At 37.4% G+C, this 288,358-nt stretch overlaps 1 protein-coding gene and 1 pseudogene across 1 annotated transcript; one reads left to right on the top strand and one right to left on the bottom strand.

Moving 5' to 3' along the window:
* Positions 1-77,650: 77,650 nt before the first annotated feature.
* Positions 77,651-230,976, bottom strand: TTLL7 (tubulin tyrosine ligase like 7). Its single transcript, XM_061186413.1, has 21 exons — positions 230,853-230,976; positions 173,137-173,336; positions 172,799-172,930; positions 168,369-168,490; positions 167,673-167,740; positions 165,391-165,549; positions 160,873-161,089; positions 156,225-156,389; positions 151,224-151,382; positions 140,421-140,515; positions 125,752-125,899; positions 125,593-125,666; positions 124,365-124,500; positions 120,288-120,374; positions 115,976-116,171; positions 112,262-112,467; positions 111,073-111,207; positions 109,209-109,289; positions 95,681-95,841; positions 88,792-88,965; positions 77,651-77,941 (listed from the first exon to the last, which is right to left on the bottom strand). Exons 2-21 carry the CDS (start codon positions 173,159-173,161, stop codon positions 77,821-77,823), a joined length of 2,661 nt encoding a protein of 886 aa, XP_061042396.1. The 5' UTR covers positions 173,162-173,336; positions 230,853-230,976; the 3' UTR covers positions 77,651-77,820.
* Positions 230,977-246,783: 15,807 nt separating this feature from the next.
* On the top strand, positions 246,784-247,484 carry LOC133087158 (RNA-binding protein with multiple splicing 2-like; annotated as a pseudogene).
* The last annotated feature ends 40,874 nt before the right edge of the window (positions 247,485-288,358 follow it).

Below are 288,358 nucleotides of genomic sequence, written 5' to 3'. Positions count from 1 at the left end.
CTGGTTGTCACAAAGAAGTGCCACAAGAGAAAGCAGCAAAGACCATAAAATCAGGGAGAGGATGGAAACATGGGGATCTGACTGCTTAGTGGACACCTGCATGGAGCAAGGGCCATGCCTGAAGACCCGCTGCAGCATGGACAAACACCACGAATGGTCAATGAAATTCCAGATGACACCGTAAAACTGTGTAAGTCCCTAGGAATTTTGATGCTAGGGTAAGATGAAAAGTAAAGAGTGGCAAATCATGACTGACGGAGTTTAAATGTGAAGCGACTGAGGAAAACATGAAGTGACTGGGGTCTTCTAGAATTGACTAGAAACATTTTCCACCATCAGACTGCACAGAAAACCTGACACAGAAACTATATTCTGGAGACAAAACTACAGTTATATCTTGGGGCTACCTGATATCGTAGACTGAAATATCATCTCTGCTACAAGATGGTATTCTGTAACTAGTGGAGAGGTATGGAACATTTCAAGCAGAATGTGACATAATCAGATCTATGTACTGTAAAGAAAGGTGTATGGAAGGCGTTGAGAGAGAGGAAATGGATGGCGGAAGGATACTAGGTGGCAGCCTGTAGGAGTCTACTTCAGTGATCCTCAAATTTAACGTGAGGACAGATCACCTGGGAGACATGTTAAAATGCACATTCTGATTTCTCCTGGGGGTGAAGGAGTCACTGAATTCTGAATTTCTAACAAACTCCCAGGTGAGGATGACGCTCCAGTACATGGCACGTATTTTGAGTAGCAAAGGTCTAGGTGACAGGTGACCTAAAACCGAACTCGGCAGTGACAGTGGAAAAGCAGGAGATAAGACACGGGCCAAGAAGCAGCCAGGAAGTAAAACTCACAAGACTCAGTGACTGATTAGGGTAAGAGGAAACATTCATGATGACTCTGAGGCTGGAGATTGTCAGGCTTGGACAATACGGTGGATTATGGAGCTGTTAACTGAGTCCTCGGTATATAAAGTTTTATGCAGAAACACTGCAAGACCCTTTACACATATGTATTTCTACCAAATTATTGAGAAATACTCCGACTGAGTGAGGCTGCTTTTTTAGCTCTTTGCCCACTGAGAGTTCTCTGTAGAGCACTGGCTGCCTGTGTACCCGCCACCCCGTATTACTGCTCCGCCCTATGGACCTCCACAGCACGGGAGGCAGTTTGAGATGAGCGTCAGTCTGTCCTTGCTTAGTGAGTTTTGGCTGCTTTGTTTTCATTGCATGTTGTTAATGGTCTGCCCTTGAGCAAACAAAATATGCCATTAGGGAGATTAACACACATGGAACGCCTAAGAGCCTAAAAGTACTCTAAAGGAACGTGAGTATTATAAAGTGACTTCTTGCCTAAGTAAGGAGGAAACCATGGCAAACAGGTGTTTTAAGATTCCCCAAGTAGTAGTCCAGAGAGGGTTCTGGAACCCAGCAGCCATCTTCAGTCATTGTGTGAGTTTGGCTCTAGGTCTGAAAGAGAGAGTGATAAAGAGATCAGGGGAGGCCTCTGCTTCCGCTGATGCCCAAGAGTCATTATCACAGGTGAAGCGGCAAGTCGAGTGGTCCACGCGGTTGCCAGAAACCGGCCATGGAGATGGCTGTGGAATTTCATTCCTCATTTCGATTCTTATTGAAGTGAGACCAGATTAGACTCAAGCCCTTGTCTGTGCTGTGTGTGTGCGTTTGGAGATGAGGGAGGGGTGAAGAGAGCAGAGAGGGGGGCACCCGATACCGTGCTTCTGTGAACCGGTTTCCTTAAGGCATGGAGGTGGTTCTTAGAGCAGTGCACGGCTTCCCCAGAAACCATTCTAAGTGGGCCACGTGCCCAATGGTTTCTATTCCAGTTAAGTAATAAATGAAATATGCTAATTAGCACCTTATTCGCTCACAGCAGGGAGTAATCCATGGCATTTTGATTGGAAAGAATTCTGTCATCCAAAAGGCTGGTCTGTAACAGAATGCAAACCGGCCCAATTTCCTCCTTCTCTTCCTCGTGGCAGTAGTCCAAATGTCTGAGAAGCAGACCTCACAACTGTGTGCAATTCCGAGGGTGTCACTCCTCTCCGTGAAAGCAACTCTCGGCCTCCGTGGAACCTGGCACCGTGCCACGCCAAACATAGATTTATACAATCCAGAAATGTGGTACAGAGCCCAAAAACACCGAGCAGGTTTGAAAGGATCTTTAGGGGGCAGCTCTTATTTCTTTCATTATGAGACTATCCCCACTTTTTTTTTCCTCTGGCCCTCCCAGAGGCCAATCCAGGATGCGTTTCTTTAACTCAGGAATGCAAGCATGTTGCCACTGAGTGGCTGGGCTGAAGGAAGCCTTCTTATGAAAATGGTAGAGCTTTGGGGGTTTTGTTGGGGAAAGGCAAGCTCATTTAGGTTCACGTCTTTCTATTTTTATTGTTTCAGCTGCAAAGAAACACCATCTAGCTCCTGTTTTCCTATTACTGTTTAAATGCCTAGATTTACATCTTGCTTATCCCTAGTGCTTTGCAGGAGGAAGGACTCTGATCCTGGGGGGCAGTGTGGACAGTGGGGGAAAAAGCTCAATACAAAAACAGCATGCTTTCCAATTTGCTCTTTTAAAACATCCACTTCCCAAGAGCTCTGGGTGTTTAAAGGGATTAGACATTATGACACATCTGTCAGGTTACCTCAGAATTTATCTGGAATCCCCATCAGAGTAGGACTTATGCAATGAAGCTTAGTTATACCATGAATTGGCTTGGAACACATTTTCTGTTCCTTATACCCAAAGTTACAGGGATCACTTGTGTATTGGCTGATAGCTGTTTAATAAAAGAGATGGGGGGGGCAAGATTTTTAATCATCTGAATGTTACAGAGGTAAGTTTCCAGTGGGTTTACTTTCTCAAGTTTGAGTCTCCCTTTCTATGATGATCTACTAAGGCCAAATAGATATTGAATGCCTATGACAAGGCCACGTAAAACCATGTTTCTCTGCATGCTGTTTTGTTTCTTCCCTAATAAAAACTGATTATACTTTCTTAAAGCTAAAATATATTAATGGAATGTATTGGCTATAAGATTATAAGCAAGTTACTCTTTTTTTCCATACTAGTTGTTCTTTTACCTGTAGAGAAAATCAATTTATCTTGATTCGATACAAATTCAAAACAAATGCTGAATACGAGCTGTTATATCAGCAGCATTTAGAATTCATCCTTAAATGATATCTTCAAGAAAGCAAGTCCAAGAAAAACTTCATAGTAAAATATGTATCTCACTCCATACCATTACCAAACAAACCACATTGATGGCAGTACCTGAAGACATTGTAAGGCACCATATGACGCTGATGTCTGTTTAGAATGTTTTTTTTAATTCTGTATTGGAAAATAAAGCACATTACCTAAATGATTCAAATGGCAAGAAAAAATCATCACTAAAAGCCATCTGTGAATTAGCATATGGGCTTCTGGAACCCAACATCTTGGTTCTATATGTGAGTCAGAAAAAAAAAAAAAGGAAAAGAAAGGAAGATAATGGGACCCTGTCTTTAAATATAAAACAAGGAATGATTTTTTCCAGTCAAGGGGACTTCAAAGAGGGAAGGTATTTCTGAGAATGAAACAGTCAGCTGGACCTCACGGCGCCTTGGCCCAGGACTGATCCCAAGAGCTGTCAGAAAACTTTGCAGCCAAGACCCAGGCTCTGCTAATGGAAAAATGTGTTCCTGAACCAGTGCCCTGTAAATCTAGGCATACTGTCTATGCAATATACATTTTGTCATTTTGGCAAATCTATCTATCTTGAACTAAAAAGCAGTTCAGTGAGGGATTAAGAAAGAAAGGTCCACGGGTTGCCAAAAAAGCAAGAAGCCTAATGGTGGTAGCAGCCACTGATATTACTAGTCAAGTGTTAGCATTAAAAGACCCTCATCTGCCTGTCCCCAACCCAGCTGGCAAAGTGGAACTCTGCTTGGTAAGAGGTTTAATGTCTATCTTACATTTCTCAGATACCATGTATCTGCCTTGAATATATAAGTTGATATAAAACGACCAAGTCTTGTGGATCCAGGAATGATGCCTAAATGCTTTTACATTTTGGGGGTTGCTGGGGAAATTTTTTCCTTGAAATTCACATGTTCCAAATACCTGTCTTACTTTGAGTCTGGATTCTAAAGGGAAAACTCACAACCTGGCAGTGGAAACAAAAGACAGAAATAAACTTTCTATTGACACTTTAAATTGAACATGGTTGCAAGGCCACTCCAGATGACAGTAATCCCCACAGCAGCCCAGACTGACAGATCACACGCAAACACTGCCTGCTACCTGGTAATTCTACCTGCTAATTACTTGAAAAGATTCAGGTACTCAACAACTGACCTGAATGTTTTTGTGAGTTTGAGGACCAATTAGGGAGGGGTAGGGGGGACATAAGTCACACGGTGAAGTTGACAGTCAGTCAGGCGCTGTTGAAATTCTATCAAAAATGTTCTTACAGCATAATGAAGCTTTTCAGGCAGTCAGTCTCCCCAGACATTTGCCTTTGCCAACAGTGACAACAATAAGGACAACTTTATTAGTAGTGTGGCAGTTTTATTTTAGTGCTGACTATAAAAACACCCACTGAGCTGTTTGCAGGCTCTGCCAGGTGGCAAGTGCACAGTGAATTTCAGATCAGAGAAGACTGTGGAGTCCAGCCCGAAATTGATACTTGGGAGACGCATGTGTGTCTTTCTGGATGGAAGACAGCAGACGTGTGTGTGTGTGTGTGTGTGTGTGTGTGTGTGTGTGTGTTAGGGAAGCAAGAAAGATGACAAGAAGCAGATGAAGAAACGCTGAGACAAGCGAATGCTACTCCTCTTCCTTATTTTTCTCCTGCCTCTTCTCAGTCATCCCAGTGGGACGGCATCTCCCGTGATAATGACAAATGTTTGTGCTGGTGCTGGCTCTGGCTGTGAAAGAACTGACCCCGGAGGAGTTCCTGTTGATGGAGGAACAGCACTAGTGGGAGGCAGAGCAGAGGGATACGATGGTGAAACGCTTGTCAAAGGCCATACGGGTCACCACTCAAGGTAAGAGGAAGTGGTTCTTTCATGCAATTGACATGTGCTGAGCGTCCATCGTGTGCTAGATGCTGGAGATGCATGGCCCCGATCTGGAAGCTGCTATGGAATTCATTCACTAGAAGGAGAAAAAGGCACAGTTCCCTGCCTCCAGGATGCTCAGGATCTAGGAATAACTACTATCTTTATATTGTAACTTTGTACTTGGACTAAAGCTATTTAATTGTATCCTCGCTACCCTCCCTATAAGGTGAGAATTATTAGCCCATAAATTTGTAACTGAGGAAAATGAGCCTTGACCCTACACAAGGTCACACAGCTAGTAAGCTCAGATGCCTTGCTTCCCAGGGGTTTTGGACCACGGTCCCTGCTATCTGGATTTTGGTGCACTTGTGACTATTGATGCAGCAGAACTCAACTGAAATTAGTGTCTGAGCTCTTCAAGACCCCACTAGGAGCTGTCTGCACTCAGACTACATGCCAGCCAGTCTCAAGAAGAGACACCAAAAAGAGACCAGAAAGATCTGAAATCAACAACCTAACTTTACAACTTAAGGAACTAGAAAGAGAAGAAGAAGAAACTAAACCCAAAACTAGCACAGGGAAGGAAATAATAAAAATCAGAGCAGAGATAAATGAAATAGAGAATTGAAAAAATAAACCAAGAGGGTATTAATGGTGATTATATAAATTCCTGTTGCTTTGTAACTAAATTACCCCCCAAACTTAGCCGCTTGAAGCAGCAAGCATTTATTATCTCAGAGTTTTCTGCAGGTCAGGAATGTGGGAGTGGATTCACTGGGTAGTTCTGGCTCAGGGTCTCTCATGAAGTCATGGTCAAGCTGACAGCCAAGGCTGTAGTAACCTGAAAGTTTGACTGAGGCTCAAAGATCTGCTTCCAAGAGGGCTCACTCACATGGCTGGTGGCAGGAGGCCTCAGTTTCTTGTTGTCTATTAGCAGGAAGCATCAATTCCTCACCACGTGGGCCTCTCTGAAGGGCTTCCTGAGTGTCCTTACTAAATGGCAGGTGTCTTCCTCCAGAGCAAGTGATCCAAGAGCTGGGAGGAAGCCACATGTTTTCTATGACTTAGGCTTGGAAATCCCACGTGTTTTTACTGCCACCACATTCTACTTGTTAGAATCAAGTCACTAAATCCAGCCCTCACTTAAGGAGAGGGGAATTAGCTTCCCCCTTTTGAAAGGAGGATTATCAAAGAAATTATGGATGTATTTTAAAATCACCTTAGTAATCATATTATAATTGTAGGAGTGTGAGTCATTTGTTTCTTTTTTTTAAAGATTTATTTATTTATTTATTTTTTGGCTGCGTCGGGTCTTAGCTGCAGCACGTGGCATCTTCGTTGAGGCATGCGGGATCTTTCCTTGTGGCGCGTGGGCTCTTCGTTGCGCCACATGGGCTTCTCTCTAGCTGTGGTGCCCGGGCTCCAGGGCGCGTGGGCTATGTAGTTTGCGGCACTCAGGCTCTCTCATTGAGGCGTGCGAGCTCAGTAGTTGTGGTGCACGGGCTTAGTTGCCCCGCGGCACGTGGGATCTTAGTTCCCTAACCTGGGATCGAACCCACGTCCCCTGCGTTGTAAGGTGGATTCTTTACCACTGGACCACCAGGGAAGTCCCCCATTTGTTTCTTTTTTTTTTTAATTTTTTTGTTATTGGGGTATAGTTTTACAATGTTGTGTTAGTTTCTACTGTACAGCCAGCGAAGTGGAGTTCCCTGTGCTATACAGCAGGTTCTTATTAGTTATCTATTTTACACATATTAGTGTATATATGTCAATCCCAGCCTCCCAGTTCATCCCACCCCCTCTTCCCCCACTTGCTGTCCATACATTTGTTCTCTACATCTGTGTCTCTATTTTTGCCTTTCAACCCGGTTCATCTGAACCATTTTTCTAGATTCCACAGATATGCGTTAATATACAATATTTGTTTTTCTCTTTCTGGCTTACTTCACTCTGTATGACAGTCTCTAGGTCCATCCATTTGTAGAGACGTGGGTGGACCCATTTGTTCCTTTATTAACCAATTTTATTTGTATATTGTATGTATTTTATTTTTACAATAAAAACTTTAAAAGAGAAAGTTGTATTTAAGTAGTTATAAACATTATTTCTATATATCAATGCACTCAGCAAACTTTTTTTAAAAGATACCTCCAAAGGTCAAATTCAACTCTCTCAACTACTCCTCTGGTCTTTACCACACCATCTGACAATAGCCACTAGACAGACAATTCATTGTCAGATGTCTACCATACAACTGAGAAGAAGGAATGTTTGGGAGAGTTGACCTAAAGCTCAAGCCTCACCCCTGCATTCTCACGTCTACCATCAGTCCAGGCAGACCTCCACATCAGCTTAGCTGCCTTTACAATTGTCTTAAGTTGCACAAAAACCCTGAGCCTTTAGCTTTTCTTAGTTCTTACAAGAAATAGCCATATGAAACCTGTAAATCTGTTTTCAAGGACACTGTATTATGTCTCTCAGTGCTTTCTATAATAGATCATTGGGGAAATATCTTTTAGAATGCACTGCCATGAAAAAATTTCTCCCTTGAAGAATGAGCATACGTAGTTATAAAGCTTGGCATGTTTCCTTTCTTTGTCCTGGCTACAAGGAAACTCACAGTAATGTTCTGTCTTTTGCAATTAACATTGGACCTCTTCTTTTACATGATCCTGATTTTACAATACTGTAACCTTATTTTACATCAGCCCTTTATTTAAAGCCATGAAAAATAAATTTTTGTTAGAAAGAAGCAGGCAGGAACAATAGCTACTCTTTTAGTGCTTGTCATATGTTAAACACTGGCAAGAAGTATATATATGTAGTGAGGTCTTCAGTGAAAGAGGAATTTTTCTTTTCTTTCTTTTTAAGCAACAGAAGTGCAATTTGGAAGTGGTTGACAGTTTTCAGTTTCTCCAGATAGAGACCTCTGGGACATTCTTTTAGGGGGTGGGAGGTTGGAATTATGATCAGAAAAAACTTGCTATTACTGATACAACGTAAGTTCTATCCATAGATTTTTAGGAAAAGAAAAACTGTGACGTCACCATAAACCTTAATGATGATGCTGTAGACTAAGATATTAAGTGTTTGTTTATTACTACAGTACAAACTAGATCGAGCTCTAACTATGCTATATCTTTGCAGATGCAGAGAAATGTGTTTCCAAAATATGGATTTAAACTGGATTTTAGAACTCACACATGGTATTACTGAAGTTGGAAAAAACTTACTTTTTGAGTGATGTAAATACTTTCAACCTTTGTGATTGTCTTGTCAGGACAATGGAATTCAGGCTATACCTCTGGGTAGGGTTAAGAGCGTCCCCTGAAGGAAGTGAAAGTTTCCACTGCCAGGTAGGAAAGAGCATGGCCTTCAACAGAGAGAGGGAAGAAGGGATTAGTGGGTCTTTTGCCATTAGGAGGGACTTCATAAACATCACTGCAGAATGGAAGCACAGACCAACAGTCTTATAAATGGTATCTTCAAGAAACTATGGCCAGAGTATGTCATAGCCTGTCTGCGCTCACACCCGTTAGAGTGCAAATTTGTGGGAATACATGCACTCTGCACGAAATGGCCTATGTGTATATTATCTCATTTAATATTCATAACAACCCTATTATTTTGAAGATTGTGAAACCAAAAACCCTGAAAGGTTAGGACAAAAGCTGCCCAAGGTCTCACAGCTAAGAAATTATCGTACTGCCAGTGTTTGGAGCCAGGCAATCTGAGTCTAGAACCCACGTGCTTAACTGCCTTCAGCTCTCTGCAGTATTGTTGTCTTATTCTTCTCTGCATTCAGTTAAACTTTATTAAATTAGGCTGTTGGCGCTTTTGCACTGGGGGGTGGGGCATGGAGTAATGATAAAGGAGTGACTCGGCCCATGTTTAGAGCAAAGTAGAACTGGAAGCAAGGAAAGCCTTGTGAGAAATTGCCCACTGCCTACTTCCAACATTCATTCCCCTCCTCCTCAATAATAGAACCCCATATAGCAGTGAGCCCCACTAAAACATTTCTCAGTTTCCATTGCAAGCAAGCACGGTCATATGGTCAATTTCTGGTCAATAAGATTTATGCCAAAGTATCCTTACACTGCCCATCTTCATCTCTTCCTCCATCCTACTACTTTGAACTTGGATAAGATAACGTGAGCTCTGCGGTTATCATGGACTACTAGATGATCTTGACAGTGGAAGCCATTTACTTAGGATAGTGGAGCAGAAAAACAGGAACCAAGCAATCTAATGACACTATGAAGTGGTCAGATCCACCCTGGAAGGCCTACTTTCTTTTACATGAGCAGGAAATAAACTTTTATTTTGTTTAAGCCAGTATTGCTTTGGGATTTTCCGTTACATGCAGCCAGGGACTACCCAGGGTTGCACATGCCTCTGTTGGTTTTTTATTGCACAAAAGCATCTGGCTGGGTAAGAGAGATGGGGGCTGGAATCAGACTGTACTCCCCTCAACAAACCATGAATCTGATATGTGACTGAGTCCACCTGGATAAAGAGGGCTCTATTTTCTAATTCATCCAAAGGCCTAGTCTGTCTGCTCCTGAAGCCCTGACCCTATCTGGAAAGGACATCTTTTGCTGATTCACACAAAGACACTATATGGCCTAGCTGTGGCTTCGTTCTAACTGATTCAAGCCCAGAGAAGTGAATTATACAATGGCATGAGGTTACAGGCGATGTCTGGGGCAGAGATCTTTCATAGGAAGAATAATCATCAGGGGTGTTTTGTAGAACTAGTGTTTTCTTTGGTATTCCCAGAAATAACTTGGGGAAAGGGGATCCAATGGAAAATTGGACTTTCTATAATCAGTAGGGTGAGGGCTTAGGGTAATTTATGAAAGGGAATATGACTTTACTTTTTAATCACGGACGGTTGTGCATTCATTATCTCATTTAATTCTCAAAACGACTTTATAATTATAATTGTCCCAGATTTGCAGAAGAGAAAACAGACTGAGAGAGAGTAAAAAAATTGTTCAAGGTCACAGCTAATAAAAGGCAAAGCCAGGATTCTAACCTAGATCTGTCTGACTCCTAAACCTGTACCCTTAACCATTATTGCATATTTCGGCCTCCTTATCACATGTCCGAATTAGTGAAGTCCTAAATTTGGTTGAGATTGTGGAAACTTAAAAGCACTTCGTAATGGGCCCAGCTGATGTGTTAGAATTCCTTCATTTAGAATCGAGAGGTTGCCTCACTTCTTCAGTTTTTTCTGTTTCTGAGAAGTCGAGTGTCCCCCACATGTGTGAAGCAGCCAGGATTCCCACTCAGCATGACACAGCCCTCCCAGCTTCAAGAAGTTAGACCCAGAGCTCTCTGTGGGAAAGGGCAAGTCCTCTTTAATGAAATTTCTCCTCTGGAGGTGCAGCTTCCTTCCCTCTGGTGCTCAACTCGGGTTCATCTTGGGATCACCCTACCCTAAGTTATTTTAAGGCAGTATTAATGTTTTATGACTCATTTCCTAGTTTCCTGCTGGGGAAAAAAAAAAATCACAGCCCAGGCAGTCAGTCTCAGACACTGCAAACAGCTGATGTGTAATTTGAAAAAGTATATTTTACTATGAGTGGGAGGATATGCAAGAAAGAGAAAAGTATTTCTGTTGAAGTAGTATCTGTTTCTGTCCTCCCTTTATCCTGGTGCCCCTGGCATGCCCCCAACCTCACACACACATACACCTGGGCTCCTGCAGATCTCTGCACTGACATTTCCTCTAGGACTATACAACTCACCTTAGAGAGACAGAGTTTTGTTATTGAGTTGACTCAAGATCATTTCAGGAAAATAAAAAAATAAAAAAAAAAGATCATTTCAGGGGTATGTCCTTGGATTATCTTACTTTTATCTGGTCTCTCTGGATCTTCCTCAGCCTCAGATATGCATGTATCTGATGTGTGTGTGTGTGTGTGTGTGTGTGTGTGTGTGTGTGTGTGTAGCCATTTGAAATAATATAATATTCTTCCTCCAAATAAAAGCTGATACTAAATAAAAGAAATACAAATGAAATTGCCCTAGTACCTACGTGAGGTCAGTAATGCCTGCTTTTGCACGTGGTTTAAGGGGAGGCCGTGAACTCTTAACATCTCCATCTGAGGAACACAAAGGACCTTAGTCTGAACTCAGCCCCAGTGGAGCTCTCTCACATCTGACCCCATGACAGGCAAACCCGTCATGCCTCCGTCATTCCTGCAACTACTCCTCCCACACCATTCCAGAGGGAGCAAAAAGGTTTTCTGTAAAGCAATTGATGAAAATTGTGCTTTAAAAAAAAAAAAAAAGGAAAAAAAAATGAAAGAAAATGGCTTAAAACAAATCCTGAAGACTCACTCACTCCACCAAAGGACTGAGACCTGAAAGTGTCCCAGTCATGTAGCTGGTCATAGTGAAAGCTATGAGGACAATTACATTTTAAATTCAAAAGGTATTTTATAGAGCAGAGATCTGCCACCATTTTAAATTTGGATATTGTCAGATTTGTATGAATATCTGGTATAATTGTGATTATATATCCTAAAGAAAAGTAATTCTTTATCTCATGTTAGAAAAGAACTGCCTTTCTTAAACCCCATATACTTAGCCCCACCCCTCTTCTAATGTTAACAATTGTTGAGTGATGGCTTTATGCTAATCACATGATGTATTATTTAATTTACATACATCAAATAGTACATACCCATGATGTAGATACTATCATTCTCCCCATTTAAGAGATGAGGAAACTGAGGCACAGAGACTTTAGGTAACTTATCCAAGGCCATATACATTTGAACCAGATCTGTCTTGTTCTAGTGCTCAAGTTTCAGAATCCCAGTCTTATGATCCCAGATGCTTTGTCTGGATTTGTTTGGCAGGAGATGGGGAAAGTGTCAGGGTAGAGTGCTGGCGATGTGTCAGGGAAAGGACTAAAATTGTAGGAGGACCTCTTGTGACAAAACATTTTGTGTATATCAGTAGATGAGAGTGTAATTTTAATGATGTGCTATCTTAGTATAGTAGCTTTAAAACTGCACATTTTCTTTGTAATAACCTCCTAATAAACTATTGCACATTTTTACATAGACCAAAGTGATAAAATTATAAGCTCATGAATGATCATAAACAACTTGTAGATTCCCACTGAGCAAGGCATCATAATTTTCAATAAATTGAAGCTATTACATGGCTGTGGTTCTTGTCCTTATTATGGAGACATAGCATCTAGATGTCTTTAGAGCAGAAGTGGTTTCACAGCCCTTTTCTTACCAAATCCTAATAGCCTCAGGGCCATTTAAACTAACCTAACCTATCTCGTCATTCAATCATAAAACATTTACCAAGTGCATTCTCCAGGCCAGGCACTATTCTAGGCTCTGGAGATACTGCAGTGAAGGTGATACCACAGTGAAGAAAACAATGTCCCTGCATTCTAAAGATCCCATGTTCTAGAGGGAGAGATAGGCTTTCAACTAATAACAAATGTGTATTTGCGTGTTCAGAAAAATAAAGCTGATTAAGGAACAGAGAGTAGTGGTCAGCAGTGCTAATTTAGACAAGGGTAGGCAGAATTCCTTGAAGAGGTGACATTTGAGCAGAGGCTGGAACGATGTGGCTCTGTGGAAGGATGAGCATCCAGGCATAGGAACAATAGGTGTGAAAGTCCTGAGGTGGGACCTTGACTTCTGAGTGGTGGGGAAACAGCAAAGAGGCCCATGGGGTTGGAACACAGTAAATAAGAGAGAGAATGAGATGAGGTCGCAGAGTAGGCAAGGCCAGGTCCCATGGGCTCACCTGGGCCATGGGATGAAAGGCCCTGATCTTATTCTAGGTAAGATGGGAAGCCACTGGACAGCACCGAGCAGGAGAGTGTGCTTTATTATCTGACATGTTTTAAAGAATCACTCTGGCTGCTGTTTTGAAAATAGGCCATAACACCTAATGGTACTAATGTTAGGTGACAGCTACTCAGTGGTTTGGAGGTGACCATGGTATTGAATGTCAACTGCTATCATGGCTGGTGTCTCCACGCTCACTTCCAACAGAAACAGGCAAGGCAATTCGAATCTGCCCCAAGGGGAAAGTTTTAAGGTGAAGCTATATAAATTGAGCAAGAGTATGAATTTAAATCATGAATGTGAACTTTAAAATTATACATGTTTCTACTGAAGCCATGAGGGTTCAAAATAATAGACTTCTGTTCTGGCAGAAGACAACCTAGGGCACCTCCAAGAATCACAAACTCTCACCTTCCCTGTGAGATCAGCAAAGAGATGCTGACCAAGTTACAACATCACAGGAATAGTCCAACTATAGGGTGAGCCAGTGATTATTTATTTGCCTCAGGTTGGAGCCAGGAGAAAAGGGAGAACAGAGAAGGGCAGTCATGAAACAAGAAAGCTAAGGTGGGCCCCTAGGAAGTGATCTAAGAGGAAATTAACACTGCAGGCCTACAAGGTACCAGGCCCTGTACAAATGTGATCTTGTTTAACTGGAACAACAGTACTGTGAAGAAAATGTGGCTCAAGTATGTTCAATAACCAGCCGAAGGTCATGCATGCAGTTGACGAGTGACAGAGCAGACATTTAAGCTTAGGCTTTTTTCTTTTTCTCCAAAGCTATGCTTTTTTTTTTTTTTTTTTTTTTAATGCAACATCTGATGTTGTACTGATGGTGTTGGCACAGTGACAGTGAGAAGATTGTCCTAAATAAATGTGAAAATAACTCTTGGACTATTCATTACCCAAGCTTTATAAGCAAGCCATCATCCTTGTGGCAGGATTGAGCTGCACTAGAGAAATACCAGTGCACACATAGGGAAAAATCAGTCTATATTATGCTACCCCTACCTGCCAGATTGTAGGGGTGGGGTGTGGAAGAGGCAGTGTCCCCAAAACTGTCTTAACTTGGAGCTGAGAAGACAAAAAGAGAAACAGAATTCCAGCAAACAGAAAAAGATCTCTTAGGTTGAGCTCTCTATTTCATTCAGGAAATATTTATCATTAGTTTTAATCAATTTTTGTTAAATCTCTATCTGGTTTGGAATTCTATAGGGAGCCGAAATTGTGAAATGTTTTAAATATATAGTTAGCTGCCTGAGTCCATATCCATGAATATCACCATTACAGGTAAATATATTCTTTTATATCTTTATTCAGTGAATGTTTATTGAACACCAATTATGTACCAGGCACTAGGGTCATTTAGTAAAGAAATTCCTAAATCCTGCTGGTGTTCTTTCTCAAGCAAGCCCTCCTGATGCATCGCTGATTCTCAATTACAAACACCTGATGGAAAGATCCTCAGTTAAATTATATATAAAATCTGCTGCCTTTGGAATTGGGAAATTTACTCTATATGAAAAAGTATGAATACAGATTATTGCCCTTCATTTTTCAGTAGTCTTGCATCTTGTTCTCATTCTCTTAAGTCTGGTTATTATTAAGTAGAGAGCATTCCCAGCACACTACAGCATATGAATTTCCATTGGCAAAATGTCAACTGGTATGACTGATTTTTGTGTGTGGTTGGCATGTACGCATGTGGATGTTGCTAACGTTTCCTCGCATGTTCTAAAACTCCGACGGGCCTGGGTGTGGGGAGATGATATTCTCATCATGGACCAGTGTTGCCCATCTGGCTCGTCACCTCTGGCTCCACCATCATGTCCAGAATTCACATTTGGAGGCCCTCCAAGGAAACGTTCTCTGTGGCCAGTGTACAATTGAGCCTCAAGTCATGCTGCTGAAATGATACAGGCCAGAAGAGAGCATGGATTTATCTTAAAGCCATCACTGTACTATTAGACCGGGGTGTGTTCCCTTCCCGGAGCTCTGCATGTCAGAGACACTAATTCTCCTGCCTGAGGAGAATTCAATCAGGCCAAGGTGACCAAACTGCTAAACGAGGCAGCACCACATCAGTCAGAGACTTCCTCGGGGCAGCGAGATACAGAGAACTGAGAACTTCGCAGCGAAGGCCACCGCGGAGCAGGTGGTGAGCGCTGTCACATATTAGAAGGTGAAGTCACAGTGTTGAATTTTAGAGCTGGAAGGGAGCTACATCAACCCCTCATTTTACAGATGAGGAAATAGCCATCCAGAGAAAGTAGGTGTTCTCTCTAAAGACATTCTGCTGTTAAATTGCAAAGTCGGGCCTGAGCTCCATGCCCCTAGAAACCCAGCCCTGGCCGTGCATTTAGCACCATGATAGGCAAGTTCCCCTGGCGTTGTATTTTCCAGAGCTGTATTTTCAATGACTACCAAAGAAGCTCCCATTGATGTGTTAGCTGGTAACATGTCCAGACCTCTCCACAGAGGCTTCTCTCCCCCTCCCCCAACTTTTTAAAAAATAATCTCAAACTTGTAGAAAATTGTGCACACAGTACAAAGAACTATTTTGCCTAAACCATTTGAGAGTAATTTGCTAACACGATATCCTGAATCCCTAAATACTTTAGTTTATATGTCCTATAAACAAAGATAATTCTCCTATATTATTTTTAAAAACCCACAATATATTTCTCCTATGTTTTCAAATACAGTCATCAAAATTAGGAAATTAATGCTGATACATTACTACCATCTAATCGACAGATCCCACTTAAGTTTCCTGTTTCCCAAAAAGTCCTTTATAGCAGAAGAGTCCAGTCAGAATGACACAAAAGATTTAGAATTGTTCAGGAGGGAAACTTCTGAATGATACTATGATGGTGGGTACATGTCGTTATACATTTGTCCAAAGCCATAGAATGTACAACTTCCAGAGTGAACCCTAATGTAAACTGTGGACTTTGGGTGATGAGTGATGTGGCAGTGTAGGTTCATCTATTAATTGTGACAAACATACCTGCTCTGGTAGAGGATGTTTATAGTGAGGGAGGTTGTGCATGTGTGGGGTTTATGGAGCTCTCTGTATTTTCCACTCAATTTTTCTGTAAACCAAAAACTGTTCTAAAAACCAAAATCTATTAATTAAGCCAAAGAGACTGTATGAAAGTCATTTAGAAACAGAAAACTGAAGGAGCACTTTCCTTTGGAAATCCAGAAAGAAAAAATAGTGACAATTATGAAGCCATAATGCAATGAAAAGAAGTAAGACGATGGGTGATGGAACTTCATTATTATTAAAAGACAATTTAGAAAACAAAGTTAGATTCATAGAATGCTTACTGAAGGCAAGTTGCATGCCAGCCAAGAAGCGTTCAAATAATGAGATATTATCTCATGTAATTTCATTTAATCCTTATCTATTCCTCATGAAAATGTGTCTTTAGCCCATTTTAAGATGAGGAAACTGGGGCTCAAAGTTGAGAGGTGGCTTGGCCAATTAGATTGATTCAAGTAAGCAGGTTGTCTACTGTGGGCCAAAAAGTGTGCTAAACTCTGAAAAGATTCCATGATAAGTGAGAACAATCTTCTGTAGAGAAAGAACTGACAATTTCAAGAGAAGGCGGCTATCTAATCCACTAACCATATAGCATTCAGGGCCAAGGAAATGGGGAAGTGCATGGATCTGTTAACTTCACTTGGAAAGCACAGAAAGGCTCCACAAAGGAGACGGCATTGGAGCTGGGACTTGAAAGATGAGTACGACTTCTAATAGGCATAAAATGTGGGAAAGAGTATTTCTGATGGGAATGATGGCAGAGGCAAAGATCAGGAACTCCAGAGTGGTTGAATTATGGCCCCAAAAAGGGATATGGCATAAGAGGAGGTTGGAGGAGCATTCCAGGGAATTATGGTCCTGCCAAGGAGCATGAACTTGACTCTGAAAGTAATAGAGAGCGACTGGATCCTTTGAGGAGGAAGGCTACACAATTTAACCTATAGTTTTAGAATATCATTTTGCAGCAATGTGGGATTGTTAATAACAGAGAACCAGGGCTGGGCAAAGGGAGACCACAAGGAGGCAAGGGTAATACCATGACATCCAGGTAAGGCAAAGGCAAGGCAGTGTTCTTGGAAGGATGAAGTAATCAAGTCAGAATTACTGAGGTTTTATTGAGTTAGAAAAAGGGTAGGATACTGTTCAAATTGTTTCCAAGGTACTTTTCGAAAATGTTTGTCTAAATGTCACCTTCTCAGTGAGGTTACTTCTAACCACCTTATTTAAAACTGTGACTCCACCCCAGACTCCTGAGCCCCTTAATCTTCCTTACTCTTTCTTTTTTCCATAAAACCCATCAATACAACTGCTAACCTTTTTCATTGCCTGTCTGCCTTCCTCCACTGGAATATAAGCTTCACAAACAAATACATGTTTGTTTGGCTTGTTTATTGATCATCTCAAACACCTAGAGCACTGCCTAGGACATAGTAGATGTACAACAAATATTGTTGAGTGAGTGAATGAGCGCAGGCATGTACCTGCACGCTCCCAGCAGTACTTCAACATAGGCAAAAGATATGGCATGAACCAGAGACAATTTCAAGTGTACTTAGAGGTAAAATATTTTCTATTAAAACATTTATACCTGTACCTAAGGAGAAATAATTAGAAAAGGATTTCATGATTAGTAAACCGTATGTAACACCAGTCAAGGAGACCAGATTTTTCACATGTGCTAAAGCCCTCTGTGATACTGAGTATACTTGTAGATTTCGGCAAGAGATTGATTTTAAGGAGGGATGCTTTAGGTGTGGGGATTGAATCATGGCAGAAATCCTTGACAAGATTTGATAAGCAGTGTTTATCACTTTATCATATCAGGCACCATGACGATTTATTTTTTACCTATTTTGTCTCAGTCTTTGAAATAGCATATCAATGCTCGAAGGCATTGATATTTCCATTTAACAGATGAGGAAACTGAGATTCAGAAAGGCAACTGGCTTGCCCAGTGACATAGTTCAAACAAGTCCATCTGATTTTAATGCTTCCCACTATAGCGAGAAAATTATAATAAGAAAGAAAAGATTTTATTAAGCATTTATTCTAAATCAGACACAGTGCTATTCATTTTGCAATAACCCTACAAGATGGCTAACATTAATTTACCCATTTTACAGTTGGAAAACCTAGCACAGAGAGTTGAAGTAAATTGTTCGAGATCCCATGTCTAGAAAGTTCTAGAACCGGGACTCAAACCCAGGCCTGATGGACTCTAAATCCCGTGCTCATAACCACTACACTATATTGCCAAGTGGAAAATGAGGATATTGCCAGATGGAGCAGGCTGAGGTTTTGCTGATTTAGGGGAAAGAGAACCAGTAAAAGATCAGTTTCCACAAGTGCAAAGGCAAGTGCAAAGAGATAAACATTTAGCAAATTAATGCAGTAGTTTCAAGGATAGTTTGAGCAGATGCCATGTGGAAGTTATCAGAGAAAACATCAGTTCTTTAAGCCAAATGGTATTTTGAGAGTATGAAGAGACTATGATTATAAGATTCTTAACCATAAGAACAAATCTATATGCGTAAACACTTAGCTAAGAGAATAGGGCATATTGCTAAGACTACTACATTAAACATGTCTTTTACAAATTAATGAGATGTTGGTCATTAAGAAATTACAAGCGCTCAAATGCAGTGATTATATTGGGATTTGATGTATGATTACCGAGGTTAATATTTATATAGAAATACGCATCTTCCCCCTCAGTTCTCCCAGTAGAGGATCCCAAGAGGCCAAGACAGAAGCAGAGAATATCTCATCCGTGATAATTTAGGGCCCTCCAACTCAGAGAACAGAGCCAGGAACTGCGAGAAATGGAAGTCTGAAGGGGGCTGAAGTCAGTCACCAAAACAAGGCTGCCACGGCAGAGATCAACAACGGCCTGCCACAGATGTGGTGCTTTTCATGTGAGCTATCCGGCCCTCCTGCTTTTACCTGCATATTGGAATGTCTGTGATCTAAAGGGCCAGGTGGTAAAGGGAAAGAACTTAAGAGTTTATAAAGAATTCTCACATATATGAATTATCTTGCTAGACTATGAATAATTCAAAGGCCGTTAAGTAAAGCTAATCCATCTTTGTTACCCCTACCTATATGTAGCCCAGTTCTTTCCTGATTTCTTGGGAGATGATAAAAAGAAGCAAAATTCACTAGTCTGACATGAGAATGACCTCAGCTGAGTTTCAGCATCCCACGTCAGGTGCCGAGCAGGTGTTAAGGGTACGTTTGCGCATAACAGTGTGGAAAGAATATGACACATTTACACTGACCATTATGAGAATTAGAAGCACAGGGAGAGAGGGGAAAACTCTAGTGAAGAGCAATCTTTGCCCTTCAACAGTGAGGAACTCTCAGTCTCTCCCGACATGGTCCAGCCTGCTTACTCTGAGGAATGGAAAGAACAAATGTTTTCCTCATCCTGTAGCATTTATTTCACCAGCAGTCAACATTGCTGCCATTGCCCTTCTGCATGCCAGGTTCAGATGGAAGTCTCTGCCTTTGTTGTACTGTATAAAACAATCTTAAAGTTAGAAGTGGAAATAAACTGAAAACAATGATGGGACCAAAACAAAACAGCAGATAAATACTTGCCGGAGTGAAATCCAACAAACCTATTTTGTAGCTTGCATTAGGCTAGTCATCTGCAAGTTGATCTCAGGAAAATTATAAGTTAAAAATACTATAAACCATCATGTACATGATACATAGTTGGGACCCGGTAAATATTTGTTGAATGGATTAATTAATGCTAGCTTTTGCAGTACAGCTCCAGATGTGACGATTCAGCATTCTTGTTAAAATATCTCCAGCTCTGCTCACCTGGCTTCTGTCACAGCGCACACTGCTGACTCTCATTTTTCCTCTGTACCCAGTCTCCTTCACTGACATTCTTTTCCTCTGTCCACTCAGAAAGGTTGCATCCATGAGAGGATCGAGCTTAGTCTCTTGTTCTTACTGCGCACGCTCCACAAGAACACGCTAATCGCCATTCGCCCCAGCCTACATGGTGGTGATTCCCACATCCCATCTCCAGCCTCGACCCTCTCTGAGCGTCAACCCCAGAACGTTTTCCACGTCCATCCTGCTGTCCTCCCCCACGTCCCCATCCGTTCCCCTCCTGGACTACCGCAATGTCCCTTGTCCTCTACGCCAGCGTTGCCTTTCTCAAATCTATTCTATCCAGGTTGCTAAACCCAAATTAAAGCATGCTGTCCTTCACTTTATGACTTTTAGTACTCCATCCCCCACCACTACCTACAGGACCAAGCTGCACCTCTTCAGCAGATGTACAAGCATCTCCAGGATCTGTCTCTGCCTACTTTACTACCGTCGTCTCCTCCACTCGTTGTCTTGCTCTCTACTCACTAGAAATTCAATCTGCTTGTTGTTACCCACACGCTCCGCGCTGTTTCATGCCTCCCTGCCTTTGCCCTCATTGTTCCCCTAGTTCCTACTCCCTTTCAAAAATTCAGTTCCAGCTGCCCCCCCTTTAACCTTCCTGTCCTCCTCCTCCACTCCCTGTAGACTGGGTCAGGTGCCCTTTACCCCGTGCAACCCTGCATAATACACATTGCTACCACTGAGTTTCCCACGCTGCATTAAAACAGGCTATGAACAATTCTTCTTCCTCTATCAGAACCTGCACTGAAAGAGGGGAATAAGACCATGTTTTATTCAGGTTTGGCTTCTCAGCACATGACATGGTATCTGGTATAGAGGGCAAAAAATATATATATATATTCTTTATATATCATATATATATATTCTTTTATATATATATATATCTGAATCACTTTGGTGTACACCTGAAACTAACACAATATTGTAAATCAACTATATTTCAACAAAAATTTAAAAATTAAAATTAACATTAAAAAACTAAATAAATATTTGCAGATAAAACTGAGCTGAGTTGCGGATGTATAAATTAATTAGCATATCAACCATCTCTGAGTGCACCACTACTCAGAGCACAATCAATTATTCCATTTCCTAAATTCCCCTGAGGAAGAAGCTCACCCCACTCAATGCCGTTCAGAGCCACAGTTGCTAAACTGATATTGCCAAAACAGGCCTCAAGTAATGAGAAAGGTTCCATTTCCCTCTACTGTGACGTTTTTGAGATAGACAAAAATGATGCTAGGACCCTAGCCACTTGTCCTGCCACATTTAGGATCCTGGCATCTATTGTTATGAATGTACTGCCTAATTGAGCACTCTTTGACCAATAGTGTCACGGGCCAGGAGAACAAGCCAGCCACGGGTAGGTTTCTCATTAACCTCACTAGAATAATCCATTTCTCTGTCTTTACACTGTGTGCAGAAATAAATTGCCCATTTTGTTGAGGCAAGCACATTTTTCAAACCACTTGAAACTACTCCAAACATCAATAGCCACGTGTGAGGGAAAAAGATGAAATGTAGTTTGTAGAAAATAAATTCTTGATTATGTTGGAATTAAAGGGTATATGCTTTGTTGCTCTGTCAGAGTTAGAGGTAAGAGGCCCAGCAGTGTTTTGCTCCTATGTCAAACACAGAGCTGGCAATTTACTGTGCAAAATAAACTGCGGAGAAAAATAGAAAGGTGGCATCTCTGCTTTTTAACTAGATTCCTCAAAGGTCATCATGAAGAGAGAAGTCATAATTATAGCAACCAAGCGGGTGTTCTCTTGCTTCTTGGAAAGCTTTATAGGCCAGTTGTTTACTGCTAACTTTCGGTGAAAGACTAGTTCAAGTATATCAAAGCTTTATAGGCTGCGTGGGAGCCATTACACGTGGAAGCTGACCTGACTGTTACTTATAAGGAGGCCAGAGACTGGTATTCAAGAAATAATAATGTTACCATTGCAAATAGAGACCAAGATTGTCCTAGGAGATCATTTTGAGTAATCAAGGCACTAGTTTTCTGCCACCTCGATGTGCAGGGACAATATGTGTGGTGACCACATTGAAAGAAAGAAAGAAAGAACCTCTAGCCTGAGAATTGGTGAGCAGGCATATGTGTATAGGGTTTGAACAAGTCACAGCTACATCTATGGCTCACTTGGAGGTCAATGAATGCATAAGAAATAAAACTCAAGACAACAGGATCTATACTTAAATAGTGACTGACTTTTGTTGAAGTGTTGAATCGTAATGGATATACTAATAGCAGTGAATGCTGTAAGGTCCAAGTTTTCTTAACCCCTTCTTCATAACAGTACTCACGGCTGGTCCTTCATTTACTTTCCCACAGTCATCAGCCTTGTCCAAAACATTAGTTCTTCAGACCTGGGCTACAGTCTCGCATCTGGGCCTCCTGCCTAAAGACTCTCCCTTCTCCAGTCTTTTTCTTTGCACCCTTACCATGTTTGTCTCCTTAAATACTCTTTGAGTAGCACAAACTTCCATCCACTTCCATTCTTTTAGGGAACTGTTGCTTCCCTATTCTAACCACGTGTTTTGGGATGATGGAAAGGTTCTCATCACAGATATCCCCTCCTAGACACAGGGGGAAGCACCTGACCTAGAGGGGACTAATCATGGTACCTATTCCCCTTGCCATAGTCTGGATTCACACTCAAACTTTTTACCAAGGAATCAGCAAAAGTTGGAGACTTCTGCACAGGTGGATTTACTGTGACATGAAAGAGGTTTAACCGTCAAGGCCCCTTATCAGAACAGGCTCCTGGGAGTGGTGGATATGCTGGGAGGTACAGAGTGTCCGCCTGGGGAGGGAGTGAAGCCAGGTTGCAGTCATGAGCATTTCTATGTAGGCCGTTCTGGTAAATTGCTTAAAGAGATCTCAGAGGGTAGAGACCTGATCTTCAAGGCTCCACTAATATGATAAATTTTTTTCTCATTGTAAATATTCTTTTATTTACACATGTAGTTTTACATTCATAATTTTCTTTTTTTTTTCTTAGAGGAGGTCCCTCAAATTCTACAAGCTGCAGGTTATTATTTCAGAGCAGAGATCTCTAAGTGTCACTCTTAGAAATTCTCCAGGATATGCCCCATATTCAGTCCAATTCCTCACAGCCCTCCTTACCACATGCATCCTGGGTTCCATACTCCTCACCTCCTCATCACTCCTTCAATAGCCTGTGTCCAGCTTAGCAGCCTATCTTTACTATCATTAGTCTGAATTCTTTTTCAGGTAGGTTGCCTATTTCATCTTCATTTATTTGGTCTTGTAGGTTTTTACTTTGCTCCTTCGTTTGTAACAAACTTTTTTTTGTTTCATTTTTTTTTAATGGGTGGGGCTGTATTCCTGTCTTAGTGGCCTGAGTCTTCCAGCACTGGAGTTTGCAGTCAGTTAGATAGAGCCGGGTCTTGGTGCTGAGATTAGGACCTCTGGGAGGCCTCACTCCGATGAATATTCCCTGGGGTCTGAGGTTCTCTGTTAGTCCAGCAGTTTGGACTTGGAGCTCACACCACAGGAGCTTGAGCCTGACCTCCAGCCTGGGAACCAAGATCTCACAAGCCGTGTGGTGCAGCAAAAAAAAAAAAAGAAAGAAAGAGAAAAAGAGAGCAGTACAATAACAAAGAATAAAAAACAAAATAAAATTAGAAAGATAAAAAATATATTAGGAAAAATTAAAATATGACTGAAACAACTGCAACAAGGTAAAATAAAACCACAACAGAAAAAAGAAAAAAAAGGGGGGTGTGGGGACAAGCCAAAAGGAAAGAACAATAACAAAGTATAAAGAATAAAATAAAATTAGAAAAATAAAAGATTTATTAGAAAAAATAAAAATATAAATGAATCAACAACAATGAATCAACAAGGTAAAACAGAACCCCAATCTAAAAGAGGAAAAAAAAAAAAAAAAAAAGCCTTGGCTATGGGGGCGGAGTTTAGGCAGGGACGGAACTTAGGCAGGGGCAGGATCTAGGCTGGTGGAGGGGGTGACGTTTGAGCATGGGGCAAGGCCTAGGCTCAGGACCCACAGCAGCAGCTGGAAAAGCCCTTGGGGGTGGGGCCTAGGCAGGGCGCCATTCAAAAGCATGGGACGCCTCTGCTTAGGACCTGCGTGGAAGGGGAGAGGCAGCACATGGAAAGGAGGGCCTCTGGAGTGTGGGGTTCTGGAGTTTGGAGGTAGGGCCCTGGATGAGGCTGTGCAGGTGGGGTTTAGGCCCAGCATGTTGGAGGGGGTCTCAGAGGGGGTCTCCGAGTGTAGAGGTAGGGCCCTGGGTGGGGGTGTAGGGGCGGGGCTTGGGCTTTGCACAGCAGGAGGGAGGCTCCGAGGGCAGAGGATTAGACCCAGGAGCCCAACAGGCTCCACAGTGCCTAAGTAGACAGAGAAAGTGCTGGCGGCGTTCCCTTCCGTTACTCTGTGCACCCCCCCCCCCGTCTCCCCCATCCCTGCTGGACCCCTAACTGTGGGTGGGTCCCGCTGGGTGTAGGAACTCCTCCCCTCCCCCCAGGCGCCCCTCAGGGGTGCGTAGGTCCAGCCTTTGCTTTTTCTCCCCCTTTCCTCCCTCCCACTCCCTCAGGACCTGCACTGCTGGAGGGGGGCAGAGGTTCAGGCCCGGGATCTCAGCTGGCTCCCGGGCACCCAAGTGGGCAGGGAAACCTGGCCACACTCCCTTTTGATCCTCTGCCCTCCCAGTGGTCCCCCAATTTCCCCTTTCAGGCGTGGGATCCCTTCACCTCCCCCAGCTGCCCCTCAGGGGCGCCAGTCCCTTCCCGCCTCCACTTCTCCTCCCCCTTCACTCCCCATACGCCCCATGTCCTACCCGGTCGCTGGGGATTCCTCCTGTCCCCTAGGTGTCTGTGGTCCCCCACTGGTGCCTGGTAGCGCCCTAGTTGCGTGGAGACGTGAATTCCACGTCCCCCTAGTCCGCCATCTTGACTCCACCCCTCCTCCGTCTTCTTTATGAACGTCCCGAGGTCAAAACTCTATTTGCTTCAAGTGTGTATCTCTACAGCTCCTATAACTGCTTTGCACATAGTTAGAGCTCAACAAATAACTGAATTGAATTAAACACATTCTCATTAAGTGGTTGTTGATTGACTGAAGGGTAAGGATTTTTACCTTGGCAGGTATTTCCTGAGCTCAGAGACCTGGTATACTGCCATAGAGGCAACTGTTTCCATTTCTCAGATTTTCTCCCTTTAGCACAAGGAAGCACACAGTGGGGAAACAGGCAAGGAGTGTTGTACTACCTGGAGCAGGAACCACAGTCCTGTTCAAATGATTTCCCTTCCTCTTAGATCCCAGCCAACAATTATAGCTCATTATGCTCCCTGCGAGACCCTGCCACGACTAGCTAGCTCTTGGTTTGTAACAGCCCCCTGGCAATCAATACCTTACTTACTTACAACTTTCACGAAGCAAACCTTGCTGGAGGGTATACGAAGAAAGGCATAGCCAAGGAATCTAAGCGGTAGCTGGTAAAGCAGAGCCATTTTTCCAACCTCTCTGTTTAGAGAATAAAAACCACCTAAAGTAAATAAATAGTAGGACCAACCATGATTCATTGCGGTTAAGCTATTTCTACTCAAGATATGTGAGGGGAGAATAATAAATATTGTAAATTGCTCATGGGGCTGGATTGCTCAGTTCAGATTCAAGGCATATTGCTTGGGGTTATCTGGGGTGATTTGTTAACCATCTTTATAGTTTTTGTTAAGAGAAAAAAATGTTCTTCAGGCAAGTTTTAGGCCCAAATCTATACGGCAGGGCTTTTCCTGAATTAGATGGACCTCTCGAATAAGGACGCTGTTGCATGAGAATAGTTACTTTCTGAGGCTGGAATTTGAGAAGGTTTGTTCCTTTTTCCAGCACAACTTGCTGACACGAGGGCACCCAGCCTCAGGTATCCCACTTATGATGCAGAGAGTAGCTCAGACAGGCAGGGGAATTGCCAGGATCCACAGGCTGAAAGAAAAAAGGGATTCCATTTGGGGCTTGACCTCTGCCTGGCTCAGGAAGATTGAATTTGCTATCGGTGTCTGAACAAGCTCCCAAAGGTTAGCGAGCTCTCCCTTTCAAGACTCCCCTTTGTCACGGGGTAAAAAATTTATTAGTGAGGAATTTCAATTTCAGACCTTAAAATTGTCTTGCTTGGCCTCACGCTCTGTCCATGCCATGTATTTATAATACACTTCCTATCACTGTTTGAACATTTTTTTTTCACCCTATGATCCTTTCCATGTTTGTTTTTAAAGAGATTTTCTTTTAAAACAAAGACTTATTACTTCATCTGGGCCATTTTATCCAGCGTCCCAAAGGATTCTTAACAGGCTTGTGGTAGTTCTTAATGGAGTTTAGTGGAGAATCACAGCTGCAAGTGTGCCATGTCCACGTGCTGGTTGGTCTGCCCAGGTCTGAATGCATCACAACTGCCATTCCACTGAGATGGAGCGTACGGGGATCACTGTGTTAGTTTGCGAGGATTGCCATAAAAAAGTATCATAGACTGTGTGGTTTAAAACAATAGAAATTTATTGTCTCATATTTCTGGAGGGTAGAAGTCCAAAATCAAAGTGTCCACAGGGTTCTTTCCTCCCGGGATGGTGAGAAGGAATCTGTTTAGTGCCTCTCCCCTAGCTTCTGGTGGTTGGCTGGCAACCTTTGGCACTCCTTGGCTCTTAGATCTATACCTTCATTTTCACATGACATACTTCTGGTGTGAGTGCCTCTCTGTCCAGATTTTTTTTTCCTTTTTATAAGGACACCAGTCGTCTTGGATCAGAGCTCATGCTAATGACCTCGTTTTAACTACTTATATCTGTAACAACCCTATTTCCAAATAAGGTCACATTCAGAGGTACTTGGGGTTAGTACTTCAATATATGAATTTGGGAGGAAGACACAATTCAACCCTTAACAATCCCTAAGGAGACACCAAAAGGCCCTTAGAAAAACCCTGTTTCTTGGGTCAAGACTTTATGTCATTTATCGTATGACAATCCTGAGTTAGGCAGAAGAGAGTAGGATATGCTTTGGTCACAAACTAACGCATGGCTTAACACAACAAAGGTTTATTTCTCACTCGTGTCACAGTTTGTAGTGGATCTGGTAGCTCTTTTTTGAGGGCAGGGTGGGGGGGGTACAACTTTCCTCTAACAAACAGTGACTCAGGGATCCAGACTGTTTGCATCTTGCATCTATCACCATCTCAAAGTTCTTCCGTTCCAGCCTTGAAGATGAGTGAGAAAGAGCATGAAAAACTCACCCTTGCTCTTAACTGTCTTGGGTTGGAAGTGACACGAATCACTTCTACTCCCAATTAATAGACCACAATTAGTCACATGACCTCAACTCAGCTGCAAAGAGAGCTGGGAAATGTAGAGAAGCACATGGATATTTAATGAGCACAAGCTACCTTTGCCACATCTTTCTTCACCTAGAACATGATAGGTTTGATAAACTGATTCTAGGAGAGGTAGAATAGAAAGCAATAGTTTAAAACCCTGGACTTTAGAGTGAGATTGGGTTTGACTGCCAGCTCCACCACTAAATAGCTAAGTATACTTGACCAATTCACTTCATCTCTCTGTCCCTCAATCTCCTCCCTATCAAATGAAGATAATAATACTGCCTCTCTTATAAGCTTGTTCTGAGCTTGTAAGTTTTTATTATGAGTGTTTCTAGAGCAAGATACCACAAGAATTGAGCCATTTCATTTGCAAAAGATAATTTACAGATGTTAAAACCAAAAAAGGGGGGAGGGTGTGTCATGTACGAAATAGTCTGAAAATTTTATTGATATCAGTCCTGAGTAATTATATCTTAGTGCTTAGCAAAATTTTTATTAAATAGAGGAAGTTGCCTTCTTGGTGACCCCATAGAGAAAGAAAAGTCATAACTGATGTCATCATTGTCAATCATCTCTTTATAAGAGGGAGTCAGGAAACTTTGCTCCTGTATAGCTTGGAGCATATTGTTTTTATGGAACATTGTTCACCCCTTACGGAGCGAACCTCCATCTTTGTGGCAAATTTTCACCAGTAAAGTTATGAGAAAGAATGTTGGTAATAATCTGATTCTTAATATCATCCTTAGTGGAGAAAAAAAAATGGGACTTTGTTGAAAAACCCTTTTCATTTTTAAATTGAGGTAAAATTCACACAACATAGAATTAATCACTTTACTGTGTACAATTCAGTGGCATTTGACACACTCAGAATGTTGTGCAACCATCACCTCTACCTCCTGCCAAAACATTTTCACAGCCCAAAGAAACCTCATAACCATTAAGCAGTCATTTCCCATCCCCCACTCCCTCTGAGCTCTTGAAAACCAACCACATGTTTTCCGTCCCTGTGGATTTACCTATTCTGGGCATTTCATATAAATAGAATTATATGTGACCTCTTGTGTCTGGTTTCAGTCATTTGGCATATATGCAAGGTTCATCCATTTTGTAGCACGGATCAGTACTTCACTTCTTTTTATGAGTGAATAATATTCCATTGTATGGATTTACAACATTTTGTTTATCCATTCATCAGTAGGTGGATATTTGGATTGTTTCCATCCTTTGGCTATTGAGAATAGTGCTGCTATGAACATTCATGTACAAGTTTTAGTTTGAATATCTGTTTTCAATTATTTTAGATATATATCTAGGAGTAGGATTGCTAGGTCATATGGTAATTCTAAATTTTATTTTTTGGGGAATTGCTAAACTGTTTTCCACAGTGACTATATCATTTTACATTCCCACTAGCAATATATATGTGTTCCAATTTCTCCACATCTTTGTCAGCACTTGTTATTTTCTGTATTTTTTTTGCCACTCTAGTGGGTGTGCTTCTCTAATGATTTGCATTTCCCTAATTCTAATGATGTGGAATGTCTATTCATGTGCTTGTTGGACACTTGTATATCATCTTCAGAGAAATGTCTGTTCAAGTCCTTTGCCCATTTTTAAGTGGATTTTTTCCTTTTTCTTGTGGAATTATAAGAGTTCTTTATATATTCTGGGTTCTAGGCCCTTATCAGATGTATGATTTGCAAGTATTTTCTTCCATTCTATAAGGTTGTATCTTTACTTCCTTGATAGTGTCCTCTGATGCACAAAAATTTTTAATTTTGATGAAGTATAATTTATCTACTCTTTCTTATTGCTTTTGCTATATCTGAAAAAGCCTCTTAGAAAATATCTTTCTTAAAGTCTGACTTACAAACTCATTGAAAAGAAAAAATAATTTGTCTATTTGACACAGAAAGAGTAAGGAGTATTCTATGATCTTCTACACTCATCTATTAGCAAGAATTTACTAAAACTAGTTTCCAATTTGTAATATATTTCCCCAAAAATGTATCTGTCATTAGTATATCTTTATGGCTATGTGTAGAATCAGATGTGCAAATGAGAAATATGCAGAATCCAATAAGATGTCATTAAAATATCCATAATTATTGTGGCCCAAAGAGGCAGAAAGGATCCAAAATTTAATCAGGAAATTTAGAAAATAAAGGGCAGTTAGTTATATCCTGGTTGAAGGTACAATATTATAGGCTGGCACCTAAACAAATCAGCTGAAGCAATTAGATAAAGCGTACCTTGAACCCAGAAGATAGGGATTGTAAAACAAACCTCATCTGAAGAAAGTAGCTTGAAGTCCTTGTTTTCATAGCAACTACTAAAAAGGGGTCCAGGTGTCCATATCTGAGATAAAAAGAATAACCCTGAACGTGCAAAGGCTTGGATTCCACATCAGAGATGAAAAAACTATTCCTTTAGTGAGTGTCTTTCCAAATCCAGGATGGTTTAGAATTAATTATAAAGATGATGAAGTATTAATACTTTCGTGTCAAGTTCAAGAATAGGTTTTTCATCATTGGGACAACCTGTGTATATTCAGTATTTAAAGTGTTCGTAATGATTTAGAATTGGCATATTAGAGAGTCTGACAGATTAGCCTTGTGATTCCAATTTAAAATATGTAATTGACTTGTGGTTTCAAGTTGAGGTATAAGATTTTTGACTAAGTTTGTAAACAGAATTAGAACGTTTAAGAGAATTAGATTTACTATATTTATAAGTTTAATAATTTATTAGACTGAAATGACTTATTTGAATTCTCAAGGCCGTTTTGCTCATTAGAGACATAAACTTGTCTGGTCAAGTATCTAAAGTGCTTAAAAAGAAAACTGAATGCATTACATTTATAGCTGCAGTTTAAAATGCCCAAGTTTGTAAACGAGCCTGACTATTTAAAGAGAAATTAGTTTGTTAAGTTGATCAAACACTTAGTCAATTCCCCCTCAAAGTTAGGCTTCATAGTTGTTTAAAAATTTAAATTTGTAACAAGAACTATTTATAAATTGAACTTCAAAGATTTAGAAAAAAAGTAGGGAGTTTTAATTTTGAGAATTCCACATTAATTTAAATTATAGGTAACCTTAATCATATAATATATTGAATTTTAAAATTTCAAAATTTTATAAGTAATGAAGGTAGTTTCTAATACACATAGTAAGTAGTAATGGGACTATGGATATTATAAAATAACTTCTAACTTATCTATTTTTGTTTTGATTACATTATTTAAGGAGAGACAGAACTTTCTGGATAGCAAACGATAGATATGATAAGCTGAATATGGTTCTAGTCCAAAGTTACAGTTGGTATGGATCATAGGAGATAAGTGCTTTGTGGTCACACACACGATACATCACACAGGAAAAAAAGAGGGAAATGCCTTAGACAGGCAAGATATTTGAAGCACCCCTATCCTCAAGTCATCTTCTAACAGACTGGAGTTATGTGAGGTGCCCATAGGTCATCACGACCATTCAAGTTGTTCAATCAAGGAGCAGTCCTTCTGGGATAAGAGAAATGAAATTCATAAGCAAATGTCAACATGAGATAGACTCGGTAGGGGCAATTCTGCATATATAAGGTAAAGGCTTAGCATTTTTTTTTTAATAAGTGGAAAAGTCAGTTTCCTTACAAACAATTAAAAAAGAAAAAAACAGCTTTAGAATTAGGTATTATTCTCTGAGTTCTGTTAATGGAGAAATAGAATTGCTGCAACTAATATGTGTCACTGGAACACTAGCGACCAGACTAAAACTCCCAGGAAAGACAAGGTCTTGACATTCAGGATGGCTGAGCTCAACATCCTTTTAAACTGCCTGCATATAACTTTGTGGTTTTAAAATGGAAAAAAAATTGGAGATTTTTAACAATCTCAAGGAGTGACTATCTGATACAGTTCTCTAGTGGGAAATGAGGTGCCATCAGATGGCTAAAAGGCATGACTTTGGAATCAGATAGCTTGGGTTCAAATCTTAGCTCAGTCACTTATTAAAGGAATGACCTTGGACAAGTCACTTATCCTCTGGAAGTTTAGTGATTTAATAGAGCTGTAAGTAGAAAAGGCAATAGCTATCTCCTAGGGTTGTGAAATACTGTAAAGACTTAGCACCATGATCACCACGTAAGAACCACTCAATAAGTTATACTGCTGCTTTCACTGCATTGTTAGATATAGGAAATTTCTGTTAAAAGGACACGAGTCCACCGTTAACATGGCTGCAATTTTTTTTCTGTCTTCAGCCTCTGGCCAAGAAATATGCATTACTGTTTTACATTAAGTTCATGTTTTTCATATGCTTGAAGCAAGTTGTCTCTTTGAGAATCAAGAATGATACACTGTCATCTGTTAAACATTTGAAGAAAGGACATGAAAGCTGAAGGCTTTTATTAAAATGTCTCTAGATATGAAATAGCATTCTTCTCATTGAATGGTCATAAATTGAGAAAGATGAGAAAAGCCAGTTTGCACAGCTGTGAACGTGTAGTTATTGTAAACCAAAATTTGACTTCTAAAACCTTCACCCATACATGAAGAAACTACAAAATTATTAAAATTTGTGAGAGTTTGGGAGTGTTAGATATGATTTTACTGTTATCGTAATTGGTCTTTCAGTATTTCACTGTTACTTAAATTAATTCTCACACATTGGGATTGACCAGTACAAAGCATTAAGTAAATGACCATGGTCATACTTTGTATTTTTTTGGTAATTTTGGGAGGCTGGGGATAACGGTATGGATCAATGTCATCTAAGATCTCTGAGCCCACCCTGGGAAAATACGGCTTCTAGAAAACTGCCACATGGTTCACGTTTACCTACGTCTCCACGAAGACAGTCCTCTTGTAAGCAAACTGCTCTGCTCAATAACTGTTTATTACAAACAGACTTGAAACTTTATTTAGCGGCAAATACCATTTTTCAAAACAATGTGTTCCCTATGGGTTCAATAAGTAGCAAGTTTTACTAAACGTATAAGGAGCTGGGATTTCATTTTTTAATTAATTAAGGAGTATTTTAGAGAAAGAAATTAGGATTTCATTTTTTAATAGAGCAAGGAAGGAATAAGATGATCATAAACTTAAAAATTTTATACAAATATGGACCATCTGTACCTTATCTTCACTAGAAGAAAAAAAGTTAAGAAAGGAAGCCCTCAAGTGCACAGGACATTTAGATGGTGAAGAAAATTGAAGAAGGTTTTGGAACCTCTATGCCTGAAGGTCTTCCAGAGGACAATCCATACCTACCTGGGATGACTAAGTCCTCCTAAGCCAGATGCCATCACAAAGCCCCAATTAATCAAAATATTCCGTTTTTGACAGATATACTAGTGCAGATTCTACGACAGGAAAGTCAAATTTATAGTTGGGAAGTGCGTCTTTGATTGCTAAGCACTGAAATATCTGCCCAAATTAGCCTGACCCTGGATGTGGACTTTGATCTCAAAATGGTTGAATCCTGAAAATACTGTCATTGTCTTTAAAAGCGCCAAGAACTGGAGACAACTTTTTGAGTAGCATCATTAGTGTAGAAGCATCTTTCACAGATTTTGTGGCATAACCTTCCATGAACCTGAGAGAGAAGACTTCATCACACCCAGAAACTGGGAGGGTCTTTCTTTACACTACCATTTACCTGATTAAAAAAAAATTTGTAAAACTAACTAAGGCACAGTTAGGGCTCAAAAATTGGAGTACTTAAGAGGATTTATTTAAATCTCCCAAAAAACAGCTTGAAAACAAATCCTGTCAAATGCTCAATTTCCCTATTCTCGTCAAAAATTTTTGCTTGGCTCTTTCCCTTTTATTAAGCTCTGAAACTATTCATTATATTGCAAAATAATGTATATGGTTGTTAGCAATCACTTGTACCTAGAAACATTTCTCCAAGTTGTTTGAAAGCAAAGCCTTGAGATTTGCCAACATGGTAAGCTCGATTATGAGCATATGATTCATCAGACAAAATAAACTGAGAGAATATTTTTGTAATGCTATGAACACGCGCCCTTTTCTTCAGATCTTTTTCCCCATTAGCATCACCTGCATGAATTTTCTTCTCTCTGAGGGGGGACCAAAACAAAGTTTTAAACTAAATATATACAGCAAAACTCAGTGAGCTTTACTTGCCCCAGAGGCTGGCAAGGAAGGCCAACCAGGTCTCATTTGCAAGAAGATGCAAGGTTTCAAAATGCCTTAGTAATACTGAGACTGACACGTGACTGCTAGGGCTAAGATCCTAAACTCACCAGCAATGAGCCTTCCCAGGGGCCCCAAGCAGTGCACCTGGATAGACACAGTGAAGGAGTGAAGGTAATGATGCTGATGGTCGGATGGGGAAACAAGCCATCCTAAGAAGAGAAGGTGGAGGTTCAACACTTGACCCAGGGACGAGGTTGGGGGGCGGGAGGTCACAGAGGATGAATGACTTTAAGCATCTCTCAGTTTGGTGGCACTCATATTACCTTCAAAGGAAAATGATTATAGATGCAGAGTCACATGGGAGATCCAGCCACCAGAGATGAGAAAGGAGCAAAGCAAGAGAGAGAAGAGAGTATTTCCCCACTTCCATGTGCAAGACTGAAGGACAACTAAGCCATTTGAAAACAGCAGAAGAAGATGGGATTAACACATACACACTACTGTATATAAAAGAGATAACCAACAAGGACCTACTGTATAGCACAGGGAACTCTACTCAATATTCTGTAATAACCTAGATGGGAAAAGAATCTGAAAAAGAATGGATATATGTGTATGTATAACTGAATTACTGTGCTGTACACCTGAAACTAACATGACATTGTAAATAAACTATACTACAATTTTAAAAAGGGTTTTTAAAAAAGAAAGAAAATAGCAGAAGATAATACTACAGATACCTGAGAGCATCGTGGCCATTGCTGAGAGTGTCAGAACAGAAACAACAAGGGGAAGTACGTGGAGATCAGCAGGATCAAAGCACTTGATAAGAGACCACAGATACTTCTGTCATTGATAGGAAGGATTTGGGGGAACTAGGGCGCCAGTGATTTCGCTGGGGGTGCTAAGCCGGAGATTATTGTTTTTCCCCATTATTGTGATCCTGTTGTGGCTGCAGATAAGAATCTCATGGAAAGCAAATATAAGTGGTGTATTGAACAATCTGGACACTGCAAGGCTCAGTCCCTGCTGGATACTTTCTTGTAGGGGAGATGCTCTCTGCCATGATTTCTTCAAACCTTCTCTCTTTATTGGCCCCTGGTACAATTCACTACAGCCCCCTTGCTACTGGTGTCACTTCTTTCAGCTCTTGGTCGGCATCCTGTCCAGACGGTTCAAGCCCAGCTTGTTCCAAGAGGTCAAGAGGTCAAAAAGAATCTCATAGAACCCTCCTAGGCCAGACAGTGGTGTAGCTGTAAGCAATATTTCCATTCTCATCTCTTGCCAATTCCTTTTTTCCTTTATTCACATCAGCAAGTCCTCTTCATACACAGAGATCCACCTGGAGAGAAGAAGCCAGACTCTCTCCCTTTTTTCCAGTCCCCCTTACAAACTTAAGTGGTTCTCTTAGCTCTCCCCTCACTTGTTCTGGTGGCTGCAATTGTGTAGGTGCTCCAAGAATGCATTGTCCTCTAAGCTGACAACTTCTCTGATTATTCTTCTTGACTTCCTTATATAAATGGAGGGGCTAGTTTGGCCACCTCTTAAGCATGTCCTGCAAGGATTTTTGGAGACAGTTTTTAGAATGGGAGGCCTACTGTTCTCATTTTGGAGGATTGCCTGCATATCTGAGGCATAGAGACAGTTCAATTCAACGTCTTGTCCAGTAAACACCTTAGTAAAGAGATGTTAAATGGGGCAGCAAGAACACTGCTACTCAAAGGAACAATCTCCACATCTTTCTTAAAGCAATGTCACTACCATTCTATTGGTACAAAATATTATAGAAATATTATTTTTTATTCCCATCCTATAGGCAATGACAATGAAACTTAAGCATCTTATCCAAGATCATCCAACTAATAGATAGAGAGAAGACAGGATTCTAACTCAGTTCTCTCTTGAACTGAGCTTCATGATTTGACATGTTATTTGGCATACTCTCACTGCTATCTCATATTTTGTTTCCTCTTTATAGTGAATCTCTTATATGGTTAAATCAGTATCCATGCATTAACATGCCTGAATATTTTATGTTGCTAAAGGCTAAAATTCATAGTTTTAACGTTTCAAGTAGATGTTATTTGGACATTAACCTAAACATATAGCTAAATCCTCTATACCTAAGAGACTAAGCATTTGTAAATTGATGCTTCATATTCCAACTCTTTAATTGATTTGGTAAAATTGAGAATCTATTCTCTCATTATATGAGGAGAACCCAGAGTCAGTAAGTATGTTAGTTCTTATGTAAAAATTCACAACTTGAGACTGTCTCATATTGTACATCCTCTAATAAACAGCAGGCCAATTATAGGCCAATCAGGTAATGGAAAAAAGTTGCTAGCAAAACTAGATCTAGCATATCTGGCTTTCCAGACAAACACCCTGCAAGAGAAAAAAAAAATCAATCTGACCCAGCTTGACCCTCAAGAAATTTCAAATCTATTTAGTCATTGTACCATGTCCAATACAACACATCTCCTAAATACTGGGGAATTTTAACATTCTGTCTAGGAATATTCCTGAACAATGACACATCAATTTGATAAACTTTTTATAGGGTAGCCAACTTCTAATTTTTTTTTCAGATTTTTAAAGACTATTTTTTTAGAGAGGTTTTTAAGTTCACAGTAAAAATAAGAGGAATGTAGAGAGATCTCCCATATACCCTCTGCCCCTACACACGCATAGCCTCCCCCGTTATCAGCATCACTTATCAGAGTAATACATTTGTTACAATTGATGAACCTACATTAACACATCATAATTACCCAAACTTCATAGTTTACATTAGGGTTCACTGTTGGTGGTGTACATCCTATGGGTTTGGATAGATGGGTAGTGACATGTATCCATCATTATAATATCACATGGAGTAGTTTCACTGCCCTAAAAATCCTCTGTGCTTCACCTATTCATCTTTCCCCCAATCCCAACCCCTGGAAATCACTGATCTCTTTACTGTCTCCATAATTTTGCCTTTTCCAGAATGTCGTATAGTTGGAATCATAGAGTATGTAGCCTTTCAGGTTAGTTTCTTTCACTTAGTATTATGCATTTAAGGTTCCTCCATGTCTTTTGATGGCTTGCTAGATCATTTCTTTTTTTTTTTTTTAAAGTGCCCAGGTATCCTAGGACACCTTTGTTTATTTGTTTGTTTGTTTATAGATCTTTATTGGAGTATAATTGCTTCACAATACTGTGTTAGTTTCTGTTGTACAACAAAGTGAATCAGCCATATGCATACATATGTCCCCATATCCCCTCCCTCTAGAGCCTCCCTTCCATCCTCCCTATCCCACCTCTCTAGGTCATCGCAAATCACAGAGCTGATCTCCCTGTGCTATGCTGCTGCTTCCCACTAGCTAACTGTTTTACATTCGGTAGTGTATGTATGTCTATGCTACTCTCACTTCGACCTAGCTTCCCCCTCCCACCCCGTGTCCTCAAGTCCATCCTCTATGTATACATCTTTATTCCTGCCCTGCAACTAGGTTCATCAGTACCATTTTTTTTTTTTTTTTTTTTTTTAGATTCCATGTATATGCGTTAGCATATGGTATTTGTTTTTCTCTTTCTGACTTACTTCACTCTGTATGACAGACTCTAAGTCCATCCACCTCAGTACAAAAAACTCAATTTCGTTTCTTTTTATGGCTAATATTCCATTGTATATATGTGCCACATCTTCTTTATCCATTCATCTGTCAATGGACATTTAGGTTGCTTCCATGTCCTAGCTATTGTTAATAGTGCTGCAATGAATATTGTGGTACATGTCTCTTTCTGAATTATGGTTTTCTCAGGGTATATGTCCAGTAGTGGGATTGCTGGGTCATATGGTAGTTCTAGTTTTAGTTTTTTAAGGAACCTTCATACTGTTTTCCATAGTGGTTGTATCAATTTACATTCCCACCAACAGTTCAGGAGGGTTCCCTTTTTACCACACACTTTCCAGCATTTATTGTTTCTAGATTTTTTGATAATGGCCATTCTGACCGTGTGAGGTGATATCTCATTGTAGATTTGATTTGCATTTCTCTAATAATTAGTGATGTTGAACATCTTTTCATGTTCCTCTTGGCCATCTGTATGTCTTCCTTGGTGAAATGTCTATTCAGGTCTTCTGCCCATTTTTTAACTGGATTGTTTGTCTTTTTGATATTGAGCTGCATGAGCTGCTTGTATATTTTGGAGATTAATCCTTTGTCTGTTGTTTCATTTGCAAATATTTTCTCCTATTCTGAGTGTTGTCTTTTTGTCTTGTTTATGGTTTCCTTTACTGTGCAAAAGCTTTTAAGTTTAATTAAGTCCCATTTGTTTATTTTTGTATTTATTTCCGTTACTCTAGGAGGTGAGTCAAAAAGGATCTTGCTGTGGTTTATGTCAAAGAGTGTTTTTCCTATGTTTTCCTCTAAGAGTTTTATAGTCTGGTCTTAGGATAGAATGCCCAGAGATAAACCCACGCACATATGGGCACCTAACTTATGACAAAGGAGGCAAGAACATACAACGGAGTAAAGACAGCCTCTTCAATAAGTGGTGCTGGGAAAACTGGACAGCTACATGTAAAAGAATGAAGTTAGAACACTACCTAACACCATACACAAAAATAAACTCCAAATGGATTAAAGATCATTTCTTTTTAGTGCTGAGTAAAATTTCATTATCTGGATATACCACAGTTTATTCATAAACCTACTGAAGGGCATATTGGCTACTTCCAAGTTTTGGCAGTTAAGAATAAAGCTGCTATAATCATCTGTGTACAGGTTTTTGTGTGAACATAAGTTTTCACATTTTTGGGGTAAATATTAAGGACAGCGATTGCTGGATCATATGGTAAGAGTATGTTTAGTTTCGTAATTAACCACCAAACTGTTCTAAAGTGGCTGTACCATTCTGCATTCCCACTAAGAATGAATGAGTTCTTGTTGCCCTACATCCTCGTCAGCATTTGATGAGGTCGGTGTTCCAGATTTTGGCCATTCTAATAGGTGTGTAGTGGTATCTTATGGTTATTTTAACTTGTATTTCCCTGATGACATAGGATGTGGAGCAATTTTATATGCTTATTTGTGATTTGAATATCTTCTTTGGTGAGGTGTCTCAGGTGTCTCTGACTGACAAAAAATGTTAAAATCATTTTTTTAACAGAAATTGTTGGCAAGCTAAGTCCCCTTTTCCTTTCCCTGATTCTGTATCATTTTCATTTATTTAATTTTTATTTGAACCCACATACATAATCTTACAGTTAACTCATAAAAACTTGTCTTCTTAGATTCTGCTCACCCCTTCAGCTTGTCAGTATCTTCAGTCATACTAGTAATTTTGCCTTCCAAATCAAAGTGGCTGCAGAATTTCTACACAGGAGTGTCTCTAAGGGTGGGGGAGCATGAATCTACATGGAGGTGAGTTCTTAAAGGAGCATTCACTGAACATGTTAGTCAAGACTAAGAAAACTTCTAATGGAGACCAATGTGGAGAACAGGTTTTCCAATTCAACTCTTGTTGTATTCATTTAACAAATATTTGATATTCTTCAGCCTCATCTTATCAGCAAATTTTAAAATCACCCTTTCATATTTTCAAGCAAACTATTAACAGAACATTATACAGAACAGGTTTGAAGACAGAAGTGTTACAAACTTGCTATCAGATTAATATATTATTATTAATATATTGAATTCATCAGAAATATTTTGACATAGTTGCTTAATTTGTTATGACACTGCCTAATTTTACTTCCAAGCAGTCTTTTTGTCCCCTCAATTTAAGCTTATCATGACACAGAGGAAAAAGTCAATATAAAATAGTACATCTCCAAGATCGTCTAGTAAAATAGCTCTGGCAAAGAAAGAATTAGGTTAACATGTCTCGTTTTTGGTAAATACAGCCATCCATTCAATATCCCGCCTATAATTTTGCCTGTAGTTGACATTAATTTCTAGAATTTACCTTTGGGTTTAATAAAGGTAAATGGAAAGCCTCATGACAGCAGGGTACCATAACTGCCTTGTGTCCTGAGAGCCCTGCACGGTGCCTAGCATCCAGTAGGCACTCAATAAATGTTGGTTAGTTGGTTAGTTGGTGATTGGTTGGTTGATTGGTTGGTTGGTTGATTGGTTGGTTGAATGAATGAATGAATGCATCTGTGGTTCAGTGAATTCACTCTTGTCCCATTTTTTAAAAATCAAAATGGCATCTGTTTCTAGTCTTCTGATCCTCACACAATTTCTCAAGAAGTTCTCTGCTCCAGATGTGCCAGAAGTAACATGAAATTAGAGACAGAATCAGCCTTAAATTGATACTGAGGTGATAATGACAAAGTACTATCCTTCCCAACCAGTGAATATGTCTGTAGTTCTCACACCCTATGATTCTGTAATAAATTTTGTGCCTTGAGTATCTAAAAGAGCTTTGACCTCTAGCCCTTTGTTCTAACATTGAGCACATATGTTGGACTATTTGTTAGTATATGCCTGACTACCCATGTACAGTTTTTAACTGCAGTTGAAGCCTGGCACTAATTCCTAAGCTTGGGGTACTGAACTCTTCTCTTTATTGCCAGCCAGAGACTGGATCTTGCTTCTCATATTCCTGTTATTGACTTTATACAGCAATATGACCTGCCAATTACACACTATTGCCATGCCCTGTCTACCATCTCAAAGGGCCTCTTAACATCACTAGAGTCCTGGCTAGAATTAGAATTTGTTGTCTTCTCTTATATTTAGGGGCCTTGGATGTCTGTCTGGCTTCACCATGGATAGGAGTAACTCTTCTGTAAGTTCTTAGGTATTCTGGTTTGTTTTCTCAACTCCCATTCAGCCAGTCTCTGGGTTCCTAGCATGTCCCATGACCAAAGAAACAATGACATTTAGAGTATAATCAGCTGTGTTAAGGACTCAATATCATTTAGATATCTAATGTGCTTATTGGCCATCTGTATATCTTCTTTTGAGAAATCTCTACTTAGTTCCTTTGCCCATTTTTAAGTTGGGCTGTTCGTTTTTTGTTGTTGAGTTGTAGGAGTCCTTTATATACAATATATTAATCCCTTATTAGATACATGATTTGCAAGTTTCTCTTATTCCATTGGTTTTCACTCTGTTGATCATGTCCTTCAATGCACATATAATAATCTTAATGAACTTCAAAATACAGGAAGCAAAAACTGACTGAATTAAAAAGATAAACAGACAAATCCACAATCACAGTTGATTCCTTTAACATTCCTCTATCAGAAACTGATGGAACAACTAGACAAAAATATCTATCAAGATAAAGATTTGAATAACAAAGTTGACTTAATTGACATTTATTTTAAAAATAACTGACTGCAGGCCAAAATTTTATAGAATATGTTATCTGAGCACAACAGAAGTAAACCACAAATCAGCAACGGAAAGAGATCTATGAAATGCCAAAATATTTTTAACTTAAGTAACACATTTCTAAATAACCCATGGGCCAAGAATAAATCACTGTTTTAATTCAATTAAAACAATTTTAATTGAATAATTGAATAGCAATAAAAATACAACATATTAAAATTTGTGTGATGCAACTAAAGCAGTGCTTAGAGGGAAATTTATAGGTTTAAACACATATATTAGGAAGGAAAGATGGTATAAAAATAGTGATATAAATTTCTACATTAAGAATCTGGAAAAAGAAGAACAAATAAAAACCAAGGTAAGTAGAGGGAAGGAAATAAAAATATCGGAGCAGAAAAAAAAGGAAATAGAAAAAAAAATCAGGGAAAGTTAACAAAATCAAAAGAAGGTTGTTTGAAAAGAATAAAAATAACTGATAAACTTCTAGTGAACTGAGCAAGAGATTAAGACATAAAATATAATTTAGTGAGAGGGGATATCACTCCAGATCCTACAGACATTGAAACTATAGAAAGGGCCATTCCATCACTGGCTTAGATATAGAAAGTTGCAAGAGACCATCACTCTCATCCTAGCAACCAAAACAAGGCAGATCAGATAAACTACAAAATAATAGGATTATAAAACCAATCAAAATACTGAGTACCAAAAGAACCACAAATAACCCAAACACCAGAAATAGAGGAGCCATATTATGTAGGAAAAGTAAAACCTCCAGATGCTCTCATCCCAGGCAGAAACGTGAAGAATCTACCACAGGTGGGATTAGGATACAAAGTATTGGGTTGTAGGCCAAAAAGTGCCTTCGGTTCTTAAGTAAAAATAAAAGACACATTTTTCATTTTTACAAAGAACTTTATTGAACTACATATTCACCCTTTTGTTCCACTGCCTTCTGCCATTTTTCAGGCAACTTCATAATTCCATCTTCCCCAAACTTTTTATCTTTCTGAGCAAAGAACCGTTCCAGGTGCCTTTTACAGTCTTCCAGGGAATTAAAATTTTTTCCATTAAGAGAATTTTGTAAAGACCAAGATAAATAAAAATCCAAAGGTGCAATGTCTGGTGAATATGGCAATGAGTCAGAGCTTCCCAGCCAAGCTGTAACAGTTTTTGCCTGGTCATCAAAGAACCATGCGGTCTTGCGTTATCCTGATGGAAGATTATGTGTTCTCTGTTGACTAATTCTGGACGCTTTTCATCGAGTGCTGCTTTCAGTTGGTCTAATTGGGAGCAGTACTTATTGGAATTAATCGTTTGGTTTTCCAGAAAGAGATCATAATAGAGGACTCCCTTCCAATCCCACCATATACACAACATCACCTTCTCTGTATGCAGTCCGGCCTTTGGTGTGGTTGGTGGTGGTTCATTTCGATTGCCCCACAGTCTCTTCCATCCCACATTATTGTACAGTATCCACTTTTCATTGTCCGTCACAATTTGTTTTAAAAATGGAATGTTTTCATTACCTTTAAGTAGAGAATTGCATATGGAAATATGGTCAAGAAGGTTTTTTTGCTTAACTCATGTGGAACCCAAACATCAAAGCCATTCACATAACCAAGATGGTGCAAATTATTTTCAACACTTGATTTGGATATTTTGAGTATGTCAGCTATCTCCCGCGTGCTATAATGTTGACTGTTCTCAAGTAATGTCTCAATTTGATCGGTATCAACTTCAACTGGTCTACCCGACTACGGAGCATCGTCCAGTGAGAAATCTCCAGCACAAAACTTCACAAACCACTTTTGACACGTTCGATCAGTCACAGCATCTTCTCCATACACTACACAAATCTGTTTTTGCATTTCGGTTGCATTTTTACCTTTCTTGAAATAATAAAGCGTAATATGCCAAAAATGTTGCTTTTTTTCTTCCATTTTCAATATTAAAATGGCTACACAAAAATTCACCAATTTTGATAAGTCTTTTTTTTAATGCACACTGATAAGACATCTGTTACATACAGTCTAACCAAATTTTTCTGAATGAAGTTAAAGACGACTAAGTGCTGCTAGAGCCATCTTATGGAAAAAATCGAATGAACCTTTTGGCCAACCCAATAATAAATAAAAGCAATTATATTTCTGTATCCTATCAGCAAAAACTTAGAAAATAAAAATTTTCCATTTAAAAAGCACCCAAAATACATACTTGTGAATACATCTAACAAAAAAATCAAGACGTATATATTGAAAATTCTAATCATTCTGTGAAACACTAAAGAATTCCTAAATAAATGGACAGAGATAAACCATATTCAGAGATTAGAAGACTCAATAATGTTAAGATGTTAATTTTACCCAAATTGGTGTAGAGTCAATGTAATCCCAATCAAAACCCTAGAAGAACTTTGTAAAAATTGACATATATATCATAAAATTATATGATGCTATAAAGGACTTAAAACAGCCAAACAACCTTTTTTTAAAAAAGCAAAATAGTGCTTCCCTGGTGGCGCAGTGGTTAAGAATCTGCCTGCCAATGCAGGGGACACGGGTTCGAGCCCTGGTCTTGGAAGATCCCACATGCCGCGGAGCAACTAAGCCCGTGAGCCACAACTACTGAGCCTGCGCGTCTGGAGCCTGTGCTCCGCAACGGGAGAGGCCGCGACAGTGAGAGGCCCGCGCACCGCGATAAAGAGTTGGCCCCTGCTCGCCACAGCTGGAGAAAGCCCTCGCACAGAAACGAAGACCCAACACAGCCAAAAATAAATAAATAAATAAATTTATTTTAATAAATAAATAAAGCTGTATTGATGCCACTATTTGATTTCAAGACTTTAATATAAAGCTACTATAATTATGTGGTATACATGAAGTGTTAGTGTAACGATAGACAAAAAAAACTCTGTGTAAAAATATGTTAGGGTGTATATATGATCAAGATAGTTTTGACCAAAGTACCAAGATTATTCAATGAGGAAAGGAAAATCTTTTCAACAAGTAGCACTGAAATAAAAGGATACCCTTATGGAAAAACAAACAAACTTCACCCCCTATCTCACTCAATATACAAGAACTAATTTGAGATGGATTACAGACCTAAATGTAAAAGCTAAATCTATAAAACTTGGAGAAGAAAATATAAAAGAACATTTTCATCACCTTGTGGTATGCAAAGATTTCTTAAATAGGACACCAAAAAAGCATTAACCTTAAAAGAAATTATTGAGTAGACATCATCAATATTAAAGACTTGTTCTTAACAAAATATACCATTTATGCATATAAAAAGGCAGGCAATGGACTGCAAGGAACTCCTATAATGCATACACCTAACAAAGGATTTGTATACAGAGTATAAAAGGAACTACTACAATCAGTAATAAAAAGAAAAACAACGCAATTTTTTCAAATGGGCAAAAGATTGAACAGACAATTTACAAAAAAGATGCACAAATGGTCAATAAGCACAAAAAAAGTGCTCATCGGAGAAATGCAAAATTAAACCAGAATGTGGTACTATTTCACACACACTTTTTTAAATGGCTAAAATTAAAATACTGACAAAATCATATGTTGGTGAGAATGTGTAGCAACTGGAGCTCTCATATACTTCTGGCAGGAGTATAAAAATGCTACAACCACTTTCAAAACCAGCAGTTTCTTATATAGTCAAACATACATTTACCCTCGTTACCTAGCAGTTCCTCTCCTAGATATTTACCCAAGAGAAATAGAGACATATGCCAAGACAAAGACAAATATAATATTTGTACAAGAATGTTTGTAGAGACCTCATTCATAATAGCCACAAAAAGAAAAATGGAAGCAATGCAAAATCTCAACAAGAGAATACAGTAAAAACAAAAAAACCATCCGTGGCATATTCATAACATCAGTTACTATTCAGCAAGAGGAAAAAGAATGGATTGATACAAGCAGCAACTGGATGAATCTCAAATGGATTGTGTTGAGCAAAAAAACACAAACACATACTTTATTATTCTATTATTCCATGAAATCCAGAACAGGCAGAACAAATCTAGGTACGAAAAATCAGAATGGTGATTGCCTATGGGGTTGAGGAATATTCATATATATATATGTATATGTATATATATATATGCCTCAATGAGAGAAAGAGTGAGAGTTAGAAAGAGAGAGAGAGACAAATAGAGAATGAGAGAGAGAATAGGAAAAGAGAAAGTTAAGATAGCAAGTAGGGATAACTCTTTGGGGAAGTTCTGCTACAAAAAGATTCAGAAAAACAGAGCAGGAAGGGAATGTGGGGTCAAGGTAACGTTGTTTGTATAAAGTCGGGTGATATTTCAGCCTTTTTGCACCATGATTCAGAAAAGAAGGAGTACGTGAAGATACAGGGAAAGAAGACCCAAATATAGAAGTGATGTTCTTCAGAAGGTTAAGATGGGATGGATCCAGAATATAAATGGAGGGACTCTTCAGAAAGGTTTTTGAACAACCATCGTGGTCTCTTTAAACACACCAAATTAAAAGAGATAGATAGTGCATTTAAAATGTTTAATGCAGTGCTGGCATATACTCAGTTGCCAAACAAGAAACACACACACACACACACACACACACACACACACTACTATTGCTCCTCCCTTTCTTTTCTTTGATTATATAGATTACATACCATGGGTGATTTCACAATTAACACTTCTTACAGCATGCAAAGAAAGCAAAGTTTGTCACTAAGGAAGGATGATGAATTTGGGTTAAGGGATTTTCACAGAAGGTTTTAGAAACTGATAACTTTAATGGCTATTCTCAAAAGACAAGCACAACATAAAGAGGAAATGTAAACTTCTTGGTCCAATGCAGGTTCAAGAGCTGAATTAAGGTTACAGTAGAATAACTGGTAATCATCCTTTCCTCATTTTGAACAGATTGAAAGCTCCAGCTCTTCCATAAATGTTACAAATATCCTAAACTGCCAGTGATTTCCATAAGCCTCACTGGTTTAGAATTAATATCACTAAAGCTCCATTCTCACCACTTACAGGACTGTCACACACACACACAAACACACACACACACAGCCTGTGTTCAACATCGACAAATACCCACAGCTTGAGACTAATAGTCAGGAATTAGGAGGGCAGGAACCTTCGATAAAAGCCACATATAAAGGCCAAAGTGGATTTTAATATTGGGGACAGCAAGCATTTACTAATTTTTTCTACTGGAGTGCACTGTCCTTCAGTCTCTATTTCTGCTCCTAATTGTTCCTGTAGGTAGTAGGTTAACATGCAACGGTACTTAGAGAAGGAAGCAATTGAATATGGCATAGATACTGAAAGAAAGGGCTCAATAAAAGAGCAGCATGAGCTTTAATCTGGCCTTTTACAACATCCACTATCAAAGAGCTTTGGGGGTTTAAGGGGATTAGATACCACAACCCATCTGTCAGGTCATTATGTAAGGAAGCACTCCTGCTGTTTTCAAGGGAAGATACCCTACTGTATATTATTATCATTAAGCGTTTACAGAGTACTGTAGGCTCGCAAAGCACTTTCAAGGCATTTTTATCTGTTGTTCCTCAAAAAACACTGTCAACTCTGAGAATTATTTACAAATGAAGAAACTGAGGTTCAGGAAGATGATGGCAAACGTCTCAGTCACCCAGGGAGTAGCAGGAGCTATGAGGTGAATTCAGAGCCTTAAGAAAAGGGAATACTTCCTGTCTCCCTTTACCTAAAAATATTCCAAAGGGTTTATTTTCTTGTTTGTTTGCTTCCTTTTTTCAGCCAAGACCATTTCTCCTGTGTTTTCCTGCAATCTTATGCATTATTTTATAGCAAATACTTATGGGTTATTTTCTGTAGACATAGGATGCATCTTAACAACAGCTGTACATCAATGATTGACATTGTTCCATATGGGAGGAGAAGCAGGAGGCATTCAAGCATGAGCATGTGTAAAGATGGCCTGATATATCGTAGCTATCATTTACAAAACTGGAGATCCCAAATCTAAGGCATAATGAGGCAAAAGTGAAATACTACCTGTCCATTCATCCATATTGCTCATAATTTACTAGAAAAAATGTAGCATTCCAGTAAACCCTAAACAAGCCACTTAGGATACAGGGGGAAAAAATAAAGATGCCCACTGGAAAATAGCAAAGCTATCTAATATGGGCTCCCTGGAGAGATGTAATGTGTCACAATAACATGGGTGCAGTTACCCGATTATGTTTGTATTTCTGAGATTTTACTCTGCTTTTGATTTTTTTCTTTTTTGTCTGAGACATTCTTTATTTCTCCTTTATTTCTTTTTCTTTTTTACATCTTTATTGGAGTATAATTGCTTTACAATATTGTTACTTTCTGCTATATAACAAAGTGAATCATCTATATGTATACATATATCCCTATATCCCCTCCCTCTTGCACCTCCTTCCCACCCTCTCTATCCCACCCCTCTAGGTGGTCACAAAGCACCAAGCTGATCTCCCTGTACTATGCAGCTGCTTCCCACTAGCTATCTATTTTACATTTGGTAGTGTATATATGTCCATGCCACTCTCTCACTTTGTCCTAGCTTCCCCTTCCCCCACCCCCGTGTCCTCAAGTCCACTCTCTACATCTGCATCTTTCTTCCTGTCATGCCCCTAGGCTCACCAGAACGATTTTTTTTTAGATTCCATATACATTTGTTAGCATGCGGTATTTGTTTTTCTCTTTCTGACTTACTTCACTCTGTATGACAGACTCTAGGTCCATCCACCTCACTACAAATAACTCAATTTCTTTTCTCTTTATGGCTGAGTAATATTTCATTGTATATATGTGCCACATCTTCTTTAGCCATTCATCTGTTGATGGAAACTGAGGTTGCTTTCATGTCCTGGCTACTGTAAATAGTGCTGTAATGAACATTGTGATACATGTCTCTTTTTGAATTATGGTTTTCTCAGGGTCTATGCCCAGTAGTGGGATTGCTGGGTCATATGGTCTGACCGGTGTGAGGTGATACCTAATTGCGGTTTTGATTTACATTTCTCTAATGATTAGTGATGTTGAGCAACCTTTCATGTGTTTGCTGGCGATCTGTATATCTGCTTTGGAGAAATGTCTATTTAGGTCTTCTGCCCATTTTTGGATGGGGTTTGTTTTTTTGATATTGAGCTGCATGAGCTGCTTGTATATTTTGGAGATTAATCCTTTGTCAGTTGTTTCATTTGCAAATATTTTCTCCCATTCTGAGGGTTGTCTTTTTGTCTTGCTTATAGTTTCCTTTGCTGTGCAAAAGCTTTTGTTTCATTAGGTCCCATTTGTTTATTTTTGTTTTTATTTCCATTACTCTAGGAGGTGGGTCGAAAAGGATCTTGCTGTGACTTAGGTCAAAGAGTTTTCTTCCTATGTTTTCCTCTAAGAGTTTTATAGTAACCAGTCTTACATTTAGGTGTTTAATCAATTTTGAGTTTATCTTTGTGTATGGTGTTAGGAAGCGTTCTAATTTCATTCTTTCACATGTAGCTGTGCAGTTTTCCCAGCACCACTTATTGAACAGGCTCTCTTTTCTCCATTGTATATTCTTGCCTCCTTTATCAAAGATAAGGTGACCATAGGTGTGTGGGTTTATCCGTGGGCTTTCTATCCTGTTCCATTGATCTATATTTCTGTTTCTGTGTCAGTACCATACTGTCTTGATTATTGTAGCTTTGTAGTATAGTCTGAAGTCAGGGAGACTGACTCCTCCAGCTCCATTTTTCTTCCTCAAGATTGCTTTGGCTATTCAGGGTCTTTTGTGTTTCCATACAAATTGTGGAATTTTTTGTTCTACCTTTGTGAAAAATGCCATTGGTAGTTGGATAGGGATTGCATTGAATCTGTATATTGCTTTGGGTAGTAGAGTCATTTTCACAATGTTGATTCTTCCAACCCAAGAACATGGTATATCTCTCCATCTGTTTGTATTATCTTTAATTTTTTCATCGGTGTCTTACAGTTTTCTGCATACAGGTCTTTTGTCTCCTTAGGTAGGTTTATTCCTAGGTATTTTATTCTTTTTGTTGCAATAGTAAATGGGAATGTTTCCTTAAATTCTCTTTCAGATTTTTCATCACTACTGTATAGGAATGCAATAGGTTTCTGTGCATTAATTTTGTATCCTGCTACTTTACCAAATTCATTGATTAGCTCTAGTAGTTCTCTGGTAGCTTCTTTCGGATTCTCTATGTATAGTACCATGTCATCGGCAAACAGTGAGAGTTTTACTTCTTCTTTTCCAATTTGGATTCCTTTTATTTGTTTTTCTTCTCTGATTGCCATGGCTAAAACTTCCAAAACTATGTTGAACAAGGGTGGTGAGAGTGGCCCTCTTGACTTGTTCCTGATCTTAGAGGAAATGCTTTCAGTGTTTCACCATTGAGAATGATGTTGGCTGTGGGTTTGTCATATATAGCCTGTATTATGTTGAGGTAGGTTCCCTCTATGCCCACTTTCTGGATAGTTTTTAGCATAAATAGGTGTTGAATTTTGTCAAAAGCTTTTTCTGCATCTATTGAAATTATCGTATGGTTTTTATCCTTCAATTTGTTAATATGGTGTATTGCATTGATTGATTTGCGTATATTGAAGAATCCTTGAATTCCTGGGATAAACTTCACTTGATCATGGTGCATGATCCTTTTAACGTGCTGTTGGATTCTGTTTGCTAGTATTTGGTTGAGGATTTTTGCATCTATGTTCATCAGTGATACTGGTCTGTAGTTTTCTTTTTTTGTGACATCTTTGCCTGGTTTTGGTATCAGCATGATAGTGGCCTAGTAGAATGAGTTTGGGAGTGTTCCTCCCTCTGCTACATTTTGGAAAAGTTTGAGAAATATGTGTTAGCTCTTCTCTAAATGTTTGACAGAATTAGCCTGTTAAGCCATCTGGTCCTGGACTTTTGTTCGTTGGAAGATTTTTAATCACAGTTTCAATTTCAGTGCTTGTGACTGGTCTGTTTGTATTTTCTGTTTCTTCCTGGTTCAGTCTCAGAAGGTTGTGCTGTTCTAAGAATTTGTCCATTTCTTCCAGATTGTCCATTTTATTGGCATAGTGTTGCTTGTAGTAATCTCTCATGATCCTTTGTATTTCTTCAGTGTCAGTTGTTACTTCTACTTTTTCATTTCTATATCTGTTGATTTGCATCTTCTCCCTTTTTCTCTTGATGAGTCTGGCTAATGGTTTATCAATTTTGTTTATCTTCTCAAAGAACTAGCTTTTAGTTTATTGATCTTTGCTCTCATTTCCTTCATTTCTTTTTCATTTATTTCTGATCTGATCTTTATGATTTCTTTCCTTCTGCTAACTTTGGAGGGGTTTTTTTGTTCTTCTTTCTCTAATTGCTTTAGGTATAAGGTTAGGTTGTTTATTTGAGATTTTTCTTGTTTCTTGATGAAGGATTGTATTTCTATAAACTTCCCTCTTGGAACTGCTTTTGCTGTATCATAAAGGTTTTGGGTCATCGTGTTTTCATCATCATTTGTTTCTAGGTATTTTTTGATTTCCTCTTTGATTTCTTCAGTGATCTCTTGGTCATTTAGTAGCGTATTGTTTAGCCTCCATGTATTTATATTTTTTACATTTTTTTTCCTGTAATTGATATGTAGTCTCATAGTGTTGTGGTCGGAAAAGATGCTTGGTATAATTTCAATTTTCTTAAATTTACTGAGGCTTGATTTGTGACCCAAGATATGATCAATCCTGGAGAATGTTCCATGTGCACTAAAGAAGAAAGTGCATTCTGTTGTTTTTGGATGGAATGTCCTATAAATATCAATTAAGTCCATTTGGTCTAATATGTCATATAAAGCTTGTGTTCACTTATTTATTTTCATTTTGGATGATCTGTCCATTGGTGAAAGTGGGGTGTTGAAGTCCACTACTGTTATTGTGTTACTGTCGATTTCCCCTTTTATGGCTGTTAGCATTTGCCTTATGTATTGAGGTGCTCCTATGTTGGGTGCATATATATTTACAATTGTTATATCTTCTTTTTGGATTGATCCCTTGATCACTATGTAGTGTCCTTCTTTGTCTCTTGTAATAGTCTTTATTTTAAAGTCTATTTTGTCTGATATGAGTATTGCTACACCAGACTTTCTTTTGATTTCCATTTGCATGGAATATCTTTTTCCATCCCCTCACTTTCAGTCTGTATGTGTCCCTAGGTCTGAAGTGGGTCTCTTGTAGACGGCATATATACAGGTCTTGTTTTTGCATCCATTCAGCCAGTCTGTGTCTTTTGGTTGGCGTATTTAATCCATTTACATTTAAGGTAATTATCAATATGTATATTCATATTACCATTTTCTTAATTGTTTTGGGTTTGTTTTTGTAGGTCTTTTCCATCTCTTGTGTTTCCTGCCTAGAGAGGCTCCTTTAGCATTTGTTGTAAAGCTGGTTTGGTTGTGCTGAATTCTCTTAACTTTTGCTTCTCTGTAAAGGTTTTAATTTCTCCATCGAATCTGAATGAGATCCTTGCTGGGTAGAGTAATGTTGGGTGTAGGTCTTTCCCTTTCATCACTTTAAATATGTCCTGCCACTCCATTCTTGCTTGCAGAGTTTCTGCTGAAAGGTCAGCTGTTAACCTTATGGGAATTCCCTTGTATGTTATTTGTTGCTTTTCCCTTGCTGCTTTTAATATTTTTTCTTTGTATTTAATTTTTGGTAGTTTGATTAATATGTGTCTGGGCATGTTTCTCCTTGGATTTATCCTGTATGGGACTCTCTGCGCTTCCTGGACTTGATTGACTATTTCCTTTCCCATGTTAGGGAAGTTTTTGACTATAATCTCTTCAAATATTTTCTCAGTCCCTTTCTTTTTCTCTTCTTCTTCTGAGACTCCTATAATTCGAATACTGGTGTGTTTAATGTTGTCCCAGAGGTCTCTGAGACTGTCCTCAATTCTTTTCGTTCTTTTTTCTTTATTCTGCTCCCTGGCAGTTATTTCCACTATTCTATCTTCCAGGTCACTTATCCTTTCTTCTGCCTCAGTTATTCTGCTATTGATTCCTCCTAGAGTGTTTTTAATTTCATTTATTGTGTTGTTCATCACTGTTTGTTTGCTCTTTAGTTCTCCTAGGTCCTTGTTAAACGTTTCTTGTATTTTCTCCATTCTATTTCCGAGATTTTGGATCATCTTTACTATCATTACTCTGAATTCTTTTTCAGGTAGACTGCCTATTTCCTCTTCATTTGTTTGGTCTTGTGGGTTTTTACCTTGTTCCTTCATCTGCTGCATATTCCTCTGTCTTCTTATTTTGTTTAACTTACTGTGTTTGGTGTCTCCTTTTTGCAGGCTGCCGGTTCGTAGTTCCTGTTATTTTTTGTGTCTGCCCCCAGTGGGTGAGGTTGGTTCAGTTGTTGTTGTGTAGGCTTCCTGGTTGAGGGGACTGGTTCCTGTGTTCTGGTGCGTGGGGCTGGATCTTGTCCTTCTGGTGGGCAGGGCTGCTTCTGGTGGTGCGTTTCGGAGTGTCTGTGAACTTAGTATGCCTTTAGGCAGCCTCTATGCTAATTGGTGGGGTTGTGTTCCTGTCTTGCTAGTTGTTTGGCATGGGGCATCAAGCACTGGCACTTGCTGGCTGTTGGGTGGAGCTGGGTCTTAGGGTCAAGATGGAGATCTCTGTGAGAGCTCTCAACAATTAATATTATGTGGGGCCAGAAGGTCTCTGGTGGTCCAATGTCCTGGAATCGGCTCTCCCATCTCAGCGGCTCAGGCCCAACACCCAGCGGGAGCACCAAGACCCTGCCAGCCTCATGGCTCAGAAGTTAAGGAAGAAAAAAAAAAAAAAAAGAACAGATAGAACCCCAAAACAAATGGTAAAAGCAAAACTAAGCAGACAAAATCACACAAAGAAACATACACACAAACCGTCATAAAAAGAAAACAAACAAACAAAACAAACAAAAATGAACAGGCAGAACCATAGGACAAATGGTAGAAGTAAACCTAAACATATAAAATCACACAAAGAAACATACACACACACACGCAGAAAAAGATCAAAAGGAAAAAATAAAAGGGAGAGAGCAACCAAACCAATAAACAAATCCACCAATGATAACAAGCACTACAAACTAAACTAAGATAAACATAAAACCAAAAACAAATCAGATGCAGAAAGCAAACCCCAAGTCTACATTTGCTCCCAATGTCCACCCCCTCAATTTTGGGAACTTTTGTTGTCTATTCAGGTACTCCACAGATGCAGGGTTTATTAAGTTGATTGCGGAGATTTAATCCGCTGCTCTTGGGGCTGCACAGAGAAATTTCCCTTTCTCTTCTTTGTTCGCACAGCTCCTGGGGTTCAGCTTTGGTTTTGGCCTCGCCTCTGCATGTAGGCCACCCTCAGGTATCTGTTCCCTGCCCAGACAGAAGGGGGTTAAAGCAGCGGCTGATTAGGGCTCTCTTGCTCACTCAGGCCAGGGAGAGGGAGGGATATGGTAGCCATAATTGGAATGCGGGGCGAGCCTGTGGCTACAGAGGCCAGTGTGACATTGCAACAGCCTGAGGTGCACTGTGTGTTCTCCCGGGGAAGTTGTCCCTGGATCACAGGACCCTGGCAGTGGTGGGCTGCACAGGTTCCCATGGGGAGTGTGGGTAGTGACCTGTGCTTGCACACAGGATTCTTGGTGGCAGCAGCGGCAGTGTTAGTGGTCCATACCTGCCTCTGGGGTTTGAGATGATAGCTGCAGCTTGTGCCCATCTCTGGATCTCACTTAAGCCAGCTGTGGGCACACAGAGCAGGAAGCCCCTCTCCACGTGCACCCCAAAACAATGGTCTCTTGCCTCTTAGGCAGATCCAGACTTTTTCCCGGACTCCCTCCTGGCTAGCTGTGGCGCACTAGCTTCCTTCAGGCTGTCTTCACATAGCCAACCCCAGTCCTCTCCCTGGGACCTGACCTCCGAAGCCTGAGCCTCAGCTCCCAGCCCCCACTCATTCCGGCCGGCAGGTGAGCAGACAAGCCTCTCAGGCTGGTGAATGCTGGTCAGCACCGAACCTCTGTGCAGGAATCTCTCCGCTTTTCCCTCTACACCCCTGTTGCTGCATTCTCCTCTGTGGCTCTGAAGCTTCCCCCACCGCCTACCCCCTGTCTCCACCAGTGAAGGGGCTCCCTAGTGTGTGGAAACTTTTCCTCCTTCACAGCTCCCTCCCAGAGGTACAGATCCCATCCCTATTCTTTTGTCTCTGTTTTTTCTTTTTTCTTTTGCCCTACCCAGGTACGTGAGGATTTTCTTGCCTTTTGGGAAGTCTGAGGTCTTCTGCCAGTGTTCAGTAGGAGTTGTTCCACATGTAGATGTATTTTTGATGTATTTGTGGGGAGGAAGGTGATCTCCACATCTTACTCCTCCACCATCTTGAAGGTCTCTCCTCCTCTGCTTTTTAAAACAGAATTATGGGAGTCATTTTTGTGAGTTTTACTATTGAAGGATTGCAGTTTTCCTTTGAAAAAGAATTAATCCCTATTTAAAATAAAGGAATGAATAGCGTTTATATATTTAGATCTTAATGTCAGAAAATGGAATCTTCAAGTGTGCAAAATTTTATGAAGATTCCGATCAAACTGGAAGACTTAATTAAAACTATGTTTTGTATCTTTTAAAGTTGTTGTGTCTCCCCCCATTGAAAAGAGGAAAATATCATACTATTCTCTTAATCATGAGTTGGTAAACATGATTACCAATATTCACTTACTTATTATCTACTGAGCACCTATCTTATGCCAGACATGATCCCTTTCCTAAGGAGTTCACAGCCTGATAGAAGAGATAAGATATATTCATATATAACCTTATTGCATGGTAAAAGGTGATGGTCCATCCATGAATTATAGGTAAATTATTCTGGAGCTTGAGGCAGGATTATCATCTCAGTCTCATTCACTGGAGGAGTCTGGGTTTGGTCATGTGAGGAAGGAAGAGGGATGTGAGAAAGCTTTACATGACAGATTTTAATTGAGGTGGTCCTCCAAGGATGTCTAGGAATTGGCCATGCAGGGAAGTAGGATACTGGACATTTCAAAAAGAAGGTAGTGGCACATGTAAAGGCACAGGGGCAGAGAAGGGACTTATGGGGAGCACTAACAGTAGCTGGTAGACATTCAGATTTACTAGGTGGTTAGACTGGATCGTAACTACTAGTAAAATGAAGTAGGAGAGAAGTCAAAGGCAGACCAATCAGTGCCACTATTTGCAAATTTGGTTAATCCTCAGTTTTAAGAAATTCCGACTGAGGTGGCCTGGGGTACAGCCTTTGAATCTATAGCTATAATGATCCACAAGTGATCCGATACTCAACCAAGTTGGGAGCCACCGGCTACTTTCAATTTCCTCTCATTCAATATGTCTCTTCCTTTCATACCCACTCCCACTGCCCACCTCAGGTCCTCGTTATTTCTCACCTGGATGACTGTAATAGCCTCCTGCCTCACTTTCTCATTACTGCTAGAATCATATTCCTAAACTGTGTGTATACTCCTCACCACTCTACTTCAACACCGCTGATGGCTCCATATGGCCTATTAAACAAAGGACATGGTATGTACTTGGTTAGCCAAAAGCAGACCCATAATCTACCTTTTATCCACTTCCAACACAAATGTGCACACACACACACACACACACACCCTCCCAACATTTCCTAAAACCCATTCAGCCTCTGTTGCAATGTGCTGTGCTCCCCTTCTCTCCCAGCAGAAATACTAGTGACATTTATCATTTTGTTCCAGGGAATCTATTCTAAATGAATAGTCTAAAATATTAAACTGTCTCTCTTTAGCCCTATCTCTGTCACTTCCCACAGCACTCTCTAGCTCCAGCTGTAAGGAACTACTGGCATTTCTCATTGTCTTTTGTTAACAGTCTCCCCCTACTTAAAGGCTTCCGGCTGGCTGATTTCCCCCCTTGCTTTTCACTTCTCTGTATTTCATCCTTAAAGAACAGTTCCAATGCCCCTCCCCTGATGAGTCTTCTCCATTCCACTAAGCAGTTAGCTCTTCCCCAGACTCCATAGCAGCTTGTGTGTCTCCACTTGTGTGTCTCCACTGTGTCTCCACTATCACACTCATCCCATTGCATTGCAATGATCTACTGATGAGTCCATTGCTCTCTAAACCACAAGGGCCCAGAGAACTAGTAGCATTTCTTATCTAGCTGGGTAGGCTTTATCATAGGCCTTTCTACATTTGTGAAAAAATCAATAAATGGTTCAACTCAGAAGTAATAAAGTCTTAAACTAGGGGTGTTTTGGAGGCTGTTGCGTAGGCTTGTTGCCTGTTAAATGTGAATGATAAAGCTATGAAGGGTGTCAAATACAAGGTCAAGCCTAGGTGATGGTGAGGATGATCTTGCAAAAGAAATCAGAAAACACGGGTTAGGATGAGTAAGAAAGTAAAAGAAAAATGTTAACAATTTCAGGCTGGGGCTTGAAGAAGACAAGGAGAAAGAGAGTTCAGGGTTCCAGGCATAGACACAATGGACATGCATGTCAGCCCATGCATACCTCTCTGTGAGCTGGGGAATCTGAGCCTCTCCATGTTCTGCTTGGGATCCTCCGTCTTCTGGCTTTCATGCTTGGGATGCAGTGTGGGATGCTATTAGTCATTGTATGACTACATGAGAATCAATAGATGTGTAACCAGTCTATTGAAAGGACTGAACATACTGAGTACAAACAGGAAGCAGCTGTATCTTCCTCCTACCACTGCCCTTCAACATGCCAGATTCCCCTGTCCCATACCTGAATGACATTTAGGCAGCTTCATTACTTTCTAGTCATTTTCAATAACAACAACAACAAAAATTAGTCCCATTTCAGTAATTATGACACACTTCCAGATAGTAAAAGGTTCTCTTAAATTTGAAACTTGAGGCCTTTCTCACCTTCTGAGATGGCCCACACTCTGTCTGTGGAGTGTGCTTCTCTCTAAATAAACCCACTTCTTACCTATCACCTTGTCTCTCACTGAATTCTTTCTGCGCTGAGACATCAAGAGTCTGAGCTTCATTAAGTCCTGAAACCAGATACTGAAACCCCCACCAGGTGGGAGAGGTTAACTGTGTGCTGCCCACAGGCACATAGACCCCAGACCGGTTGGAACCAGCAGGCTGATGATGCTGACTCCTGCTTACCTCCCCACCAACCAATCAGAAGAATGTCCACCAGCTGATCATGCCCTCCTCTTTGTACGATTACTATGAAACTCCTCACTACCCCCTCCAGGTTGGGACACACAGTTTTGAGGGCATGAGCCCACTATGGCCCCCTTTGCCTGGCAAAGCAATAAAGCTATGCTTTTCTACTTCACCCAAAAAAAAGAAAAAGAAAAAATTGAAACTTTAACCTCACATCTCATTCAAAGCTTCTCTTCTCCCCCCAGCACGGTTCAGGCCCAACCTGAGTCCAGGATCCTGTAGCAGAAAAGCTGGGCATTGTCTGTCCTCTCTCCCACCAGCTACTCTGGCTTTTCTAGAGTCAGGACAGGGAGAAGGCATGTCCAGAGAAAGGGACAAAATATTGTTACTTAGGCAATAATGCTTATAGTTCTATACTGGCTGTTCCTGATGCTTTACATGCCATCTGTGTATTCACATGTTAGCTTTTCTGCGGGGGCCTTTTATGGGTACATCATACCCCCTATTTAGCTGATGTGGGCATGCCCCACCTAACTTCTTATGACACACACACACACACAAACACACACACACACACACACACACACACACACCAGGGTCTCATCAAAGCAGTTGGAGCCCAGTTACATTAAGAACTTGCTCTATGGAAAATACATATTTGTGTGACACCAGCTGATGGGAGCAGAGACCTGCCTTAATGCTGCCACTTCTCCCTGCACAGGTGGCTCCATAAGCCCCACAAACTCTTGATGAACCCATCACTCAATAATGAATAGCCTTCTTTGTCTCTGGGAGATCAGCCTTGTTATAACAGGAATGAAAAGAGAGAGAGAAGAGAAACAGGCAGTGCTCAGTTTTCATTTTTTATTTTTTTATTTTTTAACATCTTTATTGGAGTATAATTGCTTTACAATGGTGTGTTAGTTTCTGCTTTATAACAAAGTGAATCTGCTATACGTATACATATATCCCCACATCTCCTCCCTCTTGTGTCTCCCTCCCGCCCTCCCTATCCCACACATCTAGGTGGTCACAAAGCACTGAGCTGATCTCCCTGTGCTGTGCGGCTGCTTCCCACTAGCTATCTAGAGTCTGTCATACAGAGTGAAGTAAGTCAGAAAGAGGAAAACAAATACTGTATGCTAACACATATATATGGAATCTTTAAAATAAAAAAAAGAGGTTCTGAAGAACCTAGGGGCAGGATAGGAATAAAGACGCAGACGTAGAGAACGGACTTGAGGACACGGGGAGGGGGAAGGGTAAGCTGGGATGAAGTGAGAGAGTGCTCAGTTTTTAAATTTTAAAGTAGATTTGCGAAACTGATAGCAGAGAGCAAAGTGTGAACGCTGAAGTTTTTCCTTGCAAGAACCAGGTTATTTTGCAAGAAAGATTTTTTTTTAATTCGAAAGCATGGTTTGGGGAATTGGGTAAGAAATAAAAAGGCAAAGCACTGAAAGAACTTGGGACATAAAGTTTATGCCATAAACACTAATTGGAAAGACCAAAGGAGAGCCAGGTTACTGCACTCCAGAGGAGATAAAGATTCAGGGGGCTGGAAGAGGAAAGATAATAATGAAAGAGGATGTGACTAGGGGAAGAGGTCCCTGAGGCCCAAGATGGGGGCCTGAGCGTGGAAGAAAAACAAAATGCACCCAGAAACTGCCCAGCCTTTGCCAGAGCAATAGGTACATGTTACAAGCATCAGAGAGGCATAGAAAACCGTCTCATTGTCCCATGTCCATTCTAAGAGCATCCAATGGACCAGTACACATCATTGATGCTAAGAAATTCCATCAGCTTTTCTTTTTATTACCATCCAGGAATTTACTATTCACTGCAGTCTACTTATCACCTGGTGATCATGCCTATCTGTTTCAGCCCTATCTGAATCGTCCTTCATGGACAATCTACTTCCTCCTACTGACTCTCTGGAAGCTCAGGACACTTGAAAGTCTCCAACAGAGTGCACTGGAGTCTTAGTGTGGTGGTATCACAGTAGAAGGAGAGGCCACCAGCCCCCAGCTTCTGTACATGGGTTATGTTGAGTGATTACTCCCACCCAATGCCCCTAGCAGCCCCCATGCCAAAACACCACAGTTATCATTGTTTAGCCTAGGATAAGGTCTAAACATACCAAGGTTTACCTAGGAGAAAAGCATAACAACAACAGTAAAACCTGACAATCTGAAAAAAGCAGAATACAGCAAAGCAAGTTTCCATCTTACTACAAGTTATCACACCAGCTATTTTAACTACTTTCTCAACTAGAACATGTGGGAAAAATGGGCTTTCCTGGATAGCAGGGCTTCAAACCACTTTCTCCCATGGTCTCATATATTAAGAGCAATATAACAAGAATATTTTATTCTTTTCTAAAAACTCTAAGTTATGTCAAATAAGTTTCTTATTAAAAGAAAACAGAGAGGAAAGAACATATGCAGAGGTGGTATGGCTATGAGGAATTCTAAAGTCAAATCAACACAGGCATTTAAAGACACTCTATACTGAATTTGATAATAGTTTTCAAAATTAAATACCTAAAATTTATCAGGTCATAAAAAATGTTCGTGGTGCATTGCACATTTCTCTAGATATTCACAAGCAAGTATTTCTTTCAACTTCTTAGAAATTTTTTCAGTGTCTTTTGAAATGTATTTGTATTGACCATTTCAGAACATATCAGTGTTGACCTCGACAATTATAAGTCATGACTCCTTCCTTCCATTGCTTTCCATATCAATAGGCTAAAGCATAATGGAAAACCTTCAATATTCAGTGAATCTCTTACAGTCTTTGGATGAGTGACTACAGTTTATATATTCTGTTCATGCCTGGAGTTGCAAAGTACCTTTGTAGGCTACAGGATGAGCTATTACTCAATAAGAAATTGTTTTCTCTGTTTTTCCAACATTTTAACAAACATTTACTAAGAACCTACTTTGGTGTACTAGGAGCTGAAGACACAAAGATAAATGAGAAACAAGCCTTGCCTTTAGGGAGTTCATAATCTCTTTTATTTAGTTTATTTATATGGTGTTCTCTTCTTTTTTTCTATTCAATTTATCTAGGTAAATGGGGTGTGCCTGTTAAACTTTGTTTTCATACTTGTGTTGCTGCGTTTGAGGGGAAGTCTGATTCTTCTTCTCCCTCTTGGTAGCTGTCCACACGAATGTCAGAAGTCTATTTCTTTTTCTGGTCCTCTCCCTCCTTCCACCTCAAACTTCCTTATATTTCTTCTCCCTTCCTTAGTGAGTTAAGTGACAGTATACTTTATTTTATATTTGTTAGATTTGTTAGATTTTTATGTTCCCTGATCTCAAATCTTAATTTTTACACTTAAAATGTCTCTTTACTACTTAGGTAGCCTATATTTCTCCCTATATATGTCAGTAGAACTCAACAGAAAAACAAGTTCTTTACCTTCTGAGCTGGCAACTTTGAGGTTCTTTTCATATCTAGATGCTTCGATTATATCCCAAAACAGTTCCTCATGAAATATAATGATAGTAATAAAAACCCGTAAATAATAGAAGGTGATTACATTCATTTCTCATTTCTACTCATTGTCTGATAGCAAGTGTCTCACTCTATGATTTTCATTAGACTTGACCTCATTTCTTTTATATTCTTAGTATGTGGGCCAGAATAAAGCTATTTAATTTGAGAGCAATAAGAAGTGCCCTTAAAAGAAATCCGAAAATGAACAGATTACGAGCAAGAAGAAAAATTCCGTCACACCTAGAAAATAACATATGAACAAACCTGGCTCAATCATCATTTTACTTTATTTCATGCCCTTATATAATCAACTCCCCCGTACAAAACAAGATCAAGTTTACTTGTATATTAAGTAAACAATATTTTGTGAAACTCCAACATTCTAAAGTCAGATTATTCACTTTATTTATTCTTATTTGGGGACTCTTTATTATTAAGCCTTACCCTTAATCTTAGCTCAGAGTACTGAGTGAATATATCATCAACTGTTTTCTCCTGAAAACTTTGCCTCCACCAGGCCGCTTTATGAACTCCTGGCCACGGCTGTAGACTGCTGCAGCTCCCTGTCTCTCTACCACTGCGCAGCTCCCTGTCTCTCTAACACTGCACGACAAACATGTCTGAGTTCTCTCTGTAGGGACCTTGGATCCTTTGTTCTGACAGCTGCCTTCTCTCTATGTTGTGTGATGGGAGAAGTTCTAAATCTCTTTGGTCACGTGTCTGCATTTGGCGTTTAAACTGAAAGTGGATTGCACCACTGCACTGCTGCCTAAAGCATCTGTGTAGCCCCAGTGTTCCCTGCCCTCTCCTTCCCCCCACAGCAGTCCTCACTGGCTTCATGCTCCACTCACACCGTGGGACTAAAGTAATTCAACTCGGTCAAAATGTTTGGGATACGTACTCTATGCTGCACAATCTGATCGGTGTTTAGAGATACAAAATGAAAAGACAGGAACCCTATTTTAATTAATTGGCACACAATTTACTAGGAGGGAAAAATGTGAGTAATCACAAAAAAAAAGTTTTAATGCAACTTTAGAAATGCATATAAGCCTTAACATAATGGACCGGGGCAGTTAGTAATGAGGACGTTAGGGGCAGGTGGAGATTCAACCGATTTCAAGTAAAGGGAATAGCATTTTACGAAAGGAAAAGCAAGGAGGTAACCAGCAGAGCCTCTTCCAAGAATTGCATGAAACAAATGTTACGGATAAACAAAGAGCCTCAGAGAAGCTTAAGATAAAAGAGGCTTAAAAGCTCTTGTAAAAGTCTTAAGATGACAGAACTAGTATCAGATTTAGAATTAATACTCAGGTCTGACTCCAGAGCCCATGCTCTCCACATTATTGACCCAAACAGAATGCGATTCACTGTCCAGATTACATATATGCCACATATGTAGCAACATCAGATACCTTCTTAATTCCTAATTCCTTGTCAGTATTGTGCTTCCCATAATATGGTCAACCTAATTTAAACTGGCTTCCTTCCCTACCGCTTTATTGAAACAGCTCTTGTGAAGGTCACAACCTTTCCCATGTTGACCAATTCACCTCTTTTCTCATCTCACTCAATGTCCATGCAGCTTTCATCTGCTTGAAACAATTTCTCCTCTTGGCTCCTATGACCCTTCCTACCCCTGGTTTTCCTCAGACCTCAGTGGTGGCTCTTTTTCAGTCTCCCTTGCTATCTTCTCATCTCTTTCAACACCTCTAATGCAGGACTGTACAGGCATGGCTGGGAGTCTTTCTACTCCCTATCTATCTACCTTCTCTTCCAGAGGGAGCTCCTTCCAACACCATGATTTTAAAAATCTCCAACCCTGAATGCCAGAATGACAGAGAAGTGGCTTAAAGAGTAGACTCTGGAGCCAGACTTCCTGGATGGTAATCCTAGCTCCACTGACGAAACTAAGCTGGATGATCTTGGGTTAGTTGCTTAACCTCTCTGTGCCTCAGTACTCTCATTTGAAAATGGATATGAGAATAGTAGCTATTTTTATATACAACTATCTTCCTAATAATTCCACTTGGATATCAAATTTAACACGTCAAAACTGAATTCTATATTCCCCAGCCCCTCACAAACCTTTCCTCCTCATGTCAATAAATGTCAATAAACCATACACTCAGGTGTTCACGTCAAAAAATCTAAAAACATCCTTGATTCTTTCCCTTTACTGACCCCCGATACCAGCAAGTCTTATGCTCTACCTCCCCAATATTTTAATTTCTCCTTTCTTCATCTTCATCGTCTCTTTCACGCTCATCAAAGCTACTAACATTAGTAGCCTCCCAAATGACGTTATATTCACTCCTTCCACCCTACGGTCTGTCTTCTGCGTAGGAGTAAGAAAGGTCTTTCTTCGAAGATATAGCAGCGTCTCACTCTTCTGCTTAAGAGTGTGCAGTGGCTTTCCACGGAACTTAAAAAATCCAGCCTCCACACCATGGCCCAGCAAGCCCATGTGAGTAGCTCCTTCGTCTCCATGCTCATCTCTGCCGCCCTCCCTGACCTACCACAGGCCACCCCTCCCTCTTGTCACAGCCTTTCTCTGTTCCCTAAACTTGCCATCTTGTACTTTTCAAGGACTTTGAGCTTTGGTGGGATGTCCTTCCACTGGCAGAGATATTTTACCTCTGGATCTCTAGTACTCATCAGACTGCCTGGAACATAGTGTGTGTTCTGTAAATATCAATAGCTTTTTGATTGATTGATGGCCCTTTAAAGTCTACAAGTCAAAATTTTATTCATTTAATTTGTATTTTAAACTCTTTAGGGGAATTTTCTATATAAAGAAACCGGAAGTAAAATATTATTAAATGTGCAGAATAATTCCTAAGTTACAACTTTAAAATTGGGATCTTGCAGTTATAAGTATACGAGTGTGTGTGTGTGTGTGTGTGTGTGTGTGTGTATACGTATACATGATCTGAGGATTTTTTTGCAAAGTAGGTGGCTCACTGAATACATGAAATTTGTTATATTCTGAGGTAACTATGTCTAGTATAGAGTTAGACCCAGGATGTTAAATATAATTACTGTTTTTTCAAAACTAAGTAAAATATGAAAGGACAAGAGCAGGACCAGACCTCAAGGGTACAGGGCAACACCTCCTTGTGGCATTAACATTCCTAACACACGCCTGTCAACATTCCCAGCAGCAAGCTACAGAAACCATGCAAATATTTACACAGAAATTTTTAAAGCCACAAGCTTCTTCCTATAAAGACTTCTAAAAGTAAATCTTTTAAAAATAAATGCTTTAGGTGTATTTTTATTTTTTCTGAGTTTTCCTGAATTAAAGTAACATGAAAGTAACTTTCCTAAAAGCATAGATCTGATGAATTTATTTGCAGCCATGACCGTTTTTGTTTTTTTCTTTTTCTGCCCTCACCTGGTAAATGCACTCCCAGAGGTTGACAAGTATCTAAAGATCCATAAAACTTGAATTTAAAAGTATAATAAATCACTTGTCACTGACATTTTTAAGATTTGGCCTTATCGAGTTTTAACTGATATGTTTTGCAGGTAGTCCTGCTGTTATATGGAAGCAATATAAGTTTAATATTTAGTTACTGCAACCTAAAGACACTGTCTTACTAAAGTATGAAAACCTTAAGAGGAAATTTTGTCCCTGAAGTAATTAAGGCAAGACTTTTTGAGACACAAAATCCAGCAAAATGTCCAATTAAAGTGAATCACAATTAATTCTTTGAAAGTTCAAAATTTATTGGTGACATCTTCACACGTCCACTTTACGGTCAAGTGTCAGTTGTTTGTATTCAGAGTTGCCATTCCATTTAATAGAACTAAAATCTCCCTAAAGAAAATTTCCAGACATACCAGTTCTCTTAAAGTTGGATATTACACACCTTAATTATTTTCAAACAATACAAAAATTAAAAATCCACCACTCATACCTTGAAAACTCCTGCAGTTTTACTTAACTTCATTATATCAGATGGAGAAAATGTATCTTGTTGAAAACCATTTCTGACAGGACAAACAGTGTCAATATTCAGAAACTTAAACATGGACGATAAATGAAATCATAATGAAGAAACGTATTGTGCATAGAAAAATATCTGAAGGCAAAAATATGATCTTTATAGAGATCGTCAACTGCCATAACCCTAACTAATCACTGCACCTCATCCATCATGTTCAGAGGCAGGTAAAGTAACAGATTCCTAAGTAGAGCTCGGGCACGGTTCTACCACTTACAGTGTAAAATGGCCACTTAATGTATTTTTGTAAAGTGTGCCTATGTTGCTCTCTCTTGGTGAAAAGGCAGTACTGTTCAGATTGATTGCCACCGATTTTTTAAAACTTTGTTTAAAGGTTTTCTTGTTAAGAGAAACAGTCTGTTTCAACACAGCATTTTCAGTGCCATTTGCACAAATTGAAGTGCTAATTGCTAACCTTAGAACAGCTAGAACTGCTTTAAATAATTCCGAGTTTCTAAATTGACATGAATTAAAAGCCAGTTGGAGCACACACTTAAACGTTTTCATTTATGGCCTGCCAGGAAATTTCACTTTGTAATAAACAAAGTACCAAAGAAAATGAACAGGAGGGTACTAACTACTTAAGAAATTCAGCTTTGAGAACCTGATTTACTGAAAGGTGAAAGTCTTTGCAGTTTCCTAAGTGCTCTATCCATTTACATATTGCAGAAACAAATTATGAACCATTTGAAAAGAAAACTTACTGTATAAACATAAGTAGTAGCAAAAGTCCAAATGATTAATTAAAAAAAAAATTGTGTGATTACCAATTTTAAAATCAGAGCCAGTGGTTTGCTGGAGCCAGCTATTACCAACTTGCAAAAGCTGACTGTGAAAATAATGTCCCAACTCCACGTCCATGGACATAATTTTGATATTAGAAATCTGTCATGTGGGAGTATTAACACTACAGAAATTGGCAAAGACTGTAAATCAGGGTTTTGTTTTTCTGTATGTGTGTGTATTTACCAGCACACCACTAGAAATGTCAAAAAGCATGCCAAAAAGGTCTTTCCCACTGGTTAATGACAATTGATATATAATTAACAAGTTAACAAAAAACAAAAGTTTTCCTAATTATGATGCATATAAATACTGAATAAAGAACCAGGGGAAGCCATTACCTACTAAACATTGTATAAGTGAAAATACAACTAAACTGAGTGTAGAATCTTGGAATAAACAGGCATCTTTTCCTTTTTCTTTAATTCACTTATAACTCAAGCAACATATAGCATTTTATTGTCAGAAGAGAAACTTCACAATTACCTTTTCCGCATTTCCTCTCCTCCAAATCAAGAGTCTTTTCAGAGAGGCATTCCGGTCATACTTTAACCAGTTCTCTGCATTAGTCAAATAGACCTGACTAACTTTTGGGAAATTTAGCTTACCAAAATACCACACTCAACCAACAAAGTGAAAGACTGTTTTGTATGCTTTAGTATTTTAAATACGAGACTGAATAAAGTGTATGTTCAATCACATGAACGAAGACATGAAAGATGTAAGCAAAAGTTTCTTTGACAAAGACTTGAAAATGGTTTTCCATAAGCCAAGCCCCTCTTGTGCTCACTGGGTCATCTTTGGAAGGCAAGACTCAGGGACTTTTCAGAGTTTTCCTTTCCCTTGGAAGACCTACCCGTAAGTTTAGAGAAATAACCTCAGGAAACAAGTGTTATGGTGTTTAAAACAGAGCAGGACCTTCTATTCTACAAGGTATGAAAACTTAACTTCTGAAGTATCATAGTCTTCTGCAGCCCACAGATGTCAAAGGCAATGCAAGGAACTCACAGAGCACGGTCTGGTAGCTTGCATCTGCATTAAGTACAGCTCACTGTGTAGGGAGGATTATCGAGTAGAGGTTTGATTATTATTATTCCAGTTCTGCCTCTTCCCCCAGGATCTGCTTGAAGATGTTGTACCACACGGTGACTATTTTATTGAAAGTAATATAATATTAATTAATTAATGATTACATATAAATAACGGAAAGAGACTAACTGAGCAATAGTTCAGTTAAGTAGCTTAACAATGTCACTAAGAGTGACAGTAGAGCTGAGCAATTGATAAACAGTACCAGATACTGAGGGCAGAAACAGTGTCTTTTAAATTAATCTTTCCATGTATTTCCTCCTAATGAAAACCAATAACAAAAGCACATTTTAGATGAAAAGATGTTAGAGAATATATAATCACTAAAGCAGCAAGAGTTGTCTCTCTATCATTTAAACCTCAGAATAGAATATCTAGTGATATAAGGTTGTTGCTAATATTATTGACAGACAAACAGGAAGATCATCATATCAGTAACGTAGAAAGAAAGAATTATCACACTGCGAAGAACAATCAATGGGAATGCAATTTGCACTGTTATAAGTCATTCAGTTGAAGATATGTGAGAATCAAGTTTTAAATACAACATATAATCAGAATCTATTGTGAAACCATATAATAAAAATAACTTTAAAAACTGCATCAAATCAATAAGGTATTTACGTAATAAAATAAAAGCCTGACCTCTGGTACAGCTATTTTGAAGGCTATCTAGCATAAGGAATGAAATGCATCTCTCTCATTGATGACTTCAGAAATGCACAAAAAATCTTCATAACCACCCTATCAACACTGTCATTATTATCCCCATTTTACAGATAAGGAAAATGAGAAACAGAGTATTAAGGTCAGACTCTTAGGAGGTGGTAGGACTGGGATTCAAATCCTGACAGTTTCACTTCTGAGTCCTGCCTCCGAGCAGCCGCATTACACACCTCTCATCATTTGGACTAAAGCTGAAACTGTAGAAAATCCAGGAGTCCTTTCTGAAGAGAAAGTTTAACTGTTTTTTTTTTTTTTTTTTTAACCTCTTCCTATTATGTGCTCCTATTTATAATCTAAATATTAAGCATCAATTCAGCTTTCTGTTAAGCAAATTACTCATTGTACCTGGATGCCTTTAAGGGCAATTCCATCTGGCAACCAGAGCTAAGCCCTCACATTATAGAGGTCCTCCATGTTACCAAGAATAGAACATTTTACAGAGTTCCTTACATATCTCTCTGTTATTTATCCTTAGTATATTTTACTATAACGATCTGTGTAGATGACTTTTTCCTCTGCTGGAATTGCAGCTCATGGAAAGTGAGCATGTTGTCTTATTAATCATTTGTTTCTCTGGTATCTAGCACAGCTCCTGACATACAGCTGATACTTGATACATGTTTGTCAAAATGAAATTACATGCCTCAGCCAACGAAAGCAGGCTTGAAAGGAACAACTTCAGCCTGCATATTAAACACACATTTTTTACACTAAATTTTTCACAATAATTTTTTTGAAAGCAGACAATCCCTTGATCTCTCTCCTTCATTCCTCATATAAAATAGGTCCAAAGGTCTGAAGGATTCTTCCTCAGAAATGTCTCTTGACTCTGGATCCACCCACCTAAGTTGAGGCCCTGGTCCTAACTCCAGTCCTAACTAGTTTCCTGCCGCCAAGCCCAGTCTTTCTCCTCCTTCCACCAGGCCAGCATAGCCAACTCCATAAATCGCAGACCCCATCTCCTTACTACTTGATCTTTTTTAATGCCCATCGATTCCAGTGTGTAAAGGGTCTAATCCAAACTCTTAACTGTAGCATCTAAGGATTTTGCAGTTTGGGCTCAACCTACATCTCTTCATCCACTCCACACCCCAACCCACGCTGAGCCACACGGAGCTTCTCGACTCTGTGAGTGAGTCGGGCCCTCTCACCTCTGATATTCCCTGTATCTGGAACCCTCTTCTTTTCTTTTGAAATCCTGCTCATATATCAAGACCTAACTCCACTGCTGTCTTGTGACACTGTTCCCAGTTCTCCCACGCAGGATGCTCATGGTTTCTGCTGTTCTCGCACAAAACCCTCATATCGGCTTCCCTGGTGGCGCAGTGGTTGAGAATCTGCCTGCCAATGCAGGGGACACGGGTTCGAGCCCTGGTCTGGGAAGATCCCACATGCCGCGGAGCAACTAGGCCCGTGAGCCACAACTACCGAGCCTGCGCGTCTGGAGCCTGTGCTCCGCAACAAGAGAGGCCGCGATAGTGAGAGGCCCACGCACTGCGATGAAGAGTGGCCCCCGCTCGCCGCAACTAGAGAAAGCCCTCGCACAGAAACAAAGACCCAACACAGCCAAAAATAAAAATAAAAAACAAACAAAAAACCCCCTCATATCTCCATTGTGCCACCTGCCTGCATTACTGCTACCTAGCAGTGCCTATGTATCTCCCCACCCAGAATGTGACGTCTGTATACCCCAGAGCTCCGTTCAGCAGCGCTTGGCAGGTAGGAGGCCTAGTGCTGTTTGTGGTGCTGACAGCGTACATCAAGCCCTGTTGAGCAAAACCAAGAGCAGCCCATAAAAAGTTTTCACTTATTATGATTTTTCTTTACACCTTCTTGTTTCAGAAAAGGCATGTGCATGGTAATTCTGTGATGTTTATACTTGGCATTTCCTAAGAACAAATACATAAGTCTGTTCCTTACAGAACACTCTATTTTCCCTTCTATTCAGTGTATTCAGAGATCTTGATGGTTAGAGGAACTTTTGTGGAATTGAACAGACACATTGTTCCCTTGACCAAAACTGACCTGCTTCAAGAGGAGGAACGAGCTAGACAGCAAGGCTGGAAATATGTGATGGGAGGACCTGGAGCATGGCCCAGAGTGCCGTGACGGTTTGGGGAGCTCTCAATCCTAAAATATCACCACAGAATTGTGCTTCTCTGGGATGGTGGAGAAAGGCATCACGTGGAAGTAAAATAACAGCAACAAACATTTATTGGGAGGTACGCACCAGGCTCAGAACCTTGCATAGAATAGTCCAGTTAGTTCCCTTACAACACTATAGGGAATGCCCTATTCTACCATGAAGAAACTGAGGCTCAGAGTCATTGAAACCGAGGTCATCTGGCATCTGAGGCCACTCTTTCAACCAGCATCTTACTTTACTGAGAATAACAAAATCTACGGATTTTGGTTTTGTTTTGTCTGAAATCCCTGGCTGTGTAAATAACTTTTAACTTACTTGTGATCTTGAGACTGAATTTAGTGGGTATATGTAAGGTGTTTTTATAGAATGGGTGAAGATGATCACCACCTGGTAACAAGTTTCCTTCGTCTCATTCTTACAGATCCTGACATCCTGATGATACCCCGACAGACTCAGAATCACAAAGAAGAGTCTTCTGATCATTGGTGAGATTTTTTTTATATACAATGGGGAAATGACACTACTTTACTACAGAGACTAGTGCTTCCTATTTTCCTCACAATTCTCATATAGACAAAGTTGGTATTTATTTTTAAGAAACGAAGACCCTGTCCCACCCAGGTAGTTCATAGCAGAACCAGGATTGGAACACACATCGTCTGCTTCCTATTCCATTGGATGTTCTATTACATAAGAAAAGTAAAAAGGACAGTAGATGAGAGATAATAAGCTAAGGAAGGTAATAAAGCAGACTCCAATCTTTATAAAGAGCTTCCTTTTATTTTCCCAAAGCCTTGGGATTACTTAGCAAGGTGTTACGGTGCCATGGAGTTCTCTAGAAATCTGTAATCCCCTATTTAATAATTAAGTACCTAGGTCAGATGTGCAAACTGGTGTGGAAATTTCTAGCATGTATAAGAAGCAAGATCGATATTAGAACATTTCAGCTCTAGAAGTGAGCTTCTCCTGGTTTATCAGGATGTACATTCTCAGGAGATTCTAAGCCACACAACTTAAGAGAAGTGAAACCATTTACCTGTTGCTCAGAAAAAATGGATACTATGTGGACCAAAATGCTGAAAAAAGTATTAATCCAAAAGTGTAGACAATAACGCAGAAGTGGAATCTGCCTTTGCACTTTGTATACATTTATAAGAACTCAATGTTTTAGTTAAAACAACCAAAATAGGCAATGATTGTTTAGTATTTTTAGAGTGAGAATAATGTGGTAATGCTTCACATGGTAATAAGTGGAACAGAGGAGATGAAATGCAGAAAATTAGAAATGGTCAGGAAAAAAATTCAAAAACACAAATATAAGTAATCTTTGGCTGAGAAACCTGAGGCTAAAATACAAAATCTAGCTAACTTCTGAGGAATCTACTTATTCTTTATTTGCAGTAAATGTTTCATGACAACAAGACTATTGCTTCAGTTTGGAAGAGTCAAAAACATAATGGGATTAGCTAAATTTGTTTAAAAATAATCCCTTCATTTTCTTCCACAAATTTGAGTTTTCCTTTGTACATCACATTATGATGTAGAACATTTACTGAACAAATACCAATTTGAGTTTAAATGATATTAGGTTTTGATGATCTACCTATTTTTAGACTAAGGACTACAAGATTTTCTGAAGTCACATTTTCATCATTTTAATGAAAATGAGGTAATATGTTGAAATTGTATTTTCTTAGATTGCATTAAGGTTTATATACCCTGTATTTTTCACATACACTGTCATATATTTTCCACAAAATCAGATGTATTATAAACATGGCAATATATTAATGTTTTTACTGCTAACAGCATACTGTATTGCCATTTTAAAAAATAAATTTTATTATGTTTCTTGACCTTTTAAAAGTTATCTTATTCTATCACTAGCAACAGCAGCATCTGTAATAGAACAGAGCTTGGCTAAATTTACATAGTTTTGTTATTATCCTTGAAGGTTTTTGTTACAACAGTGCCAATTTATGTGGTTTATGTCCGCTTGCACCTGTTCTTAGGACAAAATTTGGAATTTGCTTACTTTCACTGTATATTTCTACTTCTATATAAAATATTGAAGGCTGCCTTGCTATAGTTATAAAAATGGTGTCATTTCTGTACAAAAGTCTAGACACTACTTTCCAAGCCAAAATTTTAGTATTTTTGGTAACTATATAAAATAGTTCAGTTTAGGTCATTATAGTACCATTCAGTGTATAACTCCCTAAATATACTGAATAGCAGTATTTTTCCTGTATTTTTAAAGAGGGAGACTAATTTGGCAATATTTCATAAGGACAAACAGAAATGAAAGACGAAACTTCTGAAGGCTCCCAAAGTGTCTAACATACTGCTTAAGGAAAACTTAACCACAGAAAAAAAATTGGCTCAGTAGATTTTGTCTCTCACAAATACAACAAACTTTTAATAAATTCCAGCTTTGAAGGAAATTTATCAGCCACAAACAGGCCTTTTTGTTTATATAAGAAGAGTCTTTCAGATGGCCAGCAAGGGCATCTAGATATATTGCCTGTTATACAAAGCTCTTATCATCTGCTGATGGGTGACGTTAGACTCTCATTAAAGACAAACTTTTATCATGTTAGACCCAATACATCATTAATAGTTTTTCATAAGGGCCTGAACCACATTCTGTCCACATCTTAAGCATCTTATATTACTTTGCATATCATGATTATGTTTCAAATATCTAATATAACACATGTTTACCATTAAGACTATTTATCTGCGGTCATCCTTCTTGGGTCAAGACATTCCTGCTGAAACAGTTGTTCAAATATTCCTCTGGAAATGACCAAATTCTCAAGCAACAAGTGCAAGTAAATTCTTGCAATAGATTTGTCAGTGTTCATAATTATACCAGTTTATATTAAATTAATAAATACCTTGATTCCTTTATTAGTAAATGACTTGGTGTAGTTAGGTGTTTTCCAAACCTTAGTCAATAGAAGACTAGTCCTGGGAGATGCATTTCAATAAGATACCATAGTGAAATTAGTTTAGGAACTAGTGTTATGTCCCAGTCCCTCGCTGGGGACTCTCAAAGAATCTTAGAATACTAAAGACTCTTGATAGGTCCGGAAAGTTGAAGGAAACACATTCCAATTTATACATCCAATGTTTTCCACATTTACTTGACCGTGGTGATGGACATTTTCGTCACTATATTCTATATGTACATGAATAATCACTAAGAGATTACTCTCTGCAAATTAAAGATCTATTATCTTACTTTCTACAAAAGAGCTAAATGTTAATCTTGTTTTAAGGCACTACAAGAAGTTTTCTAACACTTGAGATTATTTCAGGATGATTTATTTATAGTTTTAAAAGATTTTCAATCATTTACTATATGGATATTTATCTTACAAATTATTTGATAAAATAGGGAGATACTAAACTACCCACATTGGTCTCATCTTTGTCACTGAAAAAATTCAAAAATTCAAAGTTTAAAGCTTTTATAGAATATTTTTACTTTATAAAATAACAAATCTTTAAAAATACATTTAAAAAGTCAATATCTGTATCACTTGTTGCTGAGGTATACATGCATTAAAGTTCCTATCATGATAGATTTTTATCCAAAGAGCTTCCTTCCTTTAAAGGAAAAATATTCAATTTCTTTATGTACAATCATCTTATAGACAATGGTAATAGTGGCAATAAGACTAGGATATGCTTCTTATTGAGGTTTAGTATATTTTAATAGTGATAAAATTATAAATTCCTGAAAAAAAAGTCATAGCTGAGATGCTGACATGTTTCTATTCAGATTAGTAATACTACTGTTATAATGATGCTAGAAAGATATAAAAATATCATTTCTAAATTTTAGACCAGTCTACCTTCCAGCTAACTAAGAGAGGAATTGACACCAATTCTGTTTACTCAACCTGACTTTAATAGCAGGTAAAGTTATCCCCACAGTTCTACTGCTGACTCTACAGCAGAAGAAAATTACTGTGAAAATATATTTCATCACCCTGAAAGCTTAATTGAGAGCCAGTCTCTTCTACTACTAAAAACAGTGTGTGTGGGGGGGGGGGGGTGGGGGGGGTTGGGGGGGTAACAGAAATAACCATTTGATGACATATGTAGCTTTCTTATATTAAACATTTTTTATTATAGTAACATATCTGAGTAATTGAAATAACTTCACCATACAGATATCACATGCTGAAGCATGACAATGCAATACTAATTGCACATTGTGTTGACATTTCAAGCATATTTTCTGTAACAACATTTGCATTCATATACAGGTAGTAAAACACATGGGGATAATTGGAGTCATGATTCATGGTAGCAAATGTATTGCTTTCAAGCTAATCCTCAAACCCAGAATCTTCAGCAAATCCATTAATACTCAATGTAGTAGCATGTACATTAGTTATTGTATGAACCAACCAGCTCAGGACCAAGAACTGTCATTGTTAGCCTTTGAAAGCGAAATATCAGCATTATCTGATTATTTTTGTAAGGTAAGTCTTCTTACTAATTTAGAAAATATTCGTGCACTGAATGATGATTTTACCAATAGTTTTCAAATTAGCAGGTGGGGATAAAATAAAAACTTTATGTAGCTCTTTTTAGGTAATACAGCCCAGTTAATGCAGAATGTTTCACCTGAATAGTTTTCCTTCAATACCCATAACAAGGCAAAAAAGCACCAAAAAAGGGCAAGAATCGCAAAGTGTGCAATTAGTTTTAATTTAACAATTTTTGGTCGCAAGACTGTTATTTGTGGCCATTATCTTGGTTCATATGGATCCAGACAATTAATGCTTTTCAGACATTGAAACTTCAACCTTGTTCTTAAAAATCTCAGCAGAAAAACTAAACTTGATCCAATAACACATCTTATAAGTTTTATTGTTGCTGAAGCAAAAATACACCACCATAAACCAATGTTTAAAAGGCAGGATTTCTCTTTTCTTGAATTTGTCCATGCAAAGGTCAAAACTTCAAATGGAACTTAAAGTTTAAAAAAGAAGAAGAAAAGAAAGAAAAAACAGTGTAAGGAGTAAAATTTTCATCATCAAAATACTTTCAAAATTTTAATTTATTGGTAAGTAGCATTAGTGCAAAATATTTAGATAACTAATTCAGTTCTTGAAAGCTTTATTAAATTTCTCAATTTAAAGAGAAAAGAAATTTTCAAAAATCATCAGGTCACTGGAACACAACTAATTGTACTTACACTTTTTATTATTTAACCCTTAGAACCAAGTAAACTGAGACTCAAAATGTAAAATAGCATTACAGAACAGAAAAGGAAAGTATTTATTGTCACTCTTCTCAAGGTATTTGCTATTATATTCTAAAGAATATATGTTTAAGAATGAATCAATGCTTTATAGAAAACTAGAAATAATAGAGTTTATGCAACTATCAATTTTTTGGTACTTTTGAAAATAAGTATTGTGGAAGTTTAGATTTAAAGAGAAGTTTTAAATGGAATGACTTTGTCATGCTAAAGAAGAAAGCATTTGGATTAATTTATATTAAAACGTGAAATTTAGAGTTAGATAACAACATTCTATAATCATATACTTTCCAAATTAAAAAAAGAATTAGAATGAAATCTTTTTCTTGATGTCTAGAAGCCACTATCATCTAGCTGTGTGTAAATGTTAGATGAGAAGAAGATTGGGGTTTTTTGCTTGAGTTTGGTTCATTTTAGTTCTGGGGGGAGGAATTAGTAGAAAAATTTTGTGTATTTAGACCTAATTCAGATATATGAAAAAATCTGTACAGATCTTTGCATCTGATAGAGGTTACCATTGGCATTTCCATATTTGATCCTGTTATAATTTCATTTTTACACATGCAACATGAAATAAAATTTGTTGCTAATCATCATAATATGAATCACAAATAGTTCCTTCAACAGAATACATAAAGCAAATGGTAATTATTACAATGCTGGATTATTACAGTGAAAACTAATCTGCAATCTCATACAATGTTCATAGATGATAATTTAACATTAAAAGGTTACTTCTTGTACAATTCTGGAATCATTCCAAACATATACAGTTCTGGAAAGCATCAGTCACAGAATGAGCAGGGATATATTTTTTAATAACAGAATGAAAATATGCTTTCATCATAAGTAAACCAAATTCCCTATCAAAATCTCTTGGTAAGATTGAATAGCTTGAGTTTTTCAGATAAAGTTATTTTCTCTCCTAGAAGAGAGTCAGACCCATACTATCACTTATACTGTTACATTTTAACTCTATGAATAAAAAATTTATAATAAAAACTAAGGAATATTTTATATCACTAAAATATTTCTATGCCCTCTAAAGACTTCCAAGGTTTATTACTGTATCTTCTTTTCTTAGTTTCTCATTAGGGAATAAGCATTAACACAACCGTAGTCCACAGCATACCAGGTAGTATACATAAATAATGAGCACATGGCTTTTATTCACAACTTCATCATATCAGACTAGACCAGGATAAAGAGGCAAATGTGGGCAATAAAATTCTAGCACTCAAACAAAGGCAGACTTAGGTAGCTAGAGGAATGAAAATGAAATTTGCTCATCAGTAACTAACTGGGTAGTTTCATCCATTTAAATTTACTTGTTTTGTATTTATTTTTCCCCAGGGGGAGACATGTTGGACATTCTTTTTTTGTTTTAAATAAAATTTTCACTTTTATACAACTAAGAAAAGAACTTCCAAAGTACCCACTCTAGCAAATTAAGTCACCATTGTGATTTAAGCTAATGCAAGTGAGTGGCCAACAAACTGGGTTGATATCATATATCAGACACTTGAAATTGTGTCTCATTCATGAACAAATCATGAATTTCAATGAAAAATGACTAAAACTGCTCCATGAAAAGGCCTACTTGATGATCATTCTTATAATAATTTTGTTAATATCCCAATTTTTGCATTATTTATTCCAAAAAATTCTAAACATATTTAAGAATTCACAAAATGGCATCATAAACACTCAGAGCTACACTGCAATTTCCTTCATCCTGACATCCTTATCCTCTCTTCCCGCAAAGACAATAACAAACTCTTCTTTGGGATGCAATTAGCAAGGAAAAGTATCCACTGGAATACAGATGGTAGGTAGTCATAAAGAATCAAGTAGCCATCAATAATTTAGGGAAGAACCTATTTTATCCTAATACAGCCTCAGGACATGGCTTTAAAAGCACAATATATCAACTTACAACTTTGGGTTGCCAGTTATCCAGCTTGTGAATTAAAGCAGGCCAGTTTGCCCCTCTCAGTTCTCCTTCTGCTTTGGGACCATTTCTCGATTTACTGGAAATAGCTTTCAGGATAGTAAAAGGAGGTAAAACACTCATGAATGTTGCAAATAATTACCATCTGTGAGAAAATAAAACTACTGGGAGAAGTATAAATAAAATTCTAAAAGGTGAATATTGCAGTCTCTAAGGATATCCATGGTACTATTTATATTTGTATAGAAAACTGAAAGCTCACTCACTGTTTCCGAAACTGTAAGCAAAAAAAGGAAGTAAACTGCTATGAAACTTACACATAATAACTTTGGACAAGAAGAAAACTTTAAACTCTATTTTGATTTTTTTAAAATTCTCAAGGGCACATCGATGACTAATAATATTTAGTAATCAGAATCTTCTATTTGCAATAATTTAGATTATTTTCTATGGTGCAATATGAAACTCTGTATTAGTCTTTGCAATGTAAGTTGGTCTCAGCATTGAGAGACTTATAAAATAAGTGTGACACATCATTCTGTAACACTGAAATAAGTTTAAAATATCAACTCTTTGAACAGAAGAAATTGTCCTTGACCATATGTACTCATCAGAGATATACTTTCCAAAAAAAAGTGAGTGGTAACAGTGGTAAGAGATACAAAAATCATATGGAACGATTTTGTCATTACCACCATTTTCTGTTCCCTTTATGTGACTCCCAATAAAAAGTAAAAATACAAGCTAGTAAGTTTTGTTTATTTTTAACCCACTGGATTGTCTTCCATTTTAGATCATAATATGACCGTACTAGATCCTTACTGAAAATTTACATTATCACTTTCACAAGTAGCTAAATTTCCACACTGAGGGATAAAAATTTTGGAGAATCTGGTTGGGATTTTTATAGTACTTTACAGTGTGCTATAGTAATGACAAACCTGTTTCATACTTAATCCTATCATCAAGCAAAACCAGGCTTCTAATTTTTGTTTTCATTTTAAATAGCTACTATATATGAGAATTAATAAGGTAATTTACTATTAATGCTTTTTCAAGTCAAAAGACATATTACCTAGAAAATAATTTAAGACTGTAATGGGATCTTCAAGATCAATTCTGTTTTATATACTCTGCAGCAAAAATAACATTTCTAGTAGGAAGGTATTAATTATAAACCTAGCAAATTCTAGACATTCACATATTTGTGTAAACAATTTTAACATGGTTTATTACATTTCCAGAAAGGTTAAATCTTATATCCAGTTTCCTGCTAATTCTTCCTTCATATATTATAATAAATATATGTTATTTGAGTGCATGTGTGAATATAGTTTCACACACATATGTCATATATACATAAAACAGCACTTAATGGTCACTGTCTTTGCAATGTTAAGTTGGGAAAAATATGAATTGCTATTATGCATAACCCATGGCGATCTTCCCTCTGTTTCACAAATGGCCATACCGGGATGTAAACAAAACATTGGAGCGAGCCATTCCAGGTGAACCGTATTTCAAGTTGTAGGTTGGTGTTCTCATGAAGAATTGTGTACTTCCTGGTAGTAAATATCTAAAAATGATAGTTAAAAAATTAGACTTTACAAACTAATATTAACATCTCTCACTAAAATATTATGTGGTTAATAATTTGTACATCTTACATGAGAAATGATACTATAACAATGCAACCCACATAAAAAGACTTCCTCTCCTGAGCTGAGGAGGGGAGGCAGGGAGAGGGTCATAAAGCCTCACCCAAAGAGTTGAATATAGATGTAACATGTGATCTTAGTGTCCCGAGACATCCCATAAAGAGCCATGAACTCACATGCTAGGAGACTGTTTATATGACTCATGTTAATTTGGAATTCATCATTCACCTCTGTAAATAATGTGTGTAACCAGTCAAATAATTCTTAAAAACATGTGACATGAGAATTTGGCTAACCAATTAAAATAATTGTTTCAAGGATGTTGAAACCATTGATTATAATTTAATAAATATATCATTGATATGTTATGACTATAGGTAATCTAAAAGAAAAAGTTAAAGATTAACATTCATAACTAGATTGTAAATTTTATATTCTTGGACTACTGGGTGCTTGTGATTACAGAAAACCAAAAACAATCATAATTACAGGTTGCATGCAACCTTTGCAGCCAAATATATTTCAGAATACATAAATTTTCCAGATTTTAGGACACTATAGTATATATATTATATATAATGTAACATCATCAGGGTCTTGGGGCAGCATCCTGTAAACAAATCATTAATATTTCTGTAGTGAAACAGAGAAATATTCACAATAAATTGGATAAAGACTATAAACAACTTCGTGTCAATTCAGATGTGCCAATAAATGGGTTACTTTTATTTTTATTCGTTTGAGTTTTCAGAGCTTTGGGATTCAGTAATTGCAAGTAGGAGTGTGTGCCTGTATAATCTGTTTTCTCTGGAAAACCTCTGATTAGCATTAGGCCAGTCCAATCTATATGTCGAGAGAGAAATGATCAAGGAAATCCACATGAGCAAATGCAAATAAGCATCACTATTAAAAGCGTTAAGTCCTGGTAATGATGAGAAGGACATGCTAGAAAGTCAGGACAAAGATATCTAAAAAAATTCCAAGAGCAGAAGTAGCAACAGAAGGAGATTTACAATTAGTCTTGAAAAAAGAAACGAAGGTAGAGCATCAAATCACTTATTTTCTTCACTTGACTTTAGCATCTTCCAGCCACAGTATCATACTTCCAAAGACACATGAAGAAACTGAAGGCCAAGGATTAGCTACCTATTCTATACGAAATAATGTTGGTAACTACTAACTTCTGTGTCAATGGGAAATTACATTTATAGTTGTGTTATATGAATTTTGTAGAAGAATATGAATTCATTATGATCAAACTGCATACAGCATTCAGATTAAAATGGCAGAATTCTCCATAATATTCATAAACATCATTTCATCATGAATTATCTGATAACATCCCCTAAATCTATTACTTAATATCACGAACTATAAATAATTGCTCAAATCATTAAGTTAATAGAGCAGTTAAATAATATACAACAAACTAAATTAAATCAAAATTGCACAATGGGTGATGAATAATGAAACAATTGATTTCTCACATCACAGATTATATAAATTATTTTCTTAATATCACTTAGGTAATTTATATGGATTAATTATTATGTCAAGAGCTAGTGGAGTCATGATGATTGATCTGATATCTTCTGCCAGGAAAAGGCTACCCTTCCTATCTAGGGCAAAGGTGCAAAAGAAACTAAAGTGTTTGATCAAAAACCACTATTCCATATTAGTTGAGAGTTATTCTATCTTCTACTGAAAATACATTCTGATTTCATTGATAATTATTATAGTAAACAGTAACTTTTGCCGACTTTCTTTTGAAGAATTTCCAAGCAGTAGTTACTACTGAAATTACGATAACATTCACATAGCCTTCTGAGCCAAAGATCTCCATTTTCACAGACGAAAAAATAAAAGTACAAAGTCCAGGGTTACAGCTAACTTATACTATTTTCTTTAACACTATTTTGTATTTTAAAAGTGTTTTTGTGTGCCAGGACCATTATAATTGATTTAAAAATATTAGTTATTTCTAATGATTCTCTATGATATGTATTATTATCAGCTCCATTTTAAAGATGAAAACACCAGAGTGCACAGGAGTTAAATGCCTTGCCCAAAGGCACGTAGCTAGTAAGTGGCAGAGCCAGGATTCAAATCCATTTGGTCTCACTCCAGAACCAGTGCTCCCAGCAACTATACTATACTGTCATTTCTGTGTGAATCCCAATTTTAAAACTAAAGGATATAATGATTATACTCATTTTTTTCAGAAATATAAAGTATAAAAAACCTAGAAAGTAGAAAAATATTATATATCCGCAAACCTAAACTTTTTAATAGAAGCAGAAAAGGCTAAAATAAAACGTTTTTGAAGACTTAGAAAGGAAAAGAAATTCAGTGTGAACTAGAAAAAGCATATAAAATCACATGGGAAGAAACACTTTGCTTCCCTAAAGCAAGTGCTGTGGGATATTTTAAAGCATTACAGGGAAACACAATGGATTATTTGCCTTAATATCTCCATTAGTATCTCTTGGGAGATCCCACACTAGCTGAACATCAAAGATTATTTTTGAAATGTTCTTTGCAATGAAGTTAAATAATACAATTTGATTTTTTTAGCAGGAAGAATCTCTAGAAAGTGGATCTATAGACTGTATCTAAAGAGTTTGTGCTAAAGCACCAAAATATGTGAAGTTTCCAGCTTTATTTTTATTGTAGCTTACCCTCAAAGTACAAAAATAGCTAACTCGTAGCTAACTCATCCCAAGGAGAAACACCTCAGACTACCCTATTTGCTTCACACACATACCCTTACTCCTCATCTCTGAGACTAGCTAGGCACATCTTCACATATCTATCATATAAATGTAAAACATGCATTTGTCTAATTCCTCCTTGAGGTACAATTGTTTGGTTTGTCATGTACCAACTTACTGCTGACCATGGAGAATCTCTAGAACGTGAAGTATTTCGAGAGTGGTAAGTTAATTAGGCTTGAAAGAAGCTACACCCACCTCTGAGATCTTCCTGGAGGAAGACCAGGACCCCCAATCCTCCTAGAATAAACTCAGCTTCCTCGTTTGGGGAACACAAGGTAAATAAAGTTCATCGCCATATTTGGGCTGTGTTCTTTTTAATTTTTTTAAATTGTGGTAGAATATATATAACATGAAGCTCCTTACCATTTTTAGGTATGCAAGTTCAGTGCATTAAATACATTCACAATGGTTGTGTAACCATAACTATGATCTGGTTCCAGATCTTTTTCATCATCTCAAACAGAAACTCTGTACCATTAAACACTACATCCCCAATTCCTCCTCCTCCAGTCCCTGGTAGTCTCTATTCTGCTTTCTATCTCTATGAATTTGTCTGTTCTAGGTACCTCATATAAGTAGAATCATACTGTATTTGTCCTTTTGTGTTTGGCTTATTTAACTTAGCATGTTTTCAAGGTTCACCCATGTTGTAGCATGTATCAGAATTTCATTCCTTTTTATATAGGCTGAATAATATTTTATATTTATAAATTTTATATAATATTATGTAACAGTATTATATTTATATTTATAATTTTATATAGGCTTAATAATATATGTATATACCACATTTTATTTATCCATTCATCTGCTGATGGACATTTGGGTGGTTGCCACCTTTTGACCTCTGTGAATAATGTTGCTATGAACATTGGTGTACAAGTATTGGTTTGAGTCCTTGTTTTCAATTCTTTGGGGCATGTACATAGGAGTGGAATTGCTGGGTCATATGGTAATTCTATATTTAACTTTTTGAGGAACTGCCACTGTTTTCTACCGCAGTCACACCATTTTATATTCTGAACCAGTGCCAGCTTCTCAATGTCCTTACCAACACTTATTGTTTTGCATTTTAAATATAATAGCCAGCACATTGTATTGTGGTTTTAACTTTGATTTGGGGGGAAGCCCTAGTTTCAAGTCCCACCTCTTGTCATATGCTAGCAACGTGGATTTGGATGAGCCATTTAACCTCTTTGGGCCTCAGTTTTCTCACTGGTGAAAAAAGCCCAATAGTTTCTGCCATGCCTGTCTCACAGAGTATGGAACCAATTAAACAGTGCACATAGGTGGAATATTATTATTTATGTGTTATTAACATCAGCCTTATTAGCCACGCCATGCCTGTTTTAAGATAGATGTATCAAGCTATCTTAGCCTAAGATCAAAATGGTACCATGTATTTAACTTGATTTCTAAAACTTTTTAATCTTAAAATATAGCACACATTCAAAAAGTGCATAAAACATAAATGTCCAGTAAATGAATAGTATAAAGTGATTACTTATGTAACCGCTACCCAGGTTGAATGACTGAATATTGCTAGCACCCCAGAGCCCTGTATTACAGCACCCTCCCTCCCCATAAAGTTACCCACTATCCAGACTTCAGTGGTAATTACTTCCTGTTTACCACCTAAGTACACATTCTGTAAACACTATAATTCAGTTTTCCCTGTTTTTTTATTTAAAAATAAATAGAATGAAGTATGTGTTCCTTTGGATCTGGCATCTTTTGCTCAACTTTCTGTTTGAGACTCATCCATATTGCTATGTTTACGTGCAGTTTGTTCATTTTTGATGCTGTATAACATTTCATTGAGTGGATATTACAAAAAATGTGTCCATTCTTCCAGAATAGACATTTGGGTTATTTCCCATTTTTAGCTATTATAAGTAAATGCTGCTATGAATAATTCTAATTATGCTCTTGATGCACATGGGCATACATTTCTGCTTAGAGTTACTGGGAATAGAAGAGCTGAGAAAATGGTAAACCTTAGTAGGTGATGCCAAACTTTTTTTAAAAGGTAACAATTTTCACTATCATCAGCAGTGTAAGAGAGTTCCCATTACTCTACATCCTGATCAACTCTTGGTCTGAAAGATGGGTTTCGCATTTCCCTGAATATGAGCTTAAACAGTTTTTCAAATATTTACTGTCTTTAAAAAAAACTCTTTTGTGAAGAGGCTCTTCAAGTATCTTCCCCATTTTTCCATAGTGTTCTATTTTCTTCTTAGAAATCTGTAGGAGTTCTTATACAGTCTGTATAACAATCTTTGGTAGGTTATATGGGTTGCAAAACCATCTTCCATCTTGAGGCTTGCTTTTTCACCTTCTTAATGGGGTCTTCTGATGAACATATGCTCCTAATTTTAAAATAGTAAAATTGATCTTTTCATTTATGATCTGTACCTTTCAGCCTGATATTTTATCATCTTTGCATACCTCAAGTCATGAAAATATTCTCCTATATTATCTTCTCAAATCTTTAGTTTTGCCTTTCACATCTATGTACTCAATTCTTTGGAAATGATTTTGTATATGGCGTAGGTAAAGGCAAGTTTCTTTTTTAATTATTATTTGGAAACCCAATTGCCCCAGAACCATTTGCTTAAACAAACTTTTTTCCCATTTGTTATAAGTTAAGTGTCCTTTTGTCATAAATCAAGTCCCTACATATGCCTGTATCTATTTATGGCCTTTCTGAATGGTTCCATTGGTCTATTTGTCTATCCTTTTGGCAGTATTACACTGTCTTAAATTACTATAGCTTTATTATAATTCTTAGTACACTGTAGTTAATAAATTCTACTATTTTATTGTTCTAGTTCAAGAATGTCTTATCTATTCTTGACCCTTTGCTTTTCTGTATAGATGTTAGAACACGCTTTGGTCAAATTCTGCACCCTCCAAAAAAAATTGTTGGAATTTATATGAGGATTACATTGAATTTATAGATGTGAAGAACTATTTGAGAAGAACTGACATATTCATATCGATTTCAATGATGAATAAGGTATAACTTTCCATCTTTTACATTTTCCTACTTAAAAGTCTTACACATTTTTGTTACATTTATTCCTAAGAATTAGTTATTCTTTGATGTTATTGAAAAACGATATTGTATCTAAAATGTCATATTCTAGCTGTTTGTTATTAATATAGAAAAAATACAATTGATTTTATCCCAACTTTGATTTCATCAAAATTGTTAAATTTACTTAATAATTTATCTGTAGATTTACTTAGATTCTGTGAACACAATCATATTCTGTGAACACAATCATAGTGAGTTTTAGTTCTTTCTCTCAAATCCAATGCCTTTTACTTCTTTGGCATGCTTCCTTGAAAGAGCTAGGTCCAATACAATGGTAAATAGAAGCGGTAATAACAGGCAATCTTGTCTTGTTTCTCATCTCAGAAGGAAAGCCTTCAACATTTCACCATTAAGTATATGATTGTAGGGGTTTTGTAGTTATCCTTTATTAGATTAAGGAATTTCCCTTTTGTTTCTAACTTGCTAAGCATGTTTTAAGCATGAATGTAATATACTGAATTCTAACAAGTGACTTATCCATATATTTTTAAATGATTTTTTATTCTACTAAAATTACATTGATCACTTTTTAATGTTATTGTACCATTAAGTTGATGCAATAAACAAAAGTTAGTCATGATACATTATCCTATTTAAGGTTTCTGGGTTTGTTTTGCTAATATTTTATGTAAGATTTTTCCATCTATGTACAGGAGTGAGACTAAACTGTCATTGTCCTTTGCCATAATGTCCTGGTCAGGTATCAAAGGTATGGTAGCCTCATAAAACAAGTTAGAGAACATTCCTTCCTTTTCTCTCTTCTCTGGGTGGGTTTAATTAGATAGAATTAGATAGTAATTCTCTCTTCTCTGGGTGGGTAGAATTAGATAGTAAAGACCTAAGAATCTGGACTTGTCTTTGTGGGAGGGTTTTTAATTATTGATTCAATTTTTTCAATAATTAAGAGTATATTTTCTTCTCACTTTTGGTAATATGTGTTTTTCAAGGAATTTGTTAACAATCTAAATTACCATATTTATCAGCATGAAATTATTCATATTTCTTATAAAATTTTCAATATTTGTAATATCTGCAGTAACATCTCTATTTCTATTCTTGACATTAACTATTTTTGTCTTTTATATTTTGATCAGTCTCACCAGTTGTTTATCAATTTTATTAGCCTTTTAAAAAACCCACTTTTGCCATTTGGATCTTCTTTATTCCGTTTGCGTCATTATATTAATTTCTGCTCTCATTTTTATTATTTCCTTTTTCTGTATTCTTTGGGTTTACTTTAATATCATTCTGTCACCATTCAGGACGGTTGCTTAGATCATTTAATTTTTGCCTTACCCCTCCCTAATATGTTCATTTAAGTCTATAAGTATCCCTATAATAATGATTTATGTACATACTGTGTTTTTATTTGTAATATTTTTATCATTCAGTTAAAAATATTTTCTTACATTCATTATGATTTCTTCTTTGATTCATGGGTTATTTAAAGTGTATTTTTTATCTTTCCAAAGTATGGATTTTCTGGATATTTTGTTATTTTTAATAGCATGTGATGAGAAACAATACTCTGTGTGATTTCAATTTTTCGAACTATGTTTTATTATTCCACTATATAGTTGATTTTTATAAAAGATTCAGATATGCTTCATGTATTGTATTCTGAGGTCACTGAATTCACTATTATGTGACAGTTAAATCTGTTAATCATATTGTTAAAATGTTCTTTGTCTCTAATTTTTTGAGAAGTATATATTAAAATCTCCCTCAATGGTTGTAGATTTGTCTACTTTTCCCTGTAATTCTGTCAACTTTTGCTTTGCAAAACATCTGGGACATTGTCACTTGAAGGAATCTATGGTGTTTATCAAGGCCCCAATCTTTGACAGGCCCTGAACTCCTACGTTTTTCCCTTAGGCCCATGAGTCTGTCAAAAGCATTATTCAGTACTAACAAGTACTCACTAACAAGTACCTGGTTTTAACTCTCTGATGTCTTCAAGCAAATGTTTTGGTATTTTGTCCAGCTTTTCTTGTTGTCATCAGAGGGAGGATTTGTCCAAATACCTAGTGCTTGCTCTATTACCAAAGGCAGAAGCCCTAACTCAGTGGTTTTTAAAAAATGTTTTTAGCCACGGAAATGAGCTTATATGGAAGCTCAGTACATGAAAGATAGAAATACAGAGATGCTGAGACTGAAAATTGTTTGGTGATCCCAAAGCTTTCCAAATAAGTCTAGTTACAGTGAAATATTGAGCTGGTCCCAAAGATGCTAGTATCTTGGAGATATGGGTATAGATATAGATATAGATATGTATATAGAGACAGAGATAGATAGAGATAGAGATAGAGAGAGATAGAGATGATAGAGATAGAGATAGAGACAGAGATAGAGAGAGAGATGACCATCTGGGTGTAAATATCAATTATATTTGCTTAGTTATGAGTCTACCTCTGAGAAATGGCTTCTCAGTTGGTATGCCTATTAAATTGTTATTTCTGTGAGACTGCAAGTTTGAAGGCCACTCTCTTCCATGTAATAGGTGACACATACACTTTTAAGCCTTTTAAGAAATATCCTGCAGATATGTGGTCAAAATAAAGATGGTACATGAACCTGACTGATGTTAGCTCTATTTTCTTCTCTTTTAATTTTACAGATAAATTAGCCAAATATGTATCTCCTCATAAAATATTTAGGTATACCTTACACATTATTTATATTAGGCATATTTATATTTACTTATAAATATAAATTTATATGTTACTAGGCATACTTCAAAAATGGAATTTATCAATCTATTAATAAATACGAAATTAATTGACTCCTACATATAAAGGAAAATGCTATAGGTTCCTAATCTATAAGGGAAAGAATATATGGCCACTTTTTCCATGTTTTTAAATTAATGTGACATTGACTTGGACTTTAACAGCTAGATATTAGGAGGACATGTTTCTCTCTCTTCTTTGTCTCCAAGTAAAACTTTCACCAATATAAACTTTCTGGCCTCTTACCAGAAGTGAGTTATCTAATTTGCAGGTTTAAAAGAAGGAACCAGGCAGGCTTGGCTCAGCCCCTTTCTCTTTTTGGGTCAGCCTATCTGCAGAAAGAATGCATTTTTACTTGCTCTCCTGCCAACATTAATAGAATTAGACTTCATGGGATAGTGCTAGTGGAAGGTTTGGGTTGATCCAGCTCTGTCTTTGACTGGACAGGTACATTTAATTCTGGAATTCAATATTAGAAAACTCACTTGGCTCACATCTACTCCATGTCCCTCAATAGCTTTCCTCAGTAATGAAGCTACATTTTGATGATCACCTGTCTGACTCCTACATTTCTCTCTCAAATGGTTCTGAACTTGGGAAGGAATGAAAGACTGGCCCACCCCTCCCCTAAAATGCTTATAATCACTACACTGGGGTCATAGTGAGTGTTTATCAGAGTCCGGAACTCAAAATTCCAAGCTGAGGAATATTTCTTCCGACCACTAGAAAGGGAAGAAAATAAAAAGGACTGAAGCAACTGTAAAGTATAATTTCTCCCTACAGAATAGCCAGGAAGACTCATCCTATTTTGCTCACCCACAAAAGTTATAAGATCCCTCAACAGAAAATGGGTTATGAAATCTGGAATTGCAAGAGGATATTAAAGAGTTTGAAACCATCCTTCCTAGACTGGAATTTAAGATTTTCCTGATCATGCTCCCAGAGTTTCATTCCTTAAAGAGAAGGCTCTTCATTTATATGTTGTAATGTCTTAAAGATGGCCATCATTCTTTTAAATCATATGAGAATATTAATGAAAGTAATGGAAGCTTTATTCAATAATTTGCTTCAGTCAAACCATTAAAACTGTAGAATACAGCTTTGGTATCTACATATTTTAAATATTAATGTCTAACTTTACCTCTACCATTTTTGTGATCAATCAGCTTCCGTTTGCAGGGGGAGAGTTGAAATAGGTTAAAGGTACTGCATTATACTACAATAGTATAATGACAGAATACAAGACAAACAAACATTAAAAATGTATCTCTCAATACATTTTGTGAAAAGTGTTCCAAACCATTCTGCTGTTGCAGGTCAATTCTGTAGAAAGTTAGCTATATTATATTCACTGTGATCGTTTTAATAAACAGATCAATTTCTAGATGTTTCAAAGAGAAAATCCAAGTTATGGTAGTTTCATTTTCCTCACCGTCTATTCAACTGTTAGCAGATCCTATTATCTTTTGACTATCACTTAGTTTTTCAAAGTCATGGTTTATTCTCTTCTATCCTGAGAGTACTACAACTTACACATACTAAAAGTCACATATTCGTCTTTAATTCTAAATGGAACTACGACTGTCTTGAGAAGTGCTAAAATGTACTTCCTGTTTATTCGTGTATCTTTGCAGCTTAAAAACAATATTTTCATACTTTTGGAAAACTACCTATTTTAACTGGACAATATTTATAAAAATCCAGTTTTTAAATGGAATTTAAAATCCACCTCCCACAGATCTGTTTGGTGATGAAGGGAATAGTAGAGGCATACTGAACAATAAAAATTAAACTAAAGACATCTTCTCAACTATATTAGGATAAAGGACAAATGTTGAAACATCCCTATTGGGGAAAAAATTAAATTTATTACCCTTTTGTATGCTCTTACTTGGCTTTTGAAAGCAAAAGTATATAAGTTAAATAATATCATCTCCATGTAGGTTCTTTCTGTCACCTCCGGGTTTGTGATTGCTGTCCTTGTTCAGTCCTTTAAAGGTAAAGATTGTTCAAATTAAAAGAATCTTATAGATAATAGCATGTATGAATTTTTAGTCTTTAGCTTTTTCTCTAGCCATATAGACAAAAAGAGACTTTCAATTTCAAACTGCATTGTGGCATTACTTTGTATAAAATCACAGGGTCTAGGAAATGTAAACAAGTACCTGGAATTACCCCAATTGGTACCAATGCCTGAGAGTGATCCTCTTGAGTCAGTTGCATATTTGTAAACCACTAGCAGGCACTGTTTACAAAGCTCGACCAGGCGCTGGCAACATTGCAGCTGCAAAGGAGTCACCACCTCCGGGCTTTTACTGAAAATACTCTCCCAAGAGGATCTGTTGGCATGGAAACAGACATGACCTCATGTGGCTGTTAAAAATGGCAACCAACTATATCACTTACCTAGCAACAAGCCCATTAAAAAAATGTAGAAATGGCCTCACACATTTGAAGTGACTACAGATGGTTGAGAGGTATAAAGTAAATATATAAATTTGGAAATTAATCTTTACATTAAAAAAAACACAACATAGAATTCATATCTTTAAAGACTTCACTGCTGCTAGCTCTAAGTAACAGGATGGTTTCCCAACACCTCCTAAAAATAGAGTTACTCTACATTAAAGTAATTGTAAATTACTGAGCTAATTTCTCACAAGTTAGGTATCCTAGGAATTTACGTTTTCTAGGAAGCTACATTTATTTTTATATTAATAATGATCCCACAAACAAATTAAAAGGTTGCTGCAACTTAATTTGTGATCTCTTAATTGTGATCTCTCAGATTCTCTCTGAGAAATTAGGTTAATCCTTTGCTTATGACCACCCCTTTCAAAACACTTTCATATGTAATTATGTCCATGATATTCCTAGAGCACAGGTTCTACACTGTAGAAGTAATGTAATCTCCACAAGTCCTGCCCTACTGCAGTTCCAAAGGTAGTGTCCTCCCTCCTTCAGTGCACTCAGCTTAGTGCACAGCAGGCAGTAGTACATACTGTCTTGGTAAATTTAAATGCGTGCGTGCACGCGTGCGTGCGTGTGTGTGTGTGTGTGTACACATATATATGTATTCACAGTTTCTAAGCTGATTGTCATGGCCCAAATCAGGAAACATCTTATCACCCTACCACCATCGAGAAAGAGAGAGAGAGAGACAGAGAGAGAGAGAGACTGACTTATTTCCTTAGTGTAACTGAAACTCCTTTCAAGCCTCAAGGGGAAGGTTTGCTTTAAGACTTGGTAATGGTTCAAGTCTCATTTTACATAAACCAATTCGCTTAACCCACAGAGAGAGAAAAGACCAGATTTTCAGAAAGAAAAAAATATTAAGGAAAATATTTTTCTGAAGAAATGTACTTCCCAATGGGAAATTCAAAGATTCCATTTTCAATCTTCTGTGGATATTTGATATCTTTGTAATTTTTAAAAAATGCTTTAGAAACTCAGAAAGGTATTTTTTAGTAGAAAGGCTACTGTTTATTTTTTCAGGAGAAACATGGGCCCAAAAAGACAGCATGTCATCAGTGAATGACAGATTTTCTTAAAGGGAATAAGATTCAAATAAGTAGATTGAAAGGAATAAATTTTCTTCCACGTTCTAAGATGTTCAGGGCTCAATACAATACTGTTTTTATTATGTAAAAAGGATTAAAAGTTACTTTCATTCAAGAAACAGTAATATGTTAGTTAAATTAACTCTAAAAATTTAAATTATTACTAAATGTAAGAAAAACTAGATATGATATGCATGTGTTTATATCTCTATATTTGTGTGTATATAGATATATCTCCAATTTACTTGATGTAATCAAGAAAAACAGGAGAACACCAATTAATAAGGGAATATGTTTATAACTAATAAGTCTTGATCTAGCAAGGCTTACATGCCTGGGCCCAGAGAAATCAAAATTTCATACAAACGTAAATACACAAAGAAAACAGTCTGACTCTCTGACTCTCAGCTGAGCACTTTTACTTTCTCTCCCCTGGGATTCTGGGTATTTCTGTAAAAGCCTACCTCCATCACCACCCTCCCCCCTGAATTTGAATATATTTATATTTTGATACTTTGGAGCCATCTGATTAGATTCACTATCAGGTTACTCACATCACGGTAATTTTTCTTTTGCTGACTTGGAGTACAGACGTAAGAAAAGAACACATAAAATGGAGGAAAGGCAAAGGACCTTCTTCAGATAACACCTTAATTTGATGTAACACTCTGAGTAATATGTGACTTATAATATGAGCAGCTTTGGCTTCTCATTCTCTCATTGTTCCTTAAATATTTAAAATAAACATATGAATCAAGGTTCTCTACCTAATTTTGGTGTGTATGTTCACCACCACTGACCAAAGACCACATTCTACTCTATTAATCTATATTTAAGTGTCAACACTCCAGAATCACTCATAAAGAAAAAAGAAAATGACCAGGACTTGCTTTGTTTGGTACTAGGCTAATGGCACCCCCTCTGCACAAAAGAAACCTATTCTTTTTTTTTTTTTTTTAATGTATTTATGACAATCCCTATTTTTTTTTTTTAAATTATTTATTTATTTATTTATTTATTTATTTACGGCTGTGTTGGGTCTTCGTTTCTTTGCGAGGGCCTTCTCTAGTTGTGGCAAGTGGGGGCCACTCTTCATCGCGGTGCGCGGGCCTCTCACTATCGCGGCCTCCCTTGTTGCGGAGCACAGGCTCCAGACGCGCAGGCTCAGTAGTTGTGGCTCACGGGCCCAGTTGCTCCGCGGCATGTGGGATCTCCCCAGACCAGGAATCGAACCCGTGTCCCCTGCATTGGCAGGCAGATTCTCAACCACTGCGCCACCAGGGAAGCCCAAGAAACCTATTCTTGAACCTGAATGTTTTTGAACCATGTCCCCTCCCTCCTACCCACTACCTGGCACAGCTGAGTAATATGAAATGCCTCTAGAACACTACAGTATCTCAATTTTCAATACTAACACAAAAAATTTTAAGAAGGTGAAAGGATGGAGAAATAATTTAAAATACCAGTGCCTTTATCAAAGAACCCAGGGTCTTATCTGCCTGCTTTCTAAATCTAAATTCCAAGGAAATGGGGGGGCCAAAATCTATGAATTCAAAAAGAAAAATTAAATGGTTAAAAAGTTCTCTCCAGCACTCCCTAATCCTCAGAGAAATATGAAAAGAAATGATTTCAAATGACATTTTTAATAATATAACAATAAGATACAGAATACTGAATAACCTCCCGGTAACAAAGGGGAATGATTAATGAAATCCAGAGACTTGAAAAGCCTCATATTATCCAGTAATCCAATAATTTTTACCAGCTTTTTCATCAAAATATTTAATAAAGCAGCTATCTAAAAAGTGAAACATTCATTTCTTTCTCCTCTGGTAGAAGCCCTAATGAATGACTGAGTAGCCCAAAGAAGAAAGGGAAGTAAAAAAAAAAAAAAAAAAAAAAAATCTGGACTACACCAACTTGACAATCAGCAACAGAAAGATTAATGAGCTGAAAACTATGAACAACGCAACATCCAGTTGAAAGTGATATGAGAACAGTAAGATTCACATCATTTTAAGTAGTCTATATGATACGCATACATTTTCAGGTAGGCATATAATTCAGCCTAGAAGCAGACTGCTGCCTTAGAATATTCCTTACAATTTCTTCTTTCCCCGAGATTGTAAAAGAAAAGCTTTTCTATGACAAACTTCCATAGGAAAATGTATTTGGCTGAAGGGTCTAAACTAGATTCTTTTCTTTGGGGTTTACATATCAGGAGTTTGAGTGGAAAGAGGGCTTTTCCAAATAATACATTCCTTCTCCCATAGTCCCCCTACCTCCTCCTCTTTGCTTTACCTGGCAAATTCCTCTTCTTCCTCATCCTGCAAGTCTAAGCTGAAATATTACTTCCCGTGGCCACACTTCCTGAGCTCTGTGGCCTGAGTTTGAGTCCCATAGCACCTAGGCTTCCCCTAGCTCGGTAAAACATGGTGGATAATTTTATGTATGAAAATCCCAAGAGCTATTCCCCTGGAGAGGACACATTCAGAACGTGGAGCATCAGTCTGAATAGCACTCCCAGGAGGCTGCATGTGATAAAAACGGTCACTGAGCATGGGCTTCAGCAGCCTGGCAGAGCAAGAAGGGGGGGGAGGGTGTTTTCTATCTGATGCATCAGCAAAACCCCGGGGCCAATTCTAGGAAAACCTATGACAAACGTCTACAATATTCTTTGAAGTTTCTGGACGTGGACAGGGAATGGTTTATTCATTTTGCTTTATTATTGAGATGTTGACAGGCAGAGGCAGGAATCAAGGTGGCCCAGAGTTATTTGGATAATATTTTTTCTAAGAGTTTTACACCTAACTGTGAAAGACAGCTGCACCTTTTATTAAAATCATTCCTTTAGAAATGAGCTAAGAGTAGATTTTTACCTAGACCGCTAGGCTGTTAGATCAAAGGTTAAAGGAGTATACATGGACTAGATACGATTCAAAGAATAAGCATAACTATTCTGGGTCCAAAGTGACAATCAAACACACACAACACTATGTGACTTCACTAAGTTGAAGAAGCCTAGGAATGCCATTTGTAGAGGTACAAAAAAAAAAAAAATCTGATGTAAAACTCACCTCTACAAGCCTCCAAGTTTTTAAAGAAATGGATGGAGAGTGGAGGTCAAATTGGACTCAAAGCTACTCCTGCAATGGGCTGGGGATTGGGCTAATGCTATGGGGCTTGCAGTATAGCAAGCTTGGCAACCACGGGCAATGCTGCTTTGAGAGGACTGAATAAAGCATAGAGTTAAGAGCTTGGGCTCTGGACTCAGACAACCTGGGTTTAAATCCAGGCTCACTATGAAAACTTGGGCAAGTTATATACTTTATGCTTCAATTTCCTTATCTATACAATGAGAATAATAATAATAGTTTACTCAAAATATTGTAGTGGTAATTATAAAAATGTTTAATATGAAAAACAGTATCAGGCACTTAGTAATCTTTCAATAAATGTTATTTACATTCTTTATGATTACTAGTAGTAATAGATACCACCGGAGAAATCTGGGGGGGGAGTAGTGTGCTAGGTACAAGAGAAAAGGATTCTGAATGGAGTCAGAGTAAATTACCAAAATAGTGTCATCAGCACCAATTTCAGTAGCAGACTATCTCACTGCCTTCCATTTGTGAAGAGTAGCTGAAATCCATGTTTAACATTCCAACCAATGGATCAACAAACAGAAAAAAATTCTAATAATGACTTTAGATTTAAGAGAACTTCTACAGACAGCCATCAACTAAGGGCCATGGAGTACAGTTCAAATGTTTCACTTAAGTCTCCGTAGAAATAATTTATGGCCAAGATTATTCTCAGATTTCATCACAACCCAGAGCACCTTGTGAATTCTCCCTGTTGGTGAATGGTAGCTGAGGAAAACTATGGTGGTGAGAATAAGTCTGCAAATGGTATAAATGATTCAGTACTAGATGACTAGAATATTTAAATGGAAGACATTCAGAGATTATGTCAGACTAGAATAGTCTGTTAAGGTTTTACCAAAAAAAGGGCATGGTCTGGGTCTTTACATAGGATTTAAATAATGCAGAGGGGATTGGAGAAATGGGGTGGTAGAAGGCAGCCCAATCAGCTACTCATTGACACTAACAGTTCGGAGGCAGAAAAGGACAAATTTTTAAGATACTTGAAAAATAATGAACTTGGTTTTGGGGAGCAAAGTTTAAGTAGGAGAGTAATGAGAGAGAAGACTGGAGAAATAAGAAAGAATCAGCATATTAGAGAGTCTTATATCTCTAGATAAAAAGTCTAGACTTTAATGATAAATGAGGGAAATCATTACAGATTTTAGGAAATGACTCTGACAGTAGGATGGATAAGGGAAACAAAAAACTGGAGGCAAAAATGCCTGGGAATCTATTAATTTCACTTAGCCTTTCTACCAAAAAGGCTCCTCTTCTCTGAAATCCTACAATAACGTATCTGTCATCTCCTTCATAATCATGACTTTTGCATGTATCTTATTTTGTCTATTAGAGACAGCAGAGTTTTATTGGTTAAGAGCATGAAGTCTGGGGCCAGGCTGCTTAAGTTCAAATCCCAGTTGCACTAGGTCCTTAGCACCTATCTGTGCCTTGGTTTCCTTATCTATAAAATGGAAATTATCATAAAACCTGCTTCAAAGTGATGTTATGAGGATTAAATTACTTAATACATGTACAGTGCTTAGAACAAGGCCTGGCACATAGTGTAAGTGGTATAGTGTTAGCTATTATCATTTTTAAGTTTCTTCAGGGCAGGATCTATGTCAGATTCAGCTTTGTATCTCCAAAAGTATTTAAATTATCAAGTAAATACTCGACAATTGTGAAGAACAGTGAAGAACAACTATAATTAAATAATTGATAATTGTTAAGAATAATGAAAAACAATCTAGAGTAGCCACAGTGGGGATGTGACAGAAAAACTAACAAGATTTAGCACATGACTGAATAAAGACAATGAAGGAGAACAAGGATGCGGATGCCCCTGAGATATCAAACCCATGTGATTGGGAGAATAACAATGGAATTTTGGGAAGTCCAGAAGGGAAGCCATTTCTGAAGAAAAGGGAGGTATGGAACGTTTGGTTTTAGATATCTTGAAGACAAAATGACAGTGTGTCACAACAGCTTTGACAGGACTGAAAGTCTGGAGAGGAGCAGGAGTGTAGCCATGATTTTGGAAGTCTGCTACATAAAGGCAACAGCAGAAGAGCTGTAAGGATACAGATTTGTAACTGAGATTTTTCATTAATTAAGACTACTTTCTCTCCACTGAATTCAAATTTGTTGGGTGGTGTTGTGTTCAGATCCATCATCTCATCTACATCAGCTTAAATGCTATAAATTATAGCTGAGTACTGAAACTTACATGCAGTTACAAATCCACATTTTAAGAGATTAAAGAAATTCAGCCAGTTTATTGGGCTAACTTTATAACTAAACAGTAAAATATTAAAAATGACAATAATAAAAGATAACTTAAAACGTACCCTGAATCACAGAAACAGTTCCACAGTCCTTGGCCATGACTCCAGAGTAAGCGATTAAAAACTCGGTTGAAAATCCGATATAAATTTACTTCCTCGACATCAGGTACCTTCCAGATGCGTGGAAGAACTGTACGGACACTTGTTTTTACTATGTCCAAAACCTAGTGGAAAAACCAAAATATTTCAAAATCTAGGTGTATACATGTGGGTCTAAAATTCAAAGATGAAAATATATAATTCAAAAATGAATACACACACACACATACTCACTCACTCACTCACTAAATGACAGCACAGAATAAAAAGTCCAGAAATAGATCCAGTATTTATGAAACTCTGGTATATGACATAGGTGGCAAGTCTGACTCATTGGAGTAAGAAGAGATTAAATTTAAAAATTAAAGTTAAGTGAAATTTAAATTAAATCAATAAATGGAGATTTTTTAAATAGTAATCTTCATGGAAAAAACAGATGGAGTTGAATCATTCACTCAATTCACAAAAATCAACTCTAGAGTGATTAAGGTTTTAAGTTTGAAAAATAAGCCATTAAATATCTTAGTGAAAAGTATTAGTGAATATCTTTTAGACCTTGGTTTAGAAAAAGGTTACTTAAGTAGCAAAAAAGTATAGAACATAAAAGGTTAATAGGTTTCCCTTATATTAAAATTAAGAACTTCTGGCCATCAAAAGATACCTTAAAGGAAATAAAGATTAAGTTACAAACTGGGAAAATACATTCAAAACGTATACATCTAACAAAAGATTAGTATCAGGAATATATAATGAATGCCTAACCAATTGTTAAATACACACCAACAAATTAACAGAAAGAAATGGACAAAAATACATGAACAGGAATTTCACAAAAGAGGAAATAAATATGCATGATAAACATAAAGAATAAAAATTAAGACTATAATAAGACATCATTTTCTATCCATTTAATGGACAAAAATTAAAAGTCTGACAATACCAAGTGCTGGAGAAATATGGATCTATAGCATCTCTTAGACATTGTTGGCAGGAGTACAAATTGGAAAATAGCTGGGCATTATCTCCTAAAGTTGAAAATGCATATACCCCAAGACCCAGCAAGTTTATTCCTAAGAGAAACCCTCTCACAGGTTAAAAACAAGAACCATGTACAAGAATGTTCAAACAGCTGTTCACAATTACACCTTGAAAAAAATCTAACTCTCCATCAATGGGAGAGTGAATAAATAGTCGTATACTCATTCCCTTGGACTTTTATACAGCAGTCAAAATGAATGAAATAAAAGGACACACAACAACAACGGAGCATCTTAATTATTAATGGTTAAGTTTTTAAAAAATACATATCAGTCATTACATACAGTATGAAACTCTTTTAATAGAGGTAAAGACAATTAAATTTTAAAAATACTTACGAGGAATACACATAGATATAATAAGAATATATAAAGAAAGAAAGCAAGGGACAGGGAAATACTGAATTTAAGAAAATGGCTACCTGAGACATGAAGGGCCAGGGGGATGGAAGGTAGTCATTTGATAAGATAATAGATTATTGCCAAGATACTTGATTTGGGTGTTGGGTTCACAAAGGTACAATAACTTAAAAACACTAACTAAATAAAAGCAGACCATATATGGACCAATAATGAGAAAGTATCATGAAACAAGGCCTAGGATTAATCTAATTCTGGGAAACTAAAATCCTAGAGGTTCTGAAAAATTTATAAATCCCAAAAAGCTACTTTGACTAATTCAATGTATTTAATACTTTTGCAATTCAGGTATTTGCAAGGAAACACTTTTTTAAAAAAGTAAATATGAACAAATACAGTTATCCTAATTTCAGTTCACCAAAGTAGATTTTTCACTTCTTATTTTATCTGTCTAATTAAAGGAACTCCTTGTAAAGATGAGAGTGAGAGATGAAAAGAGAAAGACTTTCAAACATAAAGACTGAATGAAGATACGATTTTTCTCCATAGGCACAAACGTACAGAAAATTGGGAGCATATAAAAGAAGAATTTAATTTGTTTCTCTTTAAAACAGCCATATTTAAAGAAGTGATATTAATTCTCTCTGATAAAGGCAAATTTAGAATAAACATCTGTTTAAAAATCAACTTAGGGAAAAAATTTCAAAATAACATTTTATTTATAGAAGAATATCAACTACAGCTTCTCACAGTGAATTGTGTAAGCAGCATGATTCCTTCCTTTCCTGCTCCAGCTTCTTTCACTGTGAAGTGGGAACAGTATGTAAACCCTACAGGCGACAGGGGTGTGTGGGCTGAAGGGGAGGAGAATGAGGAGAGATAATGCAATCCGTAATAAAGTAGCTTGTGAAAAAATTGTCCTGGAAAAGCTTGTTATTACAGATAAAGAAAGCTTAATTATGAAGAGGGATTTAAAATTTTTTGATATGAGTTGTTCACAATAATACTGACATAATTTGGACATCAGACATTAATTCATACCTTTTATTTTTTTACGATTTTCAGTTAAGCTAATAGTTTAACCTTTTATATTTTTAATGTAGAAAACAGGACTCATAATTGATGTGATACAAGAATCAACACTATCAGTAAACGGTAAATTTTAATCAATTCTCGTCTCAATTTCCCTTCCTCCTTTCTATGTATTAGTGAGTAATAACAGGCCAAAAGCCATAACGCAGGAAGAATTTAAAAAGCAGCAAAGATAACCCATAAATTGGTTTCAAGAATAAATATGAGTTCTACATAATAAATGAAATTAAAATGTTAACAATACTGGAAATTTTAACATTACCTTCATTTCATATTCTATTATTAAATAATTATTCAGCTTTAAAGTGACACAGCATTTGAGATGACGGGTTATTCGTTATTTCCTTCTGAATATGCGCAGAGTGAAATGCATACGATGCCACAGAACCAAAAAGGAGGGCAGCTCACATGAACTGGCTGCCTGCTCCGCGCCAATCACTGCTCTCGGTACATCACTTAGAGAGGCTCTCTTGGCCGCTACTCTGTATATGCTTTATTCTTAATTTCGAGGGAATTTTAAAGCATGATGGTCTAATATACTAGCCTACACATGGCTAAAAGCAGCAACTTCGGAAAACGGCCCAGGAGTTAGGGATAGGGAATGCAGCTGCTCCACTCCTAATGTTTCCTCCAACGTGGAGATGGATAAATCTTCAGGCCTCTTGCAACCCAGCAAACAACTCTGCCTGAGGAGTGATCTCCCAGATTGTGAGACCAGCATGATCTGGGCAACCCAGAAACTTGCTCCTTCTTTGCCAGAGCACCTCCTGGGAAGATACATTCTCCTTTGCTTCCCTTCATCTTTCAATTTCAAGCTCTGGTCCTGGAGGAAGGAGTGGGTTAGAGAGACCTGTAATTTGGAGGGTACGAGGGCATATAAACCAAGGAAGCAAGAGCCCAAACCCTTCATCTCTCCTCTGAGTCTTCACATAGCCTCTCTCCTCTGCCTGGAACAGTCTTGCCCCATCTGTTCACCTGGTGAACTTCTATGTTTTACCTCAAACATCACTTCTCCAGGGAGACCTTTATCTGCCACTAAACTATTGTATGATCCCTTAATGCCCAACTCTTCCCCCATTAATAATTATCTCACTTTATGTTAATCTCCTGTTTAGTTAATGGAGACTGTTAGCTACATAAAAAGAGGAATTATACCAGTATACCTACCATGTCCCCAAGGCTCAAAAGAGGTCTAGCACTTAGTAGGTGTTTGTCTTAGTGAAAATGCTTCTTGCAAGAAAGTAAAACCTATGCAAACAAAGTAAAAATCAGAGCTAACACTTACTGAGGGCTTACAGTGGACCAAGCACTGTTCTAATCACTTTTACATATAGCAATTCATTTAATCCTCAAAATAAAAACATTGAGATAGATAAAATTGGTCCACAATCCCTTTCCAAAAATCTTCAGTCTAGATTTCATAATCATACACATTACTACTTCCACAGGAAAACATGTGAATATTCAAGCCAAGAGACAGACAAAAATAACAAATAACTTCCTGTAGGGTCATTGTCTCCAAATGAGTTCCGGTGGGTTAGGTTTTGCTGCCTAATGGTTATGAAAAATGTTTGGTTTTGAAAACATTTTGGATCTCATTTTATGGACGAGAAAACTCAGGCATAGAGCAGATAAGTAACTTACCCAAGATTGCACAGTTAGGTAATGGATAGCTATGTAGCCAGACCCATGATCTTAACCACTACCCGACAATGCCTCACAATTAATTTGATCTGTCCTGGTGCCAATAGCAAAATCCTAGAAGAAACTGTCTCTTCTTAGATTCAGATTTACCTCTAGTCAGGTAATACTTGGGAAAATGGGTGGAGTCACTGTGTACAAACAAGGTTGCCCAGGCACCCCCTCCAATAAGGCCACACAGTCCATCAGGAACCAGTTTGCTTAACAGGCCACGCAGATGGGGAGACAATGCCTGTATCTCTAGCAAAACACTGGCTGAGTAATTTAGGAAGGCAGAAAACAGGCAAGAAATCAGACTGGGATGAGGTAAATTAGTGTCAGTTCTATCTGCAATGCTATTTGGATTTCTGGGTGTTTTGGGGTTAGAAGTAAATGGACGGGAGATGAATAACTTGTGAAACACAAAAACAAACAGTCAGCAAGGTGCCCTTTGTGTTTATCAGTGGACTCACGTGAGGCTAACTTATACAATGTGGGTATCCATTTCCTGACATTGTGACTTTTAAAAGCATCCCGATTCAACATCAAGCTCTCCAAGGGAAAAAATAAATGGGATATTCAGTCAATGAAAGCATTAATAAAATGAAAAGATTTATCTTTTCCATATGAAATACAGCACATTTGAAGGCATAAAGCACACAGACAAATTCATATTTTGCAAGAACATACAGATGCTGAATGACAAACTACTCCATATGGCTGAACAGTTGGTCCTAAATTAAAATAATGGCATGAGGTGAGGGAGGTTTAGAAATAACATTAAAATCACTACATGCTGTACTAATGATGCATGCAGCAGCCATGACTATAGGGTAAAGGCATCTTTGCTGATGGAAAATGAACAGCCCTGTACAGCATCTATGTCAGCCCAAATGAAAAAGAGATGGAAAATAATAACATCAAAATTCATGCAGAAGCAGCTACAGTAGGTATTTTAAAAACTGCTAGTTAGAGAAGAAATACTTGATAAACAAGGATTTCTTAGAACCCTAAAATAAATGCAAATATTGTACAACCTTATTATCACTACTTATTTCTCTTCCTTCTCCAATCTTAGTTTATGCCTAGATATCAGAGAATAAGCTTTTCAGAAAATTTGGCATTCTTCACAGCCCACCATCGCTGCGATATTTTCATACTTCAAGTATATTCCTTACAAACTATATAAAGCAACTGCATTCTTAGCAGAAAGCTGAATTATACTAGTGTGGAGTTACCACAACATGACAGTAAGTAAGATTAGCTGATTCCATTTTCACCTGGTGAGGATTCCTTTCAGTAGTTTAGTCCTACATCGTTGACCTTTAAATTTTACACCCATTAAGGAAAATTTGAAATAAGACACGTGTAAGAGTTTGTGTGTGTGGCATTCTAATCTTAAGAGTTTTGCAACATTCAAATGAGTAACTAGCATAAGCTTCGATACTGGAGCAGAAAAAGTGAGATACATATTTCAACAATGGTTTCTAAATGGAATTAAGAGATTTAAATGAGAGTCTTGTGCATTCCACATCAAGAATTCTGCTTGGGACGTGGTTGTCTCTCAATCAATATTGTTGAGTGCATGTTTTAATGAGCAAATAAATAAATGAATGAATAAACAACTCTCAAAATCCCCAATAGTGCCTAGTACAGTTCTTGTACAAAATTGGCAACCAATAAATGTTTGTCAAATTAAATTGTATCACACACAACCTTTGTGGTAGTCATGGAGTCATGTCATTTGAATCAACCAGCTTCTAAGAGTGCAGTTAGCTGACAGCATCCATCCCCATTCAGGATCCGTTACAACAGTCAAGCCAAACTTATACTCTCCCCAGACTGCTCCCGACCAAGGATTGAGCATGGTCGGGATACCAGAGGGGGGCTATTTCTGCCCAGTGTGATCCCTCTAACAGGCAATCTGTGTTCTGGGCTCCCCATCAGCCTGACAGGCCTTTCTCAGAACTTCACTAAAGTCTGAAGATCTTCCTCCCCAATCCTCCTGCCTTCCATTCACTGGTGTTAGACCAATATTGCAGGTGGAAGGCTCTTCTACCTGCTCAAACTCTCTCTCCCCTTTATCCTTCTTGGGTGTCTTCTCTCATAAATGTCTTTCACTTCTAATTCTGTCTTATGTCTGCTTCCCAGGGAACTGAACTGACATAGCCATCCAATGATTATTGACTATCATCATAGTCCAAAGGACAGATCTGATTAATCCACATCTAGATGTTAAATTAGTTAAGTTCTTGGCCTTCTAAATGGGTAACTTTTAATAATACCTAATTCTACATTCTAAAGCTGACCCACATTTCTAGGTTTCTTTTTTGTCTTGGATGCAGTTTCTAGCTTTATAAAGCAATAGCACAGGTTTCGAACAGATAGTCAAATGAAGAGTCAACATGTTACAACCCAACAGACAAATTTTTATACTTCATTTATACATATTCTACATAAAATAATTCTACACATGAAGAGTTCTTAGTAAAATAAAATACATCAGAGAAACAGCCTGGCATGAAGATCCTTAGAAGGAAAAAAAAGTCACCTGCATTTTACACCTTCTAAGCCTAGAGCACCTTGCCATATGAAGTCTTACTTCCTCACAAGAACTGTCCAATACTTAATGCTACGAACCTCAGAGAAGTTGTGAGAAGTTACCTGCCCCCGCAAAAAGGGCAGGGGCAGTACTCAACCCAAGTCCATATGACTACAAGTCCAGTTCCTCTTTCCACTACCTATTATTGCCCCTTTAGTTTAATATCAACATATAAAAGCTTTAAAAATTTTTTTCAATACACTTTGCAGCTAATTATTATATTGGCTCTCTTGTTGTCAAGAAAAAAAATATTCCAGTCAGTCAGTCATTCTCTGATCCCACTTTACCTCTGATTTCATCTGAAATAAACAAGGTAGGGAATAATGTATAATATATACATTATTATAAATATATAAGGAAGTCTCATCCATCGCTATATATCTGGGAAATTAGAGTCTGTTTTGGGGAAAAAAAAGCCTTTTAAAGAACAAAATGGTTGATGAAAGAACAGGAAACAGAGTAATCGTAACAACTGCAAGAAAAGTTGCTACAGATAAGTTGCACACTGTGTAAATACTGGGCTTCCTCTTCTCATCATAACCTACACCTAGCATCCCTCAGCCACCTTTCCGGACCCTCCATGAACCTGGGCAACTTAGCAAGATAAACTTATTCTTGTTAAGATCAGCCCTTACGCTTCTCTGAGAGTCAAAATTCAAGCTATGAAATAATGCCATTTGCAGCAACATGGATGGACCTAGAGATTGTCATACTGAGTGAAGTAAGTCAGACAGAGAAAGACAAATATTGGGTTGGCCAAAAAGTTCATCCGTAAAGTGTAATGGAAAAGCATGAACGAGGGCTTCCCTGGTGGCGCAGTGGTTGAGAATCCGCCTGCCAATGCAAGGAACACGGGTTCGAGCCCTGGTCTGGGAGGATCCCACATGCCGCGGGGCGGCTGGGCCCGTGAGCCACAATTACTGAGCCTGCGCGTCTGGAGCCTGTGCTCCACAACGGGAGAGGCCGCGATAGTGAGAGGCCCGCGCACCATGATGAGGAGTGGCCCCTGCTTGCCACAACTAGAGAAAGCCCTTGCACAGAAGCGAAGACCCAACACAGCCATAAATTTAAAAAAAAAAAAAAAATTAAAAAATTAAAAAAAAAACACGAACGAACTTTTTGGCCAACCCAATATCATATGATATCGCTTATATATGGAATCAAAAAAAAAAAAAGGGTACAAATGAACTTACCTAAAAACAGAAATAGAGGCACACATGTAGAAAACAAACTTATGGTTACCAGGGGGTAAGGGAGGAGGAGGGATAAATTGGGAGATTGGGATTGACATATACACACTACTATATATAAAATAGATAACTAATCAGGACCTACTATATAGCCCAGGGAACTCTACTCAATACTGTGTAATGACCTATATGGGAAAAGAATCTAATAGAGTGGATATGTGTATAACTGATTCACTTTGCTGTACAGCAGAAACTAACACAACATTGTAAATTAACTATACTCCAATAAAATTTTTTTAAAAATTCAAGCTATGAATTCTTCTGCCCAAAATAGAACTGTCTATTAAATTACCTTGTAGAAGAATGACTGTAACTGCTTGGGTAGCTTTGGAGATGGGACATCTTATCACTGATAACAGGCACAAAGGAAATATAGTAGCTTTGATTAATGCCAAAATGGAAGATGCAACAAAGGAGCTCAAAGAAAAGGTAAAAAGGTGTTTAAGTTGTAATAAAAAACATGCCCTCTCTCATCAGTGCTCTCATTCCCTTAACATAACAGGGTATGATGAATACAGAGATGTAGCTGCACATCTGAGAACTGGAGGGAAGGATTACACAAAGATGACTTACTCCACATATTCTTAGAGTAAATCAGTATAGCAGAAGTCACTATACTGACACAAGTACTTGCTAGTAAATTTATAAGCAAGTATTTACTTTTACTCGAAATTTATAAACACAATTGAGCATAACAACCCTAAAACATGAAATAGATTGTTTCTTCTAATTGATAAACATAATTACTATTCATGCACATCATTTGATCACCCCATACAATGTTTTATCAGACCTTCTCATATCACATGTTAAAAAAACATAACAGCATTATCTTAATTTGTTGATGTTCAGATAAATACATAGCACTAGTAAAGAAACAAGGGTAAAGAAAGAAGAAGCTAACTTGCTATTGACAGAATCCACAAAAGAGTCTAGATTTGAATCAACTGAACAAATGTTTATAGAAAGCCTACAGCTGACTACAAAGTAAGACGTACCTACCCCCCTCGCCCCTGGCTTTTAGAAAGGTGGAAAAATTAATACAGAAACCTCTCAAGTCAGATCATAAGTACAACTGAGTATGAAGTACTGGGAGGATTTAGAATAGGGAAAGATAATATCTGGTTATGGGGGAATACAGACAGGCCTCACAGAAACGCCTGTGTCTCCCTGTCATTCTTTCATTTCTAAAAAGATTATGTTAACTTGAAAAAAACAGAAATATACAAAAACAAAAGGAAACATGAGACACCAAATATTACCACTTTCCTTCCTCTGGCTCAGTAAGTCTATCCTCCAGAAATAAAATATCTTAATAATTCGGAACTTAGTTTTTGAAAATTTTTAACACTAGATATATATTTTTAAAACAGTAAAAATCACAGTGGTGATTTAAAGTAGGGCAACACATATTACTGTATAACTTGTTTGTTTAATTTACTATCTTGGTATCTTTGTAAGATGGCATATGAAAAGGAAAAAGGCACTCTCCCTTTGAGATGCCCAAGGCAATGGTGACCTTAATGGACATTCTTGCGAGCCCTCTGATAGAATTTCTCAGCAGGAAAATAACTGAGAAGGTTCTCATCTAAGAACTTAGAAGGCTACACGTGGTCTGTCTAGATCCACGCTCTTAAATGCAGTAGCCACTAGACACATTTGGCTATTTACATTTAAGTTAATTAAAATTAAAAGTTCAGTTCCTTAGTCACAATAGCCACATTTCAAGATCTCACTCAATGGCCACATGCAGCTAGTGACCACCGTATTGGACATCACAGATACAGAACATATCCGTCATTGCAGAAAGTTCTATGAGACAACACTCATAGTAAATAAACCTGGTATTTTTATTTCACCTGGCTAGAGAATGGATTGGTCACAAAGACTGCATGGGTAACTAATGAAGAATAAAGATGAAGGCCACCCAAATCTGGAAGGCTCCCTCAGTGCCAACGCGAACCACACTTAGTTGGCACTCATCACTCTGAACCAGAATGCTTCCCATATGTGAAAAGAGATGCCTGAGGGCTGATGGACTCATGGCCTCCCAGAAACCATGCACTTGGTGGCTGCTTATCGCTTATATTCTTCACTCATGATTAGTAAAGTCTGGCTAATTTTACCAATGTACATATGTTGCATACGTCACAAGTCATAATCTTGTGCTATATCTCAAGTTAAGATCTATGATTCCAGAATAGTACTCAACTTAACACAACTGAATAGTATGGATGTACTATAATTTATTTAACCATAAATCTACTGATAGATATTTAGGCTGCTTCAAGTGTTTTGCTTGCACAAATACCACTGCAGTGAATGCTCATGTGCATAAATCTTTTACACGTACATTTTATACAGATTATTATTCTGTAGGACAGAATGCTGGAAGTGGTTTTGCTGAGTCATAAGGTTGTGAACATTTGTAACTTTAATAGATACAGCAAGCTACCTTTCTAAAGAGCTGTTACCAATGTGTTCTCTCTCTAATAGTATAATAAAGCCCCTTTTATCCAGACTATTTCCATCACTGGATATTATGTCTTATTAATTTTTGCCGATATGATGTTTTTTACTTGCTTTTCCTTCAGCATTAGTGAGGACAAGATCTAGTTACCCGTTAATTGGCTCTTTGAAGATCCATAAATTGTCTTTTCATGGCTTTTTTTATATGCTTTTCCATTTTATTTATTAACTTTACAAGATAGTATGTCTTCTGCTGATTGATCGGTAGGAAATATTGGTTTACTTGTGCTAGTTTGTGTTTTATGTGCTGCAAACATCTGTCCTCTTCAACATCCACCCCTTTCCCCTGCCACCCAATTCTCCTCACCACTTCTGCCTTTTAACCTGGTTTAAGACACCTTTTGCCATCCATTAAGTTTTTATGTCATCAGATCTGTCGTTCTTCTCCTTTATGATTTCTGGGTTCTAAAACCTAAGTCTTCCTTAAGAAGTTGTTTCTTCATTCTAAGATTATAAACATAGCTTTCTGTATTTTCTTTTAAACTTTTAATATTTTTTTACATATAAAACTATCATCTATCTGGAATTTATTTCTGCATATGGTGAGAGGTAAGGCTCCAACTTAATTTTCTTACAAATAGGTAGTCAATTGTTTCAGTATCATTTAGGGGAAAAAATTATCTTTACTCCACTGATTTGAAATGTCACATTTATCAAGTATTAATATCTTATAAGCATTTTAATCTGTTTCTGGGTTATCTATTTTGTTTTAATTACCAATTTAGCTAAACTCTTCTATCTTCTAGGTTACAAAAAGTACATGGACTTGAAAAGATTCAGGGTTCCAATTCCACTAAGAGGTCCTTATTTTAATGAATAAGGCCACAGTTAGTGACTTGACAAACAGGAGTTCTGGGCTTACAGTACGTTTTCAATCTACTTCTGTTACCAGCTTTGTTACACCCTCCTCAACAGCCGCACAGTGTTTGGCACATGACAGGACACTAAGTTGTCCTTTGTTGAATGAGTTAATGCTTAATAATGAGTTCAGTTTACTCAGAGGAAAGTACATAACTTCAAAGTCATTATTTGATCAGTGTCAACTTTCAGCTTACTAGCAATAAGTCCTAGAAAGGGGAAGTAATAGTTTGCACTATTTAGGAATACAACAGCTTCACTAAAGCTACTAAAATAGTACATCTCCCCCCAGATAATGTTGCAATGCATCTATGGGCCCCTCGGGCTGCTGGCCACTCCCCTCTCCTACTCTCTGAGATGTTGTACTGTCTCTGCAAATCTCCAAAGCCCCTCCCCATTGGAGGAAAACCTTCACATCTTCCCACCACAATGCCCAGACTCTACCTTCCCTCCTATTAGAATAAGTGCTCCTGGTTAGGACAAACCTTCCCAGTTTACTTACTCTGAGGATTTGCTATCACCTCTCTTTCCTGTACCATTCCTCTCTTCTAGATCATTCTCATCAGCAACTAACAAGTGTAAATAGCTTCATCTTAAAAAAAAAAAACAAAAAACCTTGTCCTTAACCCACATCCCTCTCCAGCTACCACCCACCACATTTAACTTTCCCCTCTATAGCAAAATTCCTTGAAAAAGTGCCTGGACTAGCTGTGCTTTTTCCCATATCTTGAACCTACTCCATTCAAGTTTTACTCCCCACCATTCCCCTGAATTTGTTATGATCAGGTAACCATTAACCTCCAAGTTGTCAAAAACAACAGTCAGGTCTTGGTGTTCATCTTATAACTCCTATCAGTAACATCTGACTCAGTTGATCACTCCATCCCTGAAATAATTTCTTTACTTGGTCTCAAGGACCCCAAGTTCCCATGGTTTTTCATACTTTACTGGCTGCTCCTTCTCAGTCCCCTTAGATTAATCCCTCCGCCCCATCTCTCTGATTTCTATACACAGAAGTGGCCCAGGGCTCAGTCCTCAAAACTCTTCTCTTTTCTAACCACACTTACTCTCTAGGTAATCTCATCTAGTCCCAAGGCTTAAATATCCTAGTGACCCTTAAATTTTGTATCTCCATATGCAACCTTAGCTCTGAACTAAAAAACTCATATATACACCTACACACTCAGTATCTTCAGTTGGATGTCTAACCAATATATCAACCTTAGCAGGTCCAAAACCAAAATCAAAGTAAAACAAAACAACAGGAACAACAGGAACAACAAAGCCCTGCTCTTTCTCCAGTTACCACCCTAGCTAAGCAACCATTAGCTCTTGCCTCAGTTACTCTAAAAACCTTCTACCTGGTCTCTACTTCTGTTCTGCCACATTTCCTCTCCCCTAGTTCTATTCTTCACAAGTAGCTCTCATGAACCTTCTAAATTATAAACCAGACTATGTAACTCCTCTGCTCAAAATTTTCCAGTGGTTTTTCATCACTTGGAATAAAACCCAAAGACTGTCCATGGCCTGTAAAGTTGTGATCTGACCCCTGCTTATCTATCCAACTGTCACCTCCACATCACTCACTCTTAACCAGCACAAACCAACTATCCTGTACGTAAGGAAATAAATGGTGTCTCCTGTCTCATGGATACATCAAGCTAACTTCTACCCCAGGGCCTCTGTATCTGCTCTTCCCTCTGCCCGATGCATTGTACCTACAGATGTCTGCATGGTATTTTTCTCATTTCATTTAGGTCACCTTCTCTCAATTTTTTAATCCTGATTTACTTTTCTTCATAGTACTTAATACTACCTTACATTCTAGTATATATTGGTGTATTGTCAAACACCTTAACTAGAATATAAGCTCTAAGAGACCATGGAATTTTTTTTTAATCTACTTGTTTATCCTCAGAAGCTAGAACAGTGCCTGAAACATAGTAGATACACAATAAATATTTGTTGAGGAAATGAGTAAGCAGATGAGCATTTATATAGTTTGATTATGAATGTGGCTTAATGATCCTAGCTTAATACATAATCCAAAAGAGCAAACCTGTTTTTGGGTATTCATTACTCACTTTTCGTTGTTTTACAGAGTCCAATTTTATGAGCCAATATGAAGCCACTTTTGTTTTATGATACTTCCAGTTATCAATGATCTGTTTTGGGGAGAAACATTAAGAAATTTAATCTAATTAATTTTTGAAATGAAAGCACTATAATACTATTTGCAATAAAGAATGTCTACTTACATAAAAAGACATGTGAAAAGACTTTTAATGTAATATAAAGAAGCCATCTGAATTTAAAGCTTTTCTCTTCTTGCTGTAAAAAGCACACAATCTCTAATGATTGAAAGTCAAATGTCTTCAGGAATATAAGGTTTGGGAAGAAGCCCAAAACATATATTTTTCATTTTAATTCCAAGAACTGTATTTACAACATCATTCACAGTAACAAAATATTGAATAACACATTAGAAGATAGCCTATATTTAATTAGGATTCCATTACCCCCTGTTTTGTTTTTTGTGCAAACTGCAAAATTTCTGAATATATATTCTAGTTATATACATTATAATAAATAGATTAAAATAGTTGCTGCATAAGTAAACATATAGTAAATAATCTAATGTCTTGTATAATTATTAATATCTTTTATCAATTATATAAGCCTATATACATGTTCTTTATAGAACAATCACAGTAGCCACAAATATTAGTTTTACTCTCAGATTATCTAATTTTTCATCTAGCTGATTCAGAAAGCTATTACATAATTTATATCTCTAAGAAATAGAAATAAAATGTCTGGTACAAAGACGTCCTACTTTATTGAATAAGAACATATGTAAATAAAAATATATCTAGCATAATGCTTTATAACTAATGTTCATTTTTCTTCCTTTTCCCTTGATGTAACAAATAGCACCTCATTTGCAAACAAGATACCATTTCACTTTTTAAAAAATATATAACAAATGCAACGCATAATATTTGGGGATTTTGGTTATAACTATGTTATGACTACTAAATACAAATTGCCATTATTGATTTGTTAACTAAGAAGGTCTTTTTTATTATTGTTTTTTGTTTGTTTTGTTTCTAGACAGCGCTTTAGACAGGTCTAAAGTAAAGCTAAAAAGTGAAAAAAGCCAAATGTATGGCTGTGGTTTTTATCCTACAACTGGCCACTAGATGGTGCCTTCTCCTCTGGATAAAAAACAAACAAACAGGGAAACCAGAAAACAACGTTCTATTCTGAGGAATTATCTAAGAATGACAATTTGAAAAGAATGCTTGAATGAAGAAATAGAACTTTGAGTGAAGAAATGCTCTTTCACCAAAAATATTCGAATAACTTGGGCCTTCTTTCTAAATTAGGAGTAAGTCATTGACTTTAATGTGAATTTTAAGACTCTGACATTTTAGAACGTTCCACTGGGTGGTGCAAATGCTTGTGTAACAAGAAAACACACACAACATAAGCCATTTCAAAATCTGACTAACACCACGCAAGGTGTCACATTCAAATATTCCTGACACTTTATGCCCATAGCCCCACTTTTTCCCTTATTATCTCATTCCATATTAGATCTTTCTAAATCATTATAGAAGCAGGCTTAACTTGATGTGTCTTTAATCATTAAGAACAATAATTATTTAACACTAATTATTTTCACTTGATGAAGCATCATTAAAATAGGACTATACACTAAAAGATATTTTGCATTGCTGATTATAAATGTGATCTCATTGCTCATGAATTATAACAATTAAAATAACCCCTGTATCTTCTAAAGCTTGTGGAGGTTGAAAAGAACATCAATTAAGTTTACTATGTCATTGAGGATAATGCCATCAAGTAATAAATTTTAATATTTTAAGAAGAAGAATAAAAAGGTATGAGCTCCTTGGTATTTTATATACATCAAATACTCACATCTTCTATCAGAAGTAATGATTCTGCATCTGATTTTCCTGGAAACCGGATCTTCATGTCCTTGAGAACAAATAAGGTCTGACTTGTTAGATCGTCTTCTTGTTCTTTTGGTCTCAGTTGCCGCAAAGACTCACTCTTAAATTTGAAAGAATACAGATATTTGGAGGGGGTCTTATTTCATTGTGCCACTATAATCTGAAAGATATTTCTAGGTAAAAATGATGCACTTTTAATTGAAAAAATAACAATGAAAAAGGAAGAAAATAATGTTTTTACATTTATTCTTAGCATTAAAATCTTAGGATTAAAAGGGTATGATTTCCCAAGAGTGTCTTTCACACTTCCATACAGTTGTATTTTATGTAGCTCAAAATACTAAAACAAAAATACAAGTGTTTAAAAAAGACTTCCTGGTCAGTTTCATTTTCTACATATACCTTAGGCAATTCTTGATTAGAAAAAAAAGCATTCATTGTTACCCAGTGAAATTCATTCACTTATATTCTTCAGACTCTTCCCTTTGGAAGCAACATCCACATTAAATAAACAGATTAAATAAGTCCCTGGTCTATGTGAAGGTACATGGAGATATCTATTTGAGCATTTACAAGTAAGCCTGGTTGCAAAATAAATTCATTGACTTCCTCAATACTGAATCTCTGGGATTTATGCTAAGTTATATATATATATATATATATATATATATATAACTAATACTATATGTTAACTTAATATACAGAAAACATTATAAACAATGCCATACTTCAGTGCTCTAAGGATAATTTACCAATAGTTTATTCTTTTAACCTATTAATCAATAGTCCCATTAAGGAAAATTTTCCATACAACAAATTTCCCCAAATTTACAGATATACTGTACAGTACACTGCAAAATCACGTATTTACTCAGATGATTTTCAACAAAATTATCCTACTCCATCAGCAAATGGAAAATAAAATACTATTCTCAGTGTTCATCCTCAAGTTCTGCGATACAGTGAAGTCTGCCTTTTAAGAGTCCATACTCAGTTATAAGTGAAGAAAGATGAATAAACCCAAATTCCAGGAGACCATGAGTTGAATTATAGAAAGGATCTGAAGTTCAATCTGTCCTCCTCCCAGCTAATCTCTTTGCCACTTAAATCCTAAGTACAGCGCTAATCTCAGGGGAGCAAAACAGAAGACTTACCATCGGAGAGTCAGTAGAGCTGGCATCATTACTTTGAGGCAGATGCCTCATGTAGGAGGAAGCACGGTTTAAAGAATGTGACCGAGACCCTGAAGCTGACCGGGATGATGATACCGCTTGTTGAGCAGAAAAGGGGCGGTTGTCTGCACTGGATGATGATTGAGAAGAGATGGACCGAGGGCAACTGACTGAACGCCTTATGGAGCCTATGGATGATGGAGAGGAGGGATCGCACAGTAGCAGAGTTAGTAGAAGTTCTCCACTGTATTGGATCTATACAAAGTAATGATTAGCAGGGTGGCAGTAAATGTCAAAGCATAGGCATCATCGTGAGAATATGAGTTTCGAGTTAATTCTTCAATTTAAGCAGTGAACTTGGTGCAGAACCCCTGTCATGTATAAAGAATGGCTATCATGAGAATAATACTTAAACGGTACTTTAATGTTCTATTCTCAAAACATGACATAAAAGGAACAAAAGAAAGGAATGCTAACATGTATGGAGCACCTTCTATAAACCAGACATCATGCTAGGTGCTTCACTTTTATTTTTGTTCTCACAGAAACCCTCCGAAGTACAAATCTCCATCACCTGGAGACTCAGAGAAAGAAATTTCTCAAGGTCACATGACAAGAAAGTTACCAAGTTCAGATTTAAATCCTGACTTAATGGCAGCAACCTCCCTCTTTCTATAATGTCATGATGCCACCTACTATCTTTGGACTAGACTGGTCACTTATTAGAATCTGTGTAGAGGTTAGAAATAGAATATTTTACAGCAGGATTCATAAGGGGAAATGGATAGGAGTCTATAGAATGGCCAGGATAAATGGATGTTATAAAATTTAGGGCCCATGAGAATAAAATAATGATAATAAAACAGAAGAAAAACAAAGATTGTCCTAATGAAGTTTAAATATGTAACTGGTTATTATAAGAGTAGTACTAGACAGATAAGTCTTCTTATTCACAGGACAGAAGAATTTTAAAAATTAGATTTACATTCCTATAGTAAAAGATTTAAGTGAAGAAAAATGTTTGGATCAAAAGGGTTGTTATCAGAACAACTAGGGAAAACCAAAGAACATCTTCCTCAGGGCATATTGAGAACATTTAAAAAAGAGAACCAACTATTCCAGATAAATTTTAATTCCTGACACAGAGAAATAGAATATCACTCAATATTATCAACATTTATATCTTTTTTAGTACATATATTCTATATACCCTCTGTTGTATATTCTCTCTCTGCTTGGGAAATATATCAATCACTCTTCATTAATTAAACAATTTAATAAAACTCACATGAAGGCATGTTGAATACCCAAATATTTCTCTTCATTAGCTGTTGAAAAAATTTAAACCTTTATAAAGGCAATGGACATGAACCTTATATTTAGGGAAGTATTTCTAAAGAATATTTTGAATTGATGATAAGTCTAATAGTCCTCTTTTGGTTCTGGAGAGGACCAAAAAAGTATACTCATTCAAACTATAAAAGATGTTAAGAAAAAAAAAAAAACCTTCCATTTGTTCCAACTATTAACCTCCTTCTGAACCTGAAAGTCACACTATTTTTTTAAAGAACAGTGCTTCTAAAAAGGGCTGTGTGGGGTACATAACACTGGTCAATCTTCTACTAAGAAATACCCATAAGCATGTACTAATACCTACACCTTGGCCCTGCTCTCTTCAAGGGCTTACGATGATGGGTTTGGACATATATAATCTGATCATAGCTACAGAAAGAAATATCCTTTCTCTTGAGTCACCAGAGATTTCCATTTTTTCCTCTGCATACACTAGAATTCAGACAGAATAACTAAATAGCTACACATGCCAATGATAGTTAGGTAGATTAACAAAAAATGGTTGAAACTTGCATACACAAATTATCTGAGAAAAAAATACTTCATATAGTTTTGCGTAGGACTACCATATATCAAATCTAAATATATCCTTTGGTACTGTAACAAGTTTAAATTGCCTAAATTAACTATCTACAACAGAAAGCATTGTACATAATCTGGATTTTTGTCCTCGGTTATCAACATCCCTTTGTAGAGAAAACTCAAGGAGTGTTTGTGGCTAAAATATTCCTTAGTGTAAGATTAAAGAGGGAATATAAAACAAATTGAAACCCTTGCTGCAATTCTTAATGACTATAAAAACAAATAACCAATAAGGAAAAAGATATTAATTGAAATAGACTAGCTTTAAAATGTGAATTTACACTTAAAAACATTTCTAGTATACTCTTTGTCTGATCTCAATTTATTAACCTATTGGTCTGAGAAGAAAGAAGAATCTCAGAGCTATAGGAGCCCTAGCAATTTTTTCTCACCCCTAGCCTTATCCTCTGTCAGTTCCTGCTGCTAAGGATACACACATTAGCCAGTAGGAAAGGGGCTCCAAAACTGACAAAATCTGGGCAGAACAATGTCAGCTTCCAAAAGAGAAACAGAGCCATACTTACACAGAGATGCACTGAAAGTACTTAAGGAGTCTTTAAGAAAAAGGGAAATAATAGATAAAACAGCTTACAAACTCTGGAACAGGTGCTCAATAAATATATATTAAAGGAGTAAATAAACAAATGAAATGGAACATAATACATTATTTCCCCTCCAAACACATAAGCCCTCAAAGACAGGAACTTTAGCACGTATCTTTATGGAATAATTTGGAAGTAAAAGAAAGACCATTAAAAATCTTCAACTATTAGGTCTGCATTCCTTATGCATTTTCTCATAAGTCTGGAAGGCCAGGTTTAAAACATACATATTATCAGGTAACTATTAAACCATTGCTGGAGATAGAGCAACAAAGGCTCAGAAATGTGTTTATAGCGTGATTGGACCGGTCCCTTTGTGGAGCCCTAGGATGAGGGAGGACAAGGCAAACAGAGAGATGAGAAACAGAGGTTAAGAAAAGTCCTGCTTTGGAGGCAGCATCAGGAAGGGGTATCCGACTGAGCCTGGGCAACAGCAGTACCACACTGGACATCTGGGGCTGAAAGAAGAATAACAGACACAATAGTGGACATTTGGGATCGAAGAAGGAATGAAAGACAGGAGAATGGAAGAGAGAGAAAATGGGAAAAGGAATAAAAGATGAAAGAGGAAAAAGGCAGCAGGAAAGGAAGGAGACAGAGAAGCTGGTTGGTTCCTCTCCTGAATACTTCCTTCCTATACACCGAAGCCCTGACTGAAGTGCTTACCCGTGACGAAAATGGGAGGGAACAAAACTTCAACTATTTCACAATTGTGTGGCTCACAGATACATTCAAGTCAAATGCCTAGAGAGATACACACATTTTTAAAAACAGGCGAGAATATGAAACAAAATGAGTGCCAGAGTGGGGCATACAATGAGAGAATATTTGGGCTTAAAAGAGAATGCACTCATCAGATCAACCGTGAGGCACATTTTATACAATTCATGCAGAAATCTAGGACTTAACAAAAACTTTGAAATATAGAAGAATGGACTGTAGCGATCCTTAAGTCAACTCTTTTGTTTTCTATTTGCAGACCCCGAAAAGAGTTGTGGGATCCAGACCTAATCAAGGTCTGGTTGGAGAAGGAAGTGGGAGAGAATCCAGGTCTCCTCACACACAAGGGTTCATTTGGCCCAAGGTCTTTTTATTGAGTTCAGTAATTTCAGTTCCATAATTTTTCACATAACAACTAAATTAGAAGAAATTAACTTACTGGATGGTTGGATTAATCTGTAGTGGTTGGACTGTTTAAGATTATATGTAACTTGATTTTCTGTTTTCTTATTTTGGGACTCTTCTTTTTCATTTTCTTCTGATTCTGAGCTGCTGCTACTACCATAGCTGCTGTCACTGCTGTAGTACTTCTGTCTTTTTGTGATCTCGGTACTCTCAGGCATGGAAGACAGAAGCTAAAATGGAAGGAAATGTGATATTTTGTTAGAATTCAAAAAGGCTCATTCACATGATTAATTACTATTTTTAATTTCCCACTTATGATTGCTGCTTTTCACTTAAGCCTGAAAAATCCCCCCAAAGTACTATTGCTCTAATGCTATCCACTAATTGTTCTGTTTCTGTGAAATATTCTTTCTTAAATAATACAGTTCAGTCATGATGAGGAAAATGCTGTTTATGCACGATTCAAATGAAGGACCAAAATATCCACAAAGAATAACAAAATAAAGAAAAAACATTTGAGATAAAAACATAAAAATCAAACATAGCTTTTCTTCATTCCATGCAGAGTGATTACTCATTACTCATCAAGACTCAGAGGTATACCTCTGTTGTATCCCTAATGTTCAAAATCACTCAACAAATGTGTATTTGTGTGTGTGTGTGCACTTGTAAGAGAGAGAGAGAGAGAGAGAGAGAGGAGAGAACGAGGGGAAGGAGGGGCAAGAGAGGCAAAAGTAAAATAAAATAAGGAAGCAGCAGCCAGATAAACCACTATAAGTAAAATAATCCACTATCAATAAAGTAGGCCACATCTTAAAACAGAGCCTATGAGCCTATGATGCACTCAGATAATATGCAACAAGAAGCAAGGTATTCCTCACATGTCTAATTTCTCTTTGGACATTTTTAGAAATAAAAATTTTTGTTAATTATCCACTTTTCCAAATTGGCCATGCACAAACTCACAGCTTTTCTTGGAGGATTCCTACCTCTGTTACATAGGATCTGGCCATAATGGAGCAACATTACTTTTCATTGCCCACACTACATTTTCAAAAAGGGATATAATGTAAAAATCAGTATGGCATAAATTTTTTAGAGGATAAGTGCCATGTAGAAGGGTAAATCTGTAAAGATTTAAAACGCCAGGCTATCATGTTCCAATATCTCCATCAGAATCACTTGTCTCCGAATCTCCCAATCAATGTGTTTCCAATGATGCCAGCTGAAGGAATAAAAGATAAGGGAAGTGGGACATCTTCACTTCAGAAAGAATGTGCACAACCAAGAGCACAACAGTTTTGTAACTTAGTCATTTTAAGAGACAATTACACATGCCACATGCCTCTTATTCCTCCTGGGGAAGGTTCCTGCAGTTGTATACTAGTTTCTTGTTCTCTGTTAAATCAAACAAAAATGCTTTGATGTTAGGATATACCATAATGAAATCCTTGGTTACCCTGAGATTTCACTGAAATAAGGTATATCCTCTCATGGAACAGTGTAGGATGAAAGACAAAGAAAGAAATAGCGTTTCACGAAGTGCCTGGAATACATAGTAAGCCAAAGCATAATGTTCTTAAAGTTACTGTCTTAGCAAAGGATGAAAAATAACCAAAGCAGGGAAGTAGTTTAATACACTAAGGTACCAACTTGTGTTTAAAAATATGTTCGCCTTTTGGTAGTCTAATATTTACTGAGCACTAACAATGTTCAAAGAGATATGCATAAAAACATTTACCAGTAACACAATCATCAAACATTTTGATAGTCTTAGGGAATATGAATTCTAGAGGAAGGATGTTTCTTCAGAAGTCTAGCATACCCAGAAGAAACAGTGGCACAATCAGGCTTGCTAGTAGTGCCTTCCTTCAAGTAGGCAAACAGCTTTAAAGTTTCTTAAGGAGCTTGACTACATAATGAGTTACTCGATCCTATAAAGAATCACAAAGGGAAACGGATAGTTGAACCTTTGTGTCATATATGCATTTGGGATTTGTTAACCAATACACTGTTAAAGCAATAAGTAATAAGAAGTCACAGCAACATAAACTCCAAACAGTGCCGTAACTACAAAATGGAATTTGTAAACCGGTGTTGAGTTCTGACACAAACCATACCATTTATTTTTATGTCCAACTGTATTATGAACTGGCTCATATATTAAAATATATATAAATGGCACAAAGAATAATAAAACAAATACCAAGTACCTAGCACCTGGCTGAAGAACAATGCTAATACTTTATGTGATATTATTTACATAGCTAATTAATACTTCTTAGATTCTCGAATAAGTGAAAAGTTATTTCTCCCAAGTTTAATTTAACCTTGATAACCTTCAATTATTCTACCAGTAAAGACACTGGAAATCAGTGTTTGACATGTGATAACAACCCTCTAAAAAGGAAAGGCTGCTTTGAAGTTTGGCTCACTCCAGACCCTCAGTATACCTAAGGTTAGAAGTTATAAAAATACTTTTACTTCAGACTGATTATGCAGTTTTCAACACTTCGAAATATTTCTGGTGTTAATAACTATAGGAACTAACCAATTCATTTCATTTCAACGAATACATTGTTAGTTCCTACTATTTGCCTGGAATAAGAGGGGTTGAAAAATACACAGTGTGAGTTCTGCCCTCTAGGAGGTTATATTTTTATTTGGATGATAAGCCTTATTTGATGAAGCAAAGGAAAATATAAGACAGTAGAAGACTGACTTAGAGCCTTTGCATTTGCCAACCTGCCATGAATATTGTGCCCCCAAGTTGCCTCACATCTGGTTTGCCAAATTGCTAAATAATTAATATACAAAGTTTAGAGACTTTCCAATGTTTTCCAAAATGAAGCAATAACTCATGAAGGTATTCACTTTTACAGATACTCTAAAAAAATATTTGTTCCAAAGGAATTATCAACAACATCTTCTACAGTTCTTTGATATAGAATACATAATTCAGAAGAACAGTGCCTGACATTCAAGGTCTCTGGTCTTCATCAGATACGTATCTTTTACCAGGTTCATCTTGCACCAATTTACTCTCCAAGAGCCTTCCACCTGAGTCATACCAAATTCCTTGTCATTTCTCCAACACCCTAGGCAGCATCATACCTCCATGTCTTTGCCTTTAATGTTCAATTCAAATGGCACTGCCTTTATGAAGCCATCCATAATCTACCAATCCCTTTCTTCTCTATGTTGCTGTAGCACTTCCCACTCCCTTAATTACAGTACTTGCCACAATATACCCTGGTTTTTGGTTCACCTATCTGCCCTTCCACTAGTCAGTGAGGTCCTTGTGGACACATTCAACAAATTTAACTACTGGTTTTGAGAACCTACTAAGTGCCAGATGCTGTGCTAGGTGCTAGAGATGTAAAGATGAAATACACCTCCTATCCTCAAGGAACTTACAAGCTCATACTAAGGCAAGCATGCAAACAATTATTTGTCACAGCTGCTCTATAGAAGTGTCATTTGTGGTACAGCAATAGAAGGAGGGGACAGAAGATCTACATCCAACTAGGAGAATGAGGGACGATTTCACAAAAGCAGCAATGGTTCAGCTGGATTAGGAGGGAGGTCTCTAATCAATCAAGCAATGAATCAATTATTCTTTTAATAGGCAAGCATTCCAGGCATACAGAAAAAGCATGAAAGCATGACAGAGCATGATGTATGTGAGGACATAGTAATAGTTCAGTATTGCTGAAATGTAAAGTGAAAAAAAGCAGAATGAAAAAACTTTCCAAGACTTTACAAATTCAACTCTTTCCTACTCTACTAGCAAGGACTTTGACATATAACAAAAGAACATGTGGATGTCATCACCACAGAGCAGATGAAGGTAAAGCAAACACCTGCCTATTTTTGTCAGCATGACAGCTTTCTATGTCTTCCTAGAAACTGTAACTATTTTTCCTTACAAAATTTCAATATTGCCGTGCCAGCAAAAGATGGGGCTCCCCATTAGGATCTCTGGAGTCATGATTTGCCTGATCTATAATGCTACACTTCTCTGATAATTATATGTTTGGAGATAGGAAAACATAATACTGAGTAAAGAATGAGGGTACCAGTTCTAGGTTCTACTTGGCCCTGACTCACAAGGCTTTCACTAGATGAGGGAAAGAGTTAGAAAATGAGGAAAACTATCAAAACAAAACAAACTTCTCCTGAGTATAAGAAAACATGATCTTCCCAATTCTATCTGCACTGGAAACATAGTCCACAGAGTTCCTTGAAAGTGGCATCAGTCATTCTTACAGTGAGAAATACGAAGGGAAAATCAACTGTCCTTAGTAGAGTCTACTCTGATATTAAGGAAGATAAAGGTACTGCACCTTTGGTCCTCGAGACTTGGCAGTTTTGCCCATCAACTTTTCGTCATCAATTTCACATTGTTCCAGAAGATCCAAAATATCTTCCTCCTTAAAAAATATTTAATTAAAATCGTGATCACTAATGGACTCCAGAATTAATTAAAAGATTATTAATCTTGTGTACAAGGATTCCGAACAGTATTTAACAAAGATTGCTCAGATCAAATGAGAAATAAAGGTTCATGGCAAACCCTCTTAAAGAAACTTTCACTAAAACCTGGCAATAAAAATAATACTTAGCTGAAATCTATTATGTATTGATTACCATAAACAAATATATCCTTATGTTCTAGTATACTATTAAAATCTTAGAATACAATACTTCAATAAATTAGCCTATTGGACACTTTAAAATTTCTAAAAGTTCACTCTAATTTTTCCAGACCGCAATTTCATCAATCATTGCTGTATCAATTAGTGCAAAATAATATTACAACTGCAGACAGAACACTGATGATTGGCCTAATAGTTTCATTTAGAACAATCTAATGTTAGTATTTAGGTAATAGGCACAATTTAATAAAACTTTTAAATTTTTAACTATTGCACACGAGTATCTTTAGAACTTTATGAAAGGTTTTCACTCTATAGGCCTAACACCTTTTCTCATGCTCTTCTAGAGTCACTTTGAAGTCAAAGGGTAAAGTTATAAAAACATACACCCAAGTGGATGTTGAGCAAACCAGAGCAATAGGAGTACAACAGCTTTACTAAACGAGGTAGAGTTAACTGCTTTCACTGAGTTATTTATTCAACCTATAAAAATATCACATCTTCATTTATATATTTGTGATTTATATCTGTGTTTCTTTTTTTAAAACAAGGGTTTCAGAGAAACTAGAAATCTCACTGTGCAGTGGAAATCTGTAAAATAGGTTACTCTTCATCCCAATCTAAGATTTAGCTATTAAAATATCAAAAGACTCTTAATATAAAGTTTGATTAATCAATAATCCTACAAAGGATTCCAAAGACAGCAGCACAAGACAGTTAAAAAGTAAGGAGTTCTGCTTCTGTTTAGGAGAAAGAAGGTCATATAGACAGCATTTTCATCATAAGAGCTAAAAAAAGATGATAAACTAAATAATCATATTTTTTAAGACATTAGAAAGCTGTGGATAAAAGTAGTGTAAAAGGAATTATACCAGAGAGGGAAAAGTTCTCCCTAGGTGAGCAGAGATAAGTGGCCACTTTCTGCTTTACGTTCATTTGTCAGGTCTGGACACATATGAGCAGAGATTAGGTCTATAATAGAGAGATTCTGTGGGGGTAAAGAGAATCCAATGGAGTTTTCAAAGGTCCCGTGGGCTACTGAGACATCTAGAAGAGCCCCACAGAGCTGGTTCTCTTTGCCTGCTGGGTATTTCCAATAGCAATTTTAGGTGAGTATGTAGTAGAATAGGAGGATAGAGGCATGGATGGAAAACCAGAACTAGAGAGAAGCTCACGCGCTGCAACAAAGAGCTCGCGCTGCAACGAAAGATCCCGCATGCCTCAATGAAGACCCACGTGCTGCAACTAAGACCCGCCGCAGCCAAAAAAATTAATTAATTAAATAAATAAATATTGAAAAATAAATTAAATAAATAAATAAAACTCTATAACCATCACCTGTAGTGTACACATTATTTTCACGTAGACTTGGACATTCACTAATATAAGTACCATATTGAGTTAAAGCAAGTCTCAATTTATTTTACAAGACTGAAATCAGAGTATGTTTTCTAACACCAATGAACTAAACTAGAAACTTTACCAAAAATAAAACTAGAACTTTTTAAATGTATGGAAATTAAGCAACAAACTTCTAAGTAACCAAAACAAAAATCAAAAAATAATTTGAAATGCAGTTAGTAAAAATACAATATATAAAAATGCTAGATATAAGGGTAATATATAAAAATAATCAGGTGTTTACATCCTGGCAACAAATTAAAAATAAAAAAATTTACAAACAATATTACCAGCAACAGCAGCAAAAACATCAAATACTTAAAAATAAATTTAATGAAAGATGTGCAAAAACTATAAACTGAAAACTACCAACATAGCAGAGTTATTAAAGATCCAAGTAGATGGAGAGCTATGCCATATTAATGGACCGGAAGACTCAGTATTGTTAATTCCCCAGAAGTTGTTTTGTAGATTCCTCAGTCCAAATTAAAATCCCAGCAGCCTTTTTTTGTAATTAAAAAATTAATCAAAATTTAGAATCAAACTGATTCTAAAATTTGTATGAAAGCATAAAAGGACCTAGAAAAGCCAAAAGAGTTTTAAAAAGAATAAATTTGAGGACTCACACTACCTAGTTTTGAGACTCATTATAAAACAACAGTAATGAAGATTGTGTGAGTGTTATATAAGAAGAGGCTCCCAGATCAATGGAATGGGGCAGGCAAAGTGGTGACATTTAAACTAGATTTTGAAGAATCAAATTGAGACTTGAAGCCTATTTATTATGTGCCAACGTACTTTAAACAGACTATTTTAATTAACCTCAATTTTATTTTCACAACCTGTCAAGTATAATTTTAATACTACTATTTTAGTGATCTGACTGATCAAATAGGTTAATGTAAGTTTACAAAATTAACATGTGGGGGAGCTGGAATTTGAATGTAGGTCTATCTGGCTCCAGAATCCTCAGGATTTCTAGGAGCAGAGTGATGGGAAGATGCAACAGAGGCTGCATCCAGAGGAGAGAGAAATGACATTATAGAACAGGTAGAGGAAAAGGAACAAAGGTCTCTCACTGTCTGGGGTCAGGAAAAACAAAAAGACCACAGAACATAATTCTAATGGTGGAAATACTTGCATATGTCAAAAGAGGGAAATTTAAAGGAAAAGAGCATTGGGGTATACAATATTCCTTCTGCTTCTGTCCCTTAGGCCTAGCCAGCTTGAAAATGGCTTTATATCCTCCTGTTGCAGAATTTTAGTGAAAAGACCATAGCAAAATCTATCGATAATAAACTTTATCATGATTTTTGAATCACTCAGTATAACAGGGTATCCAAGATACTGGAGGTATCACTCTAAGGAGATTTCCAGTAATATAAAATATAAACAATTTTAATAGGTCTGTGTGATGGAATGAAGAACACAAGAAAGGGTAAGTATGTGAGTAAATATGAATACTTAGAAAACTATTAAAGACCACTGACTGTTTAGACAACAAATAAAAACTTATTTGTCCAATGGAACATTAGCAAGCATGATGCTAGCAGAGGCTTGATTAGTTCCTGCACTCTGGGCTTGTCCTCTTGAAATGCTCCATTTTGGAACCCTGAGCTATCATATTAAGAGATCCAGTTACCCTCCTTACATGGTCATGTAGAGAGAAAGAGACACCCAGCCTGCTCCCCAGATGTTCCAGCTATCTCATCTGATGCACCAGACACAGGAGTGAAGCCTTCTTGGATTTCCATCCCCAGTTGAGTTGATAAATGCAAATATATGATTCACACCAAGCTAGCTCAGCAGAAGAACCACTCAACTGAGCCCAGCCAAGACTGCGGAATAATGAGCAAATAAACGCAATGGCTTATTATACTGCAAAAGATAACTAACAGACCTTTTAGTAAGGCAAATAGATTACCCTGTGTGTGTGTTTCAATTACTTCTCATATGCCAGGTCTATGCAGTATCAGGAAAAAATTATTGTATAACTTTAGTTACAATCTAACTATGTAACAATATAGTTATATCTCATTCTCAAACAATGAGAACATCACAAACCACTAGGTTATTTCAATCTATTTTTTTATTCAGTTATGTATATATAACTGTAATAAAACATTTATTACAATAGATTACAACATAATATCAACATTCTCTACTGCTTAAATTGTCTTGTTAAAAGACATCTTATTTATGAAATCATTTGGTTGGTTATGAAACATTACCAACTGTTAAAATGGAAGGAAAGTGCATCTTAAAAGTAAAATGTTTTTATATGTGGAACTAAGATGGGTTGTTTATAAAGACATATTGTGTGGCTTCATTCTTTTATTTCTTTATAAACATTCATTCCTTTACCTTCATCCTTTTCAAAGGATTATTCAGCTCTCGCTGGAATGAAGCTGCTCTTCCTGAAAGGAAGGTCTGAAAGGCAACAGCCAACAAATTTTCATACTTTTCAAGTAGTGTTTTATCTTCAGGAGGATAAATTCGCCTACAATAAAATCAGATAAACCAGCTTGTTTAAAAAAAGCTAGCATAGCACAAGAGTTAAGGTCAACAACATAGATAATTCTTGACCATCTATTCTGTCAGTCACTTTACTAGGTGCTAGAAATAAAGATGAATATAGTTACAAGAAATCCATAAATTTTCGTTTGTTACCAATACAAACTGAAGTTTATCTAGAGAATTATCATTAAACAATGCAGTTCCAGAAGGCACAGTATAAAGGTTTGGTCAAGGGCAGGTGGTTGAAGAAGAATTGCAATTGGGCATATTGAGAAATATAGAACTTTACTGGAGAGAATTTAGGTGATGAGGGATAATTTGAGAAGTTTTAGACTCAGTGTGATTATTGATGTATACAAGAATGTAGGGATTAATCCTAATGATCTTTTGAGGGGTGGTGGAATTTGTCTCTCTGGTGGAGAGAATTAGGTAGACGTAGGGTGAGAGGAATGTGTTCTCATCATCACTGTTGATAGTGTTAAGGCCGGAAAGAACATCTTACCAGGAGTGCGGGAAGCTCTATGACATCAAATCCTCCTAATTCTGCTGGGTCAATGTCAAAGCTTGGGAGGAGGGGCTGTCTTTCCAAGAACACAAAGAGCTTAGGGGGTCCCTTTTTCTCCTGTCAAAGGTGATACTGTGGAGGAGGTACAGTTCTGTACAGTCCAGACCCCTTTCTATTGTCTCACACCTGCCTCCTCCAAACATTTTCATTATTTGCCTGGTTCCTGATATATCTGAACTTAAAACAAAGTACAGCAACCACTCTGAACTGACAGAAAGAATACTAAGAGACCTGAAACCTGACTTTTTCAAAATAGTGTATTATAATTAAATAAGGTCACACGATAACATCAGCCTGAAAAGACTTCACACAGCCACCCCAGGAGCTCTCCCCAAATCTGAACCATCTACTTGCTAACTATCTTTTCTTTCTGGAAATAAACTAAACAAAAAGCACTTTCTCAGAATGAAATAAACAGTGCTTAAAATAAGCCTAAAAGTTAAAAAATGCAGACACTTCTGTTTTGACACTTCACTTCTTCAATCTATTAAAAAACAAAAGCACAGTTACCTGTAATTCCCCATGTGTCGATTTTCATGTTCTTCTTTCGAGATCTGCTTCCGTACCTGAGCGAGTCTCTCCTTCTAGAAATGAAGAAATTTTACAAATAAAACCTGAAAAATGAATTATGCAATTCAAATTGCAGGTACATTGTTAAATTTTCCATACCAACTCTTCTTTCCGCTTCTCCAACTGATGTCTCTGCTGTTCTGAGTCTGAGGAACCTGGTAAAAGCCTTTTGATTGAATTTTGACCATAAAGCCTCCTTTGAGCCTCAGCTTTTTGTTTAGCCAAGTTTCTCCTTTTATCACTGGTCCTAAAATATAGAACACAAGACCACATTCAAGAATTCAAATAAGCTCTAACCTTATCCCTGTGAGAATCAGCAGAAGAGGGGAGCCAGTGGGGATAAGAATCAGTGTTTATTAAATTTATATATTCACATACGTTATATTCACCTGGTCATTCATCAAATATGGATCTCCATACAGTAAACAGAAGTTCTGAAGGTAACAAGATAAAATGGAGACAGTATAGCAACTTACTATCAATACAACCTTAGGTCAATTAACTGCTGGGTCTGTTTTCCCATCCATTAAATGCTAACAGTATCATTTCCCTCCTAGAGTTCTTATAGAGATTAACTTGAGGTAATATTAATAGGTCCTTAATAAATGTTGTTTCCTTTCCCTTCCTTCAACCAGTGCCCTTTATATTTAAGCATTCTCATTTATACTGACCACTCTTCAGCATATTTTCAATTCAGATTGAAATCTCAGCCAAACAATCATTGCTTAATTGAAAGCATCTGCATAGTCCTTCTCATTTTTGCCCAACAATGCAAATTTACTCATAGCGGTCTGGTTTTTTTTGGAAAATTCCTGTTGTGAGATTGCTTTCCTCTGAACTTGTTTTCTCTCTCTTCTCTCCCATGTAGCTGGTACAATCAGATAAGCCTGAGGTCTCTTCTCCTCTCTCCCTCCAACTTACACTCTTATATACCAATCTTAAAGATCTAGCAGGAACAGGGTGGACTCTAGAGAAAAAAGGAAAGGCAAAGCCAATTTTGCCCTCAGCCATAGGAAAAAATAGAGTTCTTATTCTTGAGCTTACATTTCCATGCCTTGCAATGTCATTAGCCTGGTAGGGCCCAGATGAAGGTGTAAACCAAAGGAAAGGGTACAAGAAGGCCAACTGGCCAGCTTCTAGTGTAGAGGTAAAACACACACTTAAGTTTACAGGTGGTCCCATTCTATTCAATAAGGGATTGCACTGAGAATACTGGGCCAAGGCCCTAGATAATAGAGAATGTTCTTTTGCCTGAAGTATGTACCACCTCACAACTTGAACTTGCAAGGGTGTTAGGAAACTGATCTATTATCTTTCATAACAACATTAAGGTTTGAGTGGCAGGAGTTCAACAAGTGAACAGGATAGAAGGAATAATTTGAGAAAAGGAATAAACATGTCCAGAAAATTGTAAGTCATTTAGTATGTCTGGAGCTATGGGCGAATGCAAGAAACTCAGCTAATTAAAGCCTTCTAGCTTTAATACTATGTTACTGAGTCTCAAATTGAACTTTAGACAATGGGGGAGGGGAGAGAGTGAGTTTTAAAAGGAGAAGGGCATAATTATATTTGCAGGTTTTAAACGTTATGCCTTGGCAGCAGAAGCAAGAAGAACTACAATCCTGCAGCCTGTGGAACGAAAACCACATTCACAGAAAGAGAGACAAGATGAAAAGGCAGAGGACTATGTACCAGATGAAGGAACAAGATAAAACCCCAGAAAAACAACTAAATGAAGTGGAGATAGGCAACCTTCCAGGAAAACAATTCAGAATAATGATAGTGAAGATGATCCAGGACCTTGGAAAAAGAATGGAGGCAAAGATCGAGAAGATGCAAGAAATGTTCAAAAAAGACCGAGAAGAAGTAAAGAACAAACACCTAGAAGAATTAAAGAACAAACAAACAGAGATGAACAATACAATAACTGAAATGAAAAATACACTAGAAGGAATCAATAGCAGAATAACTGAGGCAGAAGAACGGATAGGTGACCTGGAAGACAGAATGGTGGAATGCACTGCTGTGGAACAGAATAAAGAAAAAAGAATGAAAAGAAATGAAGACAGCCTAAGAGACCTCTGGGACAACATTAAAAGCACCAATATTCGCATTATACGGGTCCCAGAAGGAGAAGAGAGAGAGAAAGGATCCAAGAAAATACTGGAAGACATTATAGTCGAAAACTTCCTAACATGGGAAAGGAAATAGCCACCCAAGTCCAAGAAGTGCAGAGAATCCCAGGCAGGATAACCCCAAGGATAAACACACTGAGACACAGAGTAAGCAAATTGACAAAAATTAAAGACAAAGAAAAATTATTAAAAGTAACAAGGGAAAAATGACAAATAGCATAGAAGGGAACTCCCATAAGTTTAAGAGCTGATTCTCAGCAGAAACTCTACAAGCCAGAAGGGAGTGGCATGATATATTTAAAGTGATGAAAGGGAATAACCTAAAACTAAGATTACTCTACCCGGCAAGGATCTCATTCAGATTCGATGGAGAAATCAAATGCTTTACAGACAAGCAAAAGCTAAGAGAATTCAGCACCACCAAAACAGCTCTACAACAAATGCTAAAGGAACTTCTCTAAGTGGGAAACAAAGAGAAGAGAAGGACATACAAAAACAAACCCAAAACAATTAAGAAAATGGTCATAGGAACATACATAGCGAAAATTACCTTAAACGTGAATGGATTAAATGCTCCAACCAAAAGACACAAGCTCACTGAATGGATACAAAAACAAGACCCATATATATGCTGTCTACAAGAGACCCACTTCAGACCTAGGGACACATACAGACTGAAAGTGAGGGGATGGAAAAAGATATTCCATGCAAATGGAAATCAAAAGAAAGCTGGAGTAGCAATACTCATATCAGATAAAATAGATTTTAAAATAAAGAATGTTACAAGAGACAAGGAAGGACACTACATAATGATCAAGGGATCAATCCAAGAAGAAGATATAAGAATTATAAATATATATGCACCCAACATAGGAGCACCTCAATACATAAGGCAACTGCTAACAGCTGTAAAAGAGGAAATCGACAGTAACACAGTAATAGTGGGGGACTTTAACACCTCACTTACACCAATGAACAGATCATCCAGACAGAAAATTAATAAGGAAACACAAGCTTTAAATGACACAATAGACCAGATAGATTTAATTGATATTTATAGGACATTCCATCCAAAAACAGCAGATTACATTTTCTTCCCAAGTGCACACGGAACATTCTCCAGGATAGATCACATCTTGGGTCACAAATCAAGCCTCGCTAAATGTAAGAAAATTGAGTATCATATCAAGCATCTTTTCCGACCACAACGCTATGAGATTGGAAATAAATTACAGGGGAAAAAAATGTAAAAAACACAAACACATGGAAGCTACACTATATGTTACTAAATAACCAAGAGATCACTGAAGAAATCAAAGAGGAAATCAAAAAATACCTAGAGACAAATGACAATGAAAACACGATGACCCAAACCTATGGGATGCAGGAAAAGCACTCCTAAGAGGGAAGTTTATAGCAATGCAATCCTACCTCAGGAAACAAGAAAAATCTCAAGTAAACAATCTAAGCTTACACCTAAAGGAACGAGAGAAAGAAGAACAAATAAAACCCAAAGTTAGTAGAAGGAAAGAAATCATAAAGATCAGAGCAGAAAACAATGAAATAGAAACAAAGAAAATGATAGCAAAGATCAATAAAACTAAAAGCTGGTTCTTTGAGAAGATAAACAAATTGATAAACCTTTAGCCAGACTTATCAAGAAAAAGAGGGAGAGGACTCAAATCAATAAGATTAGAAATGAAAAAAGAGAAGTTACAACAGACACCACGGAACTACAAAGCATCATAAGAGACTACTACAAGCAACTCTTCGCAAATAAAATGGACAACCTGAAGAAATGGATAAATTCTTAGAAAAGCACAACCTTCCAAGAATGAACCAGGAAGAAATAGAAAATATGAACAGACCAATCACAAGCACTGAAATTGAAACTGTGATTAAAAATCTTCCAACAAACAAAAGTCCAGGACCAGATGGCTTCACAGGTGAATTCTATCAAACATTTAGAGAAAAGCTAACACCCATCCTTATCAAACTCTTGCAAACAATGGCAGAGGAAGGAACACTCCCAAACTCATTCTATGAGGCCACCATCACCCTGTTACCAAAACCAGACAAAGATACTACAAAAAAAGAAAATTACAGACCAATATCACTGATGAATATAGATGCAAAAATCCTCAACAAAATACTAGCAAACAGAATCCAACAACACATTAAAAGGATCATACACCATAAGCAAGTGGGATTTATCCCAGGGATGCAAGGATTCTTCAATATACGCAAATCAATCAATGTGATACACCATATTAACAAACTGTAGAAGAAAAACCATATGATAATCTCAATAGATGCAGAAAAAGCTTTTGACAAAATTCAACACCCATTTATGATAAAAACTCTCCAGAAAGTGGGCATAGAGGGAAACTACCTCAACATTATAAAGGCCATATTCTTGGATTGGAAGAATCATTATTGTGAAACTGACTGTGCTACCCAAAGCAATCTACAGATTCAATGCAATCCCTATCAAATTACCCATGGCATTTTTTACAGAACTAGAACAAAAAAATCTTAAAATTTGCATGGAGACGCAACAGACCATGAAGAGCCAAACCAATCTTGAGGGAAAAAAACAGAGCTGGAGGAATCAGACTCCCTGACTTCAGACCATACTACAAAACTACACTAATCAAGACAATATGGTACTGACACAAAAACAGAAATATAGATCAATGGAACAAGATAGAAAGCCCAGAGATAAACCCACGCACCTATGGTCAACTAATCTATGACAAAGGAGGCAAGGATATACAATGGAGAAAAGACAGTCTCTTTAATAAATCATGCTGGGAAAACTGGACAGCTACATGTAAAAGGATGAAATTAGAACACTCCCTAACACCATACACAAAAATAAACTCAAAATGGATTAAAGACCTAAATGTAAGACCGGACACTATAAAACTCTTAGAGGAAAACATAGGCAGAACACTCTATGACATAAATCAAAGCAAGATCCTTTTTGACCCACCTCCTAAAGAAATGGAAATGAAACCAAAAATAAACAAATGGGACCTAATGAAACTTAAAAGCTTTTGCACAGCAAAGGAAACCATAAACAAGATGAGAAGACAACCCTCAGAATGGGAGAAAATATTTGCAAATGAATCAACGGACAAAGGATTAATCTCCAAAATATATAAACAGCTGCTCATGCAGCTCAGTATTAAAAAAACAAACAACCCAATCAAAAAATGGGCAGAAGACCTAAACAGACATCTCTCCAAAGAACACATACAGATGGCCAAGAGCCACATGAAAAGCTGCTCAACATCATTAATTATTAGAGAAATGTAATTGCAAAACTACAGTGAGGTATCACCTCACACCAGTTAGAATGGGCATCATCAGAAAATCTACAAACAAATGCTGGAGAGGGTGTGGAGAAAAGGGAACCCTCTTCCACTGTTGGTGGGAATGTAAATTGATACAGCCACTATGCAGAACAGTATGGAGGTTCCTTAAAAAACTAAAAATAGAATTACCATATGACCCAGCAACCCCACTACTGGGCATATACCCAGAGAAACCCATAATTCAAAAAGAGTCATATACCACAATGTTCATTGCAGCACTATTTACAATAGCCAGGTCATGGAAGCAACCTAAATGCCCATTGACAGACGAATGGATAAAGAAGATGTGGTACATTTATACAATGGAATATTACTCAGCCATAAAAAGGAACGAAATTGGGTCATCTGTAGAGATGTGGATGGACCTAGAGACTGTCTAAGTCAGAAAGAGAAAAACAAATATCGTATATTAACACATATATGTGGAATGTAGAAAAATGGTACAGATGAACCGGTTTGCAAGGCAGAAATAAAGACACAGATGTAGAGAACAAACATATGGACACCAAGGGCGTAAAGTGGGGGTGGGTGGTGGTGGGATGAATTGGGAGATTGGGATTGACTTATATACACTAATATGTGTAAAATTGATAACTAATAAGAACCTGCTGTATAAAAATAAGTAAATAAAATTCAAAAAAAAAAAAGATTATCCCTTGGCAATATGTACAGTGGCTTAGAAGTGGATGAGAAAAGCAGCAGGCTGTTAAGATAGTCTATGGTCTGAATGTTTGTGCCCCCCCCCCCAAAACCCATATGTTGACATCTTAACTCCCAAAGGTGATGATATTAGTAGGTGCGGCCTCTGGGAGGTGATTAGGCCATGAGGGTGGAACCCCCTTGAAAGGGATTAGTGTCCTTACAAAAGAGACTCCAGAGAGCTCCCTAGACCCTTCTGCCATGTGATGATACAATAAGAAGTATGTGACCCAGAAGCAGGCCTCACTCAACCATGCTGGCACCCTCATCTTGGAGCACCAGCCTATAGAACCATGAAAAATAAATCTGTTTTTTATAACCTATTAAGTCTGTGGTATTTTGTTATAACAGCCCGAACAAATTAAAACAAATGGAATGCTAGTTCATTAGCAAATATAAAATATGACAGCCTGGACCAGGGAAGCAGCAGTCAGATTAGAAAATAAGGAAAGATTTGAAGGGTTATTTTAGAGGAAGAATGAATGACTTTGGTGATTAATTATTATTATTAATTAGATGTGAGGAGTAACAAAAAGGGCTGAACTTGAGATGGCAACAAGATTTCTGATTTTAGTGACTGGATGATTGAGAATATCATTTTTCCAATGGTAAATACTAAATCTGGCTGAGTTTCCTTTGTTTAGGGAAAGGGGAAATGTGGTTTAGGTAGCTCTTAACTTTTAATTTTTTTGATATTCCATTTTATGTAGAGCAATCATTTCTATTTACCATACAATTTAAAGGAAGGAGAGGAGAGAAAAGGGGAATAGAAATGAAAAGAAGAATAGAGAAGAACAAAGACCAAACAGTTGGTAAGAAAAAAATGTAAGAGAGGAAGGAAAAATGAAATGACAGAAAAGAGGAAGGGAGAATAAAAAAAAAAAAAGGATTGAGAATATTATGAGAATGCTGTGGAAGAAATCAACATAGAGCTATATGCACCTTCACAGCAAACACGGCACTCACAGACAAGGACACTGACATACACACAGCTCAAGAACATACCTATAAAGACGAGTAACAGAAATAAGCTCACAAAGAAGTTCCTTTAGACACACTGAGAAACAAAGAAAAGCCAATCACACACAGACATTTTCTCTAGACGACTGCTCCCATATTCTGGCCTTGAGAAATACTGCCATTCTAAAAACTATGTTTGGATTCCTATAAATATAGGTATAAATCAGCACTAATGACTCTCAGTCCAAAATAAAAATTTAACCAGAGACCAAATGATCTCCATTCACTTAGCATTGTAATCAGCATTTTTCCATTCAGCTTTATCCACCCACTGTCCTAAGGAGTTTTGCTTACAGTTTCTGGAGCTCTTTCCACTATTCATTACCCTGTGATTCCATACAAGGGATTTCTCTTTCTAATCAGCTGGCTTTGCACACTCAAGCTCCTGTAATATGGAATCCCTGGAAGTTCTATGAACGTCCTGTGCTTGCCTCACTTCCTTATCTTACCACAAGGAGTTACCTTGGAATGAAATGTCCTTCCCCAACCCTTGTCTTCCAACCTAAATTTTATTTAGTACTCACTATACGCTAGTTCTAGATATAGCCCTGGGAATACAAAGATGAATAGACAGAGACATTGCCCTCAAGTGTCAGCAATGGCATGTGAATAAATACATAGAGTACAATGGATGCTATTTAAAAAGTGATAGTAAGTAGGGTGATGGAACAAGGGAGGAAGTAAACCACTTTGCCTCAGCAAAAGCTTCAAATAGGAAGTCAGGCCTGTGCTAGGTATTTAAGGATGAGTTGACAAAAATGTGGTATATACATGCAATGGAATATTATTTGGCCTTAAAAGGGAAGGAAATTCTGACACATGCTACAACATGGATGAACCCTGAAGACATTATGCTAAGTTAAATAAGGCAGTCACAAAAGAGCAAATACTGTATGATTCTACTTATATGAGGTACCTAGGCAAATTCATAAAGACAGAAAGTGGAATGGTGGTTGCCAGGGGCTGGTGGCAGGGGGAAATGGGGAGTTGTTTAATGGGTACAGAATTTCAGTTTCGCACAATGAAAAAAGTTCCAGAGAAGCATGGTGGTAATGGTTGCATAATAATGTGAATGTACTTATTGCCACTGAATTGCACATTTAAAAATGGTTACAATAGTAAATTTTAAGTATATTTTACCACGATTTTTAAAAATGAATCAACATTCACCAGAGGAACAAAGCTAAGAGAAAATTTAAATAAGAATACACGCAAAACCATGAACACGTGAAACAGCATCGCACGAGAGTTCTTAGAAAAATTAATTCTAAGTCAGGGAAAAGAGAAGAACAAAAAGTGATCAGATTGGCGAGATATGCAAGGGCCAGATCAAAAGAAGTCTTGTATCTAAAGATCAAAAACACTTTGTAAGCAATGTTTAAACTTTATCTGATAGTGTGGAAACAATCTGAGCAGAATATTAGAGTTTATAAATATCTCTTTAAATGTTGGCATCCCTCAGGCTCTGCCCTTGCCCCACTTTACTTCTCAATATATACACTCCAACTGTATGTTCTCATCCACTGGATTCAACAGCAATCTATACACAGATGTCAATCACATAGATGTCTCTATGCCCTGGAGCCCTGTATATCAAATCTCCCACTTAACAATTCTGCCTGGGTGTCTCAAAGCACTTCAAAATCAACATGTTTAAAACTGAATTATCTCTCATTTCTACCTTCCCCCATCACTTCTAAGCCTGATTCTTGTCTTAGAGCTCTATCTAAATAAATGACATACTGTCAAACAAGTCATCCAAGGCAGAAACCGAGACTCTGAACTCCCAGCACCTACCCCTATAGTAGCAGGCACTCAATAAACACTTGTTAAATGATTTGCAGAGCAACAGAGTGAACACTGCAAAACGGGGTGAAGGTTAGTGCTGAAGGAAGGAAGGAAACCAATAAAATAGCCCAGGAGAGAAATGAGAAGTCCCTAAACTTGAAAAGGAGTCTAAGAAATTAAGCAGAAGTCATACATTTGACAGGACTACTTAAACAATATATATGCCAAAAAATGTATAGGCATATTGCTTAAATAATCTAAAATACTTGATACACTTGTATAAGCTAAATAAAACTTTCCCATTCTACATTTCTTTCCTTTCTATTCATTTCCTTTAGAATAATTGAAATATCAGTAGAATTTAGGCAAATCATTCTTTGATCATACAAAAGAAGGGGCCATATGAAAATTTCTGAACAAGTTTATATGTCAATCTTTTTTTAATAATGCCTTCCACATAAATCTACTTCGCAATCAGGCATCTGCTAAACGCTTGAAAACATTTCAAATAAATAAATTGCTTGGAAGTATCCCACAACTCTTTTAGAGTTCTTGAAATGACAATTAGAACCAATTGAGATCATAAAATTCCTGAGCTTAAATGACCTCAGAGGTCCTTTAATCTAATACCCTAAATGCTATTTGTTTTTTTTTTTTCCACACACACACACTGTATTTTATTTTTACAAGAGATAAATAAACTGACACCAAGCATTGTAAATGGATGACCACAACAAAAGCAACAATGATTGCAATTACCAAACACGAAACACACTCATACTATGTCACAGTATTGACATTCAGTCCAGTAATCCTCTACTGTAACAGCTCCTTTACTTTGCAGTGAAAATTGATTTGTATATTTTTTGCTTCTGAGTCCCTGTGGGAATTTTTTATTTTAATTCAAACAGAAAGTCACAAAAATTATAATCATCCTCATCAGTTCACTCAGTCCCATGTAATTAATTTTTTTTCATCTTGATCTTTTGTTAGCACTTTTATGAATTCATCAGTTTTCCATTAGAGTTCTGAAAATGCTTATTCATTCAGTTCAGCAGTATAGTCAGTTACCAGAAACCTGTACTTGTCAGAGTCTTTTCCATGAATTCCTTGAAGATGAAACCCTTTTATAGGAACATTTTTGCAAAAGCATCAGAGTACACCCAGAACTGTCTGTAAATGACAAAAGACTTAAAAATGACCATGGTTAAAGATTTGATGAAAGTTCATAATAATGCAATTGACAAGGAAATTTAGTTATTTCTGAGAGATACATTTTAAAGTAATAACTAGAATTATGACTTATAACATTATACCAGAACATATAAGATTTTTAGAAATTTCATGTAATGTCTGAAACATTTGTATTAACATATTTCCATACAAATAACCCAAAGAAAGTTTAGTATTAGTTGTTTTTTATTGGTTTGTTTCTCTGGTTTTTTTATACTGCAGGTTCTTATTAGTCATCAATTTTATACACATCAGGGTATACATGTCAATCCCAATCGCCAATTCATCACACCACCATCCCCACCCCACCGCGGTTTTCCCCCCTTGGTGTCCATATGTTTGTTCTCTACATCTGTGTCTCAACTTCTGCCCTGCACACCGGTTCATCTGTACCGTTTTTCTAGCTTCCACATACATGCGTTAATATACGATATTTGTTTTTCTCTTTCTGACTTACTTCACTCTGTATGACAGTCTCTAGATCCATCCACGTCTCAACAAATGACTCAATTTCGTTCCTTTTTATGGCTGAGTAATATTCCATTGTATATATGTACCACATCTTCTTTATCCATTCGTCTGTTGATGGGCATTTAGGTTGCTTCCATGACCTGGCTATTGTAAATAGTGCTGCAATGAACATTGGGGTGCATGTGTCTTTTTGAATTATGGTTTTCTCTGGGTATATGCCCAGTAGTGGGATTGCTGGATCATATGGTAAGTCTATTTTTAGTTTTTTAAGGAACCTCCATACTGTTCTCCATAGTGGCTGTATCAATTTACATTCCCACCAACAGTGCAAGAGGGTACCCTTTTCTCCACACCCTCTCCAGCATTTGTTGTTTGTAGATTTTCTGATGATGCCCATTCTAACTGGTGTGAGGTGATACCTCATTGTAGTTTTGATTTCCATTTCTTTAATAATTAGTGATGTTGAGCAGCTTTTCATGTGCTTCTTGGCCATCTGTATGTCTTCTTTGGAGAAATGTCTATTTAGGTCTTCTGCCCATTTTTGGATTGGGTTGTTTGTTTCTTTAATATTGAGCTGCATGAGCTGTTTATATATTTTGGAGATTAATCCTTTGTCTGTTGATTCGTTTGCAAATATTTTCTCCCATTCTAAGGGTTGTCTTTTCGTCATGTTTATGGTTTCCTTTGCTGTGCAAAAGCTTTTAAGTTTCATTAGGTCCCATTTGTTTATTTTTGTTTTTATTTCCATTACTCTAGGAGGTGGATCAAAAAAGATCTTGCTGTTATTTATGTCAAAGAGTGTTCTTCCAATGTTTTCCTCTAAGGGTTTTATAGTGTCCAGTCTTACATTTAGGTCTCGAATCCATTTTGAGTTTATTTTTGTGTATGGTGTTAGGGAGTGTTCTAATTTCATTTTTTACACATAGCTGTCCAGTTTTCCCAGCACCACTTATTAAAGAGACTGTCTTTTCTCCATTGTACATCTTTGCCTCCTTTGTCATAGATTAGTTGACCATAGGTGCGTGGTTTATCTCTGGGCTTTCTATCTTGTTCCATTGATCTATGTTTCTGTTTTTGTGCCAGTACCATATTGTCTTGATTACTGTAGCTTTGTAGTATAGTCTGAAGTCAGGGAGTCTGATGCCCCCAGCTCCGTTTTTTTCCTTCAAGAATGCTTTGGCTATTCAGGGTCTTTGTGTCTCCATAAAAATTTTAAGATGATTTGTTCTAGTTCCGTAAAAAATGCCATTGTTAATTTGATAGGGATTGCATTGAATCTGTAGATTGCTTTGGGTAGTACAGTCACTTTCACAATATTGATTTTTCCAATTGAAGAACATGGTATATCTCTCCATCTGTTGGTATCACCTTTAATTTCTTTCATCAGTGTCTTATAGTTTTCTGCATACAGGTCTTTCGTCTCCCTAGGTAGGTTTATTCCTAGGTATTTTATTCTTTTTGTTGCAATGGTAAATGGGAGTGCTTCCATAATTTCTCTTTCAGATTTTTCATCATTAGTGTATAGGAATGCAAGAGATTTCTGTGCATTAATTTTGTGTCCTGCAACTTTACCAAATTCATTGATTAGCTCTAGTAGTTTTCTGGTGGCATCTTTAGGATTCTCTATGTATACTATCATGTCATCTGCAAACAGTGACAGTTTTACCTAACTTTCCAATTTGTATTCCTTTTATTTCTTTTTCTTCTCTGATTGCCGTGGCTAGGACTTCCAAAACTATGTTGAATAGTAGTGGTGAGAGTGGACATCCTTCTCTCATTCCTGATCTTAGAGGAAATGCTTTCAGTTTTTCACCATTGAGAATAATGTTTGCTGTGGGTTTGTCGTATATGGCCTTTATTATGTTGAGGTAGGTTCCCTCTATGCCCACTTTCTGGAGAGTTTTTATCATAAATGGGTGTTGAATTTTGTCAAAAGCTTTTTCTGCATCTATTGAGATGATCATATGGTTTTTATTCTTCAATTTGTTAATATGGTGTATCACATTGATTGATTTGCATATATTGAAGAATCCTTGCATCCCTGGGATAAATCCCACTTGATCATGGTGTATGATCCTTTTAATGTGTTGTTGGATTCTGTTTGCTAGTATTTTGTTGAGGATTTTTGCATCTAAATTCATCAGTGATATTGGTCTGTAATTTTCTTTTCTTGTAGTATCTTTGTCTAGTTTTGGTATCAGAGTGATGGTGGCCTCATAGAATGAGCCTGGGAGCATTCCTTCCTCTGCAATTTTTTGGAAGAGTTTGAGAAGGATGGGTGTTAGCTCTTCTCTAAATGTTTGATAGAATTCACCTGTGAAGCCATCTGGTCCTGGACTTTTGTTTGTTGGAAGATTTTTAATCACAGTTTCAATTTCATTACTTGTGATTGGTCTGTTCATATTTTCTGCTTCTTCCTGGTTCAGTCTTGGAAGGTTATACCTTTCTAAGAATTTGTCCATTTTTTCCAGGTTGTCCATTTTATTGGCATAGAGTTGCTTGTAGTAGTCTCTTAGGATGCTTTGTATTTCTGCAGTGTCTGTTGTAACTTCCCCTTTTTCATTTCTAATTTTATTGATTTGAGTCCTCTCCCTCTTTTTCTTGATGAGTCTGGCTAATGGTTTATCAGTTTTGTTTATCTTCTCAAAGAACCAGCTTTTAGTTTTATTGATCTTTGCTATTGTTTTCTTTGTTTCTATTTCATTTATTTTCTGCTCTGGTCTTTATGATTTCTTTCCTTCTGCTAACTTTGGGTTTTGTTTGTTCTTCTTTCTCTAATTCCTTTAGGTGTAAGGTTGGATTGTTTATTTGAGATTTTTCTTGTTTCTTGAGGTTGGCTTGTATAGCTATAAATTTCCCTCTTAGAACTGCTTTTGCTGCATCCCATAGGTTTTGGATCCTCGTGTTTTCATTGTCATTTGTCTCTAGGTATTTTTTGATTTCCTCTTTGATTTCTTCAGTGATCTCTTGGTTATTTAGTAACATATTGTTTAGCCTCCATGTGTTTGTGTTTTTAACTTTTTTTTCCCTGTAATTCATTTCTAATATCATAGCATTGTCAGAAAAGATGTTTGATATGATTTCAATGTTCTTAAATTTGCTGAGGCTTGATTTGTGACCCAAGATGTGATCCTAAATGCTATTTGAACACTTATAATAGCAGACAACTCACTACCTCATTAAGCAGTTCAGTTAAACTTCTAACAAATTTCTTTCACAATGAGCCAAAGCTTCCCACATAATAGCATTTCAAATATTTGACATCCATGATTATGTACACTGCAACCAAACTAATAATATTTTATTGATCCAGCAATCCTAGTTTTCGGTATATATCCAAAGAAGTTGAAATCAGGATTCGACTGATCCTGTTGAACCAGGATTCAACTGATACCCTGTGGGTATCTGATCTAAAGATACCCACATTCCCATGTTCACTGCAGCATTATGCACAACAGCCAAGACATGGAAACAACCTAAATGTTCTGCAATGGATGAATGGATAAAAAATGTGGTATATATACGATGGAATATTATTCAGCCTTGAAAAAGAAGGAAATCCTGTTTATGCTGTTCAATGGGAAGGTTAACTCTCACTTAACTGCTTCTCTTTTCTTCTCTGTTTACCCAGGCAGCATGATACAGTGGAAAGACCTTTGGACAGAAAGATTGGAAATGTATTTTTGAGGTTTTTTAACTCCCTGAGTGAACTTTGTGCTTTAGTTTCTTCTTGTGAGGTGAGGAAAACAGTCTAGAATGTTTCCTAAGGTATTCTCCAATTCCACCCCATAGTCTGTATTATACCAACAATGCAATTTAAGCATATTTACTGTAGGTTCAAATCATGTGGGGAGAAGGAGAAGCAGAGTTCAGGAGAAGACGAAAAGATATTTAAAAAGAAGAAAACTAAATGGGTTTGAAGAATGGAATCAAGAAATTCACAATACAAAATACTAAAATTACAAGACAATTCCACTTACAAATGATTGTTCTATGCCAAATATGGTGAAAAAAATTCCAGAAGATGGAGGAAACACTTTACCTGATATTTAGTAGCTTCAGTGCATTTAGCAGCACTCCCCTTTTTACATCATAGTCTATTTTCTGATCAGTTCCAAAGCTTGGAGCTCGATTGATCTGAAATTTACAAAGAAAACAATGAGTAAACAGATGTTGGTAGGTCAATAAATATGCAGTACAAATTTGTTAATTTAATGTGGGATCCCCAACCAGTAGAAGGACTCTACAATAAATATCAAAGCACTATACGGTAGATGGCCCAGTCACCATTGCCACACCTCCCTTCCCCAACACCTTAAGTCAAGGAGTTGCAAGGAATTGACTGTCATCACTGCCCCTTCCCCCTGCTGCCTTAGCTCCAGATTTTCAGTCAGCATATCGGCCCTCTCCCTCCTCTCCACTCTCTCCAATCTATTACCCCATGAACTCTAGGTCTTAACTTTAGGAAGTTAAAGTGACTCATCCAGACAAAAAGGTTGGAGGACCAGTAATAACAATAACAATAATAAAAATGGAACAAAAAATAATAGGGATATTACCACTATAGTAATAATTATATTCATGTATGTATTTCCCATATTGAAATTATCAGTGTCCTCTTTTCACTGCTTTCAGACCTTCTGGATGAATATGTTTATTGTTGCCTGAAAAATAAATTTTACTTCTTTCTACCTGGGTCAGACAATAATTCATCAATTTTCATTTCATTTCATTGAAATTACTCAGAGGATACCATTAAAGGTAGCTGCAAACTAACCTCTATGAGCTTTTCTAACTGTTTAAGGACTCATGGGAATAACTGAGCCATTTGTGGTTGTTCTTCTTTCCCACATCATTTCTAGGATTTCACTAAGAAGAAAAATAAGAAGTAACTACATATACCCTGAAATCTAGTGTACAATATATTACCACTTCAAGAGCTGGAGTGTTTGTTTTTGTCTTTGTTGTTGTTGGGTTTTATTGTTGTTGTTGTTGTTATGAAAATGTAACTGCGATAGCAGATGTTTAAGAAAATTATTTACTCAAATAACTCAACTGGTGAGAACACTGCTGAGTTCAAAACTACAGCTTAGCTTCATGACCACCAACTAACTCCACAGGCTATCTCAAAAACATGCATGCTAATCCTCATAGAGGAGGGTCATCTTATTCAAAACCATCACCACAAAAGACAAGATAACGGACAGCATGCATTTTGCAACTGGCAGCTGAAGGAAATGCCACATTACACTTAAGAAATCATCCAGGAATACAAATACCTCTAATTATAAATGTGGCACAAGATCACTGCAGAAAAATTAGAAACAGAAGCCAAACAAACAACAGAAAGATCACCTGCAATTCCACTACCTTGTGTCTTGTTAATCATTTGATAAATGGTGTTCCAGATATTTGCTATGTATACATTTTATAATATTCATTTTGCCTTCCAAATATATCTCTATACTAAATATACTATTTTATAATCCAAGGTTTTCTCTTAACAATGTATCGTGAAAATCTTTCATGTCATCATTTTGATGGTTACCTGGTATTCCTTGTATAGAATTATGGCAAACTGTATTTTTTTCAATAGAGAAATGCCTTACTATATTATGCCTTTGCTGATTTCTGATTTAGAAGGTGATGAACATATTCTTGTCTGTGTGATGTGGTCTCAAGGGGAAGAGAACAGCTTGGTAATTGCAAGAACATCCATTTATTCCAGGTAAATTTGAAAAAGGAAGTTTATTAATCTACTATTTCAAAGCTCCAAGTATTTCCTCTTACAAGTGCAGAGAAAGGGTAAAGTAATATTTTTATATGAAAAAAGTTTCAACCATTCAATACCGATTCAAATCTCTGGAATTTGCAAAACAAAGACAGTTCTGCTACTACATGTAATGGGATTATTTTAAAAAAAAATTTTTTTTGAACTGATGATTAAGTGGTTTACTGAAATGTTATCTATCTTTATAGAATTCCTTAGTGCTTCACTCTAAAACTGCAGTCTGGAATTCTGCCAAGCATATCCCTCCTCCAGGATGGTAGGCAGTCTTGGTACAACATAATCTCAGACCCTCCCTCTTTTCTATTTCAGATTCTAACTCTACTCTCATGTAAGAGAAATTGGTCTATCAAGAAATGTACCTACACATCAAATAAACTAATACATGGAAAGGCAGAAAAACTTAATTCAATTAACATTTTGGATTTTTTTTTAAGTTTTATGAGAAAGGTAAAGAAAAAAATAAAAGAAAAACCACAAATGGCTGACAGAAGAAACGCTGAAAATTAGGGTTCCATCCAGACCAAGTTCTACTCTGTAACGTGGATGGCTTCTTTGGTTCTCATTTCCTAACCCAATTGTAAAACAAACAAAACCCACAAGTGTTAGAATCTTAAAGCTCAGCAGCTTGTAAATGCGTGCAAAAAGGAAAATTATTAGAAAGCAAATTAAATTAATAAATACTATTTATTAACCATCCAAATCACAGTTTTATTATCAATATAAGCACAATCATTTCATGCATACATAAAAGTTTCCATAATAGATTCTGTGCTCCTAAATTAGTGCTGTTTCCTCTGGCCAGTAACTTCTCCCAGCCCCAACCCTTACCCCACTTTCTACCGCATTAAATACTCTGCTCAGGTGTTACCTCTTCTGCAAAGACTTTTTTTTTAAACTCTCAAATATACACATGTACACAGAGAGATTAATCACTCTGTTTCTGCTGGCTCCTTATTCCCTACTTATACTTGTAAATACTACCATAAACACATATCTGAGTCCCCACTAGACCAGGACAACCTTATTTTTCTTCTATCTCCACCATCTGGCCCAATGATTTGTTGAAATTAATTCAAGGATACTTAAAATATTAGCATTATATTTATACTCCACTCAATTTCCATGTTTTTCCCTAAAAATGTTTTCTATGATTGAAAATTTCTGCAATTTTCCACTAAGAATCATTGCCTGCAATTATTCCAGTTAACTAAAAGTTAACATGCTCAGAGGCACTCTCTACCTAATTCCACTTGATGGCGCCAAAAGGTTTTTAACCAATGTATATTAGAAGTACTATGATTGCAGCTGGGAGAAAATACAAAGGAAGATCTAAGTAAGATTCTATTAACTGTTTTGATATAATAAATGTTCATTACCCACAGCTGTTGGTTATTGCGGAGTTTTTAAATGGTTATGATTGATCTGAAAATGATGAAAGAATGAATAGAAAATGAAAAGAAGTTATTGTGGAGTTTTTTAGTGGTTCTTATTGATCTGGAAATGATGGAGAAAATAAAGTATAAAGAAACATGAATGTAAACAATGGTATTTTTGAGCCTTTAAAAAATACAGAACCATTTAGTCAATTCTGATCTACCAAGCTAATGGTAAGCTCCAGTTAAGCAAGTGCTTTTAAAAACAGGTAAATAAAATATCTATAAAATCATTATTCCTTGCTATCCTTTCAGTTCTACTTCATGCATGCTGCCTTCACTTCTTTCCCACCCCATCAAGGCTAAAAGACAAGCAGCAGGGGCAGAAAAAAAATACAGGTAAAAACAGGAAAGGAAAGTAAGAACAGGAAAACAGCAAAAATAAAGGAAGAAAATGTTGGGCCTTAGGTGAAGGGCCATAGTCCAGAGTCAAGTGCTTTCATATCCAAGGAATGGAGGAAGCAAAATGATAAGCAAAATTCTTCACATTTATCATATGTCTAGGACACAGGCAGAAGCAAAATTTGAATACCTGACAGAACTGTATTTGATTGGAAATATAATACACATTATTTGCTCATAGTAGATTCAACACACACACAAATGAAACCAGTAGCCCTCAAGCTGGAAAAGTGTTCTTTCCTAAATATATATTTTGAATGTCTTGATCTCACCTATCACTCATTCAATTTGCTTTTGCAAACCTTGATATTACAGATGTAACTTCTAACTTCTAAATCATTAACAATAAAAGAGATAACCAACTTAAAAGGACAGGTAGTTGTTGATGATATCTTCTATAGTAATATTTTCCTTAAAATGTAACTAATCTAGTAAACACTGTTTAGGTAGGTGTTATTTTCTTGACAAAGTTTCCTAAACACAGTATTCTGTGGCCATGTGACCTATGACCATGGAGCTCGATGATCAGAGCCACATGCTCTATGATCAGGGAACTTAGGGGAATTGCTGGATGTGGTACTGTGTGACTTCTAAGGTTTCTTCTGTATACAATATAAATACAAACATGACTGAAAAGGTACAAAAATCTTAGACGTCATTTTTATTTTTCCTTTATATTATTCTATATTTTCCAAATGATCTTTTATAATGGAAGAAAAATAATGACGACTCTGACCAAACCAGGGTCTGGCAGCAAACCCAAAGGCACAGTTGACAAGCTAGACATGAGGAGAGCCCCAGGCACATAATACGGCCTTAAAGGAGAATTCATGTCACCTGGGGTATTAAGTATTAACTACTGATTAATGAACTAATTGGAGCCTCTCTCCTCTTGGACAGTTTGAAGGGGAGACACACTGAACCCAGGGAGCTACAGTCCTGCAGCCTAGGCACCCACAGAGAGGAAAGACAACAACCAGAAGTCACGAAGTGGTAGAGCTGTGAGGCTGAGAAAATAGTGGAGAGAGTAAACAAAAAATCAGTAAAAGCAGATCCATGCGTATATGCAAAATGCCTAACCTAGAAATTCACCCAGTGCTAATTTGGGAAAAGTTAAGATCAAATACACTGACCCACTCTCGGAACTGTTCTATTCCCCGAATGCTCATTCTCTTCCTCCCACATACTCTATTCAGGCTTCTTTCTGCTCAGTTAATGAAACAACTGTGCCAAGTACACATGTAAAAAACATTTGTTTTAGTACACAAGAACACGGATCACAGGGGCCCTGAACCAAGACGGCAGAGTAGAAGGATGTGCTCTCACTCCCTCTTGTGAGAACGCAAGAATCACAACTAGCTGCTGGGCACTCATCAACAGGAAGACACTGGAACTCACCAAAAAAGATACCCCACATCCAAAGACAAAGGAGAAGCCACAATGAGATGGTAGGAGGGGCACAATCACAGTAAAATCAAATCCCATAACAGCTGGTGGGTGACTCACAGACTGGAGAACAATTATACCACAGAAGTCCACCCACTGGAGTGAAGGTTCTGAGCCCCACGTCAGGCTGCCCAACCTGGGGGTCGGGCAATGGGAGGAGAAATTCCTAGAGAATCAGACTTTGAAGGCTAGTGGGATTTGATTGCAGGACTTAAACAGGACTGGGGGAAACAGAGACTCCACTCTTGGAGGGCACACACAAAGTAGTGTGTGCATCGGGACCCAGGGGAAGGAGCAGGGACCCCATAGGAGACTGAACCAGACCTACCTGCCAGTGTTGGAGGGTCTCCTGCAGAGGCAGAGGGTGGCTGTGGCTCACTGTGGGGACAAGGACACTGGCAGCAGAAGTTCCGGGAAGGACTGCTTGGCGTGAGCCCTCCCAGAGTCTGCCATTAGCCCCACCAAAGAGCCCAGGTAGTCTCCAGTGTTGGGTTGCCTCAGGCCAAACAACCAACAGGTAGGGAACCCAGCCCCACGCATCAGCAGTCAGGCAAATTAAAGTTTTACTGAGCTCTGCACACCAGAGCAAGAGTCAGCTCTACCCACCACCAGTCCCTCCCATCAGGAAAATTGCACAAGCCTCTTAGATAGCCTCATCCACCAGAGGGCAGACAGCAGAAGCAAGAACGACAATCCTGCAGCCTGCAGAACAAAAACCACAATCACAGAAAGACAGACAAGATGAAAAGGCATAGGGCTATGTCCCAGATGAAGGAACAAGATAAAACCCCAGAAAAACAACTAAATTAAGTGCAGATAGGCAACCTTCCAGAAGAAGAATTCAGAATAATGATAGTGAAGATGATCCAGGACCTCAGAAAAAGAATGGAGGCAAAGATCGAGAAGATGCAAGAAATGTTTCACAAACACCTAGAAGAATTAAAGAACAAACAAACAGAGATGAACAATACAATATCTGAAATGAAAAATACGCTAGAAGGAATCAATAGCAGAATGACTGAGGCAGAAGAACGGATAAGTGACCTGGAAGACAGAATGGTGGAATTCACTGTCATGGAACAGAATAAAGAAAAAAGAATGAAAAGAAATGAAGATAGCCTAAGAGACCCCTGGGACAACATTAAACGCAACAACATTCGCATTGTAGGGGTCCCAGAAGGAGAAGAGAGAGAGAAAGCACCAGAGAAAATATTTGAAGAGATTATAGTCAAAATCTTCCCTAACATGGGAAAGGAAATAGCCACCCAAGTCCAGGAAGCACAGAGAGTCCCATACAGGATAAACCCAAGGAGAAACACACCGAGACACATAGTAATCAAATTGGCCAAAATTAAAGACAAAGAAAAATTATTGAAAGCAGCAAGGGAAAAACGACAAATAACATACAACAGAACTACCATTAAGGTAAACAGCTGATTTCTCAGCACAAACTCTTCAAGCCAGAAGGGAGTGGCATGATATACTTAAAGTAATGAAAGGGAAGAACCTACAACCAAGATTACTCTACCTGGCAAGGATCTCATTCAGATTCGATGGAGAAATCAAAAGCTTTACAGACAAGCAAAAGCTAAGAGAATTCAGCACCACCAAACCAGCTCTACAACAAATGCTAAAGGAACTCCTCTAAGTGGGAAACACAAGAGAAGAAAAGGACCTACAAAAACAAACCCAAAACATTTAAGAAAATGGTCATAGAAACATACATATCGATAATTACCATAAACGTGATTGGATTAAATGCTCCAACCAAAAGACACAGGCTCACTGAATGGTTACAAAAACAAGACCCATATATATGCTGTCTACAAGAAACCCACTTCAGACCTAGGGACACATACAGACTGCAAGTGAGGGGATGGAAAAAGATATTCCATGCAAATGGAAATCAAAAGAAAGCTGGAGTAGCAATACTCATATCAGATAAAATAAACTTTAAAATAAAGAATGTTAAAAGAGACAAGGAAGGACACTATATAATGATCAGGGGATCAATCCAAGAAGATATAAGAATTATAAATATATATGCAACCAACATAGGAGCACCTCGATACATAAGGCAACTGCTAACAGCTATAAAAGAGGAAATAGACAGTAATACAATAATAGTGGGGGACTGGAACACCTCACTTACACCAATGGACAGATAATCCAAAATGGAAATAAATAAGGAAACACAAGCTTTAAATGACACAACAGACCAGATAGATTTAACTGATATTTATAGGACATTCCATCTAAAAACAGGAGATTACACTTTCTTCTCAAGTGCACACGGAACATTCTCCAGGATAGATCACGTCTTGGGTCACAAATCAAACCTCAGTAAATTTAAGAAAATTGAAATCATATCAAGCATCTTTTCTGACCACCACACTATGAGATTAGAAATGAATTACAGGGAAAAAAACGTAAAAAACACAAACACATGGACGCTAAACAATACTTTACTAAATAACCAAGAGATCATGGAAGAAAGCAAATAGGACATCAAAAAATATCTAGAGACAAATGACAATGAAAACACGATGATCCAAAACCTAGAACTGCAAAAGCAGTTCTAGAGGGAAGTTTAAAACTATACAAGCCTACCTCAAGAAACAAGAAAAAATTCAAATAAACAATCTAACCTTACACCTAAAGGAACTAGAGAAAGAAGAACAAACAAAACACAAAGTTAGCAGAAGGAAAGAAATCATAAAGATCAGAGCAGAAATAAATGAAATAGAAACAAAGAAAACAGTAGCAAAGATGAGTAAAACTAAAAGCTGGTTCTTTGAGAAGATAAACAAAATTGATAAACCATTAGCCAGACTCATCATGAAAAAGAGGGAGAGGACTCAAATCAATAAAATTAGAAATTAAAAAGGAGAAGTTACAACAGACACCACAAAAATACAAAGCATGCTAAGAGACTACTACAAGCAACTCTATGCCAATAAAATGGACAACCTGGAAGAAATGGACAAATTCTTAGAAAGGTATAACCCTCCAAGACTGAATGAAGAAGAAATAGAAAATATGAACAGACCAATCACAAGTAATGAAATTGAAACTGTGATTTAAAATCTTCCAACAAATAAAAGTCCAGGACCAGATGGCTTCACAGATGAATTCTATCAAATATTTAGAGAAGAGGTAACACCTATCCTTCTCAAATTCTTCCAAAATGTTGCAGAGGAAGGAACACTCCCAAACTCATTCTATGAGGCCACCATCACACTGATACCAAAACCACACAAAGATACTACAAAAAAAAAAAATTACAGACTAATATCACTGATGAATTTAGATGCAAAAATCCTCAACAAAATACTAGCAAACAGAATCCAACAACACATTAAAAGGATCATACACCATGATCAAGTAGGATTTATCCCAGGGATGCAAGGTTTCTTCAACATACACAAATCAATCAATGTGATACACCATATTAACAAACTGAAGAACAAAAACCATATGATCATCTCAATAGATGCAGAAAAAGCTTTCGACAAAATCAACACCCATTTATGATAAAAATTCTCCAGAAAGTGGGCATAGAGGGAACCTACCTCAACAAAATAAAGGCCATATACGACAAACCCACAGCAAACATCATTCTCAATGGTGAAAAACTGAAAGCATTTCCTCTAAGATTAGCAACAAGACAAGGATGTCCACTCTCACCACTATTATTCAACATAGTTTTTGAAGTCCTAGCTACAGCAATCAGAGAAGAAAAAGAAAGAAAAGGAATACAAATTGGAAAAGAAGAAGTAAAACTGTCACTGTTTGCAGATGACATGATAGTATACATAGAGAATCCTAAAGATGCCACCAGAAAACTACTAGAGCTAATCAATGAATTCGGTAAAGTTGCAGGATACAAAATTAATGCACAGAAATCTCTTGCATTCCTATACACTAATGGTGAAAAATCTGAAAGAGAAATTAAGGAAACACTCCCATTTACCACTGCAACAAAAAGAATAAAATACCTAGGAATAAACCTACCTAGGGAGATGAAAGACCTGTATGCAGAAAACTATAAGACACTGATGAAAGAAATTAAAGATGATACCAACAGATGGAGAGATATACCATGCTCTTGGATTGGAAGAATCAATATTGTGAAAATGACTATACTACCCAAAGCAATCTACAGATTCAATGCAATCCCTATCAAATTACCAATGGCATTTTTTATGGAACTAGAACAAAAAATCTTAATATTTGTATGGAGACACAAAAGACCCCGAATTGCCAAAGCATTCTTGAGGGAAGAAAACGGAGCTGGAGGAATCAGACTCCCTGACTTCAGACTATACTACAAAGCTATAGTAATCAAGACAGTATGGTACTGGCACAAAAACAGAAACATAGATCAATGGAAAAAGATAGAAAGCCCAGAGATAAACCCACGCACCTATGGTCAACTAATCTATGACAAAGGAGGCAAGGATATACAATGGAGAAAAGACAGTCTCTTCAATAAGTGGTGCTGGGAAAACTGGACAGCTACGTGCAAAAGAATGAAATTAGAACACTCCCTAACACCATACACAAAAATAAACTCAAAATGGATTAAAGACCTAAATGTAAGACCGGACACTATAAAACTATTAGAGGAAAACATAGGCAGAACACTCTATGACATAAATCACAGCAAGATCCTTTTTGACCCACCTCCTAAAGAAATGGAAATAAAACCAAAAATAACCAAATGGGACATGGAACTTAAAAGCTTTTGTACAGCAAAGGAAACCATAAACAAGACAAAAAGACAACCTTCAGAATGGAAGAAAATATTTGCAAACGGACAAAGGATGAATCTCCTAAATATATAAACAGCTCATGCAGCTCAATATTAAGAAAACAAACAACCCAAACAAAAAATGGGCAGAAGACCTAAACAGACATCTTTCCAAAGAACACATACAGATGGCCAAGAGCCACAAGAAAAGCTGCTCAACATCACTAATTATTAGAGAAATGTAATTGCAAAAGTACAATGAGGTATCACCTCACACCAGTTAGAATGGGCATCATCAGAAAATCTACAAACAACAAATGCTGGAGAGGATGTGGAGAAAAGGGAACCCTCTTGCACTGTTGGTGGGCATGTAAATTGATACGGCCACTATGGAGAACAGTATGGAGGTTCCTTAAAAAACTAAAAATAGAATTACCATATGATCCAGCAATCCCACTACTGGGCATATACCCAGAGAAAACCATAATTCAAAAAGACACATGCACCCCAATGTTCACTGCAGCACTATTTACAATAGCCAGGTCATGGAAGCAGTCTAAATGCCCGTCGACAGACGAATGGATAAAAAAGATGTGGTATATATATACAATGGAATATTACTCAGCCATAAAAAGGAACGAAATTGGGTCACTTGTTGAGACGTGGATGGATCTACAGACTGTCATACAGAGTGAAGTAAGTCAGAAAGAGAAAAACAAATATCGTATATTAACGCATATATGTGGAACCTAGAAAAATGGTACAGATGAACCAGTTTGCAGGGCAGAAATAGAGACACAGATGTAGAGAACAAACATATGGACACCAAGGGGGGAAAGCCGCGGTGGGGTGGGGGTGGTGGTGTGATGAATTGGGAGATTGGGATTGACATGTATACACTGATGTGTATAAAACTGATGACTAATAAGAACCTGCTGTATAAAAAAATAAAATAAAATACAAAAAAAAAAAAATAAAGTATAGGGATCACTTCTCTTTCTTCTTAAAGAAACGCCTTACCTCCAGAAGCCATGGCTTTAGTTTTCTATCCAACAAAATATCAAATCCCAGGACTTCGAAGCAGACACTTTCACTTCCTGGAGGTTGACCAGGTCTGCACATTCGATATGCATGCAGGACATGAGGTTCTGCTACAATCAGAGTCTTTACCACCAATTCCTGTAAAGATTGTGATTTTTAAAAAAAGATGAAAAGCCTTATTTCTTTGTATCTCATTTACATACATGGAAATCAGGCCTGGACTTACAAACTAGCATCCTGGCCAGGTTCACAAAGCTCTGTGGCATCTAACCCCTGCCACTGCTCTGACTTCATGTCACCCAACTCTCCCCCTGCCCACTGTGCTCCAGCCATGCTCCCCTTCTCTAGGCCTCTCACACTAGCTGATCCCTCTTCCTGGAACACACTTCCCCCAATATTCCCATGTCTGGCCCCTTGATACTCAGAGAGTCCTTCCCTGACCCCTGAAGTAGGGAAGGCACCCATACATCAAAAGTAGGCACCCATACATCATTCATTACTGTGTCACTACACAGCATAGTACCAGCTGACCTTTTTCTTTTTTTTGTTAAAACAGAGTCCTTGTCTGTATTATTTACAACCCCATTCCCAGTGCTTAACAATAGTGCCTGGCATTTAGTAAATGCTCAAGATCATCTGTGAACAAATAAAATTTTATGACTGTGGCTTGTATTTGTTAAATAAGTAAGGTAGGATCACATGCCTGCCTTCTCAGAAACCATACAGAAGGCAAGGGGATGGGAGGGAAGACAATTCCAAGGAGAGTAAACTATTTCACAAACAACATTATAGAACCTCCACTTAGACAAAGCCTGAAAGGCCAAGAGGACAGAATCTAGGAGAGTTGGGTTTCTCTGTGCAGTGATGATTCTGTTGTTCATAAGGTTTATCTGAAATCAGAGTACTGCCAATTAACAAACTAGCTGTCAACATTTTCTGTGAGAACACATAATACTACTAGGGTGAGTTACTAATGCTAATAAAAGAAAAAGTTGGCTTACCGAAGTTTGAAAACAAGCTATGGATTGTGGAAAAGCTGTCTCGCTGGTTTTTGCTTAGAATATACTGTCTTTTTAACTCCCATTCTACAGGTATAGGCAATATAGCATGGCAGTTTAGAAAATGGCTCCAAAGTATTGACTTTCTGGCTTTATCCCAGGCTTTGCTACTTGTTAGATGTGCACCCTCAGTCATGTTGCTTAAACTTTGTGAGTCTCATTTTTCTAAAATGTAAACTGGCAATAGCAAAAATACCTGCTGCAAAAGACTGATGGAAGGACAAAATGAGACTCCATGTAAAACTCTTAGCATAGCGCCTAGAACAGAGTAAACCATCAAGAGGGGTTAGCAACTTAACTACTATCGTTATATTTATTCTATTATTCTTCTGGAATTCCACCTCATATATCTGGTCAGACACAAACATTCAGCGGCCTGGTGGGAGCAGTATTTATTATATGAAAGAAAGAAATGGAAGATGACGTTAACCTCACTGTTACCAAGAATCCCAACCCAGAACGTATTTGGGGATATCAGAGATGCCACAAGAGGCTGTTCTTAGAAAATTCTATTCAAAATAACAAATGCATGGTAGCACCACAGTATATGAGGATAAAAAAAAAAAGGCCACGTTATATAAATCTTGAGATATTACTGAAATCACCTGGGTAGGAAAAAAAACTTAAAACCTTGACTAGTAAGTGTCTATGTGAAACAAGATAGGTGGGGGGATGGGGGGGCAGGGTGAGGGGGAATGAATATTTAGACTCTGGATTACAAATCTGTGTTTTTTCTACATAAAAAACAGCACACTTTTAGGAATGCAGAGGCAAGATTGCAGGTATATGTGAAATCAGGAATGATACAACGAAACACAAATTCCACTAATCAAATCAAATTCCACTAATGCTTTTGAGAATTTCCAACATTGCTTTGAAAGATGATTTTGTAGATTTGTACCTAAAGTATATAAAAAGCATTCATTAAGGATGATTTTATGAGTGATTAGAGTCATTTTTAACCCCCATGACCTGCTTTTCTATTGATTTCTTATTTATTCTTGACCAGCACAAAAGCACATATATCTGTTCTTCATAGAAGGTATTGCTGAATGTTAGTTTTCATATGCAGACAGCTACTTTTTAGAGAAATTACCATCAATAAAGTAGTCACCAAAAAAAGTTCTAAGTTAAAGTCATGAAATTTGTAAACTATTAAGATAAAAATTTATTGCACAATTGCCTTCTTCGTCTCCTCTTATTCTCTTTTTATACTATCCCATTGATTCACCTTCAACAGACATCTGTAAGTACATGCAATTCTTAACAAGGAAGGCAAATTTTTAAAGAATTACATAAGTGCAAATAGTCTGACAAGATAATTGTAAGAAGGTACTTGGAAAAGTTAATGTTATTAATTATTTATTAATTGGTTACTTATAGATTATTAATATACATTTTAACTAATGTAGGCAAGAATGATGCAAAATTTACCCATTTATAGAAAAGATCATGCAATGTATCAGAGCTTAATAGGCCCGCAATTGCTATGTTCAGGTCATATCTGAAAATTATATTTTAAGCTCTAACTGAGGAGTTAATTTCCATACTCTTATTAGTATTAGTCTTAGTTGTATACCTTGTCCTAATTCAATTATGTGGGGAAAGTACCACTTAAAACTAATGTCTGTAAAGCTAATGATATCCATTTTTCTCTCTGACTGATTCTCCCCATACATTCCTCACCAAGGCAACCCAACAGGTTCCACCTTTTCACAAAGACTTCCCTGAACAATCAAACTCATAAGAAGTGAAGAATCTGGTAAAGAAAAAGAACACCAGAGGGCATCTAAAACTTTCTTGGTCTCACTGAGCTAGTCACCAAACGACCCATTCATTAAATCATCCCCAGTAGATCTTCCATCATTGAGCTATTGTATCAAAATTGCAAATTTTACCACTTTGATGTTTCTGACCCACATGATAGTAAACTATCATTATTAGAATATTTTTTGGAATTTCCAAAAAACTGGCCTTGATAAAGTAAATAGATAAATAAATGGCATTGTTGGAATCAAATTTCTTGTTTGGATGTATCAATATTTAGTCTCTCAGGAAGATATAATAGAAAGTTAACAAGTTCGTGAGAATCTGACCAAATCCAAATGACAAACTTTAAAATTTGATGGAACCCCTAAATTTTTTAAAATTTTGAATTTGTTGCTAACATTTATAAATCAGGAGACTTAGCGCATCTATTGACAAATTAGAGAATGAGGCACACTGGGCCCAAAATACCAAATGGCATCAATAGGCTGGTGCTGAGTGGTATCTATCCCCTTTAGACCTCTTATGCTCCTCAAATTACCACCATTTTCAGCCTGCCCTATTTTCTTCTATACAGACTACTTAACTCCTTTTTACTTGTCTGATACCTAAAGTCTTCAGGTTTACATTCTGTGACACAGAAAATAAGATTTTAAAAAAGATTTAAACCAACAAAACACTAAGAAAAGGAATAAATATAATGATGCTGAGTTTTTCTCTGATTTACTCAAGAGAACCAAGTTCAACCAACAATGAACTTTCACGTCCATTTTCCATGATATTTTTGTTTAAATATATATTATTTGTCCCAGAAGTCAAACTGTATAGCCCTAATCATGTTAAGTATTTTCAACATACTCTTCTTAACTATGAATACCATTTTAATATTTCTGCTAGGATTAATAAAAGGGTCTGTTTCACCTAGGTCATCTTCTCATATGTGTTTCCTTTTCTCTCTTTACCCTTAACATTTGGAATTTCATCTACTGCCATGGCTTTAATTATCCATTACACCTCATACATACACTTTTAACTGCCTGCTCAACTTTTCTACCTGAGAGAGCATTTCAAGTTTAACATATCGAAAGTAGAATTCATCATAGCCTCATGGACTTTTAAAAAACTGAGTTCAGGTGTCAATGCCTCCAGGAAGTCCTGCTATGCCCATCCACTCAAAGCTACTATATGTGGTCTTCCTCTACAACCCCACAGAATCCAATGTATGCCTCTGTTTTTGTACTTGCTACATTGCATTTCATTAACAATTTATGTGCAAGTGTTCCCTACCAAACTCTTGAGTTTTTTGAGGCTTGGAGCTGTATCTTATAAATCCTCAAATTATCAGCCAGGGACAGGCTTATATTATGGGTTCAATAAATGTTTACTGAATAAATGAATAAATGAACTAGCAAATAAGTGAATAGAACTCTTTTCTCTCATCTGCAAAACTAAGCTCTACATCTCAAAATAAATTCCTTCCTATTCTATTTCAAATAATGCCACACCCATTCTCCTTATAATTATTCCTCAAAACTGCAGAAGAATATCTGAATACTTCTTCCCCCCTCCCCATTCTGAACACTCAGTTAATCTCAAGGTCTACTTCATTGTCACCTCTTTTATTGTGGTTCAATTCAGGCCATTCTTTTCCCTGAAACTACTCCCAAATGTCCTCCTCTACCTACTTCTGGTCTTCACTCTAACCCATCCTATACCCATTGTCAGATTTATCTTTCAAATGCATGGTCTTTGGCCTTATTACTCTCCTCCCTTAAAAACTGAATGAATCCTTACTGCCTACCAAGTGAAGCCTTGATTTTCAGACCTAAAACTTGGCTCCACATAGCTTTCCAGCCATTAAGTCCTCATGAATCTCCCACAAATACGATATGTGCCAACCTGGGCCACTTTGAACTATTTTCATACCTCCATGCCTTTACTCACGCTTTTGCCTCCGCTTAGCATTCCCTCTTTCCGAGCCTAGCAGTAAAAGTACTACTTATCTATTAAGGTCCATGACAAATTTCACTTTCTTCATAAAAGCACACTTTATCTGCCCAATCTAATGTAATCCGTTCTTTATTTAAAATGGTTGATGATCCTTTCAATTAATATGAGGAAAGACAGTTAAAATTGTAAAATGGTATAATCTTACTGAAATATCACTCCAAAACTTAGCAACATCATGTTGATTTGCTTGTAGGAATTCTGTAAACCATTTGATGGAACGTTTGCTGCCTTTGTTTTCAGTTTCATCCCTTTCAAAATGTTCATTGTGCTTGTTCACAGAGTAGTTTGTCAGATGCATGAATAACTGGGTCTGTAACAAGTCAGAACCAAAGTTGTTATCACCTATGAGACTCTAGAACCATGAAGTTTCACAGAAAAGAAAGCATCCAAAGAGGAAAGACAATCTTAAAGTTTAAAATATACATATTCATAATTTAATGATTATAAAGATAATTTTCAAAATGCAATGGCACATTTTTCTAAAAAAGGTTGTGAAAGTAGTTACCTACAAAGTTACTTTGTATATTACTGAAAATATATCTACCATAGAAAGTATGAAAATAATAAGGATATATAGAGTAATTAAATGAAAATGTGAAACTACATATTGCTAAGCAAGAAAAATGTTGAACTTTGAAGTTTGTTTTTCTTAGTTGGTTTGTTTTTAATGTTTGTCTAAAATTGTCATCCTAACTTGTTTTGGGAAAGGAATTTTCTGAGAGAGAGTATTCTATATCTTCTCAAACAAAGATTTAAAAGTGAAAGCTCAAGTAAGTAGCAGAAACCTAGAGGCAGGATGCCAACCTCAACCTCTGCCCTCCCATCCTGACTGGAAGATCACTGTGACTTGTTAACAAGACAGAGTGCACTCAGAGTCAGCAGACAGAAGCACCACAGATGCTGCACAAATGTCTAAATGATTAACAGCAAATTTACAGCGCTCCATACTGGAGTTCTTAGGTCTTAGTCTCTTTATATTCTTACGTTTGTTGACAACGTTATCCTCAACTAAACTTGAAAAAGAATACAAAATTTAAAATTTCTCATAATTGTCAATTAATATACATTAATAGCTCCTTATCAATCTATCATAAACATTCATGAGGTCTGTAAATCCCACCCTCATGATCCTACTCCCAGAAACCACTTTAGATAGCAATGTTGCATCACAATGAATACATACTTTGGGCACATCATTACTATTCTGATTTGTTAATAACCAATGATATTTATATCATACTTTATTTTCACTGCAGTGACTTAAGTCTACAGTATTGAAATCTTTGAAGCAAATATGCAGAACTGATCATATGAGCTACATGTTGTTTATTAATCCATATGCCCACCAGTAATTAAGAATTTTTTTTGTTCATTGAACAATATTTAAGGAGCACCCACCACTGGCAGGAATGTGTGCTGTGCACTGTGGACACAAAGATTAACAAGGCAGACATAGTCCCTACCTTCATGAAAATTATCACTTTAAACTAAGTGATATTTAAAAGAAAGAGCATAACCTCATACTTGTCTAATTTTACGTGCTTGATTTAAAGAAAAAAGGAAATTAATCAAACTATAACATTTCTTAGTTTCCAAAATAGAAATTATTTTTGTTTGGAAAATAATTTTTTGAGGCGCTCTCCATTTGGCAGGAATTTCTTAAAATAAATACTAACAGCAGTAATAAAAACTCTAGATATCCTAGTGGAAAAGTGAATAAGAAATGGAACTTTGCATTTTTCTTAAAACATTATCTTTATATATAGCATTGGAAATTCCACAATTTCACATCTACCTTGACAAAAATCCCCTTCTAAACAGTTCATTGTCAGTTGGACATTTGCCATAAGGAGAAGTGATGGCAGCTCTGAATCAAATGCAACCTGCAACGCATGAAAAGTATATAACTATTCTCCACCCTATTTTATAGTGTATAGGCTCAAAATAATGAATTGGAATATACAGAACCTTCCAAGGATTGACTGACTGCTACACGGCGTGGCAAAAAAATTTATGTTTATTATATTTCAATTTCTGAAATTCTCTCTTATGATTTCCTTACATGTAGCTTATCAATATACAGCTCATGACAAAATGCACACTATTTTAAAAATTGGAAATACGAAGGAAAAAAATATGAAGCAGTCTGCTGTCCAAAAACAACAAATGGGAGCATTTTGGTTTATTTTTTCCACCTTTTTTCTTAAACTTATCTTTTACATACGAGTGATCTCACTTTAGATAAAGTTTTGCACTTCACTTTTAAAATTTTTCATATCTTCATGTAGGAATTCAATCATGAAATTTTAGAGATATATGAGGAACACTGATGTTTATACAGGAGAACATCATTTTTCATACATGTGAAAACCAAAGCCAGGAGATTATGTGACTCAAGAGCACTTGGCAAAGCGAAACCTAGAGGCCACGTTTCCTGACTCCCAATCTTTCAATATGATTTCCTAACCCAGTGTACTTAAGCAAATCACATACATCCAACTTAAGAAATTAGAATAAATCACTTTATCACCTAAATGAGCTTTCAAGTCTTACCCTTTCCTATCTCTTCCCTTACTCTTTCCTCTCAAAACATGACTATCTGCCTTACATATATATAATCCAGTCTTACCCACTCCAACTATTTTAATTATAATCTATAAACTGACAAGCCCCAAATTACGCCTGTAGATCAGTTCTCTCATCTAAGCTTCAGACCTATACTGTATATCCAAATGCCAATAGTATAGATCCATTTGGAAGTCACACAGGCATCTCAAATCAAACACATCAGCTTTCTGCAAAACTTTAAAAGCTCCTATACTCCCTATCACAGAGAATGTCACCATCCACCCAACTGCTGTGCCAAAACTCTTTTGAGTTTTATCCTTAATTTCTCTCTCTCTTTCCCTTATTCTACAAATCAACCTGTCGGTATATCAGTGTTACCCATGGTATCATAAATATATCTGAAATCTGTGCTCTTATTCGTAGTCCTGTCCTACTATCACTTCAAATTAAGTCATCTTGTCTCTCACATGTGGTTAGACTAGAATACAGCTTCTTGTCTCCCTTACTCTAGTCTCTCCCATCCATCTACAGCCCCATCTCACATTCCCCACACTATAGACCAGGTGACCTTTTTAAGACAAAAATCTCATTCCTTCTTTCCCTTGTTTAAAATCTTTCAATGCTTCCCTTCTTCTTAGGTTAAGTTCCAAAATCCTAGCCACGATCTACCAAGATCTGGCCTCTGGGACTCTCCATCCTGATGTCAGAACACCCATCCTTTCTTAGTCTGTACTTTAGCCATATTGAACGTGTGTGCTCTCTCCAGACGTATCACTCTCCCTTCTACCTCTGGACCATTCTTCTACCTGGAGTCTTAACCCATCCCACCCCACCTCTAACTTAGCTAACCCCTCACTCTTCAGATTTCACTTTACAAACTCCCTCTCTAACTGTATCTCCAACTCAGATGTTCCTGCTATGCACTGCCATAACAGTCTCAGTTTCTTAAACCATTACACTTACCACTGGGTATTATAATTGCTTATTTATTTTCTGCCTCCCCACTAGATTGTTGCTTTTGTGAGATCAAGTACTGTATCTGTCTTGGTCACCGTTTTTCCAAAACCAACACAATGTCTAGAAAGCAGTAGAGTTCAAACATTTCTTGAAGATTGGATGTATCCACACCTTATGACCTTTGAAGAGATGATTCTTTCTTTTATCTTCCTTTCCTGTAAAAACTTTGACAGTTCCCTTATTCTTCCTTAGCCAGGTTTACAACATTTCTTAGTTAATTGAACGTAGCAACATTTATGATTAGTCATTTAATTTTGGAAAATGACCACTCAATGTAGTCATTTATGTGCATAATATTATAGAAGAACAATAACCAGGCCTTTGACAAAAATGGGAAACAATCCTTAATTAGGTGTAATTTTTACTGTAATTAGTAGATCCAAAAATAGAGGTAGAGGTTAACTAAACTTTTAAGTATGGATAATAAACTACAGTTTGTCTCTCATAAACTATAAATTATATTTATGACTTTCATGATAAATTATGATAATAAATTACAGTTTGACCTTCATAAACTACACAGTTATGACTTTCATCAATATGTTGTAGCTACACAAAGATAATCTTAATGGAAAAACACTAACAAAAATCTCCACTTAAAAGAATTAAAAACGTACCATGAAACTGCCAATTTATGTCTCTACTTCACAATTGATCAACATAAATTTAAAATCTTCTCTTTTGTTCCAACAAAAAATAATAACTCTACTTTCTGATAACTTTTGCTTTCTCTGTTTCATGTACTTTCTACCACATTCTACATGTTTAAACCATACCTTTCATACAAAGCCTGCTCAAATACCACCTCTCCCATGAGAAGCTGAACAAAACCTATTCCTACACTCAATTCTATAACACTTTATCTGTATTTCTCAATGGCATATTATTTTAATTTGTATTTCTGTATCAATCATTTCTATCCAGGACCACTACACACACATATATACTTCGAAATCCATCCTCATGCTCACAGCACCCAGATGGGGTGTGTTTTCCTAATTAGCCTACCTGGAGCAGCAGGCACTTTTTTTTCTAATTTCCACAAAGCTGTCTTAAATTAGAGGCAGTCTTATTTACGTATATAATTCTTCTAGACTATAAAAGCCTGAGAGGAGGAACTTTGTTCATTTAACATTTATACACAATGGGTGTTTTAAAAAATAGATGTTGAATAAATTAATAAAATCATAGTGTCTGGTATCACTTACCAAATTGGTCTCATTAGGTGGAATGTACTTCTCTGTTCCCATTCGCACAAGTCCATCATGGTAGAGAAATATTTTTAGTGGATCACACGATGTTACCAGAATATAAATTCGTAAATCAAACTTGTAACCTTCCATTAGGAAAGGCTTTTCAATGTATTCTTGAACAATCAAATGATCCTGAGATGGAAGTTTGTCACCATTTCTTATCAAAGAAATCCTAAATTTAAAGAAAAGATTAAAAGAATAATTTGTTATGGAGTCAGGATTTTAACAAAGTTATAAGTAATACTCAAGAGGAAAGTGGTCCCATCACACACACACACAAAAAATACGGCATAAAAGTACTGTCAGAAGCAACTTTTTTAGAACCATGGATACTAACCAAGGAACATGTGATAAAAACAAACAAACAAAAAAAAAAAAACAGCGGAATCTGTGTAAAAGAGATTCCTAGCATTTTAACTTACTCTGGTACCACCCCCAACCCCCAGCTCAGCAGTGGCCTTGAGCAGTAACCCGTGTTCCCAGTACAGATACTGGTTCTAGAGGCAGCAGAACAGACCTATTCTTGTGGTTGTTTTGTTTGTTTGTTTGTTTAAATCAGTTCTGTGGTCCCCTGGACAATCTCAAAGGTTTTCTTTTATCTTGCCTAACTGCGAACTCTCCCAGTGCTGAGGCAGCTACTTGGGGGGGTTGCGGGGGGTGGGAAGAGACAAATGTTGAAAACATTTAAAGACAAATGTAGTAGTCCCTGCTGCCCGGGGCAACAAATAGCAGTTGGGAAAAACAACAGACTAACGGCAAAGATTGGGGAAAAAGACAGGAATGACAATCTTCAGGGAATAAGGGCTTTGAAAATCTCTCACATATTTCTGGGATTCTAGAAGGCCATATCAATGCCCAGGGCTAAGTGCATGCTCAGGAAAGACCTGAGATGGCCCTAAACTCTTACCTCCAGCTAACCATCAAGCTCTGTACAAGTAGGAAGTGAAGGCTAAGGCAGAGTTATAAACTACCTAGCTAAGTGTTGAGGGCATGCTCCAACACACACACACACGCACACACACACATACACCATCTGCAAGGATTGGGGGATAAATATATATCTATACCTATATCTATATACACACACACATATATATATGTATGTGTGTGTATATGGATATAGGTATAGATATAGATATTTGGTTCCCAGTGTTTAAGGAAATCTCTATTCAATTACTAACGGATTGGACAATTACACTGACCACTGACCTAACAGAACAGGAACTTCAGAGGTCACACACAATAAAAAATACAAACTTTACAAAATTATTTCAGAAAGGTCACTAAACAAATAAACATCAACGGTAACAAAAAACCCTGTAGAGGAGAGAGAATCTAATTGTCAGAGTTGCTACATTACAATACACAAAATGTCCAATTTTCAACAAAGTATCATGAGTCATTCAAAAAAAAAAAGTATGACCCATACACAAAAAAAATTCTCAATTAATAGAAACTATACCTGAGGAAACCCAGACATTTGGCTTACTAGACAATAAATTATTTAAATCAACTATTTTAAATTTGTTCAAAGAGCTAAAGGAAATCATGTACAAAGAACTGAAGGAAACCATGGGAATAATATCTCACCAATGCAGAATATCAGTAGAGATAGAAATTACTTTTAAAGGTGGTGGGGTAGGTGGGGGGAACCAAACAAAAATTCTGAAGTTGAAAAGTACAATAACTGAAACAAAAATACATTAGAGGGGCTAAACAGAAGATTTGGGAAGGCAAGGAAAGAATCAGCAAACTTGAAGATAAATCAATTGAGATTAGTCTGAGGAACAGAAAGGAAAAAGAATGAAGAAAAATGAACAGAGCTTAAGAGCCCTGCAAGACAACATCAATAATATCAACACACTCATAATGGGTGTCTCAAAAGGAGAAAAGAGAAAGGGGCAAAAAGACTCTTTGAAGAATTAATGGCTGAGAATCTCCCAATCTGATGAAAAATATTAACCTACAAATCAAGAAGCCTAATAAACTTCAAGTAAGATAAACTCAAAGAGAGCCACACTAAGACATGTTCGAATCAAACTGTCAAAAGGCTAGAGAAAGAGAGAAAAAAGTAGCAAGACAGGCCACTCATCCCTCCCAAGGGATCCTCATTAAGATAAAGAGCTAATTTCTCATCAGAAACAATGGAGGGCAGAAGACAGTAAGATGACATATTCAAAGTGCTGATAGAAAAAGAAAAAAAAAAAACTGTTAACCAAGAAATCTATATCTGACAAAATATTCAAAATTGAAAGAGAAATTAAGACATTACCAGATAAACAAAAACTGAGAGAGTTTGTTGCTATTATACCTGGCCTATAAGAAATGCTAAAGACAATCCTTCCGGCTGAAGCAAAGGGACACTAGGCAGTAATTCAAATCTACACACAGAAATAAAGAACACCTCTAAAGATTACTACATAGGTAAAAATAAAAGTCACTACTAGTGTAGTTTAGGTTTGTAACTGCTTATTTTTCCTGTATTATTTAAAACCCAACTGCATAAAACAAATATTATAAATCTATTTTGATGGGCACACAATATATACAGGTGTAATTTGTGACAAAACATCATAAAGGGGGCAGAGGCAAATAGAAGCAAAGTTTTGTTGTTGTTGTTGTTATTTTTACTGTTAAAAGTAATTATATTAATCCAAACTAGGTTGTTATAAATTGAGATGCTAATTGTAACCCCAAAGCAACCACTTAAAAAATAACTCAAAAAATATATAGTAAAATAAATGACAATGAAATTAAAATGGTACACTAGAAAATACCCATGTAATACACAAGAGGGCAGAAATGGAGAAATTGAGGTATGAAAACTATATAAGACATGAAGAAAACAAATAGCAAAATGCCAAAAGTAAATCTTTCCTTATCAATAATTACATAATAAATAAGAATGGATTAACTCTCCAGTTGAAAGACAAGATTTGGCAGAATGTATAAAAAATATGGCCCAACTACATGCTGTCAACAAGAGCCACACTTTATATTCAGACTTAAATAGGCTGAAAGTGAACAAATGGAAAGGATATTCCATGCAAACAGTAACCAAGAGAGAACTGAAGTGGCTATACTAGTATCAGACAAAATAGACTTTAAGACAAAAAGTACTGCAACAGACAAAGAAGAACAGTAATATAATAATTTTTAAAAGTCAATGCATCAAGAAGATATAATAATTATAAACATATGCACCTCATAACAGAGCTCCAAAATATATGAAGCAAAAACTGATAGAATTGAAGGCACAGATAGACAGTTCAACAATAGCAGTTGAAGTGTTCAATGCCCCCCACTCTCAATAATGAACAGGACAATTAAACAGAAAACCAGCAAGGAAATAGATAGATTCTACAGATGAGAGAGGTGTACTTCACCTATGTACTTCTGCATTGCATGAGATAAACCCTGGCAGCACAGTATGTATAGTATAATTTTCAGCTATTTTATTACTGTAGTCAATTCATATGATTAACTATTTACACTAACATTAAATATATATAAAAATGAATTTTTAACATAATTTTTAACATTAAAATTGAGAAAATGTGAACTTCAATTATCCCCCCCAAAATGTTTACCTTGATACTAACATATAGTGAACCAAATTTACATTAAACAATTAATATACAATTTCCACTAACACTACATGTTGTTTGTCTTTTAAATTACTAAACCACAGTTTAAAATAATGTCTGATTAAATTATTAAATTATGATTAAAAGTTAAAAGGAAATGTGTTGAACAGTAATTTACCTGGCAGCTATATTTCCAAATATCTTTTTTCCCCACAGCACTCTAAATCAAAGATAAAAATTACTTGTGTTTTTATTAAAAGTAGCCTCAGCCACATTTTCTTTGAAAAAGTAAACAGCAGAAAACTAGCATAAGAAAGCAAAAGTAAACAGGAATATTAAGTTGTATAATCTATCCCCAGCTAACAGGTCTAGTTCTCAGCACTTTAGCTTAAAATGTGTTCTACTCATCTTCAATCCAATTACCATGGCTACATAAAGAAAAAAATTATTTGTAAAGCAAAGAAAATAGATATTTTGTGCTTAAAATTTTTTTTAAAGATGAAAACAGTAACGCCCTTTCCATTTCATTCACCAACTCAATTTAGCTCTACTGTATCAACTGATTTTCCTCTCCAAGCTTACTCTAAAATTATGATGAATGCAAATTTTATGTTTAAGAAAAAAATTAGAAAATATTTACTTTTCTCTATTTTGTAGTCTCCTATCAAAGTCTCACAACCTGCTGATTAAATTTTTAGATTGAATTATTGAAGTCTCCAGGACAGGGTAAAAGGGCTCATTAAATATTTAGTTCCAAAAAAGCAAAAGTTAGAAAGCTATTTTATTATTTTTTTCATATTAGTACTCAACCATGAGCAAATGGTCACACTTATTCTTTCCCCCAATTTTTTAAAATTTTTATGTATTCCATATGAAAAATACCTACCCATGACCCATTGCACCATTAGCTGGTTTTACGATAAAAGTCTTCTGCTTTCTTTTTTTCTTTAATTCTTTCATATAATTCTGAAATTGTGTATATTCAGCAGGGAAGATCCATGTTCGAGGAACAAAGGTATAATCCAGAGGCCGGGACTTGATCATTCTGTAAGTTAGAGATAATATGAAAAGTAATTTCTATTCAAACTTATCTAAACTTTCTTTCTCTGTGCTACTGACATTTACTACAAGGATTTAAATTCCCTCCATTTCTTCATTTATTGATCCATTCATTAATTTTTTTAAATGCCTATTAATCACCTACTATATGTTAGGCACTATTCTAGATACTAGGGATACATTAGTGGAAAAAATAGACTAGAATTTCTGCCCCATGTACTAATTTACATATTAATAGATCAAACATTTGAGTATATACTATGTGTTGGGCACTGAGGATTAACATGGTCTCTGTTCTAAGGGATTTACATATAAGCTATTAATTAAATACAGTGTGATAGGTGCAATAAAGCTGTATAAGGCAAGGTAACATGTGGAAGGCGTCATTAACTCTGCCTCCGGGATGGGGTTGGTTAGTATGGTTCACAGCCAGGTGCCATTCATATTGCTTCTTAAAAGATGATTTGGAGTTTGCTGGGTCATCCATAGGGAAAAATTTTAGATTGCCTTTTACCCCGGTGTTTTGTGGAGTTTTACTACTTTTGTGAGAAAACCATTGAAGCCTCTGAGTCAGGTTTTGTTTATATCAACTACATCTACCTATACATGTAGTTTTATGGCTACAATGTATGGCCTGACATTTTTGTATTTGCTATAAATCAGGCTCCCTATTTGGTACATAACTTAGGGATATTGATACAATACTAGGTATAAAATGTTGGCTTTTGAGTAATCCAAATGCTAATTATTTGGTACATATTGATTCCCATAACAATTTTTAAATTCTTAGAAATATTTTAAAATATTACCTATTAAAGAAAATCTGATTGTTTCAAAAAGTCTTCTTTATAAATGTATGCAAGTATTTTATAGATGAGTAGTTACTGTTTCCAAACGAGATTAGTTAAAACTAAAATGGGACCATAGTATATAATATGCACAGAAGCAGGGCCTATACTCTAAGACTAGGGTGTGGAATACATAAGCCACCTGGCTTCCACAACTGGAAGGTCATACAGTTATCATATTTCAAGTGCTCTTTCAAGAGAACCCTATAAAAAAAGTTATGTTTCCACTATGAGAAGGAAAATAATCACCAACTCCATCTGTCAAATCCAAAATAAGCCAACCAGGTAAATAATCTCAGTACAAAATAGGCTAACATTGATTGCTTTGAAACACACACACACACACACACACACACATCTAAAGGAAGCACAATAACAGTGCTAATGTACTTGTTTTTATTTCCAACACCTTTACATGTATTTATTATATTTTAACAATAATGTGAAATTAGATCAAGTTAAAGCTTTAATAGAACAATACATTTTAAAACTAACCATGAGGTGTTTATGAATGATACCATTCTTTGTTATATTTAGAAAAAAATCCAAGCATATAGTTTATCAACTTTCTTAAAATAAAAAAGAATCTAATCAACAGAAATATAAGCTGCACAAAAATTCTGCAGTATATTCAGTACAACACTTTACCTGTTAACAGTTTTTCCCATGAAAGCAGATTATTACTCTAAATAATGGTCTCTGAGATAAATATGCATGCATGTATCCCCGGGTAGGAACATATACATGCGTGTATGCATATATGTGTGCACACAGGCACCTATTACAGTGCCTGGCACATGTTAGATGCTCAATAACCAGTATTCTGAACACACACATACCCACAGGAAGGATATAATGCAACAAATTAGTTCCTGCAAGGTTTAACTGAAAATAATTAAGTATATATTGAATGCCATGTACAGAAAACTTTTTACATTTAAAAGAAAAACTTATGCTGCTAGAGAGACAGCAAGTTGCAGTGAAAAGAACCCTGAAATTCTGGAGACCAGGTTTCTACTCCAGCTCTGCTGTTAGCTATTTGACTTTTTGCAAGATATTCATGTCTCTGACCCTCAATTTCCTCCTCTGCAAAGTCAAAGAATAGAACCAGGAAAATTTTAAAACACTTCTAGCTCTAAAATTCTCTCTCTTCCAACAAAATATCATTTCAAATCAATATAAATTTGTGAAAGATAGCACTATGACATTCAAAATGTAATTTTTGAACAGGTCTTCTCTATTACAAGAAAATGAAGATTACTTGGTCATATTTCTCGCTAGGAAATCCTTCCTACAGATCTCCCCCATTCCTGGAAAATGGTTGATCCTCTGGAAAATAAAAAGGTCAACATTAATATTTTCATTAACTTAATGAATATATCCATTTATACTATAATACAGTTACATTCATTCTTTGAGTTTAATTTTTTTTAGAAAAAAAAAAAAAACTGATGAAAATGGACTAATTTGTTGCCTACAGTCAATTTTGTATAACCCTCTACACTAACAGGAAGAACTATTCAAAATCTCAATTGTCTAAAATTCCATGTATTTGGCTTTTTTATTTTTTAATATGTTTGTATTACATTCCAGAAATAAAATAATGAAGCCAAATTACACATAGCTGACATTACAAGGGATATCCGTGTTCAGATCTCTTTATGCAATCTACTGCACATGGTTCATCTTTAAGCATAATGCAACGCACCAGCCTAGGAAGAGTTTTCCTCTATCAATTCTTCCTTAAAGATGGAAAGAGGTTAAAAGTTAAATTTGAGAGGATGCAGTCTTCAGGCAAAGAGTCAGTACAACTGGACAGCAACAAAACAGGCTATTCAGGTAAATTAGAACTGAAATTTAATACGTCAACATATTAAGAGCCCTATCTAAAGAAAATTATAATGGAATTCATATAACTTTCCTACTGACCAAAAATTGGTCATGATTAATTTCCCACCTGGTAATTTTGCAGCTCTGCAATCTTCTCCTGCTGAACAGCTGAATCACACCATATAAGGTTACTTGTTTCATCCTCATCTGGCGTTTTCATAAATCCCATTTCATCTATTACTAAACGAACTGCAAGTAAGCAGTTAAGTTAAACCAAAATTAAAATACTTCTGAAATACATTCATTATGAAAATCTTTTTTGATATATATCCATTTTAGCTCACAGTATTTCACTTGTAAAATTTCCACTAGTTATAGCATAACCTTATTTTTAGCTACAACAATTTAATGCCAAATTATACTCAATAGCAACAGAGAACTGTTTTTAAGTGGCACCCCAAATCCTTAGTTTCAATTTTCTGAGATTTAACAGGTACACAACACTATTAAAGAGTTTAGTGATTATTCACAGCATAGTGAAAATACACACACAGCTGACAACACCTCTACTCAGGAAAATGTACTTTTATGGCTTTTTCATGACCTTGGGTTAGGTACAAAAGGGAAAAGATAAAAACAGCCCCTGATCATTAGACCTATCCTATATTTTCCACCTCCCTAGTTCAAATTATTTTTAGCAGTTAAAACCAAGTCAGCTATGTTGACACAGGACACAAAATAATGAAGCAGAATTACAGTAGAGATTTGGAAACTCTGGTCCTCCTATCTGCTCCCAACCCTCTAATCCTATGGGAAAAATTTATGCTCAGAGAAAATCTGGTTTTTTAGATTTCACAATCAACACATTGATATCACAATTACACAATTAACATATTGACATTTTTCTTCCAATGAGGTTCAAATTTAGAATAAAGATCAGCAAATACTTAGGATAAATTTAGGTTCCAACAGAATTTGGAGTCTTAATAGAATGGTGTAACAGATTAGCAGCACTTCGATGTTTATTTTTAAACATTTTCTTTTTACTGCCCTATATATGGGGAGATACGGTAAAAAGGGATTAATTGTCTGAATGTACTTGGCTCAAGTATGAAACTGATGACCAGACACCTGCTGGTCTCAAGTCCTAGGGACTCTTGATTTCTTTCTGGCTGAGGAGAAAGAACGGGCTTGTTATGCACTAATGCCTGGAACACAGGCATAATAGAAGAAGACAGTGACTGGAGACGGGTGAGGTCGGGGAAGGGACTGTTGAGGTGAAGCTGGTTTTATCCATGAGAAGCTTGATAAAACGCGGGGCTGTTCTGAAGGCCTAGGTGACAACGTACAGTACAAGAATTTGGGGAAAGGGCTGTTCCGCTCTCTGCCGCAGACCACCATGCAGTGTTGGCGTCCTGAGGGCCCAAGAGCTTCTGTGTCATCTAGAGCTCGTGGGGAGGGCAAGGACCGTAGAGACACAGCCTAGGAGAGTTCTTTCAGTGGCTCACAAGCAGAAAACAGGGACAAGGCCAGAACCGCAGCTCAGGGGCAGCCCCATTTCTGAGTGCATGGAAGTCATTGCCCTGGGCCTCTCAGAAATAACTGGGAAACCCCTGAGGAGAGAAATGGAACTGGTGGCAGTTACGGATGGAGGGAGTATAATGAGCTACTAAAATGTGGGTATTAATGTACACATGAGCTGGTGAGGCTGGGAACATTCAGGGTACATAACAATGGTGGAAAAGATCCATTCTTTCTTTAGATTCTCAAAGTCAAATCTGTAAGGTCGGTCATATATAAATCTCTCTTATTATGAAATTCAAAGCTTGGAGAGCTGACAAAGTTGAACTTCAAAGAAAAATACAATGTAGGGTATTAAACTGTCACTTTTTTTTTCAGCTAAGCTATTTAATCATATTTTTGTTTGAATTGAGGTTTTAGAAATCAATTGGCATCTTTTTAAGTATACCATCCTCCACTGCATAGAAAAGAACTTCCTTTAACGTGTCAGTTCCAAATAGAAGGCTGTTGGCAGCCAAAGCCTAAATCCGTGCTTTTAAATGTTGGTCTTTTAGGAGCTCTCTTTACAAAAAGAAGTGAAGTAATTGCCTCAATATTGAATTTCTACCAAACCAAACTCCCCATTGGTAAAACAGAGATAAAAAACAGAGATAACCATACCAACCATTTTTCTCACATTTCCCCTTGCATAATTAAGTACCCTGTTCTCCAATCTGTCTTGCTCCCATTTAATGAAAATTACCAAAAATACATTTCTCACAAATTTGTCCTACTTTTTTTTTGCCTTGACCCATAGAGCTTTCAGAGGCTGTTCAGGAGTTTTAAAAATAGGAATCCATGCAACAACTCTCTGAATTTTAGATACAGAGGACACCTTAATGTTCCTCAATTTAAATTTCAATTCATATTTTATTTAGGCAGTATGATAGAGTAAAAAGAACACTAAATTTGGAAGCAAATTAATTCAGATTCAAGTTCTACTTTTGCCATCTGTACGATCTTGAGTAAGTTGCTAACTCTCAGTGAGCTTCAGTTTCTTCAACTGTGCTAAGGGGCATTTTAAAAAGTAATAATTAAAATTTCATAATGTATTAATTATAGGACTACTGTGAGAATGTAGTTCACCATTCCACAACGTGTCTCCATGAGGAATTATGGGAGAAATTTCTCTCAAGACTCGGAAATAGAAAAAATTGCATTTCCCTTGAATAACCAGTATGGTTTTATCTTCTGGGCACTGTGTATTCTATAGCTGATTATGTTTCGATTATTTGCTTTGCTTGCTAGGAAGCTCAGAGTCAAACCCATGCACATCTCTAACTATACAGGATTTCATGGAATGCAGTTTGTATTCTGATCAGCCACAAGATTCATCCTATTTTACTGTTTTTATTTTTCCTTATTTATTTTCTTATGGCTGTTAGCCACTTCAAATTCACTATTAGAGTGAGGAAAGTCAGGGAAAAGGACAACAAGGGAGTAATGCAGCCTATTTGACAGGGTGACTGGAAGATTAAATGAGGTAATTCATGTGAAAATATTTGGTCCAGGGTTATAAAAGAATTAATATTAAGACTAGTAGTGATCAAAGTATTCTACATGAGGAAACAGGCAAACCAGGGACAAAACACAAGTGTCCTGACTATGGCTTAATTATCTTTCTATTATATAATTCAACCTGTCAAAGGAGCAGTAATTAAATTACAAGAAGTAATCTGTTGCATATCACAAGGTTAAATAAGGGAAAGCAAGGTAACACTTTCTCCTGGACACATAGCCAATTGTCTCTTTCCCTCCCCTATACTTAGCTTTGTATTCTCCCAGCAGTCCCTGGTCCAAGTCTCCAAGCCTGATCTAGCCAGGGCTTTTGCTAAACACAACTGAGCAGGCTCAGCAAAGAGGTCTGGAATCAGTGTGAAGCAGCCTAATGCAACTTCAGCCCTTAGAAGTGAGAGGGAACTACAGTTAAAAACACTCTCCTTTGGATCAAGTTGCTTATAAACCCCACCAGGACCTTAAAAGCAAACAGGAGGATAGGTTAACACCGCCCATTAATCACTTTGACAATGGTTACTCTTGTTTTTTCACTCTAGAAAATACACTGCAAATAATTCACATCTCACCCTCCCACATTAACTCGCCCAAAGTTTTTTCCTCGGAGGAACACTTGTTGAAATAGAGTATTAGGGGACCTCGATTCCTATGAAATATTCCATTGATTCCTGATGAACTTTGGTGAATTACTGTAAGTGGAAACACGACCCTCAAAGGTTAATAAGAGTAAGAGTAATTAACATCCTTGAGATTCACATGGTTTCCTCAACTCTTTTAATGCAAAATTATTTTTTAAAAAGAGGAAGATTATTTGAGTACTTGTAGTAGTAATGACTTTTTCAGTGCCGGGCAAAAGTATCTTAATTTAAAGTAATTAATTCTTACCTATTCTCTCCACTGCAAATACTGCTTACATATAAAAACTAAAATTCTATTAATAAAAGGCAACAGTATCATCAAAATAATTTTTAAAGCATAGAGAGAAATATGTTCTTACTCTATGGTCAGGTTCTCATTGTTTAATATAAATCTCAAATTCTGCACTTTTCATTTTACATTTTTAATCTGTTTTAAAAATGATTTACAAAATAATGAATGTTAAAGATTAAACATAATTTTAGCCCCAAGTGAAAAATGCATTAGAATAATACAGTTTTCCTAAGCACATCTGTATTTAAAGATTAAAGCTAGAACCATTGGTTTTTCTGCTCATATTACTTTACACTTGATTTAAAAACTAAGTATTAATCAAAATCATATATATTTAATCCAATCCCATCAATAACTAAAGCTTTTTAGTTTACAGTGATGTTCTATTTGATTACTGACATGTTGAATATCTCATAAAAAAGAAAATTTTATAGAAGGCATTCAAAAATCCATTACATAGAAGATAATTATCTCTGAATTTCTGTATTGTTTTCAACATCAAATTAGTTTTTCCGACAATTATGAAAATCTCATGATTCTGAGGAGACCTACCAATTTCAAACTTTGTCCCAGCAACATTTGCTGTAATGGTTCCCTTCTTTTTCTTCTTTCTGACTTTCCTTTTCATCGTGCTTTGATAAGGCAATTCTGTATTCAGATCCAGGGGAGAGGGTCCCTGAATAACTTTAAAAGAAATGTAAACCAACCAAACATCACTGAAATAACAAAAACTCCATACCAGAGAACATAAATGCCCCCCACAAGGGGGTAAAATTATAAATTCTGATTCTTTGAGTCCCCAATTAATTTTTAATTCTTAAAAAAATTAGCAGTGATGATCTATAATACAGCCACATAATAGGTACACATGATTAAATCAAGCTGCTTACCTCTTTCTTGAGGCAAAGATGGCATTCTTGCCTCTGCCGATTAACAAGCAGTGTGCGCTGCTGTACAAGCTCTTAGGAAACCTGGAAGGCCCGCATTAGTCTAAGGAGGATATGGCTCCAAATCACTGAAAGTTCCTATCATATTATCTTGGTGGAATCCTCAGATTTCAGGACATTGAAATTATGAGATAAGAAGGGACCTGCAGGGATTTTAAAACAAAGGCATTTAGAAAACAACTTTTATGACATTTTTTTGATATATGCCAATACTCTTCTTTTTAAAAGTCAAGGAGAGATGAAAGTAAATGTAGTTAATCAACAAATATTAGTTAATTCATTAAACCTTATGTAAAAATGCCAAGCAATAGTCCCCTGTTTTTAAAGTGCACAATCTAAAGGAGGAGACTTTAAGTCATGTATCATATTTACATACAATAAATAACATGCTTTACACAAACAAGAACAACAATAACAATATTCACTACCATTTGTTGAACGTTTACTATCTCAGGTCACTTATACCACTTAATCTTTCAACAAAACTATAAGGTAGAAGCTTTTATCCCCATCTAACAGATAAGTAAATTGAGCTCAGAAAGGACAAATCTTCACAAAGAAAGTAAGTGACAAAGTAGAGATTAAAATAACATCTCTCTGATGTTAAAACCAGTGCCCTTAACCAGGACCCCATACAACCTTCAACCCAATGCCTGTAACTTAGCTGCAGCCCTGCTTTTAATATGAAACAGTGAAATAAGTGTCAGTGCCAGGGTAGAGATCACATGCTGACAGAATGGAGAAAAAAGAAATTCCCTTTTAAGTTGTGTGAGGGGGAGGGTGACTTCATCAAACAGACCACATTTGAATTACGCCTTTAAAAATGAGAACAATTTTGAAAGGCAGAAAATAGGAGTCATTACCATGATGATCTTATTTGGGCACACAGAGGAACACAATAAACATTTTGTAATGAATGAACTAATTAGTTTGGCTACGCCTCAACATGGCCTTTTACACTTCACTTATATTTTCATTGTGTATGTATGAACCTAGGGGTTGTACCCTGACTATACTATACTGCCCACTCTATACTATCAACTTTCTAACTTCTCCCTTCATACTTCAAGAATCTTCAAGTCCTTGTAAAATGTCTCTAAACATAATGAAAGTTACAAAACCTATCACAATAAACAAAGGTATGATATCAACACCTTTATCAGGATATTATCAGGTTTATGAGAAGTTCAGAAGTATTTAAAAATTCAGCTACATAAAATGTGACTCATATACACCACTCCCAACAGTCATTATTAATAATAAGATTCATTATTAAAGAAAATATAGAACTTAATTTGTTCTCAAGTATCATTTTCACTAGAATAATTCTCTAGAATAACTCAATATCAAAACCAGGGAACTATTATTTATTACAGACCAACTGTGGGCAGGCACTATGTTAAGAATCTAAACTATTTTACCTCATTAACAAACTTGGAACTTAGGTATCATTTCCCCCAATTTTCCAGACATGGAAACTAAGGCTAAATATGTTAAGTAAATCAAGGTAATACAGCTTACAAATAGAAAACCTGGGCTTTGAACCCAATTTTGTCTGATTATCTGTTCTATTCACTGAGCCCCACTAGTTTCAGACAGCGTGCTAATATGCTACATAGATGTACAAGAAGTTTGTGACCCTACTGCAGTCCATACTGCAAGATATGGGTGTATCTGGGAATTCACGATACTTCAAACCCAACAGTGAAATCACAGTAAACATCCCTAACCTGACGACAGCTCCCAATTCCGAGCTGGAAATAGACTAGAGCATTTTTCAGAATAAAAGAAAGGAGTAGTCTATGGTTCAGTCTGGTTTCCTTCTGGAAGGTCTGATACCTCAGGGAGGTAACTATTTGAGTTTACAAGTCCTTGTGCAACACCTTGTTACTGGAGTAAACAAAGATCCTCTTACGGTAATGGAGTACTTATTACATTGAAAGTAGGTGACAAAGTCAACAAGAGCTTGAGAACAATGTTTGCCTAACTATACTAACAATAAATTAATAATTGTTATAGGCTGTAAAAACAGATTTATTAATTTCTGACTTACATAATGAGCCTAACAACTTCGATTTGTATAGAGCTCAAATCGAGAACTGTTATCCCTTCCCCCAACCACACAGAATTTAAAGGCCTTAAAATTATTCTCTCCATAGATTATGCTTAATTCCATGTATGGTTTGGTGATTAACAATAAAAGTGCTCTAACAAACTCCAGGACCTCATTCTGCCATCCAATTCTAACCATTTCACTTTATTCTAAACAAGAGATTTGAGATGACAGATTGATCACACCACTCAGATGAACCATGGTTACCTACTTTCCAAAAGGAGAAAGCATGTTTTGGTTACCTCCCAAATAAGCCAAGTTTCGCTGCAAAGTAAAATCACCTGAGGCACTTTTGAAAATCCTGGTACCCAGGCCAGATCCCAGACCCAGGTGGGGCTTAAGCATCAGCATTTTTAAAGCTCTCCAAATGATCCTAGTGTACAGCCAAGGTTGACAACCTCTGCTGTAAGCACATAACTGCACTAAAGCAAATAATAGTTAATTACAAAATACACATATCAAATTATAAGAAAAAAGTAAAACAAAGATGAAAGCTCTTATAACTGAATGAAAAGGGTCAAATAGGTAGAAGTCATCTATAAAAATCCTCATATCTAGTTCAAGTAAACAAATTAGAAGAAAAAAGAATTAGGAGATCAGCAGAAATTGATTTCTAAGACAAACAATTTTATTTTGCAAGTAAAGAAGCCATTTCCAAAAGGAATCAATTTACTAAAATGTCAAGCAAATAGTATCCTTAAATGTAGAACTTCAAGTGCTACCACGCAAAACAACAGCTGCATAAGACTGAAACAACAAAAATTCTAATATATTTGTGGAGTACCCTTTCTTCCCAGTTCTTCCTGCTGAATTTCTACCCATCACTTAAAATCCAAATAAATTTCCACTTTTTCCTTAAAGCTTCCTCTGATCATGTCTGAAGAAATTCATTTCTCCCTCTTCTGGCCTATCCTAGAGACCATTATTTGTACCCCTATCATATCACCAATCACAAACCAAGAAACTAAGCTCTGTGAAAACAGTGGTTTTCTTCTATCTTGTTCACTCTTCCACTCCCAGAGCCTAGAATAGTGCCTAACACAGTAAGTGCTTGTTCATGAATTTTAAAAAATTTTTAAAAATCAATCAACTAACGACACCTGGGAATAAGAAGAGGTGGTTATGGAGCTCTGAGAAGCAAAACACATGTATGTATTACTTTCACATTTTTAAGTGAAAAAAGAAAAGTACATAAAAGTTTACATTTGTGTAAAATGATAGGTGAATACATGGATATATGCACAGGGCAGTGGTGGCCTTTTGTAGCTGGGGGCAGAGCTAAGGGAGGCTAACTTTCATGTACACCCTTTAGTGACCCAAGCATGTATCACCGATTCAAAAAATTAAATATATGTGATAAAAGTTTGTGTCAACATTATCATGTTGACAACAAAAACCATCAAATTGTGTATTTCATTTAGATGAAAATAATTTAATCTAGATGAAAGTATAATATGGTAGAAAGAGCACTGAACAAGAAGTCAATTAGAACTCTTACCCTTTACTCTGCCATTTACCAAATAGATGACTTAATTTCTTAGTATGCAAAAGGAAGGAATTGATTCTTTCCAGCCCTAAAGTCTAAAATGTCAACCAATGAGGATAGCATTGTTGATATTTTGGATGACAACAAGATGAAGACAAAACTACTTTTGTGTAAAAAAACAGGGAAACTCAGACCTTCTCCAACAATCCCACCAAACCCATGCCCTGGTGAACGGTATATGGGCTCTTTGCACATACTGAGATTTTAGCTTACCAAAGATTACTAAAATAATCTAACAAAAGGTCATGGGAACCAAAATTAGAGCTAAATTGAAAATATGTGCAATAACATTAAATAGAAATGTAATAAAAGCTGTTTTTCTGGTGATGAGAGAAAGGAGAAGGGACCCAAATAAACCAGTACCTACTGTATACTAAGCACTTTCACATAACTTTATGTGTATTTAGTCTACACAAAGCATTTTTTATTCTAATTTTACATATGGTAAAATTTAGATTCCGTGGATAAGTAACTTGCCCAAAGTCACACCTTAATAGGTGACAATGAAGTGATTTCTCTCTAAAGCCCATATTCTTTCCCACTTTTTGTGCTACCTTCAAAACTCAGTCTTTAAACATGACATATTAACGATTTCACAAAGAAGCTTAATTCTGCTTGACAGGAACTATTTTAAAAGCTAGGGAATGAAAGCAAGAGAATCAAAGTGTAGTTTAAAATGTGGTTGAGATCACCAAGCTGCATCAGCTTTAGTTTCCCTTCTTGGAACACCTAGGCAGCTAGCAGGATCCAGATCATCTTCCCGGGTTTCTCCTTCATGAATGTACTGCAATTCAACAAGTACTGTTATATACCAGGTACTGTTCTCAGTAAACAAAATAGATAAAAATTTTCTTTCTCCATGGTGCTTGCATTCTAGTTGGGGAGAGACAAACAATAACAGTAAACTACAGAAATTTTCTTAGGTCAGTCTTCCAAGGCAATAGAAATAAAAGCAAAAATAAACAAACGGGACCTAATGAAACTTACAAGCTTTTGCACAGCAAAGGAAGCCATAGACAAAATGAAAAGACAACGTACGGACTGGGAGAAAATATTTGCAAATGATGTGACTGACAAGGGCCTAACTTCAAAAATATACAAACAGCTCCTACAATAACAAAAAACCCAGTTGAAAAATGGGCAGAAGACCTAAACAGACATTTCTCCAAAGAAGACACATGGATGGCCAATAGGCACACAAAAAAGATGCTCATCGTTGCTAATTATTAGAGAAATGCAAATCAAAACAACGAGGTACCACATCACACCAGTCAGAATGGCCATCATTAAAAAGTCTACAAATAACAAATGCTGGAGAGGGTGTGAAGGAAACCCCCCCTATGCTGTTGGTGGGAATGTACATTTGTGCAGCCACTATGGAAAACAGTACAGAGGTTCCTCAAAAAACTAAAAATAGAATTGCCATATGATCCAGCAATCCACTCCTGGGCATATACCCAGACAAACTATAATTAGAAAAGATACATGCACCCCTATGTTCATAGCAGCACTATTTACAATAGCCAAGACATGGAAGCAACTTAAATGTCCATCAACAGATGAATGGCTAAAGAAGATGTGGTACATATATACAATGGAATATTACTCAGCCATTAAAATGAATGAAATAATGCCATTTGCAGCAACATGAATGGACCTAGACATTATCATACTAAGCAACATAAGTCAGAAAGAGAAAGACAAATACCATATGATATCACATATGTGGAGTCTAAAATACGACACAAATGAACATGTGTACAAAACAAGAACAGACTCACAGACATAGAGAACAGATTTGTGGTTGCCGGGGTATTGGGGGGGAGCAAAGAATTGGGAGTTTGGGATTAGCAGATGCAAACTATTATATATAGGATGGATAAACAACAATGTCCTACTTCATAGCACAGGGAACTATATTCAATATCCTGTGATAAACCATAATGGAAAAGAATATGAAAAAGAATATATATGTATAACTGAGTCATTTTGCTTTACAGTAGAAATTAAAACAACATTGTAAATCAACTATATATGTCAATAAAATTTATTGACATAAATTTTAAAAATAAGTAAATAAACTAAAGAATATGCTAAGTTCTATGGGGAAAAAAAAACAGAGCTAGTAATTAGGATGTCAGGAGTGTGGAGGGGAAAGGGTGAAGGTTTGCAATTTTAAGTACTGTATCCAGATAGGCCTCACTGGGGATGATATACTAAGGAGGGCAATGATTTGTAATCACAAGTTGAGTTGATAAAAATATTATGCAGGGGCTTCCCTGGGCACAGTGGTTAAGAATCTGCCTGCCAATGCAGGGGACATGGGTTCGAGCCCTGGTCCAGGAAGATCCCACATGCTGCAGAGCAGCTAAGCCCATGCGCCACAACTGCTGAGCCTGCGCTCTAGAGCCCGTGAGCCACAACTACTGAAGCCTGAGTGCCTAGAGCCCGTGCTCTGCAACAAGAGAAGCCACCACAATGAGAAGCCCGCACACCACAACAAAGAGTAGTCCCTGCTCGCCACAACTAGAGAGAGCCTGCGAGCAGCAACAAAGACCCAACTCAGCCATAAATAAATAAATAAATAAATAAAATTTTTTTTTAAAAAATATTATGCATATGTGAGCATATGGGCATGTAAGCATGTGTGGATGTGAACACGTACGACAGGGAGGAAATGGGGAAACCTACTACCTTCTGGGTACTGAACAATCTTTCAGCCCTTCAACATGATTCTTCTTCCTAAATCCTAGTTTTCCTACATCATTTTCTACATTGATTTTTATATTTCTATTTTCACACTGGCAAGGAATAGAACAGATATGTTTCACAGTGTATGTAGTTTTGTATACTTTTCATAGTGTATCACTTTTCTGAAGGAGGGAGGCACCAGAAAGATCCCAACCACTCCCTCCACCTTGTGTCCCCTATACTGACACTAGATTGTGACACACTCCTAAGGACTCTCTTTGGTTCTTGGGCTCCTAGCAAAAACTGTGTAGTTTTTGGCATCTAGCTCACTCTCAGCCCACTTCCATACTTTCAGTTTTCAAAACCCATCAAAAAATCTATATTAGTCAGTACAAGCTATATAATGCTGCAATAATAAACAACCCCCAAATCTTAGGAGCTTGAAACAACTAAGGTCTATTTCTTGATCATGTTACATCTCAACCATGGCAGGGGTGCTCCACATATCACAGTCACACAGAAACCCAAGCTGTCAGAACAGCCATCATCCTAACAATAACCAGCCACTGTGCCAGAGGGAAAGAAAGTTTTGGAGGATCTTATCCCAGCAGCTAATGACACACACAATTTCTGCTCACAATTCAATGGCCTCAAGCAGTCACATGACCCCGGCCAACAAGAGTTAGGAAGTGCAATCATATCAAATGACTAGTAGGAAAAAAAGCCAGTAAATAACGCTAACAACCATCACAGACTCAGACCTTGATTACTCCCTACATGAACCTAGTTTCTAGTTCTCCGTAGCTCCACTTTATAGTATTCTCCCCTGCCTGGAAGAAAAATTGCTGAGGTCTGTATTGGGTCCACTCTACCTCTCAGCTTTACACAGTGGATAGTTAAATTTCTCTATCCTGAGCTGCTATGGAATGAAATAACGATGGTGAAGAAGAGGAAGAAGACAAGGAGGAAGAGGAGGATGGGGTTGACACAATCATTTATATAAAACATACTATGTGCCAGGCACTCTTCTAGGTTTCTACATATAAAACTCTGATCTTCCCAACCCTAAATGGTATCCCATTATTACTATCCCCACAGACAGTTGTTTAAAGAAAAGAAGTATAATAAACAATGATATTAAAACACAAATAAAATTTTTAAGTGATAACAATTTTGCAAATTTGCCTCAAGATAATTCTCTCTGGATGTCAAACTGTTATCATCTGATGAAAGATGTTTCGACTACTACTTCAAGAAAAATGAAAAATAATAAATATAACAAAAATTATATCCAATTAAGCTTTTACTTGGTGGGGAAAACACTCGCCATACACATAATGTATTATCTGCAGACAGGTTATTGCAAGTAGCAGTCAGGAATCTATCATTTCATGAAAATCATCAAAATAAGGCAGTTGGTTTTTTAGGTAAAAATAGTAATATTTCCAAACATCAGGTCATAAATACAATTTTGTCCATTGTTGTGTTTTAAAACATCATTAAATTTCAGCAGTTGGTCCTCAAACCAAATTTGATATGTTATTTTTATTTTCCAAGAAATGACGCATTTTCTTACATGAAAATAAGATAATGAAAGTAAATGAATCATGTGCTACTTTTTAAACATTAAAATTTGAAGTGTTTCTTATTTGTTTTAAATATTATCAGGATCAGATTTAATGTGAGCCTTAGACCACCAACTTCAATTTTAATGTGCATACTAATCACCTGGGTATGTTGTTAAAGTTCAGATTCTGATTCATTAGGTCTGGGGTGAGGCCTGAGAGTCTGCATTTCTAACAAGTTCCCAGGTGTGTTGGTCTACAGACCACACTTTGAGTAGCAAGGCTCTAGACAACCACGATGCTTAATACTATGCTGATAGAATTTTTTTAACGTAAAGCCTTTCTTTATAATATGTAAAAATTATGAAATTATAAAAAGATTTTTTAAATTTTTTTTAATTTATTTATTTTATTTATTTATTTTTGGCTGCATTGGGTCTTCGTTGCTGCACGTGGGCTTTCTCTAGTTGCAGCGAGAGGCGGCTACCCTTGGTTGCGGTGTGTGTGCTTCTTATTGCGGTGGCTTCTCTTGTTGCGGAGCACGGGCTCTAGGTGCCTGGCCTCAGTAGTTGTGGCTCGCAGGCTCTAGAGCGCAGGCTCAGTAGTTGTGGCGCACGGGCTTAGTTGCTCCACGGCATGTGGGATCTGCCCGGACTAGGGATCGAACCCATGTCCCCTGCACTGGCAGGTGGATTCTTAACCACTGTGCCACCAGGGAAGGCCTAAAATGATTTTAAAATTCATGTAGTGATGTGAAGTTATGTATTAATATTAAATGGGTCCATGAGTCAAAAAAATTAAAATAAAATTTAAAAGGTTGGGAAATGTTGACCTAGAACAGTGATTCTCAAAGTACGGTCCTAGGAACAGCAGCATCAGCATCACCTGCAAACGTATGAGAAATGCATATTCTCAGACCCAACCTGAGATCTTCTGAATCAGAAATCTGGGGGTGAGGCCCACCAGTCGACAAGCTCTCCAGGTGATTCTGATGTAGGCTAAAGTCTGATAACCACTGGACTAGAGGGCACATGCAAACCCCACGAAAGTAAGGGACGCCACTACTGGAGCCTCTTCTCTCCTCACTGGTCTTTTGAAGCAAAGCCATATGACTTAGAAATCACCTGGCCAAGTAACAAGTAGAGGAGAACGCACACACCACGCAGGGCTCTGAGCAGCTGCAAAGGAAGGCATTTGCTACAAAGGATCTCATTTACTACTGCAGACAGCCCTGCTAAGTGAGGTGAGGTTTTGCTAATTTAGAAAGACAATTTATACCCCTTGCTTGAGCCCAAGGCAGTTGCCAGTGTTGACCAACAAAGACATTCATTTTAAAGATAAGCAATCTACCAAAAATAATTATTTGAAGATTAACAGCAACCACAAAGATCAATTACATACCCTCTACTCCCAAGTACTGGTCCAGGAGCGTGGGAGCTTGATCTGAAAAGGTCATGGATAGCAGAAAAATGGTGGCGGAGGGGATGAAACGAACATCAACAGGAGAGTGCGTACATTGTGGTACACTCATACGGTGAAAGTACTATACACAAGTGAAACTAAATGAACTAGAACTACATGATGAATCTCACAAACAATGCATATCAAAAAAAGTTGAGGAATATACACAGCAGTACATTATTTACATGAAGTTTAAAATTATTAAAACAATAATATATGATAAACATTGAGATATACATATAGATCTCTTAGAAATTAATGCATCTGAAATAAAAGTGTAAAGAACTACATGGGGATGATAAACACCCCATGATACCTCTTGAGAGGAAGGGAGAGCATCTAATAGCCAGTCCTGTTTTACAGAAAGTGAGCAGCTATGCTCCTATACATGCCAAAGATGTAACTCTTAATGTAAAGAATGAATATACCGGGGCTTCCCTGGTGGCGCAGTGGTTGAGAATCTGCCTGCCAATGCAGGGGACACGGGTTCGAGCCCTGGTCTGGGAAGATCCCACATGCCGCAGAACAGCTGGGCCTGTGAGCCACAATTACTGAGCCTGCGCGTCTGGAGCCTGTGCTCCACAACAAGAGAGGCCGCGATAGTGAGAGGCCCGCGCACCACAATGAAGAGTGGCCCCCGCTTGCCACAACTAGAGAAAGCTCTTGCACAGAAACGAAGACCCAACACAGCCATAAAAATAAATTAATTTATTTAAAAAAAAGTCCTTCCCCAATCTCTTAAAAAAAAAAAAAAGTTTAAAAAAAAAAAAAGAATGAATATACCCTTATCATTTTAGCCTTTTGAAAGAATAGGTAGAAATGAAATAGCCAAAATACTTTTGTTTGAACCACTATATGTCTCCTTGGAAGTATTCTGTTTTAAGTCACACTGTTGAAAATGTAGGTCCAATTCTGACTCATTAGCAATATGGTGGAGTCACTGAAGGATTTAAAGAGGAGTAACATAATCCAAATTCCTTTTTTATAGATTACACCAGCAGTTATTGTGGGGGCTGGATGGGAGAGGGGCAGGAGTGAACAGAGAGTCTCAAGAGTTGCACAAGTCCAGGAGAGAGATGGTAAGAGTTCGATCATGGATACAAGCAACAGACACAGGGAGAAAGAACACGTTAACTACGGAAGAACAGCAGAACTTGGTGATCAAGAAGGAAAAAGTAATCTTGGATGACTTACAGATCTCTGCCTTAGGAGAACTGGGTAGAAGACAGCACCATTCAACAAGAGAAGGCAGAAAGAAAAGCCATTTTGAGGGATAAGATGATTTCAGTTTTATATTTGCAGAAAAGGATAGATGGAAAAAAATAGACAATAAGACAATGGAATTAGTGATGACTGAAGATAAGGAAAACCTCCACTTTTATAAATAAAATGCTTTTGGATAAGCACAGAAAGGTCCTTTCCAAAGCATAAATGCTCTTATCTCTGTGCTCTCTGCCAAGAAACGGCAACAGATTTTCAAAATGCCCAGCTGCCTGACTGGTGAACAAATGACATCACCCAAACAACTGTCACAGCGATACTGCTTTGCCACCACTCATTGTGTGTACAAATTAAAAGGGTTTTTAGAGAAGCTACTTACTCCCTGAACACAGAAACTTTTGTCTCCCTTTCCCAGACTGGGTATATTCTCAAAAGCTAGATCCGTAGTGTTTTCCAGACCTTAAAAAAAACCATTTGATCAACCACTTGTAAAGACCCAATAGGGAGCCAAGTGTGACATTACATAAGAATAAACAGAAGAACTATTTATTCATTCTAGCAACAATTAGTATTTACCTTGAGCAACAGTAGCTCCCATGAATGTACTGCTTATTTATATTTCAAGTTGCCTTAGACTGTTTAGCATTTGTTCAATGTTTATAATTAAATTACAGCACCCATACAAAATTCCACTAAGCTCTGTGGAATTCCTCGTCTTTGGAATTTAGTATGACATGAAAAAACAGGGATTGATAAATAAGTAATGATAACAAAGCATAGCTTGAAGGCATTTTTTTCCTTATTAATAGCTGTATTTCCAGTACTTAGGATAATGAAAAATACCCAACCCATGCCTGACTCCACAAAGACCTCTCTCTTGTTCTAAGCTATAGAATTGGAATTAAAGGTTCTTTGGACCCAACTTTCCATGATTTTCTGGAACCTAGATCACAAGTTGAAAGAGAGGGACTGAGGGAAGTGGAAAATTTCTAAAGTATCTAGTTCTCTGTACTCTGCCAGAAAATGCACAATAGATATCAAAATGCGCAGCTGGTGAACAAATGACATCACCCAAAGGTCATCTGATGCCAGCATTTATAGCTTTCAATGTCCAAAACTTAACTCTTTAACTTCTGCTGAAAACCTGGCACTCTTCTTATGTTCCTTATCTTAGGCAAAGGCATCACTACAGCCAAGTATTCAAGAGACAGATAAGTCAGAATCATCTTTAACTCTTTTTTTGACTTCCTTGTTTGATACTCATTCAATGCACACCCTGTTACTAATTTTAGGGTATATATTAGTTCCATTATTCATCTTATCATCTACCTCTAAAATGTGTTTTAAGTCTTAAATGTATAAAATGCATTGGGTTGTTAAACCTCAGATGGTATCCATATCAGTTAATAAGTTAACACATGTAGAAAGACCACTAGCTATCTACCTAATAGCCTTTCACTAGTTCTTGCTTACTAACAAAACACCTATTGAGTTATTATTAGAGGTGGCATTGTACCGATCTAAATAAGTACATTTCCCAGACATCCTTACAGGTATACAAGGCCATGTGACCAAGTTCTGCCCAGTGAGGTGTAAGTAGAAGTTGTTGAGCAGGACTTTCCAGTAAAAGGGAGGTAGACAATTGATGGACACTCATTTATTTGCTTTCTTCCTTCCATCCTGGAATGCAAATGTGATTGCAGGAGCTGCAGCAATTCAAAGTGATGTTGGTTTTGTCATGGAAATGCTAATTCAGTCTTGGACTGCCTACCTGGGGTGAGGGGGACTCCATCTTGTTAAGCCACGGTAATTTTAAGTTTCTGTCATCATCAGCTAAATGTGCCTTCTAATGGACATGATACTCCAATAGAAATTATGGGTTTTGTTTCTGAAAAAGATAAACCAAATGCAAAGTCACTGGCACAAGTGACTTTAGGCATTTATCGTTTTTGCCACAGCTTACATTTACCCATTTTCTGTGAACAGTGATTTGAATCTCCTGTGAAGAACTACTCCCCCTGCTTTCATTCCATGTACCTTCATGGGGTTGATGCCAATCCCAGCTCCAAGGTTAGGCAAATGACTCAGATCTAAAGTGATTGTGGAAGTCCATTCCCTTGACCATGGAACTGGTTCAGAGAGGAACATGGGATCCAACTAAGACCAGCAAGAATCAAGCCTAGAACTCGTCTTCAGACTCTTAAAGAATATAGGTTCTCTTCTGAGCTGGATTTGAACCTGAGAGGATCTGCATTGCTGGTCCTCATCTTGCCTCTACACAGAGTCTGAGGATAAAGTCAACGTGAAGGAGGCAGAGACAAAGACAGATAACGTATTCCTGAACTATTCAGTAACATAACCTAAAAAATTCCTTTTTTGCTTAAAACAGATTCCTAACCAATGGAACCTAACCAACATAGGTTCCATTTTTAATTTTGATTTTAAATAAAGAAAGTTATTTCAAAATGTCCTTGCATAAAATGCCACAACTCAAGTGAAATAAGAAGAGGCTTCCTTGCACGTTTCCGCCATGAGACAATTGGCTCCAAGACAAAAGCTTTAGAAAAAGTATTTTAATTTACGTATTCTTCAATCTCAAACACACAGCCTGGAACATAGAAACTAAACTGCTGAGCTTCCATATCAGAGGGATACAGTTCTGTAGGAGGTTTTTGAATTTAAAATAAGAAAGCAGACTCACAGATATAGAGAACAAACTAGTGGTTACCAGTGGGGAGGGAGGGGTGGGACAATATAGGGGTGAGGAAGTGGGAGGTATAAACTACTAGGTGTGAGATAGGCTACAAGGATGTATTGTACAACACGGGGAAGATAACCAGTATTTTGTGATAACTGTAAATGGAGTGTAACATTTAAAACTATATAAAAATTTTTTAAATTTCCATTGTATTAATTCCTATCAATAGAATCAGGTAAATTTGTCAGTTTTCAAATCCCTCTAAATTAAATTAAATCCCAGTAAAATTAAGCCATGGTCTTAGAGTCATGCAGTCTAAGTGTAGAAAATCCATATGGAAAAAAGGAAAATGCACAGGCCTAGTTCATATAATGCTCTGCATGCCCTCATCAGCTAAATTAAGCTGAGTATGTCACCATAAGATCCTAAGGAGGGAAGGAATAATAAGACTACTTTGTTTCTAGACCATTAAACTAGGTGTAAAGAGAATTTACAAGATCAGCTTTTGGAAAGAAGTAAAATACTAATAGCTTTTATCTAACAGGCCCACTATTAAGAAAACGAATTAAACTTAACTATATTTTAATAAGTTTAGCCCATTTTAAGATAAGAAGCTTTCCCCAAAATCATATCATTTTATAGATACTTAGGGTCTACTTTCATTCTTAAAATTATACATGTAACCATATATCCACAACATGTATCTCAGTGTTATAAATTAACTACTATATAAAATCAAGAAAGCTGATTTTCAGTTGTGCCTCATGGGATTTACATTTACTATTTTCTAATCTTACCTAGTATTCAAAGTTATCCATATACAGGAGATCAAGATGGCAATGTAAGAGGATGTGGAGCTCACCTCCCCCCACAAACACATCAAAAAAACAACTACAAGTGGAATAAGTCTCATGGGAAACTAACTGGAAACCTGCAGCAGGACTCCTATAAAACCAAGGCTGCAGGAAAGATTTACACAGAATTGGGTAGGGTGGGAAGAAAAGCATGGGGTCGGGAAATGTGCCCCTAGGAGGGGATTAGGAGGAAAAGGGACGTCACACAGGCAGACATTCCTCCTGGGGAATGAGTGCGTCCAGCACAGACTGGGTGTCACAGTCCTGGGGTCCAACGTATAAGAGAAAAGCCACCTTGACTGCTTGGAGAACTGCTGGGACAGATAGAAAGACTGGGGAAGCCTAGACTCCACTGGTGAGAGAGCACCGGTGCTGGCTTGCCTCCAGGCAGGGCGGAAAGAGGTCTGCCCCAGCAGCTACCGCCTCTCCGCTTCCTAACCTGAGCCAAGTGAACACCCCAGCCCCCCTTACTCCATGCCACAGCTTGATGCTGGGTCTATAGCAGCCAGGACCTGGGAAAAGACTTGATCTAGGGATGCACAGGTAACCCAGGGGCCTAGGGTGTGGTCCAGGCGGGGCAGCAGCAGCAGCACTGTTAGCGCTTACACAAACAGCACCCCAGAAGCAGCCCAAACTCCTGGCACCATGGCCACCAGAATTCCTGAGACCACCTTGCCCTACCCAGTGCTAGCTGAGCAAATGCTCCTGCCCCACCCACTCCATGCTATAGCCTAGCACTAGACCTGGGGCAGTCACGACAGGGGAAAAGACACGACTGGGGGCTGCATCTGAGCAGAGCCACAGATGCCTACACAAGCAGCCGATCAGATCTCTGTAAGTACACAAACTCAAACTGCTTCAGCACCTCCCTCTATTGGGGCAAAGGCCCCAGTGCAGAGAGAAGGAAAAACACACACTTAAAGGGAACAGAGTCAGCTCAAACCTGACACTCAGGGATTCCACTCCAGCAACTTGGGAGCAGATAGACCCTTAATCAGGCAGTGACAGCCACTGAGCAAAGAGGAAGCCCTGCCTCACACCTTGCACAGGCTCTAGCTCCTCCATCACCAGCCACACCACCTACTAAGGTGACAGTGGTCAGCACACCCTGAGGAAAGATGCAGCTGGTGTCCACATCAAATCCAGCCCTCCCACCAAACACACTGGGCAAACACAGTCTACATAAGGATGCTCCTACATAAGAATGCCCCTTCAAGACCACAACAGATAACTAGTTCACCTAAATTCACAGAGACAGATAAAGTTAAGTAAAATAAAAAGGAACTACTCTCAACTGAAAGAGCAAGAGAAAACCCCTGAAAAAATAATGAAACAGAAATAGTCAATCTACCAGACAAATAATTCAAAACCTTTGCAATAGAAACACTAACTGAATTAGAGGAGAGAACTGATCTAAACACAAATCATTTTAACAAGGAACTAGAAAATATAAAGAGCCAATCAAAAATAGATAATTCAATATCTGAGATAAAAAGCACCCTAGAAGCAATGAATAGCAGACTAAATGGCACAGGAGAATGCATAAGTGATCTGGAAGAGAGAATAATGGAAGTCACTCATTCAGATCAGCAGACAGAAAGACAAATAAAAAAAAAATGAAAGAAACATATGAGATCTATGGGATAACATTAAACATGCCAGCATTCATATTATAAGAGTTCCAGAAGGAGACAAGAGAACAAGATGAGTATTGAGAATGTATTTGAAGAAATTATGGCTGAAAAAATAAACTAAAACATTCCTTTTTTGCTTAAACCAGATTCTTAACCAATACAAATAATTATAAGCTTATGTTCCGTTTTTTATTTTGTTCTTAAACAAAGAAAATTACTTCACAATGTCTTTGCATAAAATGTCACAACTCAAGTGAAATAAGAAGAGGCTTCCTTACATGTTTCTTCCATGAGAAAATTAGCTCTGATGCAGCAGCTTTAAAATTGTCTTTTAATTTACATATTCTTCAATCTCAAACATACAGCCTAGAACACAGGAGCTAACCTAATGACTACCAAGATTGAAACAGGAAGAAATAGAAAATACAAACAGACAAATTACCAGTAATGAATTTGAATCAGTAATTTAGAAACTCGAAACAAGCAAAATTCCAGGACCACATAGCTTCACTGGGGATTCTACCAAAAATATAAAGAACTAATACCTATCCTTCTCAAACTATTCCAAAAGACAGAAGAGGAAGGAACACTCCCCAATATAATAAAAACCCTTTATGACAAACCCACAGCCAATAGAATACTCAACGGTGAAAAGCTAAAAGAGAGAGGGCAGACAGCAGAAGCAAGAAGAATTACAATCCTGCAGCCAGTGGAACAAAAACCACATTCACAGAAAGACAGACAAGATGAAAAGGCAGAGGGCTATGTCCCAGATGAAGGAACAAGATAAAACCCCAGAAAAACAATTAAATGAAGTGGAGATAGGCAACCTTCCAGAAAAAGAATTCAGAATAATGATCGTGAATATGATCCAGGACCTCAGAAAAAGAATGGAGGCAAAGATCGAGAAGATGCAAGAAATGTTTAACAAAGATCTAGAAGAATTAACGAACAAACAGAGATGAACAATACAATAACTGAAATGAAAAATACACTAGAAGGAATCAATAGCAGAATAACTGAGGCAGAAGAATGGATAACTGACCTGGAAGACAGAATGGTGGAATGCACTGCTGTGGAACAGAATAAAGAAAAAAGAATGAAAAGAAATGAAGACAGTCTAAAAGACCTCTAGGACAATATTAAACACAACAACATTCGCAATATAGGGGTCCCAGAAGGAGAAGAGACAGAGAAAGGACCAGAGAAAATATTTGAAGAGATTATAGTCGAAAACCTCCCTAACATGGGAAAGGAAATAGCCACCCAAGTCCAGGAAGCGCAGAGAGTCCCATACCGGATAAACCCAAGGAGAAACACACCGAGACACACAGTAATCAAATTGGCCAAAATTAAAGACAAAGAAAAATTATTGAAAGCAGCAAGGGAAAAATGACAAATAACATACAAGGGAACTCCCATAAGGTTAACAGCTGATTTCTCAGCAGAAACTCTACAAGCCAGAAGGGAGTGGCATGATATACTTAAAGTGATGAAAGGGAAGAACTACAACCAAGATTAACTTACCCGGCAAGGATCTCATTCAGATTCGATGGAGAAATCAAAAGATTTACAGACAAGCAAAAGCTAAGAGAATTCAGCACCACCAAAACAGCTCTACAACAAATGGTAAAGGAACTTCTCTAAGTGGGAAACACAAGAGAAGAAAAGGACCTACAAAAACAAACCAAAAACAATTAAGAAAATGGTCATAAGAACATACATATTGATAATTACCATAAACGTGAAAGGATTAAATGCTCCAACCAAAAGATACAGGCTCACTGAATGGTTACAAAAATAAGACCCATATATATGCTGTCTACAAGAGACCAACTTCAGACCTAGGGACACACTCAGACAAAGTGAGGGGATGGAAAAAGATATTCCATGCAAATGGAAATCAAAAGAAAGCTGAAGTAGCAATACTCATATCAGATAAAATAGACTTTAAAATAAAGAATGTTAAAAGAGACAAGGAAGGACACTATATAATGATCAGGGGATCAACCCAAGAAGAAGATATAACAATTATAAATATATATGCACCCAACATAGGAGCACCCCAATACATAAGGCAACTGCTAACAGCTATAAAGAGGAAATCGACAGTAACACAATAATAGTGGGAGGCTTGAACGCCTCACTTACACCGATGGACAGATCATCCAAAATGAAAATAAATAAGGAAACATAAGCTTTAAATAACACAATAGACCAGAGAGATTTAATTGATATTTATAGGACATTCCATCCAAAAACAGCAGATTACACTTTCTTCTCAAGTGCGCACAGAACATTCGCCAGGATAGATCACATCTTGGGTCACAAATCAAGCCTCAGTAAATTTAAGAAAATTGAAATCATATCAAGCATCTTTTCTGACCACAATGCTATGAGATTAGAAATCAATTACAGGGAAAAAAACGTAAAAAACACAAACACATGGACGCTAAACAATACGGTACTAAATAACCAAGAGATCACTGAAGAAATCAAAGAGAAAATCAAAAAATACCTAGAGACAAATGACAATGAAAACACGACGATTCAAAACCTATGGGATGCAGCAAAAGGAGTTCTAAGAGGGAAGTTTATAGCTTTACAAGCCTACCTCAAGAAACAAGAAAAATCTCAAATAAATAATCTAACCTTACACCTGAAGGAACTAGAGAAAGAAGAACAAACAAAACCCAAACTTAGCAGCAGGAAAGAAATCATAAAGATCAGAGCGGAAATAAATGAAATAGAAACAAAGAAAACAATAGCAAAGATCAATAAAACTAAAAGCTGGTTCTTTGAGAAGATAAACAAAATTCATAAACCATTAGCCAGACTCATCAAGAAAAAGAGGGAGAGGACTCAAATCAATAAAATTAGAAGTGAAAAAGGAGAAGTTGCAACAGACATCACAGAAATACAAAGCATCCTAAGAGACTACTACAAGCAACTCTATGCCAATAAAATGGACAACCTGGAAGAAATGGACAAATTCTTAGAAAGGTATAACCTCCCAAGACTGAACGCGGAAGAAATAGAAAATATGAACAGACCAATCACAAGTAATGAAATTGAAACTGTGATTAAAAATCTTCCAACAAACAAAAGTCCAGGACCAGATGGCTTCACAGGTGAATTCTATCAAACATTTAGAGAAGAGCCAACACCCATCCTTCTCAAACTCTTCCAAAAAATTGCAGAGGAAGGAACACTCCCAAACTCATTCTATGAGGTCATCATCACCCTGATACCAAAACCAAAGATACTACAAAAAAAGAAAACTACAGACCAATATCACTGATGAACATAGATGCAAAAATCCTCAACAAAATACTAGCAAACAGACTCCAACAACACATTAAAAGGATCATACACCACGATCAAGTGGGATTTATCCCAGGAATGCAAGGATTCTTCAATATATGCAAATCAATCAATGTGATACACCACATTAACAAATTGAAGAATAAAAACCATATGATCATCTCAATAGATGCAGAAAAAGCTTTTGACAAAATTCAACACCCATTTATGATAAAAACTCTCCAGAAAGTGGGCATAGAGGGAACCTACCTCAACATAATAAAGGCCATATATGACAAACCCACAGCCAACATCATTCTCAATGGTGAAACACTGAAAGCATTTCCTCTAAGCTCAGGAACAAGACAAGGATGTCCACTCTCGCCACGATGATTCAACAAAGTTTTGGAAGTCCTAGCCACGGCAATCACAGAAGAAAAAGAAATAAAAAGATTACAAATTGGAAAACAAGAAGTAAAACTGTCACTGTTTGCAGATGACCTGATACTATACATAGAGAATCCTAAAGATGCCACCAGAAAACTACTAGAGCTAATCAATGAATTTGGTAAAGTTGCAGGACACAAAATTAATGCACAGAAATCTCTTGCATTCCTATACTCTAATGATGAAAAATCTGAAAGAGAAATTAAGGAAACACTCCCATTTACCACTGCAACAAAATGAATAAAATACCTAGGAACAAACCTACCTAGGGAGACAAGAGCCCTATATGCAGAAAACTATAAGACACTGATGAAAGAAATTAAAGATGATATCAACAGATGGAGAGATACACAATGTTCCTGGATTGGAAGAATCAATATTGTGAAAATGACTATACTACCCAAAGCAATCTACAGATTCAATGCAATCCTTATCAAATTACCAATGGCATTTTTTACAGAACTAGAACAAAAAATCTTAAAATTTGTATGGAGACACAGAAGACCCCAAATAGCCAAAGCAGTCTTGAGGGGAAAAAATGGAGCAGGAGGAATCAGACTCCCTGACTTCATACTATACTATAAAGCTACAGTAATCAAGACAATATGGTACTGGCACAAAAACAGAAACATAGATCAATGGAACAAGATAGAAAGCCCAGAGATAAACCCACGTGCCTATGGTCAACTAATCTATGACAAAGGAGGTAAGGATATACAATGGAGAAAAGACAGTCTCTTCAATAAGTGGTGCTGGGAAAACTGGACAGCTACATTTAAAAGAATGAAATTAGAACACTCCCTAACACCATACACAAAAATAAACTCAAAATGGATTCAAGACCTAAATGTAAGACTGGACACTATAAAACTCTTAGAGGAAAACATTGGAAGAACACTCTTTGACATAAATAACAGCAAGATCTTTTTTGATCCACCTCCTAGAGTAATGGAAATAAAAACAAAAATAAACAAATGGGACCTAATGGAACTTCAAAGCTTTTGCACAGCAAAGGAAACCACAAACAAGACGAAAAGACAACCCTCAGAATGGGAGAAAATATTTGCAAATGAATCAATGGACAAAGGATTAACCTCTGAAATATATAAACAACTCATGCAGCTCAATATTAAAAAAACTAACAACCCAATCCAAAAATGGGCAGAAGACCTAAATAGACATTTCTGCAAAGAAGACATACAGATGGGCAACAAGCACATGAAAACCTGCTCAGCATCACTAATTATTAGAGAAATGCAAATCAAAACTACAATGAGGTATCACCTCACACCAGTTAGAATGGGCATCATCAGAAAATCTACAAACAACAAATGCTGGAGAGGGTGTGGAGAAAAGGGAACCCTCTTGCACTGTTGGTGGGAATGTAAATTGTTACAGCCACTATGGAGAACAGTATGGAGGTTCCTTAAAAAACTAAAAACAGACTTACCATATGATCCAGCAATCCCACTACTGGGCACATACCCAGAGAAAACCGTAATTCAAAAAGACACATGCACCCCAATGTTCATTGCAGCACTATTTACAATAGCCAGGTCATGAAAGCAACCTAAATGCCCAACGACAGACGAATGGATAAAGAAGGTGTGGTACATATATACAATGGAATATTACTCAGCCATAAAAAGGAACGAAATTTGGTCATTTGTTGAGCCGTGGATGAATCTAGAGACTGTTACAGAGTGAAATAAGTCAGAAAGAGAAAAACAAATATCGTATATTAACACATATATGTGGAACCTAGAAAAATGGTACAGATGAACTGGTTTGCAGGGCAGAAATTGAGACACAGATGTAGAGAACAAACCTATGGACACCGAACGGGGAAAGCCACGGGGGGGGTGGTGGTGGTGGTGTGATGAATTGGGCGATTGGGATTGACATGTGTACACTGATGTGTATAAAATTGATGACTAATAAGAACCTGCTGTATAAAAAAATAAATTAAATTAAATTAAAAAATTTTAAAAAAAATGTGACACAGACACTAAGTAAGCAAATGCTGTTGGAAAAATGGCACCAGTAGACTAGCTCCATGCAGGGTTGCCACAAACCTTCAATTTGTAAAAAAAAAAAATATAGTATCTGTGAAGTGCAATAAATTGAAACAATAAAAAAAAAAAAAGAAAGAAAAAGAAAAGCTAAAAGCCTTCTCACTATATTCAGGAACAAGAAAGGAATGCCCACTCTCACCACTTCTATTCAACATAGTATTAGAAGTGCTAACAACAGCAATCAGACAAGAGAAAGAAGTAAAAGATATCCAAATTAGAAGGGAAGAGGTAAAATTATCACTATTTGCAGATGACATGACACTCTATATAGAGAACCTCAAAGTCTCCACCCAAAAAATATTGGAACTAATAAATGAATTCAGCAAGGTTGCAGGATACAAGATTAATATACAGAAATCTGTTGCATTTCTCTACACTAATAATGAAATATGAGAAAGTTTTTTAAAATCCCCTTTAAAATCTTATCAAAAAGGAAAAAAAAAAAAAAACTAGTAATAAACTTAACCAAGGAGGTTAAAGACCTATACTCTAAAAACTTTAAAACACTGATGAAGGAATTTAAAGATGATACAAAGAAATAGAAAGATATCCCATGCTCTTGGATTGGAAGAATTAATATTGTTAAAATGGCCATACTACCAAAAGAAATATAGAGATTTAACATGACACCTATCAAAATACCCATAACATTTTTCAAAGAACTAGAACAAATAATCCTAAAATTCATATAGCACCACAAAAGACCCTGAATTTCCAAAGCAGTCTTGAGAAAGAAAAAACAAAGCTGGAGGTATAAACCTCCTAGACTTCAGACAATACTACACAGCTACAGTAATCAAAACAGCATGGTACTGGCACAAAAACAGACACAAAGATCAATGAAGCAGAATAGAGAACCCAGAAATAAACCTATGCACCTATGGTCAATTGATCTACAACAAAGGAGGCAAGAATATACAATGGAGAAAAGACAGTCTCTTCAACAAGTGGTGCTGAGAAAACTGGACAGCCACATGTAAAGCAATGAGATTAGAACATTCTCTCACACCATATACAGAAATAAACTCAACATGCTTTAAAGACCTAAATGTAAGAGCGGTTTGAAACCATAAAACTCCTACAAGAGAATGTAGGTGGAACACTCTTTGACATAAATTGTAGCAATATTTCCTTGGATCAGTATCATAAAGCAAAATAAATAAAAGCAAAAATAAACAAATGGGACCTAATTAAACTTAAAAAGCTTTTGCATAGCAAAGGAGACTATCAACAAAATAAAAAGACAACCTACGGAATGAGAGAAAATATTTGCAAATGATGTGACTGACAAGGGGTTAATATCCAAATTATACAAACAGCTCTTACAACTCAATATCAAAAAAACAAACAACCCAATCAAAAAATGAGCAGAAGACCTAAATAGACACTTTTCCAAAGAAGACATGCAGATGGCTAACAGGCACATGAAAAGTTGCTGAACATCGCTAATTGTTAGAGAAATGCAAATCAAAACAATGAGATATCACCTCACACCTGTCAGAATGGCTATCATCAAAAAGTCTACAAATAATAAATGCTGGAGAGGGTGTGGAGAAAAGGGAACCCTCATACACTGTTGGTGGGAATGTAAGTTGGTACAAACACTATGGAGAACAGTGTGCAGGTTCCTCTAAACACTAAAACTAAAGCTACCATATGATCCACCCATCCCACTCCTGGGCATATATCCGGAAAAGATGAAAACTCTTAATTCAAAAAGATACATGCACCCCAATGTTCATAGCAGCACTATCTATAATAGCCAAGACATGGAAGCAACCCAAGTGCCCATCAACAGATGACTGGATTATAGGATGTGGTATATATACATATATATATGTAATATATGCATAATATGGAGTATAAAATAGAATATTACTCAGCCATAAAAAAGAATGAAATACGGCCATTTGCAGCAATGTGGATGCACCTAGAGAGTAGTATGCTTAGTGAAATGAGTCAGACAAAGAAAGACAAATACTCTATGATATCACATGTGAAATCTAAAAAATAACACAAATGAATGCATATGTAAAACAGGAACAGATTCACAGATATAGAAAACTAATTTGTTACCAAAGGGAAGAGTGACAAATTAGGGGTATGGGATTGAGAGATACAAACTGCTATATATAAAATAGATAAACAACAAGGATATACTGTATAGCACAGGGAATTATACCTATTATCTTGTAATAACCTATAATGGAGTATAATCTGCAAAAATACTGAATCACTATGCTGTACACCTGAAACTAACATAATATTATAAATTAACTATACTTCAATAAAAAGGAGAAATTTTAAAAAGCTAACCATATATTATACAAGTCTGACTATAAAAATGTGCATTCTTTAGAACAATTCCAATCAAGGTACTGGAAAACTGTCATCTATTTCTGTCTTGGGCTGGCTTTGGTGATCATGCCACATTGCTAGAACTTATACTAACAGATTATTTTTTTAAAGCTTCATTTATATCTTCCCAATCAATCTATTAAAGAAAAAAGATTTGCTTTCTTTAAGAACATAGAAAAGATGAATCTTAAAACAGCAATATACATTTGGTGTGCAATTTTAAATACTGTCTCTACCTACATTATTATTTTCTGCCATTATTTAGTTATTTAAATACTCACTTTAATGTCTTCTTTAACTAGAATATAAGCTTCTGTACAGTATATATATTCTGCATTCTCCACAGCACTCTGCATGTTCAAAATGTGGGTGGGCCTCGTTCAATTAGTTGAAGGCCTTAAGAGAAAACACACTGAAACCCCAAAGAAAGAGGGAACTCAGCCTCAGACTGTCTTGGACTTGAGTTGCAACATCAGTTCTTCCCTGGGTCTCCAGATTGCCAACCCTGCAGATTTTGGACTTCCCAGTGGCCACAGTCACATAAACCAATTCATATTCATTCTCTCTTTCTCCCTCTCCCACTCCCTCTCCCTCTCCTCCTTTCCACTCTACATATACTATTGGTTCTGTTTCTTTAGAGAACCCTGAGTAATACATTCATTATTCCACAGGGTCAGCTACATTTCATGAGACTAAAACCATGATTTAACATACTCTTTAAGGCAAAAAGGTTCTGGAGGAAAAGATATACCAACCTAAATATAACCAAGGCCTAAACTAAGGATGTTAGATTATTATAAAAAGGATGGATGAGGACAGTTATATAAAGAACAATCTACAGGATTTATCTTAATAGAAGTGAGAAAAAGAGTAGATTATATAGACTATTTCATAATTACCACCATATTTCTTTGATTCTAAGCCATACTGTTTTGTTTTTTAACATTCAAAAACATATAAAATTGTGATGCATCTTACAATCGCTGCCAGCCGGGCGGCAGTCTTGACATTGTGATCACTGCCTGTGCATTTACATCAAAATTCGCAGAACCAGTGTCAGAGACAGAGAAAAACGCAGATATGATAATGGAACGCTCTTTTAAGAAATGTTGCATCACCAACTCTTGATGACAGAGAGGATAATGTGGTACAGAAAAACATGGACAATGAGGGCTCTAAAGAAGAGATTCAAAAGTGTCTGCCTTTGAATGTGAAGAAGTTTAAGGAATGTCTTGATCAATTTATTTGACTTATATTTTTCCTTTCCTTGTTTGCATGAAAGTGATGTGACTTTTTAAAATTATCTTTAAGAGCATTTAAAATAAACGCTCTTCCAGTGTGTATAAAATAAAATTGTAGTACTAAGAGAGTGTTGCTTCATAGTTGAAATTGCAGAGGGTTTTTTTTCCCCAAACTAATAAAACAACAGTGTGTCTTACAATGAATGTGATCTTAACTGCAATGAAAAATAGCAGCATACTGGCTATCAGTATCTCGAGTGTATAGAACTAATGACAACTCCAACCATCTTTTGAACCTTTACTCTATGCCAACAGTTCTCAAACTTGAATGTGCATCAAAATCTCCTGGAGGGCTTGAATAAGATCACTAGGCCCCTTCCCCAAGCTTTTCGCTCAAGGCAGCACAACTCATGTCAGACCTACTCCAGCAAGGCTGCGAAACCTCATATACTCTTGACCTGGGCAGGATTAGCTCAGGGCAAAGGGTTGAGCCTGCAGAGAAAGGGTATCAGTACCTGCAGCTGCACAGAGGGAGGGGAAACAGTGACTGACACATGAGTGATCCATCCAAATCCAATTCTGACACCAACAATCTGTGTGATAACTGCACAAGGTACTAACATTTCCAATTATTAACCTGAAAAAAAAAGGAAGTAGAACTAAGACCCCTTCTAGCTCTAAAATTCTAAAATCTTTGTCCCAAGCAAAGAAAAAAAAATTATAATCTAGGTCATTCATGATCTGGATAGGCTTTCTACTCAGGCCTCACTCAAAATATAACTTTTAACATTCCAGTTAAAACTAGACTCCAAATGCAGAACTTCTAAAGTAGTGAAGTGAAAAGTTCAGCAATTCTCCTCAAAACAATGAAAAAACTGCACAAAACTGTCACAAACAACCATTCCAGGACTCTGGAATATAAGAAATTGAAAGGCTTTCATTCAAGAAAAAGTACTGAACTTGGAGGAAGAACAGTGGGAGTGGCATTTTAGCCTGGAGCCATCCTCATACACCAGTACCCTCCAACTCCATCAGTACCAGGGCTGGGCAGGGCATGAAATGCAGCAGCTTTGCTGCTGAATGGACCTGACTTGATTTGAAGCAAAGTGTGGAAAAGCACCATGCCCATAGGCATTATCAAAAAGAATAGCAAACTTGGTGGCAAATAATCAGGGAAGGCCAGCATCACAGTTGCCTGTGGTTGTGATCCTGTCTATACCATTACTGGACCAGAAAAATACTGGAGTCATAAGTACCCACCCTCCGTCACACCTAATCCCAAAATGAAGAGTGGCCTGCCATTTTCTCTGCCCTCTTTACTCATCACCTCCACTCCTTACCCACCCCTAAAAAGGATAAGAACTTAAGCATGGAATCCAATGACACACAGATTATATCTAAATTCATGTTTTCAATGAAGACATTACTCCCCTCTGGCTAGTGAGAAGTCAATTATATCTGCCTCTTGACTCTCAGTTGGGTTCTAGTTAGATGAGACGTATTACAATTGAGTTCCAAGGAGAAGAGGTTTTATTACAAACACTAATAAAAGTCAGCTAGGATATTGGCCTGGAAAAGTATCTTTTCTTTTGCCCTCTTGTAACGCTAAGGTTAGGGAATTGAGATATCTTTCTCAACTTATGAGTCCCTAATGTTTATCCGCACAACAGAGTTTCCATCTTACGCTGTCAAAGAAAAATGGAAATGCTCACTTTATAATCTCAATCTATATAACTGTCAACTGGAATTTTCCTTCACCCAAGGAGGTGGTAAGTTGTGGTGAAGATATTAATAATAAATGTAGAAGTTGTTTATAGGAAGTCTCTCTGTCTACCCTTTAAATTTATATTTTATTTATTTATTATTATTACTTTTTTATACAGCAGGTTCTTATTAGTCATCAATTTTATACACATCAGTGTATACATGTCAATCCCAATCTCTCAATTCATCCCACCACCACCCCCACCCGCCGCTGCTTTCCCCGCCTTGGTTTCCATACGTTTGTTCTCTACATCTGTGTCTCAATTTCTGCCCTGCAAACCGGTTCCTCTGTGCCATTTTTCTAGGTTCCACATATATGCATCAATATATGATATTTGTTTTTCTTTTTCTTACTTCACTCTGTATGACAGTCTCTAGATTCATCCACGTCTATACAAATGACCCAATTTCGTTCCTTTTCATGGCTGAGTAATATTCCACTGTATATATGTACCACATCTTCTTTATCCATTCATCTGTCGATGGGCATTTAGGTTGCTTTCATGACCTGGCTATTGTAAATAGTGCTGCAATGAACATTGGGGTGCATGTGTCTTTTTGAATTATGGTTTTCTCTGGGCATATGCCCAGGAGTGGGATTGCTGGGTCATATGGTAAGTCTATTTTTAGTTTTTTAAGGAACCTCCATACTGTTCTCCATAGTGGCTGTATCAATTTACATTCCCACCAACAGTGCAAGAGGGTTCCCTTTTCTCCACACCCTCTCCAGCATTTATTGTTTGTAGATTTTCTGATGATGCCCATTCTAACTGGTGTGAGGTGATACCTCACTGTAGTTTTGATTTTCATTTCTCTAATAATTAGTGATGTTGAGCAGTTTTTCATGTGCTTCTTGGCCATCTGTATGTCTTCTTTAGAGAAATGTCTATTTAGGTCTTCTGCCCATTTTGGGATTGGTTTTTGTTTTTTTTTTTAATATTGAGCTGCATGAGCTGTTTATATATTTTGGAGATTAATCCTTTGTCCGTTGATTCGTTGGCAAATATTTTCTCCCATTCTGAGGGTTGCCTTTTCGTCTTGTTTGTAGTTTCCTTTGCTTTGCAAAAGCTTTAAAGTTTCCTTAGGTCCCATTTGTTTACTTTTGTTTTTATTTCCATTACTCTAGGAGGTGGATCAAAAAAGACCTTGCTGTGATTTATGGCAAAGAGTGTTCTTCCTATGTTTTCTTCTAAGAGTTTTATAGTGTCCAGTCTTACATTTAGGTCTCTAATCCATTTTCAGGGTATTTTTGTGTATGGTGTTAGGGAGTGTTCTAATTTCATTCTTTTACATGTAGCTGTCCAGTTTTCCCAGCACCACTTATTGAAGAGACTGTCTTTTCTCCATTGTATATCCTTGCCTCCTTTGTCATAGATTAGTTGACCATAGGCACGTGGGTTTATCTCTGGGCTTTCTATCTTGTTCCATTGATCTATGTTTCTGTTTTTGTGCCAGTACCACACTGTCTTGATTACTGTAGCTTTGTAGTAAAGCCTGAAGTCAGGGAGTCTGATTTCTCCAGCTCCATTTTTTTCCCTCAAGACTGCTTTGGCTATTCGGGGCCTTTTGTGTCTCCATACAAATTTTAAGATTTTTTGTTCTAGTTCCATAAAAAATGCCATTGGTAATTTGATAGGGATGGCATTGAATCTGTAGATTGCTTTGGGTAGTATAGTCATTTTCACAATATTGATTCTTCCAATCCAAGAACATGGTATATCTCTCCATCTGTTGGTATCATCTTTAATTTCTTTCATCAGTGTCCTTTAGTTTTCTGCATACAGGTCTTTTGTCTCCCTAGGTAGGTTTATTCCTAGGTATTTTATTCTTTTTGTTGCAATGGTAAATGGGAGTGTTTCCTTAATTTCTCTTTCAGATTTTTCATCATTAGTGTATAGGAATGCAACAGATTTCTGTACATTAATTTTGTATCCTGCTACTTTACCAAATTCATTGATTAGCTCTAGTAGTTTTCTGGTGGCATCTTTAGGATTCTCTATGTATAGTATCAGGTCATCTGCAAACAGTGACAGTTTTACTTCTTTTCTGATTTGGATTCCTTTTCTTTCTTTTTCTTCTCTGATTGCTGTGGCTAAAACTTCCAAAAGTATGTTGAATAATAGTGGTGAGAGTAGGCAACCTTGTCCTTTTCCTGATCTTAGAGAAATGGTTTCAGTTTTTCACCATTGAGAATGATGTTGGCTGTGGGTTTGTCATATATGGCCTTCATTATGTTGAGGTAGGTTCCCTCTATGCCCACTTTCTGGAGAGTTTTTATCATAAATGAGTATTGAATTTTGTCAAAAGCTTTTTCTGCATCTATTGAGATGATCATGTGGTTTTTATCTTTCAATTTGTTAATATGGTGCATCACACTGATTGATTTGCATATATTGAAGAATCCTTGCATTCCTGGGATAAACCCCACTTGATCATGGTATATGATCCTTTTAATGTGCTGTTGGATTCTGTTTGTTAGTATTTTGTTGAGGATTTTTGCATCTATGTTCATCAGTGATAATGGCCTGTAGTTTTCTTTTTTTGTGACATCTTTGTGTGGTTTTGGTATCAGGGTGATGGCGGCCTCGTAGAATGAGTTTGGGAGTGTTCTTCCCGCTGCTATACTTTGGAAGAGTTTGAGAAAGACAGGTGTTAGCTCCTCTCTAAATTTTTGATAGAATTCACCTGTGAAGCCATCCGGTCCTGGGCTTTTGTTTGTTGGAAGATTTTCAATCACAGTTTCATTTCAGTGCTTGTGATTGGTCTGTTCATATTGAGATCTTATATTCACCACTTACCTGCTTTACATGTCACATTCCATTTGTTTTTGTTTGTTTGTTTGTTTTAACATCTTTATTGGAGTATAATTGCTTTACAATGGTGTGTTAGTTTCTGCTTTATAACAAAGTGTACCAGCTATACATATACATATATCCCCATATCTCCTCCCTCTTGCATCTCCGTCCCACCCTCCCTATCCCACCCCTCTAGGTGGTCACAAAGCCGAGCTGATCTCCCTGTGCTATGTGGCTGCTTCCCACTAGATATCTATTTTACATTTGGTAGTGTATATATGTCCATGCCACTCTCTCACTTCGTCCCAGCTTACCCTTCCCCCTCCCCATATCCTCAAGTTCATTTTTACATCTGCATCTTTATTCCTGTCCTGCCCCTAGGTTTTTCAGAACCTTTTTTTTTTTTTTTTAGATTCCATATATATGTGTTAGCATACTGTATTTGTTTTTCTCTTTCTGACTTACTTCACTCTGTATGACAGACTCTAGGTCCATCCGCTTCACTACAAATAACTCAATTTCGTTTCTTTTTATGGCTGAGTAATATTCCATTTTATATATGTGCCACATCCTCTTTATCCATTCATCTGTCAATGGACACTTAGGTTGCTTCCATGTCCTGGCTATTGTAAATAGAGCCGCAATGAACATTGTGGTACAGGACTCTTTTTGAATTGTGGTTTTCTCAGGGTATATGCCCAGCAGTGGGATTGCTGGGTCAAATGGTAGTTCTATTTTTAGTTTTCTGAAATTTCAAAATACTTTAAAGCAAAGATACGAAAACCATCAATTATGAATTATATGCCAGGATGAACTTTACTATGCAGTATTAATAAGAACCACTTAAAATAAATCTATAAATCGGCTACTTCCAAAAAAAGACTGATTCCTAAGTAGTACACAAGGATTATGACTGTGAATTACAACATTGTGTTTATTTTGGTACTTGAAATGTTTTCTAAACTACCTCAGAGGTTAACACGTCTAGAGTAAATCAAAATGTAAACTAAGTGATTCCAGATTCCAGGAATTCAAGCCAAGACTTAGATCATCAAGTAAAAATATCTAGCAATGAAGTTACAGTACAAGTTATACTTGTTTGAGGTTTTATTCACATTGCAACTCAGAGAAAATTAAGAACACATAGTAATACTGAACTCACTTAAAAATTTTTCCATTTAGAGATGAATAGAAAATAAAGCAAAATCCTAGAAATCTTCTTTCCCTAATCAATCTGGGAGCAGTGTGCTTTTTAAGTTCTGATTTCAGTTTGATATTATCAATGGGATGTCCGAGTAGAAATGCCAGGAAGCAGTCAGAAATCAAAACAATTGCTAATCAAAAAAAGTAAATAAATAAGATGTAGTTCTTCACTTGTCTACCTTTCAGCTGGGAATATTATGAAAGAGATCTGCTTTAGTTTGAGATCCCCAGAAACAAACCCTAATATTAGTATTCAGATACAAGTAGTTTATTTCAGGAAGTACAGGAAATCCTGTTAGGGGAACTGGGAAGTGAGACAGGTAAGGGAAGGAAGCCAATCAAACCAGTCAAAGCCAGCTACACTATAGGTGGCTGAAGCTTAATCCCTGAGGGAACTCTGAGAACCAGGGTAAAACACCACACTTCAGAGTTAACCCACCCAGGGATCAATCATTGGTTGACGGCTGCTGTAGGGGGCAGATGAGTATTAATTCCCTAGCACTTTTAGCCCTCCTGAGGGGTGAGAGTGGGTGTGGGGAGATGAGGCCTGGAAAGGCAAGGGGTCTGTAGTTCCATGGCTTCCAGAAAGGTCCTCAAAAGCCCTAAGGGAAAGTAATGCAGATGTTGGCAAGCAGGTGGAAGTAGGGAGAGCATAATGAAGTGGTAAAGTACCAAAGATATGGGCAGGACACTGAGGGCTTTTAATCAACAGCTATCCCTAAATTACATTATTTGTGTCCAAGACTTAATTATCACTTACCTGATGATGGATCCATTCTACACTATGATTTAAATTCAACCAACAGACCATCTATCGTGGTCCAGCTATCATATAAAAACAAGTTAAAATATCAGCACCAGTTCTTAGCAAGGTCTAGGATCCAGTTTCTATATGGAGGACTTAGGAATAACAATCTGGTTTAGATGGGTGTGCTAGGAGATTTGATATTGCACATCAAGTACACTATAGTTGCTTATATTGTTTACTTGCTGTATTTGCATAGTAGGTATTCTATATTAATTAGATTGGTGTGTGTGTGTGTGTGTGTGTGTGTGTGTGTGTGTGTGTGTGATTTTGAAGTTGATGTAGAGGTTCTACATATGTGGTTCACATCCACAGGATACACCTCAGTGGCCCACTGCTGGAACCTTTCATTCTGTCAACTCCACTGCATGCACTGGAGTTTGCTACACTCCTGGTTCTGTACCCCATCCTTGAATGTTTCTTCTGGACCCTACAGTTTTACTGCCTATTCAGACTTACCTTCTAGTTCCTGGCATATAGTGCTTGGTTCTCTTTGCTGTTAAGGTATTAATGCCTCTGTTATCTCTAATAATAAACTTCCCACTCCAGTCCCCCTGCCCCGTAAAAACCAATCCTAAAAATATAAGGTAAGAGGAAAAAAAGGAAGAGATGGGAAGAAAGGATTTACACCATTTAAACCTCTAGTTCCTAACTCTCCTTTAAACTCCAGATTCTATAACCAAAGCTTTTCCCTCTGACATTTCAAACTTAGTAGCATTTTCTATCTTAAAACTTCAACAATCCCGGTAAGTAACACATCCCATATGTCTACCAAGAGACTTGTATGAGAATATTCATAGCGGCTTTAGTAATAATAGGATGAAACCAGAAACAACCCAAATATCAACTAAGAGTAAAATGAAGAAATAAATTGTGACATATCAATACAATGGAAAACTACGTATTAAAAAAGAATGAACTACATCTAGTCACAACAACATGGATTACTATCACAGCATAATGATGAGTGAAAGAAGCTGGATACGAAATAGTATGCCCATATATTCTGTATGATTTCATTTATATGAGGTTCAAGAACAGGAAAAACTAAATCTATACAATAATCAAAACAGCATGGTACTGGCACAAAAACAGACACATAGATCAATGAAACAGGATAGAGAGCCCAGAAATAAACTCATGCACTTATGATCAATTATTCTACAACAAAGGAGGCAAGAATATACAATGGAAAAAAGACAATCTCTCCAATAAGTGGTGCTGGAAAACTGGACAGCTACATATAAAAGAATGAAATTAGAACATATTTTCATACAATGTACAAAAATAAACTCAAAATGGATTAAAGACCTAAATATAAGACCTGAAACCATAAAACCCCTAGAAGAGAACATAGGCAGAACGCTCTTTGACTTAAATAGTAGCAATATTGTTTTTTATCTGTCTCCTAAGGCAAAAGAAATAAAAGCAAAAATAAACAAATGGGACCTAAAAACTTAAAAGCTTTTGCACAGCAAAAGAAACCACTGACAAAAAGAAAAGACAATGTACTGAATGGGAGAAAATATTTGCAAATGATATGACTGATAAGAGGTTAATATCCAAAATATATAAAATGTTCAAACAACTCAGTATCAAAAAATAAATAAACAACCCGATTAAAACATGGGCAGAAGACATGAATAGACATTTTCCCAAAGAAGATATACAGATGGCCAACAGGCACATTAAAAATGCTCAACATCACTAATCATCAAAGAAACTGCAAATCAGAACCACAATGAGATATCACCTCATGCCTGTCAAAATGGCTATTATCAAAAAGTCTATAAATAACAAATGGTGAGGATGTAGAGAAAAGTGAACCTTAGTACACTGTTGCTGGGAATGTAAACTGGTGCAGCCACTATGGAAAGCAGTATGGAGGTTCCTCAAAAAACTAAAAATAGAAATACCATATGCTCTAGCTATTCTACTCCTGGGTATATATCCAAAGAAAATGAAAACACTAATTCAGAAAGGTACATGCACCCCAATGTTCATAGCAGCATTATGTACAATAGTTAAGATATGGCAGCAGCCTAAGTGCCCATCAACAGACGAATGAATAAAGAAGATGTACACACACATACACACACGCACACACAGACAGAGATACTACTCAGCCATAAAAAAGAATGAAATAATGCCATTTGCAAAACTGTGGATGTACCTAGAGGGTGTTATGCTTAGTGTAATAAGTCAGACAGGGAAAGACAAATACTCTATGTTATCACTTATATGTGGAATCTAAAACAATAAAACAAATGTGTATAACAAAACAGAAACAAACTCACAGATATAGAGAACAAACTGTTGGTTACCAGTGAGGAGAGGAAACAGGGGAGGCGCAAGATAAAGGTATGGTATTAAGAGATACAAACTACTATGTATAAAATAAATAAGCAACAAGGATATATTTTATAGTACAGAGAAATAAAGCCATTAGTTTGTAATAACTGTAAATGGAGTAGAATCTATAAAAATATTGAATTACTATGTTGTACACCTGAACCTAATATAATATTGTAAATCAACTATGATTCAATTTTTTTAAAAAACCTAAATCTAAAATGATAGAATTCAGAATAAAGTCCACCTCTGGGTAGAATCAGAGGTCATTCACTGTGATCAGTCATGAGGGAAACCTGGGATGCTGGAAATGTTCTATATCTCTCCCTGGGTGATGCTTACACAAGTTTAAACATACTTAAAAATCCATCAAGCCGTATCCTTAACATGTGTGCCGTTTACTCTATATATGTTACATATATTTGTGTGTGTATGTGTGTGTGTGCATATGTGTGAGACCTCAGTTTTTAAAAAGGTAGTTATATATAACCATCAGAGATAGGAAGAGAATAAGGAGACTCCAGGGTCACAGAAGTCAAAAGGAGAACAGGGTTTCCAAAAACGTAAGGTATGATCAACCACATGAGTACTACAGAAAGAAAAATCAAAAAGAAAAACGACCAAGAAGTAGTCACCTTATTTAGAAAAGCGGAGGTTATGACTGTTTGGGGGACAGCAACAGGAAAAGTCAGATTACTTAGGGTTTACTAGATAAAAGAAGGAAGAGATGACCTTCAAAAGGGAATGGGAAAAGAAAGATGGCATGTAGTTTAGGAGAAAGAAGGTCTAAAGGAAAGTTGGGTCTTTTTGGAGGTGTGTAGTAAGAGAGGGATATGAGAGAAAAAACTTGAATATGTTGAGCCAGTGAGTTGAAAATAATTAAAAATAAAAAAGAAATGAAATGCCTAATGGGCTAGGCACAAGGATCTAACTGCAGCCCACAGGCCAAATCCAGCCTACTGCCTATTTTATAAATAAATATTTAGTGTAACACAGCAACCCCCCATTTGCATATTATTGTCTAAGGCTGTTTTTGCCCTAAAACGGTAGGACTGAATAGTTGCAATAGAAAGCATCTGACCTCATACAGAAAAGTTTACTGACCCCAGAATGAGGGTTCTCTAAGAGCTAAAAGGAGAATTAATAGACGTAGAGAGGTTAACTCTCTACAAGAGTAGAAAATATGAGATTTTGTCAACAAATAGTGGTCGAGAGAGGGAGGGATATAAAAAAATTAGTCCTCTTCTATGCCAGGGAATGAGCAGTGCACTGAGTGTCCATATATAAATTAGAAATGGTTTCAGGCCCCCAGAAAATAAGCCAACTATAATAATGTTAACAACTACTACTGATGCTTCTACTACTACAGCAATGACTAATATTAATATCATACTGCTTACTGAACATTTCCATCTGGATATTCTCAATGTCACCACAAACTCAAAACCAAACTCATAATCTTGGAATCTTCCTCTCCCTACCCCTTAGCAATTCCATGCTCAAGTCCTGCTTTGTTTACCCCCTGATTATTTTTGGAACCCATCTACTTGTTTCTGTCCCCTTCACCTCCACATCTAGTCCTAGCCACCATCACTCTTTCACTTGAACCACTACACTAGGTTCCTAATAGAACTACTCATATTTATACTCTTAGTCCCCTCCAATCCATTTCCTACAGTGCAGATTCCAAAATACAAATCTGATCACAATCTTGTCATGTTACTCTCGCACTTCCCTTCCCCCCATCATCCTAGCTGGCTTAAACCCCTTTGACAGCTTTTCAGTGCTCATCTGATAAAATCCAAAAGCCCACTCATGGCCCAAAAAGACCTTTCCAAAAAAGACCTGTGGTACTAGTCAATTCAGCTAAGCTAACAATATTTCCTAGATATCCCTTCCTGACATAGTTTCAGGTTAGAGTTAGCCACAAGAAGAAATCTGCATGCAATTTTGAAGGCAGAAGTAAAGAAGTAGCCTTTGTGCTCCAAAGGTCAGTACAGGGGCACCATGCACTGTTGTGCATGTTGACACTAATCTGCTGGCTCCCCCTGTTGGTATAGAGCAGCATCTGAGCCTGCAGCTGCTCCAGATCCTGCCAGATCTTCTTCAGCTTCTCCAAATCCTGGCACATCAAGCCTTTCTGGACCAGGCACACGTGCAGCTCCATGGCAAAGAACAGCATCTCTTCCTGGAGGTCAGCCACATTGTCAAGACTAAAGAAGGCAAGAGTCAGATATAGGTTCCAGTTTGTTCTTATGGATTCCAATCTGTTCTAGTAGATTCTAGTTCATATTAGTTCTTTCCGATTTTCAGCCTTGCTGACCCAGCACCAGATGCAAAATTATAAGCCCTCTGTAGACTGCTTTTCATCTTTATAATAAATACTTTACTCCGTATCACTCTTAGTGGTTCTGCTTCCCTGATGGAACCCTGAACAGATGCAAGTGCCGATTAGCCTGTCTGTCTTTCCAGCCTCTGAGCCACCTTCCCTTTCACTCACTGTGCGGTAACCACCCACGGCATGTTCCCACTACATACGCTTTATACATGATATTCTTTCTGACTGAAATCCACCTCCATCTGTCCCTGGCCTTTGCCTAGTCAGAGCCCACCTTCCCTGACATTACTCTCAGAGCACTGGGTACTTTTCCTTCATAGCACTTATAGTAATAATTATACATTTATTTGTAATCAATTCCATCTCTGTCACTGGCCTATAAACTTGCAAAGAAATGCGACTATGTTTGGTTCTGCTCACAGGTGTTTTCCAAGCACCTAGAAAAGCACCTGGGACATGACAGGCGCTCAATAATGAGTGAATAAATGAATGAATATTTGCTCTGTACCAAGCACTATGTAAAATGCTTTATGTAGATTATCTCATGTAATACTTACAAAAATGCTATGAGTCTGGAACTATTATCATTCGCATTTTACAGATGAATAGATGAAGTTACATTGCTGTAAGTGGTAAGACTGGTACCTTATCACTTATGCACAAAGAACAGCTTTACTCCAGCATTCACGCTATCAATCCCTTTGCCCTTCACAACACTATAAGGCCAATTTAATAAGATTTTTCTTTTTCATTTCACAAATGAATAAGCTGAGAGTTAAGAAGTTAGTTGACTTGCCTAAGGCCATGCTAGGTACCACCTAAGCCTAGAGCCCAGGTCCAACACCAAGTTCGTTGCTTTTTTTAAAAAAAAACCTTAATTCCGCTACCTCTCTGCAGCCAGGCACAAAATTCATCCCTATACTGTATCCACATTCAGATTCACCAAATCTCTCCTTCTGTGACTAAACTCCACAGTAAACTCTCTATGAGCACGATCTTCTTTTCAGAAATTAATAAAGTTAATGGGAAGACATAGCACAGCACTTTAAACAACACAGTTGTATGCTAATGTCATACAATGCCATGGCTTAGTTTCCATTAGAATCATTTTAACACACCCTAAGACCTTTAATAAAAGGGAATATAGAATGGGGGGAAATGTATATCATAGCATATTTATATGGAAAAGTTTTTCAAAAGGATGAAGTTAATTTTTCATAAGGAAAAGGAAGTAAGGAAGAAGGAAGAAATAAGAGTAAGGGAGGGCTTCCCTGGTGGCACAGTGGTTAAGAATCCGCCTGTCAATGCAGGGGACACAGGTTTGAGCCCTGGTCCGGGAAGTTCCCACATGCCGTGGAGCAAATAAGCCCATGCGCCACAACTACTGAGCCTGCACTCTAGAGCCCGTGAGCCACAACTACTGAGCCCGCGTGCTGCAACTACTGAAGCCCACGCGCCTAGAGCCCGTGCTCTGCAACAAGAGAAGACACCGCAATGAGAAGCCCGCGCACCACAACGAAGAGCAGCCCCTGCTCACTGCAACTAGAGAAAGCCCGCACGCAGCAACGAAGACGCAACGCAGCCAAAAATAAAAAAAGAGAAAAAAAAAGAGTAAGGGAGGAAAGCCAAGGGAAGAGGGTGGAAAGGATGGGTTGAGAGTTAAATTTTTCTTCCTAACAAAATTAAGCCATTTTTTTCAGTCACATAGGAGTGTATGATTTCATTTGCCTCTACAAAATATGCTTAGTCATTAATTCTAAGTAAATCACATGGCCTCTGACAACGGCTGTCCTGTGTGACACATTCTAGATTTCAGCTGTCAATCACAAGAGACTCTAATAGTTCCACAGTGTCAAAGGTAATAATTTGAGAATGATGACAGCAGAGTGAGAGCACATGGCAGATAATCATACTGACAACACATGTCAATCTTCATAAGACTCAACTCAATGGTTTAGATACTTCTCACAAATTCTAGGGTCCAATCCAAGTGGATTATTCCTAGCTTGGGTTTTACCATGTTGGAATGCTCTGGAAACAAATAATCCTTCATTCAAATCCTACATTCAGAAAATGTTCTTCCTTTCTCTACTAATACTTCACCTCAAAACTGTTCTACTGCTATCAAATGAATTTAATTTTGTGCCTACAAAGGCTAACAAAGTAAAGGATTAAGCCCTTCTTTAGGCTTAAAATTCTTCAATTTTCTTGATATCCTCAATAGCAAAGCTTTTTAAACTAAATCATCTGTAAAACCTTAAAAAGCTAATTTTCCTTCCTGAAATCTGACACTTCAATTTTAAATACCTAATTTCATCTTTGAATACATGATGCCTGTTGGTTTATCAAGCATTTCATTTTCAGGTGCACTGACAAGCAGAAATACCAACTTTTATTCTCAGTCAGAAAGCATAAAGTTCTTCAACTTCTTTTGCAAATATCTGACTCTACCATGATACACTTTTGCATTACGCATTTTTGTAAGTCACTGTCAATAAACAATAACTAACATATAGTAAATGCTTACTAAGTACCAGATACTATTCTAAGAACTTTACATCTATTAACTCATTTAAATTTAAGAGCATATGTACCCTACAAATGCTTTAATACTTGAATAGGTTGAAAGAAAATGCACAAAGAAAAAGGTAAGACAAGAATGCATTTTATCTAAACAAAGTTGATGTAGCAACTTACAAATCCATTTCCTGGACACAAAAAAATGTTTGTTTTGTTATTTGAACATTAAGTATAAGGAACACATACATCCATGAAAAATAAATGCTTTCTCAGTTACCATTACAGAAGCTGTTATTGAAAACTAAGAAGCAAACTAAAGATTATGACAAGAACTAGTAAATTCTTATTTAAATGCAAAGGCAACTAATAAATTATATATTTGAAATAAATCATTCAGATATTCTTTTTGAAGCAATTATATTATAGAAAAATCATACTGAAAAATAATTATAATAAATAAATAAGCTTCCTAAGACCAAAATCAAAACAAACAACAATAGCAAAAAGCATACCAGAAGACTACTAAGTATATCGACTTAATACAATGGAAAATACAGACCTTGTTAATAAGCACACAAAAAATATTCCAGTCATCATGACATTAAGCTAACAGATTTTGACATCAAGTGGCAAAAGCATTTGTAGGTTAATACTCACTTTTTTGTACTTTCTAGAAAATATACATCAGACACAATCCACTATATAATATCAATACATTTCTACTAAAATTAGAATACTTATGCTTGAGATATTTATCTGAATCAAACTGATCTGCTATACCTGCCCTGTAAGTCACTGTGTAAGGTTTAAACTTGAATCTAAAATATTTTTTAAGGTATTCAACCTATATTCTTGAGACTGTTCAGTGAAAGACAATTCTATAATTCATTGAAATAACTGCATGGGTAACTCAGCTCCTGATGATAAAAGTAGCCATTTTCCTCTCTAGTAAGCAGTGTTCTCCCTTTTTTTCTCAGTCATATGCTATTCTATTGTTTGACAGAACAAAAACAAAACATAGTGTTTTCTACATGATATGAAAAGCGCTTATTTAGCACAGTGCCTAAAACATAGTAAGCACCACAAAAGGGTTAGCTATACATTATTGTTGATGTTGTTAATCAAGGAAACCAGACATGTATCAAATGCCTACCATATTCCACACATTGCACTATAGGCTTCACAGTCAGGCATTTCAACATACACTGCACCAGAGGAGGTTTAAAAAAATACTTATGCCTATACAATACTTAGGAATAAGCTTAACTAAGGACGTGAAACTTGTACACTGAAAACTACAGAACAGTGACAAAAGAAATCCTAAAAGGGCCAAATAAATGGAAAGACATCCCACGTTCATGAATTAGAAGACAATACTGTTAAAATAGCCACACTACCCAAAATGACTTACAGATTCAATGCAATCCCTACCAAAATCCCAATGACATTTCTTACAGAAATAGAGAAAACAATCTTAAGATTCATATGGAACTACAAAGGATATCAAAAAGCCAAAACTATTTTGAGAAAGAACAAAGCTGAAGGTAACACACTTCCTAATTTCAAAATATATTACAAACTTATAGTAATTATAATAGCATGATACTGGCATAAGGGTAGACACACAGACTAAGGGAACAAAAGAGAGTCCAGAAATAAACCCACGTAAATATGGTCAACTGATCTTCGACAAGGATTCCAAGCATAAACAATAGGGAAAGGATAGTCTCTTCAACAAACGGTGTTGGGAAAACTGTACATCCACATGCAACAGGATGAAATTGGACCCTATCTTAACACTATATGCAAAAAATCAAAATGGATTAAACACTTAAATGTAAGACGTGAAACTGCAGACTCCTAGGAGAAAACAAGAGAAATGCTTCATGATAGTGGTCTTGGCAATGATTTCTTGGATATGACACCAAAAGTACTGGCAACAAAAGCAAAGATAGACAAGTGGGACTACATCAAACTAAAAAGCTTCTGCACAGCAAATGAAACTGTCAAAAGAGTGAAAGGACAACCTTCAGAATGGGAGAAAATATTTGCAAACCATATATCTGATAAGGGGTTAATAGTCATAATATATGAGAAACTCCTTCAACTCAACAGCAAAACAATAAACCAATTAAAAAATGGGCAAAGGAGTTGCATAGACATTTCTCCATAGAAGACCTGCAAATGGTCAACAGGTATATGAAAAGATTCTCAATATCACTAATTATCAGAGAAATGCAAATCAAAACCACAATGAGATATCACCTCACACAATTAGACTGGCTATTATCCAAAAAAAAAAAAAAAAAGATAACAAGTGTTGGTGAGGATGAGGTGAAACTGGAACCCTCTCACATTGTTGGTGGGAATGTAAAATGGTGCAGGCACTGTGAAAAACAGTATGAAGTTTCCTCAAAAAATTAAAAATAGAACTACCATATGATCTAGCAATTCCACTTCTGAGTATTTATCCAAAATAACTGAAATCATGATTATGAAGAGATATCTGCACTCCCAGGTTCATTCCAAGACATGGAAACAACCTAAATGTCCATCAGTAGATGAATGGATAAAGAAAATGTGGTGTATGCACACAATGGAATAGTATTATGCTTTAAAAAAGAAAGAAATCCTGCCATATATGACAGTATGGGTGAACCTTGAGGATATTATGTTAAGTGGAATAAACCAGTCACAGAATGACAGATATTGCATAATAACATTTTTATGAGATGTCTAAAATAGTCAAACAAGGAGAAACAGAAAGAAGAATGGCAGTTGCCAGGAGCTGAAGGGAGGGGAATATGAAGAGTCGCTATTCAAAAAATATAAAGTTTCAAAAAAGAAAAAAAAAAAAATACTGATGCCTGGGTCCCAGCCCCAAACATTCCTATTTAATTGGTCTGAGTTACAGGCTGGGCATTGAAATTTGTTAAAGCTCCCCATATGATTTAAACATACAGAAAAGTTTGAGAACCACTATTTAAATAGATGTGTTATTTCATTTGATCCTCATAGATTGTTTTATTAATTCCATTTTACAGATGGGAAAACTGAGATTCAGAGAGATTCACTAACTTGTCAAAGACTTGGACAGGTCTCCTCAACTCTCAAAACCTTTGAACTATACCATGTTGCCTTCTGAACTGCAAATATGCTAAAGCCATCGGTCTGTTTCTCACAATCTTGAAACCCTGATGAGAAAAAGCCAAATAGTTCCTTTGTAAACCTGCATATTGGGTATGAAAGGGTCCTCCCTATGAATTCTGAACTCTAGTACAGGTTTTTGCTTATTTGTTTTTTAAATACAGACCATGACCTATAGAGGGTCATGAAATCAATTTAGTGAGATTCAACCAGCATTTTTAAATGAAAGAATAGAATAGATGAAAATATAAGAGAGACAGACTGCATTGCATGTAGGAGGAAAAGTAAGTACTGAGTCTTGACATTTTTCTTTCTGGTAGGGGGTGGGGGGAACGCATGGGTGTGTTTGGGTGTATGTATACTATGGCAAGAAATAAATTGTTATTTCTTCTTACCATGAGTTGCAGCCAAATATGTCTGAAAAATATTCTAGCTAGAGATAAAAGCATGAGATAAAAAGACGATCCTGAAAATGGTATTCATTTTCTAATTTGCATACACTTAACCTGTGTTTTTCTCTAATCCTGGAATGTTCTCCTTCACCACCCAACATTCAAGCACAGCTTAGATGCCCCTTCTTTTCCTTCTATCTCTTAGGCAGAATGGTCTGTCCTTCGCATGAACACTGTTACAAAATCTACCACATTGTATCATATTTTTAAAGTATTTGATTTAAAGTTCTTTACTGGAAAAGGCAGTGTCTCTCATTCTGAGCAATATGAACAAAACACAGAGCCTGATACATAGTAGAGCTTAATGTGTTTGTTTGGGTTTTTTTTAATTAGGTTACAGCAACTCTGCATTATTTTACTCATGAAATGTTGGTGATACAAAATATAAATTAAGAATGAATCACATCTTCCATCTTTCTAAATAATCACAAATATAGTTACTTTAATATCTGGCTTATCAACACCTAGTCTACATGATACCCTTTCTCTGCCAAGGATTACATCAAAGAAGCAGGAAGACAAACTTTGAAAGTATCTCTATTGCATTAGCCTACATTGTTTATACCAGCCTACTCTCTTATCTATTTTAATATTAAATAGACTTTTCCAATTTCTGTTTTCATACTTGGTTTTAATTAAACAGATTTACTGAACACTTACCAAACAAAATACACTGAATAGGTTATGTTTTGTTTCCATTTTACAAATGGTAATGGGGAAAAAAAACATTTTTACTAAAAGGCAAATCAAAATGAAACAAATAATGATTTATTCTCTCTTAATCTTAAATTCTTAACTCCACCAAACTCTTTTTATCATCTATGTTCATCTAAATAAAGGTATTTCATCATGTCTTTCACATTTCTTAACTTCATTGAAATACTGGCACTATTTGATTATTCAAAAAAAGTATTTTAAAAATATACATTATATATATAAATATATATACAAATATACAAATATGCGGTTTTAATATCTTATATCCCTGATCAGTCAAAAGTCCAATATTATCACAGTGATCTGAATAATTAAGACATTTAACAGATATCATTCACCATATCTAGTAAGCACCAGTTAATAGAAGCTACAGAAATTTAAATAAAACAGAACTCAAATTTATTTAGCATTAGAAGAAAGTAATTTAAAATTATAATAGGATATAAATGAGAATTAAAATTGGAAGAATGCCAGAAAGCATACTCCCTAAAAATCTATTTTAGGAATCCATGTGAAAAATTCTGCCAGTCTTTCTGCAAAGTTAACCTTCAAAATTTCTACTTACAAACTTTTGCAATCTTAAAACGTGAAGAAGAAAATCACATACCATTCTTTGGTTTCAAATTTTTGGCCCAAATCAAATGGCTTTATGACCTTCTACTTTATGCAGCTTCACCTAACATTATGGGTCCAACTATTAGAATGAACAGCCAGCCATGGCTGGAGCTGACTGGCAGACAGCATCGCTGATTCATCTCAGGAAGAAGCAGGCTGCAGCATCCACAGTTCTGATGATGTCCAAAGAGGGTAAAGTAATGGTCATAAGCCAAGTATTTCCTCTTGGAGCACAGACAGAAGCACTGGAAGTAGACAAAACTCTGAGCTCGCTACATTTGAATTTCAATTTAAATGTGGTTCCTTTGGGCCAGAAAAGGGCAGTGGGGAGGTAAAAGTAATAATTTGCAGAGCTATACTGTGATCCCAAGATTGGACGATTTAAGTATGTTTTTAGAATACAGTAACGTTTTCCTTTTTCACGTAATTTCATTAACAAGAGTTATATGACTATTTCACCTATACTCTGCTAAGTATTTAGCTTGTACTTTATAACCTGGAGGTAACCTATAACAAAAAAAATGATTTTCCTCATTTTAGTCCATTAGAATTTATATAACAACTATCTCACCAACCAAATACATACCTAAACATTTTAGAGTTAAAATAATAACCCTTCATCTATTACATTACACAATCTGAGACAACTGCTTAAGAAGACCATCAGGATAAAAATGATGCAGATACCATAGAGACTGAGTTACAAATGTGCCCTGGGGACTATATGCACCAGAGAAGCTTTTCTTTCTCAGCTTCCCAGTCCATTTATCTGGCTCCTCACAGACCAGAATCCACTAATTAGAGGAGATGGACTAAGGGACCTTAAACCAGAACCACATCCAAAACTCAAATGAGACAGATAAATTATAGTCATAGAAAGAAAGGAAAGGAAAGGAGAGGAAAGGAGAGGAGAGGGGAGGGAAGGGGAGGGGAGGGGAGAGGAGGGGAGAGGAGGGGAGGGGAGGGGAGGGGAGGGGAGGGGAAAGGGTAGCCCTCTTATTTACCCTCTAGAATGACATCCTGCAGATTTTCCATAATATAGAGAAGAAATGCTCTTTGTCAAAAATTAAACATTCATCTAGTTTTCCTGAGAAACTGCAAATCTCAACCATGATAGCAAGACTAATAAATAGGTAGCATAAATCTAATAATTAAATATTTTTATATTTTTATAACTGATTTTTGTAACTCATTGTAAAACTCATTTTTTAAGGATCAGTTTAAATCAAAATTAAATCAAACTATACAGAAGACTTTCCAATAAAGCAAGAGGTGCTTTGGTATTTGGAAAAGGAAAACTGAATGAGAATTATAGTTTATTATATTATTATAACATATAATACTATATATTAATAATCATTTACAATTAATAATAGATTATGTTATCTTTATATATTACAAATAAATAAGCATTTATTTAAACCCCAAAACTCTAATCTGGCAGTGAGGAAAATGGAAATTTCTAATATGATGGAAATTTGGCTATGTTATAATCAAATTAGTTGCTTAGAATTTCAAAACAATCACTGAGGCTAGGATATAAAATTGAGTCTAATTCATTCATTAGCACATGTTAAAAGTACCTAACTGACTCCAAACCTAAGATCATGACCTTCCCGCTGATTTAGTCTGGACAAGAAGGATCTGGGCCCTCCTTTCTCTTGTGGGCCCTGGGAAGCAGAGAGGAGCCCGTGCTCTAGCTTCAGCCGCCTGCAGACATCACAGTGAATCTGAGTTAGTCCACCGTGGGCAGCCCCAGAAGGCTTTAAATGATGTGGAAAATGTGTACAGATTGTAGGACTTACTTAAGGCAAATTCTCAAGGGATTACTAATGAAAGAAAATTAGACTCAGACGCTCAAAAGACTTTTAAAAATCAAATACCCATTACGTTGATCTGATAGTTGACTTTAAAAGACTACTGCTAAGGAAGCAAACCAACCTAAAATGCTCATGCAATTACTACAAACTAATTTTACTCCTCTATTCAAAAAAGTCTGAGGCCTAATTCAACTTTTGCTGGGTGAGAATTTTCTAAACCCCAACAATTTTGTTTTCACTTTCTCTCAATAGAAACTTAACTGATCGTTTAAAAAACACTCCAGAAAAAATATTTTGGTCTGAAGAAAAAAATTACACTTCTCTGCAAGAGAGGCGGAAGTGGTAATTCCAACTATTTTATCTGTACCTGAAACTGTTCTAGCTGAAATGGGCATTTGGAGCCACATTCCATGTCATAAATTTAGGACTTCCAACACCTACTCTTCTGTGTGTTGGAACAAATGCAAAATTGATTTTGGAGGAGATTTAAACCTGTCTAAGATCATTACTTTAGCCCATTTGCCGCAGAGGAGCTGTGGCCTTCTATTTAGGTACATACATTTGGTAAAGTCCTCCTATTACTCGGTCCAGCTGACTCTCAAATCATGGAATTCTTTACTTGACTGAAAAGAAATAATAGCAGGTAATTCTCAGGGAGCAAAACCTCAAACGGATTGCTCCTTAACATCTCAGCTAAGAATAATAATATGTATGAAGGACTTCCTAAAAGATATGCAGAAGTTTCTTTGAGACACTGTAACATCCATTCTTAGATTAAGCCAGATCATCAGAGAGCTACATACCTGGACCACACTACACTGCTGGCCACAGCCACCCTATAACAGAAGAATAGTTATCATTTATTGAGCACAGACTACAATCTTCACCTATATCACAATGCTCTCAAGGCAGATATTATTCTCATGTTAGAGAAGAAAATAATCAGACCTTTGGAGGTTACTTTCCCCAAAGACACAGATCCACATCACAGGCCCATTGAAGGACATTATAAAAAATAGCCCAAAGAATCCTACTGAATTCCACTGTAAGGATGTTGAAGACATTTTGCATTACACTATACTGAATCCACTTTAAAAGAAACTGTAGCATAAATTTAACTTTGGATTCTACATAGGAACAACTTTGTTCCTCTTAGGCAATTGGTTTGTTTTTCTCTTTGATTAGCTTTTCAATTAATCATTAAACTTTTTGTATGGCCCTCTTTGCCTGGAAGTTAGAAAACTTGAATTAAATGTGTGCCCAGCTCTCAGTGCTTTGCGACCACCTAGAGGGGTGGGATAAGGAGGGTGGGAGGGAGATGCAAGAGGGAGGGGATATGGGAATATACGTATGCATATAGCTGATTCACGTTGTTATATAGCAGAAACTAACACAACACTGTAAAGCAATTATACTCCAATAAAGATGTTAAAAAAAAAAGCGTGTCCAGCTCTAATAAACATGCAGGATTTCGTAACATGGATTTTGTGAGCTAATGTCTCCCCTAGTTCACTTCATCTTATTTTTTCCCTCACTGATATTCTAAGATTCTTTTTATCATCTCATCTTGCATGTTCATTCTATTACAAACTAGGTATCTTCAAATGGTATTACCAAAATCTTATAAAAACTCTACAAGGTGTACATTTTACTATATACAAATTATACTTCAATGAAGTACTGGGGAAAAGTACAAAAGAAAAGCCATTTACAATAATCAAAATCAAAAGACAGTAATGTAAATATTTCTTGTACTATCTTTTAGTCAATTCTTGGTAAAACCTTCTAAATTACTTCATCCTTGCATAAGTTATAACTGAATTAATATTTCTATTATAATTTGTAACTTAAAATATAGTTATATGTCTATATAAGACATTTGTTAAAGTTACGGTGGAGATAATTTTGAGGGATTTCATTTTGTGAAGATTACATTATGGACTTCTATTGGTCTATTTATCGTATTTTTTTCCTAAGAGATTAGCATATATATCAATGAATTGATGTGGAGGAAAAAGCCATCTTTTTGTGAAATAAAAATACTAGCGGAGAAAGAGGAAAATGTGCACGTGGAACAACTTGTTTAAACCAATGCCAAATGTGAGATACACATGCCCATGCCTCTGGCTTCACTTTTCTCCTTGCCTTGGTCATCTTAGTAGTGCTTCTCAAACTTTTGGTGCTGGAACTCTTTATGCTCTTTCAGTCTTGTTGAGCTTTGTTTTTGTGGGTCATACCTATCAATATTCACCTTATTAGAAAGTAAAACTGATAAATGTTTAAAATACTTATTCATTCATTTTAAAATAACAATAATAAAACCATTACATGCTAACAAAAACATACTGTATTAAAAAATAACTATAGTTTTTTTAAAAAGGAATGAGTAACATTGTTTTGTACTTTTTCAAATTCCTCTAATATCTTTCTTCAAGAAAATAGATTCTCATACCTGCTTCTGCATTCATTTTGATAAGTTCTTCCGGTTGAAATATATGGAAAAAATTGGCCTCACAGAGATATGTAGTTGGAAAAAGGAGTATTTTAATACCCTTCTCAGGTTATTATAGATATTTGAATTTGATACAACACCCAAACTCAACAAGCGGTAGTTTCTTAGTACCACATGAGGTGAGTAATATTCTAACAACCAAAACCAAATAAAGGAAGCACAGCAAAAAGGAAACTACAACCAATATCTCTCCTGAAATTAATAGCAAAAAATATTTAACAATGTTGGCAAATTGAATACTACAATAAGCATGTATATGTATGTGCATTTGTATGTGTGTATGTATGTGTGTCATGTATACATGACCAAATGGGATTTATTCCATGTATGCAAGGCTGATTCAATATTAAAAAAATTAATCAATACAATCCACCATATCAACAGGCTAAGGGAAAAATCATATGTCCATATCAATTGTTGCAGAAAAAGCATTTGATGTAATTTGATATCCATTCAGGATAAAAAGTCTCAGTACACTAGGAACAGAGGGGGGAACCGCCTCAACCTAATAAAGAACATCTACAAAAAAACATACAGCTAACATCATACTTAATTGTAAAAGACAGAATAATTTTTCTCTAACATTGGGAAGAAGGCAAGGATGTCCACTTTCACCATTCTTATTTAGCACAATACTAGAAGTTCTAGCCATTGCAACAAGGCAAGAAAAATAAATTAAAGGCATACAGATTGAAAAGAAGTTGTTTCAGTATGCAAATGACATGATTGTCTACATTAAAAAAAATCGAAGGATCTACAGTCCTAGATCCAAAATGTGAGTTCAGTAAGGTTTCAGGATACAAGACCAACACAAAAACCAATTGCATTTCTATATATTGACAGCAAAGAAATGGAAACAAAAATTTTTAATGCAGTATCATTTACGGTTGCTCCAAAGAATATGAAATACTTGAGTATAAATCTAACAAAACATGTGCAAGATATCTGTAATTAAAATTATGATATTTTGATAAAAGAAATCAAGGAAGACAAATACCTGGAGACACATATCATGTTCACAGATTGGAAGAATCAATGTAGTAAAGATGTTAATTCTGGACTTCCCTGGTGGTGCAGTGGTTAAGAATCTGCCTGCCAATGCAGGCGACACGGGTTCAAGCCCTGGTCTGGGAAGACCCCACATGCCATGGAGCAACTAAGCCCATGGGCCACAACTACCATGCCCACATGCCACAACTACTGAAGCCTGCGTGCCTAGAGCCCGTGCTCCACAACAAGAGAAGCCACTGCAATGAGAAGCCCTCGCACCGCAACGAAGAGTAGCCCCCGCTTGCCGCAACTAGAGAAAGCCCGCACGCAGCAACAAAGACCCAATGCAGCCAAAAATTAATTAATTAATTAATTAATTAATTAATTTTTTTAAAAATGGTAATTCTCCCTAAATTAATGTACAGGTTTAACATAATTCCTATTAACATATTAGTTAAATTATAGCAACAAATTCTACATTAAACAGATTGAAAAATGGATCTTCCAAAAAGAAAAAGTTAATCAAAATTAAGTTTAATTTGTTAAATAATTACACCAGGCTTCATAATTGCAAAGCCTCAAAAATAATCTCATGGACTTCAAAGAATAAAGAGGAAAATAATAAACAGCAACTTGAAACAATTCTATCAATGCATTTTTAAACTGCTAAAAATAATCAGTGCTACACAGGCAATAAAAGCAAAACTAGATAAATGGGACTACATTAAACAAAATTTTTGTGTACATCAAAGAACACAATCAATAGAGTGAAAAGGCAACCTATGGAGTGGGAGAAAATCATTTATCTGATATAAAGAACTCCAACAACTCAACAACAAAAAATCAAATAACCAGATTTAAAAATGGGGAAACGACTTGCATAGACATTTCTCCAAAGATGATATAACAACAATCCCATTTCCGGCTATCTATCAAAAAGAACTGAAAGCAGGCTCTTGGAGAGATATTTGCACACCTATGTTCATAACGGCACTATTCTCAACAGCAAAGAGGTGGAAGTAACCCAAATATACATCAACAGATGAATGGATAAACAAAATGTGGTGTATATACAATGGAATATTACTTGGCTTTAAAAAAGGAAGGAAATCCTGTCATATGCTACAACATGGATAAAACCTTAGGGCATTTTATTAAGTGAAATAAACCAGTCACAAAAAGACAAATACTGTATGATTCCATTTATATAAAGGTATCTAAACTACTAAAACTCATAGAAACAGAAAGTAGAATGGTGGTCACCAGAGACCTGGGGGAAGGGGAAAGGGGAGTTGTTGTTTAATGGGTATAAAATTTCAGATTTGCAAGATGAGAAAGATCTAGAGATCTATTTCACAACAATGTGAATATATTTAGCACTACTGAACTATACACTTAAAAATGGTTAACATGGTAAATTTTATGTTATGTGTTTTTATCACAATAAAAAATACAAAACATTAACTGAAAGAAAAAATTGTTGCGTTTGTGGAATGCCTACAAAATATCAGAAATCACCCAAATAATTACAGTATTTTTACACTACTCTGGACTTTTTTCTTCCAGAAAACATGAATATCACTTGCATATTACCATAATATGTATAGTTATACCAAGGGGAGAAAAACTCTTGGATTACCATTAGGTAATTTTACTTGGAGATCTAAATATCTATATTCATAGGTATTGCTAAGTGTATTTGTTTAATTTTGTTCTCAGTAGAAGCTATACTTTAGGACCTTCATTTCACCCTATATTTATTATTCTGGTTCCTTATGAATTCAAAAACAAAATTCACAGATACGCTTTCAAGCACATTATGGAAGTAAATAGGCCATACTATAACTAATGAAAAATACATTTAACTTTTAATTCCTTAGTCAAGGATGAAAATAGCTCTCAACACATACCCAAGATACATTTTTAAAAGACGAAATGCCTCCTATTCCAAAATGACAACCTCCTAACATATGTAGCAGCAAACTTTTCTTTCTGCCAGAAATGCCCATTCGGCACTGATTTCTGACAAGTGAAGAAGTTTTCCACATATGCATAGTCCACTTGATTTTAAGAAGCACTGATCCCTCCCTTTAAAACTTTCCTGAATATTAAAATGTCTGTTTTCCTTTAATTTTTGCAGCAAGTTCCAGAAATAACTTGTTTACATTTTCCAAAAATAATGGATTGAAGTATGTGTGTGTTGACTAAGGGTGAAACTGACATGGACTAAAAGTAGACATCAGAGATCAGGAAAAAGTATTCAATGGATTTGACGAGTTATTTTTTTTTCTCAAATACTGTAAAAGTAGTAAAACCATTAAAACTATCTAATAAATGAATGAAGGTCATCCCCTTGTTTACATATAACAATAAACAGTAGCACCTATTGTCAAAATTAGTATAAAAGGGGCAGCCGTAGACCAATTTCTAATCCTACGATGATTCGGCATGCATTTTGCCTGTTTTTTTTTCCCTCTGCCTAGCTCGATTTTTCACATCATTAAAACGGAGGAAGTAATATCTGCCAATCTTTAGGATTCTAGATTGAGAGATGCTAAGTAATTAAATACAATATTATCATCTTGGATGTGATCAAACCTATAGCTAAATGAAAATGTCTCCATCTGGTTTCATGTGAACTAAGCTGATTGTAGAAAGTGTTCAATTTCTATCTCTCCTCTCCATAGAGTAGCTAGCACATATTTGTTTGGGTAACTGCAGACAGACCGATTCTAAATATAAACTGAGACGTGTGCTAAAATTATTGTCCTGATTTTTCAGCAATCACTATGAATGTCACACATGATTACGGATTTTATTTATTAAATACCTGGAAAAAATATATTTTAAATAATAGCAATGACAAAATTACACATGAAAATCTTCCCATCAAATGCAATGATGCAAATTAAATCCACAGTTCCTAACTTTTCCTACCAATACACCACACATACAACCATTCATATCACAAAGCCAGTCAAACATAGTACTAGAATCACATCAATTAGATTTTACACAAATTTTAAGTGGGCTCTCTTCTCTTACAAAAGAAAGACAGTACTACCTTAAATGAGAAGTATACCTAAGCAGCCCTAAAATTCTAATCCCACAAAGAGCATAAAATAATCTTGAAGCTGCTGCCTGGATTACTGCTGATCCATCTTCCAAATCTACAAATGCTCAATTTACTGTAAAAAGTCAACTTCACTGCAAATAAGCTCACAGAGGAGGGAGGAGAATTTTTATAAAAACAAGCTACTGCCACCTTGCTGAATTAGATGTGTCACCAGTTCAGACTTTGCAAAGTAGTGGGTAAAAGAGATAGAAATGTTCAAAATAACCTTTTATCAAACATAATGTTCCATTTCACATAACTACGCAGAACAAAAATAACACAGAAGTTTGGAAGCTCAGGTGCCATAACACAATTTAGAAAAACCAAACAATGTGGACAGTTCAGCATGCCCAGTGGACCAAAAATATCATCAATTTCAAAAGGAAGGAGTAATCAGCCCCAGGGGAGACGCAGTGACCACTTGACCACCTAACTCTAAACCTTCAAAGAAGTCAAAGAAACACAGGCCAACTAGTTGCTTACAAGTAATAAGTGAAAGAAAAAAGAGAAAATTGGATTTATCACTCAACTCCCAGAGCCTAAACAATCCCAACACCTTGGCTTTGTCAACTATCGTGTGTACCATGGGTGGGAATGTGTTAGGTAAATGTCAAATGGGAACTAACGAAATAAGGGTAGTGGAAAATAAATAATAATAATAAATAAATTTAAGTTTTTAGCTTTAACTTAACCCTAGGGAAAACTGTTGACTAAGCCCAGTTGAACTTTGAGAAATAATGCCTGGGAGGAATGGAAATAGATCTACCACCTTCTAATAGCTTAAGCAAACTCTTTTAAATAGTAGGTCCCAACTAAGCACACAACAAATTCTGCCCAGAATATTACTCAGCCTACCTCAGTGCCCAACTTCCACCAGAAATCATCTGTCAGGTCCTAAAAAGAAGGGGCCTATTTTTGGTTTGTAAAGTGATGCTTCAGTTTTCATTGTTTCCTTTCACATCTTCCCAGACTGATGATATATTCCAAGTACCTACCTCTCTGCTACCTACTTGTGCCCTCGAGGCATTTTCGTATCCCTAACTCCCCTTCCACTGGTTCTCAGAGACACTTCATGGCCTCCCTGCCTCAGTGGCTCCCTGGCCTCAAATTCCAAGGAGAATGGGGGCGGGATCCAGAGGAAACCCAGGTGAGAGCCTGGGGGAGCAAGGCAGAGGCCTGGCCAATGTATCTGTCCAAGGAGGTAGTGTCATGTAACCCTACAACTGGTGGGACACTGAGGCACACTGTTTCTCCTCAATGAGGGGAATTTCCTCTGGTCGAGGAATACTGGGAACGAGGGCAGGGGATGTTGGAAACCTCAGGCGACTCCCCAGCGGCTGCTGTTCTCAAAGGCCATCTCTGGCAATGTGCACGGGGGAGAGGGCGAGAGTCTTCAATGTCCACCAGACACTCTTGCACCTTGTAACCTGGGCTTCTGCTGAGAACTGAAGGAGGTCTGGAATTCCTGCGCTCACCTATGTGGATTCTCCAAATTAGAACGCGAGAGCGAGTTCATAAGCCTTACACTGCCGGGATACTGAAGCTGAGACCTGGGAACCTGATACAGGAGGGTGGAAAAAGTTTGAAAGAGACAGATATTGTGTGGAGGATAGGGGTGGATTCCTGAGGGAAGGGCACGGTAAAGGAGAGAGTTGACGTCCACAAATACAACACCAGGACCAGAAAGTAGTCTATCACACAAGCCCCTTCTCTGGCTACAAACTCTTGCTCACTCTCACCAAACCTGTCCTCCATTATTTACATCTTCTCTCTTCAGTGGCCCCAACTGCCTGCCTTTCTCCCAGTATCCATGACTTAACTAACCTTTCTAATCAAAAGACAAGTTTGCCTGAAATAGTATAATCTGAGGAGCCATAGACAGGAGTGTTATTCATTATTAATATGCAAATATCCTATACTTAATATGCTAATGCTCCAAAGAGAACATACAGAATCCAGTAGAGTTTTAAAACTTGCATAAAATTTAGTCAAAGTAAGCATCACAAAAAAAAAATCTGTAACTATGTGTGGTAATGGATGTTAACTAGACTTACTGTGGTGATCATTTTGCAATATATACCAATATTAAATCATTACGTTATATACACAAAACTAATAAAATGCCATATACCAATTATAGCTCAATTTTTTTAAAAAAAGTCAAACAAGAACTCAGAACCTTTTAACCCAGAACTTTTATTTCTGAAACTCTATCCTAAGGAACTAATTTCTAAAATTTAGAAAAGAGCTTATGAACAAAGATGTTCATCACAGTGTTATTTATTATCATCAAAAATACAGTGACTATGTATTTGTATAACAGATTCACTTTGCTGTATACCTGAAACTAACACAACATTGTAAATCAATTATACTGCAATAAAAATTTTTTTAAAAATACAGTGACAATGAGGAGTGATTAGAAATTTATGGCACATCTACCTCATGGAAAATTATGTAGGCATTTTAAATGTTCACTGCCAAATTGTAATTAAGTGAAAATTACTGTTATAAAATTTAAAGTAAAAATGTATAAAAAGTAATATACACAGCATGATTAAAACTATGCGCGGAAAAAAGAGTGGAAGGAAACACATCAGTATGTTAATAGCGGTTGTCTTTAGTTAGTAAGATTACGGTGTTTTTTTAATATATTCTTAGTTTCCAAATTGTTTGTAATACTATAATGAAAGGGGAAAAGCTTTTAAAAAGGCAAACCTCCTTGGAAGAGGAAAAATCTTACTTGCATAGAAAACTTTCTGGGTTTAGTGCTTTTAATATCAGTACCCAGGAAACATAACATTTTCTCAAACGGCACTTGGAACAAGGAATATGGAGAATGTGAGCAAGACAAGCCAAAGAGAAACTTGGCTTGCTCAGCGACCTACACTAGTTCCCTATGATTACCCAATAAGGAGCAGATTTCACTGCCTGATATGCAAGGTTCTTCATAATTTGTCACCATGCATCCAAACAGTACATGACCACTTCTCTGCTGAACTTCTTCATCTGGCTTTCTCTTTCCTACTAAAAGCCTTCCCATCTCTCAGAGAGTGATTTAATATACTTCCATCCATGAAGACTTTCCTGATCCTCTTATGACCCTAACCATTACTATTTCTCCGTCTTCTTAAGGTGCTCGTATGGCACTTAAGTCTGCACTACATTTTTCTGGTATTAAGCCAATTCTATCTATTTGGTTAATTGCTCGTATGTAGGTAAATATTTTCCCAGCTAGACTTTTAGTTTCCCCAGCTAGACTTTTAGAATTTAGATGGTCTGCAGATAGTAGTCATTCGACAAACACACACACCCACACACACCCACACACACCCACAGAAGGGAAGAGAGAGAGAGAATACAGTTCTAAAGCCAAGTTGGTATTATATTCATACTCAGTGATGTTATCTAAATAAAGTATGTTGCATCTGTTTTACAATGTTCCTACTGACCCTCCAACGCTAGAACATGCACTTTCCTTTTTTTTTAAATAGCAGTGGGATTGTATTTTTGCTTATTCATTCATACCAGTTCTGCTGTCTCCTTTGGGATTAAACAGATTGGACCACAAGAGCCCTCACTGGGGTCAGGGCATGGTCTGTAGCCATATAAAGAACAAAAAGAAATGACCTCCTAGAAATCAAACTTAAGACTCATCTCAAGACTCTACTTCTCTTAACAGCCTTGTCTGAACAACAAATGTAAATTTGTGCCTCCATTTTATCCCTTTAGTCTATCAATATCCTCATCAACTCAAAAAAGAATTCTCCAATGCAAATGGTTAAATACTTTAGGAATGATGGACTAAGATGACTATGTTCCTATCTGCCCTTGGAGATAATGAGCATTCGTACTATAGCAACCTACTTCCTGAAACATCAACAAGAGTTGCATACCTTAAGAGAAAATACATAAATCATAAATGAAAGCAAATCAAATGGCCAAGCAAGGAACAAAGAAAAGCCTAGCATCCATTGTTTTTATAGAAAGAGCATACAAGGTCAATATAGCTGTTGACTCTGAAGGGCAGGGTAAAAACAAATCAATACAGTTTCCCACTATACAGAGCTACACTTTGCTACAACACATGTTTTGTGTAAGAGTCAATGCTTGTCCAGATTCCACCACTAGCTAGCTGTGTAATCTTGAACCTTCTCTGTATTTCAGTTCCTTCGTCTGTAAAATGGAGCTATCACCTGCTATGCCAAAGCACAAAGCATTCACCATCTATCACTGCCAAAAATGTGTTGAACAGCTCCTGTTATGACCTAGCTCTCCTATGCAGTGTGGTCCAGATACTACTTTTTGGCATATGCTTTCTAAGAAAATAGTATATTTTTTCATATAATTCAAAGAATGTCCTACTTTTATACTAAAAGAATGATAATTCCATACACAGGAAGTTTACAGGTTGTTGCTGTTGTTTGAGATTACTTCTATGAAAATTAATACTATGTTTAATATGTAATAAATCATATATATGTACATATAACTTGGACACACTTGGATACACAACTCCTTAATACAGTGTAAGGTTCGTGGGCTTTGGGATCAGGGAATCTTATATCCAAATACCTATGCTGTGACCTTGGGCACGTAATTTAACTTCCCCGCTCTTCACTTTGCACATTTGGTTCTGAGTTGTTGTCATGATTTAATGAAATTATTTATATATACATATATATATATATATATATATGTATATATAAAGCGCCTAGGCTCTGAAAGTATTATTTCCTACCTCCCTTAAATCTTTTCCTACTATGTCAAGACCAATTAAACCCACTCTGAATACAAGACAACTTGGATACAGCATCTTTCTCACACGTTAGCGGGGGATGCAACGCGATGTGAAGTTGAGCGAATGATGGCACGAATTGGGCATCCAACCGAGGAAGAAGTAGAGAAAATGACAGGTATAGAAAAGGGCCCTAGACTTCACTCGCCTGTGCGGAAAAAGACACACTGAATACTGCACCGCACACTCACGGAGGTCTGTACCGTGATGTGGGAAAAGGACAGAATCACAGAACAAGCCAGCAGGGAGCCTCCTAGCTCCCCCCACCCGACCTCGCCCGCCGGGGTCGTTCATCTGGAACCCAGAAGCTGAGGAGAGGGCGGCAACTGACCTCGGCACCCCCCCACCCTCCCCCATTCTGCCCAAATCTCTCAGGGCGCGAATGGTGCTGAATCATTAGCACCAACAGCAGCAGCTCCCCGTGCCGCGGCCCCGGGCGGGGGCCGACACCTCGGGGGCGTGGGGACAGGGAAAGGGGGTCAGGGAGGATCGGGGCAGCAGGTACTCACCGGGGTAAGGAAAACCCAGCCCGGGTCCTCGCCTCCGGGCTGCGGGCGGTCCCTCCGCGGCTCCCGCGCGCCTCGGCTTCCCACCGCGGCCGCCCCGGGCCCGGCAGCCTGCGCTGAATGTCGGCTGCTCCCCTCCGCCCACCCACCCACCCACCGCCCGCGGCAGCCACCCACCGCCCGCGGCAGCCACAGCTCTGGGCGCCGGCGCTCGACCCGGAGCAGCTGGAGCAGGGGGCGCAGCCAAAGGGGTGGTGGCTACCGACGGGCCAGACCATTCGCGGGCGGCGACCGGGGGTGCGCGACGTGCGCAGCGGAGCGGGAGCGAGGGCGCCGGGGCCGGCGACGGTTGGGAGGAACCAAGGACGAGGGGGCTCCTCAGCACCCCGCCCCGCGCCGGGATGGCTACGGGCGGGAGGGGCCAACCGAGGAGCGTCCGCTTTTCCCGACTGACGACTGGAGAAGGTGCTTTAGCTTTTCCGGCCCCCCTCCCGGTTTGCTTTGGTCCCGCTCTGGGTTCTTTTAGAAGCCGGCAAACAGAAGACCTAGCAACGCGGGCGCCTGGGCGGTGTCCCCTCCTAAGGAGATGTGAGAGGGTGCTGGCCCGGAGCCCTGCCTTCGTGCCCCTGCTGCTCCAGCGCGGGCCCCCGGGGCGCCAGTCCTGCTGCAGAGCTCACCACTGATGTATTATCACCAAACAGAGAGGGCCGTCTGGAGCCCTTGACGGGACTCTTCAGATCTTTTATCCAAGCATCTCTGTGGAGCAAAAAATAAAAGGGTATTTATCCAAGGCCAGCTTGAAAGTTAGAAAATAAAATCAAGTGGTTCCCCCATCCTGTAGATGCTTTGTAGACACGGAGAAGTGAGCGACAGTTTGGAATCCGTTTTCAAATCCGTTGAACCACAGCAGCTGGAAAATGTAGATTTAGGAAACCGTTTTAACATATAGATCTATACAAGATGATTAAAGAAGTGCACAACTATTTGAGGGTCATTGTTCACCATTTTACAGATTAGTGTCTTGGGAATGGGGAGGGAATCGTATCTTCATATGAAATGAACTTTATGTAACTGGAAAGAGACGCCCCACACGTGACATCCCTTAGACTTTAGTGAAAGCACTTTTGTGGTCCCTGCCCCTGACACAACCAGGCTGAAACAAGTTCATGTCAGACCATGGTGGAGATGGAGACAAGTGTATTGTTCTCCTTATAGAAAGAAAAAAAAAGAACAGAGTTGGCAACTACCTATAAAATATGATTTAAGGGAGCCCCAAAAAAGGCCCACCAAATTCTTCTCAAACACTATGAAATTCCACAGTTAAAAGCCGTTTTCTCTGGATTAAGGTTTTGTTCTCTTTTGGGTAAATTAACAAGACTTTTTAACATAAATTGAGTACCAGCTATGGACCAAACACGGTGCATGAGGGATCTTAGTTCCCCAACCAGGGATCAACCTGTGGCCCCTGCAGTGGAAGCATGAGGTCTTAACCACTGGACCGCCAGGGAAGTCCCCATATTGCTGCTATTTTTCAAAAAGAGAAACTGGCCTCAGAGTTTGTTGTGCTGTGTTCACGTATCATAGAATAAGTGGCAGAACAGGCATTGCAGCCTGGAGTTTTTGACTAACTCCTTTCCACTAGAATGCCTCTGGGAAACACAGGCTAAGCCTTATCACACCCATGATTGGCACTTGAACATGAGTTTGTTTATCCTTCCCTTGTGAAAACTAGGTTTCATAGTGGAGAAAGGAATACTTAAGTATCTAAGGTGGACGTCACCCTGAGATTAGGAATAAGGATCAGAAAGGAGAAGCTGGACTTCATCCAGAACTAGACTGAAAACATCTATTTCAAAAATGCATGATTAGAGTCATGTGAAGGTGAGGAGGAATTCTTCATTATTTTTTTGTTAATCACTATATGGCACTTTACACAACACTTAAACAGTTGTTACTCTATTACACTTTACGCTATTATCCTTCCAATCCCAGGAAGGAGCAAGAGTTTTTTAATGGGCCTAATGTCATTATATACCTCTTTTATATACCTCACTAGAATTTAAAGAAGTTAACAGGGCATTAACAACTTTCATATCACCTTAAAGAAGCTTTCTGAGAAATAAGAAATTAAATTGTTAACCTTATGTTTTGCCATTGTTATGACGTTAACTTTTGTTATAGATGTTCGTACATCAGTACCAGCACGACAGAAATCCCCAGAGCTCCATGTTGCTGAGAAGCCTGGGCACTAGATCCCCAGTGAAGTCAGGCAGCTGTGACTCAGGGCCAGGATGGCCTCTGCCTCAGAAATGTGTGATTCTTCTCTCCATGCACAGATGTTTCACTTTCAAAGGAGACAACAAAGGAACAGAATTGGAGTAGACAAGATGCCTTTCGAATTAGAATTCTCTGTCTGGTTGACAGGGATATAAGAAAGGAGGATAAGGTCTTTGGTGGGCCACCTGAGACCAAACTGGGATTTAGAACCTTATCAACTATAAACCCGATGGACTTGGCAACAACTCCAGCCATCTGTTCGTATACGTTGATGATCTTGGAGCATATGTTTCTAAATAAAGAAGGATGGAGAAATTTTGTGCCAGAGGCCTTGGGAAACTGTCAAAAGGAATGGAGGGAGTGATGTTGTGCCTGCGTTCCCTGCTCTCCCACAGAGTCTTTGAAGGGTTTTAAGCCCCTTGGGGAAAGAACTTAGGGCCAGAGACTGAGGAATCATTTTTGCAAATGACTGTGGGATTTCAGATTTAGGAAGTATTACTTTGGGCTCTGGTGACAAAGTATAGCACAGAACTGGAGAGAGGGTCATTCTCTCAACCCAGTCTGCCAAAGACCTCTGTGTACCTTGTCACCAGTAAGGAAGGGCTCTACCCAGAGAAGGCATATTCTCATAAAGGACACTAGTGCCCAATCCAGGGTCAAGATAACTTGATGAGGAGCACAGACCAGTAGAACAGGAGTGGAATTGTTCCTGAGCATCTGAGAGAAACAACTGAAGATTTCCAGTCCTAAATGGTGGAGCCCAGGTAGAGGGAGGTGATTGATAAAACTTATTTAGGCAGTGATATTAAGGTGAATTCATTTGTATTCACAAACCAGAATCACATGGGGATGTTCAAATGATATTACACTTAAAATTATATTAATAAGAAGAGAACTAGAGAGAAAGAAAATACTTAATGCCTTTGATAAAAGTACAGTGTGAGCCACACCATGTTGAAACTTGATTCAAGAATATTAAGTACCTACTATGTGTTGGCCCCATACTAAGGTGTATGGTGACATTAACCTCCCAAGCTACTGTTGCTGAGGAGAGTATTTACTAGCGTTATTGAGGCAGGAGATAAATGGATTCCAGTTGTATAATTTACAACTAGCCTCCTATTTATACTTCGGATAGAAATAACAACAGGAACAGGATGAATAGCTGGACTTTGTCTCCTGTGAACACTTTAAGATAACAGTAATGGCAGAGGCAGAGAGGGGCTAAGCCCTGCTTGGGTAAAAGATAAGGAAGTCACATCTTTCTCATTGTTGGGGTCAGGGAGACCTCCCAAATTACACATGCACAGAAACTTTCCTCAGGAGAGGGGGCACCAGACCATAATAAGTTTTGCTAACTTCCCAGAGACCCTCAAGTTGAAATCCATCTTGGCTAAAGGATGCGCATGCAAATACGGAGGGCCCTGAGACAAATCAGGTACAGGGTCAAAGCAAGACAATTGGCCAGAGGAAAACAAAGACCCGGAAGACTGCCCCCTTATAAATGATCTAAACTTCCCAAAGGTGCAACTCTTACTGAGCCCACCCATGTGTCTATCCGCACGTATTCCTCTCTTAATAAACACTTTACCTGCTTGGCTATTTTCCGTCTCTTTGTTGAAATTCTTTCCCAAAGGGGCCGAGACCCAAAGCAGTGCCGCCATCCAGGTTCAATCCCTGGTCGGGGAACCGAGATGCCACTTCAAGTCCCCACAGCCGCGGCCACCCTACAGCTCCCCTGAGATCATTATTTCTGTTTATTTGCTTTTAGCTAACACTTTTTAAATCATTATTATTTTTAAAGTAAGTACTATTATCCTATGAAGCACTATTTTCATCCTCATTTTTTAGATGAAGATACTTAAAGATTAATTTGTCAAAGGTAACACAGCTGGAAAAAAGCAAAGCCAGGTTTCAAACTCAAACCAATACATGACGTTACTGTCTACATACTTTTACTGCCTCCTGCTACACAGAAAGCAAGTTTCACATCGTATGTGAAACTTCACATTATTTATACTAGTTATTTTACTTACATTTGCTAGAATCACCAATACAAGTGATTACAGTGTTGCCTGTCTAATTCCTGATTTTAAGTGAAAGATATATTTTTTGCCATTTAAGATAATGTTTATTTGTGGGCTTCTCTTTATTACAAGTAATTTCCTTCTATTCCTATTTTGCTTCAAGTTTCCCTTGGCATTGGTTGCTTGACCTTTGTCTGATGTCTTTTGACCACCTATTGATAATGGTTGGGATTTTTTCCCTTTAATTTTTAATGTAATCAATATGTAGGTAAACTTCCTGGAATTGAACTGCCCTTTCATTCCTCTAATAAAGACTGTTTTGTCATAGTGTATCACTCACTTGATTCACTCCTCTATTATGTTCTCTAATATATTATTTAAACATTTGGCATTTATAGTCATAGATGAAATGGCCTGCACTTTTTTTGTTGTTGTTGTTGCATTCCTTCTTTGGCATCAGTATTGGAGGTGCTCTGGTCTCATAAAACTAACTGGAGAATTTTCAATCCTTTTCTAAGACCCACAATAGTTTAAATAATATTGGAATTATCTATTCTTTAATGGTTAGATTAAAAATTCACCTGTGAATCCATCTGCCTGCTGCTTTTTTTGATAGGAGATCATTTATCACTTTTCCAATCTTTTCTATAATAATTGGTCTATTCAAGTTTTCACATCTATCTCATTTGTGATCATGTATATTTTCCTAGGAAAGTATTCATTTCTTCTAGGTTTGTTTTCTTTTAATACTGCTTTAGAGTCACTGTATTTACTTGGAATTCTTTTAAGTTCTTTCTACTTTCACATTATTAATCTTGTCTAATTTTTATTGCATTCTCTTTTCCTCATCAGGCTCACATTGTATTTATCTATTTTATTGGTCTTTTTAAAGAATCAATCTTTGAATTTATTATTCTTTTCTGCTATTTCATCTATTTTAATAATTTCAGCTTTTATCAATATTAATTCTCTCTTCAAAGTTTCTTTTGTTTTGCTTTTATTGATGTTCGTATCTGGATTCATTAAGATAAGTACTTAATTCTTTTATTTTTATATTTCTGCTTCCATACTTAAGGGTAACACATTTTCCTCTAAGTTCACTTTTGCTGTTTCCCATTATTTTAGTACAAATTGTTTGTTTTTCCATTGCTTCTATGGTATGAACATTTATGTCCCCTCCCAAATTCATATGTTAAAATCTTAACCCCCAAAGATAATGGTATTAGGAGGTGCAGCCTTTGGGAGGTGCTAAAGTTATGAGGGTGAATCCCTCATGAATGAGATTAGTGCCTTTATAAAAAGAGTTCTAGAAAGACCCTTAGTCCCTTCCACCATGTGAGGACACAGTGAGAAAGTGCCTGCTATGAACCAGGAAAAAAACCCTCACCAGAAGTGATATTGGACTTCCAGCTTCCAGAACTGTGAGAAATAAATTTTTGTTGTTTATAAGCTACTCAATCGGTGATATTTTGTTATAACAGCCCAGAGAGACTAAAACAATTCTTTAATTTTCTCTTTCATACCAGGCTTATCTCATTGTGTGTTTCTTAATTTCCAATTAACGTTATTGGACTGTGATGAGAGAACATAACCTGTAAGCTCTCTACTTTGAATTTGTTAAGGTTTTCTTTTTGCCTAGCACATGATTCATTTTTGGAAATGTTCTGTGGAAACATGTTTTTATATATCCTATTCAAGACATAAAATGTTCTATATTAATATGTTAAATCAAGTTTATAAATTGCATTATTCGTTTCCTCTGTATCCTCTCTATAGCTTCTGGGGGGGGAGTCTATTAAATTATTCGAATTCTTGGAAATATACTGAAAAATTCAGTACAGTTGTATTTTTATCATGTTCTTTCATTTCTTTTTTTTCATAGAAATAAAATATCCCCTTGTAATCCTAAAAGTTTTGTTTGTATATTTAGTTTCTTGTTTTATGTGCTAAAAACAGTGCATTTAATCAATTTGTAATGTCTGTCCTTATCCTATTTGGTGCTTTTATCCTTCTATTCCACTTTGTCTGCCATTAATATTTCCTCTCCTGATGTCTTTCTATACATTTCCAATGTTTTGTTTGGTTTTGGTTTTTATGGTTCTTTTATTTTCAAATCCCTTTTATTACTGTATTTTAAGTATGTATTTTGCAAAGAGCAAAATTCTGCTCTTTTTTAAAAAACTGTAACAGACTTTTGTAATAATAGAATTTGAGTCTATCACATTTTATATAATGCTTGATATGTATCACATTGTTCTTTCCATCTTATTTTTTACTTACTTATCATACCACATTATGATAAGTGGGATAAGGGGAAACCTTTACCTTTTTTATGCTTGCTTGTCTGATCAAGTTTTATTCATTCCTCTTTCCCCTTGTTTATTTGCAAGCTATACCATCTTTTAATTTTTTTTTTCATAAATGGTTATCTCCCCTTCTCTTGTTCTCATAATCAGATAGTATTACTGGGCTATTATATGAGAGCAAGATATTAATTACTTTCCTTACCAAGATTCTATTTTCCTTCTTTTCCATTTCAATAAGGTTTAGAATACTTTCACTTTCTTCCTCTTTCAACATTCTTTCTCTTTCAACATTCTTTCTTTCCTACGCTCCAGTTCTATTTCTGTCTTTATCTTTTCCCATCTTGAGATTTCTATTCTGGCCTGTGTCTTATTTGGTTAAAGCCTTTTCTTGTAGATTTGCCTCTGATGAAGTGCATATGTAGTAAACTCTTTCTTGTATATCTTCAAATACCTTTCTTTTATACTTGTCCAGGTATTGAATTCTTTGGCTGTGGTCCTATTCTGAGAGAAATCTACAGATACTAGTTCATTCTTGTTTCTAGCTCCATTGTTGCAAATAAGAAGTCTGATGCTTTTTTTTAGATAATTTGTTCATGAGTGCTTGGAAACTTGTGAGATTTTCCCCTGTATCCTTAGCATTCAGGGATTTTAGCAGACTTACTTAGGTCTTAAAATAGGGAAATTTTTATACTGATTATTTTTACTTATTGCCTTATCTCCAATTGTTCTTTCTTCTCCCTTTGAAATTCCATAGGTGTTAGGTCCCTTGGACCTGACTTCCATTTCCTTTTGAGGTTCACTTCGCTTTGCCTTATGCTTTGAGATATTTCTTAGCACTTGATGTTTCAGACCACTGCTTCAGTTTCAATAGAGACTATCCTCTCCCACAGTTCTTTTCCTGAATTTTTTTATTTTGGAAGCCACGTTTTCAATTCTAGGAAGAATTTTTTTATTCTAGTCTTGAATCTTAATTCAAAATGTCACCATCTCCTTCAACAGCACTCTATCAGTGGTGTGTCTGTTCTAATGACTGCTTTTCTCTCAGCTATTGGGGTGGGTTATTTTTCTACGTCAACTCATTGGAGCTCAGATGCTAAATGAAAAGAATCTCACAGACCTTGAAAGATGAAGCTATCGCTAACTACAGGAGCCTGCCAGACCCTGCTGCTGGTCTTGAAGGAAACTCCCTCCCTGCTCTCAGATCTCCCACAGCCTGAGGAACAGGGAGATCCAGTCTTCCTGCACAGCTTTGGCTTGGCCGTGTGAAGGTAAGAAGATCTGGGTCAACATTGTCTTCTGTCTGGAGAGTTACAGATCTCTGACCTCCCAGCATTTCCAAACATCCACTGACGATGTTGCCCTTCCCATAAGGGAAAAAGCATCAGACTAATTTCCCTCTGCTAGAACCTCAACAGAGCCTGAGACCTAACATCTCCCGAGCTTCCCATGGAAGCCAGCAGCCATTAGGCTCTTGAAAGGCAGATAGCTTAGAGCTGAGGATGAAGGGAAGAGGAGCTGAATTCATGTCAACATACCACCAGAATCTCCCTTAAGCCTGTTTTTTTTTTTTTTTGGCCATCTTTTTTGGAGTATAATTGCTTTACAATGGTGTGTTAGTTGCTGCTGTATAACAAAGTGAGTCAGCTGTATCTATACATATATCCCCGTATCCCCTCCCTCTTGCACCTCCCTCCCACCCTCCATATCCCACTCCTTCAGGTGGTCACAAAGCACCGAGCTGAACTGCTGTGTTATGCAGCTGCTTCCCACTAGCTATCTATTTTACATTTGGCAGTGTATATATGTCAATGCTACTCTCCCACTTCGTCCCAGCTTACCCTTCCCACTCCCCATATCCTCAAGTCCATTCTCTACATCTGCGTCTTTATTCCTGTCCTGCCCATATGTTCATCAGAACCTTTTTTTTTTTTAGATTCCATATACATTTGTTAGCATGCGGTATTTGTTTTTCTCTTTCTGACTTACTTCACTCTGTATGACAGACTCTAGGTCCATCCACCTCACTACAAATAACTCAATTTCTTTTCTCTTTATGGCTGAGTAATATTCCATTGTATATATGTGCCACATCTTCTTTAGCCATTCATCTGTTGATGGAAACTGAGGTTGCTTTCATGTCCTGGCTACTGTAAATAGTGCTGTAATGAACATTGTGATACATGTCTCTTTTTGAATTATGGTTTTCTCAGGGTCTATGCCCAGTAGTGGGATTGCTGGGTCATATGGTAGTTCTATTTTTAGTTTTTTAAGGAACCTCCATACTGTTCTCCATAGTGGTTGAATCAATTTACATTCCCACCAACAGTGCAAGAGGGTTCTCTTTACTCCACACCCTTTCCAGCATTTATTGTTTGTAGATTTTTGATGATGGCCATTCTGACCGGTGTGAGGTGATACCTCACTGTGGTTTTGATTTGCATATCTCTAATGATTAGTGATGTTGAGCATCCTTTCATGTGTTTGCTGGCAATCTGTATATCTTCTTTGGAGAAATGTCTATTTAGGTCTTCTGCCCATTTTTGGATTGGGTTGTTTGTTTTTTTGATATTGACCTGCATGAGCTGCTTGTATATTCTGGAGATTAATCCTTTGTCAGTTTCTTCATTTGAAAATATTTTCTCCCATTCTGAGGGTTGTCTTTTCATCTTGTTTATGGTTTCCTTTGCTGTGCAAAAGCTTTTAAGTTTCATTAGGTCCCATTTGTTTATTTTTATTTTTATTTCCATTTCTCTAGGAGGTGGGTCAGAAAGGATCTTGCTGTGATGTATGTCATAGAGTGTTCTTCCTATGTTTTCCTCTAAGAGTTTTATAGTGTCAGGCCTTACATTTAGGTCGCTAATCCATTTTGAGTTTATTTTTGTGTATGGTGTTAGGGAGTATTCCAATTTCATTCTTTTACATGTAGCTGTCCAGTTTTCCCAGCACCACTTATTGAAGAGACTGTCTTTTCTCCATTGTATATCCTTGCCTCCTTTGTCATAGATTAGTTGACCATAGGTGCGTGGGTTTATCTCTGGGCTTTCTATTCTGTTCCATTGATCTATATTTCTGTTTTTTGTCCCAGTACCATACAGTCTTGATTACTGTAGCTTTGTAGTATAGTCTGAAGTTTGAGAGTCTGATTCCTCCAGCTCCGTTTCTTTCCCTCGAGACTGCTTTGGCTATTCGGGGTCTTTTGTGTCGCCATACAAATTTTAAGATTTTTTTGGTTCTAGTTCCATTAAAAATGCAATTGGTAATTTGATAGGGATTGCATTGAATCTGTAGATTGCTTTGGGTAGTATAGTCATTTTCACAATATTGATTCTTCCAATCCAAGAACATGGTATATCTCTCCATCTGTTGGTATCGTCTTTAATTTCTTTCATCAGTGTCCTTTAGTTTTCTGCATACAGGTCTTTTGTCTCCCTAGGTAGGTTTATTCCTAGGTATTTTATTCTTTTCGTTGCAATGGTAAATGGAAGTGTTTCCTTAATTTCTCTTTCAAATTTTTCATCATTAGTGTATAGGAATGCAAGAGATTTCTGTACATTAACTTTGTATTCTGCTACTCTACCAAATTCATTGATTAGCTCTAGTAGTTTTCCAGTAGCATCTTTAAGATCCTCTATGTAGATTATCAGGTCATCTGCAAACAGTAACAGTTTTACTTCTTTTCTGATTTGGATTCCTTTTATTTTTTTTTCTTCTCTGATTGCCATGGCTAAAACTTCCAAAACTATGTTGAATAATAGTGGTGAGAGTGGGTAACCTTGTCTTTTTCCTGATCTTAGAGGAAATGGTTTCAGTTTTTCACCATTGAGAACGATGTTGGCTGTGGGTTTGTCCATATATGGCCTTTATTATGTTGAGGTAGGTTCCCTCTATGCCCGCTTTCTGGAGAGCTTTTATCATAAATGGGTGTTGAATTTTGTCAAAAGCTTTTTCTGCATCTATTGAGATGATCATATGGTTTTAATCCTTCAATTTGTTAATATGATGTATCACATTGATTGATTTGCGTATATTGAAGAATCCTTGAATTCCTGGGATAAACCCCACTTGATCATGGTGTATGATCCTTTTAATGTGCTGTTGGATTCTGTTTGCTAGTATTTTGCTGAGGATTTTTGCATCTATGTTCATCAGTGATATTGGCATGTAGTTTTCTTTTTTGTGACATCTTTGTCTGGTTTTGGTATCAGGGTGATGGTGGCCTCGTAGAATGAGTTTGGGAGTGTTCCTCCCTCTGCTATATTTTGGAAGAGTTTGAGAAGGATAGGTGTTAGCGCTTCTCTAAATTTTTGATATAATTCACCTGTGAAGCCATCTGGTCCTGGGCTTTTGTTTGTTGGAAGATTTTTAATTACAGTTTCATTTCAGTGCTTGTGATTGGTCAGTTCATATTTTCTATTTCTTCTTGGTTCAGTCTTGGAAGATTGTGCTTTTGTAAGAATTTGTCCATTTCTTCCAGGTTGTCCATTTTATTGGCATATAGTTGCTTATAGTAACCTCTCATGATCTTTGGATGTCTGCAGTGTCAGTTGTTACTTCTCTTTTTTCATTTCTAATTCTGCTGATTTAAGTCTTCTCCCTTTTTTTCTTGATGAGTCTGGCTAATGATTTATCAAGTTTGTTTATCTTCTCAAAGAACCAGCTTTTAGCTTTATTGATCTTTGCTATTGTTTCCTTCATTTCTTTTTCATTTATTTCTGATCTGATCTTTATGATTTCTTTCCTTATGCTAACTTTGGGCTTTCTTTTGTTCTTCTTTCTCTAGTTGCTTTAGATGTAAGGTTAGGTTGTTTATTTGAGATGTTTCTTGCTTCTTGAGGTAGGATTGTATTGCTATAAACTTCCCTCTTCAAACTGCTTTTGCTGCATCCCATAGGTTTTGGGTCATCGTGTTTTCATTGTCATTTGTTTCTAGGATTTTTTTGATTTCCTCTTGATTTCTTCAGTGATCTCTTGGTTATTTAGTAGTGTATTGTTTAGCCTCCATATGTTTGCACTTTTTACAGTTGTTTCCCTGTAATTGATATCTAGTCTCATAGTTTTGTGGTTGGAAAGATACTTGATATGATTTCAATTTTCTTAAATTTACCAAGGCTTGATTTGTGACCCAGGATTTGATCTATCCTGGAGAATGTTCCATGTGCACTTGAGAAGAAAGTGTATTTTGTTGTTTTTGAATGGAATGTCTTATAAATATCAATTAAGTCCATCTTGTCTAATGTGTCATTTAAAGCTTGTGTTTCCTTATTTATTTTCATTTTGGATGATCTGTCCATTGGTGAAAGTGGGGTGATAAAGTCCCCTACTCTGATTGTGTTACTGTTGATTTCCCCTTTTATGGCTGTTAGCATTTGCCTTATGTATTCAGGTGCTCCTATGTTGGGTGCAGAAATCTAACTGTGCTTTTCTGTAACTCACATTAACTTTTACTTAAGTTTCTCACTCCATCAGGTAATAAAGATTTAATCTCAGTCAATTCAAGATCCTGTCTTTTTTTCTCTGGAACAGAATCCTGATTCTGGAGTTCTTATGTGGTGCTGAGATGTTTGGACAGGAGAAGTGGGCATCTGGTCTGAGTCATGTATCCATTTTGCAAACTCCACCTGTGTAGAGCCAAACTGTGTTAGTTATTATTACATGTTCTAACACCTATTTCATGTTATAGAAAGGACACAAAAATGACAATGAAACTAGGGTTCTTGGCTGAGCTCAGGTAGTCCATGCTTTGAAGCTCAATTAGGGCTTGTCTACAAGACTAATGTCTGCCAAGAACATATTTCAATGAGAGACTGAGGAGTCTTCTGGGAAAAAAAAGTCAGGTTCATAAGCTTGTTTCAATAATTATGCCTCTGTGCTCAGTGCCAGAATTTGAGTGCAGCTAGGTATCTTTTGCTCACATTGAGTTCTAGCCCAGTTCTCAGGTTCAAGTCCTAGGAAAACGAGGGCTCAAGAAAAACCATTTTACTGAATACTCAGTAAGACACTGAAAACATAAAATAGTAATAATTAGGACCTCCATGACAAAAATGGGTGGGAGTTTTTTGTTTAATTTTGGCGTTGTTACTGCTTGTTTGTTATCCTAATATCAGCTGTGGCCATTTTGAGGACAGTCACTTATCACACACAGGCATCAGCAATACCAGCAAACTGGGGAGAAGCTGCACCACAGGCAGCAACAGACTGTGATTTCCTGGAAACTCAAGCAGAGGGAAAGGAAATGGCAAGTGCTCTAAGATAACTGGGCATCTTAAGTTCTCAGGCAACTCTTCACCAGTCCCATTTTTCTCCCTGAAATAACAGGAACACTCTGAGTAAAACTCAAGGTACCTCACACAAAGATGGGGGGAAATCCTAGGAAACATGGGGAAAGAAAACAAGAATATTAATTGTTGTAGTTATTGTGTCTCTGTTTTTACCCACAGCTGCTGATGTTTGAGGAAACACAATTTTATAACCAACGCTTGACAGAGTAGGAAACTGAGTCACATGATCACTTGCCAGAGTCACATAAGAAATTAAAAATGGGTCTGACTAAAGCCTAGTTTGTCTAGTTTTTAACCCATGATGTCAGTCCCCTTTCATTTAAGGAAGGAATGATTCAAAGTAAATCACAACAAAGCAGACAAAATATAAAAACCCTCAAATATTTGTCCCACTGATTAATGGCTCTACGATTTTATAATTGGATTTGAGAGACTACAAACTTGTCAGGCCTTCAAGCAGTGAGTGATCTTCAGTCTTGTGCAAGGTTCCCACACAACAGTGATATGTTTTGAATAAGGAATTTGGCCCTTCCTACCCAATGCAACCCCACTTCTTCACTCTGTCAAGGATGTAGCTTAAGGTTTTCTGTTTGCTGCTCCCAGTGACAGACACCTTTCTTCTTATAATTGTAATTTGCACATCTTGTTATTTAAAAGTGAGACTGTAATATTTCTGATTGATAATTATAGTAAATCCATGTGTTAATAACAGGATTTCAGTGTATCAAGTTCATTTCCAGAATAAATTATAAACAATTCAACATAAATCATCCAGAGATGATACAAGCCTGGTAGATTATTATGGTAAGAGAGCTAATAATAATAGTACTTTTTTATTGAGCTTTCAGTAAGTAAAATACACTATACTAAATATTTCATTTAATCTTCATTTAAACTCATGAAAAGACCATGTTATTCCCATCTTATAGATAAAGAAACTGAAAATGTAAAGGAATTTAATAACTTCTGGAGTGTTACAAAGCTAGAAATTGCCAAAGTGGGACTTAAATCCAGGTTTGTCTAAATCTAGCTTGTTCTGATTCCTGAGCTCCTGTCCCATTCCACTGCCTCATTGAGGAAGAGAAGCTAGTATATTTTATCCCATTTGTGGACCCAAGTATCCCAGACTTAGCACATTTTATCATCAGGCCAATTCCTTAGGAAAAGCCATTCCATTTGCCAGACAAATAATACAAAATTAAACTTGCACACCACTTGGCCCATTCAAAGATTCCAAGAGAGTAATTTCCTTAGAAGTACAAGGAATGAAAATCTCACTCACTATAAATAATTCTATCAGATGTACTTCTGTACTGCCTCTGGCCTTGCCCTTTTGCCTTAAGTCACTGCCAAAACTACTAGATCTCATAATATTTTCAGGATATAGAGAATAGTTATTGAAATTCATCTAATTATACAAAGATTTTTTAAAGTATTTTTGATACTAGACAGAGCATTTCTCTTCTAAAGGCTATTCTATCTCTTAAAGTATCATGCAACAATCTGAATGATGATTTCACATTTTCAGTGAGTAAAACTACATTCCCTAGTACTATTGTTTACTCTTCCCCTGTAACTCACTTCCAAAACAAAACAGATTCAAATTTTACATACTCATGATTATCTAAATATTCAAGAATAAAACTGAGAACATGGAAGCAAGCAAAATCATTCATATATATCACAAAATTAATAATTTAATTAATTAAATGTTCCTTATTTTGGGCTCATTTGCACATAATTCTAACAAGAACATTGCCTTGCATATAATAAATATTTGGTAAATATTTGTTGAACAAACAAATGAATGAAATCTTTATAACAGATCGAAATCAGTAAATCAGGAACCCCTATAGGCATAGTAGGAAATTGTTTTTCTTCCCTATCTAGAGTCCACTCGCCCTATTCCAGTGATATAGCACCTATTTTGGTACATTCCTATCTTCCATTTGTATAACCACTGTTTCTTTTTAAAACTAAGAGGAAAGCATGAGGACCAAACTGACCAATTAGAAATTTTCCCAAGGCCAAATCTTGAGAACCTAGGACAGCTGGAATTTGTTCCTTCCTGTAAAGGTACCCTGCCAAGAGAGCTAAGTGGTTCTTGTTGACTGGACCCTTGGAATCACCCTGGTTCTTGTCTAATTTGAGCTTTGTTCTTTACCTTACCTGTAGATTTTGTTAATTACCTGGTATCAATATAATAAGATGTCTTTTCTGCTTTAATTAGCTAGAATTAATTTCTATTACTTAAAACTGAAGAACACAAAATTTCAGCTCCCACCTAGGATGTACAAACTTGTAAAGATTATCACATTAAACCTAAAAATGAGGGGGGAAAAAAGGTAGTTAACCGACAAAAGCAATAACTTTCCTTGAGCATTTCAGAGCTGAGATCACAAGACAACTGCATAACCCGAATTCTAATGAGGGACAAAATCCTTCAAGGACAGATGGAACATGTGAGCCTTTCAACCTGTGGCAGAGTAGGGGAAAAACTGGTGGCAGCCATACAAATAAATGGGTTGGGAAAAAATAGCTAAAATTTTTAAAATATATATTAAAGACACATGTGGGCTGTTGCATCAGTTTGGGATAGCTGAACCTCCTAGAAACAAGGGGAGATTGTACTCACCTGCAAGTTTTTTCCCACAGGCTTCCACAGGGTACTCACAAAGAGACTGGGGACTGGGCAGGAGATTTGAGAGAACCACCTCACCAATGCAGGTATGAAGAAGTAATGGACGGCTGTTAGGGGATGGGCACAAGGCCTTACTTGCTCCCTTGTTTTCTTCTCCCATACGAAGCAAAGGCCTTAATCTCTGCAAGGAAGGGCAGCAAACCCTCTTGCTTACAGGGTAGAGGCAAAGACGCCTTGCATCTAAGGAGGAAGTAGAAGCAAAAAGCCACCTGCTCTGGAAGAGAGGCAAGAAACCATCTTGGATCTTGAATCTTACCAGAGTGCTGCCAGAGTGAGGGAGAAGCAAGAAACTCCTGCACAAGACCAATCCCAGATACAGGACAGAGTCTGGCTGCCATCGACAGGATGTGTAGACATAGTGAGAAAGCTCCAGTCGGCTCAGGTTCCCAGTGCCGCCCCCCGCACCCCTCCCCGTCTCCCACATCAGGCAAAGTTGAGGTGACCCCAGCCCCAAACAGAGGCTGCCCCTCTCACGGCCCCAGTGCTCCACCCCCGGAACCCACGGCTCACCGCGCCCCTTCCCACCTCCTCCCCGAAGCCGGAAGCCCTGCTTGCCCTCTGCATCCCCTTGGAACATCCAAGGAGTATGAAGCGTCCCTGATCAAGCTCACATAGAGAGAGGCTTTGTTTTGTGATCTTCGACAGCTGGGCAGGAGCAGAAGTGGCCAAGAATGCATGGAAAGGTATTCACTTAGATCCCAAGAATCCGCAGATCTTGAGGGTAGAGTTTGCCAAAGCCAAACCGAGAGGGCCAAGAACAAGCTAATGGCTACACCAAATTCCACCAACGCCCACCCCGCTCTAGGAGCACACTTCATCGCAAGGGCCCCTATGACCTGATGGGGACCACTCTGATCCCCGCATCCCCAGAGGCCTGGGCCTCCTACCCTCTGTACCCCACAGAGCTGACCCCAGCCATCTCACCTGCTGCCCTCACCTGCCCAGCTGCCACTGCTGCCGCCGCCTCCACCCTGCCTGTTCTGCTACGTTGGCCCCCTTCCTCGGACACCACCCAGAAAAGATGGAAATATCGCCAGTTCTGTTAGACCTTCAGTCTTGTCACCACAGCTTGAAGCCCCTGCCCCACTGGGGAGGAAGACTCCCTGAGCGCCCCCTGCCCCCAAGTGGCCTGTACAGAGCTGCTGCTTCCCTCCAAAGACTGTGAATTTTAAGCCTGACTCAGTGGACTGCTTCCTGTTTCCTTTTTCTCCTCTTCCTCAGCCCTGCCCTGCCCTAAATCCCCTCTCCAAGGCCTCATGGCAGGATTCAGGGGCCTTCTTGCTGGGCCACCCAGATCCAGCTGAGAGGCCTCTCTGGGACTGAGCAAGGCCCGACCTCCACTCCAAACTTGTTTCTGTAGCTCCAGCTCAGAGAAACGAGGCCTTTCATTTTCCATGTTTTCTGACATGAATTAAGACACTAACTTGTGTATATGTGAGTGTACAGATTGTTCTCACATTGTGTCGCCATAGCAACAAGTCCTGGCCACTAATAGTTCATCATTCCTGGTCCCTCCCTGTACCTCTCCCCTGTACCCATCCTGCTTCAGTGAGGGCCAAGCCCTGCAGCCTGTTTTTCCCCAGGGGGCCAGCACTCCCCACTACCACACACACTGCCAGGCTGAACAGGAAGGACCACCCAACACAGAGAGAGTGTTTTCATTGTCATTTCAAATCAGGGTCCTCCACGTCCTTCTCCTCAGACAGGCCAACACCCTTTAAGGAAACTCTTTCTCTGCCCATTTTGCTTACCTCTTCCCAGGGCACCCCACCCCTGCCATGACTCCTCATTCTTTCCAAAATTCAAAACCAACCAAAAAGCAGAAGTATTTTTGTACCCTGTGTAATGAAATATTTATGAATCATAAAGAGTTTTTCATGTGTGTGCAATTATTGAGGAGACCTTGTTTGCCTGTCAGATAAGTTTTTCAGATAAGGTTTTGGTGTTTTTGTTGTTGTTTTGGTTTGGTTTGGTTTGGTTTTTTCTTTTTTTTTTGCCACACCATGCATCTTGAGGGATCTGAGTCCCCCAACCTGGGCCCTCAGCAGTGAAAGCACAGAGTCCCAACCACTGGACCACCAGGGAATTCCCCCACATAAGTTTAACATTGGGTTTGAGGTGTGAAGAAGAAAAGGGTTTCCGTTCTCCAGCAGTGAGCCTTAGTGTCAGCCTTTACTTTAAGAAAAATAAGGAAAAAGTACACCATTTTTTGTTTCATGAGCACATCAGTGCTTTGCCTTTGGCCGCAGCTGTGGCTGTCTTGCTGTTTTCAGACTTGGGAGACGAGGAGGCTGTTGGAACTGCTGATCCTGTGAGAACGTGAAACTGGGTAATATATGAAATGCAAAATACAAAAAGCATCCAAGGGTAAAAACAAGAGAAAGAGAGAGAAAGCTTCACTTCCAAGGCCCAGCTGCACAGGGCTTGCCAAAGAATAAGGCTGGAACAGGACAACAGAGAGTTCCCACTGCAACAGCATTCTACCACTGGGGGTGGGGGGCGGGGCTGGAATGTAGGCAGAGACTGACAGGTGAGGGAGGAGCAGAAACAGCGAGAGAAACCCTCTAGCACTCAATCTCTCATTCCAAGCACAAGAGAGTAATAGCCCAACTGCTGAAAGAATCTGAAGCCTGTGGTGCACAGAAGACAACAAAAGCAAAACAATACCCAAGCCCAATTCAACTCCTGACTATGTTGACTCAACCCCACGCTAATGGTCTGACAGAAGAAAAGGTATTCGCATATCCAGGACTGAATACTGTTTACCTTAGTCTCTACTGTCCTACACATGATATTCAGCAGTCAATACAAAATTATAAGACTAACAAGCAAGAAAAAACAACCCACTGAGAGGAGATAAAACAATCAACAAAAATAGACTCAGAGATGACCCAGATGTTACAACTATCAGACAGAATCTTTAGAATAATTATGCTTAATATACTAAAGGATCAAATGTAAAAGTTGGAGAACGTGCAAAAATCAATGAGGAGTTTCAGCAGAAAAATAGACTGAGAGCCTTCTAAATTTTTGAAGAAATTATATTGCTAAAGAGATTATGAACTCTGACTAAAACAACATTTAACTATTTGAGATTTAACACAACCTTCAGGCTCCCAAACTTGCAACCAGAAAAAAGGAGCAGTGAAAGCCGGACAGGGCTGTCCAGAAGGATTTGCTTATGGATTGGATGTGGGGTGTGAGAGAAAGAGGGGAGTCCTGACTAATCTGATATATAGAATGGAGATGCATCAAGTGATCTGCAGAAGTGTACTGAGGTAGAAGGTTTGGTGATGGTGCGGGCAGGGTTTGGGGGTGGCAACAAGGAGTTCCATTTTAGACACATTAAACTTGATTTGTTTATCAAACATCCGAAGTGGAGAAGTCAAGTAGAAGGTTGGATGTCTGAGTTTGGAACTGGGGAAAGATATCTGGGCTTGAGAAATAAAATTGGGAGTTAAAAACATAGAGATGAGATTTAAAGCCATAAGTCTAGCTGAGAGTACTGTGAGAGGGGATATTCATAGAAACAGAAAAGGCCCAAGGACTGAGCCCTAAGACATTCCAAACTTAAGAGGTTGAGAAGAAGAGGACCCAGCAAAGAAGACTGATCCATTATCCCTAGACACACCTGATTGTATGAGTGGTTGTATTAATCCTGACAGACTAACAATTATCCCTGAGCCATGTTTGACTGGTCACCTTGAAGATCCGGAAATATGAATTTTTTTAATGAATAGTCATAATATTCTTTTACCTGCACCACATTTTTGAGCTTTTTGGGGGGCAAGGCTAAACAATTTGGTAGGAAAAATGTCATTTTCTGTTCATATAGTATTTTTTAAAAGGTACATAGTAGTTAGTTTTTAAACAAGCTGCTTTTAGCCGGATGTCATGCCATTATATAAATCTATGAATGTAACAAATGACATAAGAAAAGTATAAATTAAAAGTTTTACAGTATTTATTCTTATACTGAAACTACTCCAAATAGTACTAAAAAAAGTAAATTTGCAAATAAAATGAAACTATGGCTTCTACATACTGAGAACTTCAATGTTTTTCAGGGTTTTGTTTATTTTCAATATGAATTTTGGCCATATTTTTATGTACTTTTATGACTTTTTCAGTTATGAAGTATGACATATTTCTGTGTAATAACCATGTTTTCTAGTTTCTGTATTTTGATGTTTGACATCTGAGGTCTTGCTGAACCAGAGGGACTACCCCTCCCAGAGATCGTTAATTTCTAGAGCTAGCAAGCAACTCACCAGCCAGCGTGTCTTTCACATGCAAACCAACCCATCCAGAGCCCACACCCCTAACCCCTTCCTCTAATGGGCTCTCACACTCAGGGCCACTATTACCCTGCCCTATCACCCCAGGACCAGGGACCAGACAACCAGCCCCTGTCCCCCACAGCCTGCTGAAATTCTTGAAACTAGCCTATCTCAAACCTGTTCACCCCGCCTCACCTGTTCCTTCCCTCAGAAACCACAATAAAGGTTCTTGCCTGCATTTTACCCTCTCCCTTTTATTCCCTGTGTGGCCCTGTGGCACATGCTGTGCCTTCTCTCTCTAGGGATCAGTGAGCGTAAAGCTCCTTCATGACAACCATTTCTGTGTCTGCCTCTTACCATACATGACTAAAGCAAATCCCGGGTGCCTGATTAAAACATTTTGCATTTCACCTCACAGCAGGACCTTTACTATATAGCAACACCCTAAAACAAAACACCAAAAAGCAAACAAAAAAAACTAGCTCAGAAAGGGCAAAATCCTCCCAATTCTTGTTTTTCGTAATGTCTGGCTGGCTTCTTCCTCTAGGGAACAAGCAATACATTGTCATCTCTGGTTTGCTGCAGGGAGTGTGAACTAGGAGAATAAAGCTTTCCGTCTTCATCATGAAACATAACTGAAGATCTCAAAATATAAGGTTTTCAGGAGATAGAAGTTTTGTTGCTTTTCCCTTTTTCTTTCAGCAAATTTGTTATTCATCTTTGAAATGGTTCAGAGCTTGCTCTGGTACTAACATATTTTCCAGTTTCCTGATAATTCTGTGCAGCCACTTTATTTTTACCCCTCTTAAGTAGATCTCAAATTAATGCCAGTTGAGTCTTATTGAATTGCTCCTTTGACATCCTTTTATTGAAGTCATTAATGGAGAGATTAATGACATTTTTCTACAGGGAAAGGGATATGGAGAGCTTTTGCCCTTAGCTCATCTCTTGTGAGATGGGATTACAGGCAGCTTGAACGTTTATCTTTTGTAAGTGGGTTTTTCATGATGACAGGACTTACAGGCTATTCTTTTTTTCATGTGCTTACGTTCTGGCATCACTCACTGGAGCAATTTGCCCCAAGATCATGAGAGGAGACATCCTAAGGCCCCAGAGGTTTTGACTGCCATGTCTGAGGACCGCTCTGGTGTGTCCTTCCAGGGCCTCTGCCGCTTCCACCTCAGAGTTGCTGAAACCGTGTGGTGCATCTCCATAGCTGGAGGATTCCTGAGTGTTCTTGCCATGCCACGCCATGCTCTGACTTGTGTTCAGTGAAATGCCAGGAGTTAGAATCATCAACTTATGCTGGTTTCAGAGTGGTTTAGATTGAAAACTTTATGAAGTGATAGATCAGAAATAGCAATATTAATAATAATATTAATAACATTATCATTTGGAAGTTCAGAAAGAGATTGTCTGAAAGTAGCCAAGAAGGGGATGCTATTGTTCATACTGGGCTGAAGACAGAATAAAATTCATCAACATGTTTTTTTATTATTAATTTTATAATACATTCAGATTTATTATTAATTTAAAGAGTTCTCTGCCAAGTGGTTGGGACCTTCTGTGGAGAAGATATGACCAAAAGAATACTCAAATCATTGAGAAAATATAGATTGCAACTTCTTTTTCCTATGAAGAGATTGATGTATATAAATGATAACGATTATCTGTTTCTAATCAGTTTAGATTCTGAATTAGGTGCTGGGCTGATGTCAACCCCTTTGTCATTTTGAACGTTAAGACACTAATTCTGGAGTGAATCATAGCTCCTCCCAAACTTAATCATATTCTGCTGTATGATTATCATACCATATCATGTCATATCATATTATGCCATATGAGCCAAAGCTGATAGACAGACATTTTAGGCAACTGAGGCTTTTTCAGAGTAACGAAGAATAGGCTGTCAAGGAGGCTAGAAACATCATGAAGAAGGGCTGGAAATATAGCTGCAGGCACCTCATTGTCTTACAAACAGGAAAGTCTGCCTGCAGAGGTGTGGGAGCAGCTGGGAGAGTGTGCTGTTGGCTGACTTGGGTGGAATACAACATTCTCTGATCTAGTTATAACTGAGCCAAAAAAGCTTTCTCTTGCCTCTCATGGAAGTCTTTGTGTCATTCCTTTTTAAGTTTGTTCTGTTTTGCCGACTCATATTCTTTGGATCACTGTCAGAAATTAAACATGTCATGACTGACCATAGGTTTATATTTGTGTTCAAATTATATCAAGTGTACATCTTGCTGGAACAGCAGTTGGGTGGCTGCAGGTCCACGTCCATCAGGCTGGGCTCTGGAACATATGCTGGAGCTCCCCCAAGAGAGGCTTGGGTAGAGACGTGGGAGCAAGAGCTCAGGGAAGCTTTATGAAGCCCCGTCTTGGATGTTTCTGATAAACTACAGATTGCTTGCCAGTTTGCAAATTTAAAAATTTCTCATGCCACTCAGGACTGTTTTACTGATAACAGGATTCTTGGGGACAGCGGGGAGATTGATATCAATGCTTGACTAGACCCAAAGACACACAATACTCTTCATTAATGGCAATTATAATGGTAGTTAGTATAATGATTGTGCTAGGCACACCACTATCTCATTCAATCCTCCTAACAATCTCATGAAGTAGGTACTATCATCATCCCCATTTGATGGTTAAGAAAACTGGTTTAGAGAAGTTACCCAAGATGACACAGTGTGTGGCAGAGCTGGGATTCAACCCAGGTGTACATGGCCTCTGAGCTCTACTTCCACACAAAGGAAATGGTCATTTATTCCCCAAAAGTCATCCTCAAAATTTACGTCTCTTGCTTTATAACATCACTGTCTCCTACACTGATTATCCTAAGCCCACTAATTATACACTGTCAAAGCCTTCTCTACTTCTCCCTCAGAACGCTCATCATGCATGTTATTACCTTTTTTTTTTGATATCTACCTTTCCTGAACTCTGTAGGGGACAGGACCATGTCTGATTTACTCCCCACTCTATCTCTAGCACTTAGCAGTCGCTCAATAAAAGTTTTTTGAATATTTTTAAACTCTCATAATTTTGGAATTTTCATTTTAAAACATATTCAAATATATGATGCATACACTCTCTCCACAAGAGTCTTCCTTTACATATGTTCCTCAAGAGCTGAATATGCTAAAACAAAAATTTAACTCCATGTGGACAGAACCCCTCTTATAACATACGTATTTGTAGAATCACAGAACATGGCCATTAGGAAACCAGTTAGTTCTATTCTTTCATTTAAAGATTCGGACCCAAACTGATTATGTGACTAGACTAAAGTCACAAAGTTATGCATAGCAGAGCTAGAACCAGAAGCCTAATTTCTAGGTTAGTGACCTTTTGAAGTCCACCTGTCATTAATTCAATTGACAGCTTTCCATTTATGGAAATATAAATGCAGGGGTTTCTTGATTGCAGGGGAAAAAATCTGGTCAGTGGAGTTTCAGAGGTCCTAGTACCATGTGTACATTTAGAGAACTTGGGAGATAAAAGAAGTATCAGAATAATACTAGCTGAATCCTCTGATGTATTTAATACATTCGATGTCAAAACATAGTAAAGAAAAGACCAGGTGCTTGGATGGGAGTGTCTGTAATAAGCCAACCAAAGAAACATGGCCTTCTTTGTGAATAGAAAAGTGCTTTTCCTCGTTTTAACTTTGTGTTTATCTTCCCTGCAGCTTCAGCACTATGGCCATCATTGCATTATGCAGCTTGAAACCTTTCCTACACATTCAGTATACCTGATGTGGGAGCAGACTTCATGCCTTGTCCGGACAAAAAAATAGGGGTCCTGTTGGTGCTGGTACCAAGACAAATATCCTGTGGTCTGATTTCTGAGGACTGAGAGAGCCATAACCCTCACAAAGAATGTGAATCTTTAAAAACATACTTGAGAATCCCCTACTTTCACTCACAATGTATTCATTCACTCAAAAAGTGAAATAGCCTTGAATGTGTGAAATTCAAGCAATAGACATGCACAATATGGAAGTGTGATGACTTCTGTACCCAGAGAATTAAAACTTAATTATAGTCACATTTTAGACACCATCTTTAATCATTTAACCTTTTTAAAGTGTGTTTTTTTAATCATTTACATTTTAATCATTTAACCTTTTTAAAGTGTGTTCTTTTCTTTTATAGTTGATTGGCACTGTACCAGGCATTTTATTTCATGTATTACACTAACTTGCTATAAATGATGAAGAGACTCAAAAATTCAGTGGCTGAAACAAAATGGAAATTAGTAGTCTCCCATGTAAGAGGCTGGAGGTAGCTGGGCTATTAGTGGCTTTGCTCCACATGGCCATCCAAGTCCTTCGGGTTCTTTATCTTTGTTTCCCTTGTTTACATGGTTGACACTCACTCAATTCTCATGAGAAAAGGAACAAGAAAGTGAAGGGCTAGGAGCTTCCTCTCAAGAATGTGACCTGGAGGCTGCACTTCCCACTCATACTCCTATCCTTGACCTGATGGTCACATGGCCAAAACTTGCTGCAGAGTGGATTGGGATATACAGTCTTTGGCTGAGTCTAAAGTTAGGGAGTTCTATGACTAAGAGAAAGAAGGGGAGAATGAATATTGAGGGATAAATAGAAATCACAGATATCATTTGTTTTATGTATCCAGAGTAAATGGATACAAACATATTTTTCCAGTCTGACTTTTCCCTTTTGATTTTTTATGTACCTCAAGAAATCTTAATAGTCTTTGTCAAGATTTCAATTGGCCATCTATCCTTCATCATCCTCCTCATCATCACATCACAAAAGTAATAGCTTTTGTTGCTTACAATGGGGTGGGCAATCAGTATTAGGGTGGTATTAAGGCATTAAGGTTAAGTACTCTGTGATTCATCACTAAAGTATTGGGGTTTATAGTCATAGTTGATCCAAAATTTTTAAAATGTACTGCCTACTTTCTATGTAGTTACCTTTTCTGTTAAACAAACCACTAATCCTTAAATGTGTCACCATTCCTCCCTAGTGGATGTGTAACATCTATACTAATTCTGAGTACTGAGAACCTGGAGTTGGGTGAAGGCTCCAGCTCTAAGGCATCTAGTAAGGAACTAAAGAGAGAAGAAAAGTCTTCAAAGATAAACATTTGTGAGACCAACCCGAATTGACACAGTGGCAAGATGAAAGTAAAGGTTTTTAACATTTAGAAAGCATTTTTTAGAATATCCATTTTGAAGCAAGACTAGAGACATTCATGCTCTGTTGTCCATGTGGCCTATCCATTCCAGCAATAAAATGGCAGTCTTGATGGCAGATTAGTCTATCTTAACATGTCCCCAAGTCTCATAAGTGCCTTAGAGGGTCTCTGAAAGCTGGCACTGGTCACAGTGTGTAACTTCTCACAATAGTTCTATGATCGGAGTATTATTATCAGCTAAATTTTACAGAAGAGGAAATGGAGGCTGACAAGATAAAATAACTTGTTCAAGGTCACAAATCTAAGAAGTAGCAACAAGGGCTTAACCCTAAGCCTGCATTTCTATACTTGCCCAGCTGCACCAAGCCCCAAATTTGGCAATTGTCAGAGTCCTCCTTCTCATTCAGCCTTCTCATCCATCAGTCACCAAGACCTATTCTTTTTTTTCTCTATAATAGTTTTCCATTTGTTCTCACTTTTCTATTACTACTACTCTGGCCTAGTTTCAGGGTATTTCACTTATAGCCAACATTACTCTAATTATAATAATTACTTAGCCTTGTCTCAAATTTTGTTCCATTTCCAATCCACCCTCCATATTATTGTCTGAATAGTTTTGATCCTGTCTCTTCCCTGCTTAAAAGTCTCCCTTAGCTCTTTATAGCCTCCAAAGTAAGTCCAGACTATTAGTTTGACATAAAAACCCTTTGGATATCTTCTGTTTTCTTATCTCTTTCATTCTGGTCTAATGCCAACACCAGCTCCTCTACCCAGCTGCACAGTCCCCACATGAAACAGAGTCATATCTGCCATCACCCAAACAGTTCTTGTCATGGACTTACAGAGAATTCTCGATCTCTGTGATTAATTATTCAAAATTTTATTTTTAAAGTACAAAGGCTTTATCAACTACACGTAGGTAGCCATGAATATTAATATTTCTGAAAGGCAATGATGGAATAAATGGAGATGATTTCTTCCTGCAACTCTGCAAGTATACCTGCTATAAATGCCTGGGAGTTCCATTTTCTCTTTCTGCAGTGAAATCGGTAGTAGGTTTTTAGATTACTCTGCCTTTTAAGGAAAAAGCACTTCCAAAATATATGCTATAAAAAAAGGTTTTTCTTACTCCCTAGAGATCATTTATTTCATTGTGTAGAACTGTCAAATGTCAAACCATGACTACAAGATTTGATGTAGTACATTTTTTTTTTAAACATCTTTATTGAAGTATAATTGCTTTACAATGGTGTGTTAGTTTCTGCTTTATAACAAAGTGAATCAGTTATACATATACATATATTCCCATATCTCTTCCCTCTTGCATCTCCTTCCCTCCCACCCTCCCTATCCCACCCCTCTAGGTGGACACAAAGCACCGAGCTGATCTCCCTGTGCTATGCGGCTGCTTCCCACTAGCTATCTATTTTACATCTGGTATTGTATATATGTCCATGACACTCTGTCACCCTGTCACATCTCACCCCTCCCCCTCCCCATATCCTCAAGTCCATTCTCTAGTAGGTCTGTGTCTTTATTCCCTTCTTGCCACTAGGTTCTTCATGACTTTTTTTTTTTTTTTTTCCCTTAGATTCCATATATATGTGTTAGCATACTGTATTTCTTTTTCTCTTTCTGACTTACTTCACTCTGTATGACAGACTCTAACTCCATCCACCTCATTACAAATAACTCCATTTCATTTCTTTTTATGGCTGAGTAATATTCCATTGTATATATGTGCCACATCTTCTTTATCCATTCATCCGATGATGGACACCTAGGTTGCTTCCATGTCCTGGCTATTGTAAACAGAGCTGCAATGAATATTTTGGTACATGACTCTTTCTGAATTATGGTTTTCTCAGGGTATATGCCCAGTAGTGGGATTGCTGGGTCGTATGGTAGTTCTATTTTTAGTTTTTTAAGGAACCTCCATACTGTTCTCCATAGTGGCTGTATCAATTTACATTCCCACCAACAGTGCAAGAGTGTTCCCTTTTCTCCACACCCTCTCCAGCATTTATTGTTTCTAGATTTTTTGATGATGGCCATTCTGACCGGTGTGAGATGATATCTCATTGTAGTTTTGATTTGCATTTCTCTAATGATTAATGATGTTGAGCATTCTTTCATGTGTCTGTTGGCAATCTGTATATCTTCTTTGGTGAAATGTCTATTTAGGTCTTCTGCCCATTTTTGGATTGGGTTGTTTGTTTTTTTGTTATTGAGCTGCATGAGCTGCTTGTAAATCTTTGAGATTAATCCTTTGTCAGTTGCTTCATTTGCAAATATTTTCTCCCATTCTGAGGGTTGTCTTTTGGTCTTGTTTATGGTTTCCTTTGCTGTGCAAAAGCTTTTAAGTTTCATTAGGTCCCATTTGTTTATTTGTGTTTTTATTTCCATTTCTCTAGGACCTGGGTCAAAAAGGATCTTGCTGTGATTTATGTCATAGAGTGTTCTGCCTATGTTTTCCTCTAAGAGTTTGATAGTGTCTGGCCTTACACTTAGGTCTTTAATCCATTTTGAGTTTATTTTTGTGTATGGTGTCAGGGAGTGTTCTAATTTCATACTTTTACATGTACCTGTCCAATTTTCCCAGCACCACTTATTGAAGAGGCTGTCTTTTCTCCACTGTATATGCTCGCCTCCTTTATCAAAGATAAGGTGACCGTATGTGCGTGGGCTTATCTCTGGGCTTTCTATTCTGTTCCATTGATCTATATTTCTGTTTTTGTGCCAGTACCAAACTGTCTTGATTACTGTAGCTTTGTAATATAGTCTGAAGTCAGGGAGCCTGATTCCTCCAGCTCCATTTTTCTTTCTCAAGATTGCTTTGGCTATTCGGGGTCTTTTGTGTTTCCATACAAATTGTGAAATTTTTTGTTCTAGTTCTGTGAAAAATGCCACTGGTAGTTTGATAGGGATTGCATTGAATCTGTAGATGCCTACTTTCTGCAGGGCTTTTATCATAAACGGGTGTTGAATTTTGTCGAAAGCTTTCTCTGCATCTATTGAGATGATCATATGGTTTTTCTCCTTCAATTTGTTAATATGATGTATCACGTTGATTGATTTGCATATATTGAAGAATCCTTGCATTCCTGGAATAAATCCCACTTGATCATGGTGTATAATCCTTTTAATGTGCTGTTGGATTCTGTTTGCTAGTATTTAGTACATTTTAATATAGCTAAAATTTTTCCTCCCTTTCAGGGCCATCCTTCCTGCCCTTTTGATGGCAGGCTTAGCCAAATGTCTTGCTGTGACCAAAGAAATGGATTGGAAATGGTGATATCAGCTCCAAGAAGTTTTAATAGCCTCCATATGGTTCCATAATTCCAGCAATGTCTAGATACAGGCTTCTTTTTCAGCCTGGACTCCAAGAGGAGAGTGGTCCAGACTTCAGTCAATCTTCAGCTAACATGTAAAGAGAGTAAGACAGAAATCTTTATTATAGTAAGCCACCACGATTTGGGGATTGTTTATAACTCCAGCATATCTTAGCCAAAGTGAACTGATACCTTGGGGCTTTGACATTTTCCTGCTCCATGTGGATTATTTACACACTCTCATCCATAATCATTTAAGCATCTTGGGTTGGCTTCCATACATATGCATATATCTTCAAAATTCAAGGAGGAGGACATTGATTCTTAAAAGTCTCAGGTTTGGGAAGGACCCTAATGTCATTTGGTCTGATTCCCTATACAGTTGGCCCTCAATATCTGCAGATTCAACCAAGCTCAGCTCGAAAATATCCCCCCAAAAAAATTCCAGAAAGTTTCAAAAAGCAAAACTTGAATTTCTGCACAGTGGCAAGCATTTATACAGCATTTACATTATATTAGGTATTATAAGTAACCTAGAGATGATTTCAATTATATGAGAGGATGTGTGTAGGTTATCTGTAAATACTACACCATTTTATATGAGACTTGAGCATCCCCGAATTTTGGTATCCAGGGGGATCCTGGAACCAATCTCCCTCGGATACCGAGGGACAATTGGATAGCACTTGAATATTCTATTTGATATCTGTGACAAACTTCTGCTTAACCAACTGTAGTGGTGAGAAACTCACTCCTTCACAAGGCAGCCCACTTCATTTGAGACAGCTTTACATGTTAGAAAATTCTTTCTTACTTTTAGTGGAATTTAATTTTCCTTTAACTTCATCTAGCTAGTGGTTCTAATTCTACTCTCTGTGGCTGCTCCCATCTCTCTCTTCCTCTGCTCTCCTCCTCATGATCCATGAAAAAAATAGTTGATAACCTGGACTTCATTAAATTAAAAACTTCTGCTCTGCAAAAGACAAACTTAAGAGGATGAGAAGACAAGCCACAGACTGAAAGAAAATAACTGCAAAAGACACATCTGATAAGGGACTGTTATTCAAAATATACAAAAAAAAAAAACACAACTCTTAAACCTCAACAATAAGAAAGCAAGCAACCTGATTTAAAAATGGGCCAGGGACTTCCCTGGTGGTGCAGTGGTTAAGAATCCACCTGCCAGTGCAGGGGACATGGGTTTGAGCCCTGGTCCAGGAAGATCCCACACGCCCCGGAGCAACTAAGCCCGTGAGCCACAACTACTGAGCCCACGTGCCACAACTACTGAAGCCTGTGTGCCTAGAGCCCGTGCTCCACAACAAGAAGCCACTGCAATGAGAAGCCCGCACACCACAACAAAGAGCAGCCCCCGCTCGCTGCAACTAGAGAAAGCCCACACGCAACAAGGAAGACCCTGCACAGCCAAATAAATAAATAAATAAATAGATAATAAACTAAAAAAATAGTAATTTAAAAATGGGACAAAGACCTTAACAGACACCCACCAAAGAAGATATGTAGGTGGCAAATAAGCATAGGAAAAGATGCTCCACATTATATGTCATCAGGAAAATGCAAATTAAAACAACAATAAGGTACCACTCCATATCTATTAAAATGGCCAAAATCCAGAACAGTGACAACACCAAGTGCTGATGAGGATGTGGAGCAGCAGGAACTCTCATTCATTGCTGGTGGGAATGTCAAGTGGTATAGCCACTTGAGAACAGTTTGCTGCTTCTTACAAAACTAAGCATACTCTTACCATACAATGCAGCAAGCACACTGCTTGATATTTACCCAAAGGAGTTGAAAACTTATGTCCACACAAAAACTTGCACATAGATGTTTATAACAGCCTTATTCATAATTGCCAAAATATGGCAGCAACCAATATGTCTTTCAGTAGGTGAGTGGATAAATAAACTGTGTTACATCCAGACAATAGGATATTATTCAGCACTAAACAAAAATGAGCTATCCAGTCATAAAAAGACATGGAAGAACTTTAAATGCATACTACTAAGTGAAAGAAGCCAATCTAAAAAGGCTACATATTGCCTGACATTCTGGAAAAGGCAAAACTATGGAGACAGTAAAAAAAAAAAAGGTCATTTGCTGCCAGCGGTTGGAGTTGAGAGAGAGATGAATAGGCAAAGCACAGAGGATTTTTAGGGCAGTAAAAATATTCTGTATGGTACGATAATGATGGATATGTGTTGTTATACATTTATCCAAATCCATAGAATGACAACACTAATGTAAACTCTGGACTTTGGTTGATAATGATGTGTCAATGTTGGTTCATTGATTGTAATAAGTGTCCCATTCTGGTGGGGAATGTCAAAAATGGGGGAGGTTATGCATGTGGTGAGGGGGGGCGGAGATATACAGGAATGTCTGTACCTTCCTCTTAATTTTGCTGTGAACTTAAAACGGTTCTAAAAACATAAATCTTTAATTAAAATAATATTTTATTCGAGACTCAATTCCCACATCTATAATATTTACCACAAAGGATTGTTGACAGCTTATTTCTTCTTCTTCTGGTATGTGCATAAGTGTGTATAGGCAGCACAGGTAGAGGGTAGGGAATGGTGGGGTTGGGAGAGAAAGGAGTATGGTCATGTAAATTAAAATAAGCAGGACTACTAGTGGCTTCCTTATTATTCAGTTTTCTGAAGCAGGTAAGAAGGCTAGGCAGGTCCCCACCTCCTCTCCCCCGATAATCTATTGTAATAACTTTGAAAAAAAATGGTGTTTTAAGAATCTATGCTAGTGAATTAAAGTTTTATTTTATGCCTTTCCACTAAAATATGCCATGATCTGATAGTGGTTGACAAAATATCAAATGAAATTAAATGGAATAACAACAGCGTTTATAATAATTTTGGTTAAAAGCTTTTAAATAAACTGAGGAATAAGGAAAAAATGGAGAGGAATACTTTGCTTGATTTGAATGGTTAGCTTAGAAAAGAAATGGTCATAACCAAGCAAATATAGGGACTCCCCAGGGCAAAGGAAGTAATCCAGGTGAAACTGGAGCAACAGGCAGGGATGTGGACTATCATGGACTAAATATCCATGTGTCCCTCAAAATTCATATACTGATGCCATAACTCCCGGTCCCCCAGTGTGTCTGTGGGGCCTCTAAGGAAGTAATTAAGGTAAAATGAGGTTGTAAGGGTAGGGCCCTGATCCAATAGAATTAGTGTCTTTATAAGAAAAGATACCAGAGCTCGCTCTCGTGCACTCTCTCCCTCTCCCTCTCTCTCTCTCTCTCTCTGCACATGCACCAAGGAAAAGCCATGTGAAGACATAGTGAGAAGTTGGCTATCTGCCAGCGAGGAAGAGGGCCTTTTTACCAGAAACCAAATTGGCATTAACCTTGATTTTGGACTTCTAGCCTCCAGAACTGTGAGAAAATATATTTTTGTTGTTTAAGTCACCCAGACTCTTGAATTTTGTCACGGCAGCCCAAGCAGACTAATACACCAGGTAGTAGGCAAGTGGTAGCAGCAAGGGCCAAAAGGGTACATTATAAGGCAAGCAACCAATATCAGAAAACTACAGCACCACTTTAAAAATTCAGTGCCAGGAGTGACCATTGGGATAAAGCAGACACCTGGAATTTTGGTATAAGACTCCTGGGTAGAGAACCATGAAAATCTGCATGGTGGGAGGGATATTGTTTTTATTGTATTATTAAGTATTCTATAAATATTTACAACAATAACAATTGTAAATATTTATAGAATGCTTACTATGTGCCAGAGGCTTATATGTGTAGCAGTGTCATATGTGTACAGATGAGCAGCAGTGTAACCACTTTTATTTCTTTGTAACTGAAATTAACTCACTCATGTCTCCCCTGCAACTCCCACTTATGTCAGTCCAGAGGAAAACACTCAATCTTGCCACTAAGTATCATAACACATTGGTTCCCTGACTTGTAGAGTGAGAGCCATTATGGTAGGAAATGCCAAGTAGCAGCTACTAGAACTGCCTCTACCTAGGAAAATAGTAAACCAAAAGCAATAATATATTCTTGGAGTAATTGCAGAGATTAGTGCCACCATCGAGGACTGGAAGGATGCAGGGGTGGTGATTCCCACCACGTCTGTATTCAACTTGCCTATTTGGCCTGTGAGGGGACAGACAGATCTCAGAGAATGACAGTGGATTATTGCAAGCTTAACCAGGTAGTGACTCCAATGGCAGCTGCTGTACCAGAAGTGGTTTTATTGCTTGAGCAAACTAACACACCCCCTGGTAACTGATATGCGGTTATTGATCTGGCAAATGCTTTTTCTCCACCCCTGTCAATAAGGCCCACCAGAAACAGTTTGCTTTTGCTTGTCAAGGCCAGCAATACACCTTCATTGTCCTACCTCAGAGGTATATCAACTCTCTGGCAGTATGTCATCCTTTAGTTCACTGGGATCTTGATAGCTTTTCCCTTCCAAATGATATCACATTGGTCCACGACATTGATGACATTATGCTGATCGAACCTAGTAAGCAAGAAGTAGCAATTACTCTAGAATTATTGGTAAGACATTAGTATGCCAGAGGGTGGGAAACAAATTTGATAAAAATTCAGGAGTCTCCGATCTCACTGAAATATCTAAGGGTTCAGTGGTGTGGGGCATGTGAAGACATTCTCTTCTAAGAGGAAGAAAAACTTGTTACATCTGGTGCTTCCCACAACCAAAAAAGAGTCACAATGCTTAGTGGGCCTCTGGTTTCTGGAAGCAATATATTCCTCATTTGAGTGTGTTACTCTGGCCCATTTACTGTGCGACCCAAAAAGCTGCTAGATCAGAGTTCTCTGAATGGGAAAAATATGGGGAGGTATTTGTGTATTTGTGTCCCATGTGAATGCTCGCTATAGGATGACTTCAGCAGAGGAGGATTTTAGTAATCAGGTGAATAGGATGACTCATTCTGTGGCTATCAGTCAGCCTCTTTCCCCAGCCACCCCTGCATCACCCAATGGGCTTATGAACAAGGTGGCCATAATGCCAGGGATAAAGGTTATGCATGGGATCAGCAACATGGACTTCCACTCACTAAGGCTCACCTGGCTACAACCATTGCTGAGTGCTCAATCTACCAGCAGCAGAGACTAGCACTGAGCCCTCAATATGGCACCATTCCCCAGGGTGATCAGTCAGCTCCCTGGTGGCAGGTTGATTACAGTGGACTGCATCCGTCATTTTGTTCTCATTGGCATAGACACTTACTCTGGATACAGATTTGCCTTCCCTGCACATAACACACCTGCCAAAACTACCATCCATAGACTTACAGAATGCCTTACCCACACAGCATTGCTTCTACTCAAGGAACTTAACTTCATAGCAAAAGAAGAGTGGCAATGGGCCCATTCTCATGGAATTCACTGGTTTTATCATGATCCCCACCATCCTGAAGCAGCTAGTTTGATGGAACAGTGGAACAGCCTTTTGAAAACTCAGTTATGGCAGGAGCTAGGTGGCAATACCTTGCAAGGCTGGGGCAAGGTTCTCCAGAAGACTATGTATGCTCTGAATCAGCATCCAATATATGGTACCGTTTCTCCCATAGCTAGGATTTATAGATCCAGGAATCAAGGGACAGAAGTGGGAGTAATAATGGCACCACTCATTATTACCCCTAGTGACCCACTAGACAAAATTTGTGCCTCCTGTTCCCAGGACCTTATGTTTTGCTGGCCCAGAGGTCTTAATTCCAAAGAAAGGAATGTTTTCACCAAGAGACACACAATAATTCCATTGAACTGAAAGCTAAGACTGCTGCCCAACATCCTTGGACTCCTCATGCTGCTGAATCAATAAGCAAAGAAGGGAGTTACTGTGCTGGCTGGTGTAACTGTTCCTGACTACCAAGGGGAAATTGGACTGTAATTCCACAGTATAGGTAAAGAAGAGTATGTCTGGAATACAAGGGATCTCTTAACATGTCTTTTAGTATTACCATGTCCTGTGATTAAGGTCAATGGAAAACTACAACAATCCAATCCCGGTAAGACTACTAACGGTCCAGACCCTTCAGGAAGGAAAGTTTAGGTCACTCCACTGGGTAAAGAACCATGAAATGCTGAGGTGCTTTCTGAAGACAACGGGAATACAGAATAGATAGTAGAAGAAAGTAGACGTAAATACCAACTATGACCATGTGACCAGTTAAAGAAATGAGGACTGTAATTATTACGAGTATTCCTCCTTATTTTGTTATAAATATGTTTGTGCAAGTATGTATTTATCTATATATATACATATATATAAAGTAAGTATCTGTTTTTTTCCCTCTCTTATTCCCTTATCATGTAACATAAGATGAACTGACTTATTATCACAGTATTTAAGTATTATTAATCTTACATCATAGTATTTAAGTTATGGGATATCAAGGATGATAGTAAATATCACTTAAAGACATTAGCTCCTTTTCTGAGAAAGGGTTAGTGCATTTTCAGTTGTATGCAGAATAGTTGTGTCATGTTAGGTGAAATTATGACCTTGAGTTGTCTTTACTTGGAGATTAAGTATAATTTAAGAAGGTGTGTATGGATGCCAAGTTGACAAAGGATGGACCTGTGATGCTTAATTTTATGTGTCAACTTGACTGGGCTAAGGATTCTCAGGTAGTTGTTAAAACGTGATTTCTGGGGCTTCCCTGGTGGCACAGTGGTTAAGAATCTGCCTGCCAATGCAGGGGACACAGGTTCGAGCCCTGGTCTGGGAAGATCCCACATGCCACAGAGCAACTAAGCCAGTGCATCACAACTACTGAGCCTGTGCTCTAGAGCCCGCGTGCCCAAACTATGGAAGCCCACGTGCCTAGAGCCTGTGCTCCGAAACAAGAGAAGCCACCGCAATGAGAAGCCTGCGCACCTCAGCAAAAAGTAGCCCCCTCTCGCCGCAACTAGAGAAAGCCCACGTCCAGCAACGAAGACCCAACAGAGACAAAAATAAATACAATTTTTTAAAAAAAAGTGATTTCTGGGTATGTATGTGAAGGTGTTTCTAGATGAGATTAACAATTAAATTGGTAGACAGTAAGGAGATTGCCTTCCCCAACGTGGGTGGGCCTCATCCAATCTGTTGGAGGCCTGAATACAACAAAGGCAGGGTATGGGAAAATTTGCTCTCTGTACCTAACTGTATGAACTAGGACATCAGTCTTCCCCTGCTTTTGAACTGGGACCTATACCATGGCTGTCCAGGTATCAGGGCTTTGAACTCAGAATGGAATGATAACACCAGCTTTCCTGTGTTTCCAGCTTGTAGACAGCAGATTGAGGGACTTCTCAGCCTCCATAATTATGTGAGCCAATATCTTATAATAAATCTTTTTATTGAAAAATGTATATATGTGTGTGTGTTATGCGCATGCTCAGTTTCTCTGGAGAATCTTGACTATTTGGGGCAATTTACTTCAGGATGCAAATTGAGTTTTCTTTTTTTCTTTTTAACATCTTTATTGGAGTATAATTGCTTGACAGTGTTAAGTTAGTTTCTGCTGTATAACAAAGTAAATCAGCGATTTGCATACGTATATCCCCATATCCCCTCCCTCTCACTTCTCCCTCCCACCCTCTTTATCCCACCCCTCTAGGTGGTCACAAAGCACAGAGCTGATCTCCCTGTGTCATGCAGCTGCTTCCCACTAGCTATCTATTTTACATTTGGTAGTGTATATATGTCAGTGCTACTCTCTCACTTTGTCACAGTTTACCCTTCCCCCTTCCCATGTCCTCAAGTCCATCCTCTATGACTGTGTCTTTATTCCTGTCCTGCCCTTAGGCTCATCAGAACCGTTTTTTTTTTTTTTTTTAGATTCCATATATATGTGTTAGCATATGGTATTTGTTTTTCTCTTTCTGACTTACTTCACTCAGTATGACAGACTCTAGGTCCATCCACCTCACTACAAATAACTCAATTTTGTTTCTTTTCATGGCTGAGTAATATTCTATTGTATATATGTGCCACATCTTCTTTATCTTCTTTATCCATTCATCTGTCAATGGACACTGAGGTTGCCTCCATGTCCTGGCTGTTGTAAATAGTGCTGCAATGAACATTGTGGTATATGACTCTTTTTGAATTATGGTTTTCTCAGGGTATTTACCCAGTAGTGGAATTGCAGGGTCATATGGTAGTTCTATTTTTAGTTTATTAAAGACCCTCCATACTGTTCTCCATAGTGGCTGTATCAATTTACATTCCCACAAACAGTGCAAGAGGGTTCCCTTTTCTCCACACCCTCTCCAGCATTTATTGTTTGTAGATTTTTGATGATGGCTATTCTGACCGGTGTGAGGTCATACCTCATTGTGGTTTTGATTTGCATTTCTCTAATGATTAATGATGTTGAACATCTTTTCATGTGTTGGTTGGCAATCTGTATATCTTCTTTGGAGAAATGTCTATTTAAGTCTTCTGCCCATTTTGGATTGGGTTGTTAGATTCTTTGATATTAAGCTGCATGAGCTGCTTGTATATTTTGGAGATTAATCCTTTGTCAGCTGCTTCATTTGCAAATATTTTCTCCCATTCTGAGGGTTGTCTTTTCGCCTTTTGTATGATTTTCTTTGCTATGCAAAAGCTCTTAAGTTTCATTAGGTCCCATTTGTTTATTTTTGTTTTTCTTTCCATTTCTCTAGGAGGTGGGTCAAAAAGGATCTTGCTGTGATGTATGTCATAGAGTGTTCTGCCTGTGTTTTCCTCTAAGAGTTTTATAGTGTCTGGCCTTATATTTAGGTCTTTAATCCATTTTGAGTTTTTTTGTGTATGGTGTTAGGGAGTGTTCTAATTTCATACTTTTACATGTACCTGTCCAGTTTTCCCAGCACCACTTATTGAAGAGTCTGTCTTTTTTTCCACTGTATATTCTTGCCTCCATTATCAAAGGTAAGGTGACCATAGGTGCGTGGGTTTATCTCTGGCCTTTCTATCCCATTCCATTGATCTATATTTCTGTTTTTGTGCCAGTATCATACTGTCTTGATTACTGTAGCTTTGTAGTATAGTCTGAAGTCAGGGAGCCTGATTCCTCCAGCTCCATTTTTCTTTCTCAAGATTGCTTTGGCTATTCGGTGCTTTTGTGTTTCCATACAAATTGTGAAATTTTTTGTTCTAGTTCTGTGAAAAATGCCACTGGTAGTTTGAAAGGGATTGCATTGAATCTGTAGATCGCTTTGGGTAGTATAGTCATTTTCACAATGTTGATTCTTCCAATCCAAGAACATGGTATATCTCTCCATCTATTTGTATCATCTTTAATTTCTTTCATCAGTGTCTTATAATTTTCTGCATACAGGTCTTTTGTCTCCTTAGGTACGTTTATTCCTAGATATTTTATTCTTTTTGTTGCAGTGGTAAATGGGAGTGTGTTCTTAATTTCACTTTCAGATTTTCCATCATTAGTGTATAGGAATGCTAGAGATTTCTGTGCATTTATTTTGTATCCTGCTACATTACCAAATTCATTGATTAGCTCTAGTAGTTTTCTGGTAGCATCTTTAGAGTTCTCTATGTATAGTATCATGTCATCTGCAAACAGTGACAGCGTTACTTCTTCTTTTCCGATTTGGATTCCTTTTATTTCCTTTTCTTCTAATTGCTGTGGCTAAAACTTCCAAAACTATGTTGAATAATAGTGGTGAGAGTTGGCAACCTTGTCTTGCTCCTGATCTTAGTGGAAATGGTTTCAATTTTTCACCATTGAGGACAACGTTGGCTGTGGGTTTGTCATATATGGCCTTTATTATGTTGAGGGAAGTTCCCTCTATGCCTACTTTCTGGAGGGTTTTTATCATAAATGGGTGTTGAATTTTGTCAAAAGCTTTCTCTGCATCTATTGAGATGATCATATTTTTATCCTTCAATTTGTTAATATGGTGTATCACATTGATTGATTTGCGTATATTGAAGAATCCTTGAATTCCTGGGATAAACCCCACTTGATCATGGTGTATGATCCTTTTAATGCGCTGTTTGATTCTGTTTGCTAGTATTTTGTTGAGGATTTTTGCATCTATGTTCATCAGTGATATTGGCCTGTAGTTTTCTTTCTTTGTGACATCTTTGTCTGGTTTTGGTATCAGGGTGATGGTGGCCTCATAGAATGAGTTTGGGATGGTTCCTCCCTGTGCTATATTTTGGAAGAGTTTGAGAAGGAAAGGTGTTAGCTCTTCTCTAAATTTTTGATAGAATTCACCTGTGAAGCCATCTGGTCCTGGGCTTTTGTGTGTTGGAAGATTTTTAATCACAGCTTCAATTTCAGTGCTTGTGATTGGTCTGTTCATATTTTCCATTTCTTCCTAGTTCAGTCTCTGAAGGTTGTGCATTTCTAAGAATTTATCCATTTCTTCCAGGTTGTCCATTTTATTTGCATAGAGTTGCTTGTAGTAATCTCTCATGATCCTTTGTATTTCTGCAGTGTCAGTTGTTACTTCTCCTTTTTCACTTCCAATTTTATTGATTTGAGTCATCTCCCTTTTTTTCTTGATGAGTCTGGCTAATGGTTTATCAATTTTGTTTATCTTCTCAAAGAACCAGCTTTTAGTTTTATTGAACTTTGTTATCATTTCCTTCATTTTTTTCATTTATTTCTGCTCTGATCTTTATGATTTCTTTCCTTCTGCTAACTTTGGGGTTTTATTATTCATCTTTCTCTAATTGCTTTAGGTGTAAGGTTAGGTTGTTTATTTGAGATCCTTCTTGTTTTTTTTTTTTTTTTAATTTATTTATTTATTTTTGGCTGTGTTGGGTCTTCGTTTCTGTGCGAGGGCTTTCTCCAGTTGCGGCGAGTGGGTGCCACTCTTCATCGCGGTGCGCGGGCCTCTCACTGTCGCGGCCTCTCTTGTTGCGGAGCACAGGCTCCAGACGCGCAGGCTCAGCAGTTGTGGCTCACGGGCCCGACTGCTCCGCGGCATGTGGGATCCTCCCAGACCAGGGCTCGAACCCGTATCCCCTGCATTGGCAGGCAGATTCTCAACCACTGCGCCACCAGGGAAGCCCCTTCTTGTTTCTTAAGGAAGGATTGTATTGCTATAAACTTCCCTCTTAGAACTCCTTTTGCTGCATCCCATAGTTTTTAGGTCGTCGTGTTTTCATTGTCATTTGTTTCTAGGTATTTTTTGATTTCCTCTTTGATTTCTTCACTGATCTCTTGGTTTTTAAGTAGTGTATGGTTTAGCCTCCATGTGTTTGTATTATTTACAGATTTTTTCCTGTAATTGATAGCTAGTCTCATAGTGCTGTGGTTGGAAAAGATATTTGACATAATTTCAATTTTCTTAAATTTACTGAGGCTTGATTTGGGACCCAAGATATGATCTATCCTGGAGAATGTTCCATGAGCACTTGAGAGGAATGTGTATTCTGTTGTTTTTGGATGGAATGTCCTATAAATATCAATTAAGTCCATCTTGTTTAATGTATCATTTAAAGCTTGTGTTTCCTTATTTATTTTCATTTTGGATGATCTGTCCGTTGGTGAAAGTGGGGTGTTAAAGTCCCCTACTATGATTGTCCGTTGGTGAAAGTGGGGTGTTAAAGTCCCCTACTATGATTGCGTTACTGTCGATTTCCCCTTTTATGGCTGTTAGTATTTGCTTATGTATTGAGGTGCTCCTATGTTGGTTGCATAAATATTTACAATTTTTATATCTTCTTCTTGGATTGATCCCTTGATCATTATGTAGTGTCTTTCTTTGTCTCTTGTAACAGTCTTTATTTTAAAGTCTATTTTGTCTGATATGAGAATTGCTACTCCAGCTTTCTTTGGATTTCCATTTGCATGGAATATCTTTTTCCATCCCCTCACTTTCAGTCTGTATGTGTCCCTAGGTCTGAAGTGGGTCTCTTGTAGACAGCATATATATGGGTCTTGTTTTTGTATCCATTCAGCCAGTCTATGTCTTTTGGTTGGCGCATTTAATCCATTTACATTTAAGGTAATTATCGATATGTATGTACCTATTACCATTTTCTTAATTGTTTTGGGTTTGTTATTGTAGGTCTTTTCCTTCTCTGGTGTTTCCTGCCTAGGGAAGTTCCTTTAGCATTTGTTGTAAAGCTGTTTTGGTGGTGCTAAATTCTCTTAACTTTTGCTTGTCTGTAAAGGTTTTAATTTCTCCGTCAAATCTCAATGAGATCCTTGCTGGGTAGAGAAATGTTGGTTGTAGGTTTTTCCCTTTCATCACTTTAAATATGTCGTGCCACCCCCTTCTGGTTTGCAGAGTTTCTGCTGAAAGATCAGCTGTTAACATTATGGGGATTCCCTTGTGTGTTATTTGTTGTTTTACCCTTGTTGCTTTTAATATTTTTTCTTTGTATTTAATTTTTGATAGTTTGATTAATATGTGTCTTGGCGTGTTTCTCCTTGGATTTATCCTGTATGGGACTCTCTGTGCTTCCTGGACTTGATTAACTATTTCATTTCCCATATTAGGGAAGTTTTCAACTATAATCTCTTCAAATATTTTCTCAGTCCCTTTCTTTTTCTCTTCTTCTTCTGGGACCTCTATAATTCGAATGTTGGTGTGTTTAATGTTGTCCCAGAGGTCCCTGAGACTGTCCTCAATTCTTTTCATTCTTTTTTCTTTATTCTGCTCTGCAGTAGTTAATTCCACTATTTTATCTTCCAGGTCACTTATCCGTTCTTCTGCCTCAGTTATTCTGCTATTGATCCCTTCTAGAGAATTTTTAATTTCATTTATTGTGTTGTTCATCACTGTTTGTTTGCTCTTTAGTTCTTCTAGGTCCTTGTTAAACGTTTCTTGTACTTTCTCTATTCTCTTTCCAAGATTTTGGATCATCTTTACTATCATTATTCTGAATTCTTTTTCAGGTAGACTGCCTATTTCCTCTTCATTTGTTAGGTCTGATGTGTTTTTGCCTTGCTCCTTCATCTTCTGTGTGTTTTTCTGTCTTCTCATTTTGCTTAACTTACTGTGTTTGGGGTCTCCTTTTCGCAGGATGCAGGTTCGTAGTTCCCATTGTTTTTGGTGTCTGTCCCCAGTGGCTAAGGTTGGTTCAGTGGGTTTTGTAGGCTTCCTGGTTGAGGGGACTAGTGCCTGTGTTCTGGTGGATGAGGCTGGATCTTTTCTTTATGGTGGGCAGGTCCACGTCTGGTGGTGTGTTTTGGGGTGTCTGTGGCCTTATTATGATTTTAGGCAGCCTCTGTGCTAATGGATGAGCTTTTTTTCCTGTTTTGCTAGTTGTTTGGCATAGGGTGTCCAGCACTGTAGCTTGCTAGTCGTTGAGTGAAGCTGGGTCTTGGCGTTGAGATGGAGATCTCTGTGAGATTTTCGTTGTTTGATATTACGTGGAGCTGCGAGGGCTCTTGTGGACCAGTGTCCTGAACTTGGGTCTCCCACCACAGAGGCACAGCCCTGACGCCTGGCTGGAACACCAAGAACCTTTCATCCACACGGCTCAGAATAAAAGGGAGAAAAGAAAGAAATAAAGATGATAAAATAAAATAAAGTAAAATAAAATAAAATAAAAGTTATTAAAATAAAAAATAATTATTAAGAAAAAATTTTTTTAAAGTAATAAAAAAAATTTTTTTTAAATGGACAGACAGAATCCTAGAACAAGTGGTAAAATCAAAGCTATACAGACAAAATCACACACAGAAGCATACACATACACACTCACAAAAAGAGAAAAAGGGAAAAATATATATCTATCTTTGCTCCCAAAGTCCACCTCCTCAGTTTGGAATGATTCCTTGTCCATTCAGGCATTCCACAGAGGCAGGGTACATCAAGTTGACTGTGGAGATTTAATCCATTGCTCCTGAGGCTGCTGGGAGAAATTTCCCTTTCTCTTCTTTGTTCGTACAGCTCCCGGGGTTCAGCTTTGGACTTGGACCCGCCTCTGCGTGTAGGTCGCCTGAGGGCGTTTGTTCTTTGCTCAGACAGGACAGGGTTAAAGGAGCAGCTGATTAGGGAGCTCTGGCTCACTCAGGCGCGGGGGAGGGAAGGGTACAGAGGCGGGGCGAGCCTGCAGCGGCAGAGGCCGGCGTGACCTTGCACCAGCCTGAGGCGCGCCGTGTGTTCTCCCGGGGAAGTTGTCCCTGGATCACGGGACCCAGGCAGTGGCGGGCTGCACAGGCTCCCGGGAGGGGCGGTGTGGATAGTGACCTGTGCTCGCACACAGTCTTCTTGGTGGCTGCAGCAGCAGCCTTAGCGTCCCATGCCCGTCTCTGGGGTCCGCGCTGATAGCCGCGGCTCGCGCCCGTCTCTGGAGCTCCTTTAAGCGGTGCTGTTAATCTCCTCCCCTCACCCACCAGGAAACAAAGAGGCAAGAAAAAGTCTCTTGCCTCTTCGGCAGTTCCAGACCTTTTCCCGGACTCCCTCCCGGCTAGCTGTGGCGCACTAGCCCCCTCAGGCTGTCTTCACGCAGCCAACCCCAGTCCTCTCTCTGGGATTGGACCGAAGCCCGAGCCTCAGCTCCCAGCCCCCGCCCGCCCCAGCGGGTGAGCAGAGAAGCCTCTCGGGCTGGTGAGTGCTGGTCGGCACCGACCCTCCATGCGGGAATCTCTCCGCTTTGCCCTCTGCACCCCTGTGGCTGCGCTCTCCTCCGTGGCTCTGAAGCTTCCCCCCTCTGCTACCCGCAGTCTCCGCCCGCGAAGGGGCTTCCTAGTGTGTGGAAACCTTTCCTCCTTCACAGCTCCCTCCCACTGGTGCAGGTCCCGTCCCTATTCTTTTGTCTCTGTTTTTTCTTTTTTCTTTTGCCCTACCCAGGTACGTGGGGAGTTTCTTGCCGTTTGGGAGGTCTGAGGTCTTCTGCCAGCGTTCAGTAGGTGTTCTGTAGGAGCTGTTCCACCTGTAGATGTATTTCTGATGTATTTGGGGAGAGGAAGGTGATCTCCGCGTCTTACTCTTCTGCCATCTTGAAGCTCCTCCCCCCTAGTTCGCCATCTTGACTCTGCCCCCCAAATCATTTTCAAATTCAAACTCGCATCTTGCTTTTCATTCCTCTAAAGGATTTTCTCCTTATTTCTCCCTTTAGTAGGGTCTGGATACATAAGGATTTAAACCCTGAATCTACCAAATTCTAGCCATATGACCATAAATTTTCTGCATTTTATTGCCTCATCTTTAAACTAGAGATAATAACACCACCGATCTCATAGGTTGTTACTAGAATTAAATTAGATAGGGCATGTGAATGCTAAAAACAGGTTCTAACACATAGTAAATTCTCAGTAAACATTATCCATTATCACTGTAGTGGAAGAGGGGCTTCTGGTTCTCTTGATGCCCTCTGGTCCTTACTCGTCTCCCCCACTAATAAAGTAGCTTGTTGTTTGATGTCTGGGATTGAGTAGGACTGGATGATTACCCCAGGCATCACTCTGGCTCTCACAGGCTTGCTGATTCTTTGAGACTCAGCTGAATCCTCCATCTGGACCCCTTTTGGGGTGGTCTACCTGTAGCTTCTGCTACAGGGTTCCCTTGCCTCCTGCTGTAGTGACTCCCTTTAGATATACTGACTTTTTGATTGTCATTTATTTTCTGTGCTTCCTCTAAGGGGCTAATATTGTACTCTGTATTTTGCCCTACTCAACATTTATCTTTTATAATATCTGTGCTCTACTCCTGCAGGCTCTAGCTTTGAAGATCCAAGCCAAATCTTTTTAGAAATCAAAACAAACAACTTTCCTCTGAAGTCCTAGACCTTGCAAATCAAAAGCTCTTTGGTTTCAGACTGTGTGCCTGCTGAGTGTTTAAAAAATTCCACTTACCATCTCTACAAACGTCTTTGTTGTAGAACTTTATCTGCTTTACCCTGAGGCAATGAATATTAGTCGAGTGGGTGGAGAATTTAGGAACAAAGAAAATAATTTCAAGGAAAGAAGAAAAATTCCCAAATAATAGAAATGTGGTAAATATGATGAACTGATCTGACATGGAAGATACACCATGTACATGCTTTAAACACATAGAAACACTGCAAAAAATATATTTTTAAATTTTTTAGTGAACTCAAAATTAAGAAAAGGAAAATCCAAAGTGCCAGAAATAAGCAGGAAATCAAAGTTAGAATGGTGAGTAATAGCTTATAAGCTTATCAGAACTGAATATAGTCCTTAAAGGCAGAGAGCTGGAATTTTAATGTTTGTGTGAGGAGGCAAATCCAGGTCATGGGTGTCATGCATGGGTGACAACAGAGTTGAGGGAGCTACATAAAGCTGGGGGAAACTATATACTGCCTTCTCTAAGGACTTCCCAGTGGTTTAGGGTAAAACAAAACAAACATTCATATGGAACAGACATATGGAACCAAGTGAAAAACTCAGAAACAGATGCATGAATATATGGAACCTTGGTAAGTGACAAGGGGGGAATAAGAAATCATTGGTGAAATGATGGATCTTTAAATAAATGTTGCTGAAAAAAATTGCTACTCACATGAAAAAATTCTATATTTACCTACTCCATATATTCAAAATAGAGTAAATTCACTAAGGGAGAAAAACCCTTAAAATACTTGAAAGAAAACATGAAAATAACATGAGGTGTTTCTTAGGCTGAACACCAAGGGCTGAGGCTGAGGATTTTCGATTTTGTCCTGTAGGCTGAGGGAGACATTGGAGTGTTTCAAGCAAAGGAATGACATGACGCATACAGAAGATTGATGGACCTCGGAGAATGACAGTGGACAGTGAACTTAATCAGATGTTAGCTTCAACTGCAGCTCCTATTCCATATGAAGTTTGTTGCTGGTGCAAATCGACATATCCCTGATGCCTTGCATGCAAGCTGTTCATCCAGCTTATGTTTTTATTCTCTAAACCTATTAGGAAAATTATCAAAAATAGTTTCTTTTTAACTACTAGGGCCAACAATTCTCCTACCTCAAGGTTATAGCAATTCTTCAACCCATGCCAAGATCTGGTCCTCAAGGACCTTGACTGCCCCTGCATTCCATAGGATGTTACTATGGTCAATTTCGTTGACAATATCATGATGATTGGCCTGGTATGCAGGAAGTAGAAACTCTTCTAGACATTTTGGTAAGATGCATGAATGTCTGGTGGTAAGAAATAAAGTCACAAGGGACTTCCCTGGTGGCGCAGTGGTTAAGAATCCGCCTGCCAATGCAGGGGACATGGGTTTGAGCCCTGGTCTGGGAAGATCCCACGTGCCATGGAGCAGTTAAGCCCGTGCACCAGAACTACTGAGCCTGCGCTCTAGGGCCCAGAAGCCACAACTACTGAGCCCGCGAGCCACAACTACTGAAGCCCACACGCCTAGAGCCTGTGCTCCGCAACAAGAGAAGCCACCACAATGAAAGCCCGCGCATCGCAACGAAGAGTAGCCCCCGCTTTCTGCAACTAGAGAAAGCCTGAGCAGCAACGAAGACCCAATGCGGCCAAAAATAAATAAATTTATAAAAAGAAAAAGGAAATAAAGTCACAAAAACTCAGAGGCCTGACACCTCAGTAAATTTCTAGGGTTCCAATGTTCAAGGCACATTAAGCTACCCCTTCCAAAGGGGTAAAGGACAAATTGCTGTATCTGGCCCCTTTACTACTAAGAAAGAAGCATAACAATTAGTGGGTCTCTTTGGATTTTGGAGGTAATACATACATATATTCATTTAGGTATACTATTCTGAAGTATTTACTGTGTACTTGGAAAAGTTGCCAGTTTTGATAAAGTGTAGAAGAAATAAAGGCTCTGACATGGGCCAGGCTGCCATGCAAGCTGCTCTGCCACTTGGGTCATATGACCCAGCAGACATGATACTTAAAATGTATGTGGCAGACAAGGATGCTGCATGGAGCCTTTGACAGGTGTCTATAAATGAGTTACAGGGCAGACATTTAAGATTTTTGAGCAAAGCTATGCCACTCTCAGCACATAACTATACTTCTAAGAAAGACCATCCAGTTTGTTACAGAGCCCTAGTAAAGACAGAATACTGACTTACCCTGGGCCATAAAGTAACATGCAACCTGAGCTGCCCATCATGAACTGAGTGTTGTCTAATCCACTAAGTCATAATATTGGGTGTGCACAGTTGTGCTCTATTGTAAAATAGAAGTGGTGTATATGAAGCTGGACTTGAGAAGGTCCTGTAAGTACAAATAAGTTGCGTGAGCAAGTAGCCCAGGTTTCCAAGGCCCCTCTTGTTGCTACAGTTCCTCCTTCTTATGGAGTGTTTTCCATTGCCAGTTAACTTAGGGAAAAAAGAGTTTAATTTTCTATTCGGTTCTGCGTGATATCTGACACCGCAAAAGTGAACTGTGGATGACTTAGCACTACAGTCCCACTCTGGAATGGTCTTGAAGGGAAATCCTTCCAGTGGGCAGGACTTCAACCAATCTATCTGTTTTTTTATTTTTCCTGGAATACCAAAGGTAGAAATCTACTCTAAGTCATGGACAAAAGCTAGTAATTTGGCTGGATTGTCAGAGAATTGGTAGGAACACAGCTGGAAAACTGGTGACAAAGAGATCTGGAGAAAGGGTCCATAGATAGTTGTTTCTGGAAGCAAAGATATTTGTGTCCCAGACAGATGCTTACCAAAGAACAAGCTCAACAGAAAGAGCTGTTAATTATCAAGTGAACAAGATGACCAATTCTACAGACATCAGTCAACCTCTTTCCCTAGCTACCTCATCCTTGCCCAATGCAATCATGACAAACTGTCCAAATGGAAGTTATGTATTTGCTTAGCAATACAGACTTCTAATCACTAAGGCTGAGCTGGCTACGCAATCTACTAAACATATGGGACCATTCCGCAGGGAAATCAGAGAACCTCCTGACTGATTACATTGCCTATTTCTGTCATGCAAGATAGACCACTTTGTTCTCATTGTGGTAGACACTTACTCTGGCTGTGGATTTGTTTTCCCTGCCTACAGTGCATCTGCCAAAGCCATCACCTGTGGACTTAGAAAACGTCTTATTCGCCATCATTATATTCCACACAACATTGCTTCTCACCGAGGAGTTCACTTTACAGCAAATGAAATGTGGCAGTGGGCCACATCGAATCACCCTGAAGTAGCCAGCCTGATAGAATGGTGGGATAGCCTTTTGAAGACTCAGTTAAAATGACAACACCTTGCAAGGCTGGGGTAATGATCTGTAGGTTGCAGTGTATATTCTAAATCAGTGACCAGTATATGATGCTCCTCCTCCCATTTCCAAGAATTTATACATCTGGGAATAACTGGTTGAAATGGGAATGCTTCTTCTCAGTATTGCCTCTAATCAGGGCCAGAATTAAGATGAGATGAGTGAAGCACTCACTGATGGTGCAAAATTTAACTAGGTGCCAAAAATGTAGTAATCAGGGTCAACAATATTTTAAAGTAATATTTTAAAATCAAAATTAATACAAAAATCATGATAAATGATAACACAAAAATTTTAAAAATAACATCTTTGTTTGCCTTATGCCTGTTACTATGCAAAGGGAGCAGTCATTTCCCATCAGGTCAGAGTTCCTAGTCAATATGGTCATCACATCCCTACCAGGCAGATTTACAAGGTTGAGAAGGGCATCCAAACAGATTAGACAACCTGGGGTTATGTATATAGTCATGTTTTTAAATTATTTTAATTGTTGCATATTTTTCTTTTTCACACAGGCACTTCCCTTTGTGATACTCTATGAAAAGTTTTGCTTCCTGTGTCCATGACTTTGGGCTCTGCTGGTCTAGCGTTCCTAGTTCTTAAGGATGGTATATTTCCATCCAGATACAGCAATAGTTCCATTAAAGTAGAAGTTGAGATTGCTACCTGCCTGCTTGGGGTTTATTAAACCTGTGAATCAACAAAGAAGAGAGTTAAATGTATTACTGGAGTGATTGATCCTGACTATCAAGGGGACACTGATACTATACAACGAGGTAAGGAAGAGCATGTCTGGAATGCAGGAGATCACTGTGAGCAACTCAAAAAACTTTCATGTACTGTGATATAAGTCAAAGGAAAAAAATACTGATATATACTACAATATGGATGATCCTCAAAAATATTATGCTACTTAAAAGAAGCCAAATGCAAAAGATCACATACTGTACAATTTCATTTATATGAAATGTCCAGAAAAGGCAAATCTGCAGAGTCAGAAAGTAGATTAGTTGTTTCCTGGCTCTGAGGGTGGGAATGGGGATTATTTTCCAAGGAACACAAGGGATCTCTTTGGGATTATGGAAATGTTCTAAAACTGAAGAGTGATGATGGTTAAACAAATCTGAAAATTTACTAAAAATCACTGAACTGTGTTAAATGAGTGAAAATTATAGACATGTAAATTAAACTTCAACAAAGCTTTTTAAAAATAAGTCAGTGGAAAACTACAACAACCCAATATAGGCAGGGCTCCTAATGACTCACACCCCTCAGGAATGAAAATTTGAGTCACCCACAAAAGAAGTAACCATGAGCTTCCAAGCTACTTGCTGAGTGCAAATAAGTAGCAAAAGGAGATGCTACACAGCTACAACTACATGACTAGTTGTAGAAAGAAACAGTATAACAATTATGAGTATCTGGTCCTTGAGTTTGATATGAATATGTTTGTGTATACAGTAACCAATCTTTCCCCCTCATCCATTTCTCTCTTATCTAACATAGGATGTGTTAATAATAGTCTGATATCTTAGAATTTAAGTTATCGACTATCAAAAGCATATGTGATTCAGCTAGAAGAGAAATATACATGATCTATCAAAATATATACGGGGAATTTGTATCCTCTTTGGAGAGAGGGTTTGCATGATTTTGGTTATGTAAGACATATTTGCATCATGTTAGATGGATGCTTGATTTTGCTGTCATCTGTACTTGACCATTAAGTAGAGTTCAAGTAGAGTTTTAAAGAAGTGTGTACAAATACCAAGTTGACAGGAGGTGAACTGTGATGGCTTTTTACTGTTTCAGCTTGGTCAAGCTGGGTTGTTTCCCATAATTCCCTTTCCTGTGTAGTCCCATGTTAGGGTTGGTCACAAAGAAATTTGCTCAAAATTTATATGGCAGAAACATTTTAAAGTTGCCGTTTTTGTGTTCTAAAATTTGGTGTAGGGTGCCAGGCCGTATGGCAGCTCACACTTGTTGCTGATCTTCTAGTTAACCTTGTTGTGTGGGATACCACCGGGGCTCACAGTTTCTCCAGCTCCCCCCCAAATCTCTTCTTAGTGTCCGGGGCTAGGTATATGAAACTCCATGGTAAAGAACACCAGCTTCTCCAGTAGGTCCCTCACACCACTGAGGTTCCAGGTATCCTCATGGAATCCAGTTTGTTATCATGGTTCCCTTCATCATTGCAAGATGTAGCTTATCTTTGCTCCCCTCTTCCCCCTACCTCACCCCCAACATTCTCATCCAGCTCTCTTCAACTGCCAGCCCACCTAACCTATAGTGAGCTTAGCCCCAACACCAGGTAAAAAGGTCACCTAATCTGGCATAGATTTCTTGACTAGCTCCTGCATTTGTGTAAGGTCCATACGATCCACATAATAAATTCCTTATTCTATGTAACTCATAGTGGCTTTTCTTCTCTGAATGAACCTGGCTGATACAGAAACTATAGCAACAATGCTGGCAAAATGTAACCAACATTTTTATTTAGCATTTACTTTGCATCATATGCTATGCTAAGTATTTTGCATGATTTATCCCATTTTAATCTTTTCAGCAATATCATAAAATAGGCACTAATTTCTCCCATTTTATGATGAGGAAAATGAGGGTTAGACAGTTGACAGAATAGAAATGCAGAGCATCTGATCCAGCACAAAGACTGGCCTTGAAAGCAGTGTCTGTGTCTTTGTCTCCAGAGTTCCAGCTCTAAACCTATGCTCCACTCATCTGCACGTTTCTCTCGTCATTTTCTCCTTTTTAGTAGACTTGAATTACTTCTGAAATTTCCAGAACTAGACATAGCCTATGATTGTGTGCCTTTAAAGACTTATTTTGAAGAATACTTTACCTAGCCTTCCAGATATTATCAAGCTTCTTTAGGTCCTGGCCCACGGGCTACCCCATGGTCATCCCATCTGCTACCCCAGAAATGTAGTTGTTCCAAAATACCATCTTAAAAGAATGCATGAACTAAAAATTCATGAACCTGTAATCATTCTCTTTATTTCATAAAATGTTTTTATACAGTTACTGAGTCTGTATGGAGAAAATTACACATAATGCCCTTTCTAAAGACAGAATGCTTTTCTCTAATTGAATTATAATGTTCCAGATATGTTGGTATATTCACACTTTTCCTTGCCTTGGTATTTCTAGAGAAACAGATTTATTCAGATCCTCTTATTTAAAGTCTAGAAAATGTTATTTTTCTATTTTTCCCAATTATTTCAACCACTTTCATTCTCTAAAGATAAAAATGGAAACTTTCGGTAGTTTTAGAAGAACAAGAAAAACTATACAAGTTACTTACATGCTCTGTCAACTTATTTCTCTAAAACTAGAAAAAAATGAACTTAGAATTCAGAAATTAGACCTAGAGTGTCCAAGAAATCACAAAACTCCCACTGTGGATCATCTTTCTTATAAATATTATGTGTCTTTAATTGAAGAGAACTCTTGAGCTTGTTAAGCCCAAAGAATATATAAATTTTATTTCATTCAGAAACTATTTTTCATCATTAAAGCAAAGCCTTTGAGAGTATTATGAAAATGCATGTTGTAATAAATTAGCTAATGTGATACTGCAATGGGAACTTCAAATGCATTTTGTCCTAGTTAACTTTAACCAGTACCTACATTAACTAAAGCCAAAACCCAAAACTTTCTTGCCCTTGTAATTGTCCTCAAAACCTAGTATCACACATACATGCGCACACACACATACACACATTCCGTGGAGGATGACTAAATCAATCTTCATTCTTATTTTTAAGCTTCAGAGAAAATGTTATTTAAAAAGTACCCCAGGGCATAAGTCCAGGAAAGACATTATATTGATTGTTCACTATCATATTCTGTGTGTTCCCTCACTGAGACTATATACGAGGCTTCTCAGTTCATCAGAACTGCAGTACCAATCAAAAGAAATAGATATATGGGATTAAACCAACTACAAATGTTTCTTGGTGTTTCTGATTTACTTTACTAAATTGGAAGCCTCAGAAAGATAGTACAGTCTCTGGACCGACCTAACCTGCAAATTATAGTATGAATCATATTCCTAAAGGAGAAGTTTTATCATTGTATTCCCCTTTTCAGATGCCATAAAAAGCTCTCCGAGTACCAGTTCAAGTCAATTAAAATACCTAATAAAAGCCTTATAGGCCCTCTAGAATTGAATCCCACACAACTTACTTTCTTCTGTAGTCTAGCCTATGTTTTGCACTCCAGTCCCAGATAGGTTTGCTTATCAACTGTTCAGGCTGTTCCCACCACTGAAAGTTCTCCCCTAACCTCGCCCACTTATATAACCATGTCCCCAGTCATTTCAAAAACATCACTCTTGAATCTTCTTCTCTGTGGTGCACCAAAGACTAATATTCCTGTGCAGGCTGAAATGAGGCTATGGAGTTTGATTGAAGTTGTTTTTATAATCAGTGAGAAAAATAGTAGAGGTAATTAAACAAGGGAGTAACATAATATGCTTATAAATTTCTGTCTTTACTGTAGTGGCGTGACGAGTAAAAGGAGACATTTTTGAGAAAACTGATTTAAATTCTGAGCTAAAGTAAATAAATAAGAATTTGGTCTAGATCATGATTTAGACCATAAGAAAAGATCGTTTAAGCAATCTTATTGGGAATGTAAGGCAAACTCTGTATTTAACTATATTACCAATTTTCTTATTATGACTGGTTATTTCTTAATATAATATCTACTAATATTCTAGCAGTATTTATCAAAGTAAAGTTTTGACTGAATCACAATGAAAGTATTGAAAGAGGAATCAGTGGAATAGTATTGGCATGAGAATTTAATCTTAGTAATTTCCCTGGACAAGTAATATATATCAAGGTTAGATGTAGGTCTTTGGAAGGTTTATATTCTTCTAAAAAATTTACTATTTGCCTTTTCTTGTCCCTATTCTACTTGGTAGGTGTCATGCTGGTTCTGATCCAGCCTCTTTTGAGGAAGTATTGTTCAACGAAAAAGACATTACTCCATTGTTAGGGTCAGTACTTGCCTCCTCTTGAGGAATCAGGAAGCAGGACGCAAACCTTCTTTTTATTTCCTAGGGAGTACAGAAGATGGAGAAGAAGAAAAAAGAGGAGAGAGGAAAGAGAGAGATAGAAGGAGGGAGAGATTTTGGTCTGTTGACAGAATTTGAGGGTGAGACATTAATTTTGGTTCAGCATGGACTGAGATGTCTCCCGAACTATCTTCTAGACAAGTGTTTCAGGGAACTCGTGCCAGGTTCTTAGGTGTAATGATAAAGTCCTGTAAGAGACCTGTACATTAGGGGCAATTATAGCTCTAACCTTTCACCTGAGCTCCAGACTCCCATACCCAGTTGTCTCCTTGACAACTTGACATAGGGTGTTTAATGGTCATTTCTAAACTTAATGTGTCCAAAACCAAACTCTTGATTTCCACTCTCCTCAATGCCCTCCAGCACTTCCCCCTCCCCCTCACTTCCCTTGCCTTAACACATTTCAAATTTTATTCTTTTGAGTAGCACTGTCTGAAAAAGCTATGTGTCTTCCTTGGTTCCATCCTTCCTCTCACATCATACAACCAATTCGTCAGCAAATCCTATCATTGATTTCTTGTTTCATACTATTGTGATCGGAAGAGATACTTGGTATAAATTCACTCTGCTTAAATTTGTTAAGACTTGTTTTGTGATCAATTATATGATCTGTCCTGGAGAATGTTCCATGTGTACCTGAGAAGAATGTGCATCTGCTGCTGTTGGATGGAATGTTCTATTTTGTCTGTCAGGACCATTTGGTCTTACATACGGTTCAATTTCACCATTTCATTGTTGATTTTCTGTCTGGATGAGCTATCCATTGTTTAAAGTGGCGTATTAAAGTCCCTTATAATTAGTGTATTGTTGTCTATTTCTCCCTTCAAATCTGTTAGTATTTGCTTAATATATTTAAGTATTCCTATGTTGGGTGCATATATGTTTACAATTGTTTTATCTTCTTGATAAATTGACCCTGTTATCATTATGTAATGACCTTCTTTGTCTCTAGTTACTGTTTTTGGCTTAAAGTCTATTTTGTCTGATAAAATTATAGCTTCCCCTGCTTTCTTTTGGTTTTACTTCCATGGAATACCTTATTCTATCCCTTCACTTTTTTAAATTAATTAATTAATTAATTTATTTTTGGCTGTGTTGGGTCTTCGTTTCTGTGCGAGGGCTTTCTCTAGTTGCGGCGAGTGGGGGCCACTCTTCATCACGGTGCGTAGGCCTCTCACTGTCGCGGCCTCTCGTTGCAGAGCACAGGCCCCAGACGCGCAGGCTCAGTAGTTGTGGCTCACGAGCCTAGTTGCTCCGCGGCATGTGGGATCTTCCCAGACCAGGGCTCGAACCTGTGTCCCCTGCAATGGCAGGCAGATTCTCAACCACTGCACCACCAGGGAAGCCCTATCCCTTCACTTTTAACCTATGTGTGTCCTTAAAGCTGAAGTGAGTCTCTTGTAGGCAGCATATAGTTGGGTCTTGGTTTTTTTAATCCATCCATCCACTGTATGCCTTCTGATTGGAGAATTCAATCCACTTACATTTAGAGTAATTATTGGTAGGTAGAACTTCTTAATGCCATCTTATTAATTATTTTTTGGCTGTTTTCTAGTTTCCTTGTTCCTTTTTTTCCTCTCTTGCTGCCTTTGTGAATTGATGATTGTCCATAGTGGTATGCTCTGATTCTCTTCTCTTTATCTTTTGTGAATTTACTGTAAGCTTTTTGCTTTGTGGTTACCACAAAGCTTACATAAAACATCTTATATATATAACAGCTTATTTTACACTGATAACAACTTAATTTCAATCACATACCAAAGCTGTACCTTTTTACCCCCTCCTTTTCTGTTTTTGATGTCACAATTAACCACATTTTATATTGTATATTGATTAACAAATTGTGTAGCTATAGTTATTTTTAATCCTCTTGTCTTTAACCTTACACTAGAGTTGACACACCACCATATTACATTACATTATTCTGAATTTGACTATATACTTACCTTTATGAGTGTGTTGCATACTTTCAAATGTTTTATGTTATTAATAAGCAACCATTCATTTCAGCTTGAAAAACTCCTTTCACCATTTTTTACCTCTTCCTTCTCAGTTGCCAGCTTTATTCTTTTTTTTTTTTAATTTTTAAAAATTGAACTATAGTTGATTCACAATATTTTATTAGTTTCAGGTGTACAGCATAGTGATTCAATATTTTCATAGATTATGCTCCATTTAAAGTTATTGTATAATATTGGCTATATTCCCTGTGCTGTATATTATATCCTTGTAGTTTATTTATTTTATACATAGTGGTTTGTGCCTGTTAACCCCTCACCCTTATCTTGTCCCTCCTCCCTACCTTCTCCCTACTGGTATCCACTAGTTTGTTCTCTATATCTGTCAGTCTATGTCTGTTTTGATATATCCATTCATCTGTTTGTATTTTAGATTCCCCACATAAGTGATAACACAGTATTTGTCTTTTTCTGTCTGACTTATTTCACTTAGCATTATACCCTCCAGGTCCATCCACGTTGTTGCAAATGGCAAAAATTTATTCTTTTTTACAGCTGAGTAATATTCCATTTTATATATATATATAAAATTGAATATATATATGTATATACACACACCACATCTTCTTTATCCATTCATCTGTTGATGGACACTTAGGTTGCTTCGGTATCTTGGCAATTGTAAATAATGCTTCTATGAACATTGAGGTGCATGTATGTATTTGGGTGACTGTGTAAGGTACTGGCACAAAAACAGACACATACATCAATGGATCAGAATAGAGAGGCCAGAAATAAATCTATAGACTTATGGTAAAGTAATCTATGACAAAGGAAGCAAGAATATACAATGGGGAAAAGACAGTCTCTTCAATAAGTGTTGCTGAGAAAACTGGACAGCTACATGCAAAGAATGAAAATAGAACATTTTCCAACACCATATACAAAAATGAACTCAAAATGGATTCAAGACCTAAGTATAAGACCAGAAAACCATAAAACTCTTAGAAGAAAACATACACAGAACAATCTTTGACATAAATCATAGGAATATTTTTTGGATCTGTCTCCTAAGGCAAAGGAAACAAAAGAAAAAATAAACAAATGGGATCTAATTAAACTTTAAAACTTTTGTACAGCAAAGGAAACCATCAATAAAACACAAAGATAACCTAATGAATGGGACAAAATATTTGCAGACAATATGACTGATAAGGGGTTAATATTCAAAATATATAAACAGCTCATAAAACACAATACCCAAAAAAAAACACCCCACTAAACGATCCTATTAAAAATGGGCACAAGGCCTGAACAGATATTTTTCTGAAGAAGATATACAGATGGCCAACAACCACATGGAAAATGCTCAACATCAGTAATCATCTGCAAACCAAAAACACAATGAGATATCACCTCACACCTGTCAGAATGGCTATTATCAAAAAGACCACAAATAACAACTGTTGGCAAGGATGTGGAGAAAAGGGAACCCTAGCACACTGTTGGTGGGAAAGTGAATTGGTGCAGCCAGTTTTGGAAAGAGTATGGAGGTTCCTTAACAAACTAAAAATAAAACTACTATATGATCCAGCAATTCCACTCCTGGGTATATATCTGAAGAAAATAAAAACACTAAAATTCAAAAAGATACAGGCACCCCAATATTCATAACAGCATTATTTATAATATCCAAGATACAGAAGCAATCTGTCTATCAACAGATGAATGGATAAAGAAGATGTGATGTATATATATATATGTGTATGTCTATATACACACACACACACACACACACACACACACACACATTGGACTATTACTCTGCCATAAAAAAGAATGAAATTTTGCCAATTGCAACAATATGGATGGGCCTAGAGGGTATTATGCTTACTGAAATTTGTCAGACAGAAAAAGACAAATGCTGTATGTTATCACTTATGCGTGGGATCTAAAAAATAAAGAGATGAATGGATATAATAAAACAGAAAGACACTGACAGATATAGAGAACAAATTAGTGGATACCAGTGGGGACAGGATAGCGGTAGGGGCAGAATAGGGATGAGGGGTTAAAAAGCACAAACTACTATGTATAAAATAAATAAGCAACAGGATATACTGTACAGCACAGGGAGTATAGTCAATATTTTACAACAGATTTAAATGGAGTATAATCTATTGAAATATTGAACCACTATGCTCTACAACTGAAACTAATGTAATATTGTAAATCAACTATACTTCAATTTTTAACAAGTAAAAATTAAAAAATAAATAAGCTTCCTGCCCCCTTTTTCTCTTCTCCCTCTGGAAGTCCAATGATTTGAAAATTGGCCATTTTGATGGTATACTATAGATTACACAGACTTTCATTATTTTTTTTTTCCCCTCTTACTAAACAATTTAAAAAGTCTTATCTTCAATTTCAATGATTCTTTCTTCTGCTTGATCAAGTCTGTTGTTGATGCTGTCTATTGCATTTTTTATTTCATTCACTGAATTTTTCAGCTCCAGAATTTCTGTTTGGTTCCCTTTTTATGACTTACATCTCTTTGTTAAATTTCTCATTTTGTTGATGTACTGTTTTCGTGATTTTGTTGAGTTGTCTTTCTGTGTTTTCTTGTAGCTCATTGAGTTTCCCTCAGACTATTTTGAATTTTTTATTGGGTAAATCATAGATCTACGTGTCTTTGGGTTCAGTTACTGGAAGACTACTGTGATCCTTTTGTGGTTATGTTTTCTTGATTTTTCATGTTCCTTAGAATTTTGTGTTGCTGTCTTTGCATATGAATAGCAGTCACCTCTTCCAGTCTTTACTAACTGCTTTTGGGTGAGAATTACCTTCCATCAGCCCTGCTAGAAATTTTGAGGCTTTCTCAGACCTTCTATGGTTACACCTGCTCCCTCTTGTGGCAGAATTCTTAACCTGTATGCCTTCTCTCAATCC

Source organism: Eubalaena glacialis, chromosome 3, assembly GCF_028564815.1.
Source record: "Eubalaena glacialis isolate mEubGla1 chromosome 3, mEubGla1.1.hap2.+ XY, whole genome shotgun sequence".
NCBI lineage: Eukaryota > Metazoa > Chordata > Mammalia > Artiodactyla > Balaenidae > Eubalaena > Eubalaena glacialis.
Note: the sequence above shows the minus strand (reverse complement) of the source record. Positions and strands in the feature narration are given on the sequence as shown.

Excerpts from the sequence above, each read along its gene's own strand:
- TTLL7 (XM_061186413.1), bottom strand. The coding sequence starts at position 173,161 with ATGCCATCTTTGCCTCAAGAAAGAG. Across the intron at positions 172,931-173,136 it reads ATCTTTGCCTCAAGAAAGAG|TTATTCAGGGACCCTCTCCC; the intron begins GTAAGCAGCTTG and ends TTTCTTTTAAAG. Across the intron at positions 161,090-165,390 it reads AATGGTGCAATGGGTCATGG|GATTTCTTTGATAAGAAATG; the intron begins GTAGGTATTTTT and ends CTTTAAATTTAG.